Source organism: Bufo bufo, chromosome 11, assembly GCF_905171765.1.
Source record: "Bufo bufo chromosome 11, aBufBuf1.1, whole genome shotgun sequence".
NCBI lineage: Eukaryota > Metazoa > Chordata > Amphibia > Anura > Bufonidae > Bufo > Bufo bufo.
Genome location: NC_053399.1, coordinates 37,606,720 through 37,883,695, shown reverse-complemented (window position 1 = coordinate 37,883,695; position 276,976 = coordinate 37,606,720). Strand labels below are relative to the sequence as shown.

Sequence of the window (276,976 nt, the reverse complement as noted above, 5' to 3'; positions counted from 1 at the left end):
TCAGCACCTTGTAAATGGAGGAAAATATGACAAATCTGCCCAGACACCATTTTTTTGGTATAATACATGTGACAAAGCCGCCATGGGGACCGTTTATTAAGCCTTTGGCAGTTTTATGGCGGAAAAATGCCAAGGGTGCAACTTTTAGTGCATCATTTTGTGTCATTTGGTCAAATTGTGCAAGCCTCGCCACTTTGTAGTTAAAATGTAAGATTATCCACAATTTAAAAAAAAAAAATTTATGGTCCCCCCCTTCATGTGATTCAGTGTTAAAAACGTTCCTACTGGGCCAGTGCTGCGCTCCTTTGTGTAATTAGGTTGTGGGCACTTTCTGGGCCCCTACGCTTGACACATGATCCTAGCCCAGGGACTGACTGGGAACTTAAAGTGGCCCCATGTTGTAGGTGGGTCCAAATTGAAAGAAGGTGGGGCAACAGAAGTAGGCGGGGACAACTGAAGTAGGCGGGGCCAACAATACTATATTGCAGCAGAAAATACCGCCCCTGCAGAACCAAATGCCACAGTTCAGCACAAAACACCACCGCCCCGCTGCAGTATTGAACTGTATCACCTTCCTAAAGACGGCAATGAAGGAGGGCATCTGCGGCCAGGAACATAAGTACCTGATGCTCCTACAATAATTAATGCTGAGAGCATCTGATCATTATGTACCCAGCAGCCGTGAAGAGGACTCGGGCGGCCAACTAGGAAATTTCCCTGTAGGGTCTATGGCCAGTCCACCCCTGTCCTAGCCTGGTTACAAACCGGGATGTACGTGGGTTAGGCCTGTGTAGGCAGGCAGCTACGGGCGCTGGGAGCAGTAAGTGCCTGAGGCTGCCTGACTGAGCAGTGCAATCAGTGTACATCGCTGGTTGTAACTGGGCTAGGATCATGTGCCGAATGTATGACCCAGGAAGTGCTGGCAACCCAATTACACCGAGGGGTGCAGCGCTGGCCCAGTAGGAATGTTTTAAACACTATATCACTGAATCACATGAAGGGGGGACCATAAAAAAAAAAAACTTTAAAGGGGTATTCCGGTTGTTTAACGTTATCTCCTATCCATGATTGGTAATAACTATTAGATTGGTGGGGCTCCTACCGCTGGGACCCCCACCAATCACAAGAATGGGGCCCCGTACCCCCTGCAGCCCCCCTGACATGACCGGAGCGGCCGATCGCACATGCGTGCGTCCGTTCCATTGATTTCCATGGGAATTCCAGAACTAGCTGACCGCTGTACTCTGTTATCTACGGAACTCCCATAGAAATGAATGGAGCAACCACGCGCGTGTGCGATCGGCCGCTCCGTTCATAAAGGGCGGCTGCAGGGGATACAGGGCACCCGTTCTCATGATCGGTGGGTGTCCCAGCAGTAGGACCCCCACCAATCTATTAGTTACAGTTGCAAGAAAAAGTATGTGAACCCTTCGGAATAATATGGATTTCTGCACAAATTGGTCATAAAATGTGATCTGATCATCTAAGTCACAACAATAGACAATCACAGTCTGCTTAAACTAATAACACACAAAGAATTAAATGTTACCATGTTTTTATTGGACACACCATGTAAACATTCACAGTGCAGGTAGAAAAAGTATGTGAACCCTTGGATTTAATAACTGGTTGAACCTCCTTTGGCAGCAATAACTTTAACCAAACGTTTCCTGTAGTTGCAGATCAGACGGGCACAACGGTCAGGAGTAATTCTTGACCATTCCTCTTTACAGAACTGTTTCAGTTCAGCAGTATTCTTGGGGTGTCTGGTGTGAATCGCTTTCTTGAGGTCATGCCACAGCATCTCAATCGGGTTGAGGTCAGGACTCTGACTGGGCCACTCCAGAAGGCGTATTTTCTTCTGTTAAAGCCATTCTGTTGTTGATTTACTTCTATGCTTTGGGTCGTTGTCCTGTTGCAACACCCATCTTCTGTTGAGCTTCAGCTGGTGGACAGATGGCCTTAAGTTCTCCTGCAAAATTTCTTGATAAAATTGGGAATTCATTTTTCCTTCGATGATAGCAATCCGTCCAGGCCCTGACGCAGCAAAGCAGCCCCAAACCATGATGCCCCCACCACCATACTTCACAGTTGGGATGAGGTTTTGATGTTGGTGTGCTGTGCCTCTTTTTCTCCACACATAGTGTTGTGTGTTTCTTCCAAACAACTCAACTTTGGTTTCATCTGTCCACAGAATATTTTGCCAGTACTGATGTGGAACATCCAGGTTCTCTTGTGCAAACTGTAAACGTGCAGCAATGTTTTTTTTGGACAGCAGTGGCTTCCTCTGTGGTATCCTCCCATGAAATCATTCTTGTTTAGTCTTTTACGTATAGTAGATTCGCTAACAGGGATGTTAACATATGCCAGAGACTTTTGTAAGTCTTTAGCTGACACTCTAGGATTCTTCTTCACCTCATTGAGCAGTCTGCGCTGTGCTCTTGCAGTCATCTTTACAGGACGGCCACTCCTAGGGAAAGTAGCAGCAGTGCTGAACTTTCTCCATTTATAGACAATTTGTCTTACCGTGGACTGATGAACAGCAAGGCTTTTGGAGATACTTTTATAAACCTTTCCAGCTTTATGCAAGTCAACAATTCTTAATCGTAGGTCTTCTGAGAGCTCTTTTGTGAGAGGCATCATTCACATCAGGCAATGCTTCTTGTGAAAAGCAAACCCAGAACTGGTGTGTGTTTTTTATAGGGCAGGGCAGCTGTAACCAACACCTCCAATCTCATCTCATTGATTGGACTCCAGTTGGCTGACACCTCACTCCAATTAGCTCTTGGAGATGTCATTAGTCTAGGGGTTCACATACTTTTTCCACCTGCACTGTGAATGTTTACATGGTGTGTTCAATAAAAACATGGTAACATTTAATTCTTTGTGTGTTATTAGTTTAAGCAGACTGTGATTGTCTATTGTTGTGACTTAGATGAAGATCAGATTATATTTCATGACCAATTTGTGCAGAAATCCATATCATTCCAAAGGGTTCACATACTTTTTCTTGCAACTGTATGTCCTATCCTGTGGATAAGGGATAACTTCAAACAACCATAATAATCCATTAAGTGTCATTTATTATGTGAAACTTTTTAAAAAGTTGCTTCTGCGCATCAGGCAATTACCGTGTGTACTTTAGTAGACAAGGGAGTACACCACTTGTGCCAAATATATTATTACTGAGCGTAATTTCGTAAATTTGGCGCAATCTCACAAAGTAAAGAAAGTCTTAAAACTGAACCCAAACCGCCGTAGATGATAAATTCCCGCCTATATGTTTCAAATTCTATTATTTTACTATTAAAGGGATTGTCTGAGTGTTTCATACTGATAACATATCCTCAGGGTAGGTCATCAGTATCTGATCGGTGACTGGCGATTGGCACATGTAACAGTAGTCCGTGAGCTGGTGTCGATTTCAGTTATAATTTATGCTGGTTTTTGTTCTAAATTATAGTACATCTGAAGAGAAGTCCCACATCCCTGACCCTTTTCTCTCCAAAGCACAAGAAACATACATTGTGGCATAATAGAGAAAAAGAGAAAATAGTGGCTACCCCCCCAATCACCAGGACCCAGGTGCTCCTGTTATTGGACTACCCCAAGGTCATACCGTATTTAGAAGTAATGTGATTCAGAATTTAACAGGCACTCTGTCACCTGGAGCTGCACATGAAGCAAGTTTTGTTAGTATATAACATACCTTTAATGAATTCAAATATATAACACTTAAAATACAAAATATATATCAAAATACATAAAAATATATATAAAAAATAGAAGTGTAAAAAAAAGAGTAAGAATTGGTCCACTGTCGGACAGTCAATAATACTGCAATAGAAAATCCTGCCAGTAGAGGGCGAAAGAGAGATACTTCACAATTGTAAAACTTCTTCACAGTCCTAGAAATTCATCCAATAAGCTGAGTGCATCATGATAGTTCATAAAAGTAATTTGACGATCAAAGAGGCATGGTTCAACATTTAGTAGACATGATTTTTCCTTTTATAATTGAAGCCTGTTCATGATTTTTCACTGTCCATTCAAAGATGTTATGTCCAGTGGCGACTCTAGGAACAACATATAGGGGCAGGGGGGCACAACGATACCACAGTCAAAAATGGGGGGGGGCAAAAACAAAATAAGTATATATAAATAAGATTACAAAATACGAGAGAATTGTGGTATGCAGGGATACATTTATAATAAAACAATTTACTTACAAAAGAAGCTATTCAGTCGTCTGCTGTGCCGTCCTCTGCTTGCTTCCGCGGATTCTTCCCCTTCTTTCTGTCTCTCGTCAGTGCGCAGGCGCACTGTTATGGTGGATCTGTGGAAGACACACTGTTATGGGGGCATCTGTGGATGACACATTATGCCTCTCATTAGCCCTCATTACGCCTCTCATCACTCCCATATCAGCCCCCATGCCTCTCATTAGCCCCCATATCAGCCCTTATGCCTCATTAGCCCCCATTATAAGCCATTATGCCTCATTAGCCCCCATTATGTCTCTAATTAGCCCCCATTATGCCTCTTATTAGCGCCCATATGCCTCTTATTAGCGCCCATATGTCTCATTAGCCCCCATATGCCTCATTAGCCCCCATATGCCTCATTAGCCCCCATATGCCTCATTAGCCCCCATATGCCTCTAATAGTCTAATTAGCCCTATTGTGTCTCTCATTAGCCCCCATGATGCCTCTCATTAGCCCCCATTATGCATCATTAGCCCCCATTATGCATCATTAGCCCCCATATGCCTCATTAGCCCCCATATCCCTCTAATTAGCCCCCATATGCCTCTAATTAACCCCCATTATGCCTCTCATGATTAGCCCCTATTATGCCCCCAGCAGCCACATTTTTTATAAAATAAAAAAACACTTACCTCTCCTGCTCCTGGACGCGGCCTTCAATTTTCTCTCTCCTCAGTCGACTGTGCTCTGAACTGGCGCGCACAGCATGAGGTCACAGAGCGAGCGCCCTCACGCTGACAGCCGAGGACCAGGAAGTGGTAAGTACAGAGCGTTTACCGCTTCCTGGTCCTTCGGTACTAATGAGCGCTTCCATAATGGAAGCGCTCATTAGTATTCACCGGCCTGCTTTGGGGGGAATCAGCGGGGGGGCAACTTGGGGGGTCAAAGAATAACATAGGGGGGGGCAATTGCCCCCCCCCCTCACCCCCCTGTAGCGACGCCACTAGTTATGTCATAATATGATAGTGATTCTTAGTTATTGTTAAATATTATATATTAGTTGATTTCAGTTCAGTAGTTAATTGTAGGAAGATGAGACCCAAATGCAGGTATATCATTTTTGAAAAACAGCTATATCGCTGTATCATAATGCTTGATGCTGTTACGGACAATTGTAATAGATTTGTTTGTGTGTCTCCAAGCAGATACCAAGTTGTTAGTCTATGTCCCAGATAGATAAATAATAGTTGTACTTTACCGTAATGGCGATTTCCAGGTGATGAGCTGTCGCTGAAGCACTCGTGTTTTACTCACTGAGGCTTGCTCTTGTGTGTATAGTAGTCCGCCGGTGATCTGCTGCGCAGCGTGTCACGTGTTTTTTCGGCGTCCCACGTGTTAGATGCTTGTGCCGGACTTCTATTACATCGCGCTTTGCGGACTTCTATTAGAGTGCGCTTCACCTGGATGTCTTTGCTAGAAGAGTGGGTTACATATTATATTGTTGCTCCTGTCGTTATGTTCTCAAATCAATTAGTACCATGCGCGTTTCGGAGCATCTTGCTCCTTCATCAGTGGCTGGCTATCATTATATTTCTTGTTCGCGCTTTTATATACGCCATGTAGGGGTGGAGCAACATGTAATTATAATAAAAAAGTGGATAAAAAGTGGGTAAAAAAAAAGGTGGAATGGAAATTCTTTTAATCATACTTTATATAGAGATCCAGATAGTCAAATTCGCTCCAACTCGCTTTGGATAAGTCTCTATGAGCTTGACACATCTTACCTCTGGGATTTCTGCCCATTCCTCCTTGCAAAACTGCTCCAGCTCCTTCAAGTTGGATGGTTTGCGCTTGTGAACAGCAATCTTTAAAGGGATTCTGTCGCATCGTGAGATTACGGCAATCTAACTGTGAAGAAAGGAGGAGATTCGGAGGACGCAGGCGGTGCTTCACAGGGGGGGTGGCTGGGCACCAGGAAGGTTAGTACAGCCCCTTGGGCACCTTACAAGGCTCATTTACATATCTCAAAAATCATTTTTTAAACTAAATAAGTCTGACCACAGATTTTCTATTGGATTGAGAACTGGGATTTGACTCGGCCACTCCAACACATTTACATGTTTCCCCTTAAATCACTCAAGTGTTGCTTTAGCCGTGTGTTTGGGGTCATTGTCCTGCTGGAAGGTGGACCTCCGTCCTAGCCTTAGATCACGCACAGAGTGGTACAGGTTTTGCCAAAGAATATCCCTGTATTTAGCACCATCCATCTTTCCCTCAACTCTGACCAGTTTCCTAGTCCCATCCCCACAGCATGATGCTGCCACCATGTTCACTGTGGGGATGGTGTTCTTTGGGTGATGTCATGTGTTGGGTTTGCCCCAGACATAGCGTTTTCTTTGATGGCCGAAAAGTTAATTTTTAGTCTCCTCAGACCAGAGCACCTTCCTCCATACATTTTGGGAGTCTCCCACATGCCTTTGCGCAAACTCACAACGTTCCTTTTTTTATGGGCTTTCTTCTGGCCACTCTGCCATAAAGCCCAACTCTATGGAGCATACGGCTTATTGTCGTCCTATGTACAGATACTCCGGTCTCTGCTGTGGAACTCTGCAGCTCCTCCAGGGTTACCTCAGGTCTCTGTGCTGCCTCTCTGATTAATGCCCTCCTTGCCCAGTCTATGAATTTTGGTGGGCAGCTGTCTCTCGGCAGGTTTGCTGTTGTGCGATGTTCTTTCCATTTGGTTATGATAGATTTGATGGTTCTCCTGGGGATCATCAAAGATTTGGATTTTTTTTTATAACCTAACCCTGACTTGTACTTCTCAACAACATTGTCCCTTACTTGTTTGGATAGTTCCTTGGTCTTCATGGCAGTGTTTGGTTAGTGCTGCCTCTTGCTTAGGTGCTGCAGCCTCTGGGCCCTTCAAAAAAGGTGTGTATATGTAATGACAGATCATGTGACACTTAGATTGCACACAGGTGACATCATTTCACTAATTATGTGTCTTCTGAAGGTAATTGGTTACATTTCTAAACAATAGTTTTATTTATATATTTTTCTCATTTTACTTCACCAACTCAGACTATTGTGTTCTGATCCATCACATACAATTCAGATTAACAAAACATTGAACTTAAGGCTATACTATAACAAAATACGAAAAAAGTCAAGGGGGTGAATACTTTTGCAAGGCATTGTATATCTTTTCATTGATATTCTTAACTATATAATGTATAAGATATGATACATTTAAATATATCTTATCATATCTTTTTATCTTGTTTTACATGAAATGTGGAATATTATAGAAAAATATTCAAGTGTAAATGAAGCTGCAGGCACAAATGGAGAAATTGAATAAGAAGATGAAAAAAAACGCAATCGCTTTTTAGCTGCGTTTTAATGCGTTTTTTAAATTTTATAGGTAAAGGGATGGCACTCTAATCATAGGTTATGCATGGAAAAGAATATTTATTATGAGATGGCTAGGTGAGCCAGATAACAACAATGTACAATAGTGGTAAAAGAAAGAAAATTAGGATAAAATGATGGAACTACGGATAAGATAAATCCTAGGGAATGCAGAAAGTTTTTTTACTTTTCATGCGTTTTTCACATAACTATATCCTCCATAGTTTGTTGAGCTCATATCAGTCTTTCTACATTGAGTGCAGTCAAATTTAGGGTAGTTGTAGTGTTGTTTCAGGCATGCAATCAGTTGGAGATATATTACATCTTGTTATGTGCTTTATAAGCAAGATGTTGAGGATTCTTTCACCTGTATTTTGTTTCTTTTTAATTTGTTTCTTAAAGTGGAAACTATTGGGAAGGAGCTATTTAGAAGGAGCTGTTGGAAGGATGGGGATGGGGAAGGGGATGGGGACTCCCGCCCCCCCCCCCCCGGAGACGAGATGAGAAAGGCACTCAACCCAAAACTACAGAAACCCAAATAACTCTATTTCAGCGTTGAGACCACTTGGGATTAAGGTTTCTAATTCAAATATTCGGCTGGATTCCCCCCCCCCTCCAAGGTTTTTTACTTTTTCGAACACTGCAAAGGTAAGTGTTGTTGGGTCGTGGTTGTGCATCTCTTTATAGTGTTTTGATAGGGAATGTTGTTCAAAGCTTTTTCTAATGTTGTTTATATGTTCTGATACTCTTTTTTTTTTTAAAGTTTGTTTTGTTCTGCCAATGTATTGTTTCCTACATGGACATTGCAAAATATAAATGACATTAGTGGAGTTGCATGTCAGATTTTCCAGAATTTCTAGATTATATTCATTTTTTGTATATTGTATATTGGTAGTTTTCTTTGGAAATGTTGTAACTTTACAATTGTTGCATACTCCACATCTGAAGAATCCTTTTTGGTTAAGCCAATTCTGTGTTTTTTTTTGTTTTGTTTTTTGTGTGTAGGGGCAACTCTGAGGCCCAGATTAGGTGCTCTTGTATATATTATCTTTGGTATCGGCGTCAGGGTGGGACCTATAGTTTTGTCTTCTAGTAGATGGTGCCAATGATTTTTAATTACCTTTTCTATTCTCCTGTAATGGCTATTAAAAGGGAGGATAATACGTAGAGAATCATCCATATTCCTTCCTTCTGTCTTTCTTTTAAAGAAGGATTCTCTTTCCATGGTTCTAACCTTTTTAAGTGATGTTTCTATTATTTCTGAGGGGTACTGTTTAGTTAGAAGTTGTTTGCTCAGATGATGTGTGTCTTCTTCAAATTGATTTTCATTTGTACAGTTCCTTTTTAAACGTCTGAACTGATTCTTAGGTATATTTGTAAGCCACCTAGCAGTGGCGTACACACAATCCATGGGGCCCCAGTGCCAAACTGATCCATGAGGCCCCCTCCCCGTCCACACCCCCCCAACCCACTGCCGCGCCCCCCCCCAACCTGCCTTCACCCACCGCCGCGTGCGCGTACGTGTGTATGTATGTGTGTAAATATATTATAAACTGTATATCACTATACAGGGAGTGCAGAATTATTAGGCAAGTTGTATTTTTGAGGATTAATTTTATTATTGAACAACAACCATGTTCTCAATGAACCCAAAAAACTCATTAATATCAAAGCTGAATATTTTTGGAAGTAGTTTTTAGTTTGTTTTTAGTTTTAGCTATTTTAGGGGGATATCTGTGTGTGCAGGTGACTATTACTGTGCATAATTATTAGGCAACTTAACAAAAAACAAATATATACCCATTTCAATTATTTATTTTTACCAGTGAAACCAATATAACATCTCAACATTCACAAATATACATTTCTGACATTCAAAAACAAATCAGTGACCAATATAGCCACCTTTCTTTGCAAGGACACTCAAAAGCCTGACATCCATGGATTCTGTCAGTGTTTTTGATCTGTTCACCATCAACATTGCGTGCAGCAGCAACCACAGCCTCCCAGACACTGTTCAGAGAGGTGTACTGTTTTCCCTCCTTGTAAATCTCACATTTGAGGATGGACCACAGGTTCTCAATGGGGTTCAGATCAGGTGAACAAGGAGGCCATGTCATTAGATTTTCTTCTTTTATACCCTTTCTTGCCAGCCACGCTGTGGAGTACTTGGACGCGTGTGATGGAGCATTGTCCTGCATGAAAATCATGTTTTTCTTGAAGGATGCAGACTTCTTCCTGTACCACTGCTTCAAGAAGGTGTCTTCCAGAAACTGGCAGTAGGACTGGGAGTTGAGCTTGACTCCATCCTCAACCCGAAAAGGCCCCACAAGCTCATCTTTGATGATACCAGCCCAAACCAGTACTCCACCTCCACCTTGCTGGCGTCTGAGTCGGACTGGAGCTCTCTGCCCTTTACCGATCCAGCCATGGGCCCATCCATCTGGCCCATCAAGACTCACTCTCATTTCATCAGTCCATAAAACCTTAGAAAAATCAGTCTTGAGATATTTCTTGGCCCAGTCTTGACGTTTCAGCTTGTGTGTCTTGTTCAGTGGTGGTCGTCTTTCAGCCTTTCTTACCTTGGCCATGTCTCTGAGTATTGCACACCTTGTGCTTTTGGGCACTCCAGTGATGTTGCAGCTCTGAAATATGGCCAAACTGGTGGCAAGTGGCATCTTGGCAGCTGCACGCTTGACTTTTCTCAGTTCATGGGCAGTTATTTTGCGCTTTGGTTTTTCCACACGCTTCTTGCGACCCTGTTGACTATTTTGAATGAAACGCTTGATTGTTCGATGATCACGCTTCAGAAGCTTTGCAATTTTAATAGTGCTGCATCCCTCTGCAAGATATCTCACTATTTTTGACTTTTCTGAGCCTGTCAAGTCCTTCTTTTGACCCATTTTGCCAAAGGAAAGGAAGTTGCCTAATAATTATGCACACCTGATATAGGGTGTTGATGTCATTAGACCACACCCCTTCTCATTACAGAGATGCACATCACCTAATATGCTTAATTGGTAGTAGGCTTTCGAGCCTATACAGCTTGGAGTAAGACAACATGCATAAAGAGGATGATGTGGTCAAAATACTAATTTGCCTAATAATTCTGCATGTAGTGTATACAAGAGGATGATATACGGTATAACATCTTCTTTTATATAGTGATATAGTGGACCACGCTGATGATATAACCTGGGTATCTCTGGTATATTATTATATGTACAGTTGGTATAAGTTATACATCTTAATATACCAGAAGATGTATAACTTATACCAGGCCAGCTTACATATAATAATATACAGAACATACAAGGCCAGATAGTAACTCTTACCTGAGCTTGCTCTGGCTGAAAGCTGCTGAATCGACCTGCTGAAAGTCAGTGGCAACTGGCAAGGCTGAATGCTGAAGGCTGGCTGGGCTCAGTGTGGGCTCTGGCTGGCTGAATGAGTGCTACTCTTGGGCCTCGCTCAGGCTGGCAGAAATGTCTGGCAGAGAGAGAGAGTGTCGGCCCCGGTTGTTACAGTGACCCCTGCAACCCCTGTATGTACGCCACTGCCACCTAGGTAGGTGACAACTAGAAAACAATATGTAACAGTTTTTTGCGACTGACATTTGGTATGTGTTACAAATTAGATTATGATTATGTCTTTTGATCGTTATGTCTAGAAAATCAATCTTTTCTTTACTTATATTGGTGGTAAAACTTAAGTTCTTGTCGTTTATATTTATCTCATATATAAATTAAGATCCTCTTCTGACCTAGTCCAAATTAATATAATGTGATCTATATACCTTTGCCATAGTACTAGGCTCTCCCCCAGCCTGCGCAATAAAGAGGTTGGCGTAGCTGGGGGCGAACCTGGTACCCATAGCGGTCCCTTTTATTTCTAAGTAAAAATCAGAGCCATAGCAAAAGTAATTATGTGAAAGTATATACTCCAAACCCTCTGCTAAGAAGTCTATTTGTTCTGTATGAATATTGCCATTTTGTTGTAATCTATTTTTTAAATTATTAATTCCTGGACTTCCGGTTCCGGCGCCGCCATGTGAGGACGCAGCGCTCAGAGCTCCTGCATACCGCCGAACATTTTGGTCATTTGGCAGCGCAGGGAACTGTTTTTTCAGCCCTAAGGGACGTCCGACTGACACCACTTACCTGCAGCAAGGAGCCGATGGAAAGATATCTCCTCCGGAGCGGGCAGAAGATTACAGGTGCGCAGCTAGCAGCCTCACAGAACGCGGCAAAAATGGCGGACACTCAGCCACTACTTTTCAGGGAAGAGGGCTCTCAGAATACCCAGGGAGAGGGGTCCCCCCTAGGTGGCACGGCCACAATAGATTATAAACAACTAGCCATTGAAGTGGCAATGCGTATAATGCCGGACATCCAGAAAACACTGGAAACGACAATATTGGCCTCTTTTAACTCCCTGAGGGAGGAGGTAAATCAAACCAGCATACAAGTTGGGGCCCTGGAGAAGGAGATGCGGTCCTTGAAGCAGCAAACGGGGGACACTGAGTCTGTTTTAAAATCCCAGCAGCATGCCCTGGAATACCTGCGTTTCAAGGTTGATGACCTGGAAAACAGGTCACGCCGCAACAACCTGAGAGTGGTTGGGCTGCCTGAGTCCATTAAACAATTGGATCTTTTAGATATATGTGAGAAAGAACTGCCAGAGGCCCTGGGCCTAAAGTTTTTCTGCCGAGTGGAGAGGGCCCACAGGATTGGTCCGGAAAGAGGCGCCACTAGGGACTCTAATTCGGAGTCTCCCCATAGTGGAGATGGGAGACCTCGCCAAGTTATATTTAAACTGCTGGATTTCAATGATAAGGTGGCTTTACTTCGCAGTTTTCGTAGGAGGAGACACCAGATAACTATAAGGGGCCACAAAATTTTATTATTTGAGGACTTCTCGGCTGAGGTGGCGAAGAAACGCAAGGCCTTTAGCCCGGTCTGCACTGCACTCTACCAAAGGGACATCAGATTTCAGCTTCTTTTCCCAGCGGTTCTAAAGATTCACAAAGCACATGGAGGGACTATCACTTTTAGATCTTCCACTGAGGCAGAGGAGGCTTTGGATGAGATTATTGATTCAGAGCAGCAAGATATATCCCTCTCTCCCCAACGGTCTACCTTGAAGGACTCATTGGTTCCAGCGGTTCGGCGAGGGAATGACCGTTCGCGCAATGGCCAAGAAAGGCCCTCCAGGAGGGGACGTTGACATTCCTCAATTCTAAATGTGGTTGAAACTCAACCCTTAGGGGTAGAATTTTGTTAATGCTACTAAGCTGTTCCAGTTTAAGAATGTTTTATTATTCTGCTTTATGCTCCGTATTAGGGCCGTTATTGTTCAGTTGTACAGATAGCAATTGTTCAGGCTGGTTATGTGAGAGTTCTGCCATGGCGGAAAAAAGGAAAGTCTATAACTAGATTTTGTGACGGCTGACACCATCTAGCCATATCCGGTCCAGTGGATCGGTACCTGCTACCACACACTTAGACAGTTTTATTTTATTTGGTTGTATTTATATTGATTTTTGTTCGTTTTTTCTGTTCTCTTTTCCTCCCCCCCTTCTTCCTTCCCTCTTCCCTTCTCCCTTGGCTTTCTCTGTCTGGGGATCCGTACATACCGGAACTGAAATGAAAATTATCTCCTGGAACGTCAAGGGCTTACGTTCCCCACAGAAGCGGTCAAAAATTTTACGTCACCTAAAGCGTCTTAAACCTGATGTAGTTCTCCTGCAAGAGACGCATCTGGAGGATACGGATTTCTTCCGTATGAAAAAGTTTTGGGTAGGTTCTGTGGTTGGATCCTCAGCCAGGGAGCGCAAAGCTGGAGTACTCACTTTAGTACATAGAAATTTCTCAGGGAAAATACTTTCAGAGTCTCATGACAGTGAAGGCAGATGGCATAAGTTGGTGGTAGAGATAGGAGGGATCTCCTATAGCATTCATAATGTGTATGCCCCAAACGAAAACAATGCTTCCTTTTACGCTCTTCTAGAGAACAGACTGCATATGGATGGAACCCACAACAGAATTGTGGGTGGTGATTTTAACTCAGTCGCCTCTGTTCTGGAAGACCGGAAGAGGGAGGAGGGGATGGTCAGCTCGCAAAGACTCTCTGACAAGGTTATACCTCCCTTTCTAACTTCTACAGGTTTATATGATACCTGGCGCTCTCTACATCCTGACGACAGGGAGTATACGCATTTTTCACACGCACATAATGTATGGTCTCGTATTGACTATCTTTTCCTTCCTCTGCATATGTCATCTAGGGTGGTATCAGCTGAAATTCATGACTTACTAATTTCTGACCACTCACCTGTTTCCATTTCCTTGCAGGATACCTACCCTAGAGGAACTGATTTTATATGGCGCTTTCCTTCTTTTCTTGCCAAGGATGACAATTTCAAAGATACACTACAAGGTTGGTGGTGGGAGTTTCAGGGTGACAATCCCCGTGATGCATCAGATGTTTCGACCCATTGGGAGGCTGCAAAAGCGGTTCTGAGGGGTCGAATTCTCGGTTATGTCAGTAATCTACGCAAGGTGGTTGCTAAACAATATCAGGAGGCTAGCTCGGCCCTCAGAAAGGCATACACTCAATTTCTCCGGGTGGCTACCACTCAGCACAAGGAGGCCTGGATTGCAGCTAGAAATACCTTTGAAGTTTGGGTAGATAAACGAGAGGCAATGTATAGGTCAGAATTCCAGACGGATCTGTTCAGATTTGGGAATAAGTCAGGCAAAATGCTGGCCAACCTAGCACGGGGCAAGAGGACTCCTACAGTCATCACAGCTCTGAAAGGAGAGGGGGGAGTGGTCCAAACAAATCCTAAATTGATAAATGATCTGCTAGGAAAATATTATGAGAGTCTCTATAGCGACACCCCAGAAGACCCTGAAAAGGGTAGGAGATTTCTGTCAGACGTTAAATTACCTTCCCTAACAGAGGAACAGCAGGGATCTATAAATGCGGAAATAACGGCTGAGGAAGTGCTACATATAATACGTTCCCTACACAACGGAAAGGCGCCAGGCCCTGACGGATTCTCAGGAGAATTCTACAAAGTGCTACAAGAAAATCTTGCCCCCACACTGACGGAATATTTTAACCATCTTTTACACACAGGTAGTTTCCCTGCTCATGCTAATGTTGCCCACATTAAATTGATACTTAAACCAAATAAGGACCCACAAGATCCAGGTTCATACCGCCCGATCTCGCTCATTAATCAGGACCTCAAGATATTGACTAAAATATTGGCGGACAGACTGAGTCTATTAATGCCTGCCCTGATAGGGTCCTCCCAGGTGGGTTTCATTAAAGGAAGGTCGGGGGTAGCAAATATTAGGAAGGTGTTGGCAACCTTGGATTGGGTCCAGCGCCGCCCTCAGCCAGCCGGAACCCCCATTTTGTTGGCGTTAGATGCGGAAAAAGCTTTTGATTCACTGCGTTGGAACTGGCTGGGGGCGGTGCTCGATAAATTCAAGATTTTGGGGGATATCCGGATCTTTCTGAAGGGTCTTTATTCCAGCCCAGGGGCGCGCATACATACGGGAGGTTTCCTATCTCGGGTGTTTCCTCTCCAGAGAGGGACTAGACAGGGGTGCCCGCTTTCCCCCCTCCTCTTTGACCTAGCCATTGAGCCCTTAGCTAGATTTTTAGAGGATTCTGACTTATATACGGGTATTATCATAGGCAAGAAAGAAGTAAAACTAACTTTATATGCAGATGATCTTTTGATTTTCATGGACTCTCCACAGCGACATTTAGGCCCCCTAATGGAGTTCTTGAGTTCTTTTGGGTCCTTCTCAGGATATAAAATAAATTCGTCTAAAAGTGAGATTTTAGAACTTCACGCCACTAACCCACCGCAGTTTTGGCAGGACATAGGTCTCTCTTTATCGGCTGTTAAGAAATATATCACATACCTAGGGATCAAAATCGGTAAGCTCCCGGGGTCATTATACTCACTAAACTATCCTCCCCTCATAGCGAAAATAATATCTGAATTACAGAAATGGCATTCACTTCCCTTATCTCTACTGGGAAGATGCCAGCTCATTAAGATGATGAGTTTTTCTAAGTTGCTCTACCCCCTCCAAACGCTTCCGATTCTACTGAAACATACTGATGTCAATGCTCTAAACAGGGCCTTTACCACGTTCTTGTGGTCAGGCAGACGCCCTCGTATCTCTCTATCGAAGCTTATGTTATGGAAACCAGAAGGAGGAGTGAAATTCCCAAATGTACGGGGTTACAATCTGGCGTGTCTTATGCGTCATGTTTCGGATTGGTTGCATGATACTGATCTTTTCTCTAATAGGGAAGTAGAACAAAACCTGGTAGCTCCATGGAACCTGGTAGCGTGCCTCCACTCTAATTTGGCCGCATTACCCAGGGAAATTAAATCCTCGCTTTTATTGAGAGATACGATAGCAACCTGGAAGGCGGTTAGGAAAACAGCAAATCTGCCTCATGCAATCTCTAAATGGATGCCGCTATGGGGTCATCCAGAATTTCCATCAGGAACTAGTTTGAGACCTTCTGAGTTGTGGATATCTAGGGGTTTGACTAGGGCGGAACATCTGATGCATCAGGGGGAGAAACGCTGGCTGACTCCAAAAGAACTGAAGGAAAAATACGATTTACCAGATTCCCATTTCTTGCAAATAATGCAGATTGTGGGTTTCTGCTCACATAGATTACGCGATCTATCGAGAGAGGCGACCAAAAACTCCTTTGATGAGATCCTTAGTTTCTCTCCCCAAACAGTCTCCCTCTCTAGGCTCTACAGGGCCTTTTCAGGAAACTTCACAAAAGCCAAGGTTTCCACTCTTTTTAAGAAGTGGGAGCACATCACTATGGATGATGAGATTGGGGTGAAGATCCTGGAAGGTTGGAGTAAGGTGCGTCAGTGCGTGATTGGTGAGATTTGGCGTGAAACGTTTTTTAGAATGATGCATCGGGCAATTTATGGATTTAACTTTCCAGCCTCTCCCCAGTTTCCAGACCGTATCACACAGTGTCCTAATTGTAAAATGGCTGCTACGGATTTCTGGCATGGCATCTGGACATGTCCTGAGGTAATCAAATTTTGGATCGCTGTGATTGAATATATCAAGACTAACTGGTTGGTGGAATTACCTATGGAACCTCAGACCTTGGTTTTTCATTATATCCGTATGGAAAACCCAACTAAGATACCGATTTTATTACACTCGGTTTTGTTGGTAGCCAAAAGGGTCTTGCTCCAGAGATGGCTCACAGATACCATGCCGGACATTCCTGCTGTGATTTCTGAATTGAAAGTACTTTTAGGATATGAAAGGATTGAAGCATCTAGGCACAAAGAAAGTTCAGCTTCCAAATTCTTTAATAAGTGGCGCACTTTTGTTTTGGCACACTACAGTATGGTAGAAGTCAGAGAATTGGTTAAACCCTTTCAGTACACTACATGGTATCTTAAAGCATCTCTAAGTAATACTCTGGGACCCCTGGCAGTATAGGCCTGCCTCCCTCCCCCCCCCCTATATCTCTCTCCCTTACCCCTCTTCCCTTTCTTTTCTTTATTATTTCTGTCTCCTAACACTTTTGAAAAAATAAAAAATGCAGTCAGATTCATGTATATTAAACTCATGATCCTTAAAGTTACTATATGTGACTCCCTGACTTCCTTCAGAAGCAAGGGGGAGAAAGCGTGCTTAATGTATGTTATGTGAGATCATGACCTTTGCCTTGTATTTTGTGAATCTGCTTCAAATAAACAGAATTAAAAAAAAAATAAAAAATCATTAATTCCTTGTATACGGTCTATTACTGTGTATAGTGAATTCACATTTATTGTTCCTAAATCCAACTTTCTTCTAAGTGTATTTTTTCTAATGTTTCTATGATATCTGTAGTATCTTTTATGTATGAAAATGTATTTGTTACTATCGGTTGAAGGATCCTGTCTACATATTGTGACAGGTTTGATTAAATAGACCCAATTCCAGAAATGATTGGTCTTCCCGGTGGATTTATCAGATTTTTGTGAATTTTTGGCAAACAGTAGAAGATTGACAATTTTTGTTCAGTGTTCATAATGAATGTGTGTTCCTGTTGTTTTAGTATGCCTTGGTCAAGACCTTTTTTACAGTATTGAGCAAGTTCCTGCAGAAAATCTTGTGTTGGATCTTTTTTTAGAATTATATATGTAGTGGTGTCGAATAATTGTCTCATACATTCTTGATCATAATTGTTTGAGTTTAAGATGACCGGCCGGTCTAATTGTTATCTTTTCTATTTTTTGGAGTTTTTTTATGGTCTCTCTTTCCCGTTTAGATAAATTATTTTGTGTTGTTTTGACTTTCAATTTTCTGATGTCTGATTCTATACACTTCCGAAATGTCGCTATTTCCTGACTTATTTCTTGTCTTGGATATTTTTTACATCTTTGTTTCAATTCTGTGTGAATTTACCTCGAGGGGTCAACATCAGTCTCAATTATGGGATTTTTCATGTAGTATTTTTTCAAACTGATTTTTCTGATGAATTTTTCTATTCCAATATAGGTGTTGAAAGCTGGCATGCAACTTTTTTACATCACGTAAAAGTGGCATAAAGGCTTTAACAAATCTGACCAAGTGGCTCCGTTCTGAAGATCTAATGCTGGGGCAGCGCTGGTTATTCTCACCCCAGGCCTCGGGGTAACATAGTAACATAGTATATAAGGCCGAAAAAAGACATTTGTCCATCCAGTTCGGCCTGTTATCCTGCAAGTTGATCCAGAGGAAGGCAAAAAAAAACTGTGAGGTAGAAGCCAATTTTCCTTACTTAAGGGGGGAAAAATTCCTTCCCGACTCCAATCAGGCAATCAGAATAACTCCCTGGATCAACGACCCCTCTCTAGTAGCTATAGCCTGTAATACTATTACACTCCAGAAATACATCCAGGCCCCTCTTGAATTATTTTATTGTACTCGCCATCACCACCTCCTCAGGCAGAAAGTTCCATAGTCTCACTGCTCTTACCGTAAAGAATCCTCTTCTATGTTAGTGTACAAACCTTCTTTCCTCCAGACGCAGACGATGTCCCCTCATCACAGTCCTGGGGATAAATAGATCTCTGTACTGACCCCTGATATATTTATGCATAGTAATTAGATCTCCCCTCAGTCGTCTTTTTTCTAAAATGAATAACTCTATTGTTGGTAGGGGTAAGTACTGAAAATTTTAAAAAATTGAATTTCCCACTTGTGATGTCGCGTGCAGCATACCTGACTGACGTCTCGGTTGTCACAGATGGTTGCCTAATAGTGTTGGTCGAGCAACAAAGTGCTCGGGTGCTCGAGTAAAACACCTTGGGATGCTTAGCACCCGAGCACAATGGGAGAACCTGAGCATTAAACCAGGCACCCCCTGCTCTGAAGAGGGGAGGGTGTCTGGTCCATAGTAAATGGTCAGAAATTGATGGAAACACCACTGAAATGGTTCGGGAACAGCATGGGGAGGATGTCTGGATGCATCTTGGACTCCCAGGTCGCTGCTGGGAACGATGTTGTCTTGAAAAATTATGATTGATGGCCTGCCGGTGACCCTCTAAAACATTAGAGGCGAGGGACTGCTGCCGATCTGACCATCTAAAACATTAGGGGTGAGGGTAGGCTGCTGAGCTGACCATCTAAAACATTAGAGGTTAGGGGCTGCTGCCGAGCTGCCGATCAAAAAAATTTTGTGGGCGAGGGCCTGCTGCCGAGCTGACCATCTAAAAAAAAATTCGGGTTCGGGACCCGAACTTGACCCCAAACCCCATTGAAGTCAATAGGGGCCTGAACCTTTGAGCACTAAAATGGCTGTAAAAATGTCATGGAAAGAGCTAGAGGGCTGAAAAAATGTGCTTAAGAGCATGGCAAATGCTCTGCAAACAAATGTGGATAGGGAAATGAATTAAAAAAACATAAAAGAGGAGGAGGTTGAGGAAGAGGTGAATGGGTGGATGTGGCCGTGTAGGCTCACGTGGCGGTCTAGGTGGAAGCGGCGGCGAAGGAAGAATAGGTAGCCAACACAGATGTGTGTTTTTTTGCATTTTTAAATAGGGGTATCCCCCAAAATATTAGGACATATAAAAAAAAAAAAAGGAATAAGTGCACTTGAGTACAAGGATGGATGGTTGAGGCTGTTAGAACTGTTTATTCTGCACAAGGTACAGACAAGTCCTGAGGGATCCAAGCCTCGTTCATTTTAATGAACGTGAGCTTGTCCACGTTGGCTGTGGACAGACGGCTGCGTCTGTCTGTAATGACGCCTCCTGCAGTGCTAAATACACGTTCAGAGAGTACACTGGCTGCAGGGCAGGCCAGCACCTCCAAGGCATACAGGGCAAGCTCTGGCCATGTGGACAATTTGGAGACCCAGAAGTTAAATGGGGCAGAACCATCAGTCAGTACGTGTAGGCGTGTGCACAGGTACTGTTCCACCATGTTGTTCAAATGCTGCCTCCTGCTAACACGCTCCATATCAGCAGTTGGGGACGGTTGTTGCGGCAAGGTGACAAAGCTTTTCCACATGTCGGCCATGCTAACCCTGCCTTCTGAGGTGCTGGCGCTGACACAGCTGCGTTGGCGACCTCTTCCTCCTCCCCTGCCTTCGCCTTGTGCTTCCACTTGTCCACCAGCGTGCGCCTGTAGTCGCGCATCTTCCGATCACGCTCCAGTGAGGGAATTAAGGACGACACATTGTCTTTGTAACGGGGATCCAGCAGGGTGGCCATCAAGTAGCCAGCACACGTTAAAATGTGGGCAACTCTGCTGTCATTGCGCAGGCACTGCAGCATGTAGTCGCTCATGTGTGCCAGGCTGCCCAGAGGTAAGGACAAGCTGTCCTCTGTGGGAGGCGTAACGTCTGCGTCCTCCGTATCCCCCCAGCCACGCACCAGTGATGGGCCCGAGCTGCGTTGGATGCCACCCCGCTGTGAACATGCTTCATCCCCATCCTCCTCCTCCTCATCATCCTCCTCGTCCTCCAGTAGTGGGCCCTGGCTGGCTAAATTTGTACCTGGCCTCTGCTGTTGCAAAAATCCTCTTTCTGAGCCACTTCTAAAAGACTGGCCTGAAAGTGTTAGAGATGACCCCTCTTCCTCCTCCTTGTCCTGGGCCACATCCTCTTCCATCATCGCCCTAAGTGTTTTCTCAAGGAGACATAGAAGTGGTATTGTAACGCTGATAACTGCGTCATCGCCACTGGCAATGTTGGTGGAGTACTCAAAACAGCGCAACAGGGCACACAGGTCTCGCCTGGAGGCCCAGTCATTGGTGGTGAAGTGGTGCTGTTCCGCAGTGCGACTCACCCGAGCGTGCTGCAGCTGAAACTCCACTATGGCCTGCTGCTGCTCGCACAGTCTCTCCAGCATGTGCAAGGTGGAGTTCCACCTGGTGGGCACGTCGCATATGAGGAGGTGAGCGGGAAGGCCGAAGTTACGCTGTAGAGCAGACAGCCGAGCGGCGGCAGGATGAGAACGCCGGAAGCGTGCACAGACGGTCCGCACTTTACGCAGCAGCTCTGACATGTCGGGGTAGTTGTGAATGAATTTCTGCACCACCAAATTCAGCACATGCGCTAGGCAAGGGATGTGCGTCAAATCGGCTAGTCCCAGAGCTGCAACGAGATTTCGCCCATTATCGCACACCACCAGGCCGGGCTTGAGGCTCACTGGCAGCAACCACTCGTCGGTCTGTTGTTCTATACCCCGCCACAACTCCTGCGCGGTGTGGGGCCTGTCCCCCAAACACATCAGTTTCAGAACGGCCTGCTGGCGTTTACCCCTGGCTGTGCTGAAGTTGGTGGTGAAGGTCTGTCGCTGACCAGATGAGAAGGTGTTAGAAGAGGAGGAGGAAGCCGAGTAGGAAGAGGAGGCAACAGAAGGCAAAGAATGATGCCCTGCGATCCTTGGCGGCGGAAGGACGTGCGCCAAACAGCTCTCCGCCTGGGGCCCAGCCACCACTACATTTACCCAGTGTGCAGTTAGGGAGATATAGCGTCCCAGGCCGTGCTTACTTGCCACAGATGGCGTTGCGCAGTGCACACTTGATTTTATCCGATACTTGGTTGTGCAGGGAGGGCGCAGCTCACTTGGAAAAGTAGTGGCGGCTGGGAACTACGTACTGTGGGACAGCAAGCGACATAAGCTGTTTGAAGCTGTCCGTCTCCACCAGCCTGAATGACAGCATTTCAAAGGCCAGTAGTTTAGAAATGCTGGCATTCAGGGCCAGGGATCGAGGGTGACTAGGTGGGAATTTACACTTTCTATCAAAGGTTTGTGAGATGGAGAGCTGAACGCTTCCGTGTGACATGGTGGAGATGCTTGGTGACAGAGGTGGTGTTAGTGGCACATCCTCTGTTTGCTGGGTGGCAGGTGCCAACGTTCCTCCAGAGACGGAGGAAGAGGCCGAGGCAGCAGCAGAAGAGGGAGCAAGAGGGGCCCTTTCTTGGTTTTGAAGGTGCTTAATCCACTGCAGCCCGTGTCTCGCATGTAGATGCCTGGTCATGCGGGTTGTGCTAAGGTTCAGAACGTTAATGCCTCGCTTCAGGCTCTGATGGCACAGCGTGCAAACCACTCGGGTCTTGTCGTCAGCACATTGTGTGAAGAAGTGCCATGCCAGGGAACTCCTTGAAGCTGCCTTTGGTGTGCTCGGTCCCTGGTGACGGTGGCCAGTAGCAGGCGAACTGTTTTGGCGACGGCTGCTCTGCTTTTGCACCCTGCTCCCGCTTTTGCTACGCTGTTGGCTCGGTCTCACCACTGCCTCTTCCTCCGAACTCTGAAAGTCAGTGGCACAACCTTCATTCCATGTGAGATCTAGGAGCTCATCGTCCCCTGCATCGTCTTCCACCCAGTCTTCCTCCCTGACCTCCTTTTCGGTCTGCACACTGCAGAAAGACGCAGCAGTTGGCACCTGTGTTTCGTCATCATCAGAGACGTGCTGAGGTGGTATTCCCATGTCCTCATCAGGAAACATAAGTGGTTGTGCGTCAGTGCATTCTATGTCTTCCACCCCTGGGGAAGGGCTAGGTGGATGCCCTTGGGAAACCCTGCCAGCAGAGTCTTCAAACAGCATAAGAGACTGCTGCATGACTTGAGGCTCAGACAGGTTCCCCGATATGCACGGGGGTGATGTGACAGACTGATGGGCATGGGTTTAAGGCGCCACCTGTGCGCTTTCTGCAGAAGACTGGGTGGGAGATAATGTGAACGTGCTGGATCCACTGTCGGCCACCCAATTGACTAGCGCCTGTACTTGTTCAGGCCTTACCATCCTTAGAACGGCATTAAGCCCGACCAAATATCGCTGTAGATTCTGGCGGCTACTGGGACCTGAGGTAGTAGGTTCAGTTGGACGTGTAGCTGTGGCAGAACGGCCACGTCCTCTCCCTGCACCAGAGGCTCCACCAACACCACGACCATGACCGCGTCGCTTATTAGATGTTTGCCTCATAGTTAGCGTTCACAAAGCAAAGTAAAAAGTGGTTAAGTCTGTTAAAAATATTTAACCGCCAATAAAAACCCTGATGTAGGGTATTGCACTAAATTTTTTTATGACAGCGGTATTTGTGGCCTAAATTTCACAGTAATTTATGCACGTCTAATCCCAGATGTGCAGTATATCAGAGGGTTTTTTCACTCCAGTAAGCAAAAAGCTGTATTTCTGGCCTAAATGTGACACTCACTTATGCACGTCTAATCCTAGATGTGCACTATATGAAACAGATGGATTTTTTTCACCCCAGTATGCCCCAGTATGAGAAAGCCGTATTTGTGGCCTAAATTTCACAGTCACTTATGCACATCTAATCCCAGATGTGCAGTATATCAGAGGGTTTTTTCACCCCAGTAAGCAAAAAGCTGTATTTATGGCCTAAATGTGACACTCACTTATGCACGTCTAATCCTAGATGTGCACTATATGAAACAGATGGGTTTTTTTCACCCCAGTAAGCAAAAAGCTGTATTTCTGGCCTAAATGTGACACTCACTTATGCACGTCTAATCCTAGATGTGCACTATATGAAACAAATGGTTTTTTTTCACCCCAGTATGCCCCAGTATGAGAAAGCCGTATTTGTGGCCTAAATTTCACAGTCACTTATGCAGGTCTAATCCCAGATGTGCAGTATATCTGAGGGTTTTTTCACCCCAGTAAGCACAAAGCCGTATTTCTGGCCTACATTTCACAGTCACTTATGCACGTCTAATCCCAGATGTGCAGTATATCATAGTTTTTTTTTTAACCCAGTAACCAAAAAGCCGTATTTCCGGCCTAAATGTGACACTCACTTATGCACGTCTAATCCTAGGTGTGCACTATATGGAACAGATGGGTTTTTTTCACCTCAGTATGCCCCAGTATGAGAAAGCCGTATTTGTGGCCTAAATTTCACAGTCACTTATAGGTCTAATCCCAGATGTGCAGTATATCAGAGGGTTTTTTTCACCCCAGTAAGCACAAAGCCGTATTTCTGGCCTAAATTTCACAGTCACTTATGCACGTCTAATCCCAGATGTGCAGTATATCAGAGAGTTTTTTCACCCCAGTAACCAAAAAGCCGTATTTCCGGCCTAAATGTGACACTCACTTATGCACGTCTAATCTTAGATGTGCACTATATGAAACAGATGGGGGGTTTTTCACCCCAGTATGCCCCAGTATGAGAAAGCCGTATTTGTGGCCTAAATTTCACAGTCACTTATGCACGTCTAATCCCAGATGTGCAGTATATCAGAGGGTTTTTTCACCCCAGTAAGCAAAAAGCTGTATTTCTGGCCTAAATGTGACACTTACTTATGCACGTCTAATCCTAGATGTGCACTATATGAAACAGATGTTTTTTTTTCACCCCAATATGCCCCAGTATGAGAAAGCCGTATTTGTGGCCTAAATTTCACAGTCACTTATGCACATCTAATCCCAGATGTGCAATATATCACAGGGTTTTTTCACCCCAGTAAGCAAAAAGCTGTATTTCTGGCCTAAATGTGACACTCACTTATGCACGTCTAATCCCAGATGTGCACTATATGAAACAGATGGTTTTTTTTCACCCCAGTAAGCAAAAAGCTGTATTTCTGGACTTGCAGACATGCAGATATCCTGTGCTGGTGCACTATCGTTGCATAAAATGGCTGCCGATTATGTATTGATATTGACAAACTGAAGTAAAAAAAAGTTCGTTTTCAGCAGTAGTTGGCTCAGGGCAGGCTTAAAAAAATTGTGCACTGCACCCACAAAACACATTTGCTGTAGATCGCTGAGTAACAAAAAGCGCCAAGAAAGCGCCAAACACCGAACCCGAACTTTTACGTAAATGTTCGGGTCCGGGTGCCGAAAAACCTAAAGTTCGGTACGAACCCGAACTTTACAGTTTGGGTTCGCTCAACTCTATTCTGCTCCCCAGCTCTCCCTGACTAATACTGAGCCGAACACGTGTCATCGGGTGCTATATAGCACCCGATGACGCATTCCGGCCAGCCAATCACTGTAATTCCAGCAGCCAACATGGCTACGACATTACAGTGAATGGCAGTACCCACCTGCACGTTTATTGGCTGCGTAGCAGCCAACAAATGTGCGGGGAGGAGACTCGAGCACACGCGGCAATCGGCCGAGCATGCTCGCCCAACACTATTAGGGTCCATTCACATGTCCGTAAGTGTTTTGCGGATCTGAAAATTGCGGATCCGCAAAACACGGACACCGGCAATGTGCATTCCGCAATTTGCGGACCGCACATCGCCGGCACTATAATAGAAAATGCCTAATCTTGTCCGCAATTGCGGACAAGAATAGGACATGTTCTATTTTTTTTTGCGGAAACGGAAGCACGGATGAGGATGCGGACAGCACATTCCGGCCCCATTGAAAATCAATAGGTCTGCACCCGTTCCGCAAAATTGCAGAACAGATGCGGACCTATTTTGCAGACGTGTGAATGGACCCTTACCTAAATGAATTTTACTTGTGACTTCACGGAAGCTTTTCTGACTGACACAAATTAGTGATGTCAAAGATGGTTCACTTAACTGAAAGTCACTTGTGATGTCACAGAAGCTTTTCTGATTAAAACCTACTTGTGATATCACAGAACCTTAAATGAGTTTTCTGAGATTTTAATACTGAAGACTTATCCTTCGAATAGGTCCCAGGTGTCGGACCCCTAGCAATCAGATACTGATGACCTATCCAGAGGACAGGTCATCAGTATTAAAATGTCAGAAAACCCTTTTAATTGATTGATATCCACTTGTGATTTCACAACTGAAACTCACTTGTGATGTCACAAACGTTTACCTGACTGATGCTCGTGATGTCACAGAAGCTTATCTGACTGGCATAAAGTAGTGCTCTCACAGATGATTTCCTGACACCCACTTGTGATGTCACAAAGGGTTTTCTGACTTGACATTCAGTTGTGATGTCACAGAAGCTTACCTGACTGAAACTCCCTTGTGATGTCACAGTTTACCTGACTAATACTTGTGTTGTCACTGACGGCTACCTAACTGAAATTTGCTTGTGATGTCACAGAAGCTTATCTGATTGACACAAAGTAGTGATGTCACAGTTGGTTCTCGGACTGTAGTTGTAATGGCAATGCCCCCGTTGCTCCTAAAGACTCATTTACATATATTAAAACTTCATTTTTCTCAGCAATGTGGGCACATATGAACATGGGACCAACACAGATGCCTTCAACTGCCAAGCGCACATGTAATAGGTCAGCCAGTTTAATAGGTACAAATCTGCTGACAGATCCCTTTTAAATTAGCTAATTAAGATGATTAAAGAGGTTGTGCCAAATTTTAAAGTTATCCCTACAGACAGGCTTTCCATAGGAATCTATGTGCGACAGCCTCAGATCAGTCAGGAGGACTGAGGCTTCCGCACACACCATCCGGCTCCCCCGATCCTCGCTAGGGGGAGCCAATGCACGACTGGGAGCTCGCACTCCTGGTTTTTAACCTCATAGATGCTTTGGTTGCATTTGACCACGGCATCTGAGAGGTTAAATGTGTGCAATCAATGTTATCGTCAATGGCATACATTAGCTATTTTAAACAGCAGACACCTGGCGGCTATAACGCCGCTGCACTCGGGAGCGGGGGCCATCTTCAAATGCCCGACTGCCAATGCAAATTTATGGGGTTAATGGTTGGAGAGGAGTTCTTTTGATGAAATTCTGTGCCCTTTTTTTCTTCAAACCTACCTTTGCTCATTGTAGCCAAAGAGTTCTATTTTAACCTCATCGGTCCATTGGGCTTGTTTCCAAAATGCCTCAGGCTTGTTTAGATGTTTTTTTTACAGACTTCTGACACTGAATTTTGTGGTAAGGAAGCAGCAGAGGTTCCATGAAGGCCATATTTGTGCAGGTGCCACTGAACAATAGAACAACTTACCGCAACTCCACAGTTTGCTAAATCTTCCTGAAGGTCCTTTGCAGTCAAGTGGGGGTTCTGATTTTCCTTTCTAGCACTCCTACGAGCAGAAAGCCTTCCAGATCTTCTTTTGACCACTTTTTCTGTTAACTGCCATTTCTTAATTTCTTACATTTCAAACTGAGGAAAGGTCAACCTGAAAACGCTTTCTTATAGCCTTCTCTTGCTTTGTGGGCCGCAACCACTTTCATTTTCAGAGTGTTAGGCAGCTGCTTTGAAGAACCCATGGCAGCTATTTTTTTCAGGCAAGGTTAGAGGAGTCTGGGTATTTATAAAGTTTTGAAATTTGTATCACCCGGCCTTACCTAACAATGGTTGTGAACAAGCCTAGGACCTGTTTCACACGGTTAGTATTTTGCATCAGTATTTGTAAGCCAAAACTAGAAGTGGAACCTACAGAGAAAAGGTCATAGAAAAAATTTGTGCCTCTTCTGTGTTTTGGACCCAGTGCTGGTTTTGTCTTACAAACACTGATTCAAAAATACTGACCGTGTGAAATAGGCTTAGGTCAAAGTTAACTGAACGCTCAAATCTCCTTGGGTTCCCATACTTTTGCAAGGTACTGTTGTAAAGTGTGTTTCTTCTTTAACTTTGTGCCTTTTGGAGATCATTTCATCTACAACTTGCTTAACTGTTCAAAGTAAGAGTAATTTTGACCAGGGGTGCCCAGACTTTTGCATGCCACTGTATAAAGAAATCATCTGTGTAAAATGAATATACACACATACAGTACCAGTCAAAAGTTTGGACACACCTTTTCATTCCATGGTTTTTCATGTTTTTTTTTCTACATTGTAGATTCGTATTGAAGACATGAAAAAGATGAAGACTTTAATTGGTGGTAATGGTAAGTTGTGGACTAGATGTAGTGATCGAGCGCTGAAAGACCAGTCCTCTACCCAAGACCAGTAATATTTGAAAACTAGTAAAATGTTAAGCACTCCAGACCTGATGTACAATGTCCTTAAATTATATATTTAAATACTTTTTCCAAGACTTTTATATGTATCTGATCGGTGGGGGTCTAACACCAGGGACCGCCACTGATCAGCTGTTTTGAGAAGGAACCGGCACTCACAGTAGCGCCTCTGCCTTCTCTCAGCTCACCTAGGACATTGCTGTACATTGTATAGCGGCTGTTCTTGGTATTCAAGCTCAGCCCCATTCACTTCAATGGAACTGAGCTGTGCCTAGTCCACTTGACCAATGAACATGATGTCACGTGGCCTAGGCAAAGCTACAAGAAGGCAGAGCTGCTACTGTGAGTGCTGGTGCCTTATAAAACAGCTGATCGGCGGGGATACCGGGTGTCAGACCCCCACCGATCAAACACTGATGACCTATCCTGAGGCACGTACTAATGTATTGTGATTGTCCATATTGCATCTTTGCTGGCTGGATTCATTTTTCCACCACATTATACACGGCTCGTTTATTCGTTTCCAGGAGTTACTACGACCCTGCAATTCAGCAGTGGTGGCCGTAGTTGCACAGTAGGGTGTTTCATTTTGTAATGAAAAATAAATAAATAATGTAAACTTTTTGCAGACTTTGCTTACGCCCTGAGTCTCAGTGATGTAAAAGTTATATATGCCAAATGTCAAGAAGATTGGATAATATTTGGAGGTTGCACACTTTGATCAGTTTTGTAAAAGTAGGCAAAAAATATGATTTTTTTATGTTAATTACTTATTTTGTTAGCTTGGTGATGACTTTTCTGTGATGCTCAACTACCCTCAACAAGAATTGTTTTTGTTGTTCGTCCCTGACCGATTCGTTAAACTTTTTTATCAGAGCAATTCCTCTTTCTGCGGTATTATTGACCACCTTAAGAGCGTTTACATGGCTTCTTAGAGAATCACTGCAGTTATTCTGTCATGTCGTGTATCCCAAACAATTCAAAGAATGTCTTTGTTTTATTAGTAACGAAATGGCTCAGGTCTTTTCCTTCAAAAAACAGTTTTTTACCCTCTAATCGGTTCATTTCCTTTTTCTTTGCAGGTTTGGTTTCAACATTTTTAGTCATATTTTCCTTAACAGCCATACCTACGTTTCTGACAGATACCAAAGGTGTCTCTTAGCATCTGTGAGAGCACTTTTTTTTTTACTTCTGCATCTGGGTAAATTCTCAGAAGCTGTAGCATATCCAAATCATTCTTTGGAGCCCATCGACTTACAATTGCCTCATGCAAAAAGCGAACATATATGAGGCTAACAAAATGTGCAACCCGTTTCATTTCTTTCAATTCTCCTTGAGGAATATTCAACTCTTTAGTGAAGAGGACAATTTCAAGTGCATATATTGCCTTTGCCATCCACCTTGCTTGATGCAGAGCCCCTGGGATCCTAAAACTGAGGTTGTTTTTAGACCAACCTCCTAGGTACAGGAGTGAGAGTAGTAATAAAAGTGATCAATGTGTGCTACCCCTAAATATTATTCAATCTTTTTGCAATTTGGCATGTATATCTTTTACATCACTGAGACTCGGGCGAATATGAAATGAAATGAAAATCACATCTTTGGAAAAATCAAACACCCTATTGCACAGTATAGGAAAAAGTGCCAAGCTTTTTGGTGGCCAGGACAGTGGGAGCTCAGATAGGAAGGCATGCACAGCGGCTTCTGTGCCGAATTGGAGGTGTAACCACTGCAAAAGAGCCCAGACGGCTCTCTAGTATGCGGTCCGTACTTATTTCATTGTTATGTGATATACTTTATACCGATTAGATAACATTTTCTGGCATGTTTTACATATTTAGCATTTACTATTGCTGGTCTTTACATGCTTAAAGGGGTTCTCGGGGTTCAGGGCTTAACCTGGATATAAGCTGTTCTTTATTCCTTGACTACACATGAGTGGACCATCCGAGCTGTGTTTTGTGACATACCGGGCTTCGCATCACTATGCTTAGCGGCAACTTCCGCCTAGCAGTGAGCCAATGATGTCACCGGCACAGATGGGTGGTCTATAGCGCTGCCCTAGGCTGTTTTGGAGGCGGGTACTATGCTTTCCATAGTAGCCGCCTTCAAAACAGCCTCCGGCAGTGCTATAGATTACCCATCTGTGCCGGTGCATATATTTATGGATAACTAGTTGGTACATTATTTAAAGGTGCTGTAGTTTATGTGTTTGCATCATTTATACATTATTGTATTTCTCCTGATGAAGGGGATCACCCCAAAACGTGTTGAGCAAAATCTGCAATAAAGACATTGCTAAGAAGCCCCTGTGTGACTGGCTGCCATTAATATCTGCGACTCTACAGGCGATTCGGGCTAGGGGGGATTGGTTTGTTGGGTGTCTTGAGTTTATCCCACAGATGTCCCCCCCAGTGAAGTGAGTAAATACTCTGATATCTTAACATGCAGTTTTTTAAATATATTTTTTATCTATTGTTTTTTCTCTATAGATTTATTATACCTTTTATGTTTTACGGTTTATTTAATTGTGCACAATTAACAATCTGTAATCCACCATGTTGTGACTCCTAATTGAATGTGGTTATGGGAGAAAATCTACCCAATTGAGTAACATAACCTAAACTTCTTGGTACACATTTGAGGTTGGCGCTTTGTCCTTTCCTTCTTCTTCTCTCTTTTTTTGGGGACAGTCACGACCACTAGAGTTTTAACACACTCAGGAGGTTGTCCACATCCGACGGAACTGCCTGCCGGAATCCTCTGCCGCAAGTGTGAAAGTACCCTTATTTTGTTATAATTTATCACTGATCGCTTTTTTGGGAGTACTTAGTTACAACTAGGGGGTACTTGGCGTGAAAATGTTCATAAACAGTGCTATTGATCACCAGGGATCCTTATATTAACCCCTTTTATTTCCCAGGCCACCAGGGTTAGTGTAATTAACACCCTTTACGGATGCAGACCACCAAAGATGCCAATAATAACTTTCACTGCTTTTGATCTGGCAGGTATTGGATTATTCAATACCTGGACACGGTCTTACAGTTAGGGAAACATAGGACTAGAATTCAATACATAAATAATAATAATCGCTAATTACTGTAATTTGTTAACAGAATACCCGTTTAACATAAGTTGCCTGATTGCTGTGTGTTCCTTTATATGTGACTGCTTTATAGCTAAATATTAGGACGTTGTATATTAATATATTTTTATGTACAGTACTTCTGTATCTCCAAGTTCAAAGTTATTGGCAGGCTACAAGTGTGAAGGAAAGTTGTGCAGGAGGGGAGGAGGCCCCAAGCTGAACTTTTCCACTTTGGCCCATTAGCCTTTAGCTACACCCCAGACACTAATTTTAAAGAGGACATTTCACCTCTCCTGACATGCCTGTGTTAATAGCTTCATGCATTCCCCAAGTAATAACAATTTTGGAACATCTATTCTTATATTCTTATGGCTCTGTGATGTACCATTCCTTTATTATTTCAACTAGAAGTTATAATTGAATTGCTATTAGCCTTCAGTAAGGGTACAGAGGGGTGGTAACAAGTTGGGGGGGGGGGGTGTACCTGCACAGAGTCACTCTATCTAATCAGTGTTGCCATGTTCAGACTGTGCTTGCAGTGGATGTGTGGCATGCCCTTTTATCTCTACATCTAAGATATTTAAAAGTGTCTCCACAGGAAGAAGCTATGAGATAAGGGATTTTGCAAACTGTAGAACATGCGGAGTGGTGTATTTGATTATCTGCCAATGCCCTCTGAATTATGTAGGGAAGACGAAAAGAGAGCTGAGAAGGAGGATCGGTGAACACAGGAGATAATAAACATAAAAGGGACACACCGGTGGCCAACCATGTCCAGGAATTCCATGAGGGGATTCCAAATTCCCTAAGATTTCAATCCATTGAGGTTATCCCCCCCTCACCACGAAAGGGTGATTAGGATAGAAGGATATTACAGAGGGAATGCCAATGGATTTACAGACTAAGGACATCTAATCCCGAGGGTTTGAATGAACAACTATCAGTTTTCTCTAGTCAGTGTCACATGATCAGTATCTTAGATACTCTGTCCTCCCTACTTCATTGTACATAACTGCTCCTTTTTTTACCTTAATTTCATCTCCATGCACCTGACAATATAGGTCTAGGTATTGGAAATAGGTGCCATATTTTTGTTTATCGGATCAGAATAGATCCAATGTTATTTATTGTTGAACCCATTACGGGGCCACCCCTATCATAAATGGATGACCCCGTTCCTGGATAATTGTCACGGATGATATAGCAGATAGCTAGAAGTTATGGATAAACATCCGACTGGCTTGATCCCAAACTAAGGAGCATAAAGGTGACCCCTGTAAAACCCTAAGAGCTCACCCTGACTGCTAAGCACATACAAAAGGTCTCAGAGGTAGACGATTGCATGCCCTCGTACCTAGACTGTGTGACACCTGAAAACCCTATAATAGTGAGGGGACACAACCACCGGCTCCCTGCACTTAATACGGAGGGAGTCAGGGTCACCTAGAATCAAGCCAGCAAAGAAACACAATACAAGAAAGGACTTATCTGAACAAGCAGTAACTGAAGTCTCCAGCAGTGATCACTTCAATCCAGGAAGTAGTATAAACTGCAAAGTGAGGCAGTATGGAAGGGAATATAAAGGGAGGCAATTAGTGTGAATAGGTGACAGCTGGGAGAAGGAAAGGAGATGACAAAGTGAAACCAAAACAAAGAACATCATGCAAGAGGTACAGAAGAACCTCTGCCAGACCTTCTCAGAGAGCTGGCGGTGACAGTACCCCTCCCTCTACGAGTGGATTCCGGACACTCAGAGCCCACCTTCTCAGGATGGGACCTATGGAAAGCCCTGATGAGACAAGTGGCCTTAATGTCCGCCACTGGGACCCACATCCTCTCCTCAGGACCATAACCCTCCCAATGAACGAGGTACTGGAGAGAATCGCGGATAATGTGAGAATCCAAAATCCTAGAGACCTGAAATTCAAGATTACCATCAACAACAATCGGAGGAGGAGGCAAAGAGGAGGGTACAGTGGGTTGGACATAAGGTTTTAATAGGGACCTGTGAAAAACATTATGGATCTTCCAAGTCTGAGGAAGATCAAGACGGAAGGCAACGGGATTGATGACGGACAAGATCTTGTAAGGCCCAATAAACTTAGGACCCAACTTCCAGGAGGGAACCTTCAGTTTTATATTCTTTGTAGACAACCACACCAGATCACCCACATTCAGGTCTGGTCCAGGCACACGTCTCTTATCCACCACACACTTATATCTCTCACTCATCCTCTTCAGATTACCCTGAATCTTTTGCCAAATAAATGACAAAGACGAGGAAAATCTCTCCTCATCAGGTAAACCAGAAGACCCCTCTCCAGAGAATGTCCCAAACTGCGGATGAAACCCATATGCACCAAAAAATGGTGACTTATCAGAGGACTCCTGGCGACGGTTATTTAAAGCAAACTCAGCAAGGGACAAAAAAGAACACCAATCGTCCTGATTCTCTGCCACAAAACAGCGCAGATATGTCTCCAGATTCTGATTGACGCGTTCGGTCTGACCATTCGACTGCGGGTGAAAAGCAGAAGAGAACGACAACCGAACCCCCAAGCGAGAACAGAAGGCCTTCCAGAATCTGGAAAGAAATTGCGTGCCCCTATCAGAAACGATGTCTGAAGGAATGCCATGCAATTTGACAATGTGATCAACAAATGCTTGCTCCAGCATCTTAGCATTGGGTAACCCAGGAAAGGGAATGAAATGCGGCATTTTGCTAAAACGGTCCACTACTACCAGAATCACACTCTTCCCCGAGGAACGAGGCAGGTCCGTAATGAAGTCCATGGACAGATGCGTCCAAGGACGGGAAGGAATGGGTAACGGGAGGAGAGAACCCGATGGCCGTGAATGAGGGACCTTGGCACGAGCGCAGGTCTCGCAGGCTGCCACAAAACTCTCAACCGTCTTACAAATAGCCGGCCACCAGAATCTCCGAGCAATGAGATCCACTGTGGCTCTACTACCCGGGTGCCCAGCAAGGACAGTATCGTAGTGCTCCTTAAAAACCTTGTGTCGTAAAGCGAGAGGCACAAACAACCTCCCAGGAGGACAAGGATCAGGAGCCTCTGCCTGGGCTGCCTGAACCTCTGCCTCCAAATCAGGATAAACAGCAGAGACGACCACCCCTTCAGCCAAAATGGGACCCGGGTCTTCAAAGTTCCCCCATCCCGGAAAAAAACGTGACAGGGCATCAGCCTTCACATTTTTAACCCCAGGGCGGAACGTGACAACAAAATTAAATCTAGAAAAGAATAAAGACCATCTGGCCTGTCTCAGGTTCAGACGCTTGGCTGATTCCAAGTAGGCCAGATACTTATGGTGGGTAAACACGGTAATAGGGTGTCTGGCTCCCTCTAGCCAATGGCGCCATTCCTCAAAAGCTAATTTGATGGACAACAACTCCCTATCTCCCACATCATAATTCCTCTCTGCGGAGGAGAGTTTCCTTGAGAAAAAGGCACACGGTCGCCATTTGGCAGGAGAGGGACCCTGAGACAAGACCGCACCCACACCCACCTCAGAAGCGTCCACCTCAACAATAAAAGGTAGAGAGACATCAGGTTGTACCAAAATGGGAGCGGAAGCAAAACTCTCCTTGATACTAGAAAAGGCCTTAAGCGCATCTACGGACCAGGAGGAAAAATCTACCCCCTTTTTAGTCATATCAGTGAGTGGCTTAACAACAGAGGAATAATTCAAAATGAACTTTCTGTAATAATTGGCAAAACCCAAAAACCGCATCAGCGCCTTCTGATTCTCAGGGAGCTCCCAATCAAGCATAGCGCGGACCTTCTCAGGGTCCATGCGAAAACCAGAAGCGGAGAGAAGAAAACCAAGAAATTGAATCTCCGGAACCGCAAACACACATTTTTCCAGTTTAGCGTACAATTTATTCTCCCGCAGAATGAGCAAGACCTGACGTAGGTGGTCCCTATGAGTTTTGAAATCAGGAGAAAAAATCTAAATGTCATCTAGATACACCAGTACAAATTTCCCCATTACATGATAAAAAATGCTGTTCACAAAATGTTGGAAGACGGCCGGAGCATTCATCAAACCAAAGGGCATAACCAAATTCTCGAAATGACCTTCAGGGGTATTGAAGGCCGTCTTCCATTCGTCCCCTTCCCTGACCCTGACTAGATTGTATGCCCCTCTTAAATCCAACTTAGAAAAAACTTTAGCCCCAACAATCTGGTTAAACAGGTCCGGGATCAGAGGAAGGGGATATGGGTCACGAATTGTGATACAGTTCAGCTCCCTGAAATACAGACAAGGTCTTAAAGAACCATCTTTTTTCTTAACAAAAAAAAAACCCACTGGCAACAGGTGACTTCGAGGGTCGGATGTGTCCCTTTCTCAGGCTCTCAGAGATATAAGTACGCATAGTGACTCTTTCAGGTTGGGAGAGATTGTATAAACGAGATTTTGGCAGCTTGGCGCCTGGGATGAGATTAATAAGGCAATCGTACTCCCGGTGAGGGGGCAGCTCCTAGACACCACTCTCGGAAAACACATCCGAAAATTCTGAGAGAAAAGATGGTACAGTCTTGGTAGAAACCTCTGAAAAAGACGCCGTGAGGCAATTCTCTCTGCAAAAGTCACTCCAACTATTTATTTGCCTTGCTTGCCAATCAATGGTGGGGTTATGTTTAGTGAGTCAGGGTAGCCCCAACACTAGAGGAGTAGGTAATCCGCTTAGGACGAAACATGACATATCCTCAACATGAGCATCACCCACAGTCAAACGGATATTGTGAACTATGCCATTTAACGATTTTTGAGAAAGTGGAGCGGAATCGATAGCAAAAACAGGTATATCCTTTTCCAAAGTGCATACCTGGAAACCATAAGTTATAGCAAATTGATTATCAATGAGATTGCTCCACTATCTACAAAAATCTCACAAACAATGTTCTTGCTATCTAGCGCCACCCTGGCAGGTAGGACAAAACGGGAACTACAAGCAAACGGCAAACCTTCAATTTCCGCATCAACCTTGCCAATAGTAGCAAATGGAAACTTTTTAGAGTTTTTTTTTTGTTTCTTTATTACCCTCAGAAAACTCCCTGAATCTCATAGAGGGGCAAACATTAGCCAAATGATTTATTCCCCCACAAGAGAAACAAACCCTCCTCTTAGAGCTGAATCCTCTACTATCAGAGGCAAGCAAACCCAGCTGCATGGCCTCCTGCTCAGAGGGGATTAAGAGAGACTATCAGGGCCGATCCTACACGGGGTGCAGTGGGTGCCCCGCACCCCAGCGCTGTCACCCGAAAGGCGCCGAGCGAGCCGCCGGGACTTTTTTTTTTTTTTTTTTAAAGCGGAGCCCGGAGCGCAGAGAAGGCCCCGCCCACACTATTTGGCCCCGCCCACTCATTGCAGGCGCCTATAGCGCTATGCGGCTGCTCTTATAAATATGAGCTAACTATTCTGTCGCAATCGCGCCGCCCCCCCCCCCTCACCCCCCCTCTGAGGCGCCGAAGTTTGACCAGATCCTGACCGCCGGCTAACCTCCTCCTGCCTGCTGATCCTGTCTGCTGCGGAATCAGACTCAGACAGGATCAAACCAGCCTGGCCAGTGGCCAATCAACACAAGGCAATTCTGCTGAGGCAGCTGCTGATTGGCCAGTGGCAGTGTGCTCAAGGGAGGCGGGAGAATTGGTTCGCCGGCCCGTCAGCCGTCGACAGTGTGCCTGAGACCTGAGAGAAGACGAAGAAGGAAGCAGAAGCACCCGTCCCTTCCTGTCCCTGGCTGGCCTGAAGAACGGTTCATCCGTCCAGTCCTGACTCCTTCCTGAAGGCTGCCGTGTCACTGCCTGGCTCTGGCTGCCTGAGAGACGCTACAGAGAGAGAGAGAGCAGACTCAGCACTGCCAGAGACTCTAGGTATGATCGAGTCGATGTGTCTATTGTCTTGATAATGTCAGAATCAGATTTGACCTGACAGCCTGACAGGCCACTGCCAGGCAGCAAGAGAGAGGAGGGGTGGGGGGGAGGGAGGGGGACAGCCAGGACAGGGTGGTGGGACATGCTTCAATCCCACTCCAGTGAGTCCTGTTGTCCTCTATGAGCCCCAAAATGCCCATGGGGGAGAAGTAGGAAGAAAGCACACTGTGTCCTGAGATTTTTTGGGGGGCATTAGGGGTGGGGGGGGGGGCTCATAGAGGACAGTGTGCTTTCCTCCTCTAAGGAGTTAAAGGGGTTTGGAGTAAGGGCTCTTTCACACTTGCGTTGTCCGGATCCGGCGTGTACTCCATTTGCCGGAAGTGCCCGCCGGATCCGTAACACCGCAAGTGAACTGAAAGCATATGAAGACGGATCTGGCTTCAAAATGCGTTCAGTGTTACTATGGCACCCAGGACGCTATTAAAGTCCTGGCTGCCATAGTAATAGTGGGGAGCGGGGGAGCAGTATACTTACAGTCCGTGCAGCTCCCGGGGTGCTCCAGAATGACGTCAGAGCGCCCCATGCGTTGGGGGCTGAAGTTGTTGCCATAGAAACATTGTAAAGGGGAGGAGTTAGTAAGATAACCACGCCCATGTGGGGGCGCCAGAAATATTTCTGCACCCAGGCGCCTGTGACCCTAGGATCGGCCCTGGAGACTATGACATGAAGGAGTGGTCTCTCCTCTCTCTCTAAGACGCCTGTCAATACGGACAGCTTGAGACATGGCAGAGTCCAACGAGGCAGGTCTCTTATGAAAAGCAAATGCATCTTTCAATCCCTCCAAAAGACCATGGCAAAATTGACTTCGGAGTGCAGCATCGTTCCAACCAGTATCAGCTGCCCATCTCCGAAATTCAGAGCAATATATTTCTGCGGACTGTTTACCCTGGCATAAAAGACGCAGTTTAGATTCAGCCAGAGCAATACGATCCGGGTCATCAAATATTTGCCCCAGGGCTACAAAAAATTCATCCACTGATCGGAGAGGCCGTGCCCCCACCGGCAGCGAAAAAGCCCAAGACTGAGCGTTATCCCTGAGCAGCGAGATGATGATCCCCACCCTCTGCTCCTCATCACCAGAGGAATGGGGAAGTAGGCAAAAAAGGAGTTTGCAAGCCTCTCTAAAGCGAACAAAATTCTCACTACCCCCGGAGAACGTATCCGGAAGCGAGATCTTAGGCTCGGAACAAACTCCATGAACGCAAGCAGAACCGGTCACCTGAAACTGAGACACAGTTTTACGGAGATCTGCTACCTCCAGTGAAAGACCCTGCATGCGGTCAATCAAGGCTGAAACCGGATCCATGCTTAAGACGGTTATGGCGGTTTATAATGTCACAGATGATATAGCAGATAGCTGGAAGTTATGAATAAACTTCGACTTGCTTGATCCCAAACTAAGGAGCATAAAGGTGACCCCTGTAAAACCCTAAGAGCTCACCCTGACTGCTAAGCACATACAAAAGGTCTCAGAGGTAGACGATTGCATGCCCTCGTACCTAGACTGTGTGACACCTGAAAACCCTATAATAGTGAGGGGACACGACCACCGGCTCCCTGCACTTAATACGGAGGGAGTCAGGGTCACCTAGAATCAAGCCAGAAAAGAAACACAATACAAGAAAGGACGTCTCCAGCAGTGATCACTTCAATCCAGGAAGTAGTATAAACCGCAAAGTGAGGCAGTATGGGAGGGAATATAAAGGGAATATAGTGTGAATAGGTGACAGCTGGGAGAAGGAAAGGAGATGACAAAGTGAAACCAAAACAAAGAACATCATGCAAGAGGTACAGAAGAACCTCTGCCAGACCTTCTCAGAGAGCTGGCGGTGACAATAATAATGTGGACGATATTTAATATAAAGGTGTTGATGGCCTTTGAATTTACCCCTTCCCATGTACTCCCCCCCCTCCTCCCCTCTTTCTGCCCAACAGACCTGCTCATTTGTATAGCCCCTATATTTATTTACCTCTGGTTTATATTTACTAATACAGGTATATGCTATAATCATCTGACAAAGACACATCCTTATATCTAGGTTAGGAATGCAGTGGTGATCCACCTATGGAACGCGTATGTTCGGTATTTAATTCTATTACAGAATTCTACGTACAGCATATCGGTATGTGTACTTCCTGTCTCTGGAACGCATGTGCGTTCTAGAGGCATTTCCGGTATTTACATTTCCGGTCCTAGTTGTTAAGCACACGGAGGTGATCGAACTTCCGGTCTGTGGAACGGATATGCGTTCTACATGCTGCATGGCGTTTTTGGACACCGAATTAGGAGACAGCTAAGCATGCAGTAGCGGGGTATGAATGGAGATCTAGGTTTGGGGCCATTGGTGGTGCTGTGGGGATGAGAGGGAAGGCTTTGGGACAATATTTTTGCAATACCAAAAGAGGAAATAGAGGGGAGGGACCAAGTGGGAGGGGATGAGATATAAGGCGCCAATGTTTAATTGAGCATTGAGACATCTGACATCCCAGACGCGTGCATCCTTGCTCAAGTCTCCCAGTGGGTCCTAATTGATGGGCACCATTGTGAGAGCCTTTATCGTGAGACTCTAGTTAAGTATACATATTCTAATATGCAATCCCCTGACGAACCGGTCTCTATATTAGTGACTAGGGAAACGCCGCTTCGGGATATTTTTTTGACATATATCTACCAATATCATCTGGTTTAGCCTTTTAGTGGTACACTAATTGATTATACTTAGAGGGCTGTTACAGCTATTCTACCTTATACCCTATATTAGGGCAAAATAGGGATTTATAGGTTAGGTACGAGGACAGGGAACCCCTACCTTTAAGGGATGTCCCTGGGCTGAGGTTTAGGGAGGGACATATAGGGAGTACGTAGGTTTTTATATACTTTTCTTCCTGGCCCCCTATCTGCATCCTGAAGTATCAACCTACAGAGACTCTCATCTACATCTTGAAGTATCTACCTGTAAAGACCCCTTTCTGCAATTTTCAAGCAGTAACAATGTTGGGCTATATCAACAAACCTTGAGTAATCTCAGATAAATCAATGAGTACTGTATATCGTTCTGAGATAATAAGTTTGCCATATGTGTCTGTATTTATGACTCATGGGGTCTAGGCTTGATCTGAGCTTATTTTTAAAGGAAATAATAAAAGCTCTATTTTATATTAGTGGGAAGGTGTTTCAAGTCTAGTTCTACCTCCCCTCTGTACCCTTACTGCAGACTGCTAGCAATTCATTCCTAACTTCTAGTAGAAATAATAAAGGAATGGTATAACACAGAGCCAGAATAGCTGTTCCAGAATTGTTATTACATGGGGAATGCATGAAACTATTAAAACAGGCATGTCAGGAGTGGGGAAAGGTCCTCTTTAATGCCAAACAGATATGTTGGTATTAAACTAAAGGATCTTTTTACCAGTCACACAGGGAGCCATGAGATGGACATCCTTTTACAAGTTTGCCTACAAGTTAGGTAATATACTTGATGGCAAACTCAGAAACAAAGGCCCCTTAATATTGTCTTCATTAATGAAGACTGTACCCATTACCTCACAATGTGTAATAATGGTAGTTGAACACAGGACTGCAGAACTGAACTTTACCTATAGCAGTCACCTTTCAGGTAACCCCAGAAATTACAGTAGGACCAAACTGGACAGTTGTAAGAATAACATTATGAGGCACATAACAACACTGGTAGGCAACAAATATACCAATAAATGACAGGAACCAAACGATGATGACACATGGTTGACAGTACAAAGAGATGAAAGAAATACTAGTCAGGCAATGGAGCAGATGGAAGATAGTGATGGTATACAGACAGAACGGATGAATGACTGTGAACAGAAATATGACACTGACAGTAACTGACCCTATTCTCTAATACTACCCCAGAAGGACAACAAGAAGGATCTAGGTACAGATACGATTACAAATCAAACCTTGTAAATTGAAAAATAGCAAATTCCACAGAAAAACAACAGACTTGAATGCTAACAGAAATTAAGGCCCTAGGTCTGTGTTCTAGGGGTACTAAGCTACACAGATACTATACAAATCAAGGCTAGAAATGGTAAGGATTATGGATACAAATGCGAAGAAATCACGTTATACTCGGCAATTAAAGAGGAGAAAGTATAAACATTTAAAGGAATGCTAACCAAGCTAAGCAAGGAATCATCTGTCCAGAGCTCAGTTTCAAGGCATTTGCATAGGATCTGCCTCTATCAATGCTGGTTATCAGGAGACTGCAAAGCAATAGATACATTTTTAATTGCTTAGACTAAAAATGTATTCTCTCAAAACTCCCTGTTCAATTCATGTGCCCTTATTGACTATGGGGAACCTACACACAAGGATGCTAGATGAGGAAATTTTATTATGTTGTTTAAATTTAGGCAAGGCCCTTGGTCCTGATGATCTAACTAGATCTTAATGTAAAATAGTTCTTCCTTTCCTATTTCCACACATCAGGCCATTCTGTAGTGCCATGCTCTATGGTAATCAGATGCCTCCTGAATTGTATATGGTACACATTGCTATTATCCCAAAAAATCAAAGCCCTCTCCTCTAAATACTACTACCCCATCTCTCATTTAAACCTTGACCTAAAAATGTTATCTCCATACTAGCTCAACATATTAATAATTTCTTACCTGTCCTGATGCTCAAGGATCATATCGCTTTATGCTTACTCACCAAACTCCTGACAGCATCATACGTAATGAACATTATCTCTACTATTGCCGTTTCTGTTTTCAATCTTACATTAAATTGGGACCCCCCTCCCTAATCACTACCCTGAAACCCCTCTATCACAAACTACAGCTTTCTTGAAACAACCATCCACGCACCCATCTCCTATTCTCATTGCCAGAAACAAGCACCGGGAATACCACCTTTATGCCATGTTTTGCCCATACCATTAAACTACTGATGGTGGCAGTTACGAGTTCACCTTAACATTCATGGCTTTGTACGTGTCCCTGCCGAACTAAAAGCAAATCTATCATATTCAACGTGTTATGTGGTCTGCCACAAGAGTGTTCAAGAGCAGATGAAGCTAAGCCGATTTATATATAATCTGTAGAAATAGATTTATTACTCTAAATCCCTGCTCATTCTGAGTTTAAGTCCAGTAGGCACTCCAAGTCATATGCCTAATGTCAATGTCACGGATGGTGTTGCAAAAAGCAGGAACTTATAAATAAACATCCGACTGGCTTGATCACAAACTAAGGAGCATATAGGTGAGCCCTATAAAATCCCTAGAGCTCTCCCTGACTGCTATGCCCATGCAAAGGTCTTTATGGTAGATGATTGCATGCCCACGTACCTTATACTGTGTGACACCTGAAAACCCTATAATAGTGAGGGGACACGACCACCGGCTCTCTGCACTTAATACGGATGGAGTCAGGGTCACCTAGAATCAAGCCAGCAAGGAAACACAAATAAAGGAAAAGGACTTATCTGAGGAATCAGCAGTAGCTGCCTCCAGCAGTGAACAACTCATCCAGGAAGAAGTATAAACCGCAAAGTGAGGCAGTATGGGAGGGAATATAAAGGGAGACAATTAGTGTAAATAGGTGACAGCTGGGAGAAGGAAAGGAGATGACAAAGTGAAACCAAAACAAAGAACCTCATGCAAGAGGTAGAGAAGAACGTCTAACAGACCTTCTCACAGACCTGGCGGTGACAGTCAATCACTGATTACGACTGCCCACTGGACTCCTAAACCCAGAACAAAGTAGGGATTTAGATCAATAAATGTAGGAATCCTTTCCTAACAAAACTCAATCCCATAAATATCAATCTACTCTGTTCCTCCTACTCCATATCTCCAGAAAACTTGAGGAGGACAGAAAATGGCAGCTATTGATGGCCACCACAAAGGGACAGCTTTTGGGGCAATATATTATGCTGCACTATGGTATTTTGCGCTATAGTATTGCTGACCCTGCCTGTCCTATCTTCTCTCAATTCGGACCCCCCTACAACATGGGGCCACTTTTAACTTTTTTTCCAGGGCCACTTTAAGTTCCCAGTCTGCCCCTGAGTTCTGCACTACTGGTTGTCCTGGGGGTTTCTACTAAGAGACGTTGTTAGTATTTGGTAAAGGCAACTGCTATAGATGAAGTCCAGTTCTGCTGTCTTGTTAACAATAGGCGTTGTTACATGATACCCAGCCTACACCAGAAGCCATATCATGCCTGGCACTAATCCTGTGCAGAATTTGGCTAACCAGATTCAGACTTTGAGTTCTTTGATGCAACATGTCCTTACTCAGTAACTCAGGAAAAACTCGCTGGCAATTTGCAGGGTGTGACACTGCTCGTACAGGTTTCCCTGAACCTCGTATAAATTTACCAAACTTTTTGTGTGATTGTACTCAGTTTAAGAATTTTGGTGAGAGTTGTAATTAACAACTCTCATCAAAACTTGTAAACTGTATTTATCTTGAGATAGGTACTTTAATCCTCAAAATTTTCTGCAGATTTTAGGCTGTGGGTTACAGCTAGTAGTCTGCATTGTTTGGGCTTCCTTGATTAGGTTACAATTCCCCCCCCTCATATTACTAGATGAACGAATGTTTCTCTCGTTCATCGGGTAATCGGTGGCACCTTTTCACCTTTTTATTCTCACTAATAAGCATTTCTATGAACGCTGGTTAGCAATTATCTGATGGATTCTCGACCTGTTTAAAAGGGCCTTAACTCTTTGAACAGCCTAATTTCTTTGGTCATTAAAGGGGTTGTCTTGTCATGGACATTCCCGCGACAGGTGGCAGAAGATTGGTGAAACTGGCAACATGTGGTTTGATCTCACAGGTTTTCCTTGTGGATCAATAGACGTCTGTGTCGTTCCTAGTAATGGCCACACCTCTTGCCTCAGGTGTTGCTAATGTGGTCGTTTAACCTTCCTTATTTATTGTTGCTTCTCCCACAATGCTATGCGGTTTATAGCTTCAGTCTCAGTTGTGGATAGCTGGTGTGTGGATCTCGGTGGAGTTCCTGGTGCTTCCATTGCTCCTTTGAAGTTAAGTATTTCCTTTACCTTTTGTATTTTGTTTGGGTTCTGTGTGTTGCATTTCCCTATTGTTTGTATTAGGCCTGAAGAAGACTCTTGTTCGTCCTTCCTTTTGGAGGAACAGGTAGTCTCGTCCCTGCTATTAGTACCAGGGTCCTGTAGGGCAAGATAGGACTCTAGGTATTCCTGTGTATGACCACACCTAGCTCTGAGGTCTGTTCATACTGGTAGTCAAGTCAGGATTTCGTTTAGGGTTTTACTAGGAGGTGTCCATCTTCCTTCCCTAGTTCTCAGGCCTGATTCCCTGTTCCCCCCTTACCTCCTATGCTCGGTGTGGTGTTTCCTCCCACACCGAAGCGGGACATGTCTCACTTCAGCAAATGTCATTTATAATGTAGAGGAAGTTAATACAAGGCACTTACTAATGTATTGTGATTGTCCATATTGCTTCCCTTGCTGGCTTGATTCATTTTGCTGGCTTGATTGCCTCGTTTCAAGAGATTACAACCACCCTGCAATCCAGCAGCAGTGGCCGTGCTTGTTCACTAAAGGAAAAAGCACTGGCTTCTCTGGTGGCTGAGACCACGGGAGTACGCATAGGCTGGCGCTTTTTGCTATGGTGTGCAAGCATGTTTTCTGCTTTAATACTGACAGGCGTATCAGAAATAGGGAGGCCATAGCCTATCCTAGTGTGAGTGAGGTTGAACCCATGTAAATGGGTGCCCTGAGACTCCACAAGAGAGGACAGGAGGAGGCTCTTAGGTTTTTGTTTGCAATATGGTAATAAGTGGCACTTTGCCTACAAGTGTACCCTCCTATAACAGTGAATAAGCGCTATGTAAACAGTGGAGCTCAGCAAATTAGACTGTTTCTGCAACTCCTGAGTTATGGAAACAGAGTAGTTTGTTGTGCTATGCTTTTTTTTGCATAGCTCCCATTCATTGCAATGGGAGTTACAGAAACAGTGGACCTCTATGCAGACTGTGGCCGGAGTCGCCTCCTCTGCCTATAGTTGTCTCACGTGTGCTGCTTCCAGCTCTTAAAGGACCAGTGTGCGCGTATATAGCATTTACCATATAGCTAGTACTCTGCCTGCTCTGACCTCGGCCTGTCCCTGACTACAGTTCTGCATGACCCATAAGTGCGCTATACCAGTGTCTCTGACCCCCGTGGGTCAGCTGTCAATCATTCAGAGACCACTCCAGGAGGTAGCAGCCTAGTGGGTCCCCTGCAGTGAAGTCAAGATTCCTGTACAGGGATTAAAGGGTTAAAACCAGGGGACTGCCAGGATAATGTCAAATTGGTTCCATACCCACTGCCATAACAATTGTTTGTATGGAAATGCTTTACGCCTGATTCTGGTTTGCATCATTAGCCTGATTCATTTAGGGAGGAGTTTTTGATTGACATTTTTTGAAACATTTTTGGTAAACACCCTTGCATCGGTCAACACACCCTGTTCTACTGAAAGCCAGATAGGGGAAGGGGGGCATGTTCCTATCTAATTTTTTGCTTTGTTTCAAAGCTGCTGAAAAGCCCCAATTCCTTTATGTGGATGCCCCTTTGGAACTCCCAGCTGGGGTTCACTCGAATTAAGTCTAATAGCCCTTAACACCCTAGGAGGACAAACTATTGGCCCTCTACCTGAGCACTTCTGAAAGAACTGGAAATACATGCTACGCTCCCTAGATATTTGGAAATCTCTACATTTCTGGTTTTAACTTTAATTACTTTTATGTTCAGTAAAAAAATTTATAATATTTAACCAGTACTATTTAAATTAATGTCATTCAATGTAATGTATGGACATCCTAGATCAGTGTAAAACTTATGGCCCTCCAGCTGTTGCAAAACTACAATTCCCAGCATTCCCATTGTCTGAGCATGATGGAAGTTGAGACATGAGTTTGAGATATATGTCCTAGATCAGGGATGCCCAACCTGCAGCCGTCCAGCTGTTGCAAAACTACAACTCCCAGCATGCCTGGACAGCCTACAGCTATTAGGGCATGCTGGGAGTTGTAGTTTTGCAACAGCTGGAGAGCCGCAGGTTGAGCATCCCTGTCCTAGCTAATCAACAGATGAAGCGACTCCTATGATTTCGTGGTGTTGATTTTGTGCCTCATGAATCAATTTTGCAGTGTGTGGAACACAGGACCACAGTTGCATTGATCTTCAGTTTACAGCCATAAAAATGATTTCACACAATGCAAATTTATTGCAGACATTGCAGATCCACAAAACACGGACACCGACCGTGTGCATTCTGCATTTTGCAGAACGGCCGGTCCCTAATAGAACATTCCTAGACTTGTCTGTAATGCGGTCAATAATAGGACATGTTCTATCCTTTGCGGAATGGCCATGCGGACATACAGAAACGGAATGCACACAGAGTCTTTTCCATATACAGGCCGCAAGAAAAATGGAGCGATCACAGAAAAAATATATATTTGTGTGCATGAGCCCTAAGGCTAGTTTCACACTAACACTTCTAGATCCAGCAGGCTGCGTTTTGGCATTTCCAGAATCCAATGCGTAACTATAATGGGGACCGGCGGAGAATCGGCATACTTGCCGGGTTCCGGCCATATCTCTGCTGGCCCCATTATAGTTAATGGGGCTGGCGGGTATCAGGTTGCGTCCGGCAATGCCGGATCCAAACATATCCGGCAGGCGGCTCTCTGCTGAAACAGCCTACCGGAGATGTCTAATGCTAGTGTGAAACTAGACTTAGTCAACACCAAAAATACAGTGGAATATCCGCTACAGTTTTTTCTGCATTTCCTCATCTAAACTGCAACAAAAAACGCATGTATTACATGCCCTTTTGACACAGAAAAGCCAGCGTATTTCACCCTCTCCATTGCAAAAGGTGAAATTATCTGGGGAGATCCGCAACATAAAATAACATCCTGTAAATTTCAAACCCGCAGGTCAATTTATGCTGTGGTTTTTGAACACAGCATGTGGATGAGATTTCTTAAAGGGAACTTATCACCATGAAAATGCAATGTAAGCTTGAGGCACCAACTTATAGGAGGAGGAGCTGAGCAGATTGGTATATAGGTTTATGGTAAAATATTTAGTATAACTCTATAAGGAGGAGGTTCTATCAGTGATTGACAGCCTTCTCTCTATGAGGAGGAGGTCCTATCAGTGATTGACAGCCTTCCCTCTATGACTGTATATACTGATAGCTGTCAATCACTGATAGGACCACTTCCTGGACTTCAAAGCCCAGAATGAGCAAAAATTGAGGCTTGAGCCCCGGATGTTTTGACCAGTGCTCCGAATGTTATTCTGGCAAGGCCGGCTGCTCTGACTCTCCTGCGCTGCACAGCGCTACTCTACACCGGCCCCGCCATCCTAATCCGTATCCTGCAGTAACTGAACTTTAAATCAGCGTTTATCTCAATACTATCTTACACACTCAGCTCCGGAAACATGCAGTGCGGGCGGCGCTCGCTCACTGATGTCACGTGCCTGCTACTCCCACTAGGCGGCACAGGCGCGTGACGTCAGTGAGTGAGCGCCGCCCGCACTGCCTGTTACTGGAGCTGAGTGTGTAAGTCAAGATAGTAATGAGATGAGCGCTGATTTAAAGTTAAGTTACTGCAGGATACAGATTACTGAGGGGATGATCTGTGGGGTTGCCCAGACGGCTAGGCCCTTCACAGTAGTTATTAACCCCTTTCAGCAGTCCTCCATTCACTGAAGAGGGGACTGCTGAAAGGGGTTAATAACTACTGTGAAGGGGGGACTGCTGAAAGGGGTTAATAACTACTGTGAAGGCCCCCCCCCCCAGGTGATGGGGGCGTGGCTTCATGGGGTGTGGGGGGTGGCTTCACGGGGGCGTGATACAGTGGGCTTCTGCCCCGGATGTTTTCAGACCCTAGCAACGACCCTGCCCGGAGGCAACTGGGGATGAAGATCTTTTTGTCACCTTGGAGGCTATTTTTAATATGATTCTTGGAGAGCCGCCCTCGCACAAGATTAAATTGTATAGGGCCCACAGAGTGCTCAAACCCAAGGGTATGTATGTATGCATTTCAAAGGAAGAGGACAAAAGTGCATGTACACGGCACTAATAAAAATGAACTAATGTATCTAGAGGAATTCCTCATGATAAGGCCTCATGCACACGACCGTATTTTATTTCCGTGTCCAATTTATTTCCGTGTCCAAAAACGCGGACAGCACACCGTGTGGTGTCCGCATCAGTATGTCCGTTCCGTTGCTCCGCCAAAAAAATAGTGCATGTCCTATTTTTTCTAGTTTGCGGACAAGGATAGGCATTATTACAATGGATCCACATACGGAACGTCATCCGTTTTTTTTGCGGATCCGCAATTTGCGGACCGCAAAACACATAAGGTCGTGTGCATGTAGCCTAAAACTAACAGTATCTAAATAATAAAATCAAATAGATATAATGATAAAATAAAAAATAAATAAATATGTAATTAAAACAATGAATAGAAATTTATATAAATTACTACATTGAAAAGACATAAATGAATTTTTTTATATATATATATATATATATATATATATTTATATATTGTAACATCTCAAACAGCGGCTCTTAGGGAAATGGATCAGCATATGGAGGACCTTGACAATAGGGGTCGTAAAAATAATATCAGAGTCTAGGGTCTCCCGGAGGCAGGGGCGTCGTTATGTCAAAACAGGTACTCCGGTTTCCTCCCACACTCCAAAGACCTACTGATAGGGACCTTAGATTGTGAGCCCCATTGGGGACAGTTGGATGATAATGTCTGTAAAGCGCTGCAGAATATAGTAGCGCTATATAAAATGCATACAAAAATAAAAAATAAAATAAATATATATATATACAGTACAGACCAAAAGTTTGGACACACCTTCTCATTCGAAGAGTTTTCTTTATTTTCATGACTATGAAGGCATCAAAACTATGAATTAACACATGTGGAATTATATACATAACAAACAAGTGCGAAACAACTGAAAATATATCATATTCTAGGTTCTTCAAAGTAGCCACCTTTTGCTTTGATTACTGCTTTGCATACTCTTGGCATTCTCTTGATGAGCTTCAAGAGGTAGTCCCCTGAAATGGTCTTCCAACAGTCTTGAAGGAGTTCCCAGCGATGCTTAACACTTGTTGGCCCTTTTGCCTTTACTCTGCGGCCCAGCTCACCCCGAACCATCTCGATTGGGTTCAGGTCCGGTGACTGTGGAGGCCAGGTCATCTGGCGCAGCACCCCATCACTCTCCTTCATGGTCAAATAGCCCTTACTTTCAAAGTTTTCCCAATTTTTCGGCTGACTGACTGACCTTCATTTCTTAAAGTAATGATGGCCACTCGTTTTTCTTTACTTAGCTGCTTTTTTCTTGCCATAATACAAATTCTAACAGTCTATTCAGTAGGACTATCAGCTGTGTATCCACCTGACTTCTCCTCAACGCAACTGATGGTCCCAACCCCATTTATAAGGCAAGAAATCCCACTTATTAAACCTGACAGGGCACACCTGTGAAGTCAAAACCATTTCAGGGGACTACCTCTTGAAGCTCATCAAGAGAATGCCAAGAGTGTGCAAAGCAGTAATCAAAGCAAAAGGTGGCTACTTTGAAGAACCTAGAATATCACATATTTTCAGTTGTTTCACACTTGTTTGTTATGTATATAATTCCACATGTGTTAATTCATAGTTTTGATGCCTTCAGTGTGAATCTACAATTTTCATAGTCATGAAAATAAAGAAAACTCTTTGAATGAGAAGGTGTGTCCAAACTTTTGGTCTGTACTGTATATACCGTATATATATACACACATACACACCCATATACAGTGTATAAAAAATACATATATAAGTGTAAAAAGATTATCTAGAGAGGATCGGATATAAATATAAAAATAAATAAATAGACTAAGTATCTGAGTGTTCAAGGTGGTAGTTAAATGTATGGGGCAATAAATTAGATGGAGGATTGTCAAGTGGCTGTGTGCAATGATAATGATAGAACTGTTTATTGTTGAAAATTTATGAGTGAGCTGGTGACCATAATAATATTCATGCTGTTACCAGTGACCGTTAAATGAATTAGGTAGGGACTGCAGAGGGAGTAATGGACTGAGCTGCGCTGTGAGTAGCGGTGTCAGGAGGTATCGGAATGTGCGCAGCGGGCGGCTGCATCAGGAAAAGATGCTGACTGTTTGCCGAGCCCTGGACATCAGAGGCTGAGGGTGACGTGAGACAGGAGACAAGCTGCTGGTGGATGGCCGGGGCAGACAGGGCAACAATGATGTAGTGAGAAAATGAATAAAAAAAGGATTTACATTGGGTGCCGGTGGCCAGAGGTTGTGGATGCAAGAACACTTCCTATGATGCTGGACTCGGGCAGGGTGCTGAATAAAGCGAGCCAATTTAAAGGGTTATGTATGGGAGGTGACAAGGGTTGTTTGATGGTGGGAAGGATGAGGAACAGGTAGCGTGATTTTGGAGGGCAGGTAAGGGCTCTTTCACACCTGCGTTGTTGTGTTCCGGCATAGAGTTCCGTCGTCGGGGCTCTATGCCGGAAGAATCCTGATCAGGATTATCCTAATGCATTCTGAATGGAGAGAAATCCGTTCAGGATGCATCAGGATGTCTTCAGTTCCGGAACGGAACGTTTTTTGGCCGGAGAAAATACCGCAGCATGCTGCGCTTTTTGCTCCGGCCAAAAATCCGGAACACTTGCCGCAAGGCCGGATCCGGAATTAATGCCCATTGAAAGGCATTGATCCGGATCCGGCCTTAAGCTAAACGTCGTTTCGGCGCATTGCCGCATCCGACATTTAGCTTTTTCAGAGTGGTTACCATGGCTGCCGGGACGCTAAAGTCCTGGCAGCCATGGTAAAGTGTAGTGGGGAGCGGGGAGCAGTGTACTTACCGTCCGTGCGGCTCCCCGGGCGCTCCAGAGTGACGTCAGGGCGCCCCAAGCTCATGGATCATGTGATCACATGGATCACGTCATCCATGCGCATGGGGCGCTCTGACGTCATTTTGGAGCGCCCGGGGAGCCGCACGGACTGTAAGTATACCGCTCCCCCGCTCCCCGCTCCTACTATGGCAACCAGGACTTTAATAGCGTCCTGGGTGCCATAGTAACACTGAACGCATTTGGAAGACGGTTCCGTCTTCAAATGCTTTCAGTACACTTGCGTTTTTCCGGATCCGGAGTGTAATTCCGGCAAGTGGAGTACACGCCGGATCCGGACAACGCAAGTGTGAAAGAGGCCTAACTTGTATGAGTCGGCTGAAGATATTGGAGAAAGTGGAAGGAATGGTGTGAATGTAAAGCGGAAGTGGAATCAAAATAAATGGGAATGAATTTGATATAAATATGAGATAAATATGAGATTAACTGAGTGTGAATGTAGAATCATGAGTTATTATGAAGTGATCAATGCTGGCAAGTTTATGGGAAACTGAATATATAAAAATGAATAGACCGGGGGATGGATGATTGATTGAGGTGGATATAAAAAAGAGATAAATATAAGATTAACTGAGTGTAAATGTGAAATCGTGAGTTATTATAACGTGATAATTGATGGCAAGTTCCTGGGAAACTGAATATATAGAAAGAATAGACCAGGGGATGGATGTTTGATTGAGGTGGACATGCCTGGAAGCCAAGAGCCACACCGATCCTGCACTTCTTTCAGCTCTGCGGTCACAGGCCGATGAGTGGCTAACCCCGCTTAATTTGACAGTTGGTAAAGTGGTGTGCGACAACGGTGCCAATCTGCTGAGCGCGCTGAAACAGGGCAAAATGACACCTGTGCCGTGCATGGCACACATTCTATGCTTAGTCGTGCAGCAATTTGTTGCCAAATACCTCGGGGTCCAGGACATCTTGCAGCAGGCCAGGAAAATCTCTGGCAATTTTAGAAGATCTTACACGGTCATGGCTCGCCTTGCTGACGTTCAGCGGCGACACCACTTGCCCGTCAGACGTCTGATTTATGACAGCCCGACGCGCTGGAACTCCACCTTCTATATGCTTGATAGGCTGCTCCAGCAGAAACATGCTGTTAACGACTACCTGTACGAACTCTGCGGCAGAACAGGTTCTGGGGGGCTTGTTTTGTTTTCACCGCGCCAGTGGCTGCTCATGCGCGACGCATGCAGACTTCTGCGGCCATTTGATGAGATCACTAAACTGGTCAGTCGCAGCCAGGGCGCCATCAGTGACATCGTACCTTACCCCTTCTTTCTGAGGCATGCATTGCGTTGTGTCAGTGATAAAGCCGTCGAGGAGCAGGAGCTGGAAGTTGAGTAAGTCGCAATGCTGAATGAGTTCCCAGGGGGGCTACTCCATCTGAGAGAAGTCAGCAGGAGTCTGAAGAGGAGTCAGAGGAGGATAGTGGCTGGGGGGGGGGGAGCAAGAAGAGCAGGCTTTAAACTTTTCGGGGATCCCTGGTGTTGTCAGTGGCTGGGGGGAGGAGACCGAGGACGACATTCTGCTGGGCGATAAGCAGGAGCCAGGGTGCTCCACCGCTTCCAATTTAGTGCAAATGGGGGCCTTCATGCTCCAGTGTTTGAAGAGGGACCCCCGTATACAAAGCATAAAGGTCAAGGACCTGTACTGGGTGGCAACGTACTTAGACCCCCGGTACAAACACAAAATGGCGGACATGTTACCAGCATCACAGAGGGCTGTCAGAATGCAGCATTTCCAGGCCTTGCTGCGAGAGATGCTGCATTCTGCTGTTGCGGGCACTGGCAGAGGAATTTCCACCCACAGAGAAACAGGTGCCGGTACCAATCCTACCGCACCTGCAAAAAGAGGTCGGTTTGAAGATGTGTTGGTCACTTCGGATATAAGATCATTCTTGCAGCCAACCCATCGACAGCCGCCCTCCGGATCCAGCTTCAGGGAACGCCTAGACCGACAGGTGTCCGACTACATCAGGTTAGCAGCCGATGTGGACGCTCTGAGAAGCGAGGAACCCCTTGACTACTGGGTGTACAGGCTTGACCTGTGGCCAGAGCTGGCACAATTTGCCATGGAACTCTTGGCTTGCCCCTCGTCGACTGTCCTGTCCGAAAGGACGTTTAGCGCAGCAGGGGGGGATCGTGACCGATAAGCGCACTCGCCTAGCTCACGACAGTGTGGACTTCCTTACATTTTTAAAAATGAATGAGGCATGGATCTCGGAGGAATTCAACACCTGTGATGACCTTGTGTTATTGAATTTCCTCATGCCAGCCCACACATATCCGCCACCACACAGAACAAAGAATGGTCCTTGCCTTATGTATATACAGCGGCATAATAGGCCTTTTATGTCAGGTGAATGCCTAATTTTTCGGGCCTGTACTGGCCGACAGTTACATATTTATTCTGTGACCGCCTAATGCACCTCCAGCCACAGAACCCAAAGTTCAGTGCTGTCAGGTGAATGCCTATTGGCTAATTTTTGGGGCCTGTACTGGCCGACAGTTACATATTTATCCTGTGACCGCCTAATGTACCTCCAGCCACAAAATCGAAAGTTCTTTGCTGTCAGGTGAATGCCTATTGGCTAATGTGCCCTCTTACCACACCCTGTGCAGTGCCCCTAGTCATTCCCTGTACTGTGCCCTCTTATACCCTTTTATCCGGTCATGGTATGGCGGTGTTATCTGGTCACTGTACATAGGTGTTATCCAGTCAATGTATGGCAGTGGTATCCAATAACTCGATGGCCATAACTGTATCCCTTTCCTGCCCACGCCATCCTTTTTTAGACCTGGCATGAGCGGGAAAAATATGCAGATTGCGGTGCTAAGGACCTTTGCGCCACAATCTTTATCAGAAATACGCCTAACATAGACGTATTTCTATATAACAAATGACCACCTAATTGTATTATTATTCGGGGGTAGGGCTAATATCTTTATATTATATAGATTCTAGTGTTTTATACTGTGCCCTGTATTTCCCAGTAGAAAATGATCCTTGGGAAACACAGTCCTCATCCCTGACCACCAGGACCAGGTAGCGCTCTGTCAGTACATGGCGGCCTCCCCTCTCCGCCATGCTACTCCGCTGTGTTTACTGGTGCTAATTCTGACACTAGGGCTGGGTTCACATCCTATTTTTGCTATCCATTTAATGCATACCAAAAATCTATGCGTTAACAGATGCCTCAGACTAATGCCATACAGTGGCGTCCATTCACCATACTGTTCCATGGTAGAAAAAATATTTACGTTAACATATGCATTTTTTTAATGGACTCTGCAGGATACAAAAACATGGAATGCTGCACATTTGTATACATCAAACCGATAGGAAATAAAATATTTCTAGGCTCCAGCAGGGCAAATTTTTGAGAGTTTCCCTTTAAGATGCATAAAAATGGCCCCTGATTAAAATACATATTTCTTTGTGGGAAATGTTGCCAGTGATTCCCCTCTGGTATATCACTGTCGATGTTGTGGGACTATTTGTGTACTTCTAGTAAGTGTTTGCTGGCTGCAAATATGACCTGAAGGTTTTTCAGGTTCGCCTGCCATTAAAGTGAATGGGGCCCACCGCGAACGCCCGGTTCGCGAACATTTGATCGCAAACGCGCGTTCGCGAATCGTCCCGGCCGATGTTCATTCATCACTAGTCAGCACGCCAACAAGCAAAGACAGCAACTGTTCGCTCCTTCTCAGATCTGCACCCTTTCTGTGAGATGTTGGGACTTCCTGTACCTGCAATGACGGACTGGGAGATCGAATCCCCCGTACCACCGCCACCTCGCGTCTGGTCCCAGGTGACAAGTAAGAGAAGATCGGGTCCGAATGCGGGTCTAGCCTTATCCTTGCGGGCCCCCTCATCTCCAGGACATCGGTTGGCCAAGCAATTAAGAAATCGCCCCACACAAACAGGCCCAAGTGTAGTCAAGGGAGCGGACAGGATGGTCCACTATGACCCGAAGGATATTGCAGGGCGATTCTCGACCTACTACACCACCCTCTATAATCTGCCTAGTGATCTCCCCACAAATGAAGGGACCAGAGAGCGCTTATTGTAGACATACTTGACCTCATGTAATTTACCCACCCTGTCGACTACAGATATTAATGCCCTTAATTGGACCTGTAACTGTGGATGAGATAATGGAGGTAATTGACCACTTACCGGAGGACAAGTCCCCGGGCCCCAATGACTAATACTACAAGACATTTAAGACAGAACTGATCCCCCATATGACAAATCTCTTTAATCGATTCCTATTAGGTGATGCGGTGCCTACTGCCATGTCCCATTCGTATCTCACGTTAATGCCAAAACCCAGAAAAGACCCCCTCGATTGTCAAAATTTTAAGCCCATTGCATTACTTAATTCGAACCTCAAGATTTTCACTAAAATACTGGCCTCTCGTATAAATACTTTTCTCCCCTCATTGATCCATAAAGATCAGGTAAGTTTTGTCCCATGTCAACAGGGCAGTGATAATACAGGAAGGAACATTGACTTGATGGGGGTGGTTGGTGTCACGGCTGTGTCATGGTCTGTTATTGTGGACCATGAACCTTTTGCCGTGCATGCTTGTTGCCGGTGGCAACATGTTGTTTTGCAAGTTTTGACACTTCCTCTTTAAGTTGTGTGTCCCTTCCCATTCTGGTGTGCACGGGGTTAAGGTGTGTTTGTTAGGCTTGGTGGGTGTGACCTCAGGCCTCATTATATGTTGGTGTGGTGGAGCTTGAGGTCAGTTGGATTTTGTTGTCTGTCTGTGTTGGAGCTCTGCTCCCTGGCTGAATGTCTTGGTCTGTGTGAGCCACCCTTATTTATTATATTGTTTCCCTTTCTCTGTCTGTGTGTCCCCTCCGGAGTGTTTCTGTTTTCCCTCCCCCACCTGGTGTATGTTGTCTTGGTGTGGTCCTTGGATGGAGGTGTGTCTTCCTCCGAAAGGGGGGTTGCTTTCCCGGAGGGGTTTAAGCAATCATCTAGACAGTGCGGTTCCGGTCCATCTCGTCGGCGGCAGGTAAGTTCTGGTAACCTAGGTTGTCTGTTGCCTTTTGTTACTTACCTGTCGTTCGACTGTGAACCCTGTCCAGTTGGTGGCCAGCTGCTGGGCTTCTGGAGACACCATGCATTCCATTGTGCTGGATAAATGGGTGGTCTCTGCCCTGACTTCAGGCTTAGGGCATAGCAGGGATACCTAGGGTTCTAGGTTGGAGAGCATGAGCCCCCTTACCTTCTGAGGCGGCTCATGCATTAGGAGTTTAGGGAGATCTTCAGGGTCGCGTTAGGAGGTGTCCTGCTCCCTGTTTCCTGCGTTGCAGCGAACGCCGAGGCACGGTGGGAGGTTTCCCCCACACCCCGCCATGACAGTTGGACGCTCGGGGGAGGAGGCATTGCTTCTTAGTTTGGACACTGAAAAAGCGTTTGACCGCCTATGCTGGCCGTTTCTGTTTGCCACCTTGAAGGCATACAGTCTCTTTGGCCCTTTTGTTCAGGCCATTCGAGGCTTATACTCCTCCCCAGCGGTGACAATCAAGCTTCCATGCGCTCAACCAATACGCATAGCCAATGGGACAAGACAGGAATGTTTCTTATCCCCCTTATTATTCGCAATGTGTATTGAACCCCTAGCGGCTAAAATTAGGTCCTTCCCGGATGTCAAGGGTATTATGGTCAGGGATAAAGAGTTCAGGCTGTCACTATATGAGGACGATGTCCTCCTAACCCTTACTAAACTCCATATCTCCCTCCCAAACCTTCACTCCATATTACAAGAGTTTGGACGACTGTCGGGGTATAAGGTCAATACCCATAAAGCTGAGGCCCTCCCCCTCAATATACCTCAGACGACCCTGTGCTCTCTCCGGGCAAACTTCCCTATCTATTGGAAGGAGGATTCCTTACGATACTTGGGTTTGGCCCTTACACAGACCTCTACAAACTTAATTTCCCACAAATATATAAAGAAATTAGGGATCTCCTCGCCAAATGGCAAGCACTCCCAATATCCTTTTTAGGTCGCATTGCGGCAGTAAAGATGACAATCTTACCTAAGATCCTATACCTGTTTGAGACCTTACACGTCCTGGTTCCCCTCAGAGATTTGAGATCTGTTCAGTCACAGCTCCTCTGATTTATATGGGCTAAACACCATAAGAGCCCTAGGTCTGTACTCCTGTCTAGCAAGTCTCAGGGTGATCTGGGAGTACCTCACCTGATCAAATATTATTGGGCAGCTCAGTTACGTTGTATCACAGCTTGGGCATCTCTGCAACCTTATTCTATCTGGATGCAGATAGAGATACTCTGGCTGGCTCCAATACATCCTAATTCTCTGTTATGGTCTAGTCCCTCTAGTGTGCTATCACCTAGGGAACTTTTAGTGCCCATGGCCTGCACTAAATCCATATGGTGGACCTGTAGTAGTAGATTCCCTGTGATCTCCCGCCATTCCTCCATGACTTTTTTCTTTATATCATCCACTACTCCCAGCGAGTCTCACCTCTTCAGCAACGAGACTATGGTTTCAGCGTGGTGTCTTTCACTATGCAGATATTGTAGACCCATTCACTAGGTACCTATTACCTTTCTCAGATTTTCAGAGCAAATATAGCCTTCCCTCTTCGAGCAAATATAGCCTTCCCTCTTCGACCAATTACTTCTATGTTCAGATTAGACATTTTGCCCAATATATTTTCTCGGGGTTCAACGTCTCTCTCCCGACGGCATTTCAGAGCATTTGTAGAAATTGGGTGCATATGAAGGGGTAAATATATGAGACCTACTCCATTTTGTCGATCCCCTTCCCGGAACGGATTGATAGACACTCTTATATGGTCCGATGGGAGGAATATTTAGGGAGAACTCTACCAGACGCACTGTGGTGGCTTATATGGAGGAGAGCAGCGAAGTCTTCAATGTCAGTTCTCTGTCAAGAGAACCAGTATAAGATCTTAATGTACTGGTACCACACTCCTGATCTCCTCCATAGATTGAATCCAGCAGTCGTGGAGGTTTGTTGGAGATGCGGGACAACTAGGGGAAGGCGGCACCACATTTTCTGGGACTGCCCCTTAATACACACCTTCTGGTCCAGAGTCAGCTCTCTTTTGAGTGATATTTTTAGCTGCAGTATACCTCCCGATTCCATATCCTTCCTACTTAAAGGGGTTGTCCAAGTTATACTTATTGATGACCTATCCTCAGGATAGGTCATCAATATCAGATTGGCTGGGATCCGACACCCGGCACCCCCACCGATCAGCTGTTTAAAGAGAAGACGCTCGCCGTGCCAGCGCTACCTCCTCTTCATTGTTTACCTGCTAGCCGTTGCATCTGCAGCGGTGAGCAGGTGTAATTACCCCCAAGCCGTCCCATTCATTTCAATGGTACGGATCGCTATAGGTCATCAATAAATATAACTTGGACAACCCCTTTAATATTACACCAGCACATATAAGGAAACATTCACTTAAACTGTTAATACAAGTACTGACTGCAGCCCGCTGCCTTATTGCCCGCCTCTGGAAACGATCTGACCCCCCAAAAAATCTCCGACCTATATGCTAGGACAGTGATGGGCAAATTGCGGCTCTTCAGCTGTTGTAAAACTACAAATCCCATCATGCCCTGCTGTAGGCTGCTAGCTGTAGGCAGACTGGGCATACTGGGAGTTGTAGTTTTACAACAGCTGGAGAGCTGCAGTTTGCCCATCCCTGTGCTAGGGTGACTGAAGTCCGTACCCTGGAATACACAACCGCTATGTTCCAGGATAAAGTAGATCTATTTCATGCCATTTGGGATCTCTGGGACAATTATTGGGCTACTAGGCAACTCTGAGACGAGTCCAAGAGAATACTGTACTGCGCTGTGCACACGTGCCGTCTCCCTTCTCTCTTCCTGCACTTCTGCTGTATGTCTATGGGACAGCAGCAGTGAACAGCACTCGCTGTCTCCTCAAACAGCTGATCGGCGGTGGTGCAGGGTTTCGGACGTCGGACTGTGTTTTTAGCACATTATTACAAGATTTGGGGCCCCGCTTTTGATTTTGCCCATGGTCACATTTTGTCTAAAACCGGCCCTGGCAGGCGGCCTAAGACAATTAACATGTTGAAGCACAGTAACAGGATCATGTTAGAACACAAATGAAACCCAGTCTTAGTTTAATCTACAAACGGGTTTACATGTAATCCTAACACTTAATTTAGGAACTAAACGTCTGGGTCTCCGTGTGAAAGTAAATTGATTTGGTCAGATATGGACTTCTTTACATTCACGTTATAGAATTCTAGTCCATGCTCTGAAGCTAGAGATGAATGAGTAAACGCTCGATCTTCGGCAATCCAAATCTTTTGACATGTCAAAAAATGATCGTTGGCAGGCGGCAGATCATGCTGTCTAATAATGATCTGCCCCCGGCAAACCACTATACAGCACACACAATCGCTCCTATCCATGCTACGGAGGAGATCGCTGCATGTAATAGAACGCTTCCTTTCCCTAGAATCGTCTGCCACATCGCACTGTGTAATACAGCCAGGGCCGGTTTTAGACAAAATGTGGCCCTGGGCAAAATCAAAAGTGGGGCCCCAAATCTTGTAATAATGTACTAACAACACATTTACATTCTTTCGATTCCGACCCTCCCTCACAGATTTACACCCAATAAAGGTCCTCACACAGATCTGCACCCTCATGGCCCCAGAATACGCCACATGCCCCCTCCCCTCACAGTAATGAGTTCCCCTCACTCGCGGCATCTAAGAGTGTTAAAAACAGGAAACGCAGGCTTCCTGTTCAGGCACGCTTTCCCCCAGCGGAGATCGGGGAAAGCACCCTGTTCTAAAAATGAGCTACAGCCTGTACCAGGCTTCCAGGCTCATTGTTATTATATCCCAGTTCAGGCCACTAGATGGCAGCACTGAACTGTGATATAGTGATTTATATACAGACTAATGGAGCAATTTCCATTATTCTGTATAAATTGCAATCTGATGGTTGCAAATTGTGGTCCACAATAAAAAGAAAAGTAAAAAAAAAGTTTTGAGATTATAAAAAAAAATTAAGTAAAATCACCCCACTTTCCCCAAAATAAAAATATACAAAAAAAGAAAATAACATTATGGGCATCGCGCACATGCGAAAACGCCCGTACTATTAAAATGTATAAAAAGTTAGCCCATATGGGGAATGGCGTAAAAGAAAAAAATAAACAGGCTGATTCGCCGTTTTTTCATCACTTTATCTTCCAAGAAAATTGAAAAAAAAGTGATCATCATACACACCCCAAAATGGTATTGTTAAAAACGACAGATTGTCCTGCAAAAAATAAGCCCCCACTCATCTCCGTAGACATAACTATAAAAAAGTTATGAGGGTCAGAATATCACGATCATAAAAAGAAAAAAAATATTTTTTACAAAGTGAGTCTTGATGAGGCTTACTGAATGGGCCTATAGAGGTCCTGAGCGGAGGTGCTGCTAGGGTTGCCACCTTTCCCGACAAAAAATACTGGGTAAAGTTAAAAAGATTGGCGTGGATTAATACGGGTATTATTTGATAATATTTTACGTTTTTGCTCAATTTTTTCAATAAAATAGAACCTTTTACTGTTGGTGACACCCTGCAAACTAAAAGCTAAAGATCATATATCTTGATGGAGCATATGGATCCTGGGAGAGTGTAAAATGTCTTGAGCAAAGTGTTAATGCCTTAGGCCTAAAGGCGGAGCTGTCTGACTATCCAATGTGTATGAGGGCCTCTAACCCTCTCCCAACAGATGATGTTGGGGAAAAAAGAGTAAGTAAGTTGAATATCAATACCCGATCCTGTTGTTCTGGCAGGAGATCACTCACCGCCAGATGTATCTGGCAGATGATTTCTCCTCTCTTGCCACTAAAAACACACGAATGCTCTGCCTAACTGAGCATGCATGAGTATGGAGAAGCCGTGAGAAATCATAAAAAGGCAAAAATTATCTGCACTCTGGCTGTAGAATTTTATATGAATCGACTTTCAGAAAAGACAAATACATCATTTTTTACATAATGTCCCTTGTTTTCAATACACTTTGTCCACCTATCAACAAGCTTTCGAATCCCCTCATCAAAAAATGTTTTAGGCTGAGCTGTGAGCCACGAATGCACCGCTGTCTTCAGAAGTTAATCTAGCTGACCACTGTCACTCGTCTATCCAACAGAATCAGTCCACGTGCACGCTCAGTGTTGTCATTAGTTGTGGATGTGGACAGGCGTCCTGCTTCTTCTTCATGGCTGACACATATGCAACCTACCTTGTAATCATTCATGCAAACCTATTCGCAGCAGAACACTTTCTCCATACTGTGCACACAGTTTTCGACAAATATCGGCACCAGACACACCCTCAGTCCACAAAAAACTTATCACAGCATGCTGCTCTTCTTCTGTGCAAATCACAAGTGGGACAGCCATTGTTTCTCGCACTGTAGTCACAAATGAACTGATGTAACATGTTCAAACCTGCACAGCAGTGACTGGGGAGATTATGTCAAAAAATGATGTATTTGTCTTTTATGAAAGTTGATTAAAATAAATGCTACAGCCAGAGTGCCGATACTTTTTTTCTCACCCTAGTAGGTTTGAAAACTGAAATCTATCATATGTGGCCATCTAAAGGCACTCGGGACCTGTCAGAGATCTACCAGATCTACCAGATTTGAAGGTCTAAATTATAATTTGTATGACGTGACATAATAGTTTAGTAATTTTAAAGGGCATCTGACAGCAGATTTGTACCTATGACACTGGCTGACCTGATACACGTAGGCATCTGTGTTGGTCCCATGTTCATTGCTGAGAAAAGTGATGTTTTAATATAAGCAAATGAACATACAGATTCCTCCCCCCTCCCCCCATGAATAAAAATAAAAAATTGAATTGAGAATATTAATAAAGTAATGAGAAACCAATGATTTTAAACCTATGGAAATAGCTGGCAATGAATAAAAGAGTTTTCCCTTTCCCTTTTCCCAAAGTATGATGGAACCACCACCCAGGGGTGGGATCACCTGGTCTCCCAAACCAGTTTTTAAAACAGAACCATGGAGAAGCAAGATGCCAACCCGGATCTACATTTTTAGTTTTTTTTTTTCTTAATGTTTTGATTTGGAATAGAATGTGTAGTAAAGGGCTGCTGTAGTAAAGGGCTGCTGTAGTAAAGGGCTGCTGTAGCGCGATCCCGGCTCCGGCTCGTACACTCAGCCGGCTTCAGTTTCGCTACTGCGCATGCGACCGGCATCTTCTGTAACTGCGCTAGTATGTAAGGCTGGCGGGCGCATGTGCAGTAGCGAAACTAAAGCCGGCTGAGTGTACAATCCGGAGCCGGGATCGCGCTACAGCAGCCCTTTACTGCGCATGCGAGCTCGGATCGCAGTCCCGGCACTGAGATCCGGCTTGTCAATAAAGGCGGCGGGAGGTGGGAAGAGCAGCATTGGAGTGCCTAGGCCGCTGCCCCCTTGACTTCAAACCTGACTTGAAGCAGGGGGCAGCGGCTGAATAAAACATCTATTTCTGAAGGAGGCTAGATGTGGCTAAACTATGAAAAAGTGCATTAGGAAACTACTATGCAGCACTATAAGGTACTATTAACAGCTTAGTAAGCGTTTTTTTGGTGACAGGTTCCCTTTAAATACCCTCCTACAATTTGGGTCCTTGGTTCATCAATCCTTTTGAACTCCTCGTGAGAATCAATGATGTATCCTACAAGCTTAACCACTTCAGATCTGCCCGTTGACTATAAACATCCGGGTAGTGGTTGTTTATCTCTGAATGGACGTTCTGAAACGTCCATTCAGAGATCGCAGCTGCACGCTAATCGTACAGCTGCTGTGTCAAGGGCCCGCTGTCAGTGACAGTAGGGCACCCCAGGGAGAAGGCAGTATCGCTGTATACACATCGCTATGCACTTCCTGTCCCGGCCCAGTGGTCATGTGACCGCTGGGGCCGGGAGAGTGCAGGAGCTGTGAGGTCTTCCACAGACCTCGATCAGCCCTGCACTGAGGCTGTACAGCGCTGTATTCTGCAGTACAGCCTCTCTGGGGGGTATATTTCCCCTGTAACTGGGGCTACTATGTCAGCCCCAGTTACAGGAGAAATCAATAGTGGGGGGGAAAAAAAGTGACGTTAAATGTCCCCCAGAGGTCTTGTATGACCTTAAGGGGGACGCAAAGTGTAAAATAAAAAAAAATAAAGCGTCTTATAAAATAAATAAAAAAGTTTCACATGTAACAAAAATAAAAATTATAATTATAATAATAATAATAATTTAAAAATAGAAAAAAATAACATATTTGGTATTGCCACATCTGTGACGTCCGGCTCTATAAATATATCACATGATCCACCCTGTCCGATAAACATCATAAAAAATTAAAATAAAAACTGTGTAAAAAAATGCAATTTTTGTCACCTTACATCACAACACCAAGTGATCAAAAAGGCGTAGTCCCACAAAATGGTACCAATAAAACCGTCACCTCATCCCGCAAAAAATGAGCCCCTACATAAGAAAAGTGCTTAAAAAATTAAAAAAACTATAGGTCTCAGAACATGGAGACATTAAAACATCATTTTTTTTTTTCAAAAATGCTATTATTGTGTTATATAAATGTGAAATAAATGTGAAATAAATTTAAAAAAGTATACATATTAGGTATCACCGCTTCCGTAACAACCAGCTCTATAAAAATATCACATGACCTAACCCCTCAGGTGAACACAGTAAAAAGTTAAAAAAATATAAACAGTGCCAAAAAAAGCAATTTTTTTAACCTTACATCACAAAAATTGCAACACCAAGCGATCAAAAAGGGGTATGCCCCCAAAAATAGTACTAATCAAACCGTCACCTCATCCCGCAAAAAATCCTACCTAAGACAATCGGTCAAAAAATAAAAAAACTGACTCTGAGACAATGGAGACACTAAAATATGATTTTTTACTTTTTTTGCTTCAAAACTGCTATTATTGATTTAAAGTGAAATAAATAAAAAATTAGACATATTGGGTATTGCCACGTACATAACAACCTGCTCTATAAAAATATTACATGACCTAACCCCTCAGATGAACACCGTTATTTTTTTTTTATAAAAACAGTGCCAAAAAAGCCATTTTTTGTCACCTAACATCACATAAAGTGCAACACCAAGCGATCAAAAATGCTTATGCCACCCAAAATTGTTCCAATCAAACAGTCACCCTGCCCCATAAAGTGTTATAATGAATGATCGAAAAATCATATGTACCCAAAAATGGTACCAATAGAAACGTCAACTCTTCCTGCAAAAAATAAGCCCCTGCACAAGGCGATCAGCAGAAAAATAAAAAAAATATGGCGTTCAGAAAATGGAGACACAAAAACATAATTTGTTTTTAAAAAGTGCTTTATTATGTAAAACTGAAACAAACAAAGAAAGTAGACATATTTGATATCATTGCGTCCATAACAACCTGCTCTATAAAAATAGAACATGATCTACCCTGTCAGATGAATGTTGTAAAAAAAAAAAAAGGTGCCATTTTTGGTTACCTTGCCTCTCAAAAAAACATAATATAGAGCAATTAAAAATCAAATGTACCCCAAAATAGTACCAATAAAACTGGCACCTTATCCCCTAGTTTCCAAAATGGGGTCATTTTTTGGGGGAGTTTCTACTGTAAGGGTGCATCAGGGGGGCTTCAAATGGGACATGGCATCTAAAAACCAGGTCAGCAAAATCTGCCTTCCATAAACCATATGGCGCTCCTTTTCTTCTGTGCCCTGCCGTGTGCCCTTACATCAGTTTATAACCACATGTGGGGTGTTTATGTAAACCGCAGAACCAGGGTAATAAATATTAAGTTTTGTTTGGCTGTAAACGCTCGATGTGTTAAAGAAAAAAAGGATTAAAATGGAAAATCTGCCAAAAAAGTTAAATTTATAAATGTAATCTCCATTTTCCTTTAATTCTTGTGGAACACCTAAAGGATTAACCAAGTTTGTAAAATCAGTTTTGAGTAACTTGAGGGGTATAGTTTCTACAATGGGGTCATTCATGGGGGGTTTCCACTATGTAAGCCCCACAAAGTGACTTCAGACCTGAACTGGTCCTTTAAAAAGTGGGTTTTGGCAAATTTCTTAAAAAATGTAAGAGTTTACATTTTAACTCCCTAAAAAAATAAAATGCCATTTACAAAATTATGCCAACATAAAGTAGACATATGGGGAATGTTAAGTAATACATATTTTATGAGGCATCACTTTCTGTTTTAAAAGCAGTGAAATAGAAATTTTGAAAATGGCAAATTTTTTCAAAATTTTTGGTAATTTTGTGATTTTTTTTCATAATTAAAGGTGAAATATATTGACTCAAATTTAAGACTATCATGAAGTACAATGTGTCATGAGAAAACAATCTCTGAATGGCTTGCATTCCAAAGTTATTACTACATAAAGTGACACATGTCAGATTTGCAAAAAAATGGCTCAGTCAGGAAGGGGGTAAATGGCCCAGATGGGAAGTGGTTAAGTTGCTGGCCATTCTCCAGATACCAAAAAAAAATTCACACCTCCTTGCTGAAACCTGTCATCCTGAATCGATTTTTCAAGAAACCTGTCTCTACTCCTGTTCTAGTCAGTGAGGAGAATGTCTGAGGTCAAAGGTGTCCTGGGGATGAAGAAGAGTAGAGGTAGGACCTTATTTCTCGTGGACTGGAAGGGATATGGTCCTAAGGAAAGATCTTGGGAGCCAAAAGAAAACATCAGTGCCTCTCTGCTCCTGATTTTTTTTTTAAATCTGGGGTCAGACCTGAGGAGAGGGAGTGTAAGGGGGGTGGGTACTGTTAACCTGGCACACTGTGTCTGCAATTCTGGCCCTACATGCCGGCACAGGCATCGGACTTCCTCACTTCTCCTTCTACAGTAAGGCGCCTGAGCAACTTGGTCACTAGCTTGTCTAGCCTTATTGTGTGAAGGTGTGATTCTATCTTACTGTGTACCGGACCCTTCTTCTTGTTTAAACAGACTTTGCCTCATTGCTGCCTTCCTTGACCTCGGCCTTCGTACCCTGACTACACTTCCGCCTGATCAGCCTCTGGCCTCCCAGCGCCCTCTGGGTGTACCATACCACCTGGAGGTCAGTCCATTGTGTCCACACCAGGTCCCGATTCCCTCGTGTCCCAACCCCTCTGAGGTATTACCTGGTACACTCCTTGGGAAAGTCTATCCTCACCATCAAGGTATTATGAAGAATGCGGGGTGTTCTTAGACATCGCCCTCTGAGGGAGTTGGTCTAGTGCAGGCATCCTCAAACTGCGGCCCTCCAGCTGTTGTAAAACTACAACTCCCACAATGCCCTGCTGTAGGCTGATACCTGTAGGCTGTTCGAGCATGCTGGGAGTTGTAGTTTTGCAACAGCTGGAGGGCCGCAGTTTGAGGATGCCTGGTCTAGTGGGACAGCGAGTTGGCACATGCTGAACATAACACTTTGCTTGAACAATACGGATTGTGTCAGGATCTGTTCAGGGAAAATTTATGGTTTTGTACGAACGTTCAATCAGTTTTGTACGCGATTGCGTTCAGTGTTTGCATTTTTTCCATCTGGATTTTACCCGGATTTCATGTTTTTTTTCATGCATATGAAGAAAAACTGAAGAATAACACTGAACATCTCCAAGCAGCCATCAGTGAAAAACACATTGCATCCGGATGTCTTCGTTTTTTTCACACAAGCCCCCATTCACTTCTGTGGAGCCAGAGCTGCGTGAAAAACGCACAGTATAGAACACGCTGTGATTTTTCCTGAATGCAAAGATGATGCGTGAAAAATAACGTCACGTACACAGACCCATTGAAATGTTTCGGTCTGGATGCTATGCGTTCACAACACGTATCACATCAGGATGGAAAACTTGCTCAGGGGAAAGAGACCTTATCCGAACCTGCAAATTTTGCTGTGAATCTACTGGTAATTTGAAGCAAAATCCACAACAATAGGATTTGATTGAAAATGTTTTTATCCCCATATAAATCCATGGAAAAAACTGTAACAAAGCTCTGCTCTTTCCGTAACAGAAAATGACTGCACAGCAGGTCAATTGCTGTGCTGAAAATTTCCACAGTATGTGGATGAAATGTGTCACCATAAATTGTATCTGCCAGTTAAATCCAGATAACAGCATATAGCCTTGTTTTTTAATCTATTGTTATTTTATGATTGCAGATTTATGTATTCTTTTTCCTGAATATAATTATGGGGGCGGCCATCTTGCCTGAGCTGTCCTTAACAGCGTTTAGAAAGCATTAAGGACATTGCTTTACGGCAGCCAAATGGGCCATAGACACAATGGTCTGGAGGGGACCTCATTGACTTCTATGGGTTCTGTCTTATCTGCACACAGAGGTGATATCATTACAGGCAGGATTAGAATGACAGCTAAGCAGGTAACTGCAGTAAAGTGATCTGTACAGACTGTGGCAATGTGAACATTGAGGTGTGCAGTAAAGTCATGGGGAAGCATGATAAAATGGGTGTTGTGTGCACCAGGAGCGTATCCACAAGGGGCCCGGCCTTGGTGGAGTAAAAGCCCTAGTTCAGGTGTCCACTAAAATAGTTGGGGGACACCATGTAGATAGTGTAGCTGGTTCAGCTAGTTCAGGGCGGGCTTTTACTGGGAACAGGCAATGTGTTGGGTGGGTGCCTGTTCCCCAGGTTCCAGTCCGGGACTTGAGGCATGCTCATGTCCAGGGATCCTATTTAATCCTGCTACTGGATCTTGGGTGTGTCTCACTCTGGAGTGTCTTGTGAAGCAGAGTCCTGGTGAGGCTCTGTGTGAGTGGTCTCAGCCGGGTGGGCTGAGGGGCCACGAGGCTAGGCGATAGCCTGAACTTTGGGGGACGCGGTGACGCCTGTGAAACAAGGATCACGAGGCCAGAGTCGGGAGGACTACTGGGCCACAATCCCCCAAAAGGTATTGAAGTGTCACAGCCTGGAGGTTGCTGGACTGAATGGCTGAGGAAAGCCGCATTTGTGTTCCATGTGTGAACAGGGCTCTCTAGGTGAGTCAGGGTTACGCTTATGTGTTTAGTTAGAGCCTAGCCGGGCAAGGGTTTGTTATTTTGTGTGGATGTCACACGTGATCAGTTGAAGCTGTGACTTCTTAACCTGTGCTTTGCTAAAGTGTCAGAAATAAAGCAAGAGTTTGGACATTATAATCGTGTCTGCGAAGATATCTGTGAGTGTGACCCCCTGAAAAGAGACGATCCCTTACAAGACCAAGAAGTGGCGCCTATTATTAGGCTTAGTGGCCAGTGCGAAAAATGCTGGATTGTATGTTTGTTTTTTTTGTTTAACCACCTCCGGACCGCCTAACGCAGGATCGCGTTCCGGAGGTGGCAGCGCTGCGCACAGTCACGCATATACGCGTCATCTCGCGAGACGCGAGACTTCCTGTGAACGCGCGCACACAGGCGCGCGCGCTCACAGGAACGGAAGGTAAGAGAGTTGATCTCCAGCCTGCCAGCGGCGATCGTTCGCTGGCAGGCTGGAGATGTGTTTTTTTTAACCCCTAACAGGTAGATTAGACGCTGTTTTGATAACAGCGTCTAATATACCTGCTACCTGGTCCTCTGGTGGTCCCCTTTGTTTGGATCGACCACCAGAGGACACAGGTAGCTCAGTAAAGTAGCACCAAGCACCACTACACTACACTACACCCCCCCCCCCCCGTCACTTATTAACCCCTTATTAGCCCCTGATCACCCCTGATCACCCCATATAAACTCCCTGATCACCCCCCTGTCATTGATTACCCCCCTGTCATTGATCAACCCCCTGTAAAGCTCCATTCAGACGTCCGCATGATTTTTACGGATCCACTGATAGATGGATCGGATCCGCAAAACGCATCCGGACGTCTGAATGAAGCCTTACAGGGGCGTGATCAATGACTGTGGTGATCACCCCATATAGACTCCCTGATCACCCCCCTGTCATTGATTACCCCCCTGTCATTGATTACCCCCCTGTAAAGCTCCATTCAGATGTCCGCATGATTTTTACGGATGCACTGATACATGGATCGGATCCGCAAAACGCATCCGGTCGTCTGAATGAAGCCTTACAGGGGCATGATCAATGACTGTGGTGATCACCCCCCTGTCATTGATTACCCCCCTGTAAAGCTCCATTCAGATGTCCGCATGATTTTTACGGATGCACTGATACATGGATCGGATCCGCAAAACGCATCCGGTCGTCTGAATGAAGCCTTACAGGGGCATGATCAATGACTGTGGTGATCACCCCCCCTGTCATTGATCACCCCCCTGTAAAGCTCCATTCAGATGTCCGCATGATTTTTACGGATGCACTGATAGATGGATCGGATCCGCAAAACGCATCCGGACGTCTGAATGAAGCCTTACAGGGGCATGATCAATGACTGTGGTGATCACCCCATATAGACTCCCTGATCACCCCCCTGTCATTGATTACCCCCCTGTCATTGATTACCCCCCTGTAAAGCTCCATTCAGATGTCCGCATGATTTTTACGGATGCACTGATAGATGGATCGGATCCGCAAAACGCATCCGGACGTCTGAATGAAGCCTTACAGGGGCGTGATCAATGACTGTGGTGATCACCCCATATAGACTCCCTGATTACCCCCCTGTCATTGATTACCCCCCTGTAAAGCTCCATTCAGATGTCCGCATGATTTTTACGGATGCACTGATAGATGGATCGGATCCGCAAAACGCATCCGGACGTCTGAATGAAGCCTTACACGGGCGTGATCAATGACTGTGGTTATCACCCCATATAGACTCCCTGATCACCCCCCTGTCATTGATCACCCCCCTGTCATTGATCACCCCCCTGTCATTGATCACCACCCCTGTCATTGATCACCCCCCCTGTCATTGATCACCCCCCCTGTCATTGATCACCCCCCCTGTCATTGATCACCCCCCTGTCATTGATCACCCCTCTGTAAGGCTCCATTCAGATATTTTTTTGGCCCAAGTTAGCGGAATTTTTTTTTTTTTTTCTTACAAAGTCTCATATTCCACTAACTTGTGTCAAAAAATAAAATCTCACATGAACTCACCATACCCCTCACGGAATCCAAATGCGTAAAATTTTTTAGACATTTATATTCCAGACTTCTTCTCACGCTTTAGGGCCCCTAGAATGCCAGGGCAGTATAAATACCCCACATGTGACCCCATTTCGGAAAGAAGACACCCCCAGGTATTCCGTGAGGGGCATATTGAGTCCATGAAAGATTAAAATTTTTGTCCCAAGTTAGCGGAACGGGAGACTTTGTGAGAAAAAAATTAAAAATATCAATTTCCGCTAACTTGTGCCAAAAAAAAAAAATTTCTATGAACTCGCCATGCCCCTCATTGAATACCTTGGGGTGTCTTCTTTCCAAAATGGGGTCACATGTGGGGTATTTATACTGCCCTGGCATTCTAGGGGCCCCAAAGCGTGAGAAGAAGTCTGGTATCCAAATGTCTAAAAATGCCCTCCTAAAAGGAATTTGGGCACCTTTGCGCATCTAGGCTGCAAAAAAGTGTCACACATCTGGTATCGCCGTACTCAGGAGAGGTTGGGGAATGTGTTTTGGGGTGTCATTTTACATATACCCATGCTGGGTGAGAGAAATATCTTGGTCAAATGCCAACTTTGTATAAAAAAATGGGAAAAGTTGTCTTTTGCCAAGATATTTCTCTCACCCAGCATGGGTATATGTAAAATGACACCCCAAAACACATTCCCCAACTTCTCCTGAATACGGCGATACCACATGTGTGACACTTTTTTGCAGCCTAGGTGGGCAAAGGGGCCCATATTCCAAAGAGCACCTTTAGGATTTCACAGGTCATTTACCTACTTACCACACATTAGGGCCCCTGGAAAATGCCAGGGCAGTATAACTACCCCACAAGTGACCCCATTTTGGAAAGAAGACACCCCAAGGTATTCCGTGAGGGGCATGGCGAGTTCCTAGAATTTTTTATTTTTTGTCACAAGTTAGTGGAAAATGCTTATTTTTTATTTTTTTATTTTTTCATACAAAGTCTCATATTCCACTAACTTGTGACAAAAAATAAAAACTTCCATGAACTCACTATGCCCATCAGCGAATACCTTGGGGTCTCTTCTTTCCAAAATGGGGTCACTTGTGGGGTAGTTATACTGCCCTGGCATTCTAGGGGCCCAAATGTGTGGTAAGGAGTTTGAAATCAAATTCTGTAAAAAATGACCTGTGAAATCCGAAAGGTGCTCTTTTGAATATGGGCCCCTTTGCCCACCTCGGCTGCAAAAAAGTGTCACACATCTGGTATCTCCGTAATCGGGAGAAGTTGGGGAATGTGTTTTGGGGTGTCATTTTACATATACCCATGCTGGGTGAGAGAAATATCTTGGCAAAAGACAACTTTTCCCATTTTTTTATACAAAGTTGGCATTTGACCAAGATATTTATCTCACCCAGCATGGGTATATGTAAAAAGACACCCCAAAACACATTCCTCAACTTCTCCTGAATACAGAGATACCAGATGTGTGACACTTTTTTGCAGCCTAGGTGGGCAAAGGGGCCCACATTCCAAAGAGCACCTTTCGGATTTCACAGGTCATTTACCTACTTACCACACATTTGGGCCCCTAGAATGCCAGGGCAGTATAACTACCCCACAAGTGACCCCATTTTGGAAAGAAGAGACCCCAAGGTATTCGCTGATGGGCATAGTGAGTTCATGGAAGTTTTTATTTTTTGTCACAAGTTTGTGGAATATGAGACTTTGTTTGAAAAAAAAAAAAAAAAAAAAATCATCATTTTCCACTAACTTGTGACAAAAAATAAAAAATTCTAGGAACTCGCCATGCCCCTCACGGAATACCTTGGGGTGTCTTCTTTCCAAAATGGGGTCACTTGTGGGGTAGTTATACTGCCCTGGTATTCTAGGGGCCCAAATGTGTGGTAAGGAGTTTGAAATCAAATTCAGGAAAAAATGAGGAGTGAAATCCGAAAGGTGCTCTTTGGAATATGGGCCCCTTTGCCCACCTAGGCTGCAAAAAAGTGTCACACATCTGGTATCCCCGTACTCAGGAGAAGTTGAGGAATGTGTTTTGGGGTGTCTTTTTACATATACCCATGCTGGGTGAGATAAATATCTTGGTCAAATGACAACTTTGTATAAAAAAATGGGAAAAGTTGTCTTTTGCCAAGATATTTCTCTCACCCAGCATGGGTATATATAAAATGACACCCCAAAACACATTCCCCACCTTCTGCTGAGTACGGAGATACCAGATGTGTGACACTTTTTTGCAGCCTAGGTGGGCAAAGGGGCCCATATTCCAAAGAGCACCTTTCGGATTTCACAGGTCATTTTTTACAGAATTTGATTTCAAACTCCTTACCACACATTTGGGCCCCTAGAATGCCAGGGCAGTATAACTACCCCACAAGTGACCCCATTTTGGAAAGAAGAGACCCCAAGGTATTCGCTGATGGGCATAGTGAGTTCATAGAACTTTTTATTTTTTGTCACAAGTTAGTGGAATATGAGACTTTGTAAGAAAAAAAAAAAAAAGAAAAAAAATCATCATTTTCCGCTAACTTGTGACAAAAAATAAAAAGTTCTATGAACTCACTATGCCCATCAGCGAATACCTTAGGGTGTGTACTTTCAGAAATGGGGTCATTTGTGGGGTGTTTGTACTGTCTGGGCATTGTAGAACCTCAGGAAACATGACAGGTGCTCAGAAAGTCAGAGCTGCTTCAAAAAGCGGAAATTCACATTTTTGGACCATAGTTTGTAAACGCTATAACTTTTACCCAAACCATTTTTTTTTTACCCAAACATTTTTTTTTTATCAAAGACATGTAGAACTATAAATTTAGAGCAAAATTTCTATATGGATGTCGTTTTTTTTTGCAAAATTTTACAACTGAAAGTGAAAAATGTCATTTTTTTGCAAAAAAATCGTTAAATTTCGATTAATAACAAAAAAAGTAAAAATGTCAGCAGCAATGAAATACCACCAAATGAAAGCTCTATTAGTGAGAAGAAAAGGAGGTAAAATTCATTTGGGTGGTAAGTTGCATGACCGAGCAATAAACGGTGAAAGTAGTGTAGGTCAGAAGTGTAAAAAGTGGCCTGGTCTTTCAGGGTGTTTAAGCACTGGGGGCTGAGGTGGTTAAATATAGATATTGACATGGAAAATTAAAAATGATAGTTAAATATTTTTTTTAAATATGTTAATCATAAAAAAGTGATTTAAACAATAGGTCATTTTCTGATGACACATTCCCTTTATATTCTCGCGCACTTGCCTGCTGCAGTATTCTGCTGTAGATTTTTCCAGCACAATGTGTCAGAAGAATCCACAACACTTCTGTCCTGTGTGAATTCCCCCTAAGTAGGCTAATCGTAACAACCTCTGACTGTTCTTCATTATCAGGTTAGGATATATCGGTGGGGTATCACTACCTCACCTTGTGGCAGGGAATTTTTTTTTCCTTTAGCTGTTTCTTGGTTATTGTACTTTATATTATTTTTATACTCCATGCTCACTGCCAAACATTGCAGATTACCGTAGAGATATGGCTCCTCTCCCACAGGTGTATGTTCTTCACAGGCTACTTACAGTACCAGGACCTTCTTCACATTCACTGCAACTATGTGCTTGAGTAGTACAGAGTTTATTGTCAACCCCTTTCTCTAGTTAGTTAGGCCTGGTAAGTAGATTATAACTCTACTATAATTAATGATAAAACATTATATCATACCAATAACTAAAAATATTATAAAATATTAAAGGGAATCAGATCGCTATTTTTTACTTTCCTACTGCCCCCAGTTCCTCCACTGTCAGCATTAAAAGCTGTGCTGAAATACACAGTCCGGACTGCTGTTCTAACATAATGGAAAGGACTCGCATGCGCATGCACAGCAGTACTGGCAATGTATTTTAATGCAGATCTCAGTGATGACAGCAGAGGAGCAGGGAGCAGTAGGAAAATAAAAAATAGTGATCTGGACTCAATATCTGCAGTACTACTCATGTATTCCTGTAGATAAAAGTAAAAAATTGGGGTGACAGATTCCCTTTAATCCTATTTCTCAGATCGTTGTATGATTACTTATTTCAGCTACTTAATAATTTGGGGGTAGAAAAAACGCTAAATTTGAAAACTGAGAAATGTTAATCTGCATTTCTTTTTGCCAAACCTATATTGCAGAGATGCCCAACCTGCGGCTCTCCAGCTGTTGCAAAACTACAACTCCCAGCATGCCCGGACAGCCTACAGCAGGGAATGGTGGGATTTGTAGTTTGAGGGCAGCTGGTTGGGCATCCCTGCCATATTGTATTAGGATCACAGTCCACATCAAACTGTGCTTACACTGACATCTAGTGGCAATGTTTGGTACTTTTGTTTTGTTTTTTGCTGTAGCACAAAGATGATTCTTTTTTGTCTCTTCCACATCTAAGGACTTGTTCACATCTGCTTCAGAAGCTCAGTTTAGAGCATCCATTGCACATTGCCCCAATAGAGAGCTAAAAAAAAAGAAAGGTCTTGCACACAGGACTTTGTTTTCTGCTAAAAAAGCATACAACCAAACATCTAGCATGATGGGGCAGTCATAAATAAAAATCACGTCGCAAGTGTCCACAATAAGGCTGAGTTCACATCAGCGTTCAGCCTTTCCGTTCTCCAAGACTTTTGTCTCCACTCCAAAATCATCTTCTGAGCGGAAACCTAACGGACCCCATTATAGTCTATAGGGTCCGTAGGCTCCTTTTGGCTCAGTTATGTGCCGAATCCGTCCTTTCCGTTCTCCTGCTCCTATAACAGAGCAGGAGAACGGAAAGGCTGAACGCTGATGTGAACTCGGCCTAAGGCCCCTTTCAAACGCGCGAGAATTCCGCGCGGGTGCAATGCGTGAGGTGAACGCATTGCACCCGCACTAAATCCGGACCCATTCACTTCAATGGGGCTGTTCAGATGAGCTGTGATTTTTACGCATCACTTGTGCGTTGCGTGAAAATCGCAGCATGTTCTATATTCTGCTTTTTTTACGCAACGCAAGCCCCATAGAAATGAATGGGGATGCATGCAAATCGCAAGCAAGTGTGGATGCAATGCGATTTTCACGCATGGTTGCTAGTAGATGATGTTAGTAAATTGATAAAAGTCAATTTACTGTATTATTTTCCCTTATAACATGGTTATAAAGGAAAATAATAGCGTTCTTAATACAGAATGCTTACTAAAATGTGGCTTTAGGGGTTAAAATATTAAAAAAATTAACACACCTCATCCTGTTGTTCGCACAGCCGGCATCGTCTTCTTGCTTCTTCTTTCAGGACCTACAAAAGGACCTTTGACTTAATCTTCTATCTTCATTCAGCAGGACCTGCGCTGACGTCACCTCGCTCACACCACGTGGCCTCGCAAAAAAGATATAAGATGTCCTATTCTTGTCCATAATTCCGGACAAGAATAGGCATTTCTACACAGAAAAAAGACAATCCAATCCGCATCCGATCCGAAAATGGATACGGTTGTGTGAATGAGAGTTTGTTGAAATTTTTTTAATCCTTTAATGCTTTTATTGCTGTAGTGATACAACTAAGAGTGCATTCACATGGCCGTCTGTATTTTGCAATCCGCAAAATGTGGATTCTCAAAAGATACGGATGCAGGTGACACTAAACTGTGTAAAGTAATTAGCACGGAAGAGGACAGTATACTACTACAGAGAGATCTGGATAGATTGGAGGTTTGGGCAGATAAGTGGCAGATGAGGTTTAACACTGACAAATGTAAGGTTATGCACATGGGAAGGAATAATGCAAGTCACCCGTACATACTAAATGGTAAAACACTGGGTAACACTGACATGGAAAAGGACCTAGGAATTTTAGTGAACAGCAAACTAAGCTGTAGAAACCAGTGTCAGGCAGCTGCTGCCAAGGCCAATAAGATAATGGGTTGCATTAGAAGGGGCATAGATGCCCGTGATGAGAACATAGTCCTACCACTTTACAAATCACTAGTCAGACCACACATGGAGTACTGTGTACAGTTCTGGGCTCCAGTGAACAAGGCAGACATAGCAGAGCTGGAGAGGGTCCAGAGGAGGGCAACTAAAGTAATAACTGGAATGGGGCGACTACAGTACCCTGAAAGATTATCAAAATTAGGGTTATTCACTTTAGAAAAAAGACGACTGAGGGGAGATCTAATTACTATGTATAACTATATCAGGGGTCAGTACAGAGATCTCTCCCATCATCTATTTATCCCCAGGACTGTGACGAGGGGACATCCTCTGCGTCTGGAGGAAAGAAGGTTTGTACACAAAGATAGAAGAGGATTCTTTACGGTAAGAGCAGTGAGACTATGGAGCTCTCTGCCTGAGGAGGTGGTGATGGTGAAGTCACTAAAAGAGTTCAAGAGGGGCCTGGATATATTTCTGGAGTGTAATAATATTACAGGCTATAGCTACTAGAGAGGGGTCGTTGATCCAGGGAGTTATTCTCATTGCCTGATTGGAGTCAGGAAGGATTTTTTTCCCCTTAAGGGCTCGTTTTCACGACCGTATGAAGCCCGTGCCCGTGCTGTGGACTGCAAATTGCGGTCCGCAATGCACGGGCACCGACTGTGGCCCAGCCGCATGGGGATCGTGGACCCATTCACTTGAATGGGTCCACGATCCCTCCATTCCGCAAAAAGATAGAACATGCTCTATCTTTTTGCAGTGCGGAGGCATGGAACGGAACCCCAGAAAGCACTCCGTAGTGCTTCCATAGTGTTCCGTTCTGTGCTTCCGTTCCGCATCTCCGGATTTGTGGATCCATTGAAGTGAATGGGTCCACATCCGTGATGCGGAATGCACACAAAACGGTGCCCATGTATTGCGGATCAGCAAATGCGGTCCGCAATACGTCAAGGGGCAGCACACGTTCGTGTGAACGAGCCCTAAGTGGGGAAAATTGGCTTCTACCTCACAGGTTTTATTTTTGCCTTCCTCTGGATCAACTTGCAGGATAACAGGCCGAACTGGATGGACAAATGTCTTTTTTTGGCCTTATATACTATGTTACGCCCATGTGATGTCCTTGTTGCATCTGTTGTTTTTTTTTGCGGATCCATTGTAACAATTCCTATACTTGCCTGCAAAATGGACAAGAATAGGACATGTTCTATCTTTTTTGAAGGGCTACAGAACGGACATACGGATGTGGACAGCACACGGTGTGCTGTCCACATTTTTTGCAGACCCATTGAAACAAATGGGTCCGCAGCCTATCCGCAAAAAATTCAGATTAGATGTGGACCAGAAATACGTTGTGTGAATGGGGCCTAATTGTAGTTCACACATCAGGGTTTTGATCAGTGTATGATCAGTGATTTTCATTAGGCCCCTTTCACACGGGCGAGATTTCCGCGCAGGTGCAATGCGTGAGGTGAAGGCATTGCACCCGCACTGAATCCGGACCCATTCATTTCTATGGGGCTGTGCACACGAGCAGTGATTTTCACACATTACTTGTGCGTTGCGTGAAAATCGCAGCATGCTCTTCTTTGTGCGTTTTTCATGTAACGCAAGCCCCATAGAAATGAATGCATGTGCGGATGCGGTGCGATTTTCACGCACAGTTGCTAGGTGACGATCGGGATGGGGACCCGATCATTATTATTTTCCCTTATAACATGGTTATAAGGGAAAATAATAGCATTCTGAATACAGAATGCATAGTACGATAGGGCTGGAGGGGTAAAAAAATAAATAAAAATAATTTAACTCTCCTTAATCCACTTGTTCGTGCAGCCGTCATCGCTTCTGTCTTCTTTTGTGAGGAATAGGACCTTTGATGACGTCACTACGTTCATCACATGGGCCGTCACATCATCATAGTAATAGATCATGTGACGGACCATGTGATGAGCGCAGTGACGTCATCAAAGGTCCTATTCCTCACAGAACAAGACAGAAGAGATGCCGGCTGCGCGAACAAGTGGATTAAGGTGAGTTAATATATACACTGCGTGCAGAATTATTAGGCAAATGAGTATTTTGACCACATCATCCTCTTTATGCATGTTGTCTTACTCCAAGTTGTATAGGCTCAAAAGCCTACTACCAATTAAGCATATTAGGTGATGTGCATCTCTGTAATGAGAAGGGGTGTGGTCTAATGACATCAACACCCTATATTAGGTGTGCATAATTATTAGGCAACTTCCTTTCCTTTGGCAAAATGGGTCAAAAGAAGGACTTGACAGGCTCAGAAAAGTCAAAAATAGTGAGATATCTTGCAGAGGGATGCAGCACTCTTAAAATTGCAAAGCTTCTGAAGCGTGATCATCGAACAATCAAGCGTTTCATTCAAAATAGTCAACAGGGTCTCAAGAAGCGTGTGGAAAAACCAAGGCGCAAAATAACTGCCCATGAACTGAGAAAAGTCAAGCGTGCAGCTGCCAAGATGCCACTTGCCACCAGTTTGGCCATATTTCAGAGCTGCAACATCACTGGAGTGCCCAAAAGCACAAGGTGTGCAATACTCACAGACATGGCCAAGGTAAGAAAGGCTGAAAGATGACCACCACTGAACAAGACACACAAGCTGAAACGTCAAGACTGGGCCAAGAAATATCTCAAGACTGATTTTTCTAAGGTTTTATGGACTGATGAAATGAGAGTGAGTCTTGATGGGCCAGATGGATGGGCCCGTGGCTGGATTGGTAAAGGGCAGAGAGCTCCAGTCCGACTCAGACGCCAGCAAGGTGGAGGTGGAGTACTGGTTTGGGCTGGTATCATCAAAGATGAGCTTGTGGGGCCTTTTCGGGTTGAGGATGGAGTCAAGCTCAACTCCCAGTCCTACTGCCAGTTTCTGGAAGACACCTTCTTCAAGCAGTGGTACAGGAAGAAGTCTGCATCCTTCAAGAAAAACATGATTTTCATGCAGGACAATGCTCCATCAAACGTGTCCAAGTACTCCACAGCGTGGCTGGCAAGAAAGGGTATAAAAGAAGAAAATCTAATGACATGGCCTCCTTGTTCACCTGATCTGAACCCCATTGAGAACCTGTGGTCCATCATCAAATGTGAGATTTACAAGGAGGGAAAACAGTACACCTCTCTGAACAGTGTCTGGGAGGCTGTGGTTGCTGCTGCACGCAATGTTGATGGTGAACAGATCAAAACACTGACAGAATCCATGGATGGCAGGCTTTTGAGTGTCCATGCAAAGAAAGGTGGCTATATTGGTCACTGATTTGTTTTTGTTTGGTTTTTGAATGTCAGAAATGTATATTTGTGAATGTTGAGATGTTATATTGGTTTCACTGGTAAAAATAAATAATTGAAATGGGTATATATTTGTTTTTTGTTAAGTTGCCTAATAATTATGCACAGTAATAGTCACCTGCACACACAGATATCCCCCTAAAATAGCTAAAACTAGAAACAAACTAAAAACTACTTCCAAAAATATTCAGCTTTGATATTAATGAGTTTTTTGGGTTCATTGAGAACATGGTTGTTGTTCAACAATAAAATTAATCCTCAAAAATACAACTTGCCTAATAATTCTGCACTCCCTGTGTATATATATATATATATATATATATATATATATATATATATATATATATATTTTTTAACCCCTCCAGCCCTATGTACTATGCATTCTGTATTCAGAATGCTATTATTTTCCCTTATAACCATGTTATAAGGGGAAATAATACAATCTACACTACAACTAACCCAAACCTGAACTTCTGTGAAGAAGTTCGGGTCTGGGTACCACAGTCAGTTTTTTATCACGCGCGTGCAAAACACATGGGACCCGCGCGATAAAAACTGAACATCGGAACGCAATCGCAGTCAAAACTGACTGCAATTGTGTACCTACGGTTTGTCGCAATGCACCGGGACGCATCCGGACACGCTCGTCTGCAAGGGGCCTTAGTGTTTGTGAGCCTAAGGGCTCATGCACACAAATGTATATTTTGTCCGTGTCAATTCAGTTTTTTTGTGGCCCATATGCGAAACCATTCACTTCAATGGGTCCACAAAAAAAATGGAAGTGACTCTGTGTGTATTCTCTTTCCATATGCCTGCATGGTCGTTCCGCAAAAAGGATAGAACATGTCCTATTCTTGTCCATTTTGCGGATAAGGATAGGCATTGTTACAATGGATCCGCAAAAAAAAACGGATGCAATATGGATGTCACACGGACATCATTCGTATTTTTGGGGATCCCTGTTTTGCGGAACGCAAAATACATATGGTCATGTGCATGAGCCCTAATCCTGGAGCAGGTCAAAAACACAGATCAGGTACAAATCTTTCCATTATATCTTATTTCTGTGTAGCTCTGCTCCTGGTTTTCGCTCACAGATCACAATGGAAATGACTGACCAAACACTGACTAAAACACTGATGTGTGAACTAGGCCTAACAATGGATAGGTCTGCATTAAGGTAGTATTCCAATCTCAGCTATTCGGAATAACCATACTATGCGGTGGCTGGGGTTATAAAGGCAGCCTGCTGGGTTGTGCTACGCTGCTTCCATAACTCCCATAGATGTGAATGGAGCTTTGAAAACAGAGCTGCGCGGCCAGCTTGGCTGTTTCGGTAGCCCCGGCCACCTCTAGCTGCCGCACGGTACTGGTGTTCCATGAATGGCTGTGATGAGAATACCCTTTAAAGTCTTGTTCTACTCTTTTCAGACTGGTGTAAAACACTGTTCCCATTATTCATTATGGGGCTCATTCACACAACCATATCCATTTTTGCGTTCTGCAAATTGCGTTTTCGCAAAACACTGATACCGACCATGTGAGTTCCGCATTTTGCTAATCAGATTGTCTTTCTCCTGTGTAGAAATGCCTATTTTTGTCCGCAATTATGGACAAGAATAGGACATGTTCTATCTTTTTTTGGGGGGCAACGAAACGGAAGTATGGATGCGGACAGCACAGTCTGCATCTTTTGCGGCCCCATTGAAATGAATGGGTCTGCATCTGTTCCGCAAAATAGCGGAACGGTTGAGGCCAGAAATATACAGTCATGTGAATGGCTCCTTAGTCAGGGCGGGGTCCTGGTACTTTTGATGGCAAGAATGGCGCAATCAGGATTGTTTTATTGCTCAAGTTACTGAAAACCAGAGAGGAACCTGACAGACCTTATGTCAATGAGATCTATTAGGAATCGTTGAAGGTCCATAAAAAAATGTATATATATTAGCTGTTAAAGGGGTTGTTTAGGCGGTACATATTGAGGACCTATCTTCAGAACAGCTGATCGGCAGGGTTGCCGAGTGTTGGACTCCCGCCGATCAGCTGTTTGAAGAGGAGGAGGCGCTCCATGCGAACGCTGCATCCTGTTCATAACACTGCGCTTCATCTTGGAAGCGCAGTCTAATTACAAATATTCGCTCCATTCACTTGAATACAACGAGTCCTTGTAATTACACTACACCACGGCTAAAAATCCAAAGGAAACTATGCCAACTGAACATTGTCTGTATAGACGCTCCAGAGTTATGCAGCCTGAGCCACTGTGATAGTTCTAGCGAATTTAAAGGGGTTGGACAATTTCTACAAACATTTCAAAATAGCCCAAAATGTATTTGTTTGTGACCTACATCTGTATGCCACATCATATCTTACCCCCATCATGCTGCAGAGGGCCCCACCGTTGGGCTGTGTAAACCACTATAGTCCTCAGCTGTGTTTTTTTTTTTTTTTTATCGGCAAAATTTTGGCAAAGTATTAATCGCAAGATCACATGCGTTCTGAAGGCGTGGCGTACAGGAACTGGTTTACATCGACTAGCAAATAGATGGATGCCATGGTTGGAGCGAAGTTCAACGAGGAAGAGGAAGAACTCCTGGTGACTGTAAGTAATCTTACATTAAAGTAGTGTATTTGATTACATTTCACCTGCATGTCTGAACAATCGCTTTATATGCATAAAGAGTGTTATAAAAAAATCGCCAGTGCGACCTTCTGCGATTAAAATTTTTCTTAAGTGCACCAAACTTCACATTTTATAAGGTCTCACTAGATATTATTGATTTTTGCACTAAGTATTCCTGTGACATTACACCCACTATGTTAGCTTACCCTGCAGAGTGGCCGAGCGCACGGCGCCATTGGTTGCTAATGCTAACTCGCTATGACGCCGTGCGCTTCTTGCCGCCACCACTGTACAGTAATACACTTGTATAGATCATACAAGTGTATCACAGTTCAGCGGTGGTGGCCTGGAAGCGCACGTCGTCATAGTAACCAATGACGCCGTGCGCTTGTCCACTCTGCAGGACGGGTCTGTACGGTCCGTAGTTTTGAAAAAACACGCCTGTGTGCATGCGGCCTTACTGTTACGGTTAGAAGATGGGATTGTATTACGACTGTATGTGGGTGGGGTCTGAGCTATCAGATACTGTCTAGCTAAGCAGAGATGTACCTGTCTAGTGAAGTGACGGTACGGTATGGGGTGTACAGCTGGTTCGTCTCCCCAGGATGCACCTTGGGTAACTGTAAATGAACCATCAAATACTGGCGGTGCATGCGGCCTAAATCTAATATTAACTTTTTTCTGTTTATTTGATTACATTTTTTTCCATACTATTATTGTTAAAAATGGGGATTATGTGCTTGCATTTTTCTCTTGCAGCGGATGTTGGTTCGGGGCTACGACAGCACCCGATCCCACGCCGAGAAACAGAAGATCGTGCGGCAGTTGGCCTATAAAATGTGGAGCAAAATGGATCGCACACACCGCCGTCTGGCCATTTAAAAAAAATGGTCAGACATGAAAAGAATGCAGCCCCGTTTCATTAAAGGAATCCGGGACGAAAAATGCCCAGGTACATACGTAAATAACTTTTTTATGTTTTGCCAACACTCTGTAATGTATACAGTGCTAAGCAAAAGTATTCACCCCCATTGACTTTGTTCTTCTTTTTGTTGCCTCACCTCCTGGAATTAACATGGATTGTTTGAGGATTTCCATCATGTAATTTGTAGAACATGCCCACAACTTTAACCTTCTTTTAAATTGGTTAATTGTAAAGCAAACAACCAATAGGACAAAATAACAGAAAAGGTCAATGTGCAGAACTATTCACCCCCCTAAAGTCAATACCTTGTAGAGCCACCTTTTGCGGCAATCACAGCTCCAAGTCGCTTTAGATAAGTCTCTATGAGCAACTTGCCGCAACTTACCACAGGCGTTTTTGCCCATTCCTCCTTGCAAAGCTGCTCCAGCTCCTTCAGGTTGGATGGTTTGCGCTTGTGAACAGCAATCTTTAAGTCTGACCACAGATTTTCTATTGGATTCAGATCTGGGCTTTGACTCGGCCATTCCAACACATTTACATGTTTCCCCTTAAACCAGTCAAGTGTTGCTTTAGCTGTGTGTTTGGGGTCATTGTCCTTGCTGGAAGGTGAACCTCCGTCCTAGCCTCACATCACGCACAGAGTGGGACTGGTTTTGCTCAAGAATATCCCTGTCCATCTTTCCCTTAACTCTGACCAGTTTCCCAGTCCCGGCTGCTGAAAAACATCCCCACAGCATGATGCTGCCACCACCATGTTTCATTGTGGGGATGGTGTTCTTTGGGTGATGTGATGTGTTGGCTTTGTGCCAGACAAGTGACGGACTGAACCATCACTGTGTCTGCAGTAGAAGCCTGAGGCCTAGCCTCCTCCCTACAGGCTTTGTACACAGGACTATGGAGACCCCCACTCCAACCTATTTGGTTGAGAGGGAACTATAAACTATTAATTTTTGGTTGAGTTTATAGGCCACATTTTTCGTATTCCCCATTAAAGTAGCATGGTGTAAATCCATAAATGCAATAAGGGTTAACTCTGCTCTGAGACTCCAAATGAATGTGTTGGTTTATTTGTCTTTGTCCTATTGTGTTAGTGATGGGATTAAGAAGTAGCTGTCACGGCCATGGTCATGGTCGTGACTCTTAACCGCATGCAGTTGCCTGCGGTCTTGGTGTTGTTGTCAATCACAGGTGAGGGCTATAGTATGTTGCCTCACCTGTGGTTGCCGCTGGCAACATTGGTGCTAGGCAGCTTGCTGCAGTAAGCATGCGGTTGCACCTGGCAACCTCTATTTATAGGTGTGCCTATTTATCGGTGTGCACGGGGTGTTATATGTGTTGTGTGCACTTCCTCTTTAAGTTGTTGTTTTCCCTTCCCTGGTGTTGGAAGGGTTAACTTCCTTCCTAGTGTGTGTGTGCACTGGGTGTGTCTGACTGTGGGTGTGGCTACTTGGCCCTATAAAGCCTCAGTGGAAGGCAGTAGTCAGAGAGGGTGCTTCAGCCATGCTTGCTGGAGACATCCTCCTGCTTATTTACCATCTGCCAGTGAGGGCCACCCTGGTTGTCATAAACGTTATGTCTGGTGTTAGTTTATGGTTTATCTGTTTTTGCAGCATATGGTTTACTGGGTTCCCGTGTGATGTCTGTTGTGTGCTGTGTCCTTTATGTTGGTTGTGGATAGCAGCACTTGCACGTGGTTTACAGGTTGTGTGTCTGTGGCAGGTAAGTGTGAAACTAGTCTCACTTACCTGTCATTGCCATATGTCTGTTTATGTTCCCCCTTTCTATGTGGCTTTCTCAGTGAGACTCCTGTTCCTCCGTGTCTAGGAGGAACGGGTCGTCTTACCCTGCTCCTAGTCCAGGGCCACCCTGAGGGTGAGCAGGAATATCAGGTTCCGGAGTATGAGCCCTCCTACCTTCAGGGTTGGCTCATACGGATAGGAGACAGGGTCAGAGTTAGGGATGTGTAGGAGGTGACCAGCTCCCTAATTCTCTGTCCTGGCCTTGCAGCGACTCCATCTGCTGATATCGCACGGCTGAGGGTTTTCCCCATCCTCAGCCGTGACAGTAGCCGACTCTGGTGTAGAGAATTATATCATCCTATGATACACTGAGGAGATAATCCCATCCCATGGGTCTCCTCTTGCCCTATTGTTCCATCAAGACACTGTGGAGGGGATGTCTTTTTTCATACTGTTAATTTTGGATTGAGTTATGCATCATAAAGCTGGCAGCCACTGCAATTATATATAGATCCCTCCATATTGGAATATCTTTATATCAAATGTTCTTAAGATTTTGGAGTTGTTTATCTAAAATCTGAACATTTTGTGATCACAGACGTTCCTATTCCCTCCATTCGGAAAAGGCGACCGGTGGAGGTTGTGGAGGTAGAGGAGGATGAGGAGGTGGAGGCCGGACCCTCCCAGCCTATTGAGCCACCCCCACCAGATGTGGGAGAAGTGAAGGAGGTGGAAAGTGCTGGACCCTCCAGCACCACCCCATCTCAGGACCCGGAGGAAGAGGAGGTGATCACCAGCCCCCGGCAGGAAGGTAAATATGTGCACATAGCAATATGATTATGTATACATAACATGTACATAAACATTAAAAGGGCCAACAATGAGACGACAACATACACTCTAGTAATACAAAAAAAGAACACTGGCCAATAACTCTTTAATCTACTTTAAAACCATTGATTTAACAAATAAATAATATTAAACTCAATTGAATTATCATTAACTAACAAACAAAATAAAATTATAATGTACTGAAATATAACCATATAATTATACCATATAATTATCATAAAGATCACTAACTAACGTATTGAGATTTAAATAGTCAATGTGTATAAAGACTTTAAATAAAAAAAAAAGGTAAACAATAGACAAACAGACATATTTTGTACCGCCGTCTACATATCAACTGTCTATATAAAAATATCATATGATATTGCCGCTCCGGTGAACAATTAAAATTTAAAAATGTTTTTTAAATTAAACGAAAATATTTATTTAACCTAACATCACTAAAAGTGCAACACCAAGCTAGCTAAAGAGGCATATGCCCCCCAAAATAGTAACAATCGGTCAGTGCATTCTGCTAAAAATGAGACCCAACCGTTAGACAATTGCCACATAAAATCAATAATTTGGCTCTCAAAATATGGAGACAGTAAACATGAATTGTTTTTGGTTAAACAATGCTTTTATTGTGTAAAAGAAAATTTACTATAAAATAAGGAAAAATAGTAGGTTTGGCCGCACCTGTAACAACCAGCTGTCTAAAAATATCATACCAAATAACCCCTTAGGCCTCATGCACACTACGTTTTTTTTTTTTGCGGTCCGCAAAAACGGGGTCCGTAGGTCTGTGATCCGTTTTTTCTTCCGTGGGTCTTCCTTGATTTTTGGAGGATCCACGGACATGAAGGAAAAAGTCGTTTTGGTGTCCGCCTGGCCGTGCGGAGCCAAACGGATCCGTCCTGATTTACAATGCAAGTCAATGGGGACGGATCCGTTTGACGTTGACACAATATGGTGCAATTGCAAACGGATCCGTCCCCAATTGACTTTCAATGTAAAGTCAGGAGTCCTTATTATAACATCGGATCGGAGTTTTCTCCAATCCGATGGTATATTTTAACTTGAAGCATCCCCATCACCATGGGAACGCCTCTATGTTAGAATATACTGTCGGATCTGAGTTTTCACGAAGTGAAAACTCAGCTCTGAAAAAGCTTTTATGCAGACGGATCTGCGATCCGTCTGTGTGAAAGTAGCCTACGATCACGGACGCGGATGCCAATCTTGTGTGCATCCGTGTTTTTTTTACGGACCCATTGACTTGAATGGGTCCGTGAACCATTGTCCGTTAAAAAAAATAGGACCGGACATATTTTTTTGACGGACAGGAAACACGGATCACGGCCGCGGATGAACAACGGTGCATTTTCTGAGTTTTCAACGGACCTATTGAAAGTCAATGGGTCCGCAGAAAATCACAGAAAACAGAACAACGGTCGTGTGCATGAGGCCTTAGTTGGACACCTTTTTAAACAAAAATTTAAAACTGTTAAAGGCAATTTTATGGACAGCTTTTCTCACAAAAAGGTGTAATAGCAAGCGATCATAAAGTCATATGCACCACAAATTAAAGGTTTAATAAGAGTTGCAAATAATAATCTCCATGATATGCGGGCCGTTCATGAGCGCTTGAAGGCCATGGAGGAGAGGCAATGCAAGGCCATGAAGGGGGTGCATGAGATTATCATGCTATTGGAAAAATTGCCTTAATTTAATTTTTTTTCTACTAAGTTATATAAATCGTTTGTACAGTTACAACGTGTATTGTGTTTTTTGTAATATTGCTTGGTTTTACTGTAATAGCTCGGCCTAAATCAGCCAGAACTGACAGCAGCCGGTAAATACATGTCAAATACATATAGGGTCCATTCACACTGACAGCAAATAAAATTAGGCATTTAACGTACATAAAAGGCATTTTATGCCGCTGTATTTACCGAAGACAGGGACCATAAATTGTTATGGGTGGTGGCGGATATGGGCTGTCATGAGGAATGTTAAACAAACATGGTTTACTGTTCACATGTGTTGAATTCCTCTGCGATCCATGCCTCATTCATTTTTAGAAATGTGAGGTAGTCAACACTGTCGTGAGCTAGGCGAGTCCGCTTATCGGTCACGATTCCCCCCAGCTGCGCTGAACGTCCTTTCGGACAGGACACTTGATGAGGGGCAAGCCAACAGTTCCATTGCAAATTGTGCAAGTTCTGACCACAGGTCAAGCCTGCCCAGCCAGTAGTCCAGGGGTTCATCACTTCTCAGAGCGTCCAAATCGGCCGTTAAACCGATGTAGTCGGACACCTGCCAGTTTAGGCATTCCCTGAGGCTGGATCGGGAGGACAGCTGTCAATGGGTCGGCTGAAAGAATGTTCTCATATCAGAAGTGACCAACACATCTTCAAACCGCCCTCTTCTTGCATTCGCTGTTGTATTGGTACCCACAACTGTTTCTCTGTGAGTGGAAACACCTCTGCCAGAGCCCAAAAAAGCAGAATGCAGCATTTCTCTAAGCAAGGCCTGGAAGTGCTGCATTCTGACAACCCTCTGTGATGGTGGTAACATTTCCGCCATTTTTTGTTTGTAACGGGGGTCTAAATACGTTGCCACCCTGTACTGGTCCTTGCCCTTTATGCTTTTTATACGGGGGTCCCTCTTAAAAGACTGGAGCATGAAGCCCCCCATTTGCACTAAACTGGAAGCGTTGTAGTGGCCTGGCTCCTGCTTATCATCCAGGATAATGCCGCCCTCGTTCTCCTCCCCCCATCCATGGACAACACCAGGGATCCCAGAAAGGTTTAAAGCATGCTCTTCTTGATCCTCCTCCTCCCCGACACCATCCTCCTCTGACTCCTCTTCAGACTCCTGTTGTTGACTTGTCTCAGATGGAGTAGCCCCCCCTGGGAATTCATCCAGCATTGCTACTTCCTCATCTTCCTGCTCCTCGACGGCTTGATCAATGATACGACGCAATGCACGCTCCAGAAAGAAGGCGTAAGGTACGATGTCACTGATGGCGCCCTGGCTGCGACTTACCATTTTGGTGATCTCTTCAAATGGCCGCAGAAGTCTGCATGCGTCGCGCATGAGCAGCCACTGGCGCGGTGAAAAAAAAAACAAGATCCCCAGAACCTGTCTTGCTGCAGAGTTTGTACAGATAGACATTAACTGCACGTTTCTGCTGAAGCAGCCTTTCGAGCATATACAAGGTTGAGTTCCATCGCGTCGGGCAGTCACAAATAAGACGTCTGACGGGCAGGTTGTGTCGCCGCTGGATTTCAGCAAGGCGAGCCATGGCCATGTAAGATCTTCTGAAATGGCCCGCAATTTTCCTGGCCTGCCGCAAGACGTCCTGAACCCCGGGGTATTTGACAACGAATCGCTGCACGACCAAGTTCAGGACATGTGCCATGCACGGCACGTGTGTCATTATGCCCTGTTTTAGCGCACTCAGCAGATTGGCACCGTTGTCGCACACCACATTACCAACTGTCAAATTGAGCGGTGTTAGCCACTGATCTGCCTGTGAACGCAAAGCTGAAAGGAGTGCAGGACCGGTGTGGCTCTTGGCTTTCAGGCACAACAGACACAGCACAGCATGGCAACTTCTAACCTGGCATGTCGAATAGTTTCTGGGGATCTTAGTTGGCGCAGCGGAAGAGACGGTAGCGGCAGAAAAGGAGGAGTCAGCCGAGGAGGAGAGGGAGGATGGAGTAGGAGGAGGAGAAGAAGAGGCAGGCCTACATGCAATCCGTGGCGGTAAAACCCAAATCTACACGGGTGCCACGGGTTACATGCTTGACGGCCGTCAGCAGGTTCACCCAGTGGGCAGTAAAAGTTATATACCTTCCCTGCCTGTGTTTGCTAGATCACGTGTCTGTGGTAAGATGTATCTTGGCACCGACACAGTGTGCCAGAGATACATTCACTTGGTGCTGAACGTGACCATATAGCTCTGGGATGACCTTCTGTGAGAAATATTTGCTTCCTGGGACCTTCCATTGTGGTGTTCCAATGGCCACAAATTTTCGAAAGGCCTCAGAGTCCACAAGTTTATATGGCAGTAGTTGGCGGGCTATCAGTTCTGACAAGCCAGCGGTCAACCGTTGGGTAAGAGGGTTATTCGGCGTCATCATTTTTTTACGCTCGAACATTTGGGCCACGGAAGCCTGCCTTTTTCCTGACAAACGTGAGGACGGCATGATGGAAGGTGGAGTGGAGGACAATTGGGAGGAGAGAGAAGGAGAAGAGGCTGGACGGTGAGAGCCTGGAGTGTGGCTTTGTGGGTTCTGACGGCGTTGCTCCCACTGGGCTCGGTTATGTGAGGCCAGGTGCCTTAAGGCGGTCGTCCCTAGGTGAGTGTTGGGCTTACCGCGACTTATAGGTTGACTGCAAAGGCTGCAGATGGCAACACTATTGTCAGCCGCTGACACATTAAAAAAAGCCCACACTGCGGAGCCATGTGCCGGCGTCCTGGGAGCGCCAGATGTGACCGCACATGGTTGAGCTCGCTCCTGATACATTAGTAGTCTGGTTTGGTTTGTCCCTCCTATGCAATGTAAGTTCGGCCTGCTTCTCCCTATCTGCTGGTCCATCTCTCCCTCTGAACTCCCTTCCTCTTCCTCTTTTGTGGGCACCCACGTTACATCCTTAGACACGTCATCATCAACGTCACCTTCCCCACCACTAACATTAGAGATCTCTGAGTAGGCAGCAACAGCGGGGACCAACCTCCTTGGGCTGATCTGGGTACTGTCGTCAGACTGCTGAGTGGCGGCTGTTGCACTTGCTACCTCCTCTTCCCGATCCGATGCCAAGAATGGCTGCGCATCAGAAATGTCTTGTGATGGATCGGAAAATAATTCCTGTGACTCAAGTGGAGGGTATATGGTGGTGGTGGTGTTGGTGGTGGTGTCTTTGGGGGTGCACACAGCAGAGAGTAGAGGGTGCATATAGAGAGGATGAGGAGGGTACAGAAGTGGAAGGCTGAGTGAGCCACTCAACCAAGTCTGGTGCGTCCTTTCACGAAATTGAACGCACCTTCTGCAACTTCCCACTTTGGCTCCGGCCTGGTGCTCCTGCCCTACCCCTACCACCCCTCCGGAAGGGCCTGCCTCTTCCTCTGCCTGTCATTTTTTTTAATGACCCGGTGACAAAAGTCTATAGACAAGCGCAGTGTATGTGGAAGAAGGTACAGTCAGGTCCATAAATATTGGGACAGCAACACTATTTTAACTTTTTTGGCTCACCACCACAATGGATTTGAAATGAAACGAACAAGATGTGCTTTAACTGCAGACTGTCAGCTTTAATTTGAGGGTATTTACATCCAAATCAGGTGAACGGTGTAGGAATTACAACAGTTTGCATATGTGCCTCCAACTTGTTAAGGAACCAAAAGTAATGGGACAATTGGCTTCTCAGCTGTTCCATGGCCAGGTGTGTGTTATTCCCTCATTATCCCAATTACAATGAGCAGATAAAAGATCCAGAGTTCATTTCAAGTGTAAATGTATATGTGTGGGCGGGTGGCTCACACCTAATAGCTATGATGGGTGCTGCTAACTCTAAATTGGGTGCCCGTTCCCAATGGTAATAAAAGCTTGAAAGTAAAAAGGGAGAGTGAGCACTCACAACGTCTGTATCATATGGAATTAGTTTTACTAAGACCTAGTTGGTCAAATAAGGTTGAACACTAGTACATTAAACACTGATGCATTCACATTAAAATACAATTGACTTAAAATATATAAAATTGTTGTAATATGGTACCAAATATGATTTCCACTATTTGTGGTCGGGGTAGAAAGTTCGTGGCCGCACTCCGTAATACTTATAGCAAAAAATGTCAGTAACTGTGAATAGAGTGGGTAGAAGCGTCCTAAAAGTTCCTCATATAGTACATTTCTAAGCGGACTCCTTGTGTAATAATTCCTTTAGGAGAGTTCACTCCTATTAAGACAGTGAAGGCAATGTTCCAGACTTGTAATCACCAGTTCCTACCTGGTTCCTTGATGGTATGTCCCACTGTGTGGCGTCTCCTCGAGGCGAGCGGTGCCGGCCGTCCGAGTATCTTCCGCCGCAAGTATCAGGCGGGTGACGTCACAGTATCGCGGGATCCTGGTCAGCGGTCTACGCTGAAGGCTGTGTCTGTATTAGCTTTGCCAGGAATTCATTCATGCATGGCCATGCAATCCATAGGGGGGTCCGGTATATTCGGTGGGCGCTTTTTCTCCTCTGCTTACCAGACGCGTTTCGGGGCGTCTACACCCCTTCCTCAGTGGTCAAAGCGCCATTACCCCATCTCCACCTTTTATAGTCTCTATGGTGATCCACAAAAACCGGAATCCGGATCCTCTGGACATAGAAACTGCCATTACAGTTTTAAGTGCGGTATTTGTGCGGTTTTTCAACCGCCATTGCGTTTTTTATTGTAAATGCAGCTAGCACACAATAGTGTACTCCCGACACAATATTAAGGATAAAAATTATAATTTAAGATACACAATGACAATTTAATATACATATTAAAATTGGAATGGTTAAAAACAATAAATATACATACATACTAACCCTTTCTATACACACATTAGTAAACATCGGCTGATATATCTGGGGACATTAATATATAAATACATGAAAATATAAAATATAAATATATAAGAATATAAATGACGGTTTCTGGGGGAATTTCTGCCAATGAAATAAATGTAGAAAGTGGGGTTCAGAAGTCTTGGATGCCGGTCTCCTCTCGGAGGGGGGGCCCCAGAGCCAGAAAGGCTAACATGGGATCTCCCCTCAGAGAGGGGAACAGCATCCTATAAAAAAACCAAAGATCTCCAGGTCCGAATTCAGGCCTGCTGGTAATAGGCAGCCAAATTCATAAATATGTTTTGATTCGGCTCTGGACATCCTCCTAATGTAATCACCCCCTCTCCAATGTCTCTCGATTTTTTTCCAGGGCCACAAAAAATAATTTAGATGGGTCCCTGTTGTGTACTTCATCATAGTGTTTGGAGAGGGAGTGTTTTAGATAGCCCTTTTTTATATTTGATACGTGTTCACTTATTCTAACTTTCAATAATCTTTTTGTTCTGCCAATATATTGGCGCTTGCATGGACACTGTATCAAATAGATAACTCATTTCAAGTGTGCTATTTGCATTTGGAATCTGTTGCTGTCAACTCTCAAGATGAAATCCAAAGAGCTGTCACTATCAGTGAAGCAAGTCATCATTAGGCTGAAAAAACAAAACAAACCCATCAGAGAGATGGCAAAAACATTAGGCGTGGCCAAAACAACTGTTTGGAACATTCTTAAAAAGAAGGAACGCACCGGTGAGCTCAGCAACACCAAAAGACCCGGAAGTCCACGGAAAACAACTGTGGTGGATGACCGAAGAATTCTTTCCGTGGTGAAGAAAACACCCTTCACAACAGTTGGCCAGATCAAGAACACTCTCCAGGAGGTAGGTGTATGTGTGTCAAAGTCAACAATCAAGAGAAGACTTCACCAGAGTGAATACAGAGGGTTCACCACAAGATGTAAACCATTGGTGAGCCTCAAAAACAGGAAGGCCAGATTAGAGTTTGCCAAACGACATCTAAAAAAGCCTTCACAGTTCTTGAACAACATCCTATGGACAGATGAGACTAAGATCTACTTGTACCAGAGTGATGAGAAGAGTATGGAGAAGGAAAGGAACTGCTCATGATTCTAAGCATACCACCTCATCAGTGAAGCATGGTGGTGGTGGTGGTAGTGTCATGGTGTGGGCATGTATGGCTGCCAATGGAACTGGTTCTCTGGTATTTATTGATGATGTGACTGCTGACAAAAGAAGCAGGATGAATTCTGAAGTGTTTCGGGCAATATTATCTGCTCATATTCAGCCAAATGCTTCAGGACTCATTGGATGGTGCTTCACAGTGCAGATGGACAATGACCCAAAGCATACTGCAAAAGCAACCAAAGAGTTTTTTAAGGGAAAGAAGTGGAATGTTATGCAATGGCCAAGTCAATCACCTGACCTGAATCCGATTGAGCATGCATTTTACTTGCTGAAGACAAATCTGAAGGGAAAATACCACAAGAACAAGCAGGAACTGAAGAAAGTTGCAGTAAAGGCCTGGCAGAGCATCACCAGGGATGAAACCCAGCGTCTGGTGATGTCTATGCGTTCCAGACTTCAATTGACTGCAAAGGATTTGCAACCAAGTATTAAAAAGTGAAAGTTTGATTTATGATTATTCTGTCCCATTACTTTTGGTCCCTTAACAAGTGGGAGGCACATATGCAAACTGTTGTAATTCCTACACCGTTCACCTGATTTGGATGTAAATACCCTCAAATTAAAGCTGACAGTCTGCAGGTAAAGCACATCTTGTTCGTTTAATTTCAAATCCATTGTGGTAGTGTATAGAGCCAAAAATGTTAGAATTGTGTTGATGTATATAACAACCTGCTTCACTATGTCATTTTGGTGTCAACTGGTCTATTATCACACCAGTTTAAAAAAATATATATATTTTAAATTCTATCACTGTGTGTAGCAGAGGTAACGCAGTGAAAGCGGATAAATTTCTGCAGCACACAAATACACTATTTGAGTAGTATATTCTTAGATAACACCCCACTTAAATATGTGGTTTTGGGGGCCACTGGTCTATCACACCAGTTATAATACTTTTTTCTAATTGCGTTTGTCACTCTTTGTAGTTGTGATCGGTTCTGCAGCGATACTACAAGTCACAATGCTGCACTATACAAATCCACTATAATATGCTTTCTATATTAGAAAGTATATTATAAGTGTATTACACCCCTATATATACTGCACACCAATCAATAGTACACCTATACCAGTCCTTAAAAGGACTGTTGTGGACCTATTAGCTAGCGATTTGTGTCACTATTAACACTCTAACCTCCTGTCCCTGCTCCACACACCTCTCTCTACACTGACAAAAGGCAGAATGTAAAATGGCAGCCAGATCAGGTCTATTTATAAGGTAGGGGGTTATGTCCATGTGCGGAAACGTCTTAATTGGCTGTCCTGTACCACCTGATGGATGTGTCATGGGTCAAAGTTCTCACAATGCAAAAAAATATGGCGCCGGTGAATATCTCCATATGTTCGCATGTTCGGTGAACCGCGAATGTGTAAAGTTCGCCGCGAACCGCAAGGCCATCTCTATTCATAGGCTGCAAGATGGTGGTGGTGGTGGTGGTGTGATTCACCCATGTCACCGCTTTCTGTGCTGTTCCTGGACAGATCCTCTTCTGTACATAACACACAACGAAATAAAGCTCACTGCCTTTTTTAGTCCTCGGTGCACAGATCCTTAGGAAAACCAAATCCACTGTAGAAACAAAGTAGCGGGTCCAGCACTCGGGTCTTGAATAAAACCATGAATTTTTTATTTCAAAATGTTTTTTTTAAAGAGTCCAATTATGGCACACAGCAGGACATCTCCCCGCACCAGTCAACGCGTTTCGGATTGTATTCAGTCCTTATTCATTCTGTACATGGTCTGAGGAGTAAAAAAAAAACATGTTCAGCTCAAGCATAGAAGAGGATCCATCTAGTATTGATGTGGGTGAATCGTGTCACCGTTACACCCAAGGATTGTGGGCGTTCACACAGACCCGAAGACTTTTTGCTGCACATTAGGGGTCTAAGTTATGATGTCACATACAATTGTGCCCCTGCGGTTCTGGCTGGCTGCATACATGTGAGGTGCACGGTGGGCCGATGAGGGGCCAAATAATAACACAGTTCATCGGTTTACTCACGGTTAGCAGAAAGCCTCCCTGGGCCGGCAGCACAGTGTTGAGGTGGACAGCACGAAATCCTCCGGGGCACACTCTGTGGTAGGAAGCATCAGCCAAGATGGAGGTCGAGGTGCCCTTGATGGCAGTGGTGTTTAGGGTGCTTGTGGCAGGTGGGTTCCTTGGTGTTATTTGTCGTGACGCCAGTACCGTTAATGGTGGTACAACCAATTGTAAGAATGAAGTAGACAGTGGTAGGATACAACTCACAACTTTTACTGATATTGGTTCCAGTTGCAGCATATACATCCAGACAGAATACAGTGCTTTGCAATTTAGAGGAATTCTGTTGATCCACTGTTAATAGGTTTGGCTGGGTTTAGGCTTAGCTTGTGGTTCTGTATAAGTATTTCTGGTAGGTGACTTTGCTTCAGGTCCCTTGTAAACCAGAGTAATTTGGTGAGGTTGCCTGTAATGCTTATTGGTATGCTTAGTCCTATTACTTTCTGTATCTTCCAAGTTCTTAAAACAGGTAGCTAATCTGTATTCTTCAATGTATGGTGAGGCTGCCTGCAGCTAGATTGTCCTCCACCATGTGCAAAGGTGCCCATTAAGCCTTTAGTAATGGCTGTTATCACTGATGTCTCTCTTCAGCTTGGTCTTCTTCTTCCAGGGACGAAAACACTATCCTCTGGTTGTAGGATGTAGTAACTAAGAGGATCACAGAAGGAAAACGCTCTCCTGTGCCTCATACCTTGGCTCTACCTCATTTCTGCAGCTGGCTTCACCCAGGGCCGGCCTTTGGGGTGTGCGGGCTGTGCGGCCGCACAGGGCGCCATAGCAACAGGGGCGCCGGGCGGCCGACAGCTCGCAATGTAATATGCGGCAGGCGAGGCGGCACTTGTGTTCTCCCTCGGGGCGGGCCCCCCGCCCCCTCCATCTCCCCCTCCCCCTCCATCTCCCCCTCCCCTGTATTTAGCAGGGGGCGCCCGTTGCGGTTTAAAAAAAAAAAGAAAAAGAAAAAGAGCTTGCCGCTCTAAAGAATCCTGCATGCGCCTGCTGTGTGCTGTTAATGTAGCGTGGCCGAGCTCTGTTCGATCCGCGGTTCACGAGCTTTTGTTTCCTGTACCCGGCCGGACTGACAGGAAGTGCTCACTTAGTGTGCACTTCCTGTCAGTCCGGCCGGGTACAGGAAACAAATGCTCCTGTACCGCAGACCGAACAGAGCTCGGCCACGCTACACTAGAGGTGGAGGTGGGAGGGGGGAGGAAATAATGAGAGTGACAAGGGGGGGGGGAATAATGAGAGTGACAAGGGGGGGGGGAAATAATGAGAGTGACAAGGGGGGAGGGGGGGGGAAATAATGAGAGTGACAAGGGGGGAGGGGGGGGAAATAATGAGAGTGACAAGGGGGGGAGGGGGGGGGGAAATAATGAGAGTGACAAGGGGGAGGGGGGGGGGAAATAATGAGAGTGACAAGGGGGGGAAATAATGAGTGACAAGGGGGGGGGGAAATAGTGAGAGTGACAAGGGGGGAGGGAGGGGAAATAGTGAGAGTGACAAGGGGGGAGGGGGGGGAAATAATGAGAGTGATAAGAGGGAGGGGGGGGGAAATAATGAGTGACGAGGGAGGGGGGGGGAAATAATGAGTGACAAGGGGGAGGGGGGGGAAATAATGAGTGACAAGGGGGAGGGGGGGGAAATAATGAGTGACAAGGGGGGAGGGAGCGGAAATAGTGAGAGTGACAAGGGGGGAGGGGGGGAAATAATGAGAGTGACAAGGGGGAGGGGGGGGGGAATAATGAGAGTGACAAGGGGGAGGGAGGGGGGGAAATAATGAGAGTGACAATGGGGAGGGAGGGGGGGGGAATAATGAGAGTGACAATGGGGAGGGAGGGGGGGGGAATAATGAGAGTGACAATGGGGAGGGAGGGGGGGGAAATAAATGAGAGTGACAATGGGGAGGGAGGGGGGGGAAATAATGAGAGTGACAATGGGGAGGGAGGGGGGGGAAATAATGAGAGTGACAATGGGGAGGGAGGGGGGGGAAATAATGAGAGTGACAAGGGGGAGGGGGGGGGAAATAATGAGAGTGACAAGGAGGGAGGCGGGTGGAATAATGAGAGTGACAAGGGAGAGGGGGGGAATAATGAGTGACAAGGGAGGGGGGGTGGAATAATGAGAGTGACAAGGGAGAGGGGGGGGAAATAATGAGAGTGACAAGGGAAGGGGGGGGGGGGAAGAGAGTGACGAGGGAGGGAGTATGGGGGGGGGGAGGAGAAGAGAGTGACAATGGAGTCCCCAGAGCCAGACTGCAGCCAGAGTCCAGATCATCTTATTGTCCTGGTGGTAAGTAGACAATGCAATATGTTTATTATTTAATTGTTTAGTTATTAATACTACATTGGAAACTAATTTACCTCACATTTAGGGTCCATTCACACATCAGTGTGTGTTTTGCGGATCCACAAAACACGGACAGCGGTAATGTGCGTTACGCATTTTGCGGACCGCACATTGCTGGCACTCCCGGTGCATGGGCAGTGTCGGCCGGTGTCCAGCTGAGAACATCCATCCGATCACTGCGCCTGCGCATTGGCCCATAGTTTTTCCCTACCCTAACCGCCGGCGAGGCTCCTGGCGCATGCACACTCTGCTGTGAAATTTCCCTAACCTGTCGTTGTGCGCCTGCGCGGCACTGCACACCTCCTCACGTCATGTCCGGTGCGACCGGAAGTGACGAGGGTACGGAAATCTCACGAAGTAGGGAAGTATAACATTACACCGGCCTTTAGGGTGTGTGGGCTGGTAACTACTTGGTTGGATAGTCAGCCAGCCTATGCCATGATGCCAGCAACAAGCAGTGTTTTTTTTTTTTTTTTTTTTGGGGGGGGGGGGCGCCACAAGGTTATCTCGCACAGGGCGCCTGAACATCTAAGGCCGGCCCTGGCTTCACCCACTGATCTGTGGTGTGTAGCCTCAGCTTACCAAACTGCTCTGCTCCTCTCATCTCCTCACTAACCTAATCTGCTCAACCTAAATTACACCAGACCAGCCTATGAACAGGGATACAACAGGTGTTGTAATACAAAATGACATGCAATATGGTAATGCCGTTTTACAGTAATTTTGCAGTTCCCACGTGTCCTGAGTGGGACGCTGCATGTATATCACACAAAAAATAGATTATGTGGTGCTATCAAATATTTTGAAATTGACCACCCCTATAAAGTAGGCTCTAGCTGGCTCTACACATTAAGGCCCCACCCTTAAAGGGCAGCATAAATTAGTGACAGAAATGCTGATGTCAGCGCTGTGTCACTCATGAGATAATAGTATATGGTCGCTGAGAACCAGCATCATAATCATTGCAGCCCAGGCCTTGAAAATAGTGCATCTAGCCTTATTGTAAATCAAACCTTTGCTGATGTAGATTTCTGTTCTAGTGCATGAACCTGTTCAGATGCCTCAAATTATTAAGAGACATGAGCCTTTTAATAATTGTAGTGCATCTGAATCCAGCCAGGAATATAAGTAGACTGCATGTGAAACGCCTGTTTTAGACTAGTTTTACACTAATGGTCGGTCTCTCTGGATCCGGCATTGCCGAAAGCTACATGAATGCCATCCGGCCCCATTGACTATAATAGGGACCAGCGAAGATCGGCCAAACCCGGCAAATATGGCAAGAATTGGCTGGACAACTACCACTGTGCGCATCCAGAGACTGACAGATCTCTCAAACGCTAGGGGTGAATGTCCTCATCTACATGTCTACCCATCTGGGCTATTGTATATTTTTGATTCTGAAAACTTGCCACAAGAGAGCGCTATAACATTGGTCAAAATATCATTTTCTCACTGGCCTTGCATTTTACTAAAACAGAGCCAAATAACATGTGCTCTTATTAATTATTATTCCTCATGGATGCATAAGTACAAGCACAATTGCATTAATAATAATATTTAAGTCAACAAGTAAAAAAAAGAAACGAGGGCCCTCGTTATCAATTAGATAAGATATTATGTAAACCCTATTATTTTTTTATGTATTGCATCGAAAAATGTCTTAAAGCAGCTGTTACCGAGCAGATAACATTATGGATTTCATCTCACAGCAGAGAGCAGTCATAGCAACCAATGACGCCGTGCGCTCCTGCACTCGGCAGGAATCCAGGCCGGTATCTCACGGTCCGTGTTCCATGGACGTGTGCATGAGGCTTTAGGCTTCCTGCACACGTTTTTCTTGTGGAAAAAAACACAGTGTAGTACAGTGCCGGCAAAGTGAATGAGATTTATCGAATCTCGTGTACAGTTTTTGTTTTTTTTTGCATGCGGAAATTGAACTGTTGTGCAGATTATGAAATTCGCAGGTTGTCAGTAGTTTGTGTGATTTATTTATTTATTTATTTATTTTTTTTTGTGTGCAGATATCACCCTGTGCAATGCAAAGGTGAGATCTGCGGCAAATATGTATCCAAAACCATAAGTAACGTGATTTTTGGTGCAGAAACTCACGGAAATCCTCATGGAAATCTGTGCGGATTTTCTGTTTGTAAACCTGCACCCTTATAGAGATGAAGTGGGTCATTTATCAAACTGGTGTAAAGTGGAACTGGCTTAGTTGCCCATAGCAACCAATCAGATTTCACCATTAATTTTCCAAAGGAGCTGTGAAAAATGAAAGGTGAAATCTGCAGATTTCCATCAATGCTTGCCCTGTCAAACTGAACACTCCTTAGGGTGGCTGCACACGGTGCGGATTTGTATGCAGGAAATCCACAAGAAATCCGCACAGCATTTTTGTGTGGTTTTTATGTTGTTTTTGTTGCAGATTTTCTGTGTATGTGTTTCAGTTATGCTCTCACGTGCGCCAAGGACAACATCCATCTTTTGCGGCCCCATTGAAGTGAATGGGTCCGCATCCGAGCCGCCAAAACGGCGGCTCGGATGCGGACCCAAACAACGGCCGTGTGCATGAGGCCTTACTCCTGAAAACAAGTGTAGACAATTAGTAAAAACTATTCTAGTCTGGGGCTGAAGTAGTTTATACTCCAGGTCCATGGACAGCTGCTGAATGACATTAAAAGTTTTCAGAGATTTTTATACTGATGACCTATCCTCTGCAAGCACTGTTGCCTCAAGCAGCTGATCGGCGGGGGTCCCGAGTGTCGGACCCCCACCGATCAGATACTGATGACCTACTGTATATAGAGGATTGCTCATTAGTAAAAAAAAAGTCTTGGAAAAACCTCTTTAACCCCCCGGCGATCACTAAGGGGCCTTAGGCTGGGCCGACACTTTTTTACGGCGGCCCAGTCTAAGCGCTGCAGGGGTCCCCGGCTCTCGCATGAGAGCCACGGCCCTGCTCTCACAGCCGGGACTGGCAGGAGTACCGATCCGGGCTGTTTAACACTTTACATGCCACGGACTCCCTCTGTCTCCCATTGGCACCCAGCAAATGTGATCGCGGGGTGCCAATGTGTGTGGAGGCTGTGTGGGGTCTGACGTAGGCCCCAGACCTCTCTGGCGCAGCCTGCTGGTCAATGTCAGTATAGCATTACCATTAAAATGCAATGCACTATAGAGATAGTGCATTGCATTTTAAAAGCAATCAAAAAGCTGTCTGTTATAGTCCCCTTGTGGGACAATTAAATGGTAAAAAAACTAATTTATTCAATAAAAAAATTCCATAAAAAAAACAATTACGCTTTTTTTCCATTGAAAATACGTTTTTCAATGAAAAAAATTGCAAAATAAATAAATCTTCCCCATATGTTTGGTATTGCCGCGTCCGTAGTGTAGACTACATAAATATCACGTAAATCATCCCCTACGGTGAACATTGTCTAATTTTTTTTTTTTAAAGACAGAATTGCTAATTTATTCGTAGTTGCCACTGTACATAATAGATGCAGTGTGTACAGATATATAGTATATACAGCAGTGTACTGATATGTGAGGTACGAGGTGTCAATACACTGCTGTATTTACTATATACCTGTACACACTGCATCTATTATACCTCGTACCTCACATATTACACTACTGTATATACTGTATACACTGCATATATTATACCCCGTACCTCACATATCAGTACACTGCTGTATATACTATATACCTGTACACACTGCATCTATTATACCCTGTACCTCACATATCAGAACACTAGGGAATATACTATATACCTGTACACACTGCATCTATTATACCGCGTACCTCACATAACTGTACACTGCTGTATATAATATACATCTGCATCTATTATACCTCTTTTGTGTGCCAGGGCTGTTTTGTAATCCCATTCCGGCCCTGATGGCATAAATTATAAAACGCAGCAGCAAGAATAGTTCATGGAACAAAGGGAGGGGCTATAAAAGGGGAATGGGGGCCCAATTTAGATTCCTGCTATGGGGCCCAGTGATTTTTATGTACGCCCCTGGCTGCAGGCACTAGGCCGGCAGCCTATCAGAGGCCGGCGCAATGACGTCATCGTGCCGCCTGAGCCTTACATTACAGCGTGGGACACAGGAAGAGGCTGCATCGCATCGCTGACACTTAGGTAAGTATAAGTGTTTTTTTTTACAATAGTGTTACTGGCACATTGGGGGGGCTTATTACAAAACTGGCACATGATGATGGGGGGGACTTTATAGTGTCTGTGACTTTCAAAGTCCCACAGTCCTTTGTTCTATTGCTTTAAGTATATTCTTGTTTTGAAACAACATTGATTCTTTCTTAAAAACGGGGGGGGGGGGGGGGGGGGCGCAGTTTGCCATCTTCGCCCTGGGCACCAAATGGCCTTGTCCCAGCCCTGGGTAGGGGTGTGGCCAGGGGAGGGGGGGGAGGGGGTGAGTTCCACCACCTTTTCTCTGAGAAAAAAAGCCCTGATAAAAGTTAATCAGAAAGTTATGTGCACCCCAAAATGGCGCCATTAAAAATTACAACTTGTCCCGCCAAAAATATATAGACGGAAAAATAAAAAAGTTCTAGCTCTTGGAACGTGACGATGAAAAAAGGAAGAAAAACGTTTGGTCAGTAAAACCCAAAACAGGCTGGTCACTAAAGGGTTAAGGGCTCCCCTCGTATCTTGCAGATTGCGGACCCACGTTCGAGAAAGTAGGCACCTTCTCCACCAGTGCAGGGGGGAAACGAAGACTGGTGTAAAACACTGGTCTTTGTAAATGGCCCCCTGTGGGCCTACAATGAAATCTACACAAGTTTGTAGCCCCCACACACCGTCCCCTTTTTAGAAAATGGTGTGGGCGGCATAGAAACGCCAATTTTAACAAAATGTAGTTGCAATGACGTTTAAAAAAGACACAAACCTGAGGTTTGCTACATTTTTTTATGCCAATTCCGTGTGTAATTTGACCCCCATAGTGTAGAAGTCTCACACATCTTGTAAATGGCCCCCATAGTGTAGAAGTCTCACACATCTTGAGACATTTCTTGAGACATTTCCTTGGTGCACAGTTCTGTAACTGAATGTACGCTTAGTTTATCCCTGGGCGATCTCCGTTGACAAGCCCAGGACGCGGCAGCGGTTCTCTTGGTTACAGAGGGTTACACGCCGCTCGTCTTCCTCACGCCCCTCTATCCTTAGAAAGTGGCAGCTCCCTAATGGGCTGGACCAAACCAAAACTCACAAGAGAGGGGGGCGTGGAGAGCTGCCGGGGCAAGGAATTGTTATTGTAATACTCCCCGCCCCTGGATGGATTTCTGCGGAGGAGCAGCACACCCCGCCAGTCACAGGCATGTACCGGGGGGACATGGCGAGGAGCGCAGCCTGGGACAGGACGTGAGGCTCCCCAATTACCCAATATGGCCAATGTCAAGGTAGCGCTGCGGGTGAGACCGCTCAGCAAGAGGTAAGTGGCTGTGGTAGAACTACAACTCCCTGCGCGGCTGTCAGGCATGCTGAGGGTCGTAGTTGCGCCTGGTAATGTCAGTCACTATGAGGTGGTATACAGGGCTGTATATAGTGGGGAAGCCTCTGTCAGTCATGTATGGAGCTTGTATGTGGCATGAAACGCGTCGCTCAGTCTTCAAACAAAGCCATTTGTAGCCAAGTCGTGATACAGTTTTATGTTGCGTCTTCTGACAACTTTTTGGGATGTGGAGGTCTTGTGTGACAGAAAGGTTGGTGTTGTAGGCGCTCTCATGTGAGACTTTGCCTAGGACAAAAGAAATGAGGTCTGGAAGATGCATTTTGGTATTTTTTGGAGCATTTTGTAAGGAATTGGATTTATCTTCATCACATACGTCAGTGTTCACACCCGCAGCTAAACCCCCTTCACGTGCTGCACAAAATCTGGGGGAATTTTTTGTCCACGCCACTAAAAGGATGATGAGGATGATCTCACTTTTCACGGACAAAATGCATTAGCGGCATATGAAAGGCTCGCCCTGCCCGCTGTCGTCTTCGGATTCGCCATAGGCTACCATGTGGCTAATAATCGTACCCTTAGACCAGGGATGGGCAACCTATGGCGCTCTAGCTGTTCTGAAACTACAACTCCCAGGATCCTTCTTTTACTTCTATGAGAGTTACAAGAATGACCGATTAAGTGAGCATGCTGGGAGTTGTAGTTTCACAGCAGCTGGAGGGCCGAAGGTTGCGGATCCCTGCCTTAGACTATGTTCACACTGTCAAAATCCGCCTCGGTTTTTCAGTTTCGGCGCCACAGACCTGCTCAGTTTAACCCTGGGTTTCGAGCAGACCCCAGACCCCCGTCGTGGTTTCCCGTGGTGTCTGTGCGGAATCTGCTCCAAGAATGGACATGTGAATGGTGGTGCGGGGTCACATCGAAAACCAATGGGAGGTGGTTTCAGTGGAGCGCACTGTTGTTGCACAAACCGTAGCGACTTTTTGGAGGTTTTACTTACTGCTCGCCCCTTTCCTGAGGGACCATTGATTTGAGATACTGCTGTATTACATTACCTCACCTCCGTCATGAGCGGACCCCGGACTGTGATTAGGTGAGGAGGTTGGAGCTTGAATCTTTTGGGGAGATTTAGCATTCCTTTTTTTACGCCTGAACGTGGCAAACTGCAACTTTTTTTCAAATTTTTTTTTTAATGTATCTCCCTTTTTTCGCCGTCCTTTGCTCATGCAAACGTATTTTCTTTCCGCGTCCGTTCTGTTTTGTTTTTGTGGACCATATACGAAACCATTCATTTCAATGGGTCCGCAAAAAAAAAAACTGGAAGGTACTCCATGTGCATTCGGTTTCTGTATGTCCGTATTTCCGTTCTGCAAAAAAATAGAACATGTCCGATTATTGTCCGTATTACGGACAAGGATAGGACTGTTCTATCAGGGGCCGGCTGTTCTGTTCCGCAAAATACTGAATGCACAGGGACGTCATCCGTGTTTTTTTGCGGACTGCAAAATACATACGGTCGTGTGCATGACGCCTAAGACAGAAATCTACGGCAGCTCTTTCTTCTGAGCTGGCGTATATTTCTGGTGAGGCGCACAGACTGCAGGAGGATGTGCCTCATTTATGACGAGGCGTATGGATCCCTTGGCAGCGCAGGGTATATATAGACAGGCGCAGAAAGCACCAGTCTTGATAACTATCGCCCTATATGTGCAGAAATGTAATGGGCACATATAGTGTCTGTTCATGTGGGTACACCGCTGTGTCGATGGTCACTATAATGTCTCTCATGGTGATAGTGAATTTCTAGATACATGTAGAGAATTATCTGTTCTGTTTAAGGATATTATTCCAGAAAATGCACGCTTCCTTAAAATCCATTTCCGGTAGCATTCCCAGTCCTCCTTGTCTTGGTCATTAAGTGCTATGTGAGGAGAGGCGCTGGGACTGTGTAGGTCACGTGACCCCAAACTACTTCTACAATCCAGAGAACACACTTTCTGTGCAAAATGATTGTCAAGGAAAATACTGCGTTTCCTGCAAACAGAGATGATTGTGGTAAGAATGTCCGGAAGAGTCTGACGTGTGTTACTTTCTGTAAGTACTTCAGTTTCCCAACAAAGATAGTGTCGCAGCACGAGATGATCAGCGGGATGAGCGCTGAGATTTAAAAGGCCACCTGCATGTGTTACGGAATACGCGTGCGTTCCCGTGCGGAAAACCCCCCCCGAGTAGTACAGTACCAGCAAAGTGTATGAGATCACACAAATCTCATGCACACTATGTAGATTGTTTCTGTGAGGAAATTGACCTGCAGTGTGGATTTACTTATCCGTAGCATGCCAATTATGTTTGCGGTTTTAGGCTACTTTCACACTTGCGGCAGAGTGATCCGGCAAGCAGTTCCATCGCCGGAACTGCCTGCCGGATCCAGCAATCTGCATGCAAACGGACAGCATTTGTAGCTGGATCCGGATGCGGCCCCGTCTCACAAATGCATTGCAATAACGGATCTGTCTGTCCGTTTCCATTTTATTTTACATTTTTAAAGGTCTCTGCATGCGGTATTGCGATATTTTTAATGCCGGATCCGGCACTAATACATTCCAATGTAAATTAATGCCGGATCCGGCATTCCAGCAAGTGTTCCGGAATTTTGGAAGGATCAGTTCTTTACCGGTATAGAGCCCCTAGGACGGAACTCTATGCCGGAAAAGAAAAACGCTAGTGTGAAAGTGCCCTTAGCTGCAGAATTCACCCATTTCAATGGAAGGGCGAGATCTGCTGGAAAACCGCATCTGTTCCGCACAGAAATCCGCAATTAGAAATTGCAGATTTTGGTGCTGAGATGCTGCAGAAAGGAACCTACCGTAAATGGACACAGCGATTTGTGCGGATCTTATGTGTGTTCACCCTCACTCGTCTTAAAGGGGTTGTCCGGGCTTTTTAAGATTGATGACCTATCCCAAGGCTGGGGTGTCGGGTGTGGGACCCCCCCCCCCCCCCCACCGATCAGCTGTACTAGGAAACAGCGCGCACAGAGTGCACGTGCCATCTCCCTTCTTTCTTCCTGTCTGCTATCATAGTAAGATAGTAACATAGTTTATAAGGCCAAAAAAAGACATCTGTCCATCCAATTCGGCCTGTTAATCTGCAAACTGATCCAGAGGAAGGCAAAAAAAAACTGTGAGGTAGAAGCCAATTTTCCCCACTTAAGGGGGAAAAAAAATTCCTTTCTGACTCCAATCAGGCAATGAGAATAACTCCCTGGATCAACGACCCCTCTCTAGTAGCCGGGGGTGCAGAGGTAGCAGTCGCTACCGGGCCCAGGAGCCTGAGGGGGCCCAAAGACCCTTGTGCCACATAAGAAGACACCAGTATTATAGAAAGATACCAGTATTATAGAAAGTTTATGCTGGTCAAGTTATAGCTCTGGCTGGAGGGAAGGGGTTAGGTCAAGAATTTGGCATGGGGGGTTGGGGGGGGGGGGGGGGGTGGTCTACTGTTAGCCTTCATGCTGCCTGCAGCAAAAAATGTAATGTGCTTCCAGGGCCCATGAGCCTTTAGCTACGCCCCTGCTAGTAGCTATAGCCTGTAATATTATTACACTCCAGAAATACATCCAGGCCCCTCTTGAATTCCTTTATTGTACTCACCATCACCACCTCCTCAGGCAGAGAGTTCCATAGTCTCACTGCTCTTACCGTAAAGAATCCTCTTTTATGTTTGTGTACAAACCTTCTTTCCTCCAGACGCAGAGGATGTCCCATTGTCACAGTCCTGGAGATACATTGATGATGGGAGAGATCTCTGTACTGACCCCTGATATATTTATACATAGTAATTAGATCTCCCCTCAGTCGTCTTTTTTCTAAAGTGAATAACCCTAATTTTGATAATCTTTCAGGGTATTGTAGTCCCCTTATTCCAGTTATTACTTTAGTTGCCCTCCTCTGAACCCTCTCCAGCTCTGGTATGTCTGCCTTGTTCACAGGAGCCCAGAACTGTACACAGTACTCCATGTGTGGTCTGACTAGTGATTTGTATGGCTACTTTCACACTGGCGTTTTGGTTTCCGTTTGTGAGATCCGTTCAGGGCTATATATTGAAGAGTATTGGGCCCAATACTGACCCCTGAGGTACTCCACTAGTGACCCAATCTGAGTATGTACCGTTAATAACCACCCTCTGTTTTCTATCATTGAGCCAGTTACTAACCCACATACAGACATTTTCTCCCAGTCCGAGCATTCTCATTTTATATACTAACCTTTTATGTGTTAGTGTCAAATGCTTTGGAGAAGTCCAGATATACGACATCCATTTATTCGCCACTGTCAAGTCTAGAACTTACCTCCTCATAGAAACTGATTAAATTTGTTTAACATGACCGATCCCTCATGAAGCCATGCTGATATGGCGTTAATTGCTTATTTTCATTGAGGTACTCCAAGATAGCATCTCTTAGAAAACCTTCAAACAGTTTACCCACGCAAATGTTAAACTTTCCGGGCTCTGTTTTTGGACCCTTTTTGAATATTGGCACCACATTTGCTATGGGCCAATCCTGTGGAATACTCCCTGTCAGTATAGAGTCCTTAAATATCAGAAATAAGGGTCTGACTATGACATTGCTTAATTCTCTTAGGATACGGGGGTGTATGCCATCTGGTCCTGGCGATTTGTCTATTTTAATCTTTTTAAGACGCCGCTGTACTTCTCCCTGGGTCAGACAGGGCGCTTTTAATGGGGAATTTACTTTTACATTCTGCATTTCATCTGACAGTTTATTTTTTTCAGTGAATACAGTGGAGAAAAAAATATTGAATAGCTTTGCTTTCTCCTCATCGCTCTCTGCAACTCCCCCCTCATCACTCTGTAGAGGGCCGACACCTTCAGATTTATACTTTTTACCATTTATATAATTGTAGAATATTTTAGGGTTAGTTTTGCTCTCTTTGGCAATCAATCTCTCGGTCTCCAGTTTGGCTGCTTTTATTTGTTTTTTACATATTCTATATTTTTCCTTATAGTTTTTAAGTGCTTCCTCACTACCCTCCTGTTTTACTGATTTAAATGCTTTCTTTTTGTCATTTATTGCTTTCTTTACAGTTCTATTTATCCACATTGTTTTTTTTCTTGTTCCTTAACCTTTTATTCCCATAAAGTATGTACCTCTCACAATTAGATGTTAGGATGCTTTTAAAAATATCCAATTTTGTGGCTGTATTTTTATTTTTGAGTACTTTGTCCCAGTTACAATAGTTAGGCCTATGGCCTCTCTTAGTTGGCTAAATTTAGCTTTTTTTGAAGTTTGGTATTTTTGTTCTTCCCTGAAGAAACACTCTTTTGAATGACAATTGGAAGGTTATTAATTTATGGTCACTATTTCCCAGGTGTCCCCCAACCTGCACATCTGTTGTTCTGTCAGGTCTATTGGTTAATACTAAGTCCAGTATGGCCGTCCCTCTAGTCGGGTGCTGAACCAGTTGGGAAAGGTAATTGTCTTTGGTTATTGCCAAGAACCTGTTTCCTTTATGAGATGTACAGGTTTCAGTTTCCCAGTCTATATCTGGGTAGTTAAAGTCCCCCATAATAACCACCTCATTATGATCTGCCGCCTTGTCTATCTCGTTTAGTAGTAGATTTTCTGTGGACTCTGGTATATTAGGTGGTTTATAATAAACTCCTATTAGTAATTTATTATTATTTTTGCCTCCATGTATTTCTACCCACAGTGACTCCACATGTTCATGTCCCTCACTTATATCTTCTCGGACTGTGGGCTTTAGACAGGACTTTACATAAAGGCAGACCCCTCCCCCTCTCCAATTTTGACAATCCTTTCTAAACAGACTGTAACCCTGTACGTTAACTGCCTAGTCATAACTATCATCCAGTCATGTCTCTGTTATTCCCGCTTTGTCATGATCCTCCTCACACATCACTAATTCCAGTTCCCCAGTTTTATTAGTCATGCTTCTGGCATTAGTATACATACAACTAGAAAAGCTACAATTTCTGGGGAAATTGTGTGAAGTGTTCTTGCCTCCACCAGTAGTCTACAACTGGAGTGGGCGGAATAACTGGGTGGAGGGGCTTAAGTAACTGTTGTGTGGCTGGAGTAACTGTGGAAAGGTTGGACTGGGCAGAGTAACTGTGTGGAGTGTTTTGGAGTGAGTAAAGATAGTAAACATTACACTAACCAATTGATTGATCAAATTTAAAAAGTGCACATGGCAAGCTTGATAGAGTGAGAAATGCATTTCAACTTTTATTTATTTATATAGCACATTTAATTGCATTGTTGTTGCCCAAAGTGCTTCACAGTTACATTAAAACATACATTTATAAAAACATTAGCAGCCGATTTGTGTAGGTGGGCTTGAAAATGAGGGAGTGGTGGCAGTTTAGAAATCATGTCCTGATTTTTCAGCTCACACTCTAGCTTTTGACACTCTGCTGGCTGCTCACACACCTGGGTTCCTATGGCAACTCACTCTACAGCAAGGGCAGAGAAGAGCGGTTAAAAACAAACAGCTCACTTCACTAGCGGTTGCCATCTTCAAACGGTTGTAGTTTAGAGATTATAAATCCTACAGTGAAGAGCTTTATATTGTGAGAATCACAAGACGCAGGCCTACATTTTGATGCATATGTCTCTGAAATATTAAAAATGAAGGCACAGTCGCAGTTTATAAATTGCCCTTCAAATTTGAGGTGGCTAGAGTGGAGTTTCAATGAATGTCAATGGGCGGCGTGAGTTGCAAACAAATGGTCATATTGTGAAAACTATCAGGGCTATGGCTTAGTGGCAGCAGGGATAGCTGAACGTTTTGATATAAGATTTATGTAGGCGGGCTTGAAAATGAGGGAGTGGTGGCAGTTTAGAAATCATATCCTGATTTTTCAGCTCACACTCTAGCTTTTGTCAGCCCCCACTCTAGTTTTGAACATTCCGCCATTCATTCCTATGGGACCACAAAAAACGCAGATATTTCGTGAACCATTCGGTGAAACGTTCCACAAAGTAATAGCACACCAATCGGGAACAACCCGCACGTTTCAGTATATTACTGTCTATGGGAGGAGTTAGGGTGGTAAATTTGGCTATAATAAGAAGAATATATATGTATGATAACAGTAAGTGGTCTTGCCATGCAAGAACACTTAATTAAGAGGTTTATGTATATTTTTTTTACCCTACACCTTTCCTTCTGAACTGTTCTAGTCCCTCCTTCCATTCCTCCCCCAGTTCCATTACCTTGCCCCAGGTCTCTATCTTCCCCTCCTATAACTGTAATTACCCTCCCCCCCTAGTCCCTAGTTTAAACACTCCTCCAACCTTCTAGCCATCTTCTCCCCCAACACAGCTGCCCCTTCCCCATTGAGGTGCAGCCCATCCCTATGATAGAGCCTGTAGCCTGGAGCCTGTCTTCCTGTCCTGTTGATAGGTCATCAATAATAAAAAGCCCAGACAATCTCTTTAAAAAAGAAGTTTATTGGAGTAAGGGCATGGCCACATGGCGACACTGGTTGCAAGACATGTGTTGCGGCTAGGATCGCAGAGTAGTGTGATCCCGTAGAAATAAATAGAATCAGAATGTGAGTTGCAAAAAAATCTAGCTATGGGATCACGCAACTCTGCGATCCTATCCTGGCCACGAGCACGACACATATCCTTTAGGATGGGAGCTATGCCTGTTTTGGTTGTAAAAGAAAAGAAAAATATGCCAGACCATGTTTTGCCAACTTTTTAAACACCTGTGCCTGCAATATTTTGTTGCATGAGCGTTATTGCGCTGTGCTCGGCACTTGGGAGTGACAGGACATCGGACCTGTAGGGTTGTTTTGGGACAGTGTGGCCACAGAGTTCCCTCCCGGCCTCCCCATTGGTGGCAGTGGCAGTTGTGATCGGAGCCCTGGGGCTCCGATCGGTTCCCATGGCAGCCAGGACACTACTGAAGCCCTGGCTGCCATGGTCAGCTCCCTGCTGCTGTGAGCTCTATTAGGGTGAATAGGACAAGGGATCAAAAGATCCCAGGTTCTACCCCCTAAGGGGGGAAATAGTTATTAAATAAACTGTAAAAAAAAAGTAAAAAAATTCACGGAAATAGTATAAATCACCCCCTTTCCCAATTTTACATATAAAATATATAAACAATAAATAAAAAATTACATATCGCCACTTCTGAGTCCAAAATATAAAAAAAAACTCTCTTATGCGGTGAACACTGTAAAAGAAAAAAAAGAAAAGAAAAAGTGCGCGATTTCTTTTGCAATTGCGGACAAGAATAGGACATGTTCTATTTTTTTCAGGATCGGAATTGCGGACCCAGAAGTGCGAGTCCGTATTTCCGGATCCGGGCAGCACTTCGTGCGGCCCCATAGAAATGAATGGGTCCGCAATTCCGTTCCGCAAAATGCAGAACGATATTGCGGACGTGTGAATGGAGCCTAAAGGTGGAGTGAAAACTACTCCAGGCACTTGGACTACGGCGCTGTGCTTAATTCATGACTAGGGCCTCTTTCACACAACCATTTTTTTTGCGTTTGCGGGCCGTTTTTTGCGTTCCGTATACAGTCCGTATACGGAACCATTCATTTTAATGGTTCTGCAAAAAAAACAGAATGTACTCTGTATGCATTCCGTTTCCATATTTCAGTTTTTCCGTTCTGTTGAAAGATAGAACATGTCCTATTATTGCCCGCAAATCACGTTCCATGGCTCCACTAAAGTCAATGGGTCCGCAAAAAAAACTGAAAACATACGGAAATGCATCCGTATGTCTTCCGTATCCGTTCCGTTTTTGCAGAACCATCTATTGAAAATTTTGTGTCCAGCCCAATTTTTTCTATGTAATTATTGTATACTGTATATTCCATATGGAAAAACGGAACAGAAACGGAACAACGGATCCGTGAAAAATGGACCACAAACAACTGAAAAAGCCATACGGTCCTGTGAAAGAGACCTAGCCCTGAGCCTCATCGTAAATTAGGAGCTTTCTCCGCTAGTGCAGGGGGGAAACAAAGACTGGAGTAAAATGCCGGTCTTTGTAAATGACCCCTAATGGCTCAGTCTAGATGATATGGTGAAGAGATGTACACTTTTGTCTAGCTCTAGACCAGGGATCAGCAACCTTCAGCACTCCAGCTGCTGTGAAACTACAATTCCCAGAATGCTCCATTCATTTCCATGTAAGCTCTTAGAAGAGCAGAGCAAGTATCGCCTGGGAGTTGTAGTTTCAGCTGGAGTGCCGGAGGTTACCTACCCCTGCTCTTTGAGACTAGGGATGTCTCATCAGCAACAGTTCTTCACCTGTGAGGGGCTGTCCCTGCAAGTGAAGAAATGCCCACCTGCCTCCGGATTGTCCGGGCCGGACATACTGAAGGCTGGTTGATGTTCTCTTCACGAACACCAGATGGAAATTACCATGGTAGCTAATGGCGCCCAACACTATGACACCCAATGTTGCTCCTGTATGTCACCACATTGTGCATGACGACAGCAGGCGCTCTCCAGTCCTCCTACAAACTCTGATGCGGCCATCGTTAGTACTGCGGCTTTCACCACTGAACACTGTTGTTTGCCATCGATGGCCGCATCAGAGTTTGCTGGAGGACAGGTCATCAATATCATGAGATAGGACAACCCCTTTAAAATCTACACTTTTGTTTGTCTGCTCTGGCGTCACAGGTTGGTGTCAGCAAGCACCTATTAATCTTGATACTGGATCGGGGCCCTATATTCTGACTTTGGGGGGAGAGGTAGTGATGGGGGTTATGACTCGTCCCAGAACTGCATGTCTATTATCAGAATGGCTCTGCTTGTAGGATAATAAGCCCATGTTAGGGGATTGCTATTTATGCTGATCTCTATGGGTACTTTCACACTAGCGCTAAAGTTTTCCGGTATTGAGTTCCGTCATAGGGGCTCAATACCGGAAAAAAAAAACGCTTCAGTTTTGTCCCAATGCATTCTGAATGGAAAGCAATCCGTTCAGTATGCATCAGGATGTCTTCAGTTCAGTCCCTCTTACGGTATTTGGCCGGAGAAAATATCGCAGCATGCTGCAGTAAAATTCTGGAAAACTTGCCGGATTGCCGGCGTTATTTTACATTGAAATGCATTAATGCCGGATTCGGCCCCAAGTGTTCTGGAAAAATGGATCCGGTTTCCCGGTCTTCGCATGCGCAGACCTTTAAATCTGTGAAAAAGATAAATACTGTATCCGTTTTTCCGGATGACACCCGAGAGACAGATCCGGTATTGCAATGCATTTGTCAGACGGATCTGCATCCGGATCCGGAAACAAATGCTATTCGTTTGCATACGAATTTCCGGATCCAACAGGCAGTTCCGGCAACGGAACTGCCTGCCGCAATCCAACAACGCTAGTGTGAAAGTACCCTATAAGCAGTCTTGTAATCTAGATGTCCCATAGTTCAGGTTCTCTGAAATTGCGTTCACAATTTGAGGAATGTGAAAAGTCTGTCGGTCACGTGGTCTGTGTAATTACGAGTATACCGGATGCATGAGTGCGCGCCCCACACAATGCCTCTCTTCAGGAGCGGTTTTATCCGTCCTCTGATGTTAACTCTCTCTTCTGTCAGTCCCCATTCACAGCAGACTCCACTGTCTAGTACATGGCATGTTAATGTAATTTTATCCATGTGTATACTGCTGGGGATGTGCAGGCTCCTTTAAAAGGCTCCTTCATTGCATAGCATGTATTGGGGGTCATTTACTATGCCCCTGCACATCACAAGCTAGCGTACAAAAGTCACAAACCTTCACTTTGCAGTGTTTTAAAATTTAATTGCACCTAAATTCCCTAATAGTGCCCATGTCTTGAATGTGTTTAATGTATACAAATAAAATGATGTTTATTCTGCGCCCCTTTTGTATGTTAATAAATGGTTTCAAGTCAAGAGCGCTGGCTCTTGCATCCTCCGAGCCAGGCTTGCCGTGTCCAGATCCTGCCTCCTGCCCCTTGATTGATGTTTCACAGCTCTGGTTATAGCATTTCATACACTTTGCTGGTAGTCTACAAGGCCTCATTCACATTTCCGTTTTTCACTGACGTGCGCTGTCCGCATTTTCCATGGACAGCACAAGTACCCGTTTATTGCGATGTGTCCTGCATGCACAACTTTTGTCTCCGCTCCAAAATCTTCTTCTGAGCGGAAACTTAACAGACCCCATTATAGTCTATGGGGCCCGTGGGCTCCGTTTGGCTCAGTTATGTGCCGAATCCGTCCTTTCCATTTACCTGCCCCTAAACTGGGCAGGAGAATGGAACGGCTGGACGGTGAGGTGAACGAAGCCTTAGGGCTCATGCACACGAGCTGGCCAGGCCCATGCTGCGGATTGCAAATTGCTGACCGCAATGCATGGGCACCGACCGTGGGGCAGCCACATGCGGATGGCGGACCCATCCACTTGCATGCACTACTTTTTTACGGTGCGGAGGCACGGACAGAAAACCCATGGAAGCACTCCATAGTCATGTGAATGGATCCACATCCGTGATGCAGGCGGCCGGTGCCTGTGTATTGCGGACCCGCCATATGCGGGTCGCAAATATAGCCACGGCCAGGCAACGGCCGTGTGCATGAGCTCTTAGGCCTCATGCACACGACTGTTGTGTGTTTTGCGTTCTGCAAATTTCGAATCCGCAAAACAGATGGCGTCCGTGTGCGTTCCACAATTTGGGGAACGGCACAGACAGCCATTAATATAACTGCCTATTCTTGTCTGCAAAACTGATAAGAATGGACAGGTTATATTTTTTTCGCGGACCACGGAACGGAGCAACTGATGCGGAAAGCACACGGAGTGCTGTCCGCATATTTTGCGGCCCGATTGAAATGAATGGCTCCGCATCCGAGCCGCAAATGCGGCTCGGATGCGGACCAAAACAACGTTCATGTGCATGAGGCCTTATGCTGTGGTTTTTCCGCACAAAAATCCTCGTGGGACAAATGTGTGTGATCCGCAACCTGTGCAGGTAGCCTGAGAAACCAAGCAAGCAATTGGCTTTTCTTCTGATGGCGCACCTTGCAGTTCCCGTGCATTGTGTGACACGTTGTTATGACAGCAGCGTGGATATATAGCGTTGTTCACACTCTCACACAGCCATCAGTCAGACCCTTGACTGCAGTTCCTTGTAGCTCGTGTTGTATTTAACGTGTGGAATTTTAATACCTGTGCAAGTTTAAACTTGTGTCGTGAGAAAGTGAACGGCAGAATTAAAAAAAATGGGTCTACCCTTGTGGGACTGTACATACATGCCAGTAGTGTGGTGTAAATACATTTATTGCCCTCATGTTACATCAAAGGGTGAAACCAAGAGTCAGGTCAGTCCTTAAAGGGGTTATCCAATAGTGCAAATACCCCAACAATGCCTGGGCCCCTCCAATAGACGATTCTCACCTGGTCCCCGACATCCGGGTCCCTCCGGATCCCTGCATGGCCACTGCTGCAGCTCCAATAGCAGGCTGGGACGGGAACAAGCCTCCCTAGTGTCACACCCGATGCTGGTCACCATCGTGGCTTGGATAACCTCTTTTCATGTTTTTTAGAGACCCCACAGTGTGGCCGAACTTACTGTGGTTATCATACTTACCTGATCCCCACCACTGGGTTCCGGCTCCATTGCTGCCCCAGTGGCGCTGCAGGTTCCAGATCTTCTCTCGTCAACATCTGGACGCATTGCACATGTTGTATGGGTGACGCGTCCCTGCAATGACCAGTGATGGGCTGCAGCGGCCACATGCCCTGCTTGAAATTGGATGCTGACGCAGTGAGATCTGGAACCTGCAGGACTGTCAGGGCAGCAATGGAGCCGCAACCCAGTGGTGGGGATCAGGTAAGTATTATCACCTCTGCGGGTCTGGCAACAATGTGGGCAGTCTGTAAAAAAAAAAAAAAAAAAAAACTCATAAAGGTGAACTGAACCAGTCCCTTTAGGCCTCTTTCACACTACGTTTTTTTTTTCCCCCCCGTTTTGCGGCCCGTTTTTTGCGTTCTGTATACTGTCCGTATACGGAACCATTCATTTCAATGGTTCTGCAAAAAAAACGGAATGTACTCCGTATGCTTTCCGTATTTCCGTTTTTCCGTTCCGTTGAAAGATAGAACATGCCCTATTATTGCCCGCTCCATTCAAGTCAATGGGTCCGCAAAAAAAACTGAACACATACGGAAATGCATCCGTATGTCTTCCGTATCCGTTCCGTTTTTGCGGAACCATCTATTAAAAATGTTATGCCCAGTCCAATTTTTTTCTATTTAATTACTGTATACTGTATATGCCACACGGAAAAACGGAACGGAATGGAAACGGAAACACAACGGAAACAAAAAAAAATGACCGTAAAACACTGTACTGTAAAATACGGTAGTGTGAAAGAGGCCTTAATCACACTTGGCCTTAGGCCACTTGCACACGATGTGTGCTGCCCACAATGCATGGGCACCGACCGTGGGCCATCCGCATGCGGATCGGGACCCTGTTCACTTGAATGGGGTCCGCGATCCATCCGTTCCGCAAAAAGATAGGACAAGTATCTTTTTGGGGAATGGAAGCACTCTGTAGTGCTTCCGCTCCATGGTTCCGTTCCGTTCCGCACCGCATCTCCGGATTTGCGGACCAATTGAAGTGTATGTTCTAGTCTAAATTTTCTTGTAGTATTAATTGAGGGTAGCGCCTCTTTTAGACTGAACAGGTCCCACCTGGGACTTCTGAGCAGAGTACTTATGTAGCTGGTTCCTACACTGCCCTGAAAACTGTAGGCTTAGGTAAGTCCAAGAGAGGCAATATATTAGTGTTAGGGACCTATCTGCGGAAGCCACCTTGACGCCTGATAGATGGGCCCGACACACGTTTGATCAAATAGGTGCGTTAAGAGCTTCCATTGACTCATTTATAGTAGGTTTGATACCACTTTTATTTAGAATGATCCCAATTGTTTGTATGTATAATGGTGTGCAGCCATTTTCTTTTTTATCATAGCATTATATTGATTTATGATGCTATGTAACCCTTAGGCCTCTTTCACACAGGCGAGTTTTCCCGCGCGGGTGCAATGCGTGAGGTGAACACATTGCACCCGCACTGAATCCGGACCCATTCACTTCAATGGGTCTGTGCACATGACCGGTGATTTTCATCACTTGTGCGTTGCGTAAAAGCCGCAGCATGCTCTATATTGTGCGTTTTTCACGCAACGCAGGCCCCATAGAAATGAATAGGGTTTGCGTGAAAATCGCAAGCAAATGCGGTGCGATTTTCACGCATGGTTGCTAGGAGATGATCGGGATGGGGACCCGATCATTATAGTATTTTCCCTTATAACATGGTTATAAGGGAAAATAATAGCATTCTTAATACAGAATGCTTACTAAAATAGGGCTGGAGGGGTTAAACAAAAATAAAAAATAATTTAACTCTCCTTAATTCACTTGTTCGCGCAGCCCGGCTTCTCTTCTTTATTCTTCTTTGCTGTGCTGGAGGAAAATGACCTGTGGTGACGTCACTCCGCTCATCACATGGTCCGTCACATGATCCATCACCATGGTGATGGATCATGTGATGGACCATGTGATGAGCGCAGTGACGTCACCACAGGTCCTGAAGAAAGAAGAGAAGCCGGGCTATGCGAACAAGTGGATTAAGGTGAGTTAAATTTTATTTATTTTTTTAAACCCCTCCAGCCCTATTGTACTATGCATTCTGTATTCAGAATGCTATTATTTTCCCTTATAACCATGTTATAAGGGAAAATAATACCATCTACACAACCTTGAACCCAAACCTAAACTTCTGTGAAGAAGTTCGGGTCTGGGTACCACATTCAGTTTTTTATCACGCGCGTGCAAAACACATTGCACCCGCGATAAAAACTGAACAATGGAACGCAATCGCAATTGCGTATCTCAGGGCTCGACAAATCCCGGGCGCCAGGTCGCCATGGCGACCAGGAATTTGGTCCTGGCGCTTGGGTATTTGTCAGCCCGTTTTCAAAGATGCGCTCTCGGCGCGCACCATGGTTTCCTGAGCCGGCACAGTGGAGAAGGAGAGGAGTCCCTCCCTCCCCACTGTGCGCGGCTGCCGCTGGCCACTAAGAACAGAGTAGGAGGAGGAGGGGAGGGACTGTAGCCACTGCGCCACCAATGAATGTGCCGGCCATATCCCGGCCCCTATGACTGCACGCTGTGATCCGCGCGATTAACCCCTCAGTTGAGGGGTTATTCGCGCGGATTACAGCGTCCTGTCAGAGGTCGGGTGCCGGGTTCTTCAGTCTCGACTCTCTGCATCAGTGGGCAGTTCCGATCGGAGTTCCAGCAGTGTAATGCTGGGGCTCCGATCGGTTACCATGGCAGCCAGGAGTCACGCTACTTAAGTCCTGGCTGCGATGGTATGTTAGTGAGCAGCATTATACTCACGTGCGCCGTGGCTGCCGGTCGCTCCTTCTTCTGTCTGTGCGGCTCATTGCTAATGCTTATAGCATTAGCAATGCGCCGCACAGACCTATGAGAAGAAGGAGCTCCCGGCGATCACGGCGCACGTGAGTATAATGCTGCTTACTAACATACCATTGCAGCCAGGACTTCAGTAGCGTCCTGGCTGCCATGGTAACCGATCGGAGCCCCAGCATTACACTGCTGGGACTCCGATCGGAACTGCCCACTGCCACCAATGATGGGGGGAGGAGGAGGAGGGGGACCCTGTGGCCACTGCCACCAATGATTAATACTGGGGAGGGAGGCGGGGTGGGGTTGTTACCAGAGGGGGCTGATAAGAGGGAGGGGGGGGGGGCTAATCAGATGATCGGAGGCTGGAGGGGCTGATAAGAGGGAGGCTGGAGGGGCTGATAAGAGGGAGGCTGGAGGGGCTGATAAGAGGGAGGCTGGAGGGGCTGATAAGAGGGAGGCTGGAGGGGCTGATAAGAGGGAGGCTGGAGGGGCTGATCAGAGGGAGGCTGGAGGGGCTGATCAGAGGGAGGCGGGAGGGGCTGATCAGAGGGAGGCGGGAGGGGCTGATCAGAGGGAGGCGGGAGGGGCTGATCAGAGGGAGGCGGGAGGGGCTGATCAGAGGGAGGCGGGAGGGGCTGATCAGAGGGAGGCGGGAGGGGCTGATCAGAGGGAGGCGGGAGGGGCTGATCAGAGGGAGGGGGGAGGGGCTGATCAGAGGGAGGGGGGAGGGGCTGATCAGAGGGAGGGGGGAGGGGCTGATCAGAGGCTGGAGGGGCTGATCAGAGGCTGGCTGCCATGGTCAGCTCCCTGCTGTGTGCACAAAGCACAGGGCAGCAGGGAGAGTGTAAAGTCCTATTCACCCTAATAGAGCTCTATTAGGGTGAATATGACAAGGGTTCTAGCCCTTAAGAAGGCTAATAGTTATTAAATAAAGTAAAAAAAAAAAAGTTTAAACACCCCCCCCCCCCCCCCAATATAGAAAACAATATATTGCGATATACATGCTTAAAATTATATCGCAATATAGATTTTATGACGCGTCTCCGCCTGGCTCCTAACTTTTTTAGCTGGCTCCTAGATTCCAAGGAAATTTGTCAAGCCCTGGCGTACCTACTCGCGCGGGTTTGCCGCAATCTACCCGGGACGCATCCTGAGCCAAAACGTGACGCCTGTGTGAAAGAGGCCTCTTTCACACGGGCGTTGCAGGAAAAGGTGCGGGTGCGTTGCGAGAACATGCACGATTTTTCAGCGCGAGTGCAAAATATTGTAATGCATTTTGCACGCGCGTGAGAAAAATTGGCATGTTTGGTACCCAAATCCGAACTTCTTCACAGAAGTTCGGGCTTGGGATTGGTGTTCTGTAGATTGTATTATTTTCCCTTTTTTTTTAACTCACCTTAATCCACTTGCTCGCGCAAGTGTGTTTGCAGGTCTTTTCCGTATTTACATTGTCAGGCTGCAGCCATTAATCTGCTGAGCGGCACTTCTCACTTAGGCCTCATGCACACGACCGTTGTGTGCATCCGTGGCCGTTGTGCCGTTTTCCGTTTTTTTTCGCGGACCCATTGACTTTCAATGGGTCCGTGGAAAAATCGGAAAATGCACCGTTTTGCAGCCGAGACCGTGATCCGTGTATCCTGTCCGTCAAAAAAATAGGACCTGTCCTATTTTTTTGACGGACAACGGTTCACGGACCCATTCAAGTCGATGGATCCGTGAAAGAACACGGATGCACACAAGATTGGCATCCGTGTCTGTGATCCGTGGCCGTAGGTTACTTTCATACAGACGGATCCAAAGATCCGTCTGCATAAAAGCTTTTTCAGATCTAAGTTTTCACTTCGTGAAAACTCAGACTCGACAGTATATTCTAACACAGAAGCGTTCCCATGGTGATGGGGACGCTTCTAGTTAGAATACACTACAAACTGTGCACAAGACTGCCCCCTGCTGCCTGGCAGCACCCGATCTCTTACAGGGGGCCGTGATCAGCACAATTAACCCCTTCAGGTGCGGCACCTGAAGGGGTTAATTGTACTATCATATCCCCCTGTAAGAGATCAGGGCTGCCAGGCAGCAGGGGGCAGACCCCCCCCCCCCCCCCCAGTTTGAATATCATTGGTGGCCAGTGCGGCCCCCCCCCCCCTCTATTGTAATAATAGGTTGGTGGCCAGTGCGGCCCCCCCCTCCCTCTATTGTAACAGTGTGCGCCCCCCCCTCCCTCCCTCTATTGTATTAATTCGTTGGTGGCACAGTGTGCGCCCCCCATCGGCCCCCCTCCCTCTATAGCATTAACAACATTGGTGGCCAGTGTGCGGCCTCCCATCTCCCCCCCCCCACCCCCCCATCATTGGTGGCAGCGAAGTTCCGATCGGAGTCCCAGTTTAATCGCTGGGGCTCCGATCGGTAACCATGGCAACCAGGACGCTACTACAGTCCTGGTTGCCATGGTTACTTAGCAATAGTACAATAGTAGAAGATTCATACTTACCTGCTGGCTGCTGCGATGTTCGTGTCCGGCCGGGAGCTCCACCTACTGGTAAGTGACAGGTCTGTGCGGCGCATTGCTAAATGAACTGTCACTTACCAGTAGGAGGAGCTCCCGGCCGGACTCAGACATCGCAGCTCCCAGGTAAGTATGAATCTTTTACTATTGTACTATTGCTAAGTAACCCGCTGCCACCAATGATCGGGGGGGGGGGGGGGGGGGAGATGGGAGGCCGCACACTGTGCCACCAACTATTTATTACAATAGAGGGAGGAAGGGGGGGGGGGCGCACACTGTGCCACCAACGATTTATTACAATAGAGGGAGGAAGGGGGGGGGGCCGCACTGGCCACCAATGATATTCAAACTGGGGAGGGGGGGGGGGGTCTGCCCCCTGCTGCCAGGCAGCCCTGATCTCTTACAGGGGGATATGATAGTACAATTAACCCCTTCAGGTGCGGCACCTAAGGGGTTAATTGTGCTGATCACGGCCCCCTGTAAGAGATCGGGTGCTGCCAGGCAGCAGGGGGCAGTCATGCACACAGTTTGTAGTATATTCTAACTAGAAGCGTCCCCATCACCATGGGAACACCTCTGTGTTAGAATATACTGTCGGAAATGAGGTTTCACGATCTAACTCATATCCGACAGTATATTCTAACATAGAGGCGTTCCCATGGTGATGGGGACGCTTCAAGTTAAATATACCATCGGATTGGAGAAAACTCCGGTCCTACGGTATATTAACTCCTGACTTTCAATGTAAAGTCAATGGGGGACGGATCCGTTTGAAATGGCACCATATTGTGTCAACGTCAAACGGATCCGTCCCCATTGACTTGCATTTTAATTCAGGACGGATCCGTTTGGCTCCGCACGGCCAGGCGGACACCAAAACGACTTTTTTTTCCATGTCCGTGGATCCTCCAAAAATCAAGGAAGACCCACGGACGAAAAAACGGTCACGGATCACGGACCTCGTTTTTGCGGACCGTGAAAAAAAAACGTTCGTGTGCATGAGGCCTTACTGTAATAATGTGAGCTATAAAAGAAGTGTCATTTTAATGTGTAAAAAATGCACATAAATCTGCACAATTTATTGCATAACAGGAAAGAAACCTGCCAGTCATGGTCAGGAGGCGGGAGAGAGCGGGGACAGGGAGTTTCATTGTACCCCTCTTCCTCGCAGCGCCGGCGTATTGCGGATTACGTGTTGTTTTTCATGCAGATTCTTGTGTGGAAAAACCACAGCGTAAGGGCTTGTTCACACGACGATATGGCTTTTTCAGTGTTTTGCGCACCGTTTTTCACAGATCCGTTGTTCCGTTTTTTGTTTCCGTTGTGTCTCCGTTTCTGTTCCGTTTTTCCGTATGGCATATACAGTAATTACATTGAAAAAATTGGGCTGGGCATAAAATTTTCAATAGATGGTTCCGCAAAAACGGAACAGATACAGAAGACAGAAGGATGCATTTTCGTATGTGTTCCGTTTTTTTTTTGCGGACCCATTGACTTGAATAGAGCCACGGAACGTAATTTGCGGACAATAATAGGACAAGAATCAAAATGTAGCGGAACGGAAATGCGGACATACGGAAACGGAATGCTCGCGGAGTAAATTCAGTTTTTTTTGCGGACCCATAGAAATGGATGCTTCCGTATACGGAACGTATACAGAACGCAATAAACGGCCCGTATACGGAACGCAAAAAAAGTTTGTGTGAACGAGCCCCAATACAGCACCAGGAAAGTGTATGAGATCAGACAAATCTCATGGACGCTTTGCTTTCTTCTGACGGGTGGATTTTGAAATCTACAGGATGTCAATTATTTGTGCAATAAAAAAAAAAATATTATTTGTGTGGATTTCACTCTTTTCAATGCAAGTGTGAGGTCCGCTGCAAATCTGCACCAAAAACAGCAAGTAACACATGGTTTTTGGTGCTGATCTGGTTCGAAAACGCACAAAAAACTACACGGAAATCTGTGCGGATATTCTGTTAGCAAACCTGTACTGAACGCCATCCCCGAAGTGACAGCACCCCTGAAATCGTCAGGTCTGTCACTACACTGCCCTCAGGGTGGCATAGTACAGGTGGCAGGTTCCCTTTAATGTAATCACTTTGTGTGTGTTTTTAATCTAAGCAATAAAAAAAAATCTACTTCATGTAAATGTCTTAGGCCTCGTTCACATCTCCGTTTATGGATCTGGCAGGCTGCCGGATCCTCTACTTCACCGCCAAATTCCCATTGACTGGGGTCTGGCAGTGATCCGGAGGATTTTCAGCATAAATCCTGGGTTTTAGCCGCTGCATGCAATGGTTTTCTTCTGTTAGGCATGTCTGGCGGGCTGTTCCTTGATGTCTGGATCCAGCACTGCCGGATGCTAGCTGACACCCGCCGGCCCCATTAACTATAATGGGGAGCGGCAGAGATCTGGCTGCAACCTGGCAAACATGCCGAGAATCGGCTGGATGAAAAATGCAGTGCGCAGCGGTTTTCGGCCGGACAATTCTCTGCATATCTGCATATCTATTATAGTGAATGGCTACTTTCACACTGGCGTTTTGGCTTTCCGTTTGTGAGATCCGTTCAGGGCTCTCACAAGCGGTCCAAAATGAATTAGTTTTGCGCTAATGCATTCTGAATGGAAAAGGATCCGCTCAGAATGCGCCAGTCTGGCTCCGTTCCGTCTCCATTCCACTCTGGCACACAATGTAAGTCAACGGGGACGGATCCGTTTTCTATGACGCAATCTGGCACAACAGAAAACGGATCCATCCTCCATTGACTTTCAATGGTGTTCAAGACGTATCCGTCTCGGCTATGTTAAAGATAATACAAACGGATCCATTCTGAACGGATGCAGACGGTTGTATTATCTGAATGGATCTGTCTGTGCAGATCCATGAGGGATCCGCACCAAACGGCAGTGTGAAACACGCCTTACAGATTACTGATTTCATAGTAGGTCTTTTAGGCAGAAAGCAGAGGGGTCAACGTCTTTTCTCCAAGTAGACAGTGAATTCGTAAAATGCAGAATCATAAGTCATTAGTGTCTCACGTGGTGCAGTAAGATCTCTAGAAGATTGCAGAACTTAAGACTCCACAACCGTTACTTGTGCGGAAATACCAGTGTTCTGAAGACTGTATGGCCAGATGTTCCTCTGGATGACTTCCAGCTGAAATAACAGAGTATCTCAGTCCTTAGCCTCCCTGCCGCTGGAACCTCGCCAAGATCTTCTGTTTCTATTATTTAGTTATAATCTATAGCGTTTCTTTTCCTTGTATGGATTCCCTATTTCCGTCTTTCTAATATTATATGACTGTTTAAGGGTTACTTTTTTTTTATCTGCGGCAGCGTATCTAGCAGGCTGTTTCGGCAAAGAGCAGCCTTCCGTTTCCGTCCCAGATTTTCCAGTTCACCGCTGGGTCCCCATTGGCTATAACGGGGCCCAGCCGACAGCCAGCTTTTGTGTCAGAGATGTGAATGTACCCTAATTTAGAAATGAACATGAAGAGCAGAAATGAAATTTTCACAGACAGACAAAATCTTATTTAACAGGTTAGGCTGCGTTTACATCTCCGTTACAGATGTCTCCCTAATCCGCCATAAATTCCAGCTGTCAGCCGGACAAACCTGACATTTATGCAGGAAAGAGGCCGGATCCCATTATAGTTAATAGGGATCTGGCAGTGATCTGTTAAATCTGGTAATGCCGGATCTGGTGAACACCGCCAGGCTGTTCTCTGCCGGAAACGTTCAGATTTGAATCATGCAGCCTTAGCTAGTCATTGGCCAGTCGATTGCTTTCTGATAACCCCTTTATACCATGAGGTGGTCTTGAACCTGGCTCCTTTAGGCCTCCATCTGTGGTGTGGTACAAAAATTTCTATGAAGGTGGACGTTCCCTTAGGTACAAAATTGAACCTATGAGCTAAACCTCAAGCTGGTTCATATTGTGCATTATGAATGTACAGCACTGAGATGTTCGAAGGTTTTGCTTATACCGTGTCACCGCTTTCCATCTGTTTTACACATTTTACTGATTTTAATTTTTACGATAAAAAAAACAAAACTTGCGAGAGCAGGGGATGGTATGTAATTTTTCACAGATGTTTGAACAGGTACAGTATATTTTACTTCTGGGAGCTCCACTTCATAGGAAGCTGGGAACAAAGAAGCTGCATAGAGGCACCAAAGGGATCGCAATACAGTTTTGTACTGCTGACTGTGCAGGAGAGTTAAAGGGACGCTGCCATCAACAGTTTTTATCACATTAATAAAACAGATGGATTTCTGGATATGATTTTTTTGAAGTCTACTTCCTGTCTTGGCTTTTTAACTTCCTCTTTGTTTTTTGGACTTTTAGCACAGCAAACAGTCTTGTTTGACTTTCTCAGTCAGACCATTCAGTCTGACCAGAAGCGGAAGAGGGTTGAGTGGGTCAATATTAGAGCATCACACATTACACTGTTAAGTACAATGCTCTTCTGTGGACATCTTTATCTAGGCCTATGACGAGAACCGTAGATCAGTCATACTGTTATCCCAATCCTACATCTACTATTATAATAGTGGATAACATCTTCCCCTTACAGCAGCAGTAAACTGACAATGGATTAACTATCCCTATAGGAGTTTCATGTCTCCATGTTCGCCGCTACAGAAGGACAGTATTTTGTATTTAGTTTTCAATGGTATAGTACTGTCTAAATGAAAAAGAAAAACACAATTATTCTAAACAACTTTTTTAAAGAATATGGAGTTAAAAAAAAAATCCCTTTTTGACAGAAGTGTTCCTTTAATTATACTATTAGGATGTGTATGGACGTTGTGGTTTACATAAGAGCTGTCATACAGCTGCAGCATGTGAACACAGCCGTGTGGCTTTTGTGACAGATCAGGATCCTCCCGTAGCATAGTAAGGGATTTATATGTCACCAGACCGCGCTGGGAGACAAGAAATACATGTGATGATGTGAAAAGTACCACCTCAGGAGAAGGTTCGCTGCAGAGTTCATTGTCAACACTGAGCCCATTATGTCCGTGCCAGATACACTGGATAGAGATTCCCAGGGATTCCTGCCTCTCGGATCCATCGGCTGCTTGCAGCTACTCGGGGTGGAGTTACTGATGGGGTTTCAAAGATGCTTTTGAAACACAACAGGAAATTTATGCTGAGGACAAACACTAAATTAAAGCATGTGTTGTGTTCTGTTAACTGTGCTTTATTAACCACCCAACAGCCGTGCATTATTACTTTTCTGCTTCGGGATTTTTCCGCTTTATTATGAAGCTCTGTGAAAAAAAAACATGAACATTACTAAATATGGAGCAGAACTGGAGAGTAAATATGATTCCCTGTGGGGTATATGGAGCACAGATGGGGGACAAACATCAACACTCGCCTTTGGTTCTTTAAGATTGACGTCATTTATATTCCTATCCATTTACATGGACTGTACTAATGACCACCCCCAGTATTGCAGTCCTGGGACACAAAGGGCATCATGGACTGAATAACTATAGTCAGCCGGAAGCCCTGATACCATCTGTATCCGAGGACATCATATGAAAAGCTGTGACATGGGACAGTCACTTTAATCCCCACCCATGTAATAAAATATACACGTCCATATAAATATTTCTGATTTATTAGGGAGAGTTTTCATCAGTGTTTCATTTTCCGTTCTTCTGATCCAACAGAAGAACAGAAAAAAAAAAAACATATCCTGTCGCATCACTTATGCACATTTACCATCCGTTTGAGCCATTTCCATCTGAGATCAGTTTGTTTTTTTTAAAGAAAAAAAAGTCCTGCATTCAGTAGTTTTTTTCCGTCTTAAAAACAGATCTCAGGGGGAAATGGCTTAAAGGGATGCCAAATGTGCATAAGTGATGCAACAGGGTCCTTGGGGTGGAGATGCTGTGGAGCTGCGCCCCTACAGCAAAGGTAAGTAGTGGCACAGGGGACATGGCTAGGAGGGGGAGATGGTGGCACTGGGGGGGGCAGCTGATGGCATTGGGTGGACAGCTGATGGCGCTGGGGTGGCAGCTGGTGGCACTTGGAGGCAAGCTTGTGGCACTGGGGTGGCAGCTGGTGGCACAGGGGGGGGAGATGATGGCACGGGGGGGGAAGCTGATGGCACTGGGGGGGGAAGCTGGTGGCACTGGGGGCGGCAGTTGGTGCCACTGGGGTGGAAACTGATGGCATGGGGGGAGCTGATGGCACTGGGGAGGGACCTGATGGCATGTGGGGGCTGATGAGTTTTTATAAAGAAAAACGTTCTTTTAATTAGTTTTTTTGTTATTAGAGTACTCGATTAATAGTTAGATTAATTGATAGAATACTCGATTATAAAAATAGTCGATAGCTGCAGCACTACACTAGGTCATTACATCAAAGAGGCTGCAACCCATCCAACTTCATTCTCTGCAGAGCAGCTCCTGACCATACTATGTGCCTAGAGCTTGAAATTAGGAGTGGCCCGAGACTTATCAAAGGCCGGCTGTGCTTTACACAGTGACACAGAGGCTGCAGGGGTCCCAGTAGTGGTCACTTGATGAAAGCTGAGCTGCAGTACCAGACTAGTGGTCAAGTGTGGTGCTGTTTCTGGAGTTACCCACTATAATCTAGTTCAAGGTGATCGAGAGAATGTTCTTCTGTTTCTTGAGCTGCTTTTGAAAGCTAGAGGATTTATGTTTTTCAGTCTCAAAAGTAAAAAAAAAAAAGTAATTCTGTTAATTGTATGTATGATATAAGTTTATGCTCAAAGTCAGACATTTCATATTTCCTTTCTATTGCAATAAATTAAACGCTGATTATATTAGAAATATATTGTCCTCTTGGCTAGTGATGGTAAAAGGAAGCTAAGATAAGAAAAGTCCATATTGTGGTTTAAGTTAAAGGGGTTGTCTTATCTCGCTGTTACTAAGGCAAGATGGGACTTAGCCGGACCACCCAGGGGAGCCGGACAGTGCTCTGCTGTTTCAGTAGCTCCCATTAAAGAGCATGGCAGCTGCAGAAACAGTGTAACACAGCAAGCTATATGGTGTGTAAGTTAGGGAAGCAGCTTAGTTTGCTTTGCTACACTGTTCCTGTAGCTCCCATGCACTGCAATGGGAGCTACTGAAACAGCAAAGTGCTGGCCCGCTCCTCTGTTTCCCGGCCTCCTGGTGGTTGGGGCTTAGTCCCATCTCACATTAGTAACATTAGTAATTGAAAATGAAAATACTTAAATATTACTTTATTATAAATATATTCCCAAATACCCTTCATTAGTTATGACTTATTTTATCTAGAAAGCAATCCTCAGGGGAAATAAAATGTCTGCTACACATACAACCTGTCCTAATTGCACAGCAGGACAAGTTACTTCACAACCCTGAGCTAAAGAGCCGCCTCATCCTCCTCTCTTCTTGTCAGGGATTATGATCCTGAATACAGCTGATACGATCTTCAGCTGAATCTCTCTAGGAGTGGAGTTCCTGAGGAGACATGAAGTACAGAGAGGACGGACAGGACAGACACCTGGTAATGTGGGGCTGTGGTAATGGAGACTGCATACAAATGCTACTGCTCATCCCCACCTCCTCATCGTCTCCATTACTACATAGATTCAGCTGAAGATCTTACCAGCTGTATTCAGGATCATAATCCCTGACAAGCAGAGCACAGAGGAGGATGGGGCGGCTCTTTATCTCAGTGTTGTGAAGTATCTTGTCCTGCTGTGTGATTAGGACGGGTTTTGTGTGTACTAATAGGATTTTTTTTCCCCCTGATGAGCCATTATAAGTAATGAAATGGGTAGTTGGGAATATATTATATAATAAAGTAATTAAGTATTTTCAGGAATTTTATTTTCTTAATTCCTGGAGAACCCCTTTAAACTATACTTATTTTTCCCTCCTACCCGAAAACAGACAAGCTCTAAAAGTTTCTTTTCACAGTACTGATAATAAAAACTCAACAAAAATTACAGTATGCTTTCCTCTTCTCCCCAGCCGGTGCCTAGTGCTGTCAGCTGTTTAGCATGATCAGAACTGCTGACAGACTCCCTTACAATGCACTGTGTATCAGTTTGTTTGTTTCCTCTGTAGATTTCACCCCTTCAATTTATACAGCGAAATCCAGAACAAAATCTGCATGTAAGTTCACTGCATAATTTGCTGTGGATTTATGCAATTTTAGGGGAATACAGACAGGTCCTCAAGTTCAGCTTGGTCAGGCTACTTGGCCTTATGTGTGGGCTGATTAGATAGGTTCTTGTAAGCTTACATTCATGTTAGTGTGTATGTAATTGATAAATAAATGCTAATAATAATACATATTCTTCCTTCCCCTCAAAGTTTCACTTTGTGTCTTCTTCAGGGAGCATGCCGAAGAAGCAAGAGTCATAGTAAATGTTGATGAGAAAATAGCACGGATCAGAAATATAAAGGTACTGTCATTCTCTAAATAATTATGATTTTGTGTAAGTGTAGCTTTAGAAAACTCCTCGTCATATGCCCGATGTCAAACTGGTAGAGGTTATTCCCTGATTGATTGCAATGACTATAAGGCCTCTTTCACATTTCTGCATTTTTTTGCGGACAGCACACATACCTATTGATTAAATGTGTCTGTTCACATTTCAGTATTTTTTTCACTGACCGTGGGTCAGTAAAAAATAAATCACGGGGACATGCTCTACTTTGATCCGTGGTGCGGACCAAGCATGCCCATTGAAGTCTACAGGTCCGTGAAAATCAGTGACACACATCCGTTTTTCACTGAAGACTAATAGGAGATTTTTTGGAAATTAAAGGGCTTCTACCACCAGAAATACTGTTATGTAGCTGACTGACATTAGCGATGTTTCTACCATTTGTCCCTGCAGCCGTTTTTGTAAAATAAGCAATATTATAATATGCTAATGAGCCTCTAGGTGCTATGTGGGCGTAAAATCAGCACCTAGCGGCTCCGTCTACTCACCCTTTATCCCGCCCAGGTCCCTGTTCTGCCCGCCCCGCTCCTCTTGATTGATGGCACGGTCCCATGCCTGCACCGTTCACTTCTGTCTTCGGCGCAGGCGCAGTGAGTGAAGGCCGCTCTCCTGATGCCGGCTTCCTCACTGTGACATAGTCGGCGCAGGCGCAGTGAGGAATCCGGCACCAGGAGCGCATCATTCACTCCCTGCGCGAATACAGAAGTGAACGGCACAGGTGCGGGATTTCGTCTGCGATGCAGGGAACAGTGACATCAATCAAGAGGAGCTGGGCGGGATAAAGCGTGAGTAGACAGAGCCTCTAGGTCAGCGGTTCTCAACCTAGGGGTCGCGACCCCTTTGGGGGTTGATCGGCCCTTTCCGGGGGGTCGCCTGAGGCTTATCGTAAAAACTCAAATCCGATGGTATATTCTAACCCCCAGGCGTTCCCATGGTGACAGGGACGCTTGCCTGGGGGTTAGAATATACAGGGCCACGCCGCTCACAGCAGTATATTTATAAACTAATCAGTAACTCCTCCCACGAGGCGGCGCAGGCGCGTGACGTCAGTGAGTGAGCGCCGCCCCCCGCACTGCCTGCTATTACCGGAGCTAAGACAAAGTAAGATATCCCATATCCAAATAAATTATAATCCAAGTAAAGAGCTCAGCAATGAGCAATGATTAAAGTTAAAGTAGTTACTGATTAGTTTATAAATATACTGCTGTGAGCGTTGGGGAGGGAGATCTGTAGATGGCACTGTAGGGGGATCCACAGATCCGCCTACAGTGCCATCCTCAGATCCCCCCTCCCCTAAACAGTGCCATCCACAGATCTCCCCCCTAAACAGTGTCATCCACAGATCTCCCCCCTAAACAGTGCCATCCACAGATCCCCCCCTAAACAGTGCCATCCACAGATCCCCCCTCCCCTAAACAGTGCCATCATGGCACTGTTTAGGGGAGGGGGGATCTGTGGATGGCACTGTTTAGGGGGGAGATCTGTGGATGGCACTGTTTAGGGGGGGGGATCTGTGGATGGCACTGTTTAGGGGGGGGATCTGTGGATGGCACTGTTTAGGGGGAGGGATCTGTGGATGGCACTGTTTAGGGGGGAGATCTGTGGATGGCACTGTTTAGGGGAGGGGGATCTGTGGATGGCACTGTTTAGGGGAGGAGGGATCTGTGGATGGCACTGTTTAGGGGGGAGATCTGTGGATGGCACTGTTTAGGGGGGAGATCTGTGGATGGCACTGTTTAGGGGAGGGGGATCTGTGGATGGCACTGTTTAGGGGAGGGGGATCTGTGGATGGCACTGTTTAGGGAGGATCTGTGGATTGCACTGTTTAGGGGGGGGATCTGTGGATGTCTTTGTGATTAATTACTCTGCTTTAATTATGTTCAATTTGTAGCAATAAAAATACATCCTGCATATCAGATATTTACATTACAATTCATAACAGTAGCAAAATTAGTTATGACGTAGCAAGGAAAAAAATTTAATGGTTGGGGGTCACCACAACATGAGGAACTGTATTAAGTGGTCACGGCTTTAGAAAGGTTGAGAACCACTGCTCTAGGTGCTGATTTTACGCCCACATAGCACCTAGTGGCTCATTAGCATATTATAAAGTGCTTATTTTACAAAAACGGCTGCAGGGACAAATGTTAGAAACATACTGTTAAGTATTGCTGACATTAGCGCATCGCTAATGTCAGTCAGCTACATAACGGTATTTCTGGTGGTAGAAACCCTTTAAGTTTCAGCTGAGCAACGTCTGTGAATTACGGATGATGCCCGGATGGTAAAAACGGACACACGGACAAACGACGGATCCTTCACGGACAGCTTCACTGATGACACACGTACACTTTTTTTCACGGACGTGACACTGACACAGAAATGTGAACGAGGCCTAAGCCTGTGATGACTAACCTCCAGCACTCCAGCTGTGGTAAAACTACAACTCCCAAGATGCACATTTGCTTGGCTGTTCTCAGAACTCCATAGAAAAGAATGGAACATTCTGGGAGTCGTAGTTTCACCACAGCTGGAGTGCCGGAGGTTAGCCATCACTGCTATAAGCATTCACTGAAAATAGTGGATACCCATTGTATTCAGTAGAAGACCTGTAATTCATGTGTTTATATCATGATTGCTTGCATTTCCATTAAGGCGGCTCCTAGCCGCTGTCAGTGGGAGACATCATGAACCACCTTGAAAGTTATATTGGAAATACCTCAACTTTAGACTGCTGCAGCTGGAAGTTGCAGTATTTCCTATGGTGATTACATCCCAAGTGTCTTAAGACGGTGCTTCTCAGTTTTCATGCTGTCATGACCAGTGATTCTGACACGGAGGACGGAAAATCTGAACAAGTATTTTGAGGATCTTGTGATGTTCCAGCAGTCAGAGGACCTAGGATCATGTGTTTTGGTGGAAAACCCCTTTAACCGCTTGCCGCCACGCTAACGCCGAAAGGCGTCATTGCGGCGGCTCCCCCAGGCTACGCTAACGCCAATAGGCGTCATCTCGCGTGAGCCGAGATTTCCTGTGAACGCGCGCACACAGGCGCGCGCGCTCACACAGGCGCACGCGCTCACAGGAACGGAAGGTAAGAGAGTTGATCTCCAGCCTGCCAGCGGCGATCGTTCGCTGGCAGGCTGGAGATGTGTTTTTTTTAACCCCTAACAGGTATATTAGACGCTGTTTTGATAACAGCGTCTAATATACCTGCTACCTGGTCCTCTGGTGGTCCCCTTTGTTTGGATCGACCACCAGAGGACACAGGTAGCTCAGTAAAGTAGCACCAAGCACCACTACACTACACTACACCCCCCCCCCCCGTCACTTATTAACCCCTTATTAGCCCCTGATCACCCCTGATCACCCCATATAGACTCCCTGATCACCCCCCTGTCATTGATTACCCCCCTGTCATTGATTACCCCCCTGTAAAGCTCCATTCAGACGTCCGCATGATTTTTACGGATCCACTGATAGATGGATCGGATCCGCAAAACGCATCCGGACGTCTGAATGAAGCCTTACAGGGGCGTGATCAATGACTGTGGTGATCACCCCATATAGACTCCCTGATCACCCCCCTGTCATTGATTACCCCCCTGTCATTGATTACCCCCCTGTAAAGCTCCATTCAGACGTCCGCATGATTTTTACGGATCCACTGATAGATGGATCGGATCCGCAAAACGCATCCGGACGTCTGAATGAAGCCTTACAGGGGCATGATCAATGACTGTGGTGATCACCCCATATAGACTCCCTGATCACCCCCCTGTAAAGCTCCATTCAGATGTCCGCATGATTTTTACGGATGCACTGATAGATGGATCGGATCCGCAAAACGCATCCGGACGTCTGAATGAAGCCTTACAGGGGCATGATCAATGACTGTGGTGATCACCCCATATAGACTCCCTGATCACCCCCCTGTAAAGCTCCATTCAGATGTCCGCATGATTTTTACGGATGCACTGATAGATGGATCGGATCCGCAAAACGCATCCGGACGTCTGAATGAAGCCTTACAGGGGCATGATCAATGACTGTGGTGATCACCCCATATAGACTCCCTGATCACCCCCCTGTCATTGATTACCCCCCTGTCATTGATTACCCCCCTGTAAAGCTCCATTCAGATGTCCGCATGATTTTTACGGATGCACTGATAGATGGATCGGATCCGCAAAACGCATCCGGACGTCTGAATGAAGCCTTACAGGGGCATGATCAATGACTGTGGTGATCACCCCCCTGTCATTGATTACCCCCCTGTAAAGCTCCATTCAGATGTCCGCATGATTTTTACGGATGCACTGATAGATGGATCGGATCCGCAAAACGCATCCGGACGTCTGAATGAAGCCTTACAGGGGCGTGATCAATGATTGTGGTGATCACCCCATATAGACTCCCTGATCACCCCCCTGTCATTGATTACACCCCTGTCATTGATCACCCCCCTGTAAAGCTCCATTCAGAACCCAGACAACGCCTTTAAACCAAGTGTGTATAATGTGCAATGTGCTGTTTATTATCTATAGATATTATCTATCACCAGCGACCTCACTATCAAACGGTTTGCATAGACACAAGGCCGTGGTTCAGCTGATCACTGTTCTTTTGCTCAAACTGCAGTCAAATGCATTGAGAGTCCTCTCCATGATGTGTGTGAGCTCAGGAGTTCTCCTGTGGGGGCACAGCATCAGAATGCAGGGGAGTATGAAGATAAAAATGACCTAACTGGATTTGGTGTCACAGTTTGGGGAGGTTCCCTTTACCAAGGTGATCTCACTATGCAAGCCCTTCTGGGGCCTACCACCTAAGCAGTGTACAGAGAAGGCAAGGCTCTGCCTAGATCACTCGGCTTTTAATCCTCCATAGATTTATTAGTTCCCAAAAGGAAAGCACATTCTGCTTCTCCTTAACAGCTGCTGGCACGGTCATTCTACATCACTGGCATGCCGTGCATATTACTGCCATGGCTGAATGGATTCAGCAGGAAATTTCTCACCTGTTATGTATGGAGTAATTGTTGGCGGAGAACTCTGGGGACAGCACAGAATTTCTCTTGATTTGTAGACTGTGGATGTCATTTAAAAGTTAGGAGATTTTCAGACTGATAAAAACCCAGGAATGCCATCGGCAGCACCATTTTATTCACCAAGATCGTCCTCCTCGGCATCCTCCCCTTTTTTATCTTCTTGCCTCTCCAGGCTTTTTACACTTACCACTTTTCTCCTCACTGCCCCCTTCCTACCCCTTCCTGCCTGGATTGCTGCCCATCTTCCCTGGACTTTGCTTTCATTCTCCTCTATCTTAGACCTTTAGGCTCTATCCAGCTTTAGCTTGTTCCCAATAATTGCTTTCTCTAAATGTAGGTAGCTGGTCCTTCTCAGGGAATGACGGATATTACCGTATACACACCTATGCAGGGAAGTCTGTCAATTACTGATAGCACCGCCCACATGGGTACTGGGCTCCGAATTAGCAGAGATGTAAACAAAGAAAGAAGTTTTAAAGTTTTGCTGAATCATTTTCCAATAAACTATCGATCAACATGCTGCTTGCAAATTGCACTGCATTTATTGGTGACAGGTTCCCTTTAAGTGTCCTTTTTACGTGACCTCATAAATTTTTAATGAGACTGGGGTCAAGGGACACTGCACTGTAAGGAAGTCCATAACTTTAGATCACCCTGTATTACAGACCCATAGACACTATGTAGCGCCTCAGTACAGAATGGAGGTACACCATGGGCCTAAAGTGCTGGTCTTTTCCTGTATGCGTAGTTGGCGACTTAAAGGGGTTGTGTCACTTCAGCAAATATCATTTATCATGTAGAGAAAGTTGATACAAGGCACTTACTAATGTATTGTTATTGTCCATATCATCTACTTTGCTGGCTGGATGTATTTTTCTGTCGGATTATACACTGCTCGTATCCAGGGGTTACAACCACCTTGTAATCCAGCAGCGGTGGTTGTGCTTGCACACAGTAAGAAGCAGTGGCCTATGCGCCCACACTTTTTTCTATAGTGTGCAAGCACGACCACCGCTGCTGGATTATAGAGTGGTCGTAAGCCCTGGAAAAAAGCAGTATATAATGTGATAAAAAAAATGAATCAAGCCAGCAAAGGAAGCAATATGGACAATCACAATACATTAGTAAGTGGCTCGTATTAACTTCCTCTACATGATAAATGTCACTTGCTGAAGTGAGACAACCCCTTTAAGGTCTGGACAAACGTCTACTCATTTGAAATGCCCCAACAGGTCTGTAATATGTTCAGCATGTGGATGATGGGACACATTTTGATAACACATTCGGGAATATGTGAATGGTCTATAAATATTTGTGATGCTATTAAACCCAGGGCAGTTTAAAAAGATTTGGAAACTGTGGTTACTATTTTGTTAAAATCTTTAAATATACCTGTAGCCAGGTCTGGAATGTGTAACATGTCACCTCTGTGAATTTGATCTTCCATTGTTAAAGTAGAGAAGGGGTCAGCAGCCTCTCTAGCTGGCATGCAGAATTTCTGGCTTCTGAGTTCACCTTCCCATGAAATCTGATTAGAAGATTTTTCTCCTTGCACTGCAGTCTTGAGTCTTACAATGTTTCAATAGATCATTTTTTTATATACGTTTACAAATGACTACAATGCCCTATAACCCTGACTGACGTGACAGTTGTAGTCTATATATCATAGAATGCCAGGTGATTGCACTGTGACATTTTGTATGCTTTGTAAATACAGTACGGTATTTAGGATGCAGTTAAAGGTAATTGTAGCACATATATCTTTGGTTATAAACTGCACATTGCTTGGAATGACATCCACGTACGGTATTTGTTTTGATGCATGTTCGTCCTGCGTGTCTTAAAAATTGACCTAATGCTAGCAGGCCATTAAAGGGGTTTTCCAGGATAGGTCATCCAAGATAGATCATCTGTATCTGATCAGTGGAGGGTCCGACACCTGGGACCGCTGCCAATTAGCTGTTTGAGAAGGCACCAGCGCTCCTGTGAGCGCCATGGCCTTCTCCGTTCTCTCCAATCACAGTGTCGTACATTGTACAGCGGCTGTGCTTGGTATCACAGTTCAGCCCCATTCACTTCAGTGCAGCTGAGCGCGATACCAAGCACAGCCGCTATACAATGTACGACACTGCGCTTGGTAAGCACAGAGAAGGCCATGCTGCTCACAGGAGCACCGCTGCCTTCTTAAACAGTTGATCTGCGGGGGTTCCAGTTGTCGGACACCCACCAATCAGTTACTGATGACCTATCCCTTTAAACAATAGATAGAGATCTGGAGCAACAAAATCCACACGTGAAAATCTGCAAAATTTCCAACACAAGCATGGAGATAAAAAAACTAATCCACAGCAGGCTCTAAATTGTGTAGTGTGAAAACCACACCAAAATCTGTGACAATTGCATCATCTTTGAACTCACTATGACTTTATTAGGTACTGTAAGGCAGTCGACTATTTTTGTAATCGAGTATTCTATTGGATAATCCAACGAATAATCTAGTACTCTAATTAAAAAAAAAACTAATTAAAAGAACGTCTTTCTCTATAAAAACTCATCAGCTGCCTCAGTGCCTTAAGCTGCCCCCCCAAGTGCCTTCAGCTGCCCCCCCAAGTGCCTTCAGCTGCCCCCCCCCCCCCCCCCAGTGCCATCAGCTTGACGATGCACTATGACCTGACGATGTGTCAGGATACAGTGCAGCGCGATTTCTTTTGTGTCGAATTACTCGATTCAATTGAGTAATCGTTTCATCCCTAAAAGAGAGCAATATTAGGATCTGTTACAGGATCCATGATGGCTCTGTATGATCCAAAGAAAAAGGGGGTCAGTCAGCACATCCCAATGCGCAGGTGCAAGCTGCCATGGCTAGAAACACAAAAAAATACAATGCAACAGCACTCTGCAACCCAAATAAAGTGCACTCCCTGAATTTCATGGCAGCCAATATGGCATATAACAGGTAGCATTTAGTGTTAGGTTCCCGTCTTACATAGATCGCCTTGACGTTTGCAGACGGGCCCAAATAATTTTGTACAAAATGTATTTGTCAAGAATCTTAAATTTGCAAAATAAGCGTAGCATTAGCACCAGAATATCTTCTATAACTATGGCATTGTTGTACTTTATTTGGTTTGCGGAGTGCTGTTGCATTGTATTTTTTTTCTCTGTATGATCCAAATTATTTTGTCCCCTGTTAGTTTTACATCGGGTATTTCAGGTTTTCTTTTTTTGCTGGATACAATGCTGACGCCTGACAGAAAAGAATGTGAATAGGTTCTTACAAAACAAGAAAACAGTTAGTCTGTCATTAGTGTGATTTGTTTCTAAGTACCTCTTGTACCTGTTCAGTAGACTGATATTTATGTTGCACAAACAAGAAAAGTATTTATTTCGATATAAGATAGAATTTCACTCAAATCAAAGCAATGCAATTCCTGTTCAGCATTTTATTTTGGCCTTTTTCCCTTGAGAATCTTTCAGGTTTAATTGCCCTGTTAAAACATCTTCATTTTTGGATCAGTGATAATGTCAGACCAGTGACTTTCAATGTATATATGTTTTGTGGAAGTGTTTGTAGCAAGGTGATATCAGTCATTTAAAACAATGTTTATTCTATAATGACTTTGCATCATCATATACCTCTAACATATATATTAGTACAACCTTAAAGGGCATCTGTCAGCAGTTTTGTCTCTATGACAGTGGCTGACCTGTTACATGTGCACTCGGCAGCTGAAGACATCTGTGTTGGTCCCATGTTCATATGTGTGTCTGCATTGCTGAGAAAAATGATATCTTAGGGTACTTTCACACTAGCCGCAGGACGGATCCGACAGGCTGTTCACCCAGGATTGCCGCTCCGTCCCCATTGACTATAATGGGGACGGGGGCGGAGCTCCGGCGCAGCACGGCAGTTCGCGGTGAGAGGCTTCCGGACTAAAAAGTCGGACATGCAGTACTTTTAGTCCGGCGGCCTATCGCTGTGCACTGCCGTGCTGCCCCGGAGCTCCGCCCCCGTCCCCATTATAGTCAATGGGGACGGAGCGGTGGTCCGGCGGCACGGCGAAATAGCGGCAGGATGGATCCGACAGGCTGAACAGCCTGTCGGATCCGTCCTGCCGCTAGTGTGAAAATAGCCTAAATATAGGCAAATGAGCCTCTAGGAGCAATGGGGGCTTTACACCTAGAGGCTCTGCTCCCTCTGCAATTGGCACACTTAGATTTACATGGCCAGGCAGTGTAAAGGCTCATTAAGACGGCTGTATGCTGTCCGCAAAAATGCGGATCCGTTTTTTTGCGGATTAGATGCTGTCCCATTCATTACTATAGGGCCCTTTTCTTCCACTGCACAGCTCAGCAAAAAAATGAAACATATCCTATACTTGTCAGTGAAAATCAGGACATGGCCCTATTGAAGGCTATGAATCAGCAAAAAAATGAAATGCAATCTGGTTTTTTTTGCGGACATGCTCAACTGTCCGCAAAAAAACGGATCCGCATTTTTGTGTACAGCATATGGCCGTCTGAATGAGCCCTAAAAGTGATTATGCCTGCAACAGAGCTGTTGCCATTACACTAAGAGGCTCAGCTCTCTCGATAACTGCTGTGTCCTCTGCACTCTGACAGGGCTAGGTATGATGACGTTTTCACTGCACTCTCTGTTAATCAAAGTGCCGAGAGAGCAGAGGCTCTAGGTTTAATCTCAACGCCCCCATTGCTCCTAGAGGCTCATTATTGGCGCATATATTAAAACCTCATTTTTCTCAGTAATGCGGGCACATAGGAACATGGGACCAACACAGATGTCACCATCTGCCGAGTGCACATGTAACAGGTCAGCCAGTGTCATAGGTACAAATCTGCTGACAGATGTCCTGGTGTTATAACATTCACTTAGTGTGAAGGTGTTCACTAAAATAAGTGAAATGAGAAACTATGGTAGTAAGCCACAACTATAGGGAAAGTCTGCTTTTAGGCAGAGCGCAGGCATCTGTTTTCCTCATATCATGGTAATAAAGAGAACAAAGAGGTTATGTAATGGAAACATCTGGATAAGATTAGACTCTACAAGCACCCTGCGAGTATTGGTAAGGCTGCAGGTCTACAATGCAGATTTCCTCAAGATTTCTTCTGTATTTTTACAAGACACTTCACCGTTCCAAGTAGCGCACCTGCTGAAGTGTACTATCAAGTTGCCGAAAAACGCACCGCCATAATTTGGCACATTTCTGAGGTGCAATGTCGCATCAAGTTTCGATGCATAGGTTGCAATGCGTTAAAATTGTGCTAATATTTTTGGTGCCAATTAAGGCTACTTTCACATCTGCGTTTTTGCCTGATCCGGAAGGGATCAGCAAAAACTCTTTTGTTACCGATAATATAACCATCTGCATCCGTTTTCTATTGTGTCTGAGAAAACGGCTCCATCCCCATTGACTTGCATTATGGGTCATGCCGGATTTGTTCCGCATCCCAGAACAGAAAGAACACCACAGCTTGCTGCGGTTTGCTCTACGGTATGAGAACGCAACCAAATGGAACGGAATGCATTCTGGTGCACTCCATTTCGTTCAGTTCAGTTTTGTCCCTATTGACAATGAATGGGGACAAAACGGACGTTTCACAGACACCACCATACATAGTTACAGTTGTGCAAACTGCCCATACATGTTCAGTGAAATGGGGCAATGTTCTTTCAGGGAACATTCTTTTAAAGAAAGATCTTTCATCCACAAATTATCGTTCTTTACATGAAAATCTATTGGACTGAAATGTTAAACACGGCCGACTTCTTTTCCGATGATAATGGTCTCTCATTGGTCGGCTGAAACTATATTTGTTCAATTTAAACCAATGAATGTTCTTTTCGGTTGAAATCGTCAGTTTTGATCAACATTAGGCCACCTTAAATAGTTGTCTCGGCAAATGGTATTAGCATGTGTTCAGTTCCAGGAGTTACGACCACCCTACAATCCAGCAGTGGTGGCTGTGATTGCACACGATAGATCTGCCGGATCTCAAAACCTGAATTAAAGACGCAGATGTGAAAGTAACAAGTACCTGATTTTTTTTACCACCGAGGAAGCAACAATAAGTTCCGAAACGCGTCTGGTGGGCTCGGCTTGTTAAAAAATAGAAGGCAAAAGGTCTACAACAGAGGTCCGCATATTGATCTCACACACGCCGTTATCGGCGTCTCGGGATTCCAACGACGCATGCGCAGCAAAATCATCTAAGCCGGAAATGAATGGAGCAGAGGGTGAACTCGGGCTGAGGAGGAGGACTACATCGTAGCTGGACCCGTGAGTTGTAATTCCCAACATCTCAGGCCGAATGCACACGCATACGAGTGTATTACTGTAGTGCAGCGGCGGCATGAAGCGCACGGTGTCGTAGCAACCAATGACGCAGTGCGCTCCTGCTGTCAGCAGGAATCCAGCCCAGCATACCACGGACCGCTCACGGCCGCGGAACACGGCCGTGTGCATTCGGCCAATGAGTGCCTATAACGAGAAGTGACATACTGGACATCCAATATTGAGATAACCATAAGTGCCTGTTATAAGACAGCGGGAGTATACTGGCGCCCTATGCCCTATAGTGAATATAAGAACGGTGCCAATATTATTAGGACCCGATAAAAGCAATGTAAGGGTCACTGTGGACTGATATTAAAGGGAACCTGTCACCAGGATTTTGGGTATAGAGCTGAGGACATGGGTTGCTAGATGTCCACTAGCACATTCGCAATACCCAGTCCCCATAGCTCTGTGCGCTTTTATTGCGTAAAAAAACCGATTTGATACATATGCAAATTAACCTGAGATGAGTCAGAGCTTGAAAATATGACTCTTCTCGGGTCACACAAGTAAGATATGACAAGTAAGATATGATAAGGCAGGAAGTACAAAAATGCATAATACTTATTGAATTTGTCTGCAAATGAAAGTAAAAGTGTAATTCATATGTTTAGGGTAACACAATGAACATTTAGAAACGCTCAGTGAGGGTAGCATAGTAGAGGTGACAGATTCCCTTTAAATAGTGGAACAATTCATACTGCACCACAAGCCCCAGCATAAGTATAAACAGCACTAACCAGTTGGATGCTATAGACTTTATTCAAAACAATTATGCCTACTATGGAATAACAAAGCCGAACCTTGTATTGTTTTTTTATGCGTGAGCGTCGACCTTTTACCCAGACCTATGCAAAGTAGATATAGGAGGAATGATTGCTACCAAAATTGTTCCTCCATCGTTCAGTTCTGTTGATTATTGGCGTCACACCCCTGATTACACAGGGAGATGTGCTGCCGATATTTGCATCATTCATGGTGCTGAAAGAGCAACAACGACAAATGAGCCTTTGATCGTTTATCGTCGGCACGATTGTATGGGCCCATTATCTGGAACGAGTGTTCCTATGAACCCTTGCTCCCAATTATTGGCCCAGAAATTCCTCTGTCCTGTTTTTTTAGAACTCTGTGTTGTGCCGTTCCTCTCTTATTCCTTCTGGAAATGTAGGAATAAATGAACAGCTGGGTGCTACCATTCACCTTGTCAAAGAACGGTCTACACAGTCTAACATGTTGAATCAGTACTGACAGAAAAGGACAAACTCTATTGACCACCAGAACTGAACACTTTCCGCCAGATTTGTCCAAATATTAGGGCAGCTCCTATGCATGAGATGATGTCTTCCAACTTTCATACATATACATGCTTGGCTCAGCCGGTTCTCAATAGGGAGAGTGGAATATTTTACTACCAGACTCTTCTGGCAGTGAATTATCACCCAGGAACAATGACATCAGTCATGGTGAAATTCAACAGCCATCCTTCCATCCATCTCTCCCTGACATCAGGAGAGGGTCAAGAGACCCCCATAGGCATTAAATGATCGGCTAGTCCTGCCACAGTCAGCAGCTTAGGCTACTCTCCCCATTGGCGTTGTTGAATAATGTTTCAGTTTAGTCCTCCATGCTTCTGAAACAGATCAGATCCGTTCAGGATGCATCAGGATCTTTTGTGTTCCGGCAGCATTCCATTTTGTGACCGGACACAAAACCTGCTGCAAGTTGCGATTTTGTGTCCGGTCATAAAAATGGAAAAGAATGGATCCGTCACTGAAAACAATGTAAGTCAATGGAAACCGGATCCATTTTTACCGTTTTGATTTCACACAACCGCATCCTAACGGAATGGGTGGATCCTGATGTGCAAAATCAATACGGATCCGTTTAACAACGCAAGTGTGGAAGTAGCCTTGACAGTAAGTGGTTGTCCAAACCATATAACCCCATTAAACACTATGGGGCAAATTTACCATTCCCCCTATGCCTTTTTTTGCTGCTTTTTCAACTTTTTCGACTGCTTTTTCGAACAAATTGATGGAAGAGGCATGTAATATATGCCGAGGCCTGTGCCTTGTCCTGCAGCACAGGTGAAATTACAGTGATCTCTCAAGACATAACGGCCTCAGGATACAATATTTTTAACACACATTGGTCATTTCTGACCCATGGTAAGTCGAAACCAGACTCAACATACAATGTCTCAGACTCAGATCCAACCAATTAAGGCCACTTCTCTGATAAAAAATAGCTGTATTAGTTGCTAGTTAGTAGCTATTCCTGACTGTTATATGTATGGACATGTTTTATCTGTCTTAGTTATCTGCTTATTTTTCTTAAATTTTTATTTTCTCTTATCTTGGACGACATTTTGGGCTTTGGATCCAATTGCTCAACTTACAATGGTTTCAACATACAGTGGTCATCCTGGAACCAATTAATATTGTAACTTGAGGGACCACTGCATTAACAAATAGGACAACCCCATTAATTTAAATATAAGCTAAAACTGAACTTCTCCTGAAACAGAGTAAATGGACAAAATTAATTTAATGTCCTGTCATCTGTGTTCTCTTCTCAGTTGGATTATAAACCAGAAAGCGGTGGGGACACCAGAGAGCGGCTGAGTGAGTTTGGTTTTGACTACTGCTATTGGTCAGTTGATCCAGAAGATCCAAAATATGCTTCTCAAGAAGTGGTGAGTTATTGCTTTGTTTGCTGTAATAATTAAAGGAAGACTAAATTTAGAAATGAATGCTAAATATCAACAGGAAATATAGGTGCCCCTGTTGCTTGTTAGTCTGCAGCATTTTCTGCGGGATCCTGACACAAATATTCTCACTGAGGACGCTGGGGGTTAATCGTCTGGGGGTGGGGTTTAGCACAGTGGGTGGAGTTATACAATCTTTGTCATACTGCAAACAAGGCACAGCAGGGAGGCTCCTGCTACAGCCAGTTGTCCTTCAGCAGTGAGGAGGAGAAATCTTTGAAATCTAGAGACGAGTGAATCAATTCTATCGATTCAGAATTTGTCCTGAATTTCCCCCAAAAAATCCAATTTCTTACTTCTGCTGGCATCAGAGAGGCTTGGTTTTCTTTTCCTTTTGGAAGGAAAGCTAAATTTGCATATCTTTGGGTCTCTGGAAAACCTATTCAAATTGGCTTTAATTCCAAAAGGAAAATACTACTACTGTAAGTCTTTCCGATGTCTGCAGAAGTAAGATATGCAAATTTGCATATATTTTTACCGGAAGCCCAGACCAGTGTTGCCTGGCCTGCAATACTCCTCATGCATACTTCGCTCTCGCTCTCTCTCGCTCTTGCCCTAGACAGACCAAGCAAATTGCTCCCCCCTCCTTCTCCCCGATTTAATTTAAAGTGACCCTACATACTAATAAAGAGATTTAAAACACATTTCAAAGAAGCGGTCAGGGGCAGATCCAACGACTTACAGGTGACCTCTCCACAGACTTCAGTTCTTCATTTTCCTTTTCTGCTCCATTTTGGTCTAGACTCCAGAGTAAGTCTAGAGTAAGAAGACACCAGTATTATTATATGGCACATGGGGGGCTGCTATAGATTCTGTAGATCAGCCCCCAAATTTATACAGTTCTCTGTCATCCTGCTGCTACTGCTAATACTGCACCCACTGTGCTTCCCCATGCCTACAAACATTATACTGATTGTGCCCCATTAGTAGCAATGCCCTACATAATATGCCCAATAATAATGCCCCTACAGTATCCCTAGTAGTATTAATATAACCATAATGCCCCCAATACTTATATTGCCTCCCCTGCAGTGCCCTCTGTAGCTCTAATGCCCCCTTGTAGTTATAACTCCCCTGTCGTGACTATATATACTCTCCCGCCTCTCTTAGTGCCAGTACATAAAGCCCCTCCCCCTTAGTGCCAGTATTTAATGCTCGTCCTCGCTGCTTAGTTAAAAAAAAACAAAAAACATAACACTTACCTCACTCTGTTCCCCCGCTGTCTGGGCTGCAGGCCACAGACCTCTTCTGATCTGTGTCCTGTGTTGTGGCCCACACGACATCCCTGCTTCTGTGTCGGGTCTCGCTTGATGACGTTATCATGTGAGACCCGGTGTAGGAGGTTTGCGGTGATTGCGACCTCTTGCGCCGCTGTACTCGCTCATAGGCCTATTGGCCGCAAATGTGGACAAGAATGCTCTCCAATCATGGGTAACAAAGCGTCCTAGGCGGGCACCTACTCTCGCCTACCCCTCATCACGGCTCTGTTCTCAAACATCTGAGTTCTAGGAGAACAGAGTGTTGTATACCTATTTTCAGGGCAATTGGAGCATACTTGATTCGGGTGAGCTCATCACTGCAGTGCTATTCCCCTTGACATCACCCTCCCCCAATCAGCTAGTGATTCCCTGTCCTGAGGATGGGCCATCACTTAAAGGGTCCCTAAACCTTCTTGCTAAGGACAGAAGATACAGAGGCACTTCTCAGAATGATCTTCTCCTCTTGTATTGGCTCTGCTCTGTATGGATCTTATGTGTTCTCTATGAATCCATACTCTGCATGCTTCAAATGCAGATCAGAGCCAATGCAAGCGAAAGGTGCAGATTGCTCAGAGAAACACTGCTGCACCTCCACTTTAATAGGTGGACAACCCCTTAATACACCAGTGTCTCCCCCAACCCCCGTCCCCCCAAAAAATTCTCATGCTTTTGTGTATAATGTTCTAATGTTCTCAGGGGTTTTTTTTTTGTTTGTTTTTTTTTACATTTTTTCTTAATTCATTATGGTCTTTCTCATTCAACCCAATGTGCTGTATGTATTTCCACAATTTTGAATCAAGACTAAAGGTCTTTCTGGTCTATCTCCCCTGACTGGAGAGAAGTGAATTACAGAACTCTTCATGCCAGACCTTTGTTTTTAGCTGTCTGTTTACATATGGATAAAATAAGTAGTGTCCATTTGTAGACTTGCGGTCGAGATTAGAGGGTGATTTGGCTCGCAGGGTTGTGGACAAGACAAGCTGAGGCATGCTGAGTGACCTCCTACTTTGTGTCTTGACTTAACTGCCCCATTGAAGCGCTACCTGGTACTGGATTGCTCTGTGTTTAATTTGGTACATGAGAACAGAATAGTGGAGACATATAATTGTTTATACAGGCGTTACACATAGTGAACAATAAGTTTGGAGAGTAACTTTAGTAACCTTATGCAACAAGCAAGTATTCACTGATGCTATCATCAGTGTGCTGCATTAAAGGGAACCTGTCACAGATGACATGCAGTCTGATCTGCGGGTAGCATGTTATTGGGCACGAAAAACTGAGCAGATTAATATATAATTTTTTGGGGAAAATATTCAGTATAATTAGTGTTTTAGTTATTTAAATCTCTGCAGTTCACGGGGTTCGACCTACTGATGGACACCTGCTGCCCCAAGATCAAACACCATATTCAATGTGACAGGTTCCCTTTAAGGGTTACGTAGAGATTAGGGATGTCCCGATACCGATACTAGTATCGGCACCGATACCAGACAGACAACTGTCGCCAATACCACTGCCGATACCGGATGGCCATGCAGCGGCGGGTCCCTACGTCCCAGATGATCAGCGGCGGGTGCGGCGGCGAGTCCCGTGTCTGCTGCGGCGGCAGGTCCCGTGTTGGCTTCTGTGCGGCAGCGGCGGCGCTCCCAGCCGATCAGCATGGGGACGGCAGTGTGTCCCCGCTGATCGGCGTGGGGGCGGGACTCCTGTGCAATGGCTCCCAAATCCCATGCAGTTGCCTAGCACTGGGAGGAAGTTAAATCCACTTCCTCCCAGTACTCTGGTGCATCCGCATGGGAAAGATTACAGCAGGCCAGGTGGGTATGGTGCATGAAATGGAGGGGAATGGGCATATAATAGTAATTCCCAACCAGTGTGCCTCCAGCTGTTGCAAAACTAAACCTCCCAGCATGCCCGGACAGCCAAAGACTGAAGTGAATGGCTTGGATGCGGACCACAAAAACGGTCGTGTGCATGAGGCCTTAGGGATGAATACCTCTGAACTGCAGCACCTTACGCATGCACAAGATGGTGGCACATTGAATACAGCTCTCTAGTTCTGAGTTGCTTCTGAGAGACTTGACTTACCTCCCTACAGGGTCCTTGCACATAAATCTGCTGTGTGTATTAGGGCTCATACACATGGCCATATTTTCGGTCTGCATCCGATCTGCAATTTTTTGACCCATTCATTTCATTGGGGCCACAAAAGATGTGGACAGAACACCGTGTCCATTCCACGGCCCCGCAAAAATTTTGGATTTGTGAAAAGTTCAGAGCTTACGTTTCTTGCTACAGGGCCCTTGCACATAAATCTGCACATAATTATTATAATAATTTAACTTAGGAAATTAAAAGCACACAGAATTAGAGACCTAACCTGGAATTTGTGAAAAGCTTGCCGATGCATCGCTTTCTATGATTTTAGCTTTGCCGCTTGTCAAGTATGTGAGGAGTATATTATTGCTGTGTGAAGAAGAGGAAGGGCCTTGCTTAAAATTTGGCATTGGTATGGGAAATGGGGGAACATGCACAGACACTACTTTTCACTCTGTGTGCCAATTGCACAGATGCTCTATACAAAAGCTCCTCAAATTGCCTTAATTTCACTGGCATAACATCACTTTCTTGGCTTCTTCAATAGTCCTAGTTATTTTTGTGTTTTTCTGTCTCCAGATTTCCTTTGTTTATTTCTTCTTTCTTTTATTTATTTCTCTACACTTTGAAGTTGAATGTATTCACTGCAGATTTTGAAATCCAAGTCCTAGTAAAGAGTATCTGAAATTCACCAAGTATTTCTGCATATTATTATTATTTTTACTTCCTGTGTCGTCTTTATAGTGGTTTTTAAATTAAAACAAACACTTGATAAAACTAAAGACGCCAGAAATATGTATCGCTATGGGTTTTAGGTTCTATAACCCCCCCCCCCCCCCCCCACCTATTTTTAAAACAAATGGATACCGGGGTGGAGCTGCTCTGCTGAGGAAGATGGCTACCTAGTCCTCAGCTCTTCCAGCCACAGATAGAACACAGCGGCTCACAGCACAAGAAACCGGTGTGAAGCACCTCAAAGTGGGAAGATACCTCATCCTGAGTTGGGGGACATCTTTGGAGATCCATCCTGTATCGGGCGTGCACCGGAGGCATCGCGTCCACGTCGCCACCCGCAAGGGGGATTCGGTGCTGCACGGCTCGAGGTGAGGAGGTAGGCGCAGAATTAAACAGCGGGACCCAGCACTGACACTCCCGCTCCCCACCAACTACAGGATAAGACCTCCAGAACGGCACTACTGCGGGCGGGCCGGCAGCGACAGCCCTTGTTGCGGCTGACATTTTGACCACGTGGAGCGCCTCGGCTCACTGGAGGCAGCGCTCCCACATCAGTGCGCGCATCCAGGCGGCTCATCGGGCAGAGAAGACACGGAGAAACGTGGGTTAAGGGGAGGGGGTCAGAGCAGCATTAAGAAGCGGGATCCACCGCTGTTAATCCCACTGCCTAATAACTGCAAGAGCGGTTTTCAAGCACAGAGGCATCGCGGGCAAACATAGAATATCAATCCCCTGTCTTAGCGGCCATCTTGGACTCGTGCAGCACCTCATATATAGCTGAGGAGTGTAATATCAGGCCAGTGGAGCTGCATTCCAAATCCCTCTGTCACGCAAACAAGGGGGCTTGAAAAATGAATAGAGGGTCTAAATCGACCAAAAAAGACAAAAGCCTCTGCTCCAAGGAAGCTAACGGACTTCTTTGATTCTGCAGACCCTTCCGGAGTAGAACAAAATTAATCAACACCACCCTCACCGTGTCCCACGAGCTCTACTTTATCAAACACAGACCCCCCAGGAGATGACGCCTTCTCCTCTCTGACACAGGATAATCTCCTCATCAAGAGGGAGCTGGTGAAGAAAGTGGGAAAAGGAGAGTCTCCGCCATAGGTGAACGCACTGACCACCTGGAACGTAAAATGGCAGAATTTTCTAACGCACACAAGCTGGTGGATGCGCACAACACCCCAGAAGAAGATGTCAAATGGCTCAAAACCAAAGCTACAGATGCAGAAGATAGGTCCAGATGTAACAACATTAAAATTACGGGCATTCCAGAGGAAAGCTCTACTCCTGAACTTATGGACTATCTTAAACACCTGTAACACCCAGTATTTTGTGGGACTGATATTCTCCCCTCCTAGATGCTTAGATTTGGTCTGTTTATTCCAGAGACTGGCGAGCTATGCAAGATGGTTCTCAGTAATAGTTTGTTACTAGTTGTTGTTTTTATGATTTTTTTTTCCGTTACTAGATACATCTAGCTATGCATTTTTCTATTTGGAAGTGATATGGGTTGGCGCGGCTGCTCGCGGGAGGGAAACAAAGGCGGCATACTATATGCTTCTAATATGGTAATAATTATTGCCTCTTTAAATGTGAAGGGTCTTAATAGTCCCTTCAAACTGAGTATAGTCTGAAAGGAAGCCAGAAATCTCTGATGTGAGATATTATTCCTACAAGAAACTCACTTCAATAAAATTTCACGAACAGGAGGTTCCCTCATATCTTCATGGCTTCCTGCCTTGCCAAGCGTAAGGTGGTGGCAATAATGATTAAAAATACTGTAGCCTTTTCACTACATGACACAATAGTGGATCTACATGGTCGTTATATAGGGGTAATCTGTGATATAAATAATGTTACATATACCCTTTTTAAAGTGTATTTTTCCAACAGCACCAACCAAGATTCTGGGGGTCTCTCCGGTCCAGGATAGAGTAGGTGAGCAAAGGGATTTTAGTGGTGGAATGGGATTTTAACTCCATTTTGGATAATCAATTGCATACTACTGCTCCTGGGAGGCATCTCTCCTCACCTGCAAAGTCTCTAGCAGAAGAGGGTTTTTATGACGTGTGGCGTTGTCAGCATGGTAGTGAAAGGGACTATACCTTTTTTTTCTTCTCCCCATCATTCGTATTCCTGGATTGACTTTTTTTCTAGTGAATAAAATATCCCTACTTCAAATAGTCTCCAATATTATGTCTATCACGTGGTCTGATCATGCCCCTATTACTCTCACGTTATCGTAAAAATTCTCGTCCCCTCTCCAATCCCAATGGTGCCTAAACGATGTAATACTTACCCATCCAGACTATAGAGAAAGACTGAGGTCAGCTCTTGATTCATACTTTAAAACTAATACAACCCCCGATATGGATCCCCAGATTTTGTGGAATGCACACAAGGCGTTAATGAGAGGTACTCTCATCCAGTGCTGTGCACAGATGAAGTAGAAACGTAACCAGGAGATTAATGATATCCTCTCCAGTATTCATCAAATTGAAACCCTAAATAAAGCCTTGATACACGCCTCTCATTCCATAACCTTGAGGGATCTTAGAAAGTGCCTACAAGTAATCCTTGCATCCCAGCATGAATACTTTCTTAAAAAATTTAAAATGCAATGTTATGTTCATAACAATAAAGCAGGTGACTTTTTAGCTAAGCGTCTTAGACAGGCTACAGCTTCATCTTGCGTTGGCTATCTGTTGGATAAAAAAGGAAACAAAATTACAGACCCTAGACTAATAGCAGATCAATTTAACCAATTCTACAAATCCCTTTATAACTTACAAAAAGATGAACATACCCCACAACCCACCGGGGAAGCCATTAATTCCTTTCTGGATTCTGTCCAGTTACCTCATTTATCCTCAGAACAGGTGGGGTCCCTTTCACTTCCTATCACAAGTGAAGAAATACAATTGGCAATCAAATCCTTACCATTAAATAAAGCTCCAGGACCAGATGGGTTTACCAATGCCTATTATAAACATTTCTCCCTCATGATGGCACCACACTTAGCAAAGCTGCAGCAGATAGTACATTTCCAGTGGAGATGCTTATGGCCCATGTAGTTAACCTTCCTAAACCGGGCAAAGACCCGACTACTCCCGCAAATTTCTGCCCCATTTCCCTATTGAATTCAGACGTTAAAATCTATGCAAAAATACTCTCAACTTGCCTCCTAAAATACATTCCACTCCTGATTCATCCAGATCAAGTGGGATTTATAGCAGGAAGACAGGTCTCTGACAGAACGAGAGGGTTCATCAATTTGGTTCAGTTGGCTGAGTGCACTCGGACGCCTTCTCTGTTTCTGGCGCTGGATGCAGAGAAGGCATTCGACCGGGTATACTGGGAATATCTCTCGGCCACACTGGATAAGTTTGGCTTTCAGGGATTCATTAAATCTGCAATACTAGCTTTGTACTCCTCCCCTTCGGCTAAAGTATTCACTTCAGGATTCTTGTCAGATCGTTTCACTATCTCTAATTAATTTTATTTATTTATTTTATGCACTTTTATAGCGCTACTATATTCCGCAACTGTCCCCAACGGGGCTCACAATCTAAGGTATCTCTAATGGAACGAGACAAGGATGCCCACTGTCCCCCATAATTTTCGTCCTAGTCATGGAACCCTTGGCAGAAAGGATCAGGCATACCCCCGATATTTCAGGCAATTTTAGATAAGGGCACCTCGCGTACTCTAGGATTATGTGCAGATGACATCATTTTCATTGTCCCATCCGGAGAGATCACTCCCAGGTGTGCAAAGGATCATCAACATGTTCCAAAATGTCTCATATTATAAGCTTAACTTAACAAAGACCCAGGCCTTTACGGTTGATGTGGACCCTTCGGTGCGGTCGGAACTCTCCTCCCGATATCCTTTCAATTGGCAGGACAAAAGCTTTACTTACCTGGGGATCACATTGACCAATTCTAGCAAAGACTTGTACTCAGCAAATTACACCCCGCTGCTGTCGAAGATATCTAATATGATTAGTAGATTCTCCTTGCCACTGTTGTTCTGGGCAAGTAGAGTAGCAGTTTGTCCCTTCAAAAATTGCTCACTGATTTTGTCTGGGCTGGTAGAAAACCCAGGATAAGATTTTCTACAATGACTAGACCTTAGGAAATACTACTGGGCGTGTATACTCGCTCAATCAAAAGATTGGTGGGTGAGAGGTAGTGATAAAAGATGGGTGGAATTGGAAAGGTCTGTGTCTTCTGTACCTCTTATCTCGCTATTCAATTTGCACCCCAAAAACTTCAGAGAGACCGACAACTCCTCCTTAGTATCAAAGCATCAGGTATAGCTTGGAAAAACCTACTGCCACTTATGGGTCCACTGGCTGAATCATCAGTAAGGAACCTTCTGTTGCATTATTTGAATGTATGGATCCCTGATTTTCAATTGGATAACTGGGTGACAGCTGGCATCTCTACAATCCAACATCTTTTCGAAGGCACAGTCATGTGTTCTTTTTAAAATGTAACTAATCGATATGACATCTCAAAAAGAGATTTCTATAAATACGTGAGGGTTAGACATGCTTTAACTGATTATCACAATTACTTATTAGAATTTCCCAAGCAAATACAAGAGTTCCTTTCTTCCATTAGGCCTTCCATAAAAGGAATCACCCTATTTTACAACACCTTTTATAATGCCTACGACAACTATAAAACCTCCCTTTGTACTTAAATGGGAAGAAGAGCTAGGGGTTACGCATGCTACGGAGGAATGGTTCTCAGCTTTTCCTATAGTGAAACAAGTATCCAAGAGCGCTTCTCATTGGGAGACCGCATTTAAAATATTATTAAGATGGTACCTTACACCTGCTCACATCCATAAAATTAATCCCTCATGCCCCCCAAACTGCTGGAGAAATTGTGGTCAAGTAGGTACCTATAAACACGTCTGGTTGGAGTGCCCTATTGTATCCACTTTCTGGGAAGCTGTGTTCTTTCTTCTCAAACGCGTTGTGGGTTGGCGGATTCCTAAATCAGCGTCTCTAACCTTGTGCTTTGTGGGGTTGGCAGATTTACTGGTACAGATCAGAACAGTCTGTGGTCAAATCATTTTAGCAGCAAGAGCGATGATTGCTAAAACATGGAAATCTAGCTCTCTGTTGACCACTCGCGTCTCCTCTGTCCGCAATATCCACTCTCCATAGCTCTCTGTGCTTTTATTGTGTAAAAAAAAAAGATTTTATAGATATGTAAATTAACCTTAGATGAGTCCTGTCTCCTCCATGCTTGAGAGATGAGTCCAGCGTTCTGACTCCTGAGCCCAGCCACGCCGACTGTGAAGGAGCCCAGCACCGCCCCACATCCTCCGAATCTCCTCCTTGCTCCCCAACGTCAGAAAGCTAGAGCATGGGCAGTTCGTTCCCTGAGGCTGATGCCAGCACAGGGAAGGAACACTATGCCGACACTGCGCATGCGCTAGCTCGCGCATCGCAAGCTTACGGCGCTCTAGCTTTGTGACATCGGGGAGCAAGGAAGAGATTCGGAGTATGCGGGGCGGTGCTGGGCTCCTTCACAGTGGGAGTGGCTGGGGTCCGGAAACGTTAGTAGCCTCATTTACATGTACACTGGCGATCTAAATTAGAGAACGATTTATGAACACTTGATTTTTTCTGAAATATTGTTATCTACATTGATCATCATTTGAAGGATTTTTTTGTAAGGGGTACACCATGCAATTAGAACAGTGTTTTCCAAAATAACTAAAGTATATCAACATAAAACCTTTATTTTTCAAAAAAACGTGATGATCATAATTGGAGAACAGCAATGACTGTAGCACAGAGAAAGATTCTAACTACATTTTCTGCAGGTTACACCAGTCACCAATCAGTATACAGGCCCTTGCTGTGAATGACTTCAGCACATCTGTGGCCACAGGACATCACTCGTCTCTCGCTCTGGTGGGATTTTGCTCCACTCTTCTTCCAGTCTCTAACAGTTCTGTGACTGTTGTGGGTTTCTTGACCATAACTTTGTCACCAAGAGTTTTCTATTGGGTTTAGATCAGGACTCTGGGCCGGCCATTTCATTCTTTCAATGTTTTCCGTTTCAAGGAACTGCTTTACCCGTTTTGCTGTGTGACGGGGGCAGCGTCCTGCATGGAAATTGCTGGCTGATTGAGTGATGAACGCAAGGAAGGAACCGTGTGTTGTTGAAGAAGGTTCTGATCCACACTTGCATTCACTCTGCCATGTAGCTGTATGAGAGGTCCAACTCCTGCTGCAGAAAACATTCCCCAAACCATGACACTTCCTCCTCCACCTTTCACTGACTTCTTTACACACTTTGGGTTCAGTCTTTCCCCAGTTTGTCAATGAACATAATGTTTCCCATCAGACCCAAATAAATTAAACTTGCTTTCATCACTAAAATGAACTCTGGGCCACTTCTCCTCTGTCCACACAACATGCTCCTCAGCAAAGTCTAGCCTTTTGATGTTTTCTGCTAATGAGAGGTTTGGTCACTGCAGAGTGGGCTTTCAGTCCAAATTCTCTTAAACGAGAGAGATCCTTAACCTGTTCAGTGCTGAACTGGCGAGCAATTCCAGCTGCAGTGTTGAAACGATTACCCATGGAGATTCTCCGCATTATCCTGTCCTCTGTTGCATTTTTCTTTCGAGGGCAACCAGCCTTCTTGGGGGACTTGAATGAGTTTGTGATGTAAAGATGCAATATTCTAGAAATCACAGACTTGGAACGACCAACTTCCTATGGATGATAGGGTCACCCCTTTGGCCTTCATCTGGACAACCTGCTGCCGGAGGGTTTCAGTCACTTTGGAACGGCACACCATTTTGGCAAAGTCAGTGAAAACTGGAAAGTTAGGCTGACAGTTAAATAGGGTTTGTCAGATCATTAAGGAAATTAGCACTAGTTGCCAGATTAACACCAATAACTTGCAGGTATCTGAAAGTGTTCTCTAATTTTGATCAGTGTTCTTTTTCCATTATCTCATTTACATTTTTATTCTGTGCTTTAGAATAAATACAACTTATGAAATAGTCTTAAAATACTGCTATTTTACTCATGTTAGGATATATTCACATAGGACTACACTATGACCATGGCATTTTGGAAATTGTGTGTTCTCCAATTTTGATCGCCACTGTATATAAAATCGTTTTTTTGACACAATAAAAGCACACAGAGCTATGGGGACTGGATATTGCGGATGTGCTAGGAGCGATCTAGCAGCCCATGTCCTCTGCTCTGTACCCCAAATCCAGGTGACAGGTTCCCTTTAAGTTTAAAAAAAAATAAAACAAAGGGATACCATTATTCTGCCCCTAATATTTTATCCTTTATCATGTGGATAGGAGATGACTTTTAACAATTGGATTACCCTTTTAAAACCTGTACCGCAAGTCATGTGCGGATTCTTTGAATGTTTTTTTTCTGTAACATGTAGATAAGATTTTATAAAATTCACATCCATTTTGCTGGTACTGTAATAAAATTCGGATTTTCCAAGTGTCAGGCTGCGACTGAAAATCTGCAGTGTATACTCCATGGGTGAACGTATCCAATGAGTGGTGTCACACGTAGTGGGTGCTGCATGGCTAAGAGACAGCCATAGAGTGGCCAAAAGCCTGAGGTTGCCATGATCTGCAAATGAGTAAAGTGTTTGCTAATTGTTAAAGGGGTTGTGACAAGTTTTTTAAGTTATCCCCACACGATAGGGGATAATTAACTGATTGATCACGAGAACAGGGGTCCTGATGAGCCCTTCTGCTCTGTTCATTTTCTATGGGACTGCCCGATATAGGATTTGCAGCAGTCCCATAGAGAATGAATGGAGCGGCCGGGTGCATGCTCGGCCTGCTGCCACATCAGGATGGGGGAACAGGACCCCTGTTCTTGTGATTGGTGGGTGTCTTAGCGGTTGGATCCCCATGATTAGTTAGTTATCCCCTGTGGATAGGGGATAACTTTAAAATTGGCACAACCCCTTTAAGGTTTCCACATCAAAACCGTGATGCGACTGAGGCATGTAACTGAAACCCTTCCTACCGTCAACGGCCTCGACATGTCCCACCCTAAGTGACTGCACTGCTTTCATAACCACTGACACAAAGAGTGAATAACATTGATTATCTTGTGGCCATAGAACTTGTCAAGGTGTGGGATATATTAGGCAGCAAGTGAACGGTCAGTTCTTGAAGGTGATGTGTTAGGAGCTAGAAAAATGGGCAAGTGTAGGGAATTGAGTGACTTTAACAAGAGTCAAATAGCCATGACTAGACGACTAAGGCTACTTTCACACTAGCGTTTTTGCTGGATCCGGCAGGGTACAGCAAAAACGCTTCCATTACTGTTAATACAACCATCTGCATCCGTTATGAACTGATCTGGTTGTATTATCTTTAACATAGCCAAGACTGATTCGTCATGAACTCCACTGAAAGTCAATGGGGGACGGATCTGTTTTCTATTGTGTCAGAGAAAACGGATCCGTCCTCTTTGACTTGCATTGTGGGTCATGCTGGATCCGTCTTGCTCCTCATCCCAGGACGGAAAGTATGAGAACGCAATGCATTTTGGAGCACTCCGTTCTGTTCAGTTACGTTCTGTCCTGATTGACAATGAATGGGGACAAAATGGAAGCGTTTTTTTCCGGTATTGAGACCCTATGACGGATCTCAATACTGGAAAATATTAACGCTAGTGTGAAAGAAGCCCAAGTCCAAATCCAGTGACCCGGCAACGGGTTCATGGGCGCCCAGGGATCATCAATACAAATTGATTGGAATGGTTTGAAGAAGAGGACTAAACAATTCAAGGTGTTGACATCCCTAAATCGCAATGCGATCGAGCATCTATGGAATAGGCTGAAAAAACATGTCCAATCTGTGGAGACCCCATCTTGCCTTTTACAGGACTTAAAGAGATGATCACCTCTGAATAATTTAAAGGGATTTTGTCATGCGGATTTTAGCTACAGAGCTTTTAACATCATCACCTCAGTCTCCTCGATTTAGTTTAAAATATACTAGTCTTACCCCCATCTGTCTTGTCATTTAGGCTAAAAATCACTTTTATTCATATGCAAATTATCTATGTAAGGAGCCCAAGGGGCTGTCCCTCTGGCCGTTGGAGCCCAGCTGCGCCCATTATCTCGGAGCCCAGCACCGCCCCGCTGTTAATTATTCATTCCTCTCCTCGCTGACTTATTTTTTTTCTAGTGCACCGTAATCTCGCGCATGTGTCCTGGATCCACTCGTCCGGGCCCACGCGGTGTCCTGGCAGCGAGATTACGGCACACTAGAAAAAAAAAAAGGCAGCGAGGAGAGGAATGAATAATTAACAGCGGGGCGGTGCTGGGCTCCGAGATAATGGGCAAAGCTGGGCTCCAACGGCCAGAGGGGAGTGGGAGAATGTATAAAGATAAAACCTACATATTGGAAATCATTGCCCGAGGTGATAGGGTCTGCTGTTGGCTTCTTAGCGCACCTTGAGAGGATCCTCTACGGGTCGGTGCTGTTTTTGTGGCATGGGAAAGACCCACACAATTTAGGCAGGTGGTTTTAAGGCTACTTTCACACTTGCGGCAGAGTGATCTGGCAAACAGTTCCGTTGGATCCGGCAATCTGCATGCAAACGGACAGCATTTGTAGACTGATCCGGATGCGGATCCGTATTACAAATGCATTGCAAGAACTGATCTGTCTCTCCGGATGTCATCCGGAGAAACGGATCAGTTATATATTTTTTTCACATTTTTACCGGTCTGTGCAGACTGGAAGGACGGATCCGGTATTACTAATACATTTCAATGTAAATCAACTGATCCGGAATTTTGGACGGAGATAATACTGCAGCATGCTGTGGTATTTCCTCCATCCAAAACGCTGTTCAGTGACTAAACTGAAGACATCCTGATGCATCCTGAACGGATTTCTCTCCATTCAGAATGCATGGGGATAAAACTGATCCGTTCTTTTCCGGTATTGAGCCCCTATGACAGAACTCGGTGCCGGAAAAGAAAAACGCTAGTGTGAAAGTACCCTAAGGCCTCATGCACACGGCCGTTGTTTTGGTCCGCATCCGCATCCGTTTTGGCGGCTCGGATGCGGACCCATTCACTTCAATGGGGCCACAAAAGATGCGTACAGCACTCCATTTGCTGTCTGCATCCGTTGCTCCGTTCTGTGGCCCCGCTAAAAAAAATATAACCTGTCCTATTCTTGTCCGTGCTTTGCGGACAAGAATAGGCATTTATATTGAAGGCTGTCCGTGCCGTTCCGCAAATTGCGGAATGCGCACGGACGCCATCCGTGTTTTGCGGATCCGCGATTTGTGGACCGCAAAACGCACCACGGTCGTGTGCATGAGGCCTAATGCTGTTATGTCTGACTGGTGTTCATCCTGTAGGTAGATATGCTGAAATATATAATATGCAAAAAGAGAAGATAGTTTAGCAGTTTTACTAGGAACAGTGACTGGGAGTATTTGATTTCACTGTGCATTAACATCCACATTTATCCCTCATTAAGGTGTTACTTTTTAGATACTTACTAACCAGTGTTGCAGGATATTTATTCAGCGTTAATTGTAGGTGTTAATGAAGCTCATTTGCTCACTTCTTTTCTATTCACGATTTCCAGCTTCATTGTGCTTAGTTCGCACTTACGGTATAATGCTGGGATTGTGCTCCTCACGCCCACTTTCTCTCTTTCTTTTTTTTATGTCATTCATATGGGGCACACAATGGCTTTCTGTATTTTGACAGAACAAATGACGCATTTGTCACCACTGAAATCCTTTCTTTTCTAGACCCCAGACTATGGATCCTTTCTAGAAGGTATTCGCATATTCACTGCTGCATTTTAAATATTCATAATTTTTTAAAATTTATGGGTCGAATATCAGTCAAAGGGATTGTCTGTCATTTATTTTTTAAAAGGCAAAGAAGCGATTAGAATAATAATAATAAAAAATAAAAAAGTTATTCTCCCCACCCTCCATCACCGCTTCAATTGTAGCCAATACTGCAGCCATGATGTGTGACTGCTGCTGCTAATCCCTGGCCTCGCCGGTGTATGGCACAAGATGGTGGAGCCCAGTTGATGAAAATATATGAAGCTACTAGAAGTATTTTTCATCAGATAATGTGTGGTCCTCTTGCATTGATCAATGGGAGAGATAAATGCAGGGGCAGGAAGTTGCACGTAAAGGGCCATTTCCATAAACAGAGTATCAGAATAATTACTGGGAACAAATCTTCGTACAAAGACTTGCTCCCGGTAATTGCCCCATGTAAATGTGCTGGCGAAATTCTTGTTTGCTGGGGGGATCCATTGTTTATATATAACGTAAAATAATTTTTCTGCTGTACATCTCTTTGTAAAATGAATCTGTAAGGGGATGAATGATTGCAGTAGCGATCATTCATTCCTATACAGAGGGGATGATTGTTGCATGTTAATGCAGCTTTATTGAACTGGCAATGATCAGTAGAAGAACTGGTTCTCTGTCATTATCCTGGGTATCAGGCCATTTAAATGGGCCTAATAGCTGAGAATAGGCTGACCTTAATCTAGACTAGTAATAGGAAACCTGTTCCTACCAAACCTGGTTGTAGGGAGATGGAGGGAAATGTGGTCATTATTGCTTGGGGAAAAAAAAAAAAATGCCTAATGTAAATCTACTAAAATATGTTGTCCTTGTAATTTGTTTTATGTGTTTTTTGTCAGTATAATCTGATTTTAAAGGTATTTTACGGAGAAACACATTTTAAGACTATTTAATGATCTAGTTAAATAGCGATTAACATTGATGATACACATCTGCTCCAAGTTATGTGGTTACATCATTTCTGCAAAGGCAGTTACATTATTGCTTTCTTTGATTTAAAAGAACTCGAGCAGAGATATTCCCTCTAACAAACCTCAGTGTCATTCAAGGAAAAGAATGTAGGTAAGAAAGTTATGACATGTAACAGAACTCTTTCTTGTTCTCTCTTATAGACTATTTAGTTTTTTAAGAATTAAAAGGTTTGTCCAAGATGATTTAAAATGTCGGACAAACCCTAAAATGGTAAAAAAAAAAAAGCATGTCCTATTCACCCCTTTTTCCAGCACTGTTCTCTGCAATGTTGGTCCGGTTCTTCTGCCGCTGCAGGGGCAGTGACATGCCTGGATACTGCACGAAACCGCCGCTGCCACCATTCACTCAGACAACCCACTTGGGCAGTTATCTCAGACAATCCCGTTAGACCGTAATTTTCAGCTAGACTATATGGCGAGCTCCCGACTGTCCTCTCAGCAGATGATGTCCAGGGAGAAAGGGATCTGGCAAAATTAAATGATGATGGCTTATCTCCTGGGGTAACAAAAGGATTGGTGGAAAAATTATAATTTTAACATCAATTGGGGAAGAAAAGGAGCAGGAAAAATTAAACATTTTGGGATATAGACACCACCAGAGGTGTCTGGCAGGGGCATTCTCCTCTTTCCCACTGAAAGCACATGCATGCTCGGCCCAAGCTAAGTGTGTACGTGTATGGGGGAGTCTGGAGAGATTGCTGTCAGCTAAACAGGCATTCATTCACTAGCTATTGAAGGTTCACAGACACCTTTACTGTATGCTGCCTATAGGTCAGTTGCAGACCATGTGCATGCATTTTAGCATCCATATCACGGCAGCACACACAGAACTGGTGTGGTTCATCTGAGATATACCTTGTTCACCTTAGAACCTTATAGTGATATATCTGGTTCAGTGCAACCATAGGAGAGCCCAGTATTGTGGCCATAAGAACTGTCTTCTAAAAGTGGTCTAAAAGTTTCCTGAAGGCCACACCTGCCCATATCACGTATTAGGACACATGGACTTCACAGAATGGGCTATTAGGGCATATGGAGGTCCCATACGGGGCTCAGGCTCCCCTTCTATGAGCCAGAATGGATAGCTGTTCTGTAGGAGCCGCCCCCACTCTTACGTACCCAGACTGTCCTTGCAGTATGCCTGTTCATCTAAATGTCTGTCATGTAATGCTCCATTTCCCATTTTTCTGCAGGGTCATTATCTGATCAAAAAGTGGACTTCTATTAACCCTTTCAGGACATAGCCTTTACTTTTTTCTCCTCCCCATCTTCCAGGGGCCATAACTTTTTTACTTTTCTGTTCACATAGCTGTATTCTGTGATTCTGAAAATTACAGTGATACCAAGTTTATATAGTTTTTATTATGTTTTACTACTTTAAAAAAAAAAAAATCTTTGGAGAAAAAAAAGTTCTTTCCATTGCCATATTATGACACCCATAACTTTTTTTTATACTTCCATCTATATATTTAACCTCATTGGGAGTCATTTATCAAAGACCAGTGTGTTACACCAGTCTTTGATAGCGCCTGCGCTACTGAAAGATGTGCTTAATTTATGATGAGGCACATGCTTAGTCATAAATTAGACATATCCTCCGGCAGTCCATTTGCCTAGATTTAAAACTATTCTATTCTCTGACTGAAGTAGTTTTGAGTCATAATTTAGGCCTGTTTCCAGGCGTAAATTATAGTGAACCTGCCGGGGCTGATGGCTTGGCCTGGGCTCAGCCCACACCACTCCCCTGTGGCAAGGAAGGCATAAATACACCCGTGCACACGCATTTAAAAACCAAACCGGGTCTTGTGACTTTTTGATGCCAAAAGGCATCTTAGGAAATAATCCAGATTTAAAAAAAAAAATTTACAGGAAATTTTTTGTTGCCTTTGGGCAGGCATGCTCAACCTGCGGCCCTCCAGCTGTTGGAAAACTATAACTCCCATAGTTCCCGGACAACCTACAGCTATCAACCTACAGAAAGGCATGGTGGGAGTTGTAGTTTTACAACAGCTGGAGTGCCGCAGCTTAAGCATCCCTGCCTTAGGGCATTTGAGAATGTGATCCTCTGATCGCTAGTACCATAGACTACAATAGTATACTCTATTGCAGTCTTTGGCCTTTTTATTGGCTGCCTGTCAAGCCCTGCCAGAGACATGGCTTAACAAGCAGTTTGCTATGGCAGGCCTGGGAGCCTTCACAAAGTCCCAGACTGTCATAGCAACTGATTGGAGTCTAGCAATTGTGCTGCTGAGCCCCTCTTAGTTGCTCAGATTTCCCATTCGCTATTGACTGTGCCAAATGAGGGTTCAGTCATTGAGAATCGGTGTCAGCTGTATTATACAGCCGCAACTCGCCACTTATTGAGTGGGCTCAGCTCTTGAGCCTGTTCTATATGTTTACAGCGCACCAACGATGTACAGTTACATTGTGGTGTGCTTAAAGGGTTATTCCCATCTCAGGCTTTAATGGCATATCACTAGGGACCTGCACCCATCTTACATTGATGGTATATCTTAGCGATAGCAACAAACCCGTTTAAAGTTTAAAAAACAGTTTGCCTTCTTAAGACAAAATGTCACGGATGAAGTTAGCAGATAGCTGGAACATATAAATAAACGAGCGACTGGCTTGATCCCAAACTAAGGAGCTTATAGGTGAGCCCTATAAAACTGTAAGAGCTCTCCCTGACTGCTATGCACATGCAAGGGTCTGTATGGTAGACGATTGCATGCCCGCGTACCTAATACTGTGTGACACATGAAAACCTTGCACTTAATACAGACGGAGTCAGGGTCACCTAGAATCAAGCCAGCAAGGAAACACAATAAAGTAAAAGACTTATCTGTACAAACAGCAGAAGCAGCCTCCAGCAGTGAACACCTCATCCTGGAAGTAGTATAAACCACAAAGTGAGGCAGTATGGGAGGGATTATAAAGGAAGACGATTAGTCGAAATAAGTGACACCTGGCAGAAGGAAAGGAGATGGGAAAGGGAAACTAAAACAAAGAACATCATACAAGAGGTAGAGAAAAATGTCTGCCAGATCTTCTCACAGAACTGGCGGTGACACAGCCCCTTTAAAGTGTAAATAGCTGTGTATTCTGGTGTATCCTCCTATATGTACTTTAATTTAAAGAGTTTTCTGTCTTGATTTCTCAATTAATAATAGGGAGTCTGCCACCGGGAAATTCGTTGGTAAACCAGCACAGTTCCTTGCAGGGCTAGCTCTGCTGAATGCTATGATACCTTTTAATTACCGATCCGTTGCATCCTTCTGGAGAAAAAGTAAGGGTTTATTTTCTAATAGAAATACATCTATATTAGTGCTTTTTGGGGTTCCATTCCGTGCCTCCGCACAGCAAAAAGATAGAACATGCTCTATCTTTTTGCACAACGGAGGGATCACGGACCCATTCAAGTGAATGGGTCTGCGATCCCCATGCGCCTGCCCCACGGAAGGTGCCCGTGCATTGCGGACCGCAATTTGCGGTTCACAGCACGGGACACCAACGGTCATGTAAACGAGCCCTTAGGAGTATTTCTGGTGCAGATTGTGGCGCAAAGGTTATTTGCACCGCAATCTGCGACTTTTTCCCCGCTCAGGCCTGTTTTATGCGTAGAAAATGGTCTAAATCTACTTCAGCATGGGAGCTGGCATAGATTTAGAAGCGGCTGTGGATCCGCCGAAGTTATGTAGAGGTTGGTGCCTCTACATAACTTTGGCGGATCCACTGCCAACGCAGGGGCTTATTAAGATCGGCGCCTAGAATGCTGGTCTTGATAAATGACCCCCTAAGTACTTTTTCCAGTGCATATGCAAATGAGCAGTTAAGTGCACTGAGGGAGGGCTCAGACCACTCTGTGCACCCTTGCTCCTCCTGCTTCATCAATCAGTAACTCCCTCCCTTTCTTGATTGACAGTGCCATATTCCTTCATGGTCATCTTGCCTAACGCGATCAATCAAGGGAAATCAAGGCAGGAGGGGGCAGATGAAGCAGGAGGAGCAAGGGTTTACAGAGTGGCCTGAGCCCTCCCTCAGTGCACTTAACTGCTCATTTGCATATAAATAAAAATACTTTTTCTTTAGCGTGACAGTGGATCGATAAGTGAAAGGTATCAATGATTTAACAGTGATCACCTGTTTCAACAGTAAATTCCACGGCTTCTTTCTTTCACATAAAGCGCCACGTCTGTCTGCATGCTGTGTGTGGTATTGCAGTTCAGCTCCTTTCCCTTTCATTTTGTACAACCCCATTGATCTACCTGGCCATGCGCAGGAGATGGCTTTCAGCCGAATGCTTGTTTGACTGACGGTTACCTGTCTTGACCTCCCCATAGTTTGGTCTAGTGTACACGTTCATTGAGTACATGTATCCACTGTATGTCTCTAGTGTGGAGGGTGCAGTGAAGCGGAGTTGTATACAAAACTGACTGAAATGCATATTATGGGGCCAAAAGGTAAGTGGTATTTTGATGAATTCCATGTACTAGACCCTGCATGCAATGCATGTGTTGATGCAGGGCCACTTCAGTTATTATCTCCTTTTCATTGTTCATATTTCCATAGCACGCAGGATACAGATTAGCAAATCAACAATAAATTTAGTCTGTAGATGGAAATAGGTCATTATTTTTCCACAATAAATGTGAAGTCTGCTTTGCAGCTGATTTTGAGGTCTATTTAAAAAACCTGTGACATAACATATAAAGGGAAGTCCTCAGGGAGAAGGTATTTTTATGTTGCATTGTTTCTGGACTTCCTGTCTCCGGCTTTGACTTTCCGACCTCTGGGGAGGTGTCGGACAAGCACGTGGCAGCAATATAATAACAAGTAAATTGTGTCTTTCTGTGTTATACACTAGTTTCTACTATACAACAGATACAGCAGATGGTGAGTGTGTGTCCATACATGATGAGGTTGATGTGTAGTAGTGTACCGCAGGGCAAAAGCATGTGATGTTTCACGTGATCACGCGCATGCACAGATGCTGCTCCAGTAGTAGCAGCAGAGCCCTTGTGCTTGTGCTGCAGGACATTGTAAGGGTCTGGCAAGATGTCCGACCTTGTCCATCAAGTGGCAGTGGATAGCGCCTCGCTGCTCAAGAGCGAGATGGGAACTCAAAGTGGCCCTGGGAAAAAAAAGCACGTAGAAGTTGTAGATGGAGCCAAACGGACAGAAGTTGTAGTCAAGCCAAGTAGGCGTTTTTTTTTTTTGAGGGGGCAAGCTGCAGTTTTTATTGAGACTATTTTGGAATATGCCTTTTTGATCGTTTCTTATTCATTTTTTGGGAGACGAAACAACAAAAAATGGAAAATCCTCAGTTTGGAAGTTGTTTTTTTTTCCATTCACCTTATTATAGTTCACCATACGGAATAAATACACCTATATTTTACTAGTATGGGCATTTTGTGCACAACAGTGACAGTCCTTGTCAAGTGCTTGACTCTTGTATCACAGCCAGGCTTCTGCTCTAATGGCCCAGGTCAGCAATAGATGGGATCTGTGGTTCCAGAGGGAGGGGGCTTCCTCTGACGGACTGTGGCACTGCCGCTAATAAGATTGCAGGGTGACGAGGTGTTCACAGGGTAGCCAAGTGTCCTATGATGTACTCCACGTCTGCCCCATGTATATGCTCTATTAGACCATGCTAGAGGCACAGCTTAATCGCTTGCCTGTCATTATCCTTCTGACAGCACAATCTACTGTACTATGTAAGTGATACAGTGTATTGTGGAAGCAATCCGAGGATCTCAAGTTAAATTCCCTTTGTGGGACTAAAAAGCTGTAAAAAATAAATAATCAAATAACATTTAATAAAAAATAAAAAAAAATTCCCATTGGAAAAAAAATTAAAATAAAATCCCCTCCACACATTTGGTATCGCCCCAAACCGAATGGCCTCAATTATAAAATTATCCCTGTGAAAATTGATCAAACCTCAAAATGATGCCAATAAAAACTACAAGTCGTCCTTCAAAAATCAAGCCCTCACACAGCTCAGTAGAAATAAAAATAAAAAGTTATGCGTCTTGGGATTTGGTGATGGGGGAATTTTTTTTTTTTTTAAAGGGGGTTTTATTGTGCAAAAGCAGTAAAAAAAAAAAAAACTAGTTATATTTGATATTGCTGTAAACATACTGACCCAGAGAGTAAAGTTATGTTAGTTATGCCGCAAAGTGAACATTGCATTTTTTTTTCCATTTTCCAGAAAAAGTTAAATGATTATATGTACTCCAAAATGGTTCAGTTAAAATCTACAACTTGTCCCACAAAAAACAAGCCCTCATACGGCTACATTGATGGAAAAAAAAAAGAGTTCTAGCTCTTGAAATGCAACAATGTAAAAATAATAAAAATTGCTTGGTCACTAAGGTGCAAAATGCATACAGGTGGAAGAGTTTGTGTCCAGAGAAGTCCCCTCAGTCCTGCAATACATGCACAATAGCCGTCTGACGAACACTATTTCTACCAAATCCACCATTTTTGTAGCTGCTCCCCCAGGCTTGGCTAATAGTGGGGAGGGCCTAAACAGGGAGTCCCCTTTATTTAACTCCTGTTACTCCATGTTCACCTAGATACCAGCTTTGTTTGGGCAGTTGCTATGCAACTACCTTGCATCTGAATCTAGGGTTAGTCATCACCTAGTTTTGCCTGGTTGATTAGGGTGAAATTGGTGATTATTCAGCCTATTTATATTTAGGCATAACTCTGTTCCGTTCCATATTCTGGGATCTGTAGTTCCACTGTCTTTTGCTGTGTTTGGTATTTGTTTATTGATGTGTTGTATTGTCCAGGCTTTATTGCTGACTTGAATTCAGATAGGGTCAGGTTAGCATTGCTCTGTTTTTGTTAAGTCATTCATCTGCTATATGCCATATCTGTGCTATCCACTCCATTAGTGGATCATCTCCTCCATCCACGTCCTTTAGGGGTCATGCACACGAACATGTGCGACCCGTGCTCGTATTGTGGCCTGCAGACAGTGGGTCCTCAATATACAGGCTATATATACAGGCAATATACTGAATCTTGCGGATTGCAGACCCATTTAAGTGAATGGTTCCATTTCCGCAAACGGCAAGCACATGCCCGCTGCCTGTACATTGCAGACAGCTATTTTCGGTCCGTGGCAGGGGCATGGGGCACACACTTTTGTGTGCGTCAGCCCTTAGAATTTGGTTCCTGATATCCACCTATCAGTTTTAGTGTCTTGTTTTCTGCCAGTGTGATACATACTTAATACAAGTTGTCTTTGCAGCTGTCCAGTTGTTGTGCAGTTCAGCCCTGCCATTGTTAGGACTCGACCGCTATAAATCCAGTCCTGTAGTCTTGTCCACAACCAGTGTCATTACAAGCATAAGCTTTCAAAAACAGGCCACCCCTTTAAAGGGGTTTTTCAGAAGTTTAATGTTGATGGCCTGTCCTCAGGATGGCTCATTAATATCAGGTTGGTGGGGGTCTGACTCCTGACAGTCCCACTGATCAGCTGTTTTAGTGAGCACCAAATCCTCTTCCTAGGCCAGTGATGTCTTCGGTTATATGATGGCCTATTTGGCCTAACTCATTCACGTGAACGGTCCTGGGCTACAGTACCAAGCACAGCCGCTATGCAATGTACGGTGTTGTGCTTGGTAAGTTGTGAGGAGGCAACCGCTTTCACCAGAGTGTCGTTCAGTAGCTGAACCGTGGGGATGCCGGGTGTCACACCCGACCAACCTGATAGTGATGAGCTATCCCGAGGACAGGCCGTCAGTGTTAAACTCCCAGGAAAATCCCTCACATAAGCCACCATTCCTGCGATGTATACTATAACTACCTTTATAAAGCTTATGCTGTTTATAAATTGAATGTTTGCATTGTGCTTATGTTTGCACGCCTGCAATGTTCAGATTGTAGAACAAATTAGGAAAATAATTTTCCATGGGGCAGCTAAGAACCACTTATTCTGTAAGATTGTCTGTCAGTAACCATTGTTGTTTATAATGTCCTTTTTATTTGATGGATGGTTGAAATAGTAACTTGACTTGGGAGATTTCCAAGTTGTCGTCTCTTACCATTGTTGTAAGTGTTGGTTCTCCTCTTCAACAAATTCACGTTCCCTAAATCTGCAGTGAAAGGAAGATTGCAGGATGAATTCTAATTAGTAAGCCGAAAATAAAAGGAATACAAATGTATTTTGCTGTTTAAGTCATTTCCTTTACAAACTGGAGGTTCAGTTAAAAGAACCCTTTCAAGATCTGTTTGTATCTGATATCTATTTGGACATCTTCTATTTAGTTTGTGCTCTATTGACTTTCCATTTAAAAAATACTGTATAATTTGCTCTGATGACGTTATCCCTGGTGATGCTGTGTTACGTTTATTATTATTATTACACCAGGATGAATGAGAATCAGCACTTTTTTCATTTCACAGTTTTATCTGCTCCTCTTCCTTAAAATTAAGATTTAACATACAAGGTAGAACAATCTCTTTGTGTAATATTTAGCACTTATATAATGCGCTCTATGGCCAATTTTATGTAGATCATTTTCCATAATTTATGTACAAATAAGGCAGTGGGGAAAGGGTGATACTGAATAATCCTTATGGCAGTTTTACTGAGATGAGGTGTCTGCTTTAAAGGGTTTGTATAAGTTCTGAAAAAATGTGAGAGTGCATTCACACGTCCGTAGCGTGTTTTGCGGATCCGCAAAACACGGACACGGCAATGTGTGTTCCGCACTTTGCGGACCGCACATCGCCGGCACTAATAGAATATGCCTATTCTTGTCCGCAATTGCTCTGGACCTCAGACTAGGTTCACCTCCCAACAAGACAATAACTCTAGGCACATGGCCAACACAACACAGGAGTGGCTTTTGGACAACTCTGTGAATGTCCTTGAGTTACCCAGCCAGAGCCCTGACTGGAGACCCGAAAATGGCTGTCCACTGACAATCCCCATCCAAACTGACAATGCTTGAGAGGATATGATGAGAAGAATGGCATAAAATCCCCAAATCCAGGCGTGCAAACCTTGTGGCATCATACCCAAGAAGACTGGAGTCTGTGATCACTGCCAAAACGTGCTTCAACTAAGTTAAGGCTCTCAATACTTATCTCAATGCAAGATTTTATTTTTTCTGCTTCAATAAATTATCAAAGATTTCTAACATTCTGTTTTCACTTTCTCATTATGGGGTATTGGAGTGAAGAATGATAGCAGAACACTGGCCACACACTATAACTAAATGGGAAAAAAGTCAAAGGGTCTCAAGACTTTCCAAATTTATTGTATATCACAAATTTTCATCACAGATTTCACCCTTTCAGATGTTTAGTATATCGCTAAATATGGGGCAAATACACTAGGGAATCCACATCAAATCAGCCTGTGACTGTAGATTTTGCCCATTCACTTTACATTCCGTGTGAAAATTCCCTTAGATGAAGGTATCTTTTATAAAGAAAGTGACAAGGAAAATATTTGTTTTATCTTTACAATGAATACATTTTTTATCTTTGCTTGATCTTGTTTACCTGGTGTTCTCAAATCCGGTTACCTGGAGACAATGGAACTTCAAACATGTCCTCACTGTGGAAGTCACTGACTACCTGCTAATATTGACCCAGGCTCCTCGGTCCCCTCCTTCATACACACATGTAGATCCTCAAGACCTTCTCTGGGCTCGGCTTACATGATAAATAACCGGCTTTGTTACTGTTCATCCATGGGAACTAGGTTATTGCCCACGTTACTTTTCGTCTCCTGGGTCAAGTAAATTGTAATCCATCTTCTGTGATCAGTCAGCACCTGAAGGCTTCTCATACACCAGTGTTCCTTAACTCCAGTCTTCAGGGCCCACCTACTGGTCATGATTTCAGAATATCCCACAGAATGAATACCTCTACTAAGTCCTGATGTATTGACACCAGGGGCGGATTGGCCATAGATCCTACAGGGAAATTTCCGGGTGGGCCTATGTCCAGGGGGCTAGCCAAGCTCTCCTAGTGGTTAGAGGCCTGGTACTTAATGTTCTGATGCTCAACTGCCTCAGGAAGATGATACAGTTGAATACTGTGGAGAAGGCCACAGTATTTTGTGCCGCACTGTGGTATTTGATTCTGCTGTGGCGGTACTTTGGTATTGCAGGCCTTGTCTACTTCTGTTGTCCCTGCCTACTTATGTTGCCCTGTCTTCTATCAATTTAGTCCCAACCTACAACATGGGGCCACTTTTTTAGTTTTTTTTTTCCAGGGCCACTTTAAGTTCCCAATCTCTGATTGACACTAATTATATAATCTGCTCAATACTAAGGAAATCCTGAAGGTAGGTAGGCCCTGTGGACTGGAGTTGAGGAACACTGCCATACACGATGCAGCCCAGACCCCCGTATGTGGCTCACTGCTAATTGCTGGACCGTACCTGTACTTGTTGGGCTGCACTGGCAGAAGTTGGTGGGCTGCATGAGGTTCCCGCTGCTGGGTCTGCTTTGTGTGATCTGTGGGGATCTGACACCCATCACCTCCTCCAGTCAGCTGTTTAAAGAGGAATTGGAGCTCCATGTGAGCGTTGCTTCCTGTTCGTAACACTGCATGACGTCTCAGAAGTACAGTGCAAGTTCTTGCTCTGTTCAATTGAATGGAGCAAGTACCTGTAATTAGACTACGCCACCGCTCCACAGGAGACCGGCGCAGTGTAATGAAGAGGAAGCAGTGCTCGCATGGAGCGCCGCCTCCTCTTCAAACAGCTCATCGGTGAGGGTGGCGGGTGTCAGACCCCCGCAGATCAGATATTGATGACCTATCCTGATGATGGGTCAACAATATTCACTTCCTGCACAACCCCTTTGAGGCCCCCATACATATTAGTGTATCATTGGCCAAACCCACCGATAACAGCAGGTTTGGTCGACTGTCTTATGTGTGTGGTGGACAGCTCACAACTCTCCCATGGTTTTCCTGAAAGATAAGCTTCCCCCAGAGGTGTATGGCTGCGGCTTTCTCCCCTCTCCCCATTGAATACACAAACTATTTATTGAACCCACATCTGGTTTCAGCTTCAAAACTGCATCATGTGCGGGCAGCGTAAACTTGCTATTGACTTGACTTGCCTATCACTTTATCAGATCACCAGTAATAAACAGTTTTTTAAAGTTTAATGTTAAATATTATTTATCTTACGTGATAACATTATAATGGAGAGAAGCAAAAAGCATCCATATTTGCCAGAGTATGATGTAAAGCAGTGGTTCCCAAACTTCTTCAGTCTACAGAACCCTAAAGCAGCTAGACTGCAAGTTGCCATGTGATGTGTCGTCAAAATACCGGCGCTGAGGCTGAAATCTTTCTGTAGGTTCCCCAACTTTAATTTAGAAATTTAGACATCAGACCTTAAAAATTAATTTATGATTTAGATCTGAAAGCCTGAATACAGACTCCGCACCCCAGTCTTTACAGTTACACTAATCTACAGGGTGGGCCATTTATATGGATACACCTTAATAAAATGGGAATGGTTGGTGATATTAACTTCCTGTTTCTGGCACATTAGTATATTTGAGGGGTTTCAAGATGGGTGGTGACCATGGCGGCCATTTTGAAGTTGGCCATTTTAAATCCAACTTCTGTTTTTTCAATAGGAAGAGGGTCATGTGACACATCAAACATATTGGGAATTTCACACGAAAAACAATGGTGTGCTTGGTTTTAACGTAACTTTATACTTTCATGAGTTATTTACAAGTTTCTCTTTGTTTACAGCCATTGACATGTCGCCGAGGTTAACACGTGAGGAGCGGATAGAAATTGTGTTGATGTCTGGTGAACGCAGTAAACGGGTCATTGCAGCAGATTTCAATGCAAGACACCCTACGAGACCACCCATCTCCCATGCTACAGTTAGCAAACTGCTTGATAAGTTTCGTGAAACTGGTTCAGTGTTGGATTTGCCAAAATGTGGACGCATGAAATCTGTCTCTAATGAAGAAACATCAGTGGCTGTCCTAACTTCATTCAGCAAGAGCCCACAGCATAGCACTCGCCGCATGTCACTGGAGAGTGGCATTAGTCGAACATCCCTTCGGCGGATATTAGCTACTCACAAATGGCACCCTTACAAACTCCAGCTACTGCAGCATCTTAACGAGGATGACCCAGATCGGCGCACTGAATTTGCAGAATGGGCAAAACAAAAATTGGAACAGGACCCTCAGTTTACGCAGAAGATTTTGTTCAGTGATGAGGCAAACTTTTATGTGAATGGTGAAGTTAACAAACAAAACCACCACTATTGGTCTGACACTAACCCACATTGGATAGATCCCTCCAAGACTGTTGGAACAAAAAAATGTATGGTATGGTGTGGTATATGGGGTACAAAGATAGTGGGGCCATTCTTCATCAATGGAAACCTCAAGGCCACTGGATATGCGAAATTGCTACATGATGATGTGTTTCCCTCTTTATGCACTGAAGCTGGCACGTTCCCTGAGTTTTTCCAGCAAGATGGTGCACCACCACATTATGGGTGTCAGGTCCGAGCATTCCTAGATGAACAGTTTCCTGGAAAGTGGATTGGTCGTCGTGGGCCAGTTGAATGGTCACCAAGGTCTCCCGATCTGACCCCCTTAGACTTTTATCTTTGGGGTCATCTGAAGGCAATTGTCTATGCTGTGAAGATACGAGATGTGCAGCACCTGAAACTACGGATACTGGAAGCCTGTGCTAGCATTTCTCCTGCGGTGTTGCTATCAGTGTGTGAAGAGTGGGAGAAGAGGGTTGCATTGACAATCCAACACAATGGGCAGCACATTGAACACATTTTATAAGTGGTCAGAAACTTGTAAATAACTCATGAAAGAATAAAGTTACGTTAAAACCAAGCACACCAAGTTTGATGTGTCACATGACCCTCTTCCTATTGAAAAAACAAAAGTTGGATTCAAAATGGCCGACTTCAAAATGGCCACCATGGTCACCACCCATCTTGAAAAGTTTCCCCCCTTACATATACTAATGTGCCACAAACAGGAAGTTAATATCACCAACCATTCCCATTTTATTAAGGTGTATCCATATAAATGGCCCACCCTGTATACAAGCTAAAGGAGGAGATGATAGAAACTGCTGCTGCAGGTATATAGCGATGTGGGCAAGCATCTCTATGTTCCCCTGCAATGCACTGTGCCTCTAGCCTAGTGGCGGTGAACCCAAGGCACGGGTGCCGGAGGTGGCACTCAGAGCCCTCTCTGTGGGCACCCACACCCTGAAATAAGTCTATGGTGTACCAATATGCCTTAGACCTTTTCTGCCATTCATCAGCGCAGGGCGCACTATGAAGGGCACAGGCAGAGCACTGAATGTAGGTAGGCTATTATAGCTAAATGATAAAGTACATAGAAGATGTACTATTGGACTGTAGTATTCAGGTTAAATTGCTGTGTTGGCACTTTGCGATAAATAAGTGGGTTTTGGGTTGCAGTTTGGGCACTCGGTCTGTGAAAGGTTCGCCATCACTAGCCTAGGCCAATGCCACAGATGCATGTACTGTGCAAACCAGCCACCATTACCAAAAATCAATCAGCGGAAACCCAGAGATCCCACCCTGGAAGCAAGTTTGGAGTCGTGTACCAATGTAAAGTGTGCACTCCTTGTTCTGTAGGAATATCACACCCAGGCATTCACAATACTGCGTTATAGGTTTGTATATGTTCTATATAGGAGTTATCTGTTGTATATCTGAGAGGTTGTTTTTTTAGAATCTATCGTTGAAATGAATAAATATGACTTGGGATAAACCAGTTCACTCTCCTTTTATTTATCAGCTTGACAAAGACATTGCACAGGCTTTGTCTTATTCCCTGTTGGTCAGGGTGTAGTGGATTTTCACTGGAGCCAGCCCTAGTCAAACAAGCTCATGTGTCTTGCAAAGTTTGCTATCATTTGTTACGTGTTCGAAATATTCTTGCATAAACTACATGTTTTTTTTTATACCAGTAAGGCTACTTTCACACTGGCGTTTTGGCTTTCCGTTTGTGAGATCCGTTCAGTTTTGCCCTAATGCATTCTGAATGGAAAAGGATCCACTCAGAATGCATCAGTTTGCCTCCGTTCTGTCTCCATTCCGCTTTGGCGAAGCTGAGCCAAACAGATCCGTTCTGACACACAATGTACGTCAATGGGGACGAATCGGTTTTCTCTGACACAATCTGGCACAATAGAAAACTGATCTGTCCTCCATTGACTTTCAATGGTGTTCAAGACGGATCCGTCTTGGCTATGTTAAAGATAATACAAACTGATCCGTTCTGAACGGATGCAGACGTTTGTATTATCTGAACGGATCTGTCTGTGCAGATCCATGACGGATCCGCACCGAACGCGGTGAATGTAGCCTAACATGTTAAAGGCGTCCTACTTTTCTTTGTGGAACAGCCCCTACTATCAGCTAATGGGGGTCTGACTGCTGTAACGTGCAGTGATCAGCTCTTATCACTGGGGAAGCTCTGGCTGCTGCAGGACAAGTTTACTGTGGTATATACAGTACTGCCCGTTCAATGGCTGATCTTGTAATAAATGACATACAGTATGCTAGGCTGGTCTTGATAGGGCCTGCACTGCCAAAGGAGGCGAGTAATTTATGACGAGGCGCACTCCGTACTCTGAAATCTACTCACGCTCGTAGCTTGCGTAGTATTCAGGAATTCAGTCCTCATTTACGCCAGCTTCTAGTGTAAACAATGATAAATGTGCTGGGACCATTGAACCCAGACACACCCCACCCTCGCTGTGCTTTTTGGAAACAGGCGAGAGCAGAGTAAAAGTTTTGGTTAAAAAAGTAATAATGGTATTTTGAAAAGTCAAAAAACTGGGGTTTTACAACTTTTTAACGCCAAAAGGAAAGGAGTAGAGAAATGATAATTTCCCCACAAAGATAAGCTTATCACCACCGCTCTATGGGGACGAGCGAACTATTCAGCAATCGCTTGTCCCCATAGAAAATCATTGCTTCAGTGCAGCAGATCGCCGTTTATACACCATGATCTGCTACGCAGAAACCAATGATTTTACATGCCGATAGACTGACCCCATCGCTGATATCTTCTACTCTGTCAGATTATCAGGAACAAGCGTTTATACAAATGCTCTTCCACAATTATCTGCCAGATAATCGGTAAAGGGACCCTTACACTGTCCAATCAGTGCAGACAGAGCCAGACTATGTAGGGACACACCACTTTGAAAAAGGGATAGTTAGGCCTCATTCACATGGCAGTGAATCATGATGTCCATTGCTTTTAATGTGTTTATTCACACATCCTTGTCTTTCCACTGACCCACAACAAACATGCACTACTTTACTTCATGGTGCAGACTAAATGCACCCATTGTCTATCAGTCCATGAAAATCACTGACCGAACACGGATGGCATCCATGTACCATCAGTTATTTTCCCTGACCATTGATAGGCGATCCTCTGGAAATTACTTTTTCGGCCTAGTGGTGCACATAAGATAACGGCTGACATACGGACCAATAAAGGAACCTTCACAAACCTCTTCACAGATGAAACACAGACCATCTTGTCACAGACGTGTGAATGAGGTCTAACAGGTAGTTGTCAATTTATTCATAAATACTTCAGGAGGAATAATAAAGTACTAGCATGATGTTGAACTTTAAGAAAAGATGTTCCAGGATTGTAGTTTCTTGGGAATACTAACATTTATTATAGCGGACAAGTCTTCGTCAGCATGGTGGGATTGGTAAATCTGCGGGCCAGCTATCGTGAGCTTGTTCATGTGAGGTCAGGTAAACCTAAGGCTAGCAGCATGCCTGTTGCTGATATTAACCTGTTGTATTCTCTTGTACTTCTCAGATTTTCCAAGACCTTGGCACCACAGTTCTGTCAGAAGCTATTAGCGGCTATAATGTGTGTCTATTTGCCTATGGACAGACCGGCTCAGGGAAGACGTACACAATGATGGGTACTCCAGTAAGTGATATTCATATACTGTTTACCGTATTTTGCCCTATAAGACGCACCTGCCCATAAAACACACCTAGGTTTTAGAGGAGGAAAAGAAGAAGAAAAAATATTTTTCATCAGACCTCAGCTCAAAGCCACAATCAGACCTTAGATCAGACCCCTAATGTGAATATGACCCCACAATCAGACCTCGAATCAGACTCCCAATGTGAATATGACCCCCGGATGCCGCCGCTGCTCCTGAGATCTAGCGATCTTGTTCTTCCTGCCGCGCGCTGTGCTGTGACTGCGCAACGTGAGGTCACAATGCCCTACTGTGCGCAGTGACAGCACAGCGCGCGGCCAAGGAAGACCAGGAAGTGGTGAGTACAGAACTCTGGGAGCGCTGCATTCACCGCTTTCCTGTCCTCCTGTGCTAATGAGCGCTCCTTAGTATTCGCCCCATAAGATGCACTGACATTTTCCCCCCACTTTGGGAAGGGTGGTGCATCTTATAGGGTGAAAAATATGGTTTATGTTTGAGTAATTAAGGTAATGGCAGAATATTGATCATGATCATTTTCAAGCTTGAGGTTGGTAATGATTGTACAGTAAGATGCTCAGTTAGAATTTTACTAACTGTTCTTTATTCTTGGGGCTCTGACATGGCAGAGCCTGTACCAACCGCACACAGTTCTTATAGGTCCTTTTTACGGACTACTACTCTGCTCCTAAATGTAATGCACAGTATTCTTTCCTAGAACCAATGCATCTCAGGGAGAATAATATAGCATACAGTGGAGCATGCCACAGTTTTTCATTGTATATAAAATATGCCAATGTATGTGCTTTTGCTGCCATAACATGTGGGATTTTTAGATTTTAATGTTCACCATTTTTTGCGTGGTTATTTTCTTAATAGGCATCAATTGGATTAACACCCCGCATTTGTGAGGTAAGTCCATATTATATAGTATTTTCAGGCACAAACGTGGTAAATGCTGACACAAGTAGGAAATGCTGGCATATGCATCTAGCACATACAGATACACAAGTGCAATAAATACAGCACATACATACGGTACAGTACAGTAGAAAACACCTGGACATTAGTATATAGTTATTGTTATCCTTTCAGTTTACCATATATTTCTCACATTAAATATATTTTGTCATAAATAAGTGATCATGTACTCTCATTCTACTGTTCGCAGGGTCTGTTCAGTTATAATGATGGCTCTCCAGGCACTCCATCCTCAAGCCGGATTGAAGTGAGGTGAATCATACTCAGTCATAAAAGTATATCAAAGTCTTCTGGTGCTTCTATTTACAAAAATATATGTGGAACGGTAGGACCTCCACCAATCTAATAGTTATCCCATATGCTATTCTTAGGGGATAACTTAATGCAGGGACGCTCAACCTGCGGCCCTCCAGCTGTTGTAAAATTACAACTCCCACCATGCCCGGCTATAGGCTGATATCTGTAGTCTGTCCGGGCATACTGGGGGTTGTAGTTTTGCAACATCTGGAGGGCCGCAGGTTTGGCATCCCTGACTTAATGTGACTGGAATTCCCGGAATTTAATGGTTGAACTAATAATCATCTTGTGAATGGTTGTTTCGCAGACACGGCCATACACGTTTAAGTCCACATTGGCCATTAGAGTTGTTCAAACTGGCCATACATGTGATGGATAAACATTCTTTTCAAAGGTGGCTTAGTGGTTAGCACTGGTGCCTTGCAGCGCTGGTGGCCTGGGTTTGAATCCGACCAAGGACAACATCTGCATGGAGTTTGTATGTTCTTCCCATGTTTGTGTGCGTTTCCCCCGGGTACTTCAGTTTCCTCCCACACTCCAAAGACATACTGATAGGAACCTTAGATTGTGAGCCCCATTGGGGGCAGAGTGATGGTAATGTCTGTAAAGTGCTGCCGAATGTGTCAACGCTATGTGAATGAGTATAGCAAATCAGTTGGCTAAAATTATCATTCGCCGTAAAATTTCACCCAGCGAACGATTGCTTTTAGTTAAAATCGGCTGTTTTGATCAGTTTTAGACTAATGTATATAGGTACCTTAAGGTCTCATGCACAAGGCAGAACATTTTGGAGGGAGATGTGCAGACTCCTTGCTGCTGTGTACTCTGTCACCCACAGTATGGTGCTCTGACAGAAAAAAAGTCTGTGTGCCTCCATATGAAATCAGAAATATTGTAGGGCTCCGTAAAGTCTATAAGTGACATATCATAGCCCCATACAACAGGGAAGTTTTACAGATCTGTAATATAGCTGTGTGCATGGGGCCTAAGTGATATATAGTAAAAAAGTTGGTGGGCGGGATGTGCTACTGAAAGACTATTATCACATCATTTTACATTTGTATGAATACCATGGATGCAGTACAGATAAGCTACGGCCTGTATGCTGCTCTCTTTTTTCAAGTCACAATTACAAAATTACAGCTTGTTGTGATTGATGCTTGTGAAACAATATATTCTTTAGGAAATGGAGTTGCTAAGTGCAAATAGTTTAGTCTTTTGGTGGTTTCATATTGTGAATGCATATACAGTACTAAACTTTATGCTTACTACTTAATCAAAATAGTCTTCATAACCACTTTTGGGAGAAGTTTACATGTACGATGGTTGGGAGGACTTGGAGCCTTCGTATTTGTCTCATTGGGCATAATAAACACATTACATATGTCTGTACAATGCAATAATTCAAGACATTTTTGTTTAAAAGTTTTCTAGAGATTTATAATGAGCGAGTCCGGGATTTGCTACACCAGTCTGATCAGAAGAAACCCTATACACTGCGGGTCCGGGAGCACCCGGAGAAGGGGCCATATGTGCAAGGTATGATAGTAAAGCAAATGCACCTGGAGACTAAGTAGTATGAAAACCTTCTGTATGTTACTCTGTGCATTAATTGAAGGTGATGCAGGATCCTATAGCACAATGTCAATCTCTCCTCTTTTTTTAATGGAGAACACTGCCTGGCCACAAGCTATAATGGAGTAACAGTGTCTCTCCCATGTGAAGTCCAGGGAGGCCATCTCAACTTTCATGGGCACAGGGCTCTGATGATCATCCCAGCCCCCTTCATTCTAGTATTATTGGAGTCTTAGCATCCTTATCCCCCCGATACTATGTTTGACAACTGATTTATTTTTTTTTGCACAAAAGGATGTGCCTAATATTACACTTTTCATCTAGCTTCATCTGCTGCAGTAAATTTTGGGTGAGGCTTTTTAGATTACATGCAGCGATCACCTCCACTCTATGGGGCCGAGCAGTGGCTAATGGCTTTGTTCTTCCTCATACAGCTTTATTGTTTCTGTTCACCGAGCACGATCTGCTGCCTGAAAACGACGATTTAATGCGCTGCATGAAAGATCATTTCACCCGATGAACAGCGGCACCCTTAGACGGACCGATTATCTGAAACGAGCATTTGTAGTAACATTCGTTCCCAATAATCTGCCCGTGTAAACCCGCCATAAAATAATGTTCATGAATAACTATTGACGACCAATGAAGACAGAACTAGTCTGCCATGTGCGGGGAATACAGTGTACAGTATTGAATGGCAGGTTGTACCTCGTCTGTACACTACCACTTTATTATGTAGGAAAGTGAAAAAGCAATAAAGATTGTCTTTGTGTTAAAAATTGTTATATTACACATTCAGCACATGACAATGCGGTCAGCAGTTAGATGAATAGAGGCGCTTGTGACGAACATCTCCATCAGGCACTTAGCTAATACTTATAATTAAAAGCATGTGGATTTCTCTTCAGTTTCATAGAAAACCTTGTGCATCTCAAAAACAAAACTGAAAATACATAAAAGGACATTGTTGGTAGCTGATGAAGATAACATAACTGCAGATTACATTTGCTTGTATTTACCACGCTGTTTTAGATAAAAGTTAGATACGGTTTTCACTGGTTCCTGTTGGTAGAAGTTCACATCAATTGTAAATTTGTTCTCTTCCCCCTACATGCCCCAGGCCTTAGATGACGCTGCTCTAGCTCCACTTTTGTTAGGGGTTTTCTGGGATTTTAATATTGATGACCTATCCTCAGGGTCAATATCCATCAATATCAGATTGGCGGGGATCCGACACCCGGCATCCCCGCTGACCAGGTGTTTGAAGAGAAGGCCACGCTCTATGCGAGCGCATCCATCCCTTTATTGTTTAGCTGCTCGCTAGGTCATCAGTATTAAAATCCCGGAAAACCCCTTTAAAAAGCTATCAAAGTGGTTATCCCATGAATAATATAAACAACACCATACAGTACATGACCATCTCTTTCTAACAAAGCTAGAACCAGCCCTGTACCTTGTTCCCCTTTGCAGGTTCTATCTTTAACGGGAGTCTGTCCCCTGACATGTGATATAAATATAGCTCTGTGGGACACAAATACATAACACTGATGGTACTTTGGTTTAGTTTTTGAGAGTCTCCAAAGCACCAAAAACAAAGTTTTAAAGATATGCAAATTAGCTGTTGCAAGTGCCCAGGGGTGGCGAGTATGCTGCAAGTGCCCAGTGCTCCCTGCCTTACTTGTGCCTGACTCCTCCCCTCTTTATTGTCCGGCCAGCCCTGTATCATTGTGGTATCATTCTTATCTCCATTCGTATTTCAGCACCTGCATGGATCTCCGCGGGGGCCAGGCATGCGCATAGTGATATGCAGTGCGCATGCGCCGGTTAAGTAACTAGTAACCAACGCATGGGCACTGTATATCAGGGACTATACAGAGGGGAGGAGTCAGGTGCAATTAAGGCGGGGAGCACTGGTTACTTGCAGCACACTCGCCGCCCCTGGGCATTTGTGATATCTAATTTGCATATCTTTAGAACTTTGTTTTAGTGCTTTGGAGTCTCTCAAAAACTAAACAAAATTCCCATCAGTGTTATGTATTTCCGTTCAACAGAGCGGTAGGTCGTTATACCCTATGCTATGATGTTTTCCATACACAGTACACACACAGATGAGATTCTGCTTCCCTAACATTCGCTATAGAGGGTAGTATAGAGAAGCACTGAGCAGTGTATATGTGAATCCAGTAACTGTAAGACACACTCACTATTAGCTGCAGCAGCATGTCTGCGCGTGTTTCTCTGCTTCTCTCTCACTCGGCTCCTCATCCCTGCTGCCCAGCCTCTTCATAGACTTCTATGAGCGGCACATAGTCTGATCCCTTAGTGAGCGCAAAGTCTGTCTCATCTCTTAGGACAAATGGAGCAGTTGATTCAAAAAGACTGAACAGTTGGGGAAAAGGGCTGGGAAGGGAAGGAGTCTTATAAGTGAAGAAAGAAGCATTTTTCTCCGATTAGATACAAAGATTACAAAGTTTCTTAAATGCACTTGTTCTATTGATTGTATGCAAGGTTTGTTGAAAGTTCAGTCACTGCTTAAAGTGTTTTAAGAATTTTTGTTTCATTTTTCTTTTTCAGTTCAGCACTACTATACCATTGAAGATTAAATACAAAATATTTTCTTCTTTTTAGCAGTCAGTACAAACTCTTATATAGATAGGTAACCCATTCTTAGGAGGAAAGGTTATCTGTTAGTATAATAGTAGGTTGGTAGAATTATGATAACAGTATGACAGCTCCAGTGTTCTCTTGATAGGCCTAGATAAAGGTGTCCAGAGAAGAGTTTTGCACTTATATGTATAATTTATGATTCTCTAATTGAGTCATTCACGGCCTAACCTCTCAGGTCGGAATGAATGGTCGGACTGAGAAAGTCAAGCGAGGCTGTTTACTGGACTAATAGTCTAAACAAAGAAGAAGTTAAAGCGAGGACAGGAAGTAGTTACTTCAAAAAATTATATTCAGAAAACCACCCACCCATTTGCTGGAAGAAAAAAAACTATAAAAAATTACTTGAAATATTTACATATACAGTGGATATAAAAAGTCTACACACCCCTGTTAAAATGTCAGGTTTCTGTGATGTAAAAAAAATGAGACAAAGATAAATCATTTCAGAACTTTTTCCACCTTTTTAATGTCACCTATAAACTGTACAACTCAATTGAAAAACAAACAAAAGAAAAAATATAAAAATAAAATAATATGGTTGCATAAGTGTGCACACCCTTAAACTAATAATCTGTTGAAGCACCTTTTCATTTTATTATAGCCCTCAGTCTTTTTGGGTATGAGTCTATCAGCATGGCACATTTTGACTTGGCAAGATTTGCCTACTCTTCTTGGCAAAAACACTCCAAATCTGTCAGATTGCGATGGCATCTCCTGTGCACAGTCCTCTTCAGATCACCCCACAGATTTTCAATCGGATTCAGGTCTGGGCTCTGGCTGGGCCATTCCACAACTTTAATCTTCTTCTGGTGAAGCCATTCCTTTGTTGATTTGGATGTATGCTTTGGGTCGTTGTCATGTTCAGCTTTCTAGCAGAAGCCTGAAGGTTTTGTGTCAATATTGACAGGTATTTGGAACTGTTCATAATTCCCTCTAGCTTAACTAAGGCCCCAGTTCCAGCTGAAGAAAAACAACCCCAAAGCATGATGCTGCCACCACCATGCTTCACTGTGGGTATGGGGTTATTTTGGTGATGTGCAGTGTTGTTTTTGCGCCAAACATATTTTTTGGAATTATGGCCAAAAAGTTCAACCTTGGTTTCATCAGACCATAACACCTTTTCCCACATGCTTTTGGGAGACTTCAGATGTGTTTTTGCAAAATGTAGCCTGACTTGGATGTTTTTCTTCGTAAGAAAAGGCTTTCGTCTTGCCACTCTACACCACAGCCCAGACATTTTAAGAATACGGGAGATTGTTGTCACATGTACCACACAGCCAGTACTTGCCAGATATTCCTGCAGCTCCTTTAATGTTGCTGTAGGCCTCTTGGTCGCCTCCCAGACCAGTTTTCTTCTCGTCTTTTCATCAATTTTGGAGGGACGTCCAGTTCTTGGTAATGTCACTGTTGTGCCATATTTTCTCCACTTGATGATGACTGTCTTCACTGTGTTCCATGGTATATCTAATGCCTTGGAAATTATTTTGTTCCCTTCTCCTGACTGATACCTTTTAACAATGAGACCCCTCTGATGCTTTGGAAGCTCTCTGTGGACCATGGCTTTTGCTGTGGGATGCGACTAAGAAAATTTCAGGAAAGACCAACTAGAGCAGCTGAACATTATTTGGGGTTAATCAGAGGCACTTTAAATGATGGCAGGTGTATGCTGACTCCTATTTAACAGGATTTTGAATGTGATTGCTTAATTCTGAACACAGCTACATCCCCAGTTATAAGAGGGTGTGCACACTTATGCAACCACATTATTTTAGTTTTTTTTTACTTTCTTCCCTCCACCTAAAAGATTTCAGTTTGTTTTTCAATTGAGTGGCACAGTTTATAGGTCACATTAAAGGTGGAAAAAGTTCTGAAATGATTTGTCTTTGTCTAATTTTTTTTACAGCACAGAAACCTGACATTTTAACAGGGGTGTGTAGACTTTTTATATCCACTGTAGGTTATATTAACCTGTGGTAAAAAAATGTTCGTATTGTTACATACGTTTTATACAAAGGCCTCTTGCACACAACCATGTGCTGGCCGTGCCCATGCTGCGGACCGCAATTTTGCGGTCCGCAATGCACGGGCACCGACCGTGGGCCAGCCTTACGGATCGCGACCCCATTCACTTGAATGGGATCTGCCATCCGTCCGTTCCGCAAAAAGATAGGACAAGTTCTATCTTTTTGTGCAACGGAAACACAGACCGGAACCCCACAGAAGCACTCCGTAGTGCTTGCGTAGGGTTCTGTTCCGTGCTACTGTTCCGCATCTCCGACCAGTGCCCCGTGTATTGCGGACCCGCTGTATGTGGACCGCAATACGGCCACGGCCGGGCACACAGTCATGTGCAAGAGGCCAAACAGTGAAGGCAAAATGCTTAATTCAGGGGCTAGAGGAAATGCATCTGTTTCCAGGACCAGTGCAAAGCAGTTGTGTGATTATCTACAGTCGTGGCCAAAAGTTTTGAGAATTACATAAATATTGGAAATTGGAAAAGTTGCTGCTTAAGTTTTTATAATAGCAATTTGCATATACTCCAGAATGTTATGAAGAGTGATCAGATGAATTGCATAGTCCTTCTTTGCCATGAAAATTAACTTAATCCCAAAAAAAACTTTCCACTGCATTTCATTGCTGTCATTAAAGGACCTTCTGAGATCATTTCAGTAATCGTCTTGTTAACTCAGGTGAGAATGTTGACGAGCACAAGGCTGGTGTAATGACCGGCGTCACACACAGGGAGGGAAAAGGGAAAGCCCTGCCCAAGGGAGAGGGAAAGGTGGTGACCCCTAACTCACCTTGCGGCTGGCACCTGACTGCCCTGACGTCCCTAGACGGGTTCCTCACCCGTGCGGCAATCACGTGCCTAAACCCTGGCTTTCCCTAAAATAAGCCCTAGATAGTGAACGGGCCGGTGGGATCGCTAGTCCGCACCACTGTCACTAAGAGGGAAACACCAGGGAGAGGACAGACAAAACAGACAAACACATACACCCAGGTGGGTGACCACAATGGACCACAAAGGTCCAACAGGGATCCGGAGGGTAGCGTTCTGGACCAACTACCAGAGAACTCAGCAACACAGCTCCAGAGGGTCAGAATAGATGTCTAGGCAGGAAGCTCTATATCTGGCAACCAGAGAAGTGTGAGAGGGGAATATAAGGAGGTTTGGGAGTGCTGGACAAGGAACAGCTGAGGAGAAGGAGCTACGGATCCCTGAGTGAGCCAAAAGGGTTTGCAAAGCAAACCCAGAAAGCTACCATAAGGAAACAGCCCTATCTTACATAGAGCGTGCAGCCAACCGCTGCGACTTCCTGACCCCAGGCGTGGTTCTTGACAGCCTCGTGACAGCTGGAGATCATTATGTCAGGCTGATTGGGTTAAAATGGCAGACTTGACATGTTAAAAGGAGGGTGATGCTTGAAATCATTGTTCTTCCATTGTTAACCATGGTGACCTGCAAAGAAACGCGTGCAGCCATCATTGCGTTGCATAAAAATGGCTTCACAGGCAAGGATATTGTGGCTACTAAGATTGCACCTCAATCAACAATTTATAAGATCATCAAGAACTTCAAGGAAAGAGGTTCAATTCTTGTTAAGAAGGCTTCAGGGCGTCCAAGAAAGTCCAGCAAGCGCCAGGATCGTCTCCTAAAGAGGATTTAGCTGCGGGATCGGAGTGCCACCAGTGCAGAGCTTGCTCAGGAATGGCAGCAGGTAGGTGTGAGCGCATCTGCACGCACAGTGAGGCGAAGACTTTTGGAAGATGGCCTGGTGTCAAGAAGGCCAGCAAAGAAGCCACTTCTCTCCAAAAAAAAATCAGGGACAGATTGATCTTCTGCAGAAAGTATGGTGAATGGACTGCTGAGGACTGGGGCAAAGTCATATTCTCCGATGAAGCCTCTTTCCGATTGTTTGGGGCATCTGGAAAAAGGCTTGTCCGGAGAAGAAAAGGTGAGCGCTACCATCAGTCCTGTGTCATGCCAACAGTAAAGCATCCGGAGACCATTCATGTGTGGAGTTGCTTCTCATCCAAGGGAGTGGGCTCACTCACAATTTTGCCCAAAAACACAGCCATGAATAAAGAATGGTACCAAAACACCCTCCAACAGCAACTTCTTCCCTCAATCCAACAACCAACAGTTTGGTGAAGAACAATGCATTTTTCAGCACGATGGAGCAGCGTGCCATAAGGCAAAAGTGATAACGAAGTGGCTCGGGGACCAAAACGTTGACATTTTGGGTCCATGGCCTGGAAACTCCCCAGATCTGAATCCCATTGAGAACTTGTGGTCAATCCTCGAGGCGGGTGGACAAACAAAAACCCACTAATTCTGACAAACTCCAAGAAGTGATTATGAAAGAATGGGTTGCTATCAGTCAGGAATTGGCCCAGAAGTTGATTGAGAGCATGCCCAGTCGAATTGCAAAGGTCCTGAAAAAGAAGGGCCAACACTGCAAATACTGACTCTTTGCATAAATGTCATGTAATTGTCGATAAAAGCCTTTGAAACGTATGAAGTGCGTGTAATTATATTTCACTACATCACAGAAACAACTGAAACAAAGATCTAAAAGCAGTTTAGCAGCAAACTTTGTGAAAACGAATATTTGTGTCATTCTCAAAACTTTTGGCCACGACTGTACATGACTGATAAGTACACAACTACTAATTTTTTTTATTTTCCGTTTTATATAGAATTTATGTACTTAAAAGGAATCCGTCACCTCCAAAATTGGTTTCCAAGTAAGCACACCACCATGTTGGGTAGGTCCCTTCCCCAAAAAAATACCCATAACTTTCTTGTTAAAATCCAGTCCTCTAATTCTGAGAAATGCTTCTTTTTATTTTTATGCATATAAGGGTTTAGGTGCTCCATGGACAGTGTCAATACGCTTGGTGCACCATCTTTCCACCATAATTCCGCCCAGAAGTGTCCCTGCTGTTTTAATGACAGTTCCTGTGATGAGGCAGGGGAAGCCAGGTGCACAGAACAGAGCCGCCCTACCCATGACGCTCCAAAAACCTTACTTGCATAAAAATAAAAACAAGCATTTCTCAGGATTAGATGATTGAATTTACACAAGAAAGGTATGGTTATGTTTCGGGGCACCTACCCTAAGGGTCCATTCACACGTCCGCAAAATGGGTCCGCATCCGTTCCGCAATTTTGCGGAACGGGTGCAGACCCATTCATTTTCAATGGGGCCGGAATGTGCTGTCCGCATCCACATTTGCGGATCCGCACTTCCGCATCCGCACTTCCGCATCCGTGCTTCCTTTTCCGCAAAAAAATAGAACATGTCCGATTCTTGTCCGCAATTGCGGAGAAGATTAGTCATTTTCTATTAGTGCCGGCGATGTGCGGTCCGCAAATTGCGGAATGCATATTGCCAGTGTCCGTGTTTTGCGGATCCGCAGAACACTTATGGACGTGTGAATGGACCCTTAATGGCAGTACGCTTACTTTGAAGCTTATACTGAAGGTGACAGGCTCCCTTAAAAACGCATCCATCTTGCATGATTATGTTGTTGTGAATTTAGAACAAGTCATTTCTCTACATTTTTCTGTTGCTGGATGTTTTACTGCTACCGGTAGCCATGAGACACTACTTGTGAATAAAGAAAGGCAGCAAGATTTGTAAGGCTCTCCCTTCCATACACATTAAAACTGCAATAGGATTGTGTTTAGGATCTATGGTGTTGCACATGTAATGGCACTTATTGGTCTTATTGTGGTGTAGTAGTGCCCCCTACTGGAGAAAGCTATCTGAAACAACTCCAAATTACAGCAGAATTGCAGTCGGATCCTTCTTATACTATTACACCGCAGTATAGGTTATCTTTTATAAATACTTACACGCACAGTTTGCATTTACGTTTTTGGCGAGTTTGTCTATGACATTACCTAAAGGGAGACTCGTAACTTGTGAATAATTTAGCAGTTTCTAATTAATACTTATGTCCACCACTGTAATGTTTACACACAAATTTATCTGCTTTAATTTAATTTTTTCTTTTTCTTTTGCTTCTTAAAATAGGATTATCACAGCATGTAGTTACTGATTATGAACAAGTTGTTGGTCTCCTAGAGCAAGGGATAGAAAACCGGTACTGTCTCAACATTTTATTCTTTATTTTAGCTGTGATGTTCTCATTTATGTATGTGCTAGTTGGTGTGACTTCTTTGTAAAAATGCTTAAAAAATGTTTGTTTTTTGTTTTATTTTTAGGAGGGGGGGGGGTTGTTCACTTAAAGTGTATTGAACAGGGCTCTAGGTCGTCACATACTTTATGCATGGTACTATGTTTAGGCTTTGTTCACTTTGTCCTTATTATGTACTAAGAGTAGTTGGTGTTAGATCATCATATTATTAACTTGTCCTACTGTTTTTGCCTGTTAAAATGTTCAAGATTTTTTATTAAATGAACAATTCAACGTGTTACTGTCACGATTTAAATATAGTCCCTAAACTGCAAACTTGAGGACCAGCATTGTATGGGAAGCATATGTATAGCTTAACCCATAATAAACCATGCGTCGTATTATAAATGCGTAGCGAGAGATGTGTTCATCTATATATGTGGCTTGTCCACACTCATAGGTAAGCTTATTGTAATATGAAAAATTAACACAGAATATTTGGTCTGCAGAACCTGTGTAAGTGTCTATCTGTTGTAAAGAATTTACTGTAATTGTCTTTCACTGTAGAATAACAGCAGCTACCCACGTCCATGATGCCAGTAGCCGTTCTCATGCCATCTTTACTATCCAGTATACACAGGTGAATTCTACTAATCATAATTATCATTATAAATTATTGTGGACTATTCTAGTGGTTTGGTAACACACAGTACGTGGCAGGATGATTCCTTAAAGGGGTTGTCTCATGACAGACAATGGGGGCATATCGGTGGGACCTGCACCTATATTGAGAACAGAGCCCTTAAAGTGAAGGAGGGCGCACTGCTTATGTGCAGCCGCCCTCTATTCATTTTCTATGGGCCGCCGAAAATAGCTGAGCGCTGGCTCCCATTCACTTCTCTGGGGAGCCGGCTTGGTGGTGGCTGGACCGGAGTCCTCCAGCCACCACCTTGCGGGGCTCCGTTCTCAATATAGGTGCGGGTCCTGGCAGTGGGAGCTGCAGTGGGAGCTGTCTATGATGAGACAACCACTTTAAGCTTGCAACTTGCTTAGCTCATTTATATGCAGGCGATATGGAAAGTCTTCAGACCCGTTCACTTTTTTTCACATTTTATGTTGCAGCCTTTTGTTAAGATAAAAAAAAATTCAGTTTCCTCCATCACTGTGCACACAATTCTCGGTAGGGGACCGACAACTAAAGGCAGCTCTATTCGCTTATGATGTAGTGTTATTTTTAACGAGACCGAAGGAGCAAATAGATCGCATATTTGGGGCTTTAAAAAGATTCAGAGATTACTCCGGTTATCGGGTGAATATTTCTAAATGTGAACTGATGTCCCTGGCCCCGGTTGATAGGCAACCAATAACATCGGTATCCCACATATCTGTTACGCAGGTCAAAGCTCACATTACTTATTTGGGTATTAAAATAGGGAGAATGCCTCACTCTTTATACCAGTTGAATTTCACCCCCTTGATTTCTAAAATACTAAGTGATTTAGACAGGTGGCAAGGCTTGCCGCTTTCGTTGGTGGGGAGATGCCACCTAATTAGAATGATGTGTATGTCAACTGTTGTATCACCTCCAGACAATCCCACTGCTCTTACGCCATGCTGATGTCCATCTGCTGGAGCGTAGATTTCTTAGATTTATATGGAAAGGTTATAACCTAACATGTATTAGCCGCCATATTCTAGATTGGATTAATGATACATCATACTATTCGAACTTACAACTGGAACAACAACTAGTCAGACCCTGGAACTTGGTGACCCTGATGCACACAAAGTTCTCGGGGCTACCGACCCCAATAAAGAGGTCCCTAGTTTTCAGAGACACCATAATAACATGGAAAGTACTGAGGAAGCATTTCCCCCTGCCCTACCAATTCTCTAAACACCTCCCCCTTACCAATAATCCATCATTTAAACCAGGAATGGATAGTAAGATCTTTCGGCAGTGGGTAAGTAAGGGAGTTAAAAGAATGGGAGACTTATTCCATGAGACAGAATCACGATGGGCAACACTGCCTGAGTTAGCGGGGAGGTAGGGATTGAGAACTGTGGGGCTGGGCACGTGGGAAACATACTGAATAAAATCGTCAGATTTCAAGGAGCTATGACACCATCCTTGGCCATTTTACATGCAGAGGAGGATATGGATGATCAGGGAGACAGAGGTAAGAGGAATAGAGATCTTCCTCCTATAGGTCATAGGCTATTGATCGCCAAAAGGTGGCATAATGGTTGAAACCAGACATTCCTGCCATAGATGCGGTAATAGGACAACTCAGGAATACTTTTCATTTAGAATGGCTTGAGTCTCTCAAACAGATTGAGACACTGGGGAAGAAATTATTCCATACATGGAAGCTGTTTATCCTAGAATATGTCCCATATTTGGAATACCCAAGGGTGATGGGTCCCTTTTAAGCTCTCATCTTGGTACTTGATAGAGGATCTGAAGGGCACTTTGGGGAAATTAAAGGTCTCTTAAGCATCTAATATGTGCTCACTGAGATAATACGATTATTATACGTTGATGGTTATAATAACCGTATTTGGGGGATTTGAGAGGAGAGGTTTAGGCACAAGGAGAGGCTGCAAAGGGAATAATCTTTCGGGGAGGAGTTTTGAGTTGAGAAAGGAATTATTTGGGATAATTTCCTGCGGTCTAGAATTATTATATCCATTTGATGTGCACACTTTGTCTTGATTAGGCTACTTTCACACTTGAATATACATATACATAAACTTGAATATAACAATTGTACTGGACACTATCAGTAGTAACGAACTTGACCATCAGGATATCCATCCCATAGGATCATACATGTGTTTTTATATTTTTAGCGATACCCATTTTAGAGAATTATAAGTCTATATAGCATATTGTTTAATAATAATTTTATAGGTATTCTTTTATAATTTTTTGTTGTATCAATTTGGTACTATATTTCATATAAATAAAATATATTATTGTATATCATACTCTCCTGTGTGACCTCAAGTGTAGGTGTGACCTACTACACTTTCTATTTGTAGAATTATTATATCCATTTGATGTGCACACTTTGTCTTGATTAGGCTACTTTCACACTTGCGGCAGAGTGATCCGGCAAGCAGTTCCGTTGCCGGAACTGCCTGCCGGATCCGGCAAAACGTATGCCAACTGATGGCATTAGTAAGACTGATCAGGATCATGATCAGTCTAAAAAATGCCTGATCAGTCAAAAAAATGCATTGGAAATGCCGGATACGTCATCCAGGTGTCATCCGGCAAAACGGATCCGGCATTTACTACATTCCTATAGGAAAAAATGCCGGATTCGGCATTCAGGCAAGTCTTCCGTTTTTTTCGCCGGAGATAAAACCGTAGCATGCTACGGTTTTCTCTTTTGCCTGATCAGTTAAAATGACTGAACTGAAGACATCCTGATGCATCCTGAACGGATTACTCTCCATTCAGAATGCCTAGGGATATGCCTGATCAGTTATTTTCCGGTATAGAGCACCTGTGACGGAACTCTATGCAGGAAAAGAAAAATGCTAGTGTGAAAGTACCCTTATTGGAATACTGTATTGATGTAATGCTGTACACTTAGGCCTCTTTCACACTTGCGTTGTTGGGATCCGGCATGCACTTCCGTTGCCGGAGGTGCCTGCCGGATCCGGAAAAACGCAAGTGTACTGAAAGCATTTGAAGACGGAACCGTCTTCCAAATGCGTTCAGTGTTACTATGGCACCCAGGACGCTATTAAAGTCCTGGTTGCCATAGTAGGAGCGGGGAGCGGGGGAGCGGTATACTTACAGTCCGTGCGGCTCCCCGGGCGCTCCAGAATGACGTCAGAGCGCCCCATGCGCATGGATGACGTGATCCATGTGATCACATGATCCATGCGCTTGGGGCGCCCTGACGTCACTCTGGAGCGCCCCGGGAGCCGCACGGACGGTAAGTACACTGCTCCCCCGCTCCCCGCTACACTTACCATGGCTGTCAGGACTTTAGCGTCCCGGCAGCCATGGTAACCACTCTGAAAAAGCTAAATGTCGGCTCCGGCAATGCGCCGAAACGACGTTTAGCTTAAGGCCCGATCCGGATCAATGCCTTTCAATGGGCATTAATTCCGGATCCGGCCTTGCGGCAAGTGTTCCGGATTTTTGGCCGGAGCAAAAAGCGCAGCATGCTGCAGTATTTTCTCCGGCCAACAAACGTTCCGTACCGGAACTGAAGACATCCTGATGCATCCTGAACGGATTACTCTCCATTCAGAATGCATTAGGATAATCCTGATCAGGATTCTTCCGGCATAGAGCCCCGACGACGGAACTCTATGCCGGAAGACAATAACGCAGGTGTGAAAGAGCCCTTATTTGGAAACAGAAAATAATAAAATGTTTTTTTTTAAAAAGCACCGATCCACAAAAAATACGGATGACGTCCTTTTAGCATCCGTATTGCCGGCACAGACACTGAAACAAAATACGTTCGTGTGCATGTAGCCTAATGAGAAAGTGAAAACAGAAAGTTCAAAATCTTTGCTAATTTATTGAAAAGGGACTTGTTGAAGCACCTTTGCCAGTGATTATGGCCTCCAGTATTCTTGGGGATGATGCCACAAGGTTTGCACACCTGGATTTGGGGATTTTCTGCCATTCTTTTCTGAAGATCCTCTCGAGCTCTGTCAGATTGGATGGGGAACAGCAGTGGACAGCCATTTTCAGGTCTTTCCAGAGATGTTCAATTGTTCAAGTCAGGGATCTAGCTGGGTCACTCAAGAACAGTGTTGTACCTAAGCCACCACTGTGTTGTCTTCGCCGTGTGCCTAGGGTCATTGTCTTTTTTGAAGGCAAACTTCAGCACAGTCTGAGGCCCAGAGCACTCTGGATCAGGTTTTCATTAAAAATATCTCTGTACTTTGCTCCATTCAGCTTTCCCTCAACCCTTACCAGTCTCTTTATCCCAGCCACAAAAAACCCCACAGCATGATGCTGCCACCACCATGCTTTACAGTAGGGATGGTACTGAGCGGATGATGAGCAGTTCAATCCTGGTTTCATCGGACCAGATAACCTTGTTTCTCACAGTCTGAAAGTTCAGGTGGGCTTTCATGTGTCTTTTACACACTGCACACAGGATCTTTTGAGCGCAGCCAGAGTGACCATAGGATTCTTGGTCACTGCCCTTAACATGATCCTTTTCCCCCATTACTTAGTTTGGTGGGTTGGCCAGCCCTAGAGAGAGTCCTGGTTGTTCATACCTTCTTCCCTTTAAGAATTATGGAGGCTACTGTGCTCTTGGGAACTTTCAGTGCAGCAGAAATTTTTTGCACCCTTTCTTCAGATCTGTGCTTCCACACAATCCTGTCTCTGGACTCTACAGGCAGGACCAAATTTAAGTGTCGTAGCAAAGGGTCTGAATACTTGTGTGCATGTTAAAATTTTAGTTTTTCCTTTTTAATAAATTTGCAATAAATTCAGTTTTCACTTTATCATTATGGGGTATTGAGTGCAGGTTGATGGGGGTAAACTTGATTTTTCTTTATTTTAGGGCGCAACATAACAAAAAGTGAAAAAGATTTTATGAATACATTGCATGTATGACCCCAAAAAAGAGATCATCATTTCCCTTTAAATTAATAAATTCTGAAATACTCTGGGATACACTTTTACTTAGAACTCCCAATGTAAAACTGTCATTATCTGATTAATTGTCTTTACATTGTACCTGAACACTACTGCTTGCTGTTTTAGTCAGTAAAGGCCAAGGACAGATTGGACATAGACTCTACAGGGAAATTTCCCAGGGGGCCGCCCAAGCCCTTCTTACTGCCACTGGCCAAGTACATCATGATCTGATACTCTCAGCAGTAATTAACGCTGTGAGCATCAGGTACTCATGTTCGTGACCGGTGGCTGCAGATGTTCTCCTGAATTTAATGCTATAGCTGTCCTCAGGACAATCATACAGTTGAACATTGCAGCAAGGCATGAGAGCCGATGGCTCCATATCTTATTTATAGACAACTGGAGGAGGACAGAACATGAAGCTATTGATGGCCACTACAGCGAGACCGATTCTGGGGCAGTATCTAGTGCTGAACTCTGGTATTTATTAATGCTGGGGCAGTATTTTATGCTGCATTATGGTATTGCTGACCTCCTCTTCTTGTGTCGGCCCCAACTACTTGTGTAGGCCCGCCTTCTATCAATTTGAACCTACATGGGGTCCACTTTTAGTTTTTTTCCAGGGTCACTTTGAATTCCCAATCTGTCCCTGGTAAAGGAACCTTCCTATGAGTAGCAATAGATGATCTAATGCTAGTCAAATGCAGCCACTGCATTGGTTATGTAGTATCGCATGCCATCTGACCAGATGAATGGTGAACATGTAATGCATGGATGGGCAGGGCCCACCAAAACAAGAGCTGCTCTTTTTGAGAAACTCTCTGCTTTGGCTAATATTGGGAGGAACCACATTTATCCATGTTCCCTTTTAGAAGCTGAATTCTAGACGAGACAACCCTTCAAGTTGTGCAGTGATCTTCTAATTTCACAGTCCAATTTGTTTCTACACAGGCTTCGTTAGAAGATAATCTACCATCAGAAATTGCCAGCAAAATCAACCTGGTAGACTTGGCGGGCAGGTAGGATATTATGTTGTCAATAGTATTTGTTCAATAAAGCATTGGTTATATTCATGGTTTTCTTGTAGTGAAAGAGCTTCTCCAAATTACTGCAAAGACCGTCTCACCGAAGGCTCAAACATAAACAGGTCCTTGGTGACTCTTGGGATAGTCATCTCTGCATTAGGTATGGATTTGTGTTTCTCAGTAGAGAAATTACTGGGTGCAAAATATTGATGAAATAGCAGTCACGGGGCATCGTCTTTAGGAAAAAGGAAATACACCTAAAAAGTTTGCTGTTTTAGTAATCATTATAACTACTTTCACAATAGATTCTCTTGCCGTGGCATAATTTGTGTCTCCTTCATTAAAGGGGTATCCCATCTTACATAGTTGCGGTATATACTCACCCTTTGGGATAATGGATGCTCTCTTCCATACTTGTACGCCCCACTCTAAGTCTAAGGGAGGTATGGAAAGGGCTGAGCATGCAACACTTGGCTGTTGCCATAACTTCTGTACACTTCAATGGAAAGGGCAACTTCTCCATTGAAATATAGAGAGAGTGCGCTGGCCAGCAATTTTCAAACAGGGGTCACCAGATGCCCATTCTTTTGATATGAGGTGAGAGTCCCTCATATATGGTATGCCATATATGCCTAAAATGTGACTGTCCCTTTCAGAGGTCACAGTAACACCTGTACAAGATGTGAATCTCTGCACATGAGACTTTCTTTGGAGCAATGTTCAGTCCCTGCTGCCCACATCGTTGAGCCTAGCGCGTGCGGCAGGAACTGAATAAAGCTCACAGGCTGCGCGAACAACGTGCTCCAGATCATCATGGGAGCCACGCACTGACTGAAGGCAGGCTCCTGCTGTAACTGCTGGCATCAGAGTTAACTCCGATGCTGGCTGCTTAACTCCCTAGATGCTGGGGTCAACAGTGACCATAGCTATTAGGCAGTTGGGGAGACGAGGTCCCTCTGCCACTAACAGCCTTGGTAGCTGGGGGCTAACATTTATAGCAGACACAGCCTAATAGACTGCCTGACTAGCATGGTCTGTGGTTGTCTAATTATGTAAAACGTGTCTGGGATTAAAACATTAAAAATGTTTTTGTTTGTTTTTTGGGTGTGGGGGGTTTGATACTGCATGACTCTTGTCCATGGTCTGTGTCTAAAAATGCAGTTATTCCCAGTTAACTTCAATTAGGCCGAATGCCAATATTGGCTGTATCCGCCTTTTTTTTTTTTTTTTTTTTTTTTATAAATCTGGGACAACCCCTTTAATTAATTACCTACCAGTAATATCTAAAAGTATAAATGTTTTGTTAATTGTAGCTCAGAATTCCCAAATGAGTAGTAGCTGTCAAAGCATCAACAGCATCCTCAGTGATGGAGACAGCGGGATACCAAGCAGCCCCTCAGGAAGCAGTGCAACTGGATCAAAGCGGCAGCCATTTGTGCCTTACAGAGATTCCATTCTGACTTGGCTTTTAAAGGACAGTCTTGGGGGAAACTCAAAAACGATAATGATTGCCAGTAAGTTACCCATTTACATTTAAAATTATTGCTGCATACAATGATCACTAATTCATGCTTATTGCATACTGTTGAATTCAGTTTATAATCAGTATACAGTAATGCCCAAAGCTCCCCCTAGTGGTGTCAGCAGGCAGATGGATTTTCTTTTAGGGGAAAAACCGAGCGCAGACTGATCTAGCGATATGTTATGAAATAATCAGCGTAGGATTTTTGACCCAAAAATATTGCATTACAATCTGGACATTCATATTAAAGTGTAGAAAGCAAATTAATTTCCATGCAGGTTGGAGGACATGTAGACAGCTCCGTCACTAGCTGATCTTAGGAGATTTACACTGACTGTCTATACTACTTTTTTGTAATGTTGCAGTGTATTTTAGTAACTTACATAAGATTGTGGTTAGAAAAGAGAACTACGGTAGATTTGTAAGGTAGTGCTTGCTGCAGACAGTGCTGTACCCTGTATCTGCTTTAGAAATTATTCATGAACAGAATTACTTTTAGAGTCCCTGTCTAGACTTCCATCTGTTCTGTATTTATGGTTTATTACATGATTTGATTACATGATTATACTTTATTACATGTTAATATGGTTATTTCAGCTGTGTCTCCAGCAAGTAGCAGCTACAATGAAACTATAAGCACCTTGCGCTATGCGTCAAATGCCAAAAACATCATCAATAAACCCAGAGTGAATGAGGCAAGTATTGCTAAGTGTTGCCTATGTATAAATATAATCACGAGATTTGATTTTGACTATGTCTACTGCTGCATTTCATGGATTAAGATCAGTTCTGCCGTTGTTTTGCTTGACCGTGGATAAACATGTTGGAATAAAAAGTTCTTTTGTCTCAGTGCCCTAGATTGGACTAGAAGCATTGACTGCGGAAGAAACCATTGTGTGTGAAACAATGTAGACGTCTATGAAAGAAAGTCTTGTAAAAGGATCTTGAAGCCTTTTATATAGGTCTATATTTGATACACCCCATAGATACATTTGAACTTGCTTTTCAAATTGTTTGTTGCTTTGAGTATTACACACGTACTGTAGCAACTTTGGGGTCATTTATTAACCTGAAATATGTCTATATTAGGCTTATTTCAGGCGCAGATTGCGACTTCTTTCCGCTCACGCCAGGTCTAAAAAAGTGGGCATGGCGGGGACGGGCCGGCAAGGCCGTCTCATTCATCATTTTCTACGCCTGTTTTATTTGTAGAAAATGGTCTAAATGTAAGACAGCAAGGAAGATGTCTTACATTTAGAAGCGTCGCTGGATACGCCGAAGTTATAGAGAGGCCTGCGCCTCTTCATAACTTCGGCGATCCGGTGCTGGGGCTTTATTAAGATCGGCATCTAAAACGCTGGTTTTAAAGAATGACCCTCTTTGCGTTTTTTATTCCACCAAAGACATTTGTGGCATATCCGCATAAACTTCTATAAATGACTGATAGCCGGGAGGGTCCTTTCTCTCAGACCCCTACCTTTGGGGTGATGAGGAGCCCCCTGAACCTTATAGGCTAAATGTGGCAGCCACTATCTGCCACATTTAGACCAAGATTTTTGGAGAGGTGGCGACACAGAGGTACGCTACGTATTCCTTCCTTAGATTATGGGAAAGGTTTAGTAATGTCTCAGGTCTTCGTTGCCTCATTCAGTTAGTTTAGTGTCACTAGTTTGTGGACTTAAAATTGCATATTATATTTGCGGCTATCTACATGTGACCACCTACTTTTAGGTGATTAATGGTCACAAAATAATATGTGGTCTAATATCAGACGCCATAAAGTAAACCGGAATTGGCTGTGTTATCTTTACTAGAAGTAGGATCGTTTGCTGCTATTTTTTCCTATATGATGCTTTTCACACAACAGGTGTGTTTTACTATAACTAGTTTTGAGTCTTAAAGGACATCTGTCAGCAGATCTGTACCTATGACACTGGCTGACCTGTTACATGTGCACTTGGCAGCTGAAGACATCTGTGTTGGTCCCATGTTTATATGTGCCCGCATTGCTGAGAAAAATTCTGTTTTAATGTATGCAAATGAGCCTGTAGGAGCAATGAGGCCATTGCTGTTACACCTAGAGGCTCTGCTCTCTCTGCAACTGCTGCTCCCTCTCTAGTTTGATTGACAGGGCCAGGCAGTAAAAACATCAGCATGCCTGTCTGGCCCTGTTAATTAAACTGCAGAGTTACACCTAGTCTCAGCTCTTTCTGCAACTGCTATAACCTCTCCACTTTGACTGACAGGGCCAGGCAGTGTAAACTTGATGATTACTCCTCCCTAGCCTTGTCAATCAAAGTAGAAAGGGCATGGCAGTTGCAGAGCCTTTAGGTGTAATGGCAACGCCCCCATTGCTCCTAGAGGCTAATTTGCATATATTAAAACATAACTCCACTTCCACACTTCATAGCTTCCGTCCTCACTGAACTGGAAGTGTGATTTGCCATCTACATGCATGTCGTTGCTGTCAGCCAGTCAATGGCCTCAGCTGTGACCTGTGGAGGAACAACACTGTGGACAGCCACTTCCAGTCCAGCAGGGATCAAGAGCTGTGGAGACAGTAGCCTGGTGCCGGATTCGGAATGCCATTCTAACACCATGCCCAGCACCCTGACCATTGGTTCCTGGTCTCCAAAAAAACCTTTTTACTTTTATCTTTTTATTGTGTCCCAAAAAGATCAGAAAAGATATGTTTTTTAATTTTTTATATTACTTTATCTTTCAAGTCCTTAAAAGACTACCATAAAAAGCTGTACTGTGGGTCATTAATGGGATAATTATACACATTCTACATACTTGGTACAGTTGAATGTTTTATTTAGTTGTCCTATGAACACTTAAAGGGGTTGTCTGGGCTACAGATATTGAGAACTTATCCTCAGGGTAGGTCATCAGATCGTTCAGGGTCCGACTCCCAGCACTGCCGCCGATCAGTTGCTTGAATGGACTGTGGCACTCATGTGAGCCCTGCGCCCTCTTCAGTGTTCACCTCCATGCTGTCTCCCTTGTAGTGGTGGTGCAGTATAATAACATCTGTTTGTCCCATTCAAGTGCGTGTGAGAGGAAGCTATAATTACACTGCACCATCGGTAAAAGGGAGACAGCGTACAGGTAAACATTAATGGGGAAGTGGCGATCGCACAAACACTGGGGGCTCTTAAAATAACTGATCAGTGGGGCTGTCGGGAGTCGGACCCCTATCAGTATGATATTGATGATCTATCCTAAGGATGTCAATATTGTTAGTCCAGGCAATCTGTTTAACAATACAAAAAATTCTTACAACATGATCTTATTTCTTTTTCAGGATGCTAATGTAAAACTGATCAGAGAGCTCAGGGAAGAAATTAATAGATTAAAGGCCATGCTGAGGAATTTTGAAATGGTACAGTCTTCTAATTCGTCCTTTTAGTGTTGCTGTGTGTGTATTATATACATTTGTAATATATGTTGTCAAATTTTTATCCATACAGAGAACCATTAGTCCATCTTTTAATGAGGAACGAGATGGAAACCTAACAGAACTGGTTTTGCTAAATGAACTAAAGGTAAATGTGTAATCTTACATGGTTAGTGATGTATTACATGATTTTAGAGCTTTTATTATTTTTTTTTTTTATTGCACTGAAAGTGTAAATAATTACCACTGACGTAACCTGTCACTGTTTATCAAGAGAAAGTCACTAGTGGAATGTTTCTATTAAAAGTCCTGACTTTTAAATACATTATAATTTCTTTACTCTGGCTTCAATGAGACCTGATAGGTTCCAGATCGGACAGACAAAAAAATTACATAAAATTGGTAAAGGTAGAGGGCCCTTAATGAAGAAATACTGCCTTGTTCTGTTATCTTAGTATTAGGGCTCAGGCACACGGCTGTTGCCATTTTTGTGGTCCACAAATTGCAGATCCACAAAACACAGATACTGGCTGTGTGCGTTCCGCATTTTACGGAACATTGGGCCCATAATAGAACTTTCCTATCCTTGTCCGTACAGTAGACAGGACATATTCTATATTTTTGCGAATGCCACGAAACGGACAAACGGATGCCGACAGCACACATTGTGTCTGCATATTTTGCGGCCCCATTGAAGTGAATGTGCCCACATCCAACCCGCAAAACATGCAGATCAGATGCAGACAAAAAATCCATTTATGTGCATGAGCCCATAGACTGGGGCTACATGGTGTCTTACACGCCATATGACCAAAGATCGCAGTGTATCGCAGCTTCAGAACGTAATAGAATTGAATGGGGTCATGTTGCAATCCACAAGTTGTGACCTGACATTTGCAAAAAATCTATCACTGCAAAGTGACCCAGTTCACTTACGGTACATTACTTGTGATACATGCAGCGCTACATAGTGATCTTTCACTTTGGCCAAAGTCACAGCCTTTGGGACATTATAGTACAGTTTTGTGCTGTTCATTTTTTTTTTTTATCTTTCTACTTTCCAAAATCTATAACTTTTTAAATTTTACATTCACATAGCCAAATGAGGGCTTATTTTTGCGGTCTTCGGGACAGTGATACAGTTGAATACTGCAACGAGGCAGCAGTATTTTGTGCTGCACTGTGGTATTTGGTTCTGCTGGGGTGCTGCATTATGGTATTGTTGCCACCCCCCACTTCTGTTGTCCCTGCCTACTTGTGTTGGTTCTGCCTACTCGTGTTGTCTCGTCTTCTGTCAATTTTACCTGCCAACAACATGGGGCCACTTTTAGTTTAGTTTTTTTTGCCAGGGCCACTTTAAGTTCCCAGTTTCACCCTGGGTACAGGGCTGGTTCTAGCTTTGTTAGAAAGAGATTATCATGTACTGTATGATGTCTGATTTTCATTTTTTTACATTAGTCATGGGATAACCCCTTTAAGCAAGGCTGTTTGCTGTGCTAAAAGTCCAAACAAAGGAGGTTAGGTAAAGTAACTTAACCCCTTCCCGACCAGCGACGTAATAGTACGGCGCTGGCCGTGTCTGTAAAGATGGCGCCCGCTCCTGAGCGCTGCGGGTGGCTGCCTGCTTCTTATAGCAAACACCGGCGGCTCATGTCTGCAACCGGCAGTAATGGCGATCGCAGACATTTAACCCCTCAGATGCCGTGGTCAATCCTGACCACGGCATCTGAGCGCGCTGAAAACCAAAAGCGTGCACTTCAAGTGGTGCTCCGGCTCCCCGTGCGGCGATCGGAGGAGCCGGAGCTTGTGTGCAGCAGCCCCTGTCTTTGTGAATGACAGGAGGCTGCTGCATAGTATTTCCTATGGAGCCCTTGCCTGTAATAGGGCTCCATAGGAAACGAGCAATTTTCTCATAGACTCCAATGCTAGTACATTGGAGTCTATGAGAATAGCAATCTAATGATTGCATGTTATAGTTCCCTATGGGACCTATAAAAAAGTGTAAAAAACAAAAATAAAATTTAAAACACCATAAAAATTAAAATCACCCCCCTTTTCCCAAAATTAAAAATAAAAGAATTAAAAAAATACACATCATGGGTATCGCGATGTGCGAAAACGCCCATAGAATAAAAATATATTCCCAATATGGCAAACGGCAAAACGGAAAAAAGCGTCCAAATGGCCGATTCGCCGTTTTTGGTCGCTTAATTTTCTACAAAAAAAATAATAAGAACTGATCAAAAAGTCATACACACCCCAAAATGGTATTAATGAAAAGTTCAGATCGCCCCGCAAAAAATGAGCCCCCACACAGCTCCGTACACTTAATTACAAAAAAGTTATAGGGGTCAAAATAAGGCGACAAAAAAATAAATAAAAAATTCCCCCCACTTTTACTTTATTTTACCACTATCAAAACTATACATATAAGGTATCACAGGATTCGTACTGACCTGTAGAATAAAAGTAACCTGTCAGTTTTATCGTATATCGAACGTTGTAAATAAAAAATCCATAAAACTGTAGTGGAATTGCTTTTTTTTGCAATTTCACCCCATTTGGATTTTTTTCCCCGCTTCCCACTACATCATATGCAATATTAAATGGTGGTGTTGGAAAGTGCAACTTGTTCCGCAGAAATCAAGCCCTCATCTGGCTATGTGAACAGACAAATAAAAAAGTTATAGCTCTGGGAAGGCAGGGAGCGCAAAACGAAAACGCAAAAAGAAAACTCAGGGGGTGAAAGGGTTAAAAGAGCCAAGACAGGAAGAATATATGAAGTGACTTAAAGGGGTTGTCTCACTTAAGCAAGTGGCATTTATCATGTAGCGAAAGTTAATACAAGGCACTTCCTAATGTATTGTGATTATGTGGCTGGATTCATTTTTCCATCACATTATACACTGCTAGTATCCAGGGGTTAGGACCACCCTGTAATACAGCAGCGGTGGTCGTGCTTGCACACTATAGGAAGATCTGTAATATCTCTCTGGACCAGAAGTATGATATGCCGTCTACACACACATCTCTGCTGCTGGCCAATCACTGACCTCAATGGTTATGTGGCCGGAATAGCATGTGACCGATGAGGCTCGGCAGTCGTGCCATTTATGCCCGTCACTGCTGAGGCCAGTGAATTTGCTGACATTGATGATGTGCATGTAGGTGGCACATCACACTTTTGATCTGGAGGGAACCTGGAGCAGTGGAGCTGGAGCTGTGCCAGCTTAGAAAAATATTTTCTAAACCACAAAAATACTTTAAGTGGGTTATGGCATCATTAATGTAAAAAATTTGACATCATATAGTGCATGACAATCTGCTAGAACCAGCCCTGTACCTCACATGGGTCCAGAGATTTCCCCATTCATTGCTCCAATTGCTCTGATAGATTTTTTTCAAGCTGGCAGTTTAAGACATTAGCGTTTTTTGCGGATCAGTCATGGATCTGCAAAAACGCTTCAGTCACCATAATACAACCGCATGCATCCGTCATGAACGGATCCAGTTGTATTATGTCTTCTATAGCCATGACGGATCCATCATGAACACCATTGAAAGTCAATGAGGGACGGATCCGTTTTCTATTGTGTCAGAGAAAACTGATCCGTCCCCATAGACTTACATTGTGTGCCAGGACGGATCCGTCTGGCTCCGCACCACATTGCGGACAGAAAAACGTTGCAGGCAGCGTTTTGGTGCCCGCCTTCAGAACAGAATGGAGGCAAACTGATGCATTCTGAGCGGATCCTTTTCCAGATGCATTAGGGCAAAAATGATCCTTTTTGGACCGCTTGTGAGAGCCTTGAACGGATGTCAGAAACTGAAAGCCAAAACGCCAGTGTGAAAGTAGCCTAAGGGGTGTGTCCTTTCTGCTGCATCACTCTCCCTGTCACGGTCTCAAGTGGTTCGGGTTACGGATGGAGCTGAGGATGTGCCTCCATCTCGGCAAGGTGGGCAGAGAAATAGGGAAAAGAACAAACAGCTGGTGGCTCTATACAGATAGATTTTATTGAAAAACTCTGTGACTATGCTACATTTTTTTATTGCAATTTCAATTACAAAAGTATTCAGATCCAGATGCTGGTGTGAAAAATGTAGAATAATTTAAAATTGCAGAAACATGTCAGTCTGGACATTGTAGTCACTTACATCCAAATTGGCTTTTGCATAGATAAAACCAGAGTGAAACTCCTATTCAAACTGCATATTTTGTGTTTTCAATGTGATTACAGATTGAGCAGCTCACCAAAGATTGGACAGATAAGTGGACGGATAAAGCTGCTTTTATGGAGCAGTACAACGTGGATATCAACGAGGGGAAAGCCAGGGTGACCATAGACTCTGGGTTACCTCACCTCATTGCAATGGATGATGACATTCTCAGCACTGGAGTCGTGATTTATTATCTCAAGGTGTGTGCTATGGTATTTCCCTATATACATTCGCATATTTATACATACACAACCCAGACCAAACTTTCTTGGACACTCTACAGTACCTTATAAAATTAAATTAAAATACTATTTGGACAAGTATGGAGTTTCTGCTTTTTTGTCCACTATGGCCAGGGTGGACCCAGGTGACTTCCTAAATTCAACAGTATTGCCGTCCTCGGGACAGTAAAGACTCATGCACACGCCAATATGCGGGCATCGGCCATGGGCACCCTGCATCACGGATGCGGACCCATTCACTTGAATGGGTCCGCAATCCGGAAGGCCCATGCAGAACAGAGGCACAGAACCCCACGGAAGCACTACAGAGTGCTTTCGTGGGGTTTCTGTCCGTGCCTCCGCACTTCAAAAAATAGTGCATGCGCTACTTTTTTTGCCGTGCTGACGGACCAGGGACCCATTCAAGTTGAATGTGTCTGGATCCGTCTACGGAATCCACACTAATGTTGCCCGTGCGTTGGGAACCCCAAATTGCGGTCCCCAATGCAAGGAACAGCTGTGTGCATGGGCCCTAAGACAGCAGGGGCAGCGCTATTGTGGTACTCAGTATTTGGTTCTTCTTGGGCAGTATTTTGTGCTGCACTAAGGTATTGCTGGCTCCGACTGCTGCTGTTGTCCCTACATGTTTGTGTTGCCCTGTCTTCTGTCATTTTGGACCCACCTACAACATGGGGCCACTTTTAGGTTTATTTCGAGGGCCACATTAAGATCCCAGTCCACCCCTGACTGCAGCACAGTATTTCAAAGAGGCTTGGAATTGCATATCAGAAACCTGTATGTGCAAAATACTGTATTGTAATGAACTAGAGCCAGTGTAAGTCAGGGCTAAGACTCGGTGAATATCTAAACCTTACCAGAGAAGGAGCAGTGAAGTAGAAGTTTTGAGTGGAGATTAGTACATATATTCCCACTCTGAAACATAACCCAGCATTGACCCCGAGGATCAACCACTATATTCCACAGAGGAAAAAAGCCTCTTGAAACTACTGATTGCCATACTAGTAACAGCAGTGCAGCTTTGTCACTTGTTTGGGTCTGGGTGCTGAAACACCTGATTTCTAAAACGAAGGGGCAGAATGGCCCAGCTGTTCTTCCTCACCTCTTATCGGCTCTGCTCAGCTGAGAGCAGTGTACCGACTCAGACTTTCAATGAGCCCTTATACTACGTGCTTCCTGATACCACCGATCTAAACTTCTGACATATTACCATGATATGTGGAAAGTGTTATAAAATGTCAAGTACACTTTAATGATGGGCCAGAGGTGACGGGGGCTTTGGGAGAATGTCAAAACGGCAGACGTCACCTTGTTAAACTGGAAGTTATTGAATAGAAGGAGGTGAGTCTGTACACAGCAATGTAGTAGATATAATGGTACGTTCCCATCTGTGGCAGTGGATCTAGCAGGCTCTGTTGGGATAGAGCAGCATGCTGGATTCCACCGTATCCGGCATTGCCAGATTCTACGGTTCACCGCCAGATCCCTATTGCATATAATGGGGTCTGGCGGTGATCCAGCATCTTTTTCTGGGAGTAAATGCTGGATTGTGGTCAGACAGGCATATAGGACATGTGAACGTAGCCTAACTGTATCGCTAGGATACGCCCCCATTGTCTGATAGGTGCGGGTCCCATGTATGGGATATAGGAGACTACACGCTGTACTTTGAACAATAAAAGGAATTTATTATACAATAACATGTCTAATACTACTATATATATATGTCTATATAAAGGGTTATACAAACATATATATATATATATATATATATATATATATATATATATATATATATACACTGCTCAAAAAAATAAAGGGAACACTTAAACAACACAATGTAACTCCAAGTCAATCACACTTCTGTGAAATCAAACTGTCCACTTAGGAAGCAACACTGAGTGACAATCAATTTCACATGCTGTTGTGCAAATGGGATAGACAACAGGTGGAAATTATAGGCAATTAGCAAGACACCCCCAATAAAGGAGTGGTTCTGCAGGTGGTGACCACAGACCACTTCTCAGTTCCTATGCTTCCTGGCTGATGTTTTGGTCACTTTTGAATGCTGCCAGTGCTTTCACTCTAGTGGTAGCATGAGACTGAGTCTACAACCCACACAAGTGGCCCAGGTAGTGCAGCTTACCCAGGATGGCACATCAATGCGAGCTGTGGCAAGAAGGTTTGCTGTGTCTGTCAGCGTAGTGTCCAGAGCATGGAGGCGCTACCAGGAGACAGGCCAGTACATCAGGAGACGTGGAGGAGGCCGTAGGAGGGCAACAACCCAGCAGCAGGACCTCTACCTTAGCCTTTGTGCAAGGAGGAACAGGAGGAGCACTGCCAGAGCCCTGCAAAATGACCTCTAGCAGGCCACAAATGTGCGTGTGTCTGCTCAAACGGTCAGAAACAGACTCCATGAGGGTGATATGAGGGCCCGACGTCCACAGGTGGGGGTTGTGCTTACAGCCCAACACCGTGCAGGACGTTTGGCATTTGCCAGAGAACACCAAGATTGGCAAATTCGCCATTGGCGCCCTGTGCTCTTCACAGATGAAAGCAGGTTCACACTGAGCACATGTGACAGACGTGACAGAGTCTGGAGACGCCGTGGAGAACGTTCTGCTGCCTGCAACATCCTCCAGCATGACCGGTTTGGCATTGGGTCAGTAATGGTGTGGGGTGGCATTTCTTTGGAGGGCCGCACAGCCCTCCATGGGCTCGCCAGAGGTAGCCTGACTGCCATTAGGTACCGAGATGAGATCCTCAGACCCCTTGTGAGACCATATGCTGGTGCGGTTGGCCCTGGGTTCCTCCTAATGCAAGACAATGCTAGACCTCATGTGGCTGAAGTGTGTCAGCAGTTCCTGCAAGACGAAGGCATTGATGCTATGGACTGGCCCGCCCGTTCCCCAGACCTGAATCCAATTGAGCACATCTGGGACATCACGTCTCGCTCTATCCACCAACGTCACGTTGCACCACAGACTGTCCAGGAGTTGGCAGATGCTTTAGTCCAGGTCTGGGAGGAGATCCCTCAGGAGACCGTCCGCCACCTCATCAGGAGCATGCACAGGCGTTGTAGGGAGGTCATACAGGCATGTGGAGGCCACACACACTACTGAGCCTCATTTTGACTTGTTTTAAGGACATTACATCAAAGTTGGATCAGCCTGTAGTGTGTTTTTCCACTTTAATTTTGAGTGTGACTCCAAATCCAGACCTCCATGGGTTGAAAAATTTGATTTCCATTTTTTTTTTTTTGTGTGATTTTGTTGTCAGCACATTCAACTATGTAAAGAACAAAGTATTTCAGAAGAATAATTAATTCAGATCTAGGATGTGTTATTTTTTTGTTCCCTTTATTTTTTTGAGCAGTGTATATAGACACACCTTAATACAGTAATATTCTAATAACACTACAACACTGTAATAAACACAATATAATACCTAACTAAACTAAACATAATCCCACTTCCAATATTCAACCCCAAAATCTATCTATACTTTACACTCACATACACATTAGCAGCCCACCCAACCTGGCTCTAAGCTATTCCTATGGGAGAAACAAAGGGTTAACACCAGGGCTGTGGAGTCAGAGTCTGAGGCAATTTTGGGTACCTGGAGTCTGAGTCGGCAAAAAATGAACCGACTCCGACTCCTACTAGATTTTAGTTGGAATAAAAAAAAAGTTTAGATGTCCCAATTCACAAAAAGTTATAAATAATTATCGTATTTTTCACCCTATAAGATGCACCTGCCCATAAGACGCACCTAGGTTTTTGAGGAGGAAAATAAGAAAAAAAATATTTTGAACCAAAAGGTGTGCTTTTGGTGGGTTTTGAACTAATGGTGGTCTGTGGATGACACTATTATGGGGTATCTGTGGATGGCACTGTTATGGGGGTATCTGTGGATGGCACTGCAAGGGTTAACAGCCAATCCAAACTCAATATTTATGGCCCTGATTCTGTAGTTTACAGAAACACCCCATATGTGGTCGTAAACCGCTGTACGGGCACACGGCAGGGCACAGAAGGAAAGGAATGCCATACGGTTTTTGGAAGGCAGGTTTTGCTGGACTGGTTTTTTTGACACCATGTCCCATTTGAAGCTCCCCTGATGCACCCCTAGAGTAGAAACTCCAAAAAAGTGGCCCCATTTTAGAAACTATGGGATAGGGTGGCAGTATTGTTGGTACTAGTTTAGGGTACATATGATTTTTGGTTGCTCTATATTACACTTTTTGTGAGGCAAGATAACAAGAAATAGCTGTTTTGGCACTGTTTTTATTTTTTGTTATTTATAACATTCATCTGGCAGGTTAGATCATGTGATAGTTTTATAGACCAGGTTGTCACGGATGTGGCGATACCTAATATGTATACTTTTGTTTTATTTTTGTAAGTTTTACACAATAATATAATTTTTGAAACAAAAAAAAATCATGTTTTAGTGTCTCCATATTCTGAGAGCCATAGTTTTTTCAGTTTTTGGGCGATTATCTTAGGTAGGGTCTCCTTTTTTGCGGGATGAGGTGACGGTTAGATTGGTACTATTTTGGTGGGCAAACGCCTTTTTGATCGCTTGCTGTTGTACTTTTTGTGATGTAAGGTGACAAAAAATGGTTTATTTAGCACAGATTTTATTTTTTATTTTTTATGGTGTTCATCTGAGGGGTTAGGTCATGTGATATGTTTATAGAGCCGGTCGATACGGACGCGGCGATACCTAATATGTATACTTTTTTTTTACTTTATTTGGGGGAAATTACGTTTTTGTTTATTTTTACTTGAAACTTTTAATTTTTTGGCGGGGGGGGGGGGGGGAGACTTTATTTTTAAAACTTTTTTTTTCACTTTTTTTTGTCCCACTTTGGGACTTGAACTTTTGGGGGTATATTCCTTTACAATGCATTCAAATACTTTTGTATTGGAATGCATTGGCTGTATGAGTAATACTGTGTGTATTACTCATACAGCTTCCTGGGCCTGTGAGATCCAGGTGGCTGGATCTCACAGGCTCTTCACCAGAAGGCAGCGCAGATGCCTCAGGAAGGCATCACGTTGCCTTCCATGCCATCGGGTCCCCCCCACGGCATGGGGACCCGATGGCACCACCGCCGCACTGGGTAAAAGCCGCAAACCGCAGGTTTGAATTGATCTGCTGTTTGCGGCGACCGCCGACACGGGGGGGTCACGGGACCCCCCCGCGCATTTAGCCGTGGTGCCTGCTCAATGATTTGAGCAGGTACCGTGTTCCGATCACTGGGCGGCGGTGATCGGAACAACACATGACGTACCAGTACGTCATGGGTCCTTAAGGACTCGGGAAACATGCCGTACCGATACGTCATGTGTCCCTAAGGGGTTAAGGAGCGGCAATACTTTCCATTGTGTTGTGTTCCGCTGTTACAGGGAACGCAACGCCCATGGTTAACCTAGCCTTTCACTGATAACTGATAAAGTAAATATGTTTTTTGCAGGACTAGACACTTGTATAAGTGAAGGGAATGGATAGTCAATAGTTCAAGACTGAAGCTGTAAACCATTTGAAAAACTGCTGTCATTCAGCTAATGCTATAAAAACTTGTAAACTCAGATTGTTAGCTTAAACTTTAAACCTGACTATGGGATTCTACTAGGGAAATCATGTTTTACAATAAATGCCCCTTCCCCTGCCCCTTCCTGGATCCTCCCACTGCCCTATCTTCAGCAGAAGATCAGCACACAAAGGAGAAGGCAGCAGCTTCCTAGCCAGTAGTTCTGTGGTAATGACATGTATGTTGCCTTTCTTTCCTTCAAGGAATGTATAAAATACATTTGCATATTAAATACAGTCGGAGTCAGATGTAGGAGTTGGAGGAGGAGTCGGAGTTGGAGTCGGAGCATTTATCTACCGACTCCACAGCCCTGGTTAACACACACTCAGCTGCTGCTGGGGTAGGCAGGGCAGCAGTGAGGGGGTAAAGGATTACAGGGCAGCTATAAGAGTAACTGGGGCTGTCTCAAGGGTCAATGGGCAGGGGCAGACAGGGATTACAGGGGTTGGAGGAACAGGGGTTAGGGGTTAATGCAGGGGTGGTATTGCAGGGAGTACCAGGGGAGCAGGGGTTAAATGCAGGGGGGCTTAATGCGTTATAGGGAATACTGCATGACAGCAGCAGGGGTTTATGTAGAGGAGCCACAGGGGTTAATGAGGGAAAATCGTTGGTGGTATAGAGTTATAGGGAATATGGGGACCAAAGGGTTAATGAGGGAAAATCGTTGGTGGTATAGGGTTATAGGGATTAAATATACTCAGCCGATATAATGCTATTTGTCCAGGGGTGCTCGTTCTTCTAGGGGATGATCCTCTTGATTCGGCTGCCCGGCTTCAATATCTAAAGAGCGTAGTGCCGCTGGACACATGGGCCGGCGCGGCGATATGACGTCTCTGCGCTGGCCCGCTCATCCCAGAGCGCGCTTCCAGGCAGGGGGATCCTTTGATCTTCCCGCCTGTGGAGCGGATGCACACCTCTGGCGCTGTTATTACAGCGCCGGAGGTAAGCCACACACAGGGGCATGGGAACTCTTTGTTCCCATGTCCCTGTTAGGCACACCATCTCCGGCGCTGTCCTTTGAAGAGGCCGAAACTGGACATACAGTCAGGTCCATAAATATTGGGACATCGACCCAATTGTAACATTTTTGGCTCTATACACCATTACAATGGATTTGAAATGAAACGAGCAAGATGTGCTTTAACTGCAGACTGTCAGCTTTAATTTGAGGGTATTTACATCTAAATCGGGTTAACGGTGTAGGAATTACAACAGTTTGCATATGTGCCTCCCACTTGTTGAGGGACCAAAAGTAATGGGACAGAATAATAATCATAAATCAAACTTTCACTTTTTAATACTTGGTTGCAAATCCTTTGCAGTCAATTACAGCCTGAAGTCTGGAACGCATAGACATCACCAGACGCTGGGCTTCATCCCTGGTGATGCTCTGCCAGGCCTCTACTGCAACTGTCTTCAGTTCCTGCTTGTTCTTGGGGCATTTTCCCTTCAGTTTTGTCTTCAGCAAGTGAAATGCATGCTCAATCGGATTCAGGTCAGGTGACTGACTTGGCCATTGCATAACATTCCACTTTTTTCCCTAAAAAAACCTCTTTGGTTGCTTTTGCAGTATGCTTTGGGTCATTGTCCATCTGCACTGTGAAGCGCCGTCCAATGAGTTCTGAAGCATTTAGCTGAATATGAGCAGATAATATTGCCCGAAACACTTCAGAATTCATCCTGCTGCTTTTGTCAGCAGTCACATCATCAATAAATACGAGAGAACCAGTTCCATTGGCAGCCATACGCCCACGCCATGACACTACCACCACCACCATGCTTCACTGATGAGGTGGTATGCTTAGGATCATGAGCAGTTCCTTTCCTTCTCCATACTCTTCTCTTCCCATCACTCTGGTACAAGTTGATCTTGGTCTCGTCTGTCCATAGGATGTTGTTCCAGAACTGTGAAGGCTTTTTTAGATGTCGTTTGGCAAACTCTAATCTGGCCTTCCTGTTTTTGAGGCTCACCAATGGTTTACATCTTGTGGTGAACCCTCTGTATTCACTCTGGTGAAGTCTTCTCTTGATTGTTGACTTTGACACACATACACCTACCTCCTGGAGAGTGTTCTTGATCTGGCCAACTGTTGTGAAGGGTGTTTTCTTCACCAGGGAAAGAATTCTTCGGTCATCCACCACAGTTGTTTTCCCTGGTCCTCCGGGTCTTTTGGTGTTGCTGAGCTCACCGGTGCGTTCCTTCTTTTTAAGAATGTTCCAAACAGTTGTTTTGGCCACACCTAATGTTTTTGCTATCTCTGATGGGTTTGTTGTGTTTATTTCAGCCTAATGATGACTTGCTTCACTGATAGTGACAGCTCTTTGGATCTCATCTTGAGAGTTGACAGCAACAGATTCCAAATGCAAATAGCACACTTGAAATGAACTCTGGACCTTTTTATCTGCTCATTGTAATTGGGATAATGAGGGAATAACACACACCTGGCCATGGAGCAGCTGAGAAGCCAATTGTCCCATTATTTTTGGTTCCTTAACAAGTGGGAGGCACATATGCAAACTGTTGTAATTCCTACACCGTTCACCTGATTCGGATGTAAATACCCTCAAATTAAAGCTGACAGTCTGCAGTTAAAGCACATCTTGTTTGTTTCATTTCAAATCCATTGTGGTGGTGTATAGAGCCAAAAAATGTTAGAATCGTGTCGATGTCCCAATATTTATGGACCTGACTGTAATTGTCCAGTTGTCGGTCCCCCCCCCCCCCCCCCCCCAGCAGGCACATTCCAGAGGAGTGGGAGGGGGGGGACCCACACCTATCAGACAATGGGGGCATATCCTAGCAATAGGCCTCCATTGTCTCAAATGGGAATACCTCTTTAAAGTGTAGTTTCATCAAAGCTGACCACACACTATAGCACGCAGTTACGTTTTTTTGTGCAAGACGAATTATACTGTTTTATTAATGGTCATATAATTTGGAAATTGAAACAGTTACAAAAATATATGTGCTCATAGCAATGCCAATGCAATTCAGACATAATTCCATTGAAGTGCACTGATTATACCTCCCTGGTGTTTCAGTCTAGTGTACGGTATGTGAAGTGTGTGGCTGTTTACGTGTTTATTACATATGTTCTGTAGACTGCTTACATACATTTATGAGATCTGTGTGTAAATATTCCTTGAGAATAGCCCTGACCTAATTGCAGCTAATCTCATTGGTCCCATCATTATTTGGTGAACGCCTGTTTAGAAACCTGACTATGTATACTAAAGCTGTCTCTCCTCCTTTCTCTCTCTCTGTCTGCATTTCCTCTTCCCTTGGCTCGTAGATGAAGCTTTTCTTGTCATCTCTGCTTAGCATTCATTAGGCTCTGCTGCCTGCCTCTTCTCAAGAAGGTAAAATGGATTGCCTTGTGTTTCACATTGTGTGTGCTCAGACAAAGGCTCCTCTTCTGTATCTGTGTTCTGCTTAGTAAGGTGTCTGCATTTCGAGGTGCAAATCTCTCAGCAAATCCCTTCTCCATCTTCATTGATGACTTTGATTTTTCTTTCTCTGTGATCATCTAGGAAGGAACAACACACATTGGGAATGGTGATCATGATATAGGTAAGACAAAAAAAAAAAGAACATTTTTGTATATGATATACTCACTGCTGTTTCAGGGTGGATGGGGGTGTTTGCTGTGGAGCTATTTGTACTATTATTAACATTTTATAAAAAATCTGATTTAAAAAACAGGTTGGATTTTTTTTTTTTACGTCTTTTAGATTGTAACAAATTAACATGACCTGGGTTGTACTTAAAGGGAAATGCACAATTTCTAATTATGTAGATTCTTAGTACATACCATAAAGGGACGTTATGTAATTGTTTTGATGAAGATGGGGTACCTGATGAATTTACCGGTAACGTACAGATACCACAGTAACCATCATAGTTACTTCTGATTAATAATACTGGCATTGGTATGCTTGCATACTAAAGCTCATTCTGTGATAATCGTAAAAAGACATATTGTGACAGCCGCAGTCCACTGGATTGCAAACAATTCAGTAGTTAATATCTCTAATATCTGTAGCTCAATAGTTAAAACCAATCAGTTACTCTATAAAAAGTCTCCGTGTAGCCCAGGCCTTACATGACTTCTGTCTGCCATGATCCTGCATTTTTTGCTATAACCTAAAACCTTGTACTTGCAATGTTGTTTAGTATTTTCAGGATTGGCTACGTATTTTGAGCAGTGAAAATCAAGTCCTTTATTTTTATAGAGACCTGTGAAATTTTGCAAGCCTTATTTAGGTTGCAATACTCATAGTGAAGTGTATCAGAAATATGTGTAAACCCTTCAGGGTAGTTAACAAATAATAAATTGCATGTACATGAATGAAAGTATTTTAAATACTGGGATAAGTGCAAATTAAACCGTATCGGATTCAAAGTGACAGGGTAAAATTCATAAAAAAAATACAATTACTGTTCTTAACCCCTTAACCCCATAAATATATATATGTATATGTTATGCGCCCGCTGGTGTATGGAGTGGGCCTCTGCAGTGACCCTGCTCCATACGCGCCGTGTGCCCGGCTGCACTGACAGAGAGCAGCGATCGCGCCGCTCCTGTGATTTAACCCCTCAGGTGCCGCGATCAAATCTGATCGCAGCACCTGTGGGTGAAGGCTGAGGGATGCGGTTCCCTCTGCCTTCCGATCGGAGTCCCCGCATTCAAGCGCCACTTATTTATGCTGAATGATTGCAGATCGGGTTATGTCCAGGTTCAACTTTGAACCCGGACAACCCCTTTAAGCACTTTTTATGCTGCGTTCAACAATAGGGATGGCTTCACAGGAAATGGTGTTTGTATTAGTGAGAAAAGGGCATGGCCTAAGGTGCAACACCTTTCGACAGAATTTTGGCTCAAAAGTGTCACAAAGCAAGCCAATTAAAAGATTTATGACAGTCGCTGATGATGGATGATGACAGTCGCTTGGCCCAAAGCTGTCTCTTCCATTTCCCCCATACACGCATTCGTTTGTCGAGCGTGTGCATTTTGTCAATTGTAGAGAAGACAGGCCACTGGCAGACACTTATGTTGGTGACTTTTCTCCTTGGGAGTAGAAAAGGCTTGGGTGAAAATATTCGGTTACCTGATCCCTCTCTCCTTCAGCGTCTTATTTCAGGGATGAGTCAGAAGGAAACCATACACATTAGATTTTTGGCCGAGCATGTTATTCCCAACAGGTTCAGTAGAGTGTATGGGGGCCTTAAAGGGGTTGTCTCACTTCAGCAAATGCCATTTATCATGTACACAAAGTCAATACAAGGCACTTACTAATGTCCTTTGCTGAAAACTTTCCTGGTGTTACGGCCTCCGCTGCGCGCTACCACAGCGCCAGCCGCCAGAGAGGCCGGCTCTTTTTCCTATAGTGTGCAGGCACAGCCATCGCTGCTGAATTGCAGGGTGGTTGTAACCATGAAAACAAGCCGTGTATAATGCGATTGAAAAATGAATCAAGCCAGCAAAGGAAGAAATATGGACAATCACAATACATTAGTAAGCGCCTTGTATTAAATTTCTCTACATGATAAATGCCATTTGCTAAAGTGAGAAAACCCCTTTAAAGGGAACCTGTCATCAACTTTATGCTGCCCATACTAACGGCAGAATAAAGTAGAGACAGGTAAGTTGATTTCAGCGGTCTGTCATTTAAAAGTTAAAAGTGGTTGCCAAGAACCAACATCACAATCATTGCAGACTGGGCCTGGAAAAGAGTCACGGCCACCTGAGAAGAGTCCTGGTTATTCAGAAATTCTTCTACCTAGTTTTCTCCCTTTCTCTCTAGGAGAGATCTGCCAGTCATCAGCAGATGGGGAGAGAGCAGGAGATTAGGAATAACCAGGACTCTTCTCAGGTAGATCTGACTTTTTTCCAGGCCTGGTCTGCAATGATTATGATGCCGGTTCCCAGCAACCACTTACTATTAGCTCATGAGTGACACAGCGCTGACATCAGCATTTCTGTCACTAATTTATGCTGCCCAGCATAAAGTTGATGACAGGTTCCCTTTAAGTTTACACTGTCTAAATATTGGACAGTATTAATAAATCTGCCCTACATTCTTCATGTATCTGGGACTGAAGATCTTCAATAAAGCTTCATCTCTGGAAAAGAACAGAGGTGATTATAGAGGAGAACAACCTCTAGATAATTATTACACCGCAATAAGCACACAGTATGGAGAAGATTTTATTTTAACAGAAGTTTGGTTTTCCTCCAATTAGTATACATGTTTATATATTTTAGTTTTCCATAATCTTTGATCTTGTGTCCTTTTGTGTCAGTTCTACAGTGTGAGGACGTTCAGGAGGAGCACTGTGTAATCGAGAACAAGCTTGGGGTAGTAGAACTGAGGCCGTCCCTTGGAGCACTCTGCAGAGTCAATGGGCAGGAAGTCAAAGACGTCTGTCGTTTGTCTCAAGGTGAGTCATATGTGAGTCTATCTGCATTGGGACCAGAGCATAATATGTATGGTTTCTATTGTCATTTAATATAAAAATGGGGGGAGTTGGTGGTTGTTTCATTTTCAACCAGGAGCATTCTTTGGTATACCAAGCAGTAGTGAAGGCTAGTAGAGTATTTGTCTCTCACCTACCCTTTGTCACTACATTACCAGTGCTGCATATTGCAGCAGATTGCTGGTTGCCAACGAGAGCAGCCAGAAGATGATGGCATTTCTTGAAAAGGACATAGCTGGTAAGTAAGTTTTAAAGGATGGGAAATCACCAGATGCTCCAGATTTGTGTAAATGTTCTATTTTTTAATCCTTCGAGATAAGATAGTGAATAATTGGAGACACTGACATGACCAGTGAATAGTTTCATGGTCGTTTCAGGCTTAAATGGAATCTGTCAGCTCCAAAATACCCCCAAACTAGAGTAAGCTGAATGTAGTGTTACGCTGAGGTCGATTATCTACTGTCATTTTAATTCCAACACTGCTTCCGATGGGCTTCCACAAACCAGCAGTAAAATGCATTAAGAGGACTTCTGAGCTCACACATAATGGAGAAGACTCAAGGAGGAGTCCTCTCTCAATGCATTTTACTGCTGGTTTGTCAGAATGCAAGTTATGTTCATATCTTGTTTAACTGCTATGTTGGGTGTACATTATAGTTTGGGAATTTCTCCTAGTATGCTGAATTTGTCCGTGGGTTATAATGGGTTATACATCTGCCAAAAAATAATAATTTTGGCTTATGTTCTGGAGTATGCAAACCTTTCTTTTTGTATCAAAAAGTGTATACTGCTAAACTGTTCCATACTGAATGTTTCCACAAAAACACAATGCGAGTCAATAAGTGATGTGTGCACCTGTATGGTATACAGTGAGGCAGCACATAGGGAAAAATAGGCTGTGGACAGAACCAGTCATTTGTGCAGATCACTAAGAAAATCAAAATTAAATGCAAACTGAAAAATAAAATGTTCATTTGTTTGTTCAGATGTTCCCTCAGCACTCACACAGCCTCCCCTACAATTTTTCAGAAAACTGAAAATCACAGTAATTTGTGCAGACATTCTTCATGAATCTCAGCTCAGGGTGCACTCTAGGAATTACTGTACCAGCCTCAGTGCTGCCAAGTCTAACAGCTTCTGCCAGAGAAGCGGGAAGAATATATTCATACAGTAAACTAATTATCATGTGGGCCTTAAAGGGACACTGCCAGAAACAATGTGTAATTATTGTTAGATGTTTAATAAAAATTTAGCCCGTGCACACCTTAGGTAGGGTATGTTCACATGGCGTCTTTTGCTGCGGAACTCTGGCGCAGACACCAGCACTGAAGATTTGCCGGCGGCTGCGTGGTTCCTGCCACCCATAAATTTCAGTAGGCGGCAGAGCTGAAGATCCCTGAACTGTGGACTAAATCCGTGACTGCATTGAGACGGGACGTGTCCGTTATCGGCATGGTCATGGTTAAAATTCCACTCCGCCATGTGAATGATCCCTTACAATACAGTAGCACAAAAAGCCATAGAATGTATATACTTAAATTGTGTATAGCAATAATGTCTATATTTATAAAAATCACTAAAGTGCCAAAAGCACCAAATTCTGCAGTTTTGGACGCTGAAATATCCAAGCATTTTCTGCTTGTTTAGTATCAGCACACAGCTTGCGGTTATGATTTTCATAGCCACGATACATTAATCTGATATCAGTTAAAAAAAATGTCCTACCACATTAAGAAACACAGCAGACTGATTGTCGCTACAAACTGTTGTCTGAGTTATATTTGTATATATTTGAGTGAGGAGGGGGATTTATCTTTGTAGATTTATTATTCTGCAGACTCCATTGCAGATCCGCATGGTGATAACTCAGCTTTTCCAGGAATCTGAAAGGCAAATCTGCGTTGTTATGGGACTTTTTAGGAGTGGGATTCATCTTGGTAGATTTAGTTTTCTGTAGTTTATCTATTACAGTTCCACATGATTGTAACCAAATCTATTTTGTACTATTACTAATTAGGACAGGGATCAGCAACCTTTGGCACTTTATCTGCTGCAAAACTACAACTCCCAGCATGCACACTTAGACGGTTGTTCTTGTAACTTCGATAGAAGTGAAAGGAGGATTCTGGGAGTTGTAGTTTCCGAACAGCTGGAATGCCAGAGGTTGCTGATCCCCCAAATTTGGAAATGTATTTCCTACACAATTGCCACTCCTGCTGTGTAGACAAAAATTATCCAGACTTAAACCAGCCCCCTACACTTCCTGTATCACCTGCACTAGCATGCAGGGGAGGGGGGAGATTACATGGCTGCAGCCTGAAAGAACAGTGCATTGGTCTGCAATTGTGATATCTAACGAAACAAGATCAAATAACAAAGACACATTTTGTTGGTTGTTCTTTTTTGTGTTTGTATTCTGGCTTCTTAGCCTCTATATTATTGAGTATTGACTTATGATTATACACACTGCATGTAGTTGAATTCTTGGTCAAAACGAATTATAAAGCACTTAAACTTCAGGTGTCTATTTCACATGGGAAAACATAAAAAAAAGAAAATATTGAAAACTAAAAAAAAAACTGAAGTTTATGTCATTTTAGAATAGTTTTTAATAAAGTTTTAAAAAAGTTTAGGTAAACTTTAATCTGTATGGAATAGCATAGTTCACTACACGGTTCAATGCAGAGGCATCCTGCAAAAAAGTTAACTACATGATGATTTTTTATTTTTTTAGAATGGAAGCCTACGGGTTCCGTAAGCCTGCTGCATTTCTCAACATATACCGCCAATGTTATGTCAGCTGCCATAGTTTTCTGTAAGCTGGTTGTCAATGTCTGTGGTCTTAAAATCGTAATATCAGAGCTGAACCCGGACATACCTCCATTTTCACCCAGGCAGCCCCCCTGACTTGAGCATCGGAGAAGTTCATGCTCTGATGCTCTCCTTTGCCCTGCGCTAGATCGCGCAGGGCAAAGGCATTTTCCAGAGTTCTGGTGACGTACCGGGCTCTCCATGGGGCTGCCAGCAAGCCAGGTGACATCACCGGCACTGATGGGCAGGCTTTAGCGCTGCCCTAGCCTGTAAAACGGCTAGGGCAGCGCTAAAGCCCGCCCATCAGAGCCGGTGATGTCACCAAACACACTGCTGGGCGGAAGCTTCCACCCGACAGTGTGTTATTGTAAACAAAAGAGCCTGTGCCCTGCACGATCTAGCGCAGGGCAAGAGAGCGCATCGGAGCAGGAGATACAAACATCAGGGGTGCTGCCTGGGTGAAACTATGGTATGTCTGGGTTGAACTCTGAACCCGGACAACCCCTTTAAAATTATATCTGTAATATCATTAAAGAGGTTGTCCGGGTTCAGAGCTGAACCCGGACATACCATAATTTCACCCAGGTTGCACCCCTGATACTAGATCGCGCAGGGCAATGGCTCTTTTGTTTACAATAACACACTGCCGGCGGAAGTTTCCTCCTGGCAGTGTGTTTGGTGATGTCACCGGTCTGATGGGCGGGCTTTAGCGCTGCCCTAGCCGTTTTACAGGTTAGGGCAGCGCTAAAGCCTGCCCATCAGTGCCGGTGACGTCACCGGGCTTCCTGGCAGCCCCATGGAGAGCTCGGTACGTCACTGGATCTACAAAAAATGCCTGTCATGGCAGGGCTTCCCACTAGCATTCACACAATCGTAGGCCGTCCATGCCCGTATTGCAGCATCGGAGCATGAACTGCTCCGATGCTCAAGTCAGGAGGGCTGCCTGGGTGAAAATAAGGATTTTCTGAACCCGGACAACCCCTTTAACCACTGAGTCTTTTCTATATCAACACAAAATGTATGAGCATGTGTATACAGCTAATCGTATTTCTGCCATCTGTAATAATACAAAATCTTCTTTTTTTTAGGAGCCATCATAGTTTTAGGAAAATCTCATAGATTTCGATTTAACCACCCCGCAGAGGCTGCTGTGCTGAGGCAAAAGAGATCTGTAAGTTTTTATACTATTCATGCTTTCACACCTATTTTATTTTAAGCATTGATCTATGTAAGTGATCTGGAAAGTCGTCAAAGTTTTATGATATAAATTGCTTCAAGTTGTTCTGTGTAGCCTATTTGGCAATGATTCGAACCAGTAACATCTGAGATTATATTGTTGGCAAAATCATGTTACCTCTGACTTCAGTTCTCCCTTAAAGACATCAAAAATATCATGCCAAAAAGGAGTTGTTGGAATCAAATGAAACTTTCTATGTGTGAATATATGATATTATATATAAGTGATTACAATAGTGAAAGGAAACGTTTATTGAGGAAAACTGTACAATGGAAAGGAGGCTCTAGTACCCTGTTGGGCCACCTCCATCCTGGATACAAGATGAGATACAGTTGGGCATGGATACAGGTTCTGTATGGTATCCTACAGCACATTTACCCACTGGCTGTGTGAATCCCATTGTGGGTGAGCATTAGGGCTCATTTTACATGACTGTGCGCCGCCCGTGCTATGGACTGCAAATTGCGGTCCGCAATGCATGGGCACTGGCAATGCAGACCTATTGACTTGAATGGATCCACGATCTGCAATATACAGCAAAAGATAGAACATGTCAGTTCAGAGGCACGGACCCAAAAGCTCATGGAAGCGCTTTGAAGTGCTTCTGTGGGCCTCCGATCAGTGCCTCCGCTCCGCACCACGCCGTATTTTGTGGATTGCAGACACATTCAAGTCAATAGGTCTGCATCTGTGATAAGGGTTTCACATGGCCGTTGCCTGTATATTGTGGACCCGCTGTTTGCAGTCTGCAATACGGGCATGGACGGCCTACGATTGTGTGAATGCTAGTGGGAAGCCCTGCCATGACAGGCAAGTGGCCGCAGGATGTCCTGCACATAACGCTGAGCTGTTAGTGTCCGTCATATAACTACTAGGGGTGACTGACTTTAATATGTGATGGCTCCTCAGATCATCACACCAGCAGCTGGGCAGTGTGTTGCTCCACAGCAAAGGCAGAATTGCCACCAGGCCTCCATACTGAAACCTGACTGTTGTGGGATCCCAAACAGAACCAGGATTCGTCACTAAAGACAATACGGTTCCAGTCTGTAGCCGTCCAGGTTTCTCTTTAACAATATCACCAAATGAAGGTGATGGTGGCTGGCTGTCAATGGCAGGGCACGTAATGGGTCCCGTGACACCAAATTTCCTTTAAGCCTGGAAAAGGTCCGGGCAGAGACAGGGGCGTGTTAAGAAGGTGCCACCTGTGTCTGGATGGTGGACAATGAAACTGTGGGAGCTGCTCGTGCTTGTCAGTGGATCAAACAGTCCCGTGATCTGCATGGGCTGTCTGGAGTCTGTTCGCCATTTATGTGTGCCCTCACATAACCACTGCTCTTAGCTCCTCCTGACATGTAGATCAGAACAGAATAGAAGGCAGGCAGGCTAGGAAAACAGCCATCCTGCTTCTCTCAGTCCAGTGATGCACTCTTCTCAAGGTCCGTCAGCTGGGCAAAATGTCTTTTGAGTGCATCACTGAGGCATGTTTAGCAGTCAGTGATCTTTCACCAAGGGGTACACTATCCAAAAGTAGCCTCTGAGATAATTTTTATAGGGCAGTGGGGTAGTAATTTTACACCCTCTTGTGGCAAGACCCAGTGTCTAATCAGACCACACCTGTACTCCTTTACATATCTGCCTGAGACATAACTGCATGCAGAGTTTTGCAGCGATCTGACATTTCTATCTGGGTGCGTTATGTTTTTTTGTCAGTGAGTGTGATTACACTGGTCATCAGTTGGGTGACTGTGGTATTGTTGATAAAAATAGGCTGATGACATCACAGTCTTAAACCCACCATGATGTTTCAGTGGTGTTTTGTGATGTAATTGTAAAATATATATATATATATATATATATATATATATATATATATATATATATATATAATATAATTTCTTGGATCCACCATTACAGCATTGGCTGTTTCTCTAGGTGGACCATTGCAGATTGCATCATCTTAACTGAATAACAAGCTCTGTATTAAAGGCTTTTACTTAATTTTTTTATTTGTTTGTTCTTCTTTACCGTGCATGCGCAGTGCCGGTATAGTGTTCCTTCCCTGTGCTGGCATCAGCCTCAGGGAAGGAACTGCCCATGCACGAGCTCACGCATTGCGTGTGAAGAAAGGAGGAGATTCGGAGGACGCAGGCGGTGCTGGGCTCCTTCACAGGGGGGGGTGGAGGGGGGGCACCAGGAAGGTTAGTACAGCCCCTTGGGCATCTTATAAGGCTCATTTACATATCTCTAAAATCATTTTTTAAACAAAATAAAAGCACACAGCCCTATAGGACCAGTACATAGCGGACATGCTAGCGGCGATCTAGCCGTGCATGTCCGCAGCTCTATAAGCTAAAACGAGGTGACAGAAATCCTTTAAAGGGGTTCTCCAAGACTAGAAAAAGATGGCTGCTTTTTTTTTTCAGAAACCCCACCACAACTGTCCACAGGTTGTGTATGGTATTACAGCTCAGCCCCATTCACTTCAGAGTCCATTAATACATTGGCAAAATGGGTCCGCATCTGTTCCGCAATTTTGCTGAACGGGTGCGGCCCTATTTATTTTCAATGGGGCCGCAAAAGATGCAGACAGCACGCAGTGTGCTGTCCGCATCCGCACTTCCGTTCCGTGGCCCCACAAAAAAATAGAACATGTCCTGTTCTTGTCCGCAGCCATGGATAAGAAAAGGCATTTCTATTATGGTGCCAGCCATGTGAAGTCTACAAAATGCGGAATGCACATGGCTGGTGTCTGTGTTTAGCATATCCGCAATTTGCGGACCGCAAAACAGTTGCGGACGTGTGAATGGACCCATGGACAGGTTTGGGGCTGTTTTTGGAATAAAGTAGCCATGCTTTTCTAATTCTAGACAACCCCTAGTGAGTTCAGAACAGTGTGACACCAGTATACGATCTATTTTTGCTAACGGGTATGTGACCCCTAATGCTGGTTATTTCTACAGGACAGTCAGGCATCGTTTGTAAGTGATTGCTCTCTGGATTGGCTGGACCTGTCCGGAGATTTCTCCTCATCCTCAAAAGGGAACTCTCTCATCTTAAACACAAGGTACTTTCAGCAGCCTCTGTACTAAACAGTAAAAATTTATGAAACATTATCATTTTTAAGGATCTAAATGCATACTTTATTGCTATAATTTCTTACGCTTGTTTGTGTTTTTAACACAATTGTCCAATGAATATACTCATTGGCTACTATTTTTATTTTCCCTGATTGCTACTGTGTGTTGACTGATATTTGGTAATTTCAGCTCGTTATATGATGGTATAGATGAGTTTCATAGTGAGAAGTAATGCATCCTCAGTGTTTCAGTCCAGTCATTCCATTTTACTGAGCTGCTGTAATAACGGAGACCTGCATTATGCTATGGTAGACTGTAGCCGGCCAAACCCCTGCACTAGCCTGGGCGGTCCTCGGCATGAGAGGTGGAGCGCAGCCTGACAGCGTAGTCTCCTTGCTACTGATGTGTTTTTATTGAGATGCTTCCCCTACACGAGCCTCCATAGGGCTTAGATAGAGAATCTCTTACATTATTGTTTCTTTCTCTCTGCAAACATGGAGGAGGCGTAGCACAACATAAGGTAAGATCAGTTATTTCTGTGGCTTCCATTAAAATGCAGAATCATTGTCTGCAATGCTTTGTGAAGTTCGCTCTTCTGTTACACATTTCTGTGCAATTATCTGCTCCCTTAATGCATATTATTGGCAGCACACTGCATTGGTATCCTGTGAACTAACTGCACTATTCCAGTGGTGTAAACCTATGAACACATCCATGATTGCTTTTTACTGTATCTGTTATTGGTAGCAAGAACTTAAAGGGTTTCTGTCACCAGAATTAACCCTTTTAAGCTAGCTGACATTAGCGATGTGCTAATTTCAGCTAAACCTAACTAGCCTATTCCTACTTTTATCTATGCCCCCGTTACGCCAGAAATCTAACTTTTATAATATGCTAATAAGCCTCTAATAGCAGGGGTTTGGGGCGTTGTTCCTGCTCCTAGAAGCTCCGTTCTCCCACCTTTTGTCACCTCCCTCCAAGTCCTCATTGACAGGGCCAGGCAGCGCTCACATCTGTCTGCCAGCCCTGCCAGGGAGGAAGCTGGCAGCCTGCAAGCGTCTTTCCCTCACCGCGCCTGCGCTCAATGCTGAATGGCACGAGATTTCAACAGGGCACAGGGCTGGCAGACGGATGCGAGCGCGGTGGCCCTGTCAATCAGAACTTGGAGGGAGGCGACAAAGGTGGGAGAACGGAGCCTCTAGGAGCAGGAACAACGCCCCCCCCCCCCCCCCCCCCCCCGCTCCTAGAGGCCAATTAGCATATTATAAAAGTTAGATTTCTGGCGTAACGGGGGCATAGATAAAAGTAGGAATAGGCTAGTTAGGTTTAGCTGACATTAGCACATAGCTAATGTCAGCTAGCTTAATAGGGTTAAATCTGGTGACAGAAACCCTTTAATGTAGAAAATAAATCTTTCTGGTGTATAAGAAGTATCGCACCTCTGCCTAGCAGTGTGTATCGCGCAGGGCAAAGGGAGAGCATCGGACCCTGAAATGCTCTGATGCTCATATCAGAGGGTCTGCCTGGGTAAAGAAGGGGATATGTCTGGGTTCAGCTCCGAACCCACAACCCCTTTACGAAAGCTCTGTAATATAACCAGAGGGATCCTTGTAGCTGCAGTGTGGACAATACTGCCTCATAATCTTCAATCAAGTCCTCCTGGCTTATGCAAGTTGAAGACTGTTATGTGTACTAGTGTTTCCAATCAACATTTCACCTTTTATATTTTCGTGTTCACCAATTGCTGCATTAACTAATGCAGTGGACTATGCAGTTCTGCCTTTCAAGGCAAATAGACCAGAACCATGTTCTGAACTGTGCTATGTGAACAGAACTTAAAGGGGTTGTCTCACTTCAGCAAATGGCAATAATTAGGTAGAGAAAGTTAATACAAGGCAGTTACTGATTTATTGTGATTGTCCGTATTGCCTCCTTTGCTGGCTGGATTCATTTTTCCACCTTATTATACCAGGGGTTATGACCACCCTGCAATCTAGCAGTGGTGGTCGTGCTTGCACACTATAGTAAAAGGCACTGGCTTCTCTGGTGGCCAGGAACGCTGGAGTGAGCATAGGCTGGTGGTTTTTTTTCTATAGTGTGCAAGCACAACCACCACTGATGGATAGCAGGGTGGTCGTAACCCCTGGAAACGAGCAGTATATAATGTGATGGAAAAATGAATCCAGCCAGCAAAGGAGGCAATATGGACAATCACAATGCATTAGTAAGTGGCTTGTAGTAACTTTTTCTACATAATAAATGTAATTTGCTGAAGTGAGACAACCCCTTTAAGATAAAAGATCAAATCTTGAAATATAAAATCTTTTTTTCGGGTCATCTAGGTGAGCACACTTCCTAGCTCTTTCAAGTTTCAGATTATACATATTTGTAGGCCAGACTGCCAGTATAAAGATGCACTTTCCTAGGGGCTCCCTGAAGACATGATACCCAGGGAGCAGCATGAGAGGAGTGGGAAATATTCCAATACACTATCAGTTCCTGTAGTCAGCCGGCAATAGAGAGAACTGTGTGGCTGTTACATCAATGCAGGGGACAGAGGTAAAGTGTTTGGGCAGGGCTGACCTCATTCAGCTTTGCCTTCTCTGGCCTAGAGCACCAGGACCTTTAACATTAACCTCTTAACTGCTTTACACCACTAGAGACTGTAGTGTTAACTTCTTCACTGCCCAGGACTTCACCACTGACCTCTTCACAGTTCTAATTCACGTGGGTGTACTGTGTTTCCCTTTACTGCCCTAGTCCACCATGAAATTTACCATTTGACCCTTTTACTCCATTAAATATACTTTTGACTCCTTCACTGCAATAAACCACACCATTCATATTATTTGAACAGTTCTGTGTGGGCATTATATGAAGGCATATTTATGTACTGGCTATGGTAAGATGGGAGAGGGAAGTTTTTTTCACTTTAATCTAGCGTTAAAATTTAGTCCACTGGATAACCTTGAACGTTGTGATTGTAGATGTCAATGATTACGGCTTACAGCTCCAGCTTCATTATGTAGTGGTGTAACTCTTAATGTTTTTTTCCTTCATTAATAGAAATTCAGAGCCTCCATCTGAGGAGTACCAGCAAGGATTGAGAGGATTAGGAGCCACTTACAGGAAACAGATAGAAGAACAGCAGCAGTACGTGGAAGACTTGAAAAGCCAGATTCAGACTGCACAGGTGAAGGGAGAGAAGGAGCTGGAACACGAGCAGTCGCTAATCAATCAGCAGGTCCAAGAATGTAAGTAATTATCCTAAATTATTTCTCTCTTGACTGACTTAAGCCCTCCGAACATAGGAAAAAATGATCAGCCGCATTGGGGCTGATTAGTTGTTAAGGGGATTGTTCGTAGACTAAACTGCCAACCAAAGAGGGCTTTTTTTTAAAACTGACTCCCTGGTCCTTTAGCTCAGTGGCAAATGATCAGCCAAAGGCCGAATGCCCACAGCTGTGTTTCACGGCCTTGAGCGGTCCGTGGTAACACGGTCTGGATTCCTGCTGAGAGCAGGAGCACATGGCGTCATTGGTTGCTATGACCCCGTGCGCTTCATGCCGCCGCTGCACTACAGTAATACGCTCGTACAAAAAACAAAACTAGCCAAAAATTGTTTTCTATGAATATTGAGTTAAAAATACCCCTTTCTGACAGAAGTGTCCCTTTAAATAAGAATTCCCTAATAGGACACATGGCACATGGCACTTGTGCAAGTGCTGCATCCTCTTCAGCATTTACCTGCACACCGTCTTCATTGAAGTGTTGGTGCAGTGTAATTAAAGTGGTTAGTCTCATCTACTAGAATAGGAGAGGAAGCTGTAATTAAACTGCACTGCCACAGGTTAACATTGAAGGGCCTTGGCACTTGTGCCAGTTCTGCATCCTCTTCAAACAGCTGACTGCAGAGCTGGTTGTCAATCCCCCACCGATCTGATACTGATGACCTATTCTGAGGGTAAGTCATCAATATCATAAAATAGGATAACCCCTTTAAAAGGGTTGTGCACCTTTGGGGGTATTTTTGGCAAACCCCCTCTCCTGGGCAGACTTGCAAAGTAAAGCATAGTTACCTGGCTCCTTGGGGGCTGGCTCCTTTGCTCAATGACCTTGTCTGCTCCGCTTGGCTCCCTGGATATAAACTTCCTGTTTGACGCCGTTGCTGACCTGCTTCCCTTGTGTCATGTGACCATTTGTAATGAGGCAAGGGGAGCAAGTCACTGCTGCGGCCAGCGAATGACTGCAGTGGCATCAAACAGTAAGTTTAAATCCAGGGAGCAGCGACGGAGCCAGCGCAGGTAAGTATGTTTCCCTTTGCAGGTCTGCCCAGTATGAGGGTTTACCAACTCCTCCTTAATGTCTAAGAGCAAGTCAACTCATGTGTATACTGGTGTCAGTTAGGCTGGTTTCAGACGACCGAGTCTAGATCATCAATATAAAAAAAAAAGTGAACAACCCCTTTTAAAGTTTGGAAAATCAATATTCAGTTTTTATGCTGTATTCAGAAGTTCAACTTTCAAGATAACATACATTGCTATTACGATCAAGCTACTAAATAATAGTAATAATGAAATCATTTAGATCTTTTTATTTTCTTAGGGCGTTTTCTTGTTACATAACAGTTGCATGCCATATAACACAACTGCAAATGCACTGGTGTTTTGAGTACCAGGTAGAGTCTCGAGTACAATGGGTTTGTATCCTTATGCTTAACATTCACATCTTTGTGTTTCTTTTCTCAGATGAACAGTGGCTTGTAAAAGAAAAGGAGCGTCTAAGTGCTTTGTGTCAACAGAAACGAGAATCCTCATCTCAGACTGAAGCAAAGACTTATGTGGAGGTTGAAGTTCAGAACTGTGTACAGACAGACATCCAGCCATCACTGGAAGAGCAAGAGGGGAAGAAACTGGTGCAGCTGGAGCTCATCCGAAAATGCTCACTACGTAGGGCAGAGCGAAACATCCGGAGAAAGAGGGTTAAACTTCAGTTAGAGAGAATTGTCAAGAAACAAAAACTTTTAGAGGCCAAAAAAACTCTCCAGCAGCTGCGGGCAGCCTGCTGGCTTAGTGATGACATAGTGAAGCCAACTCTTCTCCATGTGCCAAAGGTACAAGAGACTTCTGCTGGCGTTACAGCTCTGCATAGGAGTAGTAGTTCTCCTTCCGGGTTCTCATTCTACCGAAGATGCTCATTGCCTTGGACTTTACAGGCACTTCCCAATACCTATAGGTAGGTATTGACCATATTTAATACAATATTTTTTGGTTGTGGGAATTTACTTGTATACAGCGCTGTCAAAAAATATTACCCACTATTTTACGTATTATGTCACATCTGTCACACTTATTGGTTTGTAATGCCTTGCCAAAAAATAGTTACACACAACACATACTTTGTATTAGAACTTTATATAAGTTTTGCAATACCCATAACATTCATGCAGTAAGTAACTGCTGCATTAAACCTCCACCTTTCTATACCATGTTATCATTTCACTCCATGTTGAATCCAAAGACCCCTTTGCACAGGCGGATTATCGTAACACTGGCTCGCACGCTCTTTCACGATAATTGCCCCATGTAAACTTATCACCAGTCACCCCCCCTTTCCATGTGAAAGCAACATTGATAGGGCACCCAAAATCATTATTATTGAGCAGTTGATCGTCCTGTTTAAACAGGGATCTGCTGCCCTGAAACTTGAATGTTTATGGGATTGTGCGATTGCTGTAGCGGTGGTTCATCACCATATAGAGAAGATGAATGCTGCATATAAATGTATCACCTATGATGGTCAGTCAATTATCAGTTACATTTGGTTTGTTCCCGATAATTGCTTGTGCTTTGGCCCATGTAAAGGGGTCTTAAACCTCTATAAAAATTGAAGTCTTTAACATGATATAGCTGCCAGCAAGATTATAGTTTGTCAAAAAAGAGTTGTCATGATACCAGGAGTTTGATTTTGATACCCAAAAAAGTATTGCAATACTCGATACCAATTCAATACCACGCAAAAAAATACCCACACATTAACCCTATGTTGCTGTGTATTTTTTGTCATGTGAGGAGGTACTTGATGGTGTCACTTACTATTAATGTGAGGCACATTGAAGTCAAATTTCATAAAACTATGTGCCTCACATTAGTAGTAACCACATCAATATGATAAATGTATATACTAGGCATACTGACAGCTATATGCATATACTACAGCACTGGGCACACTGACATCTATATGCTACAGCACTGGGCACACTGACAGCTATATGCATATACTACAGCACTGGGCACACTGACATCTATATGCATATATACAGCATTGGGCACACTGACAGATATATGCTACAGCACTGGGCACACTGACAGCTATATGCATATACTACAGCACTGGGCACACTGACAGCTATATGCATATACTACAACACTGGTAATATTGACATTATACTACAGCACTGGGCACACTGACAGCTATATGCATGTACTACAGCACTGACCACACTGACATCTATATGCATATACTATAGCACTGGGCACAGTGACAGATATATGTATATATTACAGCACTGGGCCCACTGACAGCTATATGCATATACTACAGCGCTAGCCACACTGACAGCTATATGCATATGCTATAGCACTGGGCACACTGATGGCTATATGCATATACTACAGCATTGGGAACACTGAAAGATATATGCTACAGCACTGGGCATACTGGCAGCTGTATAATTGTACTACAACACTGGTCACACTGACAGTTATATGCATATACAACAGCACTGGGCACACTGACAGCTATATACATGTACTACAGCATTGGGCACACTGACAGCTATATACATGTACTACAGCATTGGGCACACTGACAGCTATATACATGTACTACAGCATTGGGTACACTGAAAGATATATGCTGCAGCACTGGGCACACTGACAGCTATATGCATACAGTGAGGAACAGAAGTATTTGAACACCCTGCGAGTTCTCCCACTTAGAAATCATGGAGGGGTCTGAAATTCACATTGTAGGTGCATTCCCACTCTGAGAGACAGAATAAATTTTTTTTTCAGGCAATCACATTGTATGATTTTTAAAGAATTTCTTTGTCTTGCACTGCTGAACATAAGTATTTGAACACCTGAGAAAATCGGTGTTAATATTTGGTACAGAAGCCTTTGTTTGCAATTACAGAGGTCAAACGTTTCCTGTAGTTCTTGACCAGATTTGCACACACTGCAACAGGGATTTTGGCCCACTCCTCCACACAGATCTCCTCTAGATCTGCCAGGTTTCTGGGGTGTCGCTGAGCAACACAGAGTTTCAGCTCCCTCCAAAGATGTTCTATTGGATTTAGGTCTGTAGACTGGTTAGGCCACTCCAGAACCTTGATATACTTCTTACGGAGCCACTCCTTGGTTATCCTGGCTGTGTGCTTCGGGTCATTGTCATGTTGGAAGACCCAGCCACGACCCATCTTCAATGCTCTGACTGAGGGAAGGAGGTTGTTGCCCAAAATCTCAAAATAAATGGCCCCATTAATCCTCTCCTTAATACAGTGCAGTCGACCTGTCACCTTCGCAGAAAAGCACCCCCAAAGCATGATGTTACCACCCCCATGCTTCACAGTAGGGATGGTGTTCTTGAGATGCAACTCATCCTTCTTTTTCCTCCAAACACGACGAATGAAGTTTAGACCAAAAAGTTCTACTTTGGTCTCATGTGACCACATGACTTTCTCCCATGCCTCCTCTGGATCATCCAGATGGGTATTGGCAAACTTCAGACCGGCCTGGACATGTGATGACTTGAGCAGGGGAACCTTCCATGCAATGCATGATTTGAAACCATGACAGCGTAGTGTTCTACTGACAGTGACCTTTGAAACTGCGGTCCCAGCTCTCTTCATGTCATTGACCAGCTCCTCCCTTGGAGTTCTGGGCTGATTCCTCACCTTTCTTATCATCAGTGATGCCCCATGAGGTGAGATCTTGCATGGAGCCCCAGTCCGAGGGAGACTGACAGTCGTCTTTAGCCTCTTCCATTTTCTAACAATTGCTCCAACAGTTGATCTATTTTCACCAAGCTGCTTGGCAATTGCCCCGTAGCCCTTTCCAGCCTTGTGGAGGTCAACAATTTTGTCTCTTTGGTCTTGCCCATGGTAGTAGTTGGCGTCTGGCTGACTGTGGGTTGGACAGGTGTCTTTAAAGAGCTCAAACTTTTGCTACTAAGTTAGATTAATGAGTGGAGTAGAGGTGGACCTTTTAATGGCACAGTAACAGGTCTTTGAGAGGCAGAATTCTTACTGTTTCTCAGGTGTTCAAATACTTATATTCAGCAGTGCAAGACAAATACATTCTTTAAAAATCATAAAATGTGATTTCCTGATTTATTTTTTTATTTATTCTGTCTCTCAGAGTGGGATTGCACCTACAATGTGAATTTTAGACCCCTCCATGATTTCTGAGTGGGAGAACTTGCAAAATGGCAGGGTGTTAAAAATACTTCTGTTCCTCACTGTATACTACAGCACTAGGCACACTGACAGCTATATTCCTATACTACATCACTGGCCACACTATTTACACAGCAAATTATTTACTGCAAATAATAGAATATGTTCTATTCTTGCCCGTTTTGCAGATAAAAATTGGAATTTTGATGCTGGGGCCTTTAAAAAGTGCGGGATGCACATGGTCAGTTTATGGAGCACAAAATGCATACAGTCATGTGAATCTAGCCTTAATTAATAATTGACGTACATAGTTTATTGCTTGTATTATATTGTAATAATAAATTTAGTAAAATAAATAATCCAGAGGGACAGAATCCTCGCTAGCCAAATCAATAATATTGTAATGCAATAAGAGACTCCCAGTGGTCCTTCTGATATATTTTTTAATGACGCCAGAATAGTGTAGTGTGGCATTGTTCTTATGATTATTTAACCACTTCCCATCTGGGCCCTTTGCCCCCTTCCTGACCAGGCCAAATTTTGCAAAACTGACATATCTCACTTTATGTGGTAATAACTTTGGAACACCTTTATTTATCCAAGTCATTCAGAGATTGTTTTCTCGTGACACATTGTACTTCATGATAGTCATAAATTTGAGTCAAAATATTTCACCTTTATTTATGAAAAAATCTCAAATTTACCCAAAAATTTGAAAAATTCGCAATTTTCTAAATTTCAATTTCTCTGCTTTCAAAACAGAAAGTGATACCTCATAAAATAGTTATTATTTAACATTTCCCATATGTCTACTTTATGTTGGCATCATTTTGGAAATGTCATTTTATTTTTTTAGGACGTTAGAAGGCTTAGAAGTTTAGAAGCAATTCTTCAAATTTGTAAGAAAATTGCCAAAACCCACTTTATAAGGACCAGTTCAGGTCTGAAGTCACTTTGTGGGGCCTACATAGTGGATACCCCCATAAATGACCCCATTGTAGAAACTACACCCCTCAAGGTATTCAAAACCGATTTTACAAACTTTGTTAACCCTTTAGGCGTTCCACAAGAATTAAAGGAAAATGGAGATCAAATTTTTAAATTTCACTTTTTTGGCAGATTTTCCATTTTAATCAATTTTTTTCTTTAACACATCGATGGTTAACAGCCAAACAAAACTCAATATTTATTACCCAGATTCTGCGGTTTACAGAAACACCCCACATGTGGTCGTAAACTGCTGTATGGGCACACGGCAGGGCGCAGAAGGAAAGGAACTCCACATGGTTTTTAGATGCCATGTCCCATTTGAAGCCCCCTGATGCACCCTTACAGTAGAAACTCCCAAGAAGTGACCCCATTTTGGAAACTAGGGGATAAGGTGCCAGTTTTATTAGTACTATTTTTGGGTACATATGATTTTTTGATCATTCATTATAACACTTTATGGGGCAAGGTGACCAAAAAATTGGTTGTTTTAGCACAGTTTCTATTTATTTATTTTTACAGCGTTCACCTGAGGGGTTCAGTCAAGTGACATTTTTATAGAGCAGATTGTTACGGACGTGGCGATACCTAATATGTATACTTTTTCTCATTTATTAAAGTTTTACACAATAATAGCATTTTTGAAACCAAAAAATTATGTTTTAATGTGTCCATGTTCTGAGAGCTATAGTTTTTTTATTTTTTGAGAGATTTTCTTATGTAGGGGCTCATTTTTTGCGGGATGAGGTGACGGTTTTATTGGTACTATTTTGTGGGACATACGCGTTTTTGATCACTTGGTGTTGCACCTTTTGTGATGCAAGGTGACAAAAATTGCTTGTTTTGACACAGTTTTTTTTTTTTTTTTTTACGGTGTTCACCCGAGGGGTTAGGTCATGTGATATTTTTATAGAGCTGGTTTTTACGGACGCGGCAATACCTAATATGTATACTTTTTTTTATTTGTTTCACTTTAACACAATAATAGCATTTTTGAAACCAAAAAAATGATGTTTTAGTGTCTCCATGTTCTAAGAGCTATAGTTTTTTTATTTTTTGAGAGATTTTCTTATGTAGGGGCTCATTTTTTGCGGGATGAGGTGACGGTTTTATTGGTACCATTTTGTGGGACATACGCATTTTTGATCACTTGGTGTTGCACCTTTTGTGATGCAAGGTGACAAAAATTGCTTGTTTTGACACAGTTTTTTTTATTTATTTTTTACGGTGTTCACCCGAGGGGTTAGGTCATGTGATATTTTTATAGAGCTGGTTTTTATGGACGCGGCAATACTAAATATGTCTATTTTATTTTATTTTTTCTATTTTTTTTTTTTTTTTTATTCCTTACTTGGGATTTTTTATTTTTTTTACATGTGAACCTTTTTTTTATTTTATTTTTTCAACACTTTATTTTATTTTTATTTTATTTTACACTTTTCGTCCCCCATAAGGTCATACAAGACCTCTGGGGGACATTTACTTCACTTTTTTTTTTTTTTTTCACTGTTGATTTCTCCTGTAACTGGGGCTGACATAGTAGCCCCAGTTACAGTGGAAATGCACCCCTAGAGAGGCTGTACAGCAGCAATCCTGCGCTGTACAGCCTCACAGCAGGGCTGATCGAGGTCTCTGAGAGACCTCACACAGCTCCTGCACGCTCCGGTCACGGCGGTCACATGACCGCCGGGCCGGAACAGGAAGCGCATAGCGCTTCCTGCTCTGCAGACACAGCGCTCGGTGAGCGCTGTGTCTGCAGCGATCGTGAAGGCAGGGACACCTGGGCACTGTCCCTGCCTTATCTCTGGGTTGCCCTGCTGTCACTGACAGCGGGCAACCCGATCAGCAGCTGCACGATTAGCGTGCAGCTGCTATTTCTGACAGGACGTTTTAAAACGTGCTGTCAGAAATAGACGTCCACCCATAGGACGTTTATATCCTATGGGCGGACGTGAGGCGGTTAAGAAGTCGCATGTAGCATATAAGAACAGTTTTCATCAGTTTTATTTTTCTGTCATTTAATAATTTTGTTTTATTGTACTTGGTATTGCAGTTGCTAACTACACTGTGTTATGTTTTTCAGTGCTGTTCTAAAAAGGAAATGTAAATCTGAGCTGACCCACACTACCAAGAATGATGTTAGCAATCCTTTACGAAGTGTATCCATAGATTGTCTTCTTAACTCTTCTGATAATCCTGGTAGCAATGAACAATTGGAGAATAATCCTTTCAGTATAAGTACCAAAAATCTGCAATTTGTTGAGGAAAAACGGATTGATTTGCTCATAAAACAAATCAGTGCAGGGGCAGCTCTTTTGTCAAGTGATTCACAAATGAGCAAAAAACGTCAAAAAATGGATAAACCTAGAGGTGGGTCAAAAGGGTCTCCCAATAACTTCACAGCTGAACAACCAAAGAGAAGAAACATACGGGCAAATGTTTCTACAGGAACTAAGGACACCAAGCCGAAGCCATTAAAAAGTCCTTCTCCTTTGACTGTTGGTGGCCCTAAAAAGAGTACAGTACAAGAAAAGAGCAAGTTAAGCCCAAAAAGTGATGTAGGCAAACCACCACCCCAAAAATCTGTAAAGCACACACAAATATCACCTGGCCAAGTGAAGCCACCTTTGGGAGAGTCAACGGTAAAAGGCAAACCAGTCAAATACACCATGGCTTCTATTAAATCGAATACTCAAAGGAAGCCTGCTAAGCAAGTTAATATGGTTTCATCATCTATTGATAACATTTCCAAGATAGCCAACAGACGTGGAGAAAACCAAACAAGTAACAGAGGCAGGATAAGCACAGAAAGACCCAATAGAGTACTCCTAAAAGCGAATATTCAAACACTGGAAGACTGGAAGGACAACCATACTGATTCCTCGGATAGTGAAAGTTTCTATTCTGTTGATTCTCTTTCTTCTGCTTATGCCAGTGCCTTAGCTGAACAGCTGAAACAGGAGGATATACAGAGGCAAAGAAATAACAATAGGCAGAAGGATTCAGACAGTGAAGATAGCCAGATTTCTCAAGACTCTCTTGCTGAAAAAGAGAAGAGAAAAGAGAGACCCAATAAAAGAAGATTTAACAAATACAAGACTATTGGGGCAACATCCCCCACCACATCTTTTGCTGGAGAACAAAATTCTTTCCCTTTAGTTACAACTGGATCAGTCATGACTGGATTGAGCAAGAGCTTCTCTCTAGATAGCTTAGCTGATGCAGAAGATGTACTTGAGGCGGATTCATCGGAAGAACTTCCAGCTGAGATCTTTTGGAAGCTTCAAAGCCCTAGGAGTTTGATCTTGAATGAAGAAGACAAAAAAAAGGAAAACATTGCAGGACCAAGAGAAGATAGTGGCTTGGACATTAGTAATTCATTTTATCTCAAGGTGAATGATGGACCTACCCCTGATTACTGTGATGTCAGTTTACCCAGAGAAATGGAGTACCACCTTGCTATCCTTTCGAATATATGCGATGGGACATCTCAGACAATCTCTCTTTCTTGTGATAGCATTTCTAGTTCATCTGGATTATCAACTCAAACAGATACTGTGAAGCCAAATGAGAATACTGTACATGGGGATGCTTTGTCTCCTGCCTTTGTTCCAAAATTAGAGTGTCATGTTAGAGAGGATGAGAAAAACCATTTGTGTAGTAATGATAAAGTTTCTGACATTAAATCTGACCAATTTCTAAGTCATCTTGAAGCTCCCCATAGAAAATCTGCGCAACATTCAAGTGTCTGCTCTGTCTCTCATACAGAAACACAAGACAGACCACCAAATACATATGCAGTTAAAGGAAGAAAAATGGTGCAAGAAGAAAATGGCCAGGTGTGTCGTCCACCAGACTGTAATGATTTAGACAGGAGATACTCCACTGACTTAGACTCTCTTTACTCTGGCCAAAATAATTCACAGAGTATTCCAGAGTCGTCATCTGATCTAACAGAATGCAAAAGAAGAAAACCATGTTCAGAAAGTGAAGACAACATTGCAAGCTCTTTAGAAACTGCAGTAACCTGCTCTAAAAATGTAACTTTCAGGAAAGAAATTCAGGGAGAAGATGAGCAACTGAATGCAAAAAGGGAAAAACTCTGCTCTAAGGAACTTAATGAAATCTCCCTTGTGGATCCAACAGAGATGTGCGACGGTAAAGAGCTACTAAATTTGCCTCTAACACAAGAACATTTACATCTTAATTCAACTACAAAAGGAGTCGGTCATTGTACAAATTATGCAATGCCAATATGTTTGCACGCTCAACTTGAGAACCTGCATAATCCACAACAGAATATTTCTCCCATTTGTCAAGAAACTGTCATTTTTGGAACTCTGTGTTCTGAATCAATACAAAAAAACTTGAGTATGAGTCATTTTAAAGAAGACGATCATATAACTTATTGTGATTCTGATGCCATCAAGTTGTCATCACAAATTCAAAGGTCGACAGTCGAGGAGGACATTAATGCAAATGCAGATATCAAAACTGAGAAGGAAACAAATCCTGTTCAAGAAAAAAAACTTATCAGTAAAGAGGTTAATGAACAGTGCTTAGTCCAAAAGCAATCTGTACCTGACCCTTGTTATGAAGAAATGTATGTAAAACCCAATCAGATAGCAAATTCACTTTGCCACAAAGGGGAAAAAACTACTGTGGTAGAGCCCACTGCCATAGACCCCTCTCCAGTCACAGAGCTCGCAAATCATCTGGTCAGAGATGGTTGCATCAAAGTTGCAACAGAACCTAATAGCCTTTTCTCAAATGAAAGTAAAGACCTGTGTTGTACAATACAAGATAATAGCATTTTAGACAAAAATTGTCACATGGCTGACATTACTGAAAACTCTTCAAGCATGAAATATGGAGCTGTCAGACCTTCTCCAAACCAAGACACAGTGATTCATTGCATTCAGTCTAAATCTAGAGATCCTGATCAATTTGATAGCACTGCACATATAACAGATGACAAAGCATGTTCACCCCCAAATGAAAGGACTTTATCAGAAACCAATACGTTGGAGAGTGATCGTGAGTCGCTATGTGGGTTAGCAAAGACATGTTTCATTTGTCAACCTGAAGGGTCTCCTAAAAGTCAGTATACAATGGGAACAAGGCATCTGCTCTGCTCTGAGTGTATTCGTGATAAAAGCCAAAGTAATGATGTGTTTTTTTCCAAAGCTCACTCTAAGGAAATGCAACTTTCACATGAAACATATCAGAGTAAAAGTGCAGACGATATAATAGCCACACACAACCATTTGGTTCCTGCTTGTGAAGCATCCAAACAGGTCTATGTCTCCCCAGCTATTGATACTACATCCTCCAACAGGGATTTGTCAAGGCATTACCATACACAATATCAAATTCTGAAGGAAGAGAGTGCAGAAGTATCATGTGAAACCTATCCATCTGTCGTAAATGAAACTATTCCTGTAGAACATGCAAAATTAAAAAAGTTTACGGATGTTAATAGTAATATAAAGTATAGAATTGACTTCAGCAGCAACACTGAGGGTGATCACTGGAAACATTGCAGTGGGCCTGAAAACAGTACAGAACTAGGATATGTCGCAGAGGATTCATCCGCCGATTTCCAGCAAGAAAGAGATGCTTCTGCCAATCGCAATTTGTTAGAAGATATGAGTGCCACATGTCTACCTCTTCTGTATTATGAGGCAAAAATGCAGAATGAACCTTTTTGTAAAGTAAAATATCAAACTGAAAGTCTTGATCAAGGTATGTTTTCTGGCAATATGGACTGTTTAAAAGAAGTGTTTGCTTCTAAACAAAGTGTCTTGAGCAGTAGCTTTCCAAGCACGAGTACAGTAAAAAATGCTACAAATGCAGATGATATTATGGAGGCTGATGGAGGCTATAACCCCCAAAATGGAGACCTACAACTTAGTAGCACATTAAAGACCAGAGGTTGTAGTAGTGTCATGAGGAGTGTGGATGCAAATTGTAGGTTTGTAATGCCAAAACAATATGGTGGGTCTGAAGACAGCACAGAGACCATCGCTACATCTTCTAACAGTAACATTAATATGCATAGCAACTTGCAAAATAAACCTGAGAGCACTGGTGGACTTTCTAGTGATACATGTAGTGATGACAAAACACAAGAAGAATACAATTTATTGACACAAACAAACAAGTATGAAAATATACTTAAAACCAGTGAAGAAGAATGCAGTAAGAAAGGGTCAAGAGATGTTTGCTTAGATCAGTACGAGTCGGCTCTCTGTACAACTGAAGAGGAAAACACCAATTTAGAGTCCAAAGATGGAGATAACTTATCAAATGCTAGATCATTGTGCAACATGAGGTCTGACACATTGCAGGACCCAGCCTCTGAGTATTTCAACAAGAATGTGTTTCCACGAGATCAGAATGAAGAGGGTGCAATAAAAAATTGTGCGAAATCAGAAATGGTAGAATTGGTTACAGAAAATGCACATGCCAGACATTGCATAGAAGACAACATGTATCAGCCGACTTGTTCTACATCATCTCCACAAGATTTATCTGCTGATCAAGTTTATGGGGAACGGGACTGCAACTTGGGCATGACCAATGATTTATCCAGTCCTATGACGGACAGAAAGGTTTGTAAAGTGGTATGCGAATTGGAACCGTTTTGTGACCAGAACTTAGCACAACCTGCCCACAGTAACAGAGTAGATGACCAAGTGACTTGTCCTGTAGATGTAGGAGACAAAGAAAATGGTGAACTTGAAGAAAAGTGTCTGATTACAGAAGTCTGTGGAGAATATTCTTCAGATCTGAGTGATTCAACAGACGATTCCTCCAGTGACACGGATACATCCAGATATTTGGTTGTGAAGAACGTCACTGGTGTGCAAAACGGGTTAGTGGACATGTTAACTGGATGTGAACCGAATTCATCAGTAAGTAAAAAGGACATTAATGAAATCTCTCAGTCCGCCACTTCTGAGGAAGAAATGTCACCAAGCATGGACAGCATTAAAACTCCATCCCCTGAATATCCCAATGTTCTAGATCAAATGAATTCAACAGAGTCTGATACAAATGAGTTTTCTCCCTCTCCTGTTGGCACTTTACTAAGTAGATCAAATTCTGTTGGAAGATTAATGAAGGAGCATAGCAATTTAGAGATGAAATCTGAGGTATGTGCGCAAGATAATATGACTGATCATCACACTCAAACAGTCCAGTCACTGTATTGTACAACAAACTATAATGTTTTAATGGAAGATGTCGTTAACAAAGCTTATTTAATAAGTAGTCCAGTAGATGAACACCACACAAATATAATTCCCAGACCTTTACACCAAACAGAACAGTCAACAGATGTTGTAGACAATGCTGAAAGTCTTCACTTCTCCTCAAGTGACATAAATCCCTTTGTTCATTCTTGGCAGCAAGAAGGCAGTCCCAAACCTGGATGGAGGCACTGCACGTTCAACAGTGCCAGTGATGTATCCTGTGCTGAATTCAGAGAACAGGCTGATAAACTGATGCGCTGCTCCAGTGTTGACGAAGGGCTTAACAGTCACAATTCTCCATTTCATTCTCATCTTAGCTCCTATGCAAATGCTAAAGCAGTATCCAGTACTATAAGTAGTCTTGGAAGGAACGATTCAAGGCCAGATATAACTTCACTGGATGATTCTCAGGAACTGCTATCTGATGAATCTGCTGTAATATGTACAGGTAATAGAGCAGAGTTTACAGGAATCTCTGAGTTAGAGACAAAATTTGAAGACCACTCACAGTTGGATGAAATCATATTTTTGTATACATCAGAGTCAGAGACTTGTAATGAACCCGTAAAGCAAGTATCTGGCGAACAGGGCCCACACATTAAGCATAAACATCGGAAGACCTCTAGGCATCAGAGAAAGCACACCAAAATATGCCCTTCAGAGCAGATGAGGAACAGGAACATATGCCAAAGACCTGCATCTTGTTCAAGCGTGCAGAGCATGTCCTTACATTTGTCACAACTTCTGCAAGAAACATCAGAATTGCTAGGAAATCTCTCAAAACATCATCCTGAAAATGTAAGGACGGAGGACATCAAGATGCAAAGAGATTGTGAAGACCACATTCTGAAAAGATCAGTGAGAGACTCCTCCACACAGACATCTGTGGACAAAGGCATTCAGACAGATTCACACATAGTGAAAAATGCACAAAAACATACAAGCGAGCGCAAACATTTCCTAAGCTCCTCGGGAATAAATGTTATAGTTAAAGTCCTGGGAACAGATTCGTTGACTCACATTCCTCAAAAGACAGAACAAAGTAAAGTGACTAAAACTCGACCACAAAGTCTACCAAACCTACATGAGTTTGAACTTTCCAAACAATCAGAGCGTGTTGTGTATCATTCACCACAAGTTCGAGCATCCATCCCATTGTTAACTGGCTCACAGGACAAGTCATCTACAGCTTTCCCATATTCTTCTTCCAAAAGTTCTTCTGTTTCCACCAATGTGAATAAATGTGCAGAAGATATGGTGGTAAATAGTCCATCTTTTAGTGAGGTTGACACCGCAAGGTACCACACCAGCTATTATGAGAAAACTGCAATGGTGGATAGAGCATCATCACCAATTCTAACTGTGAAAGCAAGTAACAAATTTCACTATAAACTGGTACGTGATAATCATTTAAATTATCAGAATTTTGCTAAAATTCTTCGTAACAGAAAGAGAAAAGAACGTGAACTCCGTGATCTACAACTGAACAGTTCACAAACGGAAACAGACAGTGAATCAAATGCAGGCAATGAATATGGAGCTGCACGGAGTAGCTCATTGAAGGAAACCACCAGAAAAAAAGTTTCAAGTGCAAAATTCCAGAGATTTGTGAGTGAAGGTTGCATTTTACGAGATGCAGACTCTTCTTTCACTAACCAATCCAGTAGCAACTCAGAGATTACAAGTAGTGAAAAAAAGTGTAATGGTGTAAGTCATTTTACTGCCATGCATGGGAAGAAGGCCTGTCACCCCTGGGAGCACTTGCAGTCTCTTCAAAATCTCTCTCTAATGTCCCAGACTGTAACAAGCAGAGATGAGCAGATCCTAAGACAAAGTCCAAAAGAATTTATTAGTGATAAGAATGATCTTGGCAGTTTTACCATAACTTCAGGTAACTCGTACAATAAAAATCGAAGCTATTCACCTTCACAGATTAGTGGCTTTGATTTGCACTTACAAGAAGATGGATTATCAGTTGTAGAAAGCGAGTGTAATACCGACATTCTTCTTGGTCTGGATCCAGCCTTGAGAACCTGTCAGAAACCACATGGTTATGTTTTACATGATCTACCCATGCACAATAAATTCAGCAATTGGTCTGGAGTTCAGTGCGGTTCAACGAAGAATGGAATGGTAAGCAGCAGTCCTAATCTGAATATGAGAGGAAGTCCTACTAAGACTGAAGCATCTCAGGAAGCGCTTGACAGTAGATCGCAGGAAATTGAGAGGCTGCAAAAAGAACGGGCAGAGGTTTTATCTGCGATACACTTGGAGATGAATCCACTACCTCTTACTGTTCAACTTGCAGAAGCCAAACTGAGCTATGGCATTGGAGAAACAGATGCACTTCTGAGAGTGCTCCAGACAGGAAAGATGGATCCTCAAGATACCGTATCTATAAAGAAACAGTTGTACGAAAGGTAAGGGTACAGCCACAAACTCTAGCTTATACCACCTCTGCTGTCCAATTATTAACCCTTTTTTGTCGCAGCCAGTTTTGACCTTTTATTACATGGTGATTTTCTTTTGTTTGTTCACACCCCCTTTTTTTAGGAGCCATCATTTTTTTTCTTACTACTTTTGCACAATAAGTACATTTAAAAAAATGTGTTTGCAGCATTCAAACACCCATATATTTTTTTTTCATGGACAGGGCTATGTGAGGGCTTTTTTTTTTTTTTTTTTGCAGGATGACCTGTAGATTTTATGGTACAATTTTTAAGACTTTTTTATCACTTTTTATTCCCTTCCAGTTTGCATTGTGCGGTATAACTTTATTACAGTCATACCTAATTTATATAGTATTTTATTTTTTATTTATTTTTTTGCAGGATGAGCTGTAGATTTTATGGTAGAGTTTTTAGGACTTTTTGATTCCATTTTTTGTCTGTATCTACTGTTTAGGTTAATAACAACATAACTTGTGTATGTATATATAATTTTTATTATATTTATTAATTTATTTTTTTATGCCCTAAACATATGTGTCTTTCTTTAGGCACTTGAAGATGATTGAAAATGTGCGCAAGGAAAGGGAGGAGAGGCTTCAGCGTTTTAGGAGAAGTCGTAGTCTCAGCCCCCAGAAACAGCTGAGTGCGTCTCAGACATCACTGACATCCTTGAGGGAGTCTGACTTGCCCAGCCGGCGTAGAGAGTACCTGCAGCAGCTCAGGAGGGATGTGGTTGATAATACCAGGTTAGAGGACATTTAGTTTCCACCAAAGATGAACTGTTAACTATATTTTGGTGCAAGCTTTTAGGCTATGGTCAGAAATGAAAAACCGTGATAATTGACTAACCAACTGAAAAAAGCAGAACGCTTCAAAGAGTAGCACTTGAGGTAAACATAATAATGAAGTGACAGGTGTTTACAAATTTATCCATATCAACATACTGTATAAGGAGCTGTAGGTGCCACATGTATGACATCTGGAGTCCACAAAGGTCACTCTGTGACAGTAATTTCAATAAAATGCACAAAATTATCAGACATTAGCACTGCCACATGTTAAAGAGGTTCTGTCACCAGGATCACGCATACCGCCTGGTAGGGCTCATCATGCTGATTAAAATAATACCTTTCTTTTGTCTGTATGCTAGACAGCTGCAGAGATATCATCTGCATTTTTATTCATATGCAAATCAGCAAGTTTGAGCACCAGAAGGTGGGGCTAAATTCTTGGAGCACTGCTTTGTAACACCCCCCATGCTCTGCACACTCCCCCTCCCATTGACAGGGCTAGACATCAGCATGCTGAGGGCAGAGCTGTGTCCTAGCATCTACATATCATATACTTATGTATAGAGTTGCATCGGGTATCGGAGTATCGATACCCAATTGATCCTTTTAGACCCGGATCAATCCTATACCGGGTCTTACTATTATTATTATTATTATTATTATTATTATTATTATTATTATTAATTTTTTTTTTTTTTAAATCAAATCTTTTTTATTGACATAAATAATGTTACATATTCACAATGATTATATAAGGTTATACCAAATTAAAACTATTTGATACAATCCACTTTGTATTTTGAGTCCTTTTATATATAATTAAACATAACCCAACCCCCACCTCATTACCGAAAAAGTGCGAACTATTAAAATATTAAAAAATATTTCCTAGGCGGTGAACGCTGTAACAGAAAAAAAAATCTAAATCGCGCAATTCGCCATTTTTAGTCACCTTGTCCCCCCAAAAAATTGGATAGGACTGTTCTATTATGGGCCGGATGTTCCATAAAATGAGGAATGCACACAAATCTTTTGCTGTTTTATTTTTATCGCGTGGTATCTTGTATCGCAATACTTTTTTATGGTATCGAAATAGAATCCAAATTTTGGTATCATGTTTAACTTCACCACATTGAGATCTGCTCAGAAAGCTAATGTACATATTTCTGCTTTATTCACAAGCACAATATAAAGACACCAGTAATATGTGTTATAAGCATAGAAAAAACATGCTTTTCTATTTTTTTTATCCTATAGTTTAGTGATAAGTGCTTGGTTTTACATGTAGAGATCCCAGGTTTAAATGTTAGGAGAGACTTAAGGGTTTTTTCAGCAGATATCTTTTTTCTTCCACATTTATCCCATAATAAAAGTCTATTTCTCATCCGTATCATTGGGGGACACAGGCTTGACCTTGGGTATAGCTATTGCCACTAGGAGGCGACCTTAAGCACTAAAGTGTGAGCTCCTCCCTCCAGCTATACCCTTCCTACAGGGACTAAGCTAAAACGGTTTTAGCTTAGTTTCCGTAGGAGGCAGACCTTCCCTGCTTTGCAGGTCTGCTGATTCTTTTTTTTCCCCTCCTTTCTTCCAGTGGGATTACAGGCAGTCCTAGCTGCCTGCACTCCCACCCAAGAGATGGGAGACCAGGGGGTCTCCAAGCCCGCTGCTCCTTCCCGGTCTCCAGAAGACAAGGAGGATAAGAGGTTCTTAAAGCCTCTGCATCCCGCCAGCCTATGGGTCACCACGGCCGCCCACGACAAGTCCCCTCTGTTCCGGTGTAGCGGCCCTCCCCAAGGGGCCGCACACTAAAGGCGGTGACCCGGTTGGAACCAGGGGGGCAGAAGACACCGGACGGGTAAGTATACCTGCCTCCAAGCCCCCCTTTCCCTTCACAGGTTACTTGCTAGGATGGCCCCCACAAAGCCTTGTCCGTCCAGGCAGGGAAAGAGTTAGCAGATACATGTCAGCTCTCCTGTGGGGGTGGGGTGAAGGGAAACCCTCTGTACTTTCCAAGCTTCTTTCTGGGCTGATCCGCTCGCCATGGATACTTCTCACCCGGCCGGCATCTCTGCTTGGCCAGGGCTCCTTGCAGCACCACCGCTGTACTGGAGGTGTGGGGGAGAGTCCTGGGGAGTCAGTTGATGCTTTCCTTTTTCTTTTTAGCAGGCGGCCGACTCCATTATAGGGGTGGGGTATGAGTTCTCCCTGCTTCCCCCATCATTCATCTGGCTTCCTGGCGTAAATTTTTCGCGCTGGTTTCTCTGACTCCACCCATCTCCTCAGGAGGACCTCTGCGGACTCTGGCACCAGGTTTTCTCTGAACAGGCTGCAGTAAGGGGCACAGGCCGGATAAGCTTTTTCCCCTCCTTCCTACAGGGTCTAGCTTACCCTTCTACCTTTCACCACAGGTACTCACTATGTCCGAACCCAGGCCCCAAAGCCGGTGGTCACTTCCGTGCGACATTTTGCATGTGCTTCTTGTCGCTCAAAATTCCCATCCGGTCAGTTGGACCCCTCTGCTCCACCACCAAGTAGCTCTGACACTGTCCCAGTCGCCCCTCCTGCCCAGCCATGGTAGAGCCGGTGTGGGTGCGCTGTCTGTCTAAGATGTGCAGGACGTTTCCCATTCCAACAGGGCCATTGTGGATATGCTGGGGCATTTATCCGCGCAGCCACCCTCTGACGAGTCAGACTCTGGGGACCCCTCTGCTGCCCCCTATCGCGGCCATCCTGCAAAACGGGCCAGACCACCCTCTCCTCGAAGAGCGTCTGCGTCCCCCGTTTCATCCACCTCCCTGCCACCTCCAAAGGGAGTCTCGCTCCAACGCGTCCTCATTAGAAGCGGCGTGTTCTGAGGAAAAGTTGTCAGACATTGACTTTGTCTTACCGGAGGACCAGTCTTCCAAACTGTCAACTATGGAAGACACTCTTATCGCAGCGGTTATAGAAACCTTACAGGTTGAGGACCCTGTGCCCTCCTCTGCCGTTTCTGGTTTTTCCTTCAGGCGATCCCGTCATTCCCCAACCACGCAGAGTTTGATTCCTCCATTTCCAAGGAATGGAACTTGCCTGACAGGCGTTTTGCTTTACCGAAATGCTTAGACGTCTTATATCCCTTTACAGAGGATTTGACAAAGAGGTGGTCGTCCTCTCCTATTGTTGACCCTCCGGTATCCCGCCTGACTAAGAATACCACCATGCCTATGGCAGATGGGGCTTCCTTCTCTGACCCAAGGGATAAGAAATTGGAATCCTTTGCCAAATATTCTTTTAAAGCAGTTGGCACTGCCCTGCGCCCGGTTTTTGCCTCGACATGGGTTAGTAAGGCTATGACCGAGTGGGCAAACAAGCTACGTCAGGGCCTCGTCTCTGGGGACTTCCCGGAGGAACTTTCGGATATTGCAGTGCAACATTTCTACTCCAGCTCTTACATCTGTGAGGCCTCTCTGGACGCGGCCAGGCTTTTGGCCCGCTCTTTGGCCCTTTTGGTGGCTATTCGCCATACCCTGTGGCTATCTTGCTGGGCGGCGGATAATGCTTCTAAACTATTTTGACGTCCCTCCCCTTTTGCAGGTAGCAGATTTTTCGGCAAGCGTCTGGATGAGATTATCTCTGATGCTACAGGGGGTAAAAGCACCCATTTGCGGCAGAGCAGGACGCGCTTCAACAGATCTAAAAAGCGCAGACCTCTTTTTCAGCCCTTTCTCAGTTTCTCCATCCCAAAGTGGCCAACCAATAAATCTGCCCCAGAGCAGAAGCGCAAACCATCTATCAAGCTTCGCCCTCCCTGCATCCTCGCCAGCAGGGCTCCAAGCCCTATACCCCCAGGTCCTGCTCTGCATGACGGGTGGCCTCTGGCACTCCCCCAGTCGAGTGGAAGGTCGTCTTTATCTGTTCCAGCATGTCTGGCTAGCTCATGTCTTGGATGCCTGGGTGCGAGAAGTCATATCGGAGGGTTACAAACTGGAGGGGTACCGATCCCCACCTCCTCCCCGTTTTTTTTTCTCTTGTCCCCTCCGACAACCCCCTCCGCCGCCCATTCCTTTTTTCAGGCTATTCTCTCCCTTCTGCGGCAGGGAATGATTGTCCCGGTTCCGCCTCAAGACCGTTTTCGCGGATTCTACTCCAATCTCTTTGCAGTCCCCAAGAAGGAGGGTACGATCCGTCCCATCCTGGACCTCCAAAGCCCTCAACCGATTCCTTCGGCTCCACCGCTTCAGAATGAAGTCCCTGCGTTCGGTCATTGCATCCATGGACCCGGGAGAATACCTGTGCCTTCGATAGACATCAAGGACGCCTGCCTCCATATTCCCATCTGCGTCGGTCACCAGAAATATCTTTGGTTCGCAGTGGGACCTTTTCATTACCAGTTTGTGGCCCTCCCATTCCGTCTTGCCACAGCTCCCAGAGTCTTTACCAAGATTCTGGCCTCAGTCATGGCTCTGCTTCATACCAGGGGGATAGTGGTACTTCCGTACTTGGACGATATCTTGATCAAGGGTCCGTCACTCCAGGCAATGGCGGACAGCCTGCGCATCATCTGGGACACCCTGGAACGCTTCGGATGGGTTCTGAACCTATCAAAGTCATGTCTTCATCCATCTCGGCAGCTGATCTTTCTGGGCATGCTGTTCAACACCGTTCGGCCAAGATTTTCTTGCCCCCGGACAAACTCTCTGCTCTCCGTCGTCAGATCCTCCTTTTGTTGTGGACTCTCCCATTCGCCAGTGCATGAGGGCTCTGGGCCACATGGTGTCTTCCTTCGAAGCAGTGCCCTATGCTCAATTCCATACCAGGGCTCTTCAGCAGTGCATTCTGTCCATTTGGGACTGTTCCCCAGCCTCCCTGGATCGACTCATCCGTCTCCCAGCCCCGACGCGCCGAGACCTTCGGTGGTTGTTGAAGTCTCCGATGCTGACGTCGGGCCGCTCCGTCTTCCCCTCTGCTGGATAGTGTTGACAACGGACGCCAGTCTCCGGGGCTAGGGGGAGTCCTGGACAATCTCTCGGTCTAGGGCTCCTGGTCCCACGAGGAACGCCAACTTCCGATCAATATTCTGGAATTGAGGGCTATTCGTCTCTCTCTGGTTCATTGGACAGACCGTCTCTGAGGGGTATCCAGTTCAAGTTCAATCCAACAATTCCACGGCAGTCACATATCTAAACCACCAGGGTGGCACCTGGAGCCCTGCAGCCATGTCGGAAGCAGCGCTCATCCTCTCTTGGGCGGAGAGCCATGTTCCAGCTCTGTTGGCAGTTCATATCCCCGGCGTCGACAACTGGATCGCTGACTTTCTCAGCCGAGAGAGACTCGATCCCAGCGAATGGCCTCTGCATCCACAGGTCTTTCTCGCGATCAGCGAGCGATGGGGTCGGCCGGATGTGGATCTCATGGCCTCCTGCTTCAACCGAGACATTTGTGGCGAGGTCCAAGGATCCTCTGGCTCAGGCGTCGGATTCCCTTGTGATCCTGTGGACGCAGTTCATGTTTCCCCCCATGTGTTTTCTCCTCTTCTGCTTATTCCACGTCTTCTCTGAAAAATCAGGTCCGAAGGTCTGCCCGTCATTCTCGTGGACCCGGACTGGCCATGCAGAGTATGGCACACATCCTTAGTCTCCCTCCTTGCCAACGAACCCTGGCGTCATCCCCTTCAGGAGGACCTCTTGTCGCAGGGACCGATCTACCACCTGAATTTAGGGTCGCTACATTTGATGGCATGGCAGTTGAAGCCGCTGCACTAAGGGGTCGGGGTTTCTAGGATGCTGTTGTCCAGACCATGATTCGGGCTAGGAAACCATCGTCCTCCTGGATCTATCACCGTACCTGGAAGTCTTACTTTAGTTGGTGTGAATGCCACCAGTTGTCTCCCATTCGGTTCTCGTTGCCTCGACTCGTCCTTCCTGCAGTCGGGCATGGACTTGGGGATGGCTATCAGTTCCCTCAAAGGGCAAGTTTTGGCCCTTTCTATTCTTTTTCAACGAAACCTGGCTTCGCTTTCTGCAGTTTGGACCTTCCTGCAGGGGCTGGCGTACGCTGCGCCCCCTTACCGTCCTCCGTTGAATCCGTGAGACCTTAATCTGGTGCTCAACGCTTTTCAGTCCTCTCCGTTTGAGCCTTTGCAGCAGGTGTCCCTTCCCTTCCTGTCCTACAAGGTGGCCTTTTTGGTGGCAATCACTTCCATCTGTGGGGTGTCGGAGCTAGCGGCTCTTTCCTGTCGGTCTCCCTTCCTTATTCTCCACAGGACAAAGTGGTCCTTTGCGCTGTCCACTCCTTCCTTCTGAAGGTTGTGTCGGCATTCCATCTCAATGAAGAGATCATTCTCCCTTGCATTTGTCCTGCCCTGTCTCATCCTTGTGAACAGTCGCTCCACACTCTAGATTTGGTTCGGGCCATTCGCATCTATCTGTCTCAGACGTCCTCTTTCCGATGGACGGGTTCTCTATTCGTCATTCTAGAGGGACCGAGATGAGGGCTGGCTGCGTCCAAAGTTTCAATTTCCCGATGGATTCGTTTGGCCCCGCCCTTCCGGGTTACTGCTCATTCTGCTCGGGCAGTGGGGGCCTCTTGGGCAGTACATCATGGGGCTTCGGCCCTTCAGGTGTGCAAGGCGGCTACCTGGTCGTCTTTACACACCTTTTCCAAGTTTTACAGAGTACACACTTTTGCATCTTCTGACGTTTCTCTGGGGCGTAGAGTATTGCAGACGGCGGTTCTCTGATTGGCCGGAGGGCTTCTTAGTTATGGCCAACCCCTGGGACTGCTCTGTAACGTCCCAAGGTCAAGCATGTGTCCCCCAATGATACGGATGAGAAAACTAGATTTTTGTACTTGCCGTAAAATCTGTTTCTCTTCTGTTCGTTGGGGGATACAGCTCCCACCCATTTTCTCTGGCTGCGGGCCTAGTCTCACTGCGGGCCTTCTCTGGGTTTGTACATTGTTTGGTTTTCCTGTTTTTTCTTTTGCTTCTCCTAATGCTTTTGCACAAACTGTTTTAGCTTAGTCCCTGTAGGAAGGGTATAGCTGGAGGGAGGCGCTCACACTTTTGTGCTTAGTGTCACCTCCTAGTGGCAATAGCTATACCCAAGGTCAAGCCTGTGTCCCCCAATGAACGGAAGAGAAACAGATTTTACGATAAGTACAAAAATCTAGTTATCCTTGTCATATTGAGAATAATGTTTTTATACTTAAAAAGCTAATAGGTTTTAGGTTTCTAACACTATTCTAAATATATTAAGGCCTTTTCTTGTTATTATATGATTATATATTATTATAGTACAGCCTTTTCTTACTGTTTAAATGAGAGGAAAAAATAACAGGAAAAAGTACTCTCTCCTCGGACTTGAACTTAGAAACTGATTTCTATATACAAAACCAAGCACTTATCCCTAAGTTATAAGCATGTTCTTTTCTATGTTTAGAAGCTAACACGTTACTGGTATATTTATAATCATATATTGTGCTTGTGAATAAACCAGTGATATATTCCTGAGAAGTGTATATAATATGTAAAGGGGCATAGCGAAAGGCTCATGGGCCCTGGTGCAAGAGTTCAGCTTGGCCCCCCCCCCCCCCTTCACTCAGCGCTGGTGCACCTAGCTTTTCTTCTGCCCAAGGCAAATATTGAAATGGCCCCACCCTTCCCTCCAGTCCTACTGTTAAAGGGGTTGTCCTCTTTTTACTACTGATGACCTATCCTCAGGATAGATCATCAATATCAGATCAGCCGGGGTCCTCCGGCACCCCCGACGATCAGCTATTTAAAGAGAGGGCAGCGCTCATATGAGAGCTGCTTTCTCTGTTCTGTTCACCTGGTCACCGTAGCATTTGCAGTGATGAGCAGGTAAACAGAGCAGAGAAGGCAGCGCTCATACAAAAAAAAGAAGAAAAAAAAGCAGACAACCCCATTTAAAGACATACTGGGTAATACAGCGCCACATATGTACCTCTTACATGCAGTGACTTCTCTTCTCTGATGTAGATATTCTATTTCCTTTTCTTCTCCTGTCAGACCAGACCACCATGGTGACTTCTTTCAGCCGCGCCTCGTCTCTGCAGTTTTTAACAAACAGACATCTTACTTTCCTACTTTTCCATCTTTCTCCTCGTCTTCTCAACACCCCATCCTGCCACCCCCAATACTGTGTCCACTGTGCTCCCCAATACTTTCCTGCAGAAAGTCCCCCTGAAAATACTGGTACCACACAGATAGTGCGTCAGTACAAAACACCCCTTTATATTGTGCGCTAGTACAAAAAAATTGCTAGACCACAAAATGCAGATTCCTACAGAAATTGCCCAATTTCTAAATTGGTGTCTGTCTCCAGTCTGCAGAACGAAGTTTCTTGGGTGCACAAAGGTCTGGAAATAGTTATCGTGAATGCACACCTGTGGGGTTGGAGGGCCCACTGGTCTCATCTCTTGTTACAGTGGGAATTGTCATTGGTGCAAGCAGTAATGTCCTCAAATCGGAGAGAGCTATCAGCAGTCTAGGAGGCTCTAAAAGCTTTATCAGTAGAATTATTGGGGAAGGATGTACAAGTGAGATCAGACAACATGATGGTAGTAGCATATCTGAACCATCAGGGAGGCACAAGGAGTCTTCTCTTACAGGAGTGCATGACTGAAATCTGCGATTGGGTAGGAATGTCCTACATAACAAAGGACAAAGGTTTCAATGTGGTATTCTTGGAGATTATTATGAAATTCTAATTTATAGAACCCGGTGATCAGTTGCACACGTTAATATAAATGTTTATCCTTTAGGATTCAGGAACCAAAGAGTCGAGCCCTGCAGTGTCCTTCTGAAATTGAAGTAATGCTAAAAGACTACCAGAAGGCTCGGGAAGAGGCTAAAACTGAAATTGCTAAAGCAAGGGACAAGTTACGAGAGAGGGCCGAAATGGAGAGGAGAAGGTTACAACAAGGTAGTCTAACGAAGGTAAGCCTGATACCCTGTTTCTCTGTCTGTCAAAGGACTTCACTTTCAGTAAAATATACTGAGTGCTAATATGGAAGCAGTACAATTATTTTATATAGATCCTTTGACTCATCTTGCATTTGGTTATGGATGAATGCAGCTTTGCTGTACTTCCCTGCTGAGCAGAGGTCTGGAGTTCCACTGGATAGAGAACACAGCGCTGCCGCCATTTAAATCTCAGGATCAGTGGAGGTCCCGCTAGTGTGACCCTCACCACTCAGAATTCCTTGCCATAGTCTTGCGATATGCGTAACCCTTTAAAGTCACTCATCTGTTGTTGAGTGTTCAGCATCCATGCTGTTATTACACTAAATTTTTAAGGTGCAACTAGTTTTTAGAACTATAGTAATTAAACATTTGTCTACACTGCTTACTCTTTGTAGGATGATACCAAAATGAAGACACTTGTAAGCACCAGCACTTTATTTACCAATTCCAGTCTCAGCCTGTCCTCAGGACCTACCTCTGGGTATAACAGTGGAATGACTGCAACAATTGGTCAGGGCAGCAAGCTCAGCAGCCAGGAGGTGAGTATCTGCTGCACAGACAGACTGTGAAACTATTGTCAATATCAGACGTGATTTTTCTTGATGCGATTTTATGCATATGAGGCGTTCTATTGGTGATCAATAAATACCATTGTATCTGCTGCCCAGAGTTCTCAAATAATTGAGTGCCCCTCCTTTATACGATATTGTCAATATCAAACAACCAAATTAGTTTCTTTTTTTTCTTTACTAATAGATGAAAGAACTGATCTGATTGCTTGCTGTGGACAACCACAACGCTTTACCTGCAACTGAGGCAGATTTTACAGATCCTTAAAATAATTGTCATTTCTTATTGTCATTAGCCCAGCTTTAATTTCTTAAATTGATCTGGAAAGGTTTTGTTCTACTGCTACTTTTTGTGTGAATTATTTGTGTACTGAGGGTAGAGGAGCAGACTGCCGGAGATACTGTCTGCACACCGCTGGATGCCCATTCATTATAATGGATCCAGTGGGTTTCACTTTATAAATGCTGCACAGATAAGGCTGCCTGCAGTTGTGTTTGTCCCCAAAAAAGATTATTTATGCTGAAAATCTCTAATGGCAGGGTGGATTTGATTTAAGACAAACTGATTTAAATCACTAGTCAGTAAGGCTTGATTTAAATCATAGTTTTCTACATCAAGACTAATTCTTGCTGGTATAACTTATAATATGCAAGTAGATTAAGATTTTTAGAATCACAACTTTTCATATGTTTGATTAGGTTGATTCTGTATTCATAGGTTTGTAGAAGTTAGGATTAAGGTCTTTTTTCTCAACTCTGTTCATGTTATAACATATTTTTGCTGTGAAGAAGAGGCATGAGATCTCTGCTGAGTCAAATTCAGTTTTAAGAAATGCAAAAGTAAACCAAGCATCTGTGATAATATCTTGTAGGCAGAGAAACTGCCCAATAATCTTACAAAAACCTCTGGAAGAGCATGACATTGTGAATGGATTAATGAAATTTATTTACCAAAACATATAGTCTTATTCTACATAATTAAAAAACTAATCTTTATTTCATGATGGAATAACCTTTGGATAGTAATATATTTTCCTCAAAAAGCATTTTATATAAAAAAAAATCTGATTTAAATAAAAAAAATCCTGTTTTTTTAAATCATTGATTTTTATCCACCCTGGTGTATGGGGATCCTGTGGTGCCCAGCTATGTCAAATATGATAACCTGGCAATCTTCTCCGGAACAGACTACCAGATTTACCCGCCTCAGATATGAACCTAGCCTGACTGTTACTGGTGTTTTATGGAATAGGTGGTGTTGTGAGCATTTGGTATGGCTGATTATTAGAGTCTGAACACTTCTCACTGCCTGTTTAGCTGGGTTCACACCTGAGCGTATTCGATAAGCGCTTTTTACAGGAGTTTTTATCGGGCGTTTTTGAGGCGTATTTTGTATTTTGGAAATGCGCGTAGTACACGCGTCTGTGTGATTAACCACAGAGGCATCCAATGAAAAACTGCCACAATACGCTCCAAAGAAGCTCCTGTACTTCTTGGGGCGTTTTACAGCGCGTTCGTACGTGCTGTAAAACGCTCAGGTGAGAACCATGCCCATAGGGAAACATTGGTTTTTGCCTACGCGCTGTAAAACGCTCAGGTGTGAACCTAGCCTTTAAGATTGTATAAAGAGAAACCCGTCAATCAAGCTTGATCAGGCAGGAAGAATACTGAGGGGAGATGCTCAGCGGTTACATCTCCTTGTGCAGTTCCTCTTTTAAACAATTTTTTTTATTATTATAAAACGCTGCTGCACTTCAGAGTAAGGGCTTGTACACATCAACCTTGTCTTTTCCATATTTCTGTTCTATCTGAGGAACATAAAAAAAATATTAAATCCATGAAATGGATTTTAAATGTTTCAAGCATGAAGTTTTAAAAAAAATGCATAAAGGGTGTGCTTCTTTGTACAATCATAACTGTGAAGGAACAGGTCTTTTTTGGTGGGGATTCCCTAATGTCTCTTTCAGACTTATTCCCTTTTTCAACTGCACAGTTGGATGCATTTCACTCAGGAGCAAGGGGTGTATCTCTTCTGTGGAATCTGCCAGCACTGTACTGATGTGACGTCCTTTCCCTTATTTCTATGTTTGTTTCCTGTTTCAGAGCTCACAGAACAGATAAGGGATAAATCACACTTACACAAACGAGGCTCCTGTGATGTTCAGAAGCAGTTTTTTTTTATTAGGCTCAAGATCTCAGCTAGTTCTGACACCCCCCCATTTCCTGTGAGCCGTCTTTTGTGTCTGTTACAAGGGACAGATCTTACCTAACAGGCAGTTGACTGCAACTTAGGTGGAAGTGAGACCACTATTGGCCATTAACTTTTTTTTTTGCCGCATGCAGGCATACTTGTTAAACGAAGTGTTTTAAAAATTTGCTAATTTACACAATTTCATTTGAGAGTGGTGTAAAGTACAGTGACTCTTTAAAATTAAATGTTTTGTGTTTCCCGTGGTCAGGGCAACATGAACCGCCTGATGGGTTCTCTTTAAAAAGAATAAAATTTTTCTTTAATAGACATTGCTAAGAAGTTTGGATCCAGCTCTGGGCTCTGGAAGAGGTCGCTCGGCGGTGAGGAATTATGACCTTTTCACGACTACCAGTATTTCAGTTCCAGGTATGTATGTCATCGGATCCTTCTGTCAATGCGAGCCCTTCATTTTAGGGGGACAAATCTCAGTTGGTGGGCAGAATTCTATCTAGTCTGCCAACTTATGCTAGGCGTACTGAAATGTTGATTATCCCAGGTAATGACTCATATAGACTTGTTTGGAGCCTTCATCAGTTCTGTCAGGTTTGACAGCAAGAACAGTTCAGCATGCTATGTTACTCTAACACCATAATGACACCTCAATGGACCCCTGTATCAGGAAGTGCAAACTAATCTTACCCCCTTGTAGGTCCTTTCAGGATACCTCTGGATATACAATTCAATAATCAAGAACAGACACTTAAATTTAAAATAATTTTATAGTAAACAACTTTAATAGTGTACAGAAACAGGCAAGTTATAATAGAAGAAAATGTTATAGGCCCCAAATAATCATAAAGTGTAACAATACTAATTAAAATCAAACTACATAATACATAACGTACATGGCTGTAAAAAGTTAGTAATAAACTGATGTTACTTAGCCAAGAAAAACGTAGACACTGATGATAAACTGTTAGTGATTTTACGGTCCACATATCCTTCAGCTTACTTTGCCAGAAAAGGAGTCTTGTGCCCGTCTTGGGCTTTTCTGATTCTAGCAGCTGCAGGAGGAAATGGTCCTAAGGCACACAGTCAGTTGGACAATAGGAGAGACACATCCAGTGTTGGATGGTGGGCCTTTTTATACAGATATCCACAATGTCTTACTAGTGAGGTATGCTTAGAGAACGGCACATATATCATTAGCTTTTCCAGACCCTGCTTTTCTGGGAATCTGAGAGATTCCCATCATTGTTGCATCTTGTTAGATCGAATACTACCTGCCTCCGATGCATTATTTCATAATTATTGTATGTAGATATGTCATTCCTACTCTTTGTGGAAATATGACCCCTGCCCATTAATATAACAGATTTTATATACTGTATATGCAGTATATATAGAGATATATTTAGGTAATGTGGAGACATGAGAACTTCTTAGTGATAAACAATCTGCTGAGAATGACTTTAAGATATATAGAGAGAGATACATGTGTGAATATAGGTATATACACACATACGTATCATTTAATATTTTTAGCTGTTCAGCACTATTTTGAAGGGGTTTTCCGACCACCAAACCAATTTTGGTCATGTATCTGACAGTGTTTAGCTTTATGACAACTCATTCTCCACCCAGCCTGTCCCAGCACCAAAGGTCCCAGCGAACCGGAAGTGTGATGTCCCATTCATGGTCACGTGCACTGGTGCAGCCATTTACTGACCTCAGCTGCCACATGCTGCTTTAAGTTACATCACAGCTGAGGCCATTAAATCTCTGCACGTGACTCTTCCAATCCACAGGGGACCGGAAACAGTGGGGACAGGACCCTTTGTTCTGGAACTGAGAACAGCTGAAAGGGCAAGTGACTTAACATTTTGGGGCCCGTCACTAAAACCAGTTTGGGGTATTGGACAACCACCTTAAGTCAATGGGGTGTATTTGAATAATGGATAGAATGGACCCAACACAGACACAGCTTCTGTTATGGACAGAAGTAACTATGCATATGTAAACTAAACCTTAGGCCCATCCACATTTACGTAAGAGTATTATTACATGGCGGATTGTGACAGTGTCAAATTTGGCCATGTATACTGCAGGTAGGGCTGCAACGATTAATTGACGTTATCGATAATATTCGATAACGGGATTCGTTGTCAACGAATCCCGTTATCGAATAATCGGCCGATTCGTTGTTATGCGGGAGGTCGGGCGCTATGCCTGCGGGTCCTTGACCTTTAGATCACTGCATCTTTATTACCTTACAATGAAGCTCCAGTAACAGGCAGAGCGGGCGGCGGCGTAACGTCACTTACTCTAGGAGGCTAACACCCTAATCCCAAAACTGCATAAAGAGGTCTGTGTGTGTAAAGTGCTGAGTGACATTCTGACAATGTGCCAAGGGGCCAAATAGGATTTATATATTCCGTAATTTAGATTTTATTTGTACGTTTAAAAACTGCAAAAATTGTCTTAGCTACCAGAGATGCAAAATGTTCAAACACCCCTGAAAGACAAAAACCCAAGAGTAGCCCAAGTGCCCTGTCGCTTTCCTAGTGTTTCTAACACTAGTAGCTGTAATAAGACAACCCCTTTAGGAATAGTATTTAAAGTTAACAGATAAGCGGAACTGTAATTTATTTTGTCATTGCAGTGAACAGGAATAATAAGACCTTTCACTGACAAAGTAGATATAAGTAATATAATATATGAGAGAGCAATAGATTGTCGGAGGGAACCTCAAACCTGTGGTGCACAAGCCCTATTCAGATTGTTGTGAAATTCAGTGTAAAATGATTACCTATATCTAAACTGTTTGTTATATTTGTGTTTAGACCCCCATAGGACAAGCTCATCCACTGCAGAATCACTACCTGGAAAATCTATCCCCTGCTCTCCGCAGCGCAATTCTCTCCTCCAGTCTACGGCAGTTGCTTACCAGGAGCTCGCCACTCGGGTTCAGGCCAGTGCTATGGCAGAGGTAAGCTCTGTGTGTATAGCCCCTTTTTTACCACAGCAAAACATTCATAAAATGCAACGTATGTAATTAGGCTGAGTGAAAACAGTGTCCTGTGACAGTATTAATCATACAGGGGTTAGTTCTTTAGGGTACATAGAATATTTTCTACAAAACAAATGCAAGGATTATGTCACACTATGTAAAAACAGGATTCAATATCCTAGTGGGAAAACCACCACCCCACCTAAAGAAAAGCCAGCAAATGAACCCCATTGTTATTTACTGGAGCTAATCTGCAGAAAAAATGAATGTGCTGTGGATTTTTATATCTGCAGCACATTCCTTCTTCACATGGATTTTTTTATTTTATTTTTTTGAAGCATGTTCGGCTACTTTCACATCTGCATTTTTTCCGGCAGAGGATATCAAAACCTGAATTAGGCTAGTTCACAGTAGCGTTAATATTTTCCGGTATTGAGATCCATCATAGGGATGCGGAGCAAGACAGATCCGTCATGACCCACAATGCAAGTCAATGGGGAAGGAGCCGTTTTCTCTGACACAATAGAAAACAGATCTGTCCCCCATTGACTTTCAGTGGAGTTCACGAGGGATCCATCTTGGTTATGTTAAAGATAATACAACAGGATCCATTCATAACGGATGCAGATGGTTGTATTATCGGTAACTGAAGCGTTTTTTTTGCTGAACCATGCCGGATCAAGCAAAAATGCTAGTGTGAAAGTAGCCTTAGGCTAGTTTCACATTAGCGGCAGCCTTCTCCGGGAGGCTCTTCCGGCGGGTGAACAGCCTGCCGGATCCGTGCTACCACTAATGCACCGTGCCGCTGGAAGTCCACTCCAGCCCCATTCACTATAATAGGGGCGGACCAGAGGTCCGGCCACATCACGGCAAACATGCCGAGAGCTGGCTGGAATAAAACTACGACATGTTGTAGTTTTATTCCGGCCTCTCTCTGCATGTTTGCCGTGCTGGGGCTGGACCTATGGCGGCACGCGTGCACTAGCGGCAGCACGGTTCCGGCCGGCTGTTGACCTGCCAGAACAGCCTGTCAGAGAAGGCTGCCGCTAATGTGAAAGTAGCCTTAGTCAATGGTGCCTGAGCCATTTTTTTTTTTTTTCTGTAACAAAAAAAAACTGATCAGGCGCCCATTGGCTTAGGCTATTTTCACACTAGCGTTTTCAATTCCGCTATTGAGATCAGTCATAGGGGACAGATCAATAGGGACAAAACTAAACTGAATGAAATGCACTAAAATGCATTCCATTTGGTTGCGCTCCTTTCGCGGACAGAATAACGCTGCAAGCAGCGTTTTTCTGTCCACGATGTGGTGCGGAGTAAGACAATAGAAAACGGATCCGTCCCCCATTGACTTTCAATGGTGTTCATGACGGATCCGTCTTGACTATGTAAGACATAATACAACCGGATCCGTTCATGACGGATGCATGCGGTTTTATTATTGTAACGGAAGCGTTTTTGCAGATCCATAACGGATCTGCAAAAAACGCTAGTGTGAAAGTAGCCTTAGGGCTCGTTCACACGAACGTGTGCTGCCCGTCGCCGTATTGCGGACCCGCAATACACGGGCACCGTTCCTTGGCCATTCCGCATCACTTATGCGGACCCATTCATTTCAATGGGTCCGCAAATCCAGAGGTGTGGAACAGAACACTACGGAGTGCTTTCTGGGCTTCCATTCCTCCGCACCACAAAAATATAGAACATGAACTTTTTACGGAATAGAAGGATCGCGGACCCATTAAAGTGAATGGGTCTGCGATCCCCATGCGCCTGCCCCAAGGACGGTGCCCGTGCATTGCGAACCGCAATTTGCAGTCCACAGCACGGGCTTCACACGTTCGTGTGAACAAGCCCTTACAATGATTTTCAAGCCTGATCAGGTTTGTTCAGTTTTGATTTAATACAACCGGATTCGGCCAAACTGAGCCATCAGGATGTATTAAATAGAACGGATCCTTTTAATTCAGGTTTGGAGATCCTCTGTCGGATCTCAAAACCTGAAGTAAAAACGCAGAAGTGAAAGTAGCCTAAGGGTACTTTCACACTAGCGTTTTTCTTTTCCGGCGCTGAGTTCCGTCCTAGGGGCTCAAATCCGGAAAAGAACTGATCAGTTTTATCCCCATGCATTCTGAATGGAGAGTCAGTCCTTCAGGATGCATCAGGATGTCTCCAGTTCAGTCTTTTTGACTAATCAGGCTTTTCAGAAAAACGTAGCATGCAGTATTTTTACCTCCGGCCAAAAAGCCTGAACACTTTGACTGAACGCCGGATCAGGCCTTTTTCTCATTGACTTGCATTAACGCCGGATCCGGCGCCGTGTGTTCAGTCAAAACGGATCCGGCTTTTGCATGTTAAACCCGAAAAATGTGAAAAAAAAGTTAAAGTCCATAAATGGCGGATCCGTTTTTTCCAATGCATTTTTTCATTGTGATCAAAATCCTGATCAGGTCTCAAATGTAATCCGTTTTCACACGTTTTTCCGGATCCGGCGGGCAGTTCCGGTGTCGGAATTGAACGCCGGATTAAAACAACGCTAGTGTGAAAGTAGCCTAATACGGGTCCATTGCTGTCAGCATGTTAGCTGTTAATCTGGCTAAAACCTGCTCACCTAGCTGACCACATCCACTTTCCCAAAGTGGTGGGGGCAGCATATAATTACAAAAACTTTCAAAAATGGCATGCATCAAAATGTGACACTTTTTAACCATGAATTTCCCTCTCCAATGTTGTAACTTGCAGTTTTTTTCTTCTTCCAGGTAATGACTGCTTGTTCCTATGATGTAAAGAAGCTATACAATCACCAGGCAGCAGCTGGATGGATGTAAGCTTCAGTACATTTATTTTTATATATATATTTTACTGTGTAGAAGATACCGGTGCTGCCCTTGTGTAATGGAATCACCATAGTCTTGTTTCTGTTCCAGATACCAAAGCACTGAGAAAGATGTACTGGTGTACTATAAAGCCTTCTCATCCCCAACAAAGCATGGATTTATTGGAGCTGGAGTCATTAAGAGGCCGATTCATGATGTGTGGTGCATGGTGAAAGACATTAGTGCTAGGCGATTGTATGACCAATCGATTCTTACAGCCTGTGTACATGAGAGAATGGGCAGTAACATTCAGTTGGGTGAGTAGTGTTGTGCATTTCTGTTTCCACCCATCATTAGGAAACATGAGTTTACATTGTGACTTCAGGTCAATTCCTATTCATTTAATTTCTTATGGGACTTAAAGGGGTTCTCCAGGCATTTCAACTAATTATCATTCAGTGCTAACCTGCAGAGGGAAGTTCTTTTACATAGTACTTACCTTGCCTCACTACCCTGATGTCTCCGCTGCACTCGCGCACACTGCGGGCTCTTCCGTCTGGGTCCCAACCAGATGTGCTATGTAGTCAATGCACCCGAACAGGAAAAGAAGTGGCCACATCTGGTCGGGACCTACACCAGTGCAGCGGAGCGAGAGAGGGTAAGTATTATGTAAAAGAACTTCCCTCCACAGGTTAGCACCGTATGATAATTAGATGAAATGCCCAGAGAACCCTTTTAAAGATTGATCACTACCAGATTTTGGTGGGTCCAACTCCCAGCATCCCCACCTCTGTAGTGGTAAAAGTAATAAAAGCTCAGTCTCATTCATTTGCATATGGATAACCTACCCTGTAAGGCACTAATGACATATTTGCCCTGGAACTAGCAATGTGTTAAAATGGTTATGAAGCTAAATAATTTCCTGCATATGTAAGGTAACCAATCCAGTTTTCTTTGTTGATTTATATGTTCTGCTGAATTAACCCCTTAAAGAACCTGTGATTTTCCATTTTCGTTAAGGCAGATCACAGCCATTAGCCCCGGGTGTTTGCTGTTTAAAACAGCAGAAACCTGGCAGCTATGGCACCTGTGTGCTCTGAAGCAAGCACCATCTTTAAAGACCCGACATGTATGATGGATGTCAGTAAAGGGTTGAAGGATACCTACTGTGGAGCTTTTTAGTTTAAGGCAGGCATGCTCAACCTGCGGCCCTCCGGCTGTTGCAAAACTACAACTCCCAGCATGCCTGAACAGTGTACAGCAGGGAATTGTGGGAGTTGTAGTTTTACAACAGCTGGAGAGCCGCAGTTTGCCCATCCCTGGCCTAGGCCATGTAACATCATGTTCACCAGTCACATGGCCTAGGCGCATTGACATGGATGGGGCTGAGCAGCCATACCAAGCACAGCAATACATTGTACTGTGCCTGGTGACCTGAGAGAAGAGACAGGCGCTACTGCGAACGCCGATGCCTTGTCAAACAGCTGATCATGGGGGTCCCAGGCGTCGCACACCAACCGATCAGATACTGATGACCAATACTCTTGCTATGTCTGTTTTAGTAAATAATGGTTTTCCACATAAAAAAATGACAATTCTAGAGTATTTCCTTTTAAGATTCTATGTTCCTCAGATTATACCTGCTAGAAGTTTAGGAATAAATGTACAACTGTGTCGTATATTTTAGAGGTATCACTATCCATTCAGTGCTGCCAGTATCAGACTGTGCAGGGACACATCTCCAACTTCTAATGATAGAGGAATGGCTCAACAGTGTTATATGAAAAAATGTCCCCAGAATTGTTATTGCATGGGGAATGTAATTATTTACTTCAATAGACAAACATGTCACTACCAGCTGTGACATGCAAACCTGTGATGGAATTGTTACATGTGGCAGCAGCCTATACAAAACAAGTTCACTTTAATAAATTACATGTAATAGAGGTATTCCTACTAACATGAAGATACGTGTTTTCTCTTCTAGTGCATGTGATGACTGACACGTCACTTTGCTATCTGAAACAACCCAGGGATTTCTGCTGTTTGGCTGTGGAGTACAAGCAGGTGAGCATATAGATCTTGCTTCATGTTATTTCTGTTACATTCAGATCTTAAGATTTTATTCTGGAGAAGGCTTTTTTTTTTTTTTATGTTTTAATCACAACCTATCTCATCTAACCAAAGTCTGCTAAAGGAGTTTTCTTCCGGGCTCCACATATTGATGACATCCTCAGGGTCACATTTCCCCCTCACTGGAGTTCACGTGATGTGTGGCTGGGCAGCAGATACAAAACAACTGATTTATATAAATTATTAATATTTCCCAATAATACCTCAACACAGCCACCACTAAGGTTTGTTTCAGTAACTCACATTCTTACGGGAAGCTTTCAGTTACTCCCTATCTCTATATAATACCATGATACGTTACCATTTTATCCTGAGGATAGGTTATCGATACCTGGAGACCAGAAAACCTCTTTAACCTCCTAACATTCACATTAAAATTGGAAAAACCCTTCCAAAATATCACTGTAAGGCCTCATGCACACGACCGTTGTTTTATTCCGTGTCCGTTGTTCCGTTTTTCGTGATTTTCTGCGGACCTATTGACTTTCAATGGGTCCGTTGAAAACTCGGCTAATGCACTGTTTGTCATCCGTGTCCGTGATCCGTGGTTCCAATCCGTCAAAAAAATATAACCTGTCCTATTTTTTTCACGGAAAACGGTTCGCGGACCCATTCAAGTCAATGGGACCGTGAAAAAACGCGGAGGCACACAAGATTGTCATCCGTGTCCGTTTTTTTCCTATCATTTGCATGGCAAACTTAACTTAGACTTTTTTTTACTTTCCTTCATGTCTGGTGATCCTCCAAAAATCAAGGAAGACACACGGAAACAAAAAACGGAAACGGATCACTGAACAACGGAACCCCGTTTTGCGGAACGGAACACAACAACGGTCGTGTGCATGAGGCCTTATTCTAGATTTTTAATATGTGTCTGCAGTAAATCTTGTTGGTGTTCAACTTAGGGGACATAATTGCATTTTTAACCCCTTAGTGACAATTCATTTTAGCCATAAGAACCAATAACATTTTTCCCCCTTCGTGTTCCAGCAGTCATAACTTTAAAAAAAAAAAAATTTCTTCTAAATTCTTTTTTTACTTTGCAGAATTAGGGTACTTTCACACTTGCGTTGTTGGATTCTGGCAGGCAGTTCCATCACCAGAACTGCCTGCCGGATCCGGCAATCTGTATGCAAACGGATACCATTTGAAGACTGATCCGGATCGGTCTCACAAATGCATTGCAATACCGGATCCGTCTCGCTGGTTGTCATCCGGAAAAACTGATTTTAATGGTATTTATCTTTTTCACATTTTTAAAGGTCTGCGCATGCGCAGACCGCAAAACCGGATCTGTTTTTCCGGAACACTTGGAGCCGGCGTTAATGCATTTCAATGGAAAACAATGCCGGATCCGGCATTCCAGCAAGTGTTCCGGAATTTTGGACAGAGAAAATACCGCAGCATGCTGCGGTATTTTCTCCGTCCAAAAACCGTACAGTGACTGAACTAAAGACATCCTGGACGGATTGCTCTCCATTCAGAATGCATTAGGATAAAACTGATCAGTTTTTTTCCGGTATTGAGCCCCTAGGACAGAACTCAATGCCGGAAAAGTTTAACACAAGTGTGAAAGTACCCTTAAAGGGAACCTGTCATGTGGATATTTGATTATAATCTAACTAATTATATACAATCATTAACTACTAAAAAGTACCTTAGATGTATTCACTTACTGGTGTGACAGATGGTTTTCTCATAATATACACACAAAGATGCCGCATGCTAATGAGCTGATTTGAGTCCGGCGTGATGTCATTGAGTCCAGCGTATATTTAATTCAGAGCTATAGCCACTCCCCTGCCCACCTGCTGCTGATTCATATGGAAACAAACTGTCATTCAGCAGCAGGTAGGCGGGGAGAGTCAGGAGCTCATGAATATTCATGACTCATCATTATGAGCTGGAGCTTTTCAATACAAGATGTTGGCAGATTGACTGGGTCAATTAAAGAAAGTGACCCAGCATTGTGCTAAGAGAATCAATCACTTATTTATGTTGCCCTTAGTTAGGACACCATAAAACTGGTGACAGGTTCCCTTTATAGGTTTTTAGAAACTATTTTGTGGTGTATATATAGTGTATTAACCACTTCCCATCTCGGCCATTTGCCCCCTTCCTGACCAGGCCTAATTTTGCAAAACTGACATATCTCACTTTATGTGGTAATAACTTTGGAACGCCTTTACTTATCCACGTCATTCAGAGATTGTTTTCTCGTGACACATTGTACTTCATGATAGTCATAAATTTGAGTCAATATATTTCACCTTTATATATGAAAAAATCCCAAATTTACCAAAAATTCTGAAAAATTCGCAATTTTCTAAATTTAAATTTCTCTGCTTTTAAAACAGAAAGTGATACCTCATAAAATATTTATTACTTAACATTCCCCATATGTCTACTTTATGTTGGCATCATTTTGGAAATGTTATTTTATTTTTTTAGGACGTTAGAAGGCTTAGAAAAAGTTTAGAAGCAATTCTTAAAATTTTTAAGAAAATTCCCAAAACCCACTTTTTAAGGACCAGTCCAGGTCTGAAGTCACTTTGTGGGGCCTACATAGTGGATACCCCCCATAAATGACCCCATTGTAGAAACTACACCCATCAAGTTACTTAAAACCGATTTTACTAACTTTGTTAACCCTTTAGGCGTTCCACAAGTATTAAAGGAAAATGGAGATCAAATTTTTAAATTTCACTTTTTTGGCAGATTTTCCATTTTAATCCAATTTTTTCTTTAACACATCGATGGTTAACAGCCAAACAAAACTCAATATTTATTACCCAGATTCTGCGGTTTACAGAAATACCCCACATATGGTCATAAACTGCTGTATGGGCACACGGCAGGGCGCAGAAGAAAAGGAACTCCACATGGTTTTTAGATGCCATGTCCCATTTGAAGCCCCCCTGATGCACCCTTACAGTAGAAACTCCCAAGAAGTGACCCCATTTTGGAAACTAGGGGATAAGGTGCCAGTTTTATTGGTACTATTTTTGGGTACATAAGATTTTTTGATCATTCATTATAACACTTTATGGGGCAAGGTGACCAAAAATTGGTTGTTTTAGCACAGTTTTTATTTATTTATTTTTACAGCGTTCACCTGAGGGGTTTGGTCAAGTGACCTTTTTATAGAGCAGATTGTTACGGACGTGGCGATACCTAATACGTATACTTTTTCTTATTTATTAAAGTTTTACACAATAATAGCATTTTTGAAACAAAAAAATTATGTTTTAATGTGTCCATGTTCTGAGAGCTATATTTTTTTTATTTTTATAGAGCTGGTTTTTACTGGTGCAGCAATACCTAATATGTATACATTTTTTTTATTTATTTCACTTTAACACAATAATAGCATTTTTGAAACAAGAAAAAAGATGTTTTAGTGTCTCCATGTTCTAAGAGCTATATTTTTTTTATTTTTTGAGAGATTTTCTTATGATGGGGCAAATTTTTTGCGGGATGAGGTGACTGTTTTATTGGTACCATTTTGTGGGACATACGCTTTTTGATCACTTGGTGTTGCACTTTTTGTGATGTAAGGTGACAAAAATAGCTTTTTGGACAGTTATTATTATTTTTTTTATGCTGTTTATTGGACTGGGTCGATTATGTGATATATTTATAGAGCCGACCGTCATGGACGCGGCAATACCAAATATGTCTCTTATTTTTTCTATTTTTAAATATTTTTTTTTTAATCCTTACTTGTGGAATTTTTTATTTTTTTTTACATGTGAAACCTTTTTTTTATAAATTTTTTTTAACACTTTACTTTTCTTTTTTTTTCTTTTACACTTTTCGTCCCCCATAAGGTCATACAAGACCTCTGGGGGACATTTACTTCACTTTTTTTTTTTTTTCACTGTTGATTTCTCCTGTAACTGGGGCTGACAGAGTAGCCCCAGTTACAGGAGAAATGCACCCCCCAGAGAGGCTGTACAGCACAATACAGCGCTGTACAGCCTCAGTGCAGGGCTGATCGAGGTCTCTGAAAGACCTCACACAGCTCCTGCACTCTCCGGCCCCGGCGATCACGTGACCGCCGGGCCGGAACAGGAAGCGCATAGCTCGGCGAGCGCGGTCTATGCAGCGATCCAGAAGGCAGGGACACCTGGGCACTGTCCCTGCCTTCTCTCTGGGTTGCCCTGCTGTCACTGACAGCGGGCAACCCGATCAGCAGCTGTACGATTAGCGTGCAGCTGCAGTTTCTGAACGGACGTTCTGGAACGTCCATTCAGAAATAGAGAACCAACTTTTTTTTTACTTTCCTCCTAAACATAAAATAACAGCAATTTGAACATTATTTTGTGGAATTTATTTTTATTGTGGTATATAATATAATTTTATTACATGGATCAGTACAATCAAGATAATTACAAACTTTTATATATTTTTATTTATATTTTCTTCCCTCCTTCAGCCTGTCAGCTCCCCAACTGCCCCCCCCTCCAGACTAAGGCCTCATACACACGACCGTTGTGTGCATCCGCGGCTGTTCCGTTTTTTTTTCGCGGACCCATTCACTTTCAATGGGTCCGTGGAAAAATCGGAAAATGCACCGTTTTGCATCCGTGATCCGTGTTTCCTGTCCTGTTTTTTTGACGGACAACGGTTCACGGACCCATTCAAGTCAATGGGTCCGTGAAAAAACACGGATGCACACAAGATTGCCATCCCCGTCCGTCATCCTTGTCCGTAGGCTACTTTCACACAGACTGATCTGCTGATCCGTCTGCATAAAAGCTTTTTAGATCTGATTTTTCACTTCGTGAAAACTCAGATCCGACAGTATATTCTAACACAGAGGCGTTCCCATGGTGATGGGGACGCTTCAGGTTAGAATATACTAAAAGAACTGTGTACATGACTGTGCTGCCAGGCAGCAGGGGGCAGACCCCCCCCCCCCCCCCCCCTGTATTTAACTCATTGGTGGCCAGTGCGGCCGGCCCCCCCCTCTCTCCCTTGTATTTAACTAGGGATGTCCCGATACCATTTTTTTAGGACTGAGTACGAGTACCGATACTTTTTTTTAAGTACTCACCGATACCAATTACCGATACTAATTTTAACAATAAAATACACACACATGTATTTTCTGACCACTGACCAACCAAAAGGCCCAAAAACAGAACTATAACATTCCAAGGAGACATTATACTGTATGGGGGCCACAAAGAGACGTTATACTGTATGGGGGCAGCCACAAGGAGACGTTATACTGTATGGGGGGCAGCCACAAGGAGACGTTATACTGTATGGGGGGCAGCCACAAGGAGACGTTATACTGTATGGGGGGCAGCCACGAGGAGACGTTAGACTGTATGGGGGCAGCCACAAGGAGACGTTATACTGTATGGGGGAAGCCACAAGGAGACGTTATACTGTATGGGGCAGCCCCAAGGAGACGTTACACTGTATGGGGCAGCCACAAGGAGACGTTATACTGTATGGGGGCAGCTATAAGGAGACGTTATACTGTATGGGGCAGCCACAAGGAGATGTTATACTGTATGGGGCAACCACAAGGAGACATTACACTGTATGGGGGCCACAAGGAGATGTTATACTGTATGGGGCAGCCACAAGGAGAGGTTATACTGTATGGGGCAGCCACAAGGAGAGGTTATACTGTATGGGGGCAGCCACAAGGAGACGTTATACTGTATGGGGGCAGCCACTATTATACTGTATGGGGGCCACAAGGAGACGTTACACTGTATGGGGCGGCCACAAGGAGACGTTATACTGCATGGGGCGGCCACAAGGAGACGTTATACTGTATGGGGCGGCCACAAGGAGAGGTTATACTGTATGGGGGGCAGCCACAAGGAGACGTTACACTGTATGGGGCGGCCACAAGGAGACGTTACACTGTATGGGGGCGGCCACAAGGAGACGTTACACTGTATGGGGCGGCCACAAGGAGACGTTAGACTGTATGGGGCGGCCACAAGGAGACATTATACGGTATGGGGCCAGCCACAAGGAGACGTTACACTGTATGGGGCAGCCACAAGGGGACGTTATACTGTATGGGGCAGCCACAAGGAGACGTTACACTGTATGGGGCGGCCACAAGGAGACGTTACACTGTATGGGGCGGCCACAAGGAGACATTATACGGTATGGGGCCAGCCACAAGGAGACTTTACACTGTATGGGGCGGCCACAAGGAGACGCTACTGTAAGGAGTCAGGAAAACAATTTTTGAAGCCCCCCTCCTCAGTATAATAGTCTTGTGGCCATCATACAGTAATGTATATTTCATCTTGCCCTAATGCCTGCTTTTAGAGATCAATGTGCAGCTTGCAGGCAGGAAGGGAAGGACCAGGGCCATAGAAGACAGACACTATCACCTTTAGGCTCCATTCACACGTCCGTTTTTTCTTTCCTGATCTGTTCCGTTTTTTCAGGAACAGATCAGGACCAGATCTGGACCCATTCATTTTCAATGGGTCCTGAAAAAAATCAGACATTGAGCTGTCCGTTTTTTTCCAGGACCCATTGAAAATGAATGGGTCCAGATCTGTTCAGCAAAAAACGGAACAGATCAGGAAAGAAAAAACGGACGTGTGAATGGAGCCTTAGAGGGACTCGCTCCTGGCAAACACAGCTCTGCTGCAGTGAATGCAGTGGAGCAGACTGATGTAATTACAATGTATAGTTATTGCAGGGACTCAGAGAATCGTCTGAGAGTTTATTAGTTAAAAGAATCTAATGAGTCAGAGACGGTCACCGAGTCCCTGCCAGACTTCCTGCTCTGCTACATGCACCCTGTACACACCCAGCTCCACTACATGCTATGCTAATAATGCCCCCCCCCTTCCCCCGGACGGACTTACAGGGAGCGCAGAGCAGGAAGCCTGGCAGGGACTCGATGACACGGTCTGTGACTCATTGGATTCTTTTAACTAATAAACTGTCAGACGATTCTCTGAGTCCCTGCACTACGCTCCCTGTGCTGTGAGTCTCTGATTGGTTGGAGGGCGGGGAGGGGCGGGGCGGTGCGGAGCTAGCTTCCACTGTCGGCTCCTATTACACAGTGCCTGCTGCTGCCCTCTGAAGCTGTTAGGGCTCTTTCACACTTGCGTTCTTGTCTTCCGGCATAGAGTTCCGTCGTCGGGGCTCTATGCCGGTAGAATCCTGATCAGGATTATCCTAATGCATTCTGAATGGAGAGAAATCCGTTCAGGATGTCTTCAGTTCCGGAACGGAACGTTTTTTGGCCGGAGAAAATACCGCAGTATGCTGCGCTTTTTGCTCCGGCCAAAAATCCGGAACACTTGCCGCAAGGCCGGATCCGGAATTAATGCCCATTGAAAGGCATTGATCCGGATCCGGCCTTAAGCTAAACGTCGTTTCGGTGCATTGCCGGAGCCGACATTTAGCTTTTTCTGAATGGTTACCATGGCTGCCAAGACGCTAAAGTCCTGGCAGCCATGGTAAAGTGTAGCGGGGAGCGGGGGAGCAGCATACTTACCGTCCGTGCGGCTCCCCAGGCGCTCCAGAGTGACGTCAGGGCGCCCCAAGCGCATGGATCATGTGATCGCATGGATCACGTCATCCATGCGCATGGGGCGCTCTGACGTCATTCTGGAGCGCCCCGGGAGCCGTACGGACAGTAAGTATACCGCTCCCCGCTCCTACTATGGCAACCAGGACTTTAATAGCGTCCTGGGTGCCATAGTAACACTGAAAGCATTTGGAAGACGGTTCCGTCTTCAAATGCTTTCAGTACACTTGCGTTTTTCCGGATCCGGAGTGTAATTCCGGCAAGTGGAGTACACGCCGGATCCGGACAACGCAAGTGTGAAAGAGCCCTTAGCTGTGCGAGATGCAGGGGCTGCGGACTGACACAGACACATAGAAGCGGCGCACAGGTATCGGCAGTGGTATCGGGGACATTTGCACGAGTACATGTACTCGTGCAAATGCCCGGTATCGGTACCGATACTGGTATCGGGACATCCCTATATTTAACACATTGGTGGCCAGTGCGGCCCGCCCCCCCTCCCTCCCTTGTATTTAACACATTGGTGGCCAGTGCGGCCGCCCCCCCTCTCCCCCTAATTAAAATGACCGACCCCCCATCATTGGTGGCAGCGGAAAGTTCCGATCGGAGTCCCAGTTTAACCGCTACTGCAGTCCTGGCTGCCATGGTTACTTAGCAATTTTAGAAGCATTATACTTACCTGCGATGTCTGTGACCGGCCGGGCGCTCCTCCTACTGGTAAGTGACAGGTCTGTGCTATAAGCAATGCGCCGCACAGACCTTTCACTTGCCAGTAGGAGGAGCGCCCGGCCGGTCACAGACATCGCAGGTAAGTATAATGCTTCTAAAATTGCTAAGTAACCATGGCAGCCATGGTAACCGATCAGTGCCCCAGCGATTAAACTGGGACTCCGATCGGAACTCTCCGCTGCCACCAATGATGGGGGGTCGGTCATTTTAATTAGGGAAGGGGGGGGGGGGGGGGGGCGGCCGCACTGGCCATCAATGTGTTAAATACAAGGGAGGGAGGCCGGCCGCACTGGCCACCAATGAGTTAAATACAGGGGAGGGGGGGCCGCACTGGCCACCAATGAGTTAAATACAGGAGGGGGGGGGGGGGGGGCAGTCATGTACACAGTACATTTAGTATATTCTAACCTGAAGCGTCCCCATCACCATGGGAACGCCTCTGTGTTAGAATATACTGTCGGATCTGAGTTTCACGATCTAACTCAAATCCGATGGTATATTCTAACATAGAGGTGTTCCCATGGTGATGGGGACGCTTCAAGTTAAAATATACCATCGGATTGGAGAAAACTCAGATCCGATGGTATAAAAGGGACTCCTGACTTTACATTGAAAGTCAATGGGGACGGATCCGTTTGACGTTGACACAATATGGTGCAATTGCAAACGGATCCGTCCCCCATTGACTTGCATTGTAAGTCAGGACGGATCCGTTTGGCTCCGCACGGCCAGGCGGACACCAAAACGACTTTTTCCTTCATGTCCGTGGATCCTCCAAAAATCAAGGAAGACCCACGGAAGAAAAAACGGTCATGGAACAACAGAAATCCGTTTTGCGGACCGAAAAAAAAACCTGTTGTGTGCATGAGGCCTAAATGGAAGGGCTGCTTTAGCTGGGTAGGTAGCAGCTAGAGAAATGGTCTTTGTATTGTTTGAAAGCATCTTTAGCTTTCAAACAATACCAGAATGACAGCAATATCTTCACTACATGGGAAGATATCACTGTTGGAAATTGGGATGCAGTGAATGTAGCTTAAAGTAAAAGCAGCAGGTTCTACTGCATTTATTCCCGACTCGATTTCTAACAAATATCTTCTGCTTCTATTGTGCTAATTCTGTCATTTTGGTCCTTGAAAGCCTGGAATGCCAGCTTCCAAACAAGACCATGCGCATGGCTCTAGCTGCTACCAATCAGGAAATTTGAGCAGCTTAAGCAGCCCCCCCCCTTTTCCCTTTCTGCCGGAGTGGAGCTTTTATCACAGCCTGAGCTGAGCTCGGGCAAAACAGTTAGGTGGTTAATGCAGATCTGTCACCTAATTTTGGATACAGTGGATTGCTTTAATACAAGGGGATCACTCCCTTGACCCTTTCAGCAGTGACTGACGGGCTGCTGTATCTACAGGGCAGCTAGCCGGTCCTCTGGAAGGTGATAATGGCTTGTTATAACATTTAAAATGTAACCTGGTACCGGCAAGAACAACTCCTGAACTGACTTATGACTGGTTTACACATACCGATTGCCGGCAATGAATGTTCCTATGAACACTCGTTTCTGACAATCTGCCTGCCTACGATAAACAAGCGAAACTATCATATGGGCAGGCAAGTAAACTATCATTTATTGGCAGCAGATCATGCTTTCTAAACAGCACGCTGCTGCCCAAATGCAATGCAGCTGTATGAGGACAAACAATGGCAGTAGCAATCACTTGTTCTCCTACAGTGGAGGTACATGCAGCACTTTACCCCCACTGAATGAGCAGCCCCTTCCTTCCCGATAATCGGCTGCTATTCTGGCCGTGTAAACCCACTATTGCTGTTTTCACCTCTTATCTCAGGTATCATAGGTAAATGGTTTGGAGAGGTGGATCTCATCATTGGTAGTGCATCATAATAATGTGTTCCCTGTTCACAGGAGAAGTGTTACAGCTTGTGCTTCCAATCTGTTTATAATGAATCTATGCCACGTCCTAATAAAGACACTGTACGAGGAGAGCTGCTGCCTAGCGCATGGATCCTCCAGCCAGATACCATCAATGGAGAAGCCATCACAAGAGTCATTTACATGGTACAGGTAAGAATGATAACCATCATTGTCATGTTAAGGGGATAAAAATTGAATTTTAGACTGGTAATCCTGAACTATAAAGAGAATCTGTCACATCCTTTTAGCTGCCCTAAGGTGCTAAAGTAATGCTGCTTCTGAGATTTTACTTTAGTGTCAGATTAGTGGGGTCTGACTACCAGCACCCCCATGGTCAGTTTTGCTGAAGCAGCCATGGGGCTCTATTTACGGTACACAGCTCTGTAAAAAAAAAAATTGTGTGGCTTTGTATGGCATTGCAGCTAGTCCAATTCACTTGAACGTGACCTGTTTTACCTGCACAGTGGCACTCTTGGCAATCTGAATGGAGCCAAACTGCAGCTCTCTTGAAGGTCAGTGCTACTATGCAAGGAAACACCAGTGCTGTGGTATCTTGAGTCTCAATATTAGGGCTCGTGCACACGACTGTTGGATGTTTTACGGCCAGCAAAACATGGCTACTGGCTCCATGCATTTTACGGAACGGATCGGCCGGCTCTTTATAGAACAGTCCTATCCTTGTCTGTAATGCAGACAATAGGACTTTTCTTCTTTTTTTTTTTGTGTAACAGCCATGTGGACATACAGACATGGAATACACACAGTTATTTGGAGTTTTTTTGTGGCTCTATTGAAGTGAATGGTTCTGCATATGGGCCACCAAAAAAACAAAAAGACATGGGGAAAAAAAACATGTTCGTGTGCATGAGCCCTTAGTGGGGAGTCTTAAGAGATTGAATATTTACTGATCTAAAAATCACTTTATTAGGTACTAATAGCCCTTTAACGCCTCCAACAGTCATATTTAAATAGATCAGCTGGGGTCCAACTGCCAGTAGCCTAGCGATCAGCTGTATGAAGAGAACTTAGCTAGGAAAAAAACCCTGCAATTTTAACTTTATTTTGTGGGATTTATTTTCATGGTGTTAAGATCACACCCAGCTGAAGGGGCAGATTGTCAGCTTTCAAACAAGACCCATCTGTATATAGGAAGCATGATATAGGAATTGGTAAAGCAGCCCCCCCGGGGGGGGCTGCTTTACCCATTCCTATATCATGCTTCCTATATACAGATGGGTCTTGTTTGAAAGCTGACAATCTGCGCTTTACAATAAAAACTGTCTCTGTAGCATTCGCTGCTCCAGGTAGGAAGATATGGCCTTTAGAATTCGAGTCAGGAGTGAAAGTAGCTGAAACTTGCTTTCAGTCGATATTACTCCCAAACCAATTTCTAGAAGCTATATCTCCTGATGTAGAGGAGATAATACTGTCATCCTGGTTTTAAAGCTCAGATTGCCAGCTTTTTTTTTTTTTTGATTTTGAAAATACTTTATTGTGAATCTTAAGCAGAAAATACAAAAAGATACATCAACCCCACAAAAGGGTACTTATTTCCATATCTTTCAGTATGAAATACAATCATATTCCAGTACCAGCAATAATGAGGAAGAGGGAGAGGGGGGGAGGGAGAAAAATAAAAGAACGGAAGAGAAGGTATTGGGAAGGGGGGAGGGGAACCTACTTCTCTGTATCACTTGATACAAATACAACTACAGATTGCCAGCTTTTCAAACAAGACTAGGCCCAATGATTAAATTAGCGCTCACCCATCTGCCCAAGCTCTGCCCAGGCTAAACTCTTATGTCCTTTTCTTAAAGCCTGGAAGCAGCAGGAAAAACTGCACATATCTGTGGCGCTATCAGTTATAGTCTGTAGTGATTTACAGAACCAGCTAAGGCCTGTATTAGACCTTTAGATCAGCATTTCGATTATCAGGAAGGAAGTGTTCCTTCCTGACAATTGCCTGCTCATCAGTGAAGACTTACATGTAACGATCTCATCCACCGCATGGAGAGGAATGATCGCTAATGCCATTGCTCTTGCCCATACAGACGTATTATTTGCCGGCAGGTGATTACACAGCATGATCTGCTGCTGGCAAACAATGAATTTTTAGCCTGCTTAAAAATTGTGATTGCCTGATGAACAAACATTTGCTTGTTTATCGAGTAATTGGCGGATCATCGCTAACTAGCGTTCCTACGAGCCCTGGTTAACAATGATCTACATATCTTCAGGTCTAATACAGCCCTAAATGCTGGATCATGTTATCTATCTTTTTTTTAAATAGAAAAGTCTTGATTATTTGATGTTTTGTTTTTTTCCAGGTTGACCTTGGAGCACCAGCTATTCCTTCAAGGCTACTTAGTGTGATTAGCAAACGTCAGCCTCTAGTGATTGCAAACCTGGCCAGCTTTCTCTCTAGGTAATCTGGAGGAAATGACTAAGGCCCCTTGCAGACGAGCGTGTCCGGATGCGTTGCGTCTGTGATGAGAGAAAATCGTGCGAGTAGGTACACAATTGCAGTCAGTTTTGACTGCGATTGTGTTCCGATGTTCAGTTTTTATCGCGCGGGTGCAATGCATTTTGCACGCGCATGATAAAAAACTGTCTGTGGTACCCAGACCCGAACCCGGAAATCTTGACTGAAGTTTGGGTTTGGGTTAGGTGTTCTGTATATTTTATTATTTTCCCTTATAACATGGTTATAAGGGAAAATAATAGCATTCTTAATACAGAATGTTTACTAAAATGTGGCTTTAGAGGTTAAAAAAAAAAGAGCTCATCTTTCTTCTTCTTTCAGGACCTTCAAAAGGACCTTTGATGACGTAATCGTGCTCACCATGCGTCAAAGGTCCTTTTGTAGGTCCTGAAAGAAGAAGAAAAAAAGATGATGCCGGCTGCGCGAACAACAGGATGAAGTGAGTTAATTATTTCTTTTTTTAACCCCTAAAGCCACATTTTAGTAAGCATTCTGTATTAAGAATGCTATTATTTTCCCTTATAACCATGTTATAGGGGAAAATAATACAGTAAATTGACTTTTATCAATTTACTTACATCATCTCCTAGTAACCATGCGTGAAAATCGCATTGCATCCGCACTTGCTTGTGATTTTCATGCAGACCCATTCATTTCTATGGGGCCTGCTTTGCGGGGAAAACACAGAATATAGAACATGCTGTGATTTTCACGCAACGCACAAGTGATGCGTGAAAAAATCACTGCTCATCTGAACAGCCCTATTGAAGTGAATAGGTCCGGATTCAGTGCGGGGGCAATGCGTTCACCTCACGCATTGCACCCGCACGGAATTCTCGCCCGTGTAAAAGGGGCCTAAGGCTTATTTACACAAACAGATTATCTGACAGATTTTCTGACCAATCATTGGTCAGATGGCCGTTTGTTATACACACCAACTATTGGTCTGATTGGACATAAATTGGTCAGACAATCTGTTGGTGTAAATAGATTTATCAAATCTGTAAATTAATTTCAGGGTCCTAACCTAATGAATTATGTAGCATCCAGCAGTTGAGACAATCATTGCATGGTTTTATTCCCTTACTGTGGCTGCGTATTTGATTTATATTTTGTAAGCAAACATACATTTATGATAATATTTCATATATAGAATATCCCTGATGCCCCACTATTGTTTGGATCACTTAAACCAGGGATGCCCAATCTTTGGCCCTCCAGCTGTTGCAAAATGACAAATCCCAGCATGCCCGGTCAGCCTACAGCAGGGCATGATGGGAATTCTAGTTTTACAACAGTTGGAGGGCCGCAGGTTGGACATCCCTGACTTAAACTATCTCTAAAAAAAGTTAGATATTTACGGTTTAAAGTTTTTTATGAATTTTTAAAAACTTAACCCAAACCAGGTGGCTGTATAAAATTAAAGAAAACCCCTTAGTCACCTTTTATATATCAGTTGGTCCTCCAGTGATGATGTCACTTCCCAGTGGACTTGACATCACCACTGCAGAACATATAAAAGATGAGTAAGAGGTCTTTTTATTTTATAGAGCCCCTTGCTCTGGCTACATTTTAAAAAATCTCACAAAACGCATTTAAAAGCAGAAATTTAAAAAAATGAAACAATGCAGCTGTCTTGCAGCATGGCTTAAACTTTGTTTTCTGCTTTTTCTTTGTATAATGAAGTAATGCAATTTTCCAATATATACTGCAATGCTAGAAATCAATCCTGGTCGTATGATAACCACATAGGTGCAAAGCTGTGCACAGAACAGAACTGGTAATAACATGCACAAGGCTTATGCCAGTATAGTTATCCCAGCTCTGTCTTGTAATGAGCCATTGCATTAATCTCCAGTAATAAAACAATAAGGACATGGTCACAGATGGAAATCTGACGCATAATTTTCTGCAGTTCTCAAGACAAACAAAATCTGCAACATAAATTGATATTCTGC

At 44.0% G+C, this 276,976-nt stretch overlaps 1 protein-coding gene across 1 annotated transcript; it reads left to right on the top strand.

Annotated features, from left to right (window-relative positions):
* The first annotated feature begins 103,063 nt into the window (after positions 1–103,063).
* STARD9 (StAR related lipid transfer domain containing 9) lies at positions 103,064–275,103 on the top strand. Its single transcript, XM_040410985.1, has 33 exons — positions 103,064–103,210; positions 129,573–129,642; positions 143,669–143,785; positions 175,683–175,799; positions 176,695–176,727; positions 176,987–177,048; positions 178,520–178,632; positions 187,380–187,449; positions 188,050–188,122; positions 194,063–194,130; positions 194,199–194,296; positions 195,450–195,650; positions 196,256–196,353; positions 198,966–199,043; positions 199,132–199,206; positions 203,297–203,476; positions 212,649–212,688; positions 215,422–215,559; positions 219,495–219,577; positions 222,607–222,710; positions 225,790–225,977; positions 227,472–227,958; positions 234,252–241,844; positions 242,423–242,620; positions 251,432–251,606; positions 252,029–252,172; positions 254,720–254,819; positions 257,237–257,382; positions 260,163–260,227; positions 260,331–260,536; positions 262,207–262,286; positions 272,528–272,686; positions 274,864–275,103. Exons 1-33 carry the CDS (start codon positions 103,164–103,166, stop codon positions 274,963–274,965), a joined length of 11,508 nt encoding a protein of 3,835 aa, XP_040266919.1. The 5' UTR covers positions 103,064–103,163; the 3' UTR covers positions 274,966–275,103.
* The last annotated feature ends 1,873 nt before the right edge of the window (positions 275,104–276,976 follow it).

What these genes read in the sequence shown, in the direction of transcription:
- STARD9 (XM_040410985.1), top strand. Translation starts at nt 103,164, where the DNA reads ATGGCCAATGTCAAGGTAGCGCTGCGGGTGAGACCGCTCAGCAAGAG. An exon ending in TTACTATCCAGTATACACAG is followed by an intron (nt 188,123 to 194,062) that starts GTGAATTCTACT and finishes GTTTCTACACAG; the next exon opens with GCTTCGTTAGAAGATAATCT. An exon ending in AAAAACGATAATGATTGCCA is followed by an intron (nt 195,651 to 196,255) that starts GTAAGTTACCCA and finishes TGGTTATTTCAG; the next exon opens with CTGTGTCTCCAGCAAGTAGC.